Raw genomic sequence first — 263,855 nt, 5'->3', positions numbered from 1 at the left:
AGCTATATGTGTGTCTCTGAGTTCTGTGAATGTATTTTATAATAGTTGTGGAATCTGCCGTAACTGAAAGCCTATAGATATGTTAAAAGCAAGGACTGGCTGGCAAATTTTAGCTCGGCGGGGGTTGGGGTGGGGGGGGGGGGCGAGACTCACCTCTGCAGCCTATTAGGAACGCATGCAGGTAGCCCAGTAAACCAACCCAAGGTAGCCCACTAGGCGAGGGAGGCACGCAATGACTGTATGATTAGTGTTGATATATTCCCTTTATCTCTAGCTCATATCCAGTACTCAAAAAAACAACTTTCACTGATTCATTCTCAGAATTGCTGAGAATAAGTCACGTTACCCAACAAGACTAATAGTATATCTCAATATGTCGCAATACATTTCTGATTTTCTTGAGCCCTACTAATCTGTTTTACACCTAGGAATGTATTTCAGCAAAGGGCTGCACAGATAATTGTCTGAGCTAGTACAAGACATCAGTTTTGACTAATGAGCAGTCAATCAGTGAGTTGGATTCCTTTGGAATATTCTGAAATAACTAATGTTCTATATGTCTATGCAGTGATACTTGTGACTACAGTCCTTTGTCCTGCAGCCAATATAGAACATTGAACAATATTTTTTTTAACATTGTTTTATTTAATACTAATATCTACATTGGTAAGTAAAGTAGAACGTAGGGTCTGATAAAAGTGATCTATGGAATTACGTGGATTTTCGGTAGCAAGATAGGAAACATTTCTGATGCCTGTTTTCTCCCTTACATTGTCAAACGGGACGCTGACAAGTGTTACAAGATGGGACAGCAAAACATAGTGAACAAATGTGTAATATCCGAGCAGTTCGTATCCGATAGACGATGCCTTTCTGTTTGAGTATGAATTCACAATGCCCAATGACATTAAATCTCAGTTTGTTATTTCACCTTAAACAATAACGAAATAAGACGTATTGCTACAAAGTGTACAGCGAACGTGAATCAATATATAAATGATGGATATTTTTCTCTTAATTCAATATATATATTATTCTATTCAGTTCAACATGTACACATACATGTGTCAGTCAAATCTGCTATAAGATTAAGACCTTGCATGTTGGGGCTATGATGTGGATTTTCATAAAAATTAATAAATAAAATCAATCAATATGAAACAATGAAATTATTTTGGAAAGCTTGTAGAACCAGTTTATATTAAGACAAATAGTGCTGCCACTATATTGGCCAGGCGGAGTTAATACGATATACAATGTGATATATATACTCCGTGCCGGATTGCTCCATTTTCCTCAACATTTTCCATTTATATCTCACATTTTCGTTTTTTAAACTTGGTACACAGAATCTCAAGTGACCAGACTTCACGTAAAGTTAATATTAATCATATAGACCCACCTATGGATTGACCAATGCAGAAATAAAATTAACGCATATAATCCCAGGGTTCTAATTGCTGCTAGATCTTTAAGGTTGTAGAAGAATATACTTGTTAAAGAGAAGTTTTGCTAAAATGTTGGTCACCTTATACTGCATATAAAGCCTCCTGACATTTTTTAGAGGTGAATTTTGGTATTTGATATATTTCGTATACAACATAAATGAATTGGGACAGGAAACCTCAGGAAACCTTGGTCATGTGGGATTTTCCCTTGCAGACTGCTGACATCACAAATAGCACCTAGCAGGTAAAGAGAAGATTGTCCCACTTAAAAATTATAATTGGGACAATCTTCTCTTTACCTATAAGTTATAATACAGATGTTACACTGATATAAACTGCTGCAAATAATAGCTGTGTTACTAGTGAGGTCATCAGTTACGATAGTCGTGTTGTCCCTCATTGACTTCTAATACCATTATAACCTGTACTACACATACATTGCTCCATTTAATATGCAGGAACATATATACAATTCCGCTCAGCTACGGACAGCTATATGTAATTATATTGTATTTATTGTGCTTATATTGTGATTGTTTGACTTTTTACGTTTCTTTTGGATACACGTCATGTACATAACATATAATTTGCAACATTTGGAGGCATTTGGAAATATTCTATAAGAGTCCTTCATTTAGTATCACAAAATGAGCCATGAATGGTTTAAAAAATTCACTTTGTGCCACTCAATTAACAATAATTATGTAACGTAAAATGTGCCTTTCTTTTCTGTAGGATTGACTTTCACAGAGTTGCACCAGGTTAAATGATGATTTTGCAGATAGTATTTACCCATTAACGGAATCATTTCTTCATGTGTGGTTTAATGGCAGGACTGCTTTTATAATATAATTACAAAGAAATGAAAATAAGTTTATATTGCAAAGAAATGTAAATTTCAATGGCCTCTTTTGAAAATAATTCAAGGTGAACTCTGCAGATTTCAGTGATATTTGCATTATCATTATTTTTTGGTGTTATTATTAAGCAGTTACATAATAATAATTATAATAATAATTATTATTAATAATTATTAGTTCCCTGTTTTCCACACAGAAGCAAACTGACCGCGCGCGCAGACAGGAATATCTACAGAACCGTGTGCGCCAAATATACCCTTCCTGATGTATAGATTTTCCTTTCATGAACTGAACGGATCGACCTTTACACTTGTATCATCCAGGGAATCCCTAACTTAGAGACGAGGTAATGACCTAAAACTTGAAACATCTGCAATTCTTAACAAAACTCAGTTCCTGCAAATTACTTGTCACAGCACCTGTGACTTGAACCACTGAAATCTTACATAGTAAACACGTACTTACTGTGCAAACAGTTTGCATTTTATAATGACGTCAATACTCCTCGGACATTGCATATGTTCAGTGAATTAGGGGGATTCATGTACCGGTTCGGATCTGGGTTATATTTTTATAAAATAAATATATATTGCTCATGTAACATAGGACCATCTCGGTCTGCTTGGAATTAATTGTATCTGAAGGGTATTTAATAAATCAGTGCAACCATTTAGGGTGCTCTGTAGCTAGAAACTGGACCTTTGCTATTGTCAGTCTTAAACTGGGCACAAGCCTACGATTCGGTCAAATCACAGGTGAATGTCCCAATTTTATTGTTGCCAGTAACATCCTGGGACACGTTGCTGATCTGCACTAAATCCTCATAATGATACATTTACTGAACATGGACATTATGTAATCTTTTTGTATTTTAATCAGTTTTAATATCTAATAGGTTATGAAGGCCCAGAGAAGAAAATTACATAGTGAATATTGCATCTTAAATATAATAGGAATTGCAGTATACATTTAATCGATATTGGAAAATTATGGGGAACATTCAAAAACAAAATTATCCAAGTAGACATATTTAAAATTAGGGTTAGCAACTTATATTCAATGGGCAGGTTGAATGACCAGATTGCACGAGGTGCAATTTATCAATAACTATACACACACACAGGCACACACACACACACACACACACACACACACACGCATGCACACGCACACACACCCACATGAACACACACACGCACGTACACGCACGCACACACACACACATGCATGCACACACACATACACACAAACAGGGACATACACGCACACACACACACAGGCACACACACACAGGCACACGCACACACACACAAACAGTCACACGCACACACAGGCACACACACGCACACACACAGGCACACACACGCACGCACACACACACACATGCATGCACACACACATACACACAAACAGGGACACACACACACACACGCACACACTGGCACGTACACAAGCACACACGCACACACACACACAGGCACACGCACACACACATACACACAAACAGTTACACACACAGGCACACACAAGCACACACACACAGGCACACACACAAACACACACACACACAAACACACATACACACACAGATGTCGTTATTTACCGATCAAAATCCTGCCTGATACATATGATTCCTCTTGGACTGGGTTGTTGTTTCGGACTCACATGTAATGATGTCAGGCCAATTTAATCTACATCTACTACATTGTCAGATAAATCGCCATGAGTGTGACCTGTAACGGGTTAACACTGATACCTACATTAAACTGCAATTTGGCATTTTCTCAGATTTTATTTGTAAATACACAAAGATGAAAGCTTCTGTTTATTCTACAGATAACAGTTTTATATTTACAGAAACATATGTTCCTACATTTATTTATGGCAGGACTGCTTTCTACAAAGTAATTAAACCTGCATTACCATCTATGAAAATATTTTACTAACGTGCCTGTTCCCGCTAGCTGGCTGGCTGGTCAATGCAGACATGCAAATCATAAAGCCACCATCTTTAAATGGCAGTTGAGGGGAAGGGGAGGGGGGTGTGAGCATGAGGTCCAATCACAAGCCTCAAACTATAGATTGCGGATTGTGATCAGAATTCTCGCTCACACCCCTCACCCCTAGTTTTTTGCTAGGGCTGAGAGAGAAACAGATACCTATATAGCCCAAATAAGGCTGGTACCATTTATTAAGGCTCGTTTCACAAACGGGCAGCGCAAATCATACACCTACTTTTGCACAAACCACTTTGTAAGTTGCACAGGTTTGCACCACCAGCGGTGCGGAGTTGGATGGATCAAATGTAGGGGAGGGCTGGCAAATATTAGCCCGAGGGGCAAGACTTGCCTATTAGGAACACTTTATATTAAATAAAATGCAGGTGGCCCATTGATCCAGCCCAAGATAGCCCACTATGGGGCCGGCCCGGGGGGGCAGATGGCCCCTGCCGCCCCAGCCCAGCCTGCCCCTGATCAGATGTGTTGATCTTTGATCAATGTAGATTAGACACAAGCGACTTTTCCACCCCATGCACAGACAAGACTTAGATAAAGGGAGGATTGAAGAAGACACATTTTGGGAGAGATTCCCGTTTTTCTGGATTGCACAAAGTCCCCCCTCACATCACTGTGTGATTTTTCCACCCCTCTAAGGTCCTGGAGATCCGACCTCATCTCTATAGCTTTAATGGGTTGCATTTTGCACCAATCAGCTGCACGTTTGTGGAAGAGCGCATTTCTGGCAGAGCAGCAGCCAATGTAATAATGAAAAGAAATCTTAAATACAGAAAAGTAAGAAAAACAGCTCTGATGACTCATGATTAATTAAGACATAATACAAGTATAACTGGGCAGTATTTTCGGACAAAAATATAAAAGTTTAACCTTATAAGGAGGATGGTCCTAACATGTTAGTAAGTTTGGATGTACAGTCACATGTCACTCTTTGCACCGAGTGCATTTTCATGTCCAAGGACTGGGAACTTGGCGTACAGCAGTTAATGTGATTGGTGGACAAATAGGCGCATATTCTGAAAATAAAAAAAATTGTGGGGTCCACTGTGGTAACTGAACATTATTGACGAACAAACAACTTTTTGCAGAATTTGGTCTTGTTATGGGAGTTACATTAGAAAATCGCACTGTGTCTATTTTTATGATTTCTGAAACCACAACGTCTTTATATGACAGTACTGAGTGTTGGTTAGTAGGCAGCTGAGCTATAAGAGCAGAGTGGTCCATACATACAGAGGCTGCTAGTACTGTTATCGCAAGTCTTATATAAATACATTAAATCGTAAATAGGCTTAACTAGGGAATATGTTCTAATTTTCTGTATTTTTTTTCTTATCTATTCATTTGTTTTGCAGTTTTTATTATTTCTAGATTTTTATTACAAAGTATTATTTCAAAGAAATCAAGTGTCACGTGTATGCAACTATAAGTGCTTGCAAAGACTAGTGATCATGTATTTAATATTGTTAAAGATAATTCCCAGCACTTCAAGATTTGTTAAAAGTAGAAAACCGAGAAACGAGAGTCCAATTTGTCTCTGATCCCTAATGCATTCCTTATATTAAGTGCAATTTAGTCCTTTATTAAAGGAAATAAAAAGTGAGCATAAAAATGCTATATATTTAATATCTGTCTTTGAAGATTAAAAACGTGATTTATTACAATAAAAAGAAAATCTATATAGCGTTGGTGCCGTTGTGAGATTGCCTGGAAAGGAAGGTTTTAGGAAAAGGTTAGGAGATGATTTGTAACAAGTAATCTTGCTAAATGTGAAGACAATTACTTCAGTGTGCAGAGTTTTTAGAACAGTATTAGCGACCTTTACTAAAATAATGTTTTTCGTATATAGAAATAGCTGTTATTATGAAGGCAGTTGCCTCAACAACTATCATTAATGCTTGCTGGAATTTGCTATATAATTTGTTGGTCCAGGGCCGCTGACACAAAGTACACAGATTGTATGTGGAGTTCCAAGTACTTTGGTGTAAAAGATATACGTGGGGAGGGAAAGTTACAGGGTAAGCTATAAATAAAGCCGGGAGGCCTAGAAATTTAAGTTTCAGGTTGTTGAGTGAAAGTGGAAGTACTTAAACTGTAGACTAAAAGAGAGCTGTAAATTAAAACCTACCTACTTTTATTCTCTTTCCTACTACATAATAATACTTTTTTTTCTAAATAACCCACTTTTCTCCCTTCACATGCATTGTTTGGGTCCTGTGTGTTTTTATATATATATATATATATATATATATATATATATATATATATATATATATATATACATATATATGTGTGCATTTGTCTGTGTGTATATGTATATAAATATATATATATATATATATATATATGTGTATGTGTGTATGTATGTATAAATATATATATATATATATATATATATATATATATATATATATATATATATATATATATGTATGTATATATATATATATATATATATATATATATATATTTATTTTTGTTTTACTTAATTGGTAAAGTAATAATTGTTTGTCTAAAAAGACAGACTTTTTTTAATCAGGTTCCAAGTACACATGCATGAGTTTAACTTCCTTTTTAGAGCATTACATTATAGGAAAATATTTTAGAGTCATAATTTCTAATAGTTTAAAATTTGCTAATGAGCATTATTTTTATTTTTTTTTCAAACTATTCCATGGTTCACTTAATTCCAGCTAATGTAAAATGACCCAGTAGGAAAAATGTTACATTTAATACTACAAGTTTATTTTCCAAATATAGATGATATTAAAGTACTTAGTCGGTGGGCGAGGATCTACTTTTTCCCTGATGGTTTCCAGTGCTCATATTTTGTATTTTATTAACTTTAGACATTTTTATAAAGTGGCACGTGTAATTTATTTGATTAATGCAGAATTCTTTAAGAATATAAATGTAATGTATATGTTTCAAACAAAATATTTATAAATAAATTGATAAATTAACTTTCACTTCACAAAACTGAAAAAAAATACGGTGGAAACATAAATGTAATTATCAAAACTGTAATACTTTTTTATGTATGTTTGTTTATTTTTTATGTTAAGTCTATATTCCAGGGTTTTATTTTAATTCACTATAGACCTGTACTATTTTACTATTTACCATATTAGGCCTGACCACACATTGTGGATCTATCACCCCTTTGTTAAAAAAAAAAGTGCTTACATTTCAGTTTTAATCACTCCACCTTCAAAACAGTTTTATTAGAAAGATTATCATCCTATATTATCGGAATTCATATTTGAACATGATCATTGTGAGGAAGTCTTGCTGTTATTTTGTACCGTCAAAGATATAATACTAATTCAGATACTGATTGAAAAGAACATTTTCGTTTTTTAACTATTTTATTTTTTCTCTGTAACAATAATTGATCTAAAATGAAAAAGTTGCTATTTATTTTTTTAGCAACTGAAACACAATTTAAACGTGTGCAGACATATGGCAATGCATATAATCGAATATGATGTATATTTAAAGAACAGAACAAATTAAAATATTCAGCCAAGCCTAGTTATTGGACTGGCATTGCATAATAAAATCCATTATAAACTATACAATACATTAGAAATAAGTCTATAACTTCAAAATGACCTCAGTTATTATTGTTGCATCTTTATAACCACTGTGGTCATATAACAGAGACTCTATTATTGTCGATGAGGTCTAATGTGTCATAGTTTTAAATTATTACATTGCAGGCCGTTAGTAATGTTTTTACAACTAGTAGTTGTAAAAAAAGAAAAGAAAGTTTGCCCATGAGATATATATATCTATATATCTACAAATCTATACATATATATATATATATATATATATATATAGATATATATATATATATATATATATATATATATATATATATATATATATAGATATATATATAGAGATATATATATAGTGAGTATGAAAGGTAGGAGATTTAGATTGTGAGCAGGGACTGATGTGAATGGCTTCTCTGTACAGCACTGCGGAATTGTTGGCGTTATATATATATATATATATATAGATGATGATATATATATATATATATATATATATATATATATATATATATATATTAACATGTTTAAGAAAAATATTAATTTGTAATATTGTCCACTATGAAATATTGCACTTATTCGAGGTGATTCCTAATTTTCATAATATTTTATAGCAAAGGTACATTATTTTTTATAATGAACACATTTTCCTGATGAACACTGAAACAATGACATTGATACTCACCAATTATAAGCAATCACAAAGCAATTCACTGGTTTAAATGTATACATATACTAACATGACAATGTATAATATATAAAATATGTTACTTCAATTATATTTATATTAAAGTTTGAAGGTTGAATCTGACTACCAATTGTGAAGATTGTTTCATTATTTAGGTTGTGATTGGATGTAGTTTAAAGCTTTGAATAAAGTTAAAGCTTTGTCTGCAGGAAAAAAAGAACACAATTAGTTATTTAGGATTGTAGAAATTCTGCAACTATTCTGCAAAAAATGTGGTTGTATAATGCACTTTTTTAAAGAATGCCTTGTTTCACAAATATTTTTCTAGAAGTATGTAAGTAAAATGGACCTTTACGTACACACTTTCTAACAGTGCTTGCATTGTTTTGTCTTGTGTCAATTTCCCTGTTGCGTGTGTGGAAGAAATCAAAATGCAGATGCTTGTAGAAAGTTAATTTAGGTAAGCACCTGGAGAGCAATCAAAGAAATAGACCTTCACCATGCAAGTTACAGGACACTCCCCCTTTCACTGGGTGATACATCGGTATTTATAGCATGAAACGGTGAAACCTTGCACACATTATATCATCATCATCTTTTAATTTATATAGCACCACTGATTCCGCAGCGCTGTACAGAGAACTCACTCACATCAGCCCCTGCCACATTGGAGCTTACAGTCTAACTTCCCTAACACACACACAGACACAGACACAGACGGAGAGAGACTAGGGTCAATTTGTTAGCAGCCAATTAACCTACCAGTATGTTTTTGGAGTGTGGGAGGAAACCAGAGCACCCGGAGGAAACCCACGCAAACACGGGGAGAACATACAAACTCCTCACAGATAAGGCCATGGTCGGGAATTGAACTCATGACCCCAGTGCTGTGAGGCAGAAGTGCTAGCCACTGAGCCACCGTGCTGCCCAATATGTCTGATGACTATGGCATACATGACAATACTGCTGACCAATATATGTACAACATATGTAATATTTGGGGCACCAATGAGATCATTACTCCTATGCTCACATATGACACCACGTGAGGAGTGTGGGCAAGATATGGCACTAGCACCATAGGTTCTGCTAAATGACCATTAGGAGAGTCCCACAAGTGATCAGACTGTAATACGCAACCATAAGGCCTCCATGTAGGCTTTGTAGGCTCATGGGTTCCATCATAGAGACTAGCCAGGTTCTCCAATGTGGCAAGAGGAGAGAATGGCTGTTCCAGTACAATCAGCCGTGGATTACATGGTGTGGTGTGAGACCGAGCAGCAGTTGTAGTGGTCGGCGATTCAACCCAGGCATTTGATTTGGGACATTGTTGTGTTCTTAGAGGTGTGCGGTGCATTTAATGATGGCATCAGCAGAATGTGGTAGCAATGCATCTAGAGACTGAGCAACATTACGGCCATTTTGATTTCTCCTTTTGAAGTGAGGAGCCCACAATGATTCCATTGTTGCCCATATTTATGTACTAACCTAAATGGGTAGTGATAATCAGTGCAAATGTTTACAGATTTTGCCTTAGCTAGTGCATATGCTCCTGTGAGGGCCTCTAACTCAGCAACATTGGGTTGAGTAGACAGGGGACAAATTGCCTCTTTTTAATTATACTTCATATAGTGAACAAACAGCATATTCTGAAACTGGTGTCCCTTTGTCATGGACAAAAGACAAAAACCCATCTGTATAGAATATGAGATCAGGGTTGTATGTAGATGTATCTTGCAAATCTATGCTTGAGTTATGTTGTTTGCATGAAATCAGGGGTCACTCCTTCAGTAGGCTAAGAGGGAAGAAGGATTTATCTCTGGAGGGTGACAATTTCGGAGGACAGTATAACGATTTCCTACAGTATTTGATTAGTCTGATATTGGTTATGTGCTATGTCTTTAATTTTAAATATAAGAGCACCTGCAGTCAGTGGTGAACTCAGAACAAGAGGTGTTGAGGATCCCACCACAGTTGCAGCAGCAGTAACAGTCATAACACAAGAAGGGGAACCTACTGGGCTAAGGAATCAAGGATATACTGTGATATGCAATAGTGCAGTGTTTATCTCCATACAGTTGTACCATTGGGTTGGGTACGCTTAATCGATGAGGAAAAATCCGACATCGACAAGGCCTCCAACTAAAATCCAAATTTCTGCCAAACCAATGTGAAAATAAACAGACTTACCTTGAATCCAACACTGGAGATCTCCGATTGTATCACCATGCTGACAGCAAGTTATCCCGATTGGCCAAGTGTTCGATGACACTGCAGCTCGATGTCATCGCGACGTCTGTCAATAGAAATTTAAAGCGGCAATGTCAGGTTAAGTGTTTAAACGTGTAACCTTAGGGGTCCCCACATTGCCGCTTTAAATTTCTATTGACAGACGTCGCGATGACGTCAAGCTGCAGTGGCGAACATTTCTCTAATCAGGATAACTTGCTGTCATTAGGGTGATCCAATCGGAGATCTCCAGCGTTGGCTTCAAGGTAAGTCTGTTTATTTTGACATCGGTTTGGCAGAAATTCGAATTTTAGTTGGAGGGCTTGTCGATGTCAGATTGGTTGTAATAGTGAGAGCGATTACCTCCAGTACCGTTAATAAAGTGCCCTACTTTTCATGACACTAAAGAGGAAAGGTTTAGAGTAGTCTGGAAAACTCAGAGCAGGTGCAAATGAAAGTGTCTGTTTGTTGGAAATAAAATCTTTTTCCTCTTTTGTATCTGAGATTAGAGGTTCATCTGAGTCAAAGCCTGAAGGAGCCTAACCCAGAATCCACCGGCAGCGATTGTCAGCCATACCCAAAAAGGTTCTCAAGTGGGAGACAGCAGTAGGCCTCAGAACCTCATTGCTGGCTTCTACACATTCACCAGAGAGGGAGCGTTCTCCTGCTGTAATTTCACGTCCTAAATAGCGCACTTTTATTAGTTTGTTTGTCCCTAGAGGCCTTCACAGATGGTGAGGCTACCAACAAACCATCCACATACTGAGCAAGGGCAGGAGCTGCTAGACGAACTAGGTCATCAACGTCTTTCTTTAAGCTGTGCAAGAAGAGGAAGGGGCTCTCGGTGTTGCTTTTTAGTAGTCTCGTCCAGGTATACCGGTACCTCTGATAAGTGAATGCAAACAGGAACTGACAGGGTGAATAGGGATGGAAAAAATAGAGGAGCACAAATAACCACCATGAACTCTATAGAGTTAGGTGGTCTACAGGATAGATTGTTACAACAGGAAAACGGGTAAAACAGCTCTTAGGTCTTATACAAATGTTAAAGTAGTCTTGTCTGGTTTCTTTATAGGAAGTATAAAGGGGTACAATGGGGGAATCTTTTTTTTTTTTATCTTTTTTTGATTAAGAAGACGCTATTATAGCATTATATTATGGGGAAATGTGAATATATAATAATAATAATAATAATAATAATAATAATAATAACTGATTGTTAATGGTGGATATATTTATTTATCTTGCCCAATTTGGCATTACATAGTGCCCGAATAATATAATAATTAAATAATTTTGTCCCCTTAATATAATGGAGAAAGAATTTATTCCCATAAAAATAATGATTGTCCAAATAATTTAAATGTCAATGGTGCTTTCTCTTATGTTCTGAATAGCAAAATAGTTCAAACAGCCTGTTTGACCTATCAAGCCATTCAGAAGTAGGTATTAACTGTCCTGTTCTGTCTTTGTGATGGTGGTTTCTATGGCGGTTTGGACAAAACCGCCGGCGGTTTAGCTTTCTCAATCCTTTAAAAACATTCAACGTTTTGACCTAATATAAACTTCATACTGCAGATTCACTTCTTCCACGCACAGAACCTCTCACCATTCATCGTCTTAACTCATAAACCTCTAAAGAAATAAACCCACTGCCAAATTTGGCTAAATAGGTCACAGTTTTATTAACTTGATTATATAAAATTGGCGGCGACAAGAGCAAATTGCGAGTCAGCTAACAACTAATAGCTGAACCAAACAGTGTACAGCCACAGGCACTACCACTGGTACCAGGACTTAGTCCCTTACGGCTGTCCGGTGATAAATCCGGCGTCATTGTGACTACTCCCCTTCTGGGCTCACAATGATGTGCCCACACGCAGGTCAAAGGGACCAAGAGCCAGAGTGCTTTGAAGGGGCGGTGACATGCGGCCAAAGAGCGACAGCACCGTGTGAATTAGTCGCTGACTGCAAGAGCTCTCCCACCTAACTGTGCCTCTTTTGGAGCCAGACAAAGAAATGGTTGACATATCAATATAGATGTAGGGAGGGTGGGAGGGGATCCATCATCCTTTGCAAGAGGAATATATGGGCATCCAAACCGGCACAACTTAACCCTTAATAGGTAAGTGCCTGACTCCTGAGCATGCAGATGAGTTTAAGGTCGTTTGGCTTTATATGCCTCACTCTTCATAGTACAACTATCAAAATAACCCAATTGGTCTAAGGGGATAAAAAATGCAATAATTGTGCCACAGGCTCCAGGAAGTAGCCATTGGTATTGAGAATGTAAGGTTACAAGGAATGTTTGTTCATTTGTTGATCTGTTCGTATATTGTGCTTTCCAGTGCCCTGCATGTCCACAGTATTGGCAGGTTTTAGGGTCTTCCCTCTGCCTCTACCCCTAACCTGTCCTCTTCCTGTTACCTTCCGAGAGATTTTGTAATTATAAGACCATTCATTTGGTTTCTTGTCTCTCACCCTACTGCAATTATTTCAATTGGTTCACAATGTTAGAAATGTATTTATTATTGTGCAATTATATAGGACAACATGTCTACTTTATTCTAAAAAAAGTAATCTGCCGGCAGTTACCTTTTCTTTTGTTTAAAATTATATATTGTATTTTTTTTCTAGGACAAACATTTGGCAAAGGATTGAAAAGATTTTAACTATGATTTAGTTACTGATCATCCATGGATAGTGCATTAGGCCATCCCCTTCATACAATCTATCTTTCCCAGGTAACGTTATTCTTAGGAGTAAGAGAGGAATAGTGCATCTCCAGCAGCAGAGTAAAACTTTGATAGGGACCCGTCGATGCTCCTGTAGCCTCCCAGGCAAAAGCTACCTGTCACCAATTAAATCTTTACTGGAGAAATAGCGAGGAAAGCTGAAAAAATAAACTTGATCATACTTGCCTACTTTTGAAAGCAGCATGGGTCTGTCGAGGGGACGTGGCCACGTGTGGTGTGTCGTTAGGCCCCCTGTCAATATTGGACACTTTTGGGCAATTGCAGAAGGGGGCGGACACAATGGCGCATTCAGCCCCGCCCCCACCCACTTCAACAATGGAGATGGCTGGATCCAGGATGTTTGTCTGCTTTCTCGGGAGTCCAAGAGAACGCCCAAAAATTCGGAAATCTCCCGGACATTCCGGGAGAGTAGGCTACTATGAACTTGATACATTAGACAAGTGTAACAGACATGCTAGGACTCACGTTTTTTAGTCCCAGGGACTCTCTCAAGTACGACCAGAGTATATTCCCAAACTTGGTACTTTGTACAATTTCAAGTTCCTCTACTCAATGCATTCCTGCTCTAAGACAGGATCCTTTAAGGCCCTGTCATATAAAGGAAAACACATTTTATGAAATATAAACACACTTCTCATTGAACCATGGGATTCCACTTCCAGCCTAGCCATTGAGAACACTCCTTGCACATTCAATGATTTTTCTCAATTCACACAAGTACTAATTTTCCATCACTTCTTTTATTTTTCTGTAATACTATACTGTTCGATGTATATCAACAATATTCACTTTAGACTAATACAAAACAACACTACATACCAGAAATACATCTTAAGTGTAAAGTATTAGAATCCATAAATTCTTACCTCAATGTGAATATAGAAAGTCGGGATAAACACAGTTCAGGTGTAGTTGGTTGTGGCAAAAAAAGGAAATTGTAAGTCAGCTCCAATGTGCAAAACCACAAAGAGAGAATGCAAAAGGCTCTCCTTATCCCTCCACCTAGCTTCTACATCCCACTTCTAACACCACATTTTTTGGAAGAAATTATGATACAGAAGATTCTATAAGGTGAGAATGACCACAGTCAAGTGAGCTTAAAAATCACCACGAAAGTTACAGAGCACACTTCTCACCTCTGTGGAATACATTGGTGTTTTTAGTATGAAACAATGAAATGAGCAAAACAAAAACATATGTACATGTGTAGTGCACAATAAGATTTTACTGAGAAAACAGTTCTTTGATCAATACACAACCCTTTCTTGTTGATAGCTACACAAGTCTCAAACGTCAAGAGTCAGTAATAACCATCTTGGATATTGAGACTTATGCACATATATAATTCAGGACAATTACATAGGCAACTACATGATTTCTTACAGCAACAAGTTATCAACACACCTACACATTACTTGTCTTCTTTACGTGATTGATACCCTGCTGAAGGGAGCTTTGAGAATACGCTTTGAAAAAATTGTTAAAAGTGACAAAGAAAGTACTGTTTTTTTTCTTCAGTTATAACAGGCACTGTTTTTCTACACGCAATGTGTATCGGAACAAAGTAATATAACCAGCTAGGACCTAAGTATTATACCCAAGTAGGGTGGGGGATTTCCCATTGCCCAAAAACCCATATAGACTCAAATCACAACAGTTCTGTGGGTTAGAAGGAGTACAAAGGTTTCTAGGAATCACAAAGTTAGCGCCTGCTTAAAACAAAAAAATATCACTTTGCAGTCTGATTTACTAAGAATCGAGTTTGGTGGTGGTTTTAAACCACCACACATTGCTAGCAGTTCAGTGGTCCAAATTGGCGCATTTACTATAGGGAAGTTTGAGGCTGCGATTTAAAATGGATAGCGATGTGTGACGGATTGAAAAAGCTAAACCGCCAGCAGTTTTGTCCAAACCACCGGCGGTTTCGGTAAAACCACCTTCCAAAAGACAGGACAAGACAGTTTTAATACCTGCTTCTGAATGGCCATGCCGTTTAAGCAGCATTGACATTTAAATTATTTGGGCAACCATTATTTATTGATTGAGGGGCACAGTTAATTTAATATTAACTTATGGGGGACTTTTTTCCCCGTTATATTAAGGGGGCAAAGTTATTTAATTTCATATTATTCTAGCACTATGTAATGCCAAATCGTGCAACATAAATAATTATATCCACTATTAATAATCACTTAATATTATTATATATTCACATTTCCCCCATAATATAATGCTATAATAGTGTCCCCTTAAAAAAAAAATTCCTCCATAAATTAATATTAAATTCATTTTGCCCCTTAATCAATAAATAATGATTTCTTAAATAAGTTAAATGTCAATGGTGCCTTCTCTTATGTTCTGAATGGCAGCATGCAGTTTGAGCAATCTCGCCAATCCCAGCCACCTCTTTTATTTTGGCCATTTTGATAGTGGTTTTGTACAATTTTGCAAACCCCAGGTTAGTAAATCCAGCGTTTTATATGTTCATCATTGTTAAAATCGAGATGGTGAGTTGTAAAATAGTGGTTTTGTAAAATGTCAATTCTGGACATTTTATTGGCGGGTTGGGCTTTAGTAAAGCCGGCAGATTTAAAACCGCCAGAAGAATTGTCAAAAAATGGCGGTTTCATCAAACCGCCCTTTAGTAAATCTGAGACTCATTTTTGTTTTTGTAAACCTTGGCTTCGACAAAATGGCCGCAGTTATTTTATGTTTTGGCTGTAGTGTTTGTCTGTGACTTTAGGAGAAAAGAAAATGCAGTAAAAGTTACCTACCTGTGCTCCTCTGCAGGTTCTTGGCTGCTGAGAGTTATGTGGAGAATTGAGTTACTCTAAAACTGTCTTTGTTTTTATTTTATCTGAATGTTAGGGGAGAGTAGTATTAATTTTGTAGAGTTGTATTCATTTACAAGACAGTATATTAATTTCTTAAAATGGTCAAAATTGTTTTTTATCTTTAACATGCATTATTACATTTATTATTGTAACATTACATTTACATTTATTTAATATACAATAATATAATATATATTTAGGGTTAGGGTTTCTATATTTGGAAACCTGCCTCTAGAAATCCCGCGTTCGTGCGCCGCATTGTTCATCTTGTCTTGTTATTGTCACTAAAACAATTTTTGCATTTCTCTATTTCCCCTCAACTTTCAGATTTATATTTGTTGTGGCCGCTCCTGTTAATCCCACTTTCAGTATTTATGCTCCCTGGTTCAGTCTGTTATAAAAAGGCTGCGATTAGAAATGAGCAAAGAAGTGGACAATTTTTGAATTTTACTTTTTCTTTACCATTTTGTGGAATTGGTTATTTGAGATGCCTTTATGTCTCAATTCCACATTCTGCATGTAGCTGAATTTATATATAGAGCTGCATAGGCAAACTGAGGGGGGGGGGGGTTACTAGTGACTGGAAACCCCCCTCCGAGCCTGGGGCACTGTATAATTGAGGTGGCTGGACCCTACCTCCGCTTCACATGGCTCTGCTTGAAAAGGGAGAGCTGCGTGCACCTAACAGTAATGCACGCAGCATTGCCCATGTATATTATGGGGATAGGAAGAGTCTGAGAGCAGCAAAGCACTGTCTAAAATTATAGCTACGCCCCCATGCATGCTGGTCACGCCCCCTGGCGGCGTGGTGTGGAAACCCCCCTCTACAAATCCTGCGTTTGCCCCTGAGCTGGTATAGCTTGGTTGTTAATATAAATATAATATATAAGTAGATGGGAGAGGTTGGAAGAATAATATTTGTATATGGATACAGACATCTATCTATCTCAGCATATTTTAAGCTATCTCAATCTCACTGTTGGTGGGAGTTTACTATTACGCTACTGTTAGGGGTAGATTTATCAAACCTTCTAAAATTGAAAAGTGGAGATGTTCCCTATATCAACCAATCAGATTCTAGCTTTCATTTGTCTAGCACATTCTACAAAATGATAGCTAGAATCTGATTGGTTGCAATGGGCAACACCTCCACTTTTTAAAAGGTTTGATAAATTCACCCCTTAATCTGTTATGGAGGGAATAGGTGTGATATGATTCTGCAGTATGAGATAGTTAACAAGGGTCCATTACAGCATAAAGCTAAAAATGGTTGTCAGGAATACTCTGAATTATAACAACACTGAAGTGGCACTGCCCTTAACTAAGATGGCTGCCAACAGTATTGTGTTACAGTATTCAGTCATTTCATAGTGAGTGTATCCCATTTTACTGACATAAAGGGACTAAGAAATGAAAGTTGTGATATTGTTAGCCTCTGTAATGCTTATCATAGTCTGGGTCCACGTATGTAGTTGCTGAATTCGAGGATTAGTAAAAAACATGATATCCTACCCACACGGCTTAAATGCACATAGCAGGCACTGGCCCGGTGGGTTGGGGACTACACAAGGGCTCATCCAGACACATTTTTTCTCTTTACATTCCAATGTCAGAAAACCACGGGACAAACACAGCGGGACGAAGATCATTACTCTCTATGTAGCGCTAAGTGTGCTGTCTACACAGATATTTTATGCTCCAAATTATGCATTAGGGGTATGGATTACTGAACAGTAATACATATTGACAGCAAAAATGATGTTGCCGTATATCAGAGGTATGTTAGTCGCCATAAGCTTGGTGATCTTAACTGCTGTATAAACTGCTTTAAATAGGAAATGATATGAAAACAGCGATACAGTTGCAGCAAAACCAGTCCCGGTTCAGATCAGATAGTAGAATAACTATACCAGTGCACAGTTTCATGCTGAATAAACGTGCATCTCTCAGATGTCCCTTACATTTTTTTTCATTGTTAATCTCCAACTAATAAATTGATTTACAAAAATTTTAAATGTGTATCTACTTGTTTACAGCTGTAAAACAACATTTTGAAGAATCAGCTTCTCTTTAGGACTTAGGTGTCAATTGTATTGTCCAAAGCTGTAGCATTGCTGCAACTAAGTAACAGGCACGTTCGTCGCGGCTGTCTGTCCGCTCAGGGAGGGGCGAAAGCCCAGACTTCTGTCTTCTAAAAATCACTTTATAAATGTCAACTCCCAGATCACAATTAGGTTAGAAAAAACTTTACTATATGTTATTGTTCCCAGTGGAAGTCAGTGGGAAACGCAATGAAAATAATCTACAAACTGTTTTATTATCAGTCAGGTGATATGAACTTTTCATGAAAATTTTGTGTGGACCTCTCTTTTAAAGCTGCAGTACCAGCTAGTGAAAGTTGGCAGCACAGGGGTTCCCCATCAGGGTAAAACGCAGGATTTGCAGAGGGGGGTTTCCACACCACGCCGCCAGTGGGTGTGTCCAGCATGCATGGGGGCGTGGCTATAATTTTAGACAGTGCTTGGCTGCTCTCCAACTCTTCCTATACCCATAATATACATGGGCAATGCTGCGTGCACTACTGTTAGGTTCACGCAGCTCTCCCTTTTCAAGCAGATCTGTGTGAAGTGGGAGCAGGGTCCAGCCACCTCAATTATACAGTGTCCCAGGCTTGGAGGGGGGTTTCCAGGCACTAGGGACCCCCCCCCCCCTCTGGCCAGAGCCTGAGGGGCTCTATATGCAGCAGTTTCCCTGTCGTTCTGTAATATAGAAGCAGGAAATTCATTTAGATGGCAGCAGTTGGCGTGTGTGAGAAGGACCAATCACAAGCCACAAGTTCCTGAAGATAGTCCCCAATTGATAAATAATGATCTTAGCACATTTTTATTTGTTTTCTGCTATCATGCGGATGAAATACATTTTTTTTATCCTATACTGACTGATGTCAGCTGCATTTATCAGCAGACAAGTATAACACGAGACAACTTAAATACAAGTTTATTTGTCTACCAGAAAACAAATCATTTTTTACTATTTACTGTACGATAGGAATTTTATGAATAGTAGTAATAATTCATATTGGAGTGAATAACCCAATCTCATGTTTCAATTTGTGATCATTTATTTGACAGAGATACATCTGGTCTGATTTAAGAAGGTTTTTTTTTTCATGCAGATGTTGTTTGGTTGTGAATAGTGTCTCATATTAGCTCGTAATAGGTCAAGAAAGTTGTCCAAGCGATGGCAAAGTTAATTATGCAAATGGTTGATAACTAAAAGATTCCAGTTTCCAATCTCTGATAGATTTGGCAACGCAGATGCCAATTTTGTTGAAGATGGAAGATACACAAGATTTTCCTTTACACACATTAGCCAAATGTCTAGATATGATAGGCAACGTTATTATAGGCAACTTCATACAGTTCAGGGCAATGGGGCCACCCTCTAACCTTCAAAAAGGCCGTGCATTACCCGTAATCTCAGTAATAGGTTCAAACAGTACATTTAATCAAAGAAAAAGACACCTATCTGTGATCAGCAGGCATTCTAAACAAGTGTTATAACAAAAGAAAAAGGTTGCCTTATACTCAAAAACAAACAATATATAAATCACTGTGTCAGCATAAAGGAGAATTTTGTGCACAATATCGCTATATTGGGATTAGGCTCACCTGCCAGCATCAAGGCATCTCCGTAGGTGGTTCCTTAGCCAGTGAAACAAATCTGACAACAAAGGAGGAGCTGGGGGCCGCAAGTAAAGGTTCGGAGGGCCACATGCAACTATATTTAATAAAAGTTGCAGGTTGGCAGGCATAAGACAAAAACTAATAATAAATTCACCTGATAGTGGACAACCCCTTTATTTTACTAATGCTTAGCAACTGATATTAATAGGAGAAGTATGAATTGCAAACTTATCAATGGCCATATATATATTACAAAGCATTTATAGACTATGCGAGAGCATACTAATGGGAGTATTTATTAATCCTCATTTTCATTACTGTTTTCGGGGAGCAGACACAACTCAAAGTATCCTTCAAATGTATCAGCACCATACTTGCCAACTTTTCCTCATTGGCTTCAGGGAGATCCCAGGGGAGGTGGGTGTGTGGGGGTGGGGCTTGACACAGCGCATCATTTTGGCCCCACCCCCTAAACGATTGCCACAATTTTTGCCAATTACAGCAGGGGGGGCTAAGATGACTCAATATTTGCGTCATTAAGCCCCACCCCCCGCCACTTATCCATGGCAGGGGCGAGAACCGGGAGTTTGCCCTGCTCTCCCAGGAGGTCTCCCAGAAATGCGAGAGTCTCATGGACATTCCGGGAGAGTAGGCAACTATGCCTTAAAGAAGAGCAGCTAATGATTCTCTAGAGACTGAAGTGTCTTTTACATTTCTGTGTCCATTACTGAAGTCATGTTGTCTTACCTGTCAGTCTTTGATTCAATCTTGGTCTCCATGAAAATGGCCACCTCCATAGGCATCAATACATGGACATAGGACACAATTTCTGAACTGTGTCATCATGCCACAGATGGCGAAAACCAACCACGTCTTGTACTGACTCAGCATCAGGGAGAATGCCAGACTCTTCAGGGAGTGAAGGAGATCACTCCTATTTCAGGGAGTCTCCCTGACATTCAGGGAGAGTTGGCAAGTATGATCAACACTGCATTTCATAGATATCTGCTGCTTTGCATTTTTTTTTCGAAATAACAGAGCAGTCCCAATAAATGTCTATGGGGATCTCTCTATACTGCAATTTAATAAGGAATGAAAAGCCATTTACACATATGGAAATGTACGCCAGCTTACACTTACCAGCTTAGGCTGGGGTACATTACCATATGTGTACATTTTCAGCTCTGCCCCTATGGGGAGAACATTGCTGTAGAGGGATCTTCGGATTCCTCACCGCATCTTACTTCTCTCCCCTCCGGTCACCACCACAAAGGTGATCACATGGTGATAGTGACCATAGAACAGATAGGAGAGGGGTCTACGCAGGAAAAACAGTTTTTCGTGTCTAATGCTCCTGTTGAAGATTTGTAATAAATACACACGATCTTTCAACCCTTATCTTTGCTATAGGGATTGAAAGGGTTCATGTTAAAAATGCGCTCATTGACAAATAGGGTCCTAACTAACTAAATAGGGGATATTTTACAAAGCAGATGGAAACTTGTGTTACATCAGTAAATGTAGGGCAAGTTATCCTAACAGTACTTGTTACTGGTTAAACCTTGGTTATAAACAATAGGTCCTGTAATGCTGCAGCAATAACCCATTACATTTGCTCTGGCTGCACAATGAAGTACATATGTATCTTTTTATTTGGTATAAATGATGTTTGCTAGTAGGTTTAAGCCTTAGATTAGTGTTTACAATCTATTGTAATTCTTTAGTTGGCTCTGGTCCCTTTCACTTGGCAGAAATCACTGTACGGAGGAATGTGTTAATGATCCCACTACAAAGCAGGGATAATACAAATTTGTTTCCTGGTTCCTAACTTCATTATCTTGTTATTAAGTTAAGGCGAATCCTGATGGGTGATGTCGGTTCATGGAGGACTATTGTTTACAAGGAGCTGGTGGTTTCGGTTTTGGCCTCAACATCTTTCCAATAAAGAAAAACAAAAGTCTTTGCCTATTGTGCCGAGGTCAGGGACGTGAGCGCTGCAGTATCCAGGCCTTACTTAACCGTGTACAGTTCTTGTTGCTTTGAGTCATATAGTCATATACTCCAAGTGAGATACTGTACTATTATTATTATTATTATTATTATTATTATTATTATTATTATTAATAATAATAATAAAAAATCCTTGAAATACCATGACGGGACATACGATGACTAGAGAGTATCGGTCACTTACGCACATTAAACAAATATGTTGCCGGCAACATACAACCAAACATATGTCATTTACAGTGTTTTACAGCTGTATATCCGCCTCAGTACATGTAGCGGTGGAATTAATGTAACTGCTCTACAGAGGCCAGAGATTTGGGGGGTCACCGATTCCCCCCACTCTCTTTTCAGAAGAACAGATAGGGGGTATATTTACTAAACTGCGGGTTTAAATAAGTGGAGATGTTGCCTATAGCAACCAATCAGATTCTAGCTGCCATTTTGTAGACTGTACTAAATAAATGATAACTATGGGCCTGATTCATTAAGGATCTTATATGAAGAGGTATCTTATTTCAGTCTCCTGGACAAAACCATGTTACAATGCAAGGGGTGCAAATTAGTATTCTGTTTTGCACATAAGTTAAATACTGACTGTTTTTTCATCTAGCACACAAATACTTGATAGCTTATTTGTACACTGAAATTTAAAGTTGATATTTGTGTGCTACATGAAAAAACATGTGCAAAACAGAATACTAATTTGCACCCCTTGCACTGTGACATGGTTTTGTCCAGGAGACTGAAATAAGACGTTTCTCAAGTTAAGATCCTTAATGAATCAGGCCCTAGATTCTGATTGGTTGCTATAGGTGACATCTCCACTTTTCAAACCCGCAATTTAGTAAATATGCCCCATGGTCTCTTCTGAGTATGTGACGGTTTTGGCCCCGATTGGAGCTTCAATGCACGTGTGCTGGACCTCTGTATGATTGGAAAAACAGAGTTGGGGGCCACATATGGACCCGCGCATGCTGAAGAGGACCCTGCTCGACTGACTTTAGCTGACATCACCAATTATAGGAATTATCACAAGCTCCTGAGTGAAGTTGTGTGATTAGTTCTACTGGATTTTTGAGCACATAGGACGGCCCACACCAATCCCTGATTTAAATAGTGCATTAAATCAGAAAGGAACAAGACAAAGCAACAACAAACAAAGTAAAAGACAAAACTGATTTTCTCACGAAACGGTATGTGTGTTACTAACTGTGTATTGTCTTGAGGCTTATTCACATGATTTTACTAATAATGTTAGATTTTTATGTTAATGGCTATTACATTCAGTTGTTAACAAAATATAAAGATAAACATAATGCTTTACAGTTCTATCAAAAGTGACTTGGGTGTAGATGGCTACAATGTTTCCCAACATGTAACACTTTCAGAGTTATTATTTTATCCTGGCAGAATCACTGAATTGTGTCAGCAGACTTGAAATTCCCAGGGTAAAAAGTTACTCATTCTGGGGCGTTTATGACTGTTTATGTCTGTGTTTATTACATGTGTCACTTTTCTCCGTGTGAATATTTTTATTATGTTAGAATTTGGGCACATATAACTGTGCTAACGTACACTAAATGCTCCTTTCTCATTACTATGTATGGGATGATTCCTAATTACGGTACCAATTAAGCTACTGTCAAAAACAAATCCCTTTTCTGCGACCACCAGCTAACCAGGGTGTCCTCCTATAAATCTGCCTTCTCCACCCTTTAAATTTTATTTGAAAGACCAATAAACCCCAATGTTTAATTTTTCAGATATAAACAAAATGTCTAGAATGCAGTCATATTAGCTGCTGTGACATCACTGGCCCTTCATCTGTGTTTGAACCAACCAATCTACACAGTGAATTTCTGCAAAGCCAGTCTTTCAAGCTATCAGTCACTCTGTGTCTACTTTCTAGAGAAGACACTCCCTCCTAACATAACAAGTTTATACAGAGATCACAGAAGACATGTTTAGGGGGAGAGTCAATTAGCCACGAGGAACCTTGCCTAATATGTTCCTATGCAGAAATACCGCAATTATGATACAGAAAACATTGCTAATTTATTGCTCACACCCCATGAGCAAATATTACAATAAAGTTAATGCAGAGACACATTGGTAGCTAATTGAATCTCCCCCTTAGTAAACCATAAATATTTCAATTATTTAATCTATATTATTTTGCTCAGTAATACACAGCATTTGATATATTTTGATGTCAAGCAGAGGTTTTACTTTTAATTTCAGGGGTCAGGTCAACTTTTGAAAGATTTACAAGCAAAACCACCAGCAATTGTCACCCTCTTATAGAACAGAAGTTTTGAAATAATTTTGCACTAGACATAATATTTATCAAGCAGCCCCGCAAAGGTGATTTGAAATAAATTAGGCACATTTACACTTAAAATATAAACATTTGTCCATTTATTTTTCAATCTAAAACATCTTGAAAGCTACTGTGCGTCTTGCCAGAAACAGTGTGCGTGGAAGCACAATAAAAACGTGATCGCATCTGTGCAAGAATAAGAAATGTGTTAATAAAGTGACTTATGCATAAAACAGGCCATTAGTCAGAGCACTGTAAATAAACCACTTGGCAGCGAGTTCTAAACCCGAAACTCCGGGAAAAGACGTCTGACCCAGATGTAGCAACAGATACGTTCTATTTTATTGTGTGTATCAGGTAATTCCACCGCAACTCCTGTAGTAACACCTCACAAATCCCCAGCGTTGCACGCCACAGTGTGCTAGGATGTTATTCTTTCATTTGTGCAACTACGGTGCAAACGTACAAGGAAATCAAACTTTCAGAGGAAGAGTGATATATGCGTTAAATGATGTTACTTGCTGAGATGTTAAATAAATGAATGCGATTGTTACAGAATGTGTAGCTCCCATCGTCACGTGCAGGAAAAACATTCATAAAAGTTCTCAGAATTAAAAATAATGTCGCTGCGACCGGAACAGTGCAAGATTTGGGTTGGTAGCCAACTGATGCACTGTAGTATAGTTTCCAGACGCTTCATAGTGGAACTAAAGTCAAGTAATTTAAACACTTAATCTTAGGACTATGTTGCAGGAAACATTTTTTTTTCTTTCATCTGCAGAAATTAGTTTTATTAAAAAATTTACTTGCATAAATCAGTTTTTAATCGCAGAGTGGCGGCTGATGTCGGTCTGTCAAAGTGAGCGATGCTGTACATACAGTAACTTCTATTATTATTATTATTATCTTTAATTTATAAGGCGCCAGAAAGGGTCCGCAGCGCCGTACATGACATATACCGAAAACAGTGACCCATGACACAACATGATACAGAAAGAACAAAAAATGAAGAACAAAAAACGCAAAAACACAAACAAAAACACATAGACACAGGTAACATGGTAATGCAAATCAAATTATATCTGGGACAATGTGTGAAAGGGATGGTAGAAATCTGCGAGAAGTAGGCCGAGGCGTAAGAAAACAGGGATAGGAAGCAGGCCAAGAGGTACAGAGGGTGATGGAATAGTAGAAGGAGCACACAAGGGAAGAGGGCCCCGCTCCTGAGAGCTTACATCAGAAATGCTTTGCTCCAATTGGCTATTTTGTTTTAAGTGTTACATAGAAATTGGTATAAAAAAATAGGTAGAAAGAAAACTGCGCTGTATGTGTTGCTAACAGGTAATTATTTTAATGAAAGTCAATATGGGTTGTTTACAAAATAGGAAATGAGCGGGTTCTGTAAGTCATTATTTATGGACCTACAAAAAGTGTGGGGGTCAAAATATTACATCATCAGATGGGTGGAGCTAATGGACAGAGTCGTTCTTTCCTGTATGTGACTTATTCACATGAATGCTAATAATTATGCACCCACGTGCAAAAACAGGATTTCATTGTGCAAGGCAGGATCATGTTTCCCCTTGCAAAAGGATTGGGAGGGGTTAGATTTATCAAAACCTTTTGAAAAGGAAAAGTGGAGGTGTTGCCCAAAGCAACCAATCAGCTAGCATGTTCTAGAATGTTCTAAATGAATGATAGCTAGAATCTGACTGGTTGCTATAGGCAACACCTCCACTTTTCCTTTTTAGAAAGTTTTGATAAATCTACCCCCAGATTTTTTTATATGTCCTCAAAGGTGACAGAAATAGTCTTATCTTGCACCTACAATGAAGTTAAATTTGCTCCTAAAGCTGCACTTTATGGTCCTGAGTCATTAAGGGACGTATCTCTGTTTTTTGTGCGTATTGTACGCAATTCCCTTCTGCGCATGCCCAGAACGAGGACACTCGGCCGTCAACGAAAGCAAGTCCGCTGCGTATGCCAACGCAAATGACAGTTACGACGGCCTACGATTTCGGGCGTGAACGGGGCGGGGAATGGGCGTGTGCCCGTACTCGATGCACAATGTTGGCGTGCAAAACGCAAACGAATGCAGCCACGTCGGAATGAAGCTCTGCGTGTGTGAAAGTTTCTTGTTTTTCTGCCATATCTCTTGCACCAGCTAAGGAGCTAGTCTATGTCCTGGGTCAGTATCGTAGGCATGCTATAACATGTGTTTGCATCAGGGGCAACTGTAACAATGTATTTTATGTACAGTAGACATTAAGGACGGCCTAACCCTAATGTTTATCAGCGGGGGAAAAAAATGATACAATTTCCATTTTCAATCATAAATGACTATATTATTGACAGGTAACATTAATTGATCAATATTTTTTTTTCTGTGCGTTCCTTTGAGCTTTCATATCCCACATACTTATTGTACGCATCCTGCAGTGTCTGGTCTAGTGCAGCAGAGTGACCCTACATCCATAGTCATCACCACACGTATCCTGTGATCCGCACCTTGCTGACTCCGGGAGTACGCAGAGCCGATTTACGTGCCGTTGAGAACAACCGCACGATGCGCTCAGTATGCGTTGCCTTAATGACTCAGGCTTTCTATGGAAACACAAGTTTTTATACACACTTCAACCAATGCAATAAAAACTATCAAATATGCGATAGTGACAAATGTAATGGACAGTCTAGATGTTCCTACTCTCAAGATTAAATCAAAATATCAATGCTCAACTGAGCAGTATTTTAGGTGAACAAAGAGAAATGAATGAAGGGTGTTACTAAAGTCTTATTAGGTTGGAATGCGATGTTTTTACTTTTTACGATTTCAGGTAGATGCCGAAACACGCTACCCCCTTTTACAGTGCAATTCTAAAGGCCTTGAAATGCTCCAAGCGGACAATTAGATAAATATGGCACAAAATATTATAGCTGCATTTTTTTTTCCGGTTGGTAAATGACCCTTAGAGGTTTGGGATGGACATGTACAGTAATATGCCAGCTTGCATTGAGCAACTTCTGAATTGTTTTATGATTAAACAATTATTCTGACATCAAAAGACTTTTGAGGACTGTTTGTTTCACAGTATAATCTTCAGGCAATAAACTAAATGTAGGTTGGCAGGCTTTGAAAACAAATTCAATTTTAAAAAGTATTCGAGAGAGAAAGATAGTGAAAAAAGTAGTGAAATGTTGGCACTTTAATGCTGAACAGAAAACCTCTACCATACACTGATAATCCCCTATTAGGGTAGAACAGTGTGTCTGTAAGCAGGATTCTGTCTGTGATTATATTTATTTGTACTATTGTCTGCATGGATGGTATGTTATGTTAAATTACCTTATGAGAACTTCTGCATCTGTCAGGACAATTAGACTCCAAGAAATGAAATAAACAATATGAGCCCCTCTAGTAAAGTTACCTCTTCTCAAGTAAAAGTATTAGAGGGGAATTCAATTGTCTGAGCAGTGACTTTGGGACGTTCGTGGGGGTAATTCGCAACAATGTAACATCACAGATTTCTCCTCTTACTGCAGCACCCAGAAAAGTCTGCAGCCAACATCTAATTGATTTTCCCCCTTAAAGTCCCTTTTTTAAAATTTATCCCTGATTTGTAAATGGGTTAGGCACATGGGTTGACTACAGGAACATAATAACTGAAATCTGGCCATGGTGAAATCTAAACTAGAATAGGAGATTGGAAACCAGTACACAGCAACTACCAACACCAGAACCGTAATAAAGTTATAATCCATGCAAGGAACACCCTGGCCCAGTGCTGGATTAAGACTCTGGGGGGCCCGGGTACTTTAGACAGGGGGGCCCTATGATGTAACATGGTTATCATTTTAGACAAATAAACAGGCAATAGTGTGTGTACCGCTGTTAGAAGCACACAGCTCTGCCTTCACGAGCAGTACAATGTGAAGCGGGACATACCTCCTAACTGTCCTTGTAATCAGACCAAATCCTGACTAAGCGAGACAGTCACCCAAATTCGGGACTGCCCCACCAGGTTCAGGACAGTTGGCAGACTATCCTGTTATCTCCTAACTGTTCTTGTCACATTCACCAACTGGGGCTGCTGGCTTCTTCAGATCAGTTGCTGCTTGTCTGGGTCCTGGAATGTTGGGGGCACTATTTGGAAAAAAAATGGGTACAGGAAATTTGGAAAACTCCAACCAGCCTCGGTGTTAAATCAAAATAGCACCCACGTTTTATAATTAGACCTCCCTCCAGTCCCAATATTAAAATAATAGTATTCACATTTGATAAATAGATCTATTTCCCTCCAACTAGCCTCAACATTAAATTAATAACATACACATTTAATAAATAAACCTACCCCCCACACTCACACTAGATTAATTTACTGCCCTCCCTCCACACACACACTAGATTAATTTACTGCCCCCCCCACACTCACACTAGATTAATTTACTGCCCCCCCATACACACACTAGATTTATTTACTGCCCTCCCACACACTATATTCATTTACTGCCCTCCCCCACACACACTAGATTAAATCACTGCCCCCCCCCACACACACTAGATTAATTTACTGCCCCCCCCACACTCACACTATATTCATTTACTGCCCTCCCCCACACACACTAGATTAATTCACTGCCCTCCCCCACACACACTAGATTAATTTACTGCCCCCCCCCCACACACACAAACACTAAATTCATTTAGCCCCCAAACACTAGGTTCATTCACTGCCCCCCCACACACTAGTTTAATTTACTGCCCGCCCCCTCACACACACACACTACATTCATTTATTATACTGACACACATACACATTAATTTAGCACACACACACACAAACACATAAATTTAGTATACTGACACACACACACACACAATTAGTATACTGACACACACATTAATTTAGTATACTGACACACACACACAAACACATTAATTTAGTATACTGACACACACACACAATTAATATACTTCCCACCCCCACTTACCTGGTTCCATCCGCGCGCTGTATTCTCTTCACACATGGGACAGCACCTGGTGCGCGTCCCATGTGACAGCAATAGAGGCGCACACATAGTGGAAGGGAGGGAGGAGGGGTGGATCAAAGGATTAGCGGCCAATAGGAGAAGGTGGCTGGTCCTGGGGGAGGGGCCAGCCACCAAGTAGAAACTAGGGACCGACCCAAAATAATCTTTTTTTGTACGGCCCGGGAGCCATTTGCCCCCCGGCCCAGCCCGCCCCTGCCAGGGAAAGTCTTGTTGTGCGAGGGAGGAAATTCCACAGAGTGTCTGCAGCCTGGCAGATCCTGCAATCAGGAATGGGAGCAGGTCGTGATTGTGGGTGAGAGGCGCAAATCCATAAGTAGAAGTATTTTATATTTGATTCTGTAAAGTACAGAAAACCAATGAAGGGACTAAGAGAGCGGAGCGGAGGAGAAGACCGTTTTGCAAGGAAAATTAGTCTCGTCGTTGCATTCAAAATAGATTGTTGGGGTGAAAGACTGGTTAGGGGAACCGGTTGTAAAGTGCTGTGTAGTTTGCTGGTGGTATATAAATAATCTTTAATAATAATAATAGAGGAAGACGAGTAAGGAAGGATTTGCGATAGTCAATGTGAGAGATAATGAGATAACGTTTTCGTAGTGTCTTGTAGGAGATATGTGCGTATTCTGGAAACGTCTCTTAGAAGTAACAGAATTTGGATAGAGATTGGATGTTGGAGATAAAGGACAGTTCTTAATCAAGAAAGACACCTCGGCATTGAGCTTGGGGTTTAGTTTTGTGTTGTTCGTACATACGGAGATATCAGGAAGGAGGCTTCTGTTGGCCGGTGAGATTATTATTAGCTCAGTTTTTGAACGACTGAGTTTGAGGTGTCGAGAGGACATCCAGGATAAAACGACTGTCAGTAACATGGGCCAATATGGTCCAGAGTAGATAGATAGATTTGGGTATCATCCGGATAAATATATTACTAAATATAGAGGTGGTTTTCTAACATTTTATGTTAGAAAATCACCATAATATATATTAAATTCTTATGTGATTTGGAACTTTTTGAATACTTTCTTTCTAATACATTGAATAAATATACATTTTCGAAGAACATTTATTTTGTGTATTAAGTCCCAGTGGTGTTATTTCTGCTGTTGTTCCCAATTGGAAAAAAAAAGGATTATTCTCTAAATCCTGCCTAGTAATATCAGAACGCACTTAGGTTTGATAGACATCTAAATTACACTTAAGCATCATATTACCTTAAAAGTACTTGACAGAATCATAAACGTCTCAGACTAGCGGTAGTAAAAGGACATTATGGAAGTATTTCATTGCCCGCGTTCAAGGTTATGTATATTCTCCTGGCTTGTAATACGCCATCAAATCCTTACAGGAACACTTTCGGTGGGGTTATAATTCAACCCGCAACGCTTGAAAAGAAGAAGGCGAAACAAGTGTTGTCCATTTAGAGAATAAATCTGTCATCGCTGACTGCTTTCCATTTCCTCTGAAATAAACAAATGACTTTTGGGTCCTTTATAGAGGAGTAGACGGCTAAAAAACACAAACCCCACTTGTGCTTCAGAGCTGGTTCGAAAATGGCAGCCGAAGGCTACAGAGAGAGCCTCTATCCTTTCACACCTGCTGGAAAGTAGGCCGGAGATTTCCATACGCCGAGAACTCAAACACGTCTTAAGTCAACGCTTTGAGGCAGAGTGCTCTGGGTCGGCCAAAGCTAAATCCTTAGGCTCACAGCTACTCCTCGCAAACATCCACCGTTAATCAACTGAGCGCTGTGTACCCCAGACCGGCGTGATGACTTTACCAGCGCAGGTGAATAGCTTTTATTAGAGCAAATTCAAACACCCTTCACCGTAAAATAGATCAGTTTAAATTCTTCTGGCAAAAAAAAACTTCAGAAGTACAAGTTTCTTTAAAAGGAACCTTTGTGTCCCTGGCACGTCTGCTCAATTTTTTAAGATCACATTTCCATATATTTATTCTTTTATTGCGTGCTGCACAGACCTGAAAATACCGCCTATATTTTCTTTTCAAATTCTGATTTAAAAGACGTATATGTGAAATATTTTACTTAAACAAAATTACAGCTGTATTTAACATTGCTAAATGAAGAAAAGTGACATCCGTATGAAAACGAGAAAAATTCATAGTTTAATACTTGGTAAGCAATAACATATATGGTATATTTCATCATCGTCACCATTTATTTATAGAGCGCCACTAATACCGCAGCGCTGTACAGAGAACTCACTCACATCAGTCCCTGCCCCATTGGGGCTTACAGTCTAAATTCCCTAATATACACACACACACAGACACACACACAGACAGACATAGAGAGAGACTAGGGTCAATTTGTTAGCAGCAAATAACCTACCAGTATGTTTTTGGAGTGTGGGAGGAAACCGGAGCACCCGGAGGAAACCCACGCAAACACGTGGAGAACATACAAACTCCTCACAGATAAGGCCATGGTCGGGAATTGAACTCATGACCCCAGTGCTGTAAGGCAGAAGTGCTAACCACTGAGCCACTGTGTATTTTACTCACAATTTGTTCTAGAGCTATTTACTAATTTATTAGTGTTGTTATTTATTTCTATAGCCCCCAGAATATTCCGCAGCGCTGTACAGAGAATATTTGTCATTCCCATCAGTCCCTGCAGCATTGGAGCTTACAGCCTAAATTCCCAGCCACAACCACACAGACTATGGTCAATTTCGTCAGAAGACAATTAACCTACCACTCTGTGTTTGGACTGTGGGAAGAAACCGGAGCATCCAGGGTAACCACACATGAGGAGAACATGCAAACTCCACACAGATATGGCGCTGGTCAGAATTGGGTCCCATGCTGTGAGACAGCAATGCTAACCACTGTGCCACCGTGCTGTTCATTATCTCATCTGTCTCTTTTATCTATTTGTCTGCTAGCATTTCAGTATGTTTGCCTCAAATTTATAAAAACGAAACGTCGTTGGTATTAATCATTATGACAATTAATCTAACTTCATCTTATTTGTTTATTTGTGGTAGATATTGTGTTTGTTTATCTCACTCTCTCTCTAGGCAGAATATGATTACACAAATGGAATTGTATAGGACTCCTTTTTACCTATTCTCTGAGATTTTTGGTTTGTCTAGATTGCTAGTATCCAGCGACATCACAGCACTCTTCTGATCCTGTGAGTTTGCAAAAAAAAACAAAACTTAGTAACACCTTTAAGAAGCTATGTAACGTCCTGCGACATGAATATTATTATTATTATTATTACTATTACAGTACATCTCTTAATAATTAAATAGGTTTTATTTAAAAACCCGTCGTAGGCGGATCCTCCCTCCCCCTTCCCCGCCCTCTCTAGCTGTGCATTGAGCGTACTGAGTTGCTGTGTTTACTGTACTGTGCTGTCTCCCATTGTATTGTGATTTTGTTTGTCTCTGTACGGCGCTGCGGATGCCTTGTGGCGCCTTATAAATAAATATTAATAATAATAATAATAATAATAATAAAAATAATAATAAAAGTTTTTATTTTTGATATTTAGCAGTAAAATTATTTTGATAATTGAAGGAGCCTTTTAAAAAATCTGGAAGTAATAAGCTTGTAATATTACCAGGCCTCTGGCATTGTAGTTCTACATCCTAAACTCTAGGCGTTGCATTTAGGGTTTTAATTTGGAAAAACATGGGAAGAGATGAGCTGTACCATCAAACAATTAGTCAGATCACCCACAAACTGGGAACTCAGCTGATCCAACAGAGAAGAGGTGCCGTTTGCTGGGGACCAGGCTCAAATCTTAGGGATTTTGAACTCGTGATCTGATTTCAAGTGCCGAGTGGGCTTGGTGCTGCTGCCAGGGCCGTAACTAGGGCTGTGCGACAGGGGCGACCGCCCAGGGCGCAACGCTGAAGGGGGGCGCAATTTAGGAATATTTTAGGTTAATTTGGTTAAAATTGAGGGCTAGGGGGCGGCATTTGTCTTTCTCGCCCAGGGCGCTAGAATTCTAAGTTACGGCTCTGGCTGCTGCTAACTGTTGCTGGCCAGTCCTGGCAGTGTGTTCCTACCGCCATGGAACTCTTGGTCACGTATGATTATATAATCATTATTACAGTGCACAATAAAGAGCTGCCTCTAATTTCTTTCCCCTGTTTTTCAGAGCAGCCCTACACGGGCACCCATTTACCTGCCCCATTCTCACTGTATAATAATAATAATGCTATTACACATATTACAGCCCTTGCATGTATATCCGAGATATAGACAACCTGTAGAATCCTAATATGTGGCTCAATTAGTAAACTGATGGTGCAGACCGAGCTATATGGGTGTAGAATATGCTAATCTGGTATAGAACGGTTATATGTTGCCTATACAACATACACCTAGCTTTGGTTATACTGACACAGTACAGGAGGATCCCAAACTTTCTCAGTTCGAGGCATTCTTAGGCTCTCCATAATTTTTTCAAGGCACCCCTAAGCCAAAATAATTGGCAAGTAATCCCCCGCCTTGTGCACCACCTGTCCTGACCGCCGCACCCTTGTGAGATCGGCACAGCACCCCAGGGATATTGTGTAATACTGACACATATATCGCTGGAAGATGGGTTATAGTGATATAGCATGGGTTATAAAGCTACATAAAATATTATACCAGTATATATTCATGTATATTGGTACAGAAGGAGTTATGTGGAATTCTTTATACTGGTAAAAAAAATTACGGTGTAAATAAAGACTGATGAACATGAGCACAGTATAGATAGATCTGGTGCTTCAAACTTATATCACATGTGAGATGTAATATGCTGAGTTGCTAAATGGCTGGGGAGGGCATGATGTGACTGGGGAGGGCATGATGTGACTGGGGAGGGCACGATGTGACTGGGGAGGGCATGATGTGACTGGGGAGGGAACGATGTGACTGGGGAGGGCATGATGTGACTGGGGAGGGCATGATGTGACTGGGGAGGGCACGATGTGACTGGGGAGGGCACGATGTGACTGGGGAGGGCATGATGTGACTGGGGAGGGGACGATCTTGCACGTGGTAAAGCTCTTTTCATGAGCTTGGCTTACCCACAAAGAGGTGCAGCCACACAAACCCCTTCACTGGCACACTGATGCTTCATAAGCATCTATGTGGGACCCGAGTAGTTGCTGCTCCGTGGCCAGAAATTGCTCCTGGTGGCCCTGCCGCTATGCCAAGCTACCTCATACTTGTCAACTTTTCCTCGTTGGCTTCAGGGAAATCCCGATGGAGGTGGGCGTGCGGGGGGCGGGGCTTGGCAAATCCCATCATTTTGTCAGGGCTAAGATGAAGCGATATTTGCATCATTAAGCCCTGCCCCCACAACTTATTTACTGTGGGGGTGAGAACCGGGAGTTTGTCCTGTTCTCCCGGGAGCCCGGAAGGTCTCACAGAAATGTGGGAGTCTCCCAGACATTCCGGGAGAGTAGGCAACTATGCGTTAAAGAAAAGCAGCTAATGAATCTCTAGAGACTGAAGTGTCTTTTACATTTCTGTCTCCATTACTGAAGTCATGTTGTCTTACCTGTCAGTCTTTGATTAAATCTTGGTCTCCATTAAAATGGCCACCCCCATAGGCATCAATACATGGACATAGGAAAATTTTCAAGTGCTTTTTCTATGCCGTTGTAGAGATATGATTTTGAGTATGTTTTGAGGTACAGTATTATTGACCTGTATTTTATTACTTATAATAAGTGGATCTTGCAGTTTTGCGTTTACCTGTCTGGTGCCCTTACCGGCCCTTTAGAAGATAACACTGAATGATTTCATGATCCTTAGTCTTTGATTCTATGCTTGTGGTTTGTATCGTAGACACGATAATGTCCCGGGGTAAAGGAGGAGTTTATATATTCCAGATTGTTTTAAGTATATATATTACACCCTGAATTTTTTAACAATTCTCAGATTATTTTAGAAACACTGAAACCAGCAAACCCCAAACCATGCAAAATCTCTTCACTTATCTCCATAAATGTAGCAGAATATTATCACCCGCCAAATGGTTGACTAGTTTATACGTATGCTTATTAAATGACATGCTGGAAATAGCACAAATGTCCTATTAGCTACATAAGGTAGTTGATTCATTAAGGAACACTAAGTAAATGCAATTTTTGTCTTTTAAAAACGCAAGCAGGTTAAATACGGGTCTTTACTACACTTACCGTATGCAGGCACTCTGCACAATACATGTGTATATATAAAGTCCCAGAAGAATGCACAGGTTAAAGAAATAGTAGTAAACACATTCACACATGTTAATAATATAGTCATTAATGACATTTTTTTTTAAAGTGTTATTTTTATCATGAAATACATTTATCAGGATGTTACTATTATCTACTGTACATAAAACACATATTTACAGTCACTCTTGAATACAAACACATGTTATAGCATGCATACACAGCCGCCATCACTATCACTCGGCACTTACACTCTAACTGTAGCTGGAGCAAGTGATACGGCTTGCAATCACGTACCTGGGAGATGCCCATAGCTTGAATTGAATGGATGCGCGTGCATGCTCATCCTTGACAGGCCCTTACTGTACATTGACTACGTGGTGTCCTTTGTGTTCAAAGATTAATTGAATTGTGCTTGCGTTCACTGGCCTTTTCTGAGCATGCACAGTGCAAGTTATGATAAGTATCAGCATTTACACCCCTTAATGAATGAGAAGAATGGGCCTGATTCATAAGAAAGATAAAGCAAAAAAAATGAGTAACTTTGCACCTTGGCAAAACCATATTGCATTGGAGGGGGAGGGTAAATTTAAAATATGGGGACAGATTTATAGTTAGGGTAGGGCACGTCCTAGATCATCTTTACATTTCAGTTTAAAAATAAAGCTATCAAGTATTTGTGAGCTACATGAAAAAACAGCCGGTATTTATCTTATGTGCAAAATAATAATAATTTTCAGCCCTTGCATTGTAACATGGTTTTGTCCAGGAGAAAACTTACTAATTTTTTTGCCTTACTTTCCTTAATGAATCAGGCCCTATGTGTTCTGGGCACTATATGCTAATAGATGCCAGTATTTTATAATGTGTTATTGTTTATGAGTCATTTTTAACTAAATAGTGCACTAGACAATCAAACAGATAATAGTTCTAAGTTGTTATGTTATTTAGCAATAATGTGAACACTTAGAGCAAATATATTTTACTCATCTCTTATCAACAAATAAATCAAACTCAGGTATTATTGGGGTTAATTGGAACATAATCAAACTAGCAAGATTCCAATGCAAAGGATGCATTAATAGTTGGAGCAAGTCTTAATCCTTCAGGGTAATATGACATTTAATAGTAGCTAATAGAATGATTGCAGAACCATAAGGATCCTACATATGCTAAAACTATTTATGATTCGCTCATAAACTGGTTGGCAAAGCCGACCCTAGAGAGATACTAACACAATGGGCTGACTATAGTGAAGTTACATTTTGTCTTGATAGAGCAGGTGTATGCAGCTGATAAATAATCATAAAATATTATGACCACAAATATAAAACATTGTTTTTCACGTTACCAATCTGCTATATCACTCACAAAAATATGTTGTTTTTTTTATAAGGATCACATTAGGAGACACAATTGCAAAATCTTGCATCATTTCCTGAAAATGTATATGTGCTGTAGCCTGTTTGGTATACACCAGTTTTCGGGCATGGGGGGCTGTCAAAAGAACTTTATTCACAGTCTGCAGAATGAAAATCAGGGCTAAAATTACTCCTCTAGTCTTCATGCAATTTCATTGATGTTACAGGATATTTTGGCATTTGGTAAAGGCATTTTGACAGTCTGGATGGACTTTTCCTGCATCATAAAAGCACCCAACTAAATTTGGGTCCAAAACCTATAAACAGTTCAGGAAAGCATCACCTTATGTACATTATGCAGAGTTGAGTAGTTAATCTTGACTGAGAAACATTAAAAGCAGGGAAAATATTTAAACTCAGAACACACCGAGGAGCCAGACCGAAAGTCAACATACTGTAAGGACCTTTTTTTCTACAGAAATATTGCTGCTATTTTTGGAATAGCCACAATTAAAGGAGTTCTCAACCAAACTTATTAAAAAAGGAGAAAGCATTGTTTTTTTGCAGGTTACACACAAGCACGGGGGCAACAAAGGTGACTAGAGCCCCCCTTTATGTAGTAAACATTGTTACCGGTTGTTGAACTGTCATTTCTAATACTTGTTTCTTTTTCAAATGGTATCGGGATCTATAGACTTTCCAAATCATACTCTTTGCTATTTCTACTTTATGTAGTTTGTGTAACATATGTACAGTATATACATAAAATTTTAATATTTTGGTTAAATGGCAAAGTTGGAATCTCCTGTCACAACGCTGCGCCTGACCTTGTTTGGTCTCTGAAATCACTGGCTGGGTAGTTAAAAATAAAATCATCTCTATCATTACAGGCAAGGTAATGGGAGAATTATTAATTTTGGTGACCAACTTCTTAAAAAGAAATATTTGGAATGAATTTTAAAGGTACCTTATAGCAAAGCATTAATTATTGTTTAAATGTTTTCTGGTGACCTCTTTGGTGATTATAACACTAATGTTTGAATGATATTTTATTGTAAAACAACTGTTGGACCCATTTACATCCTATCTTACATTTTTTATTTTTGTTGTGGCCATTTGTGTTGTGTTTATCTGTCTGTTTATACACATGACAAGACCTGCAACATTTTTGTAACAAAGTAACAATAAATATAGCAGTAATTAGGAAAAGAATGTCCAATATGAAAATAATTTGTGATTCAAAGTTGGCCTTATTTTTTCCTGGAAGGTAATAAATGCCTAAAATCTGCGATCCAGTAGTATCTCTTCAAAATCAGAGAGTGATTTAACCCTACAGGGTCTGATCCATTAAGACATGCAAAACAAACATATTGTGCATTTTTTAGAACACACAAATTCAGGCATACGCACATCCGTATTCACCTACAAGCCGCCCCTTGTTGAATATGGGTGTAAGTAAGCTCTGCATGTACAGCACTTGTGTATTGAGACAGACAATACACTGCAGGATACATACAATACATGGGTGGAATATTAAGTCCTAGCAGAATGGACAGAATAAAGAAAAAAAAAGTATTCAATTATTATCACCTGTTAATAATATAGGGCCTGATTCATTAAGGATCTTAAATGAAGAGGATTCTTATTTCAGTCTCCTGGACAAAACCATGTTACAATGCAAGGGGTGCAAATTAGTATTCTGTTTTGCACATAAGTTAAATACTGACTGTTTTTTCATGTAGCACACACATATCAACTTTAAATTTCAGTGTACAAATAAGCTGTCAAGTATTTGTGTGTTACATGAAAAAACAGTCAGTATTTAACTTCTGTGCAAAACAGAATACTAATTTGCACCCCTTGCATTGTAACATGGTTTTGTCCAGGAGACTGAAATAAGAATCCTCTTCATTTAAGATCCTTAATGAATCAGGCCCATAGTCATTAATGCTAAAACATTGAACAAACAAAAAAAAGTTTTAATCCACCCCCACTAAATACATTTATCAAGATGTATTTGTCTACTGTACATAAAATACATTTTTACAGTTGCTCTTAATTACAAACACATGTTCTAGCTGTATACACAGCCGTCCTCACGATCACTTAGCACTTACACCCGACCTGTAGCTGGTGCAAGTGACACTACTTAAAACACATACCTTAGAGATGGCCAGAGCTTGAATTGGATGCTGCCGTGTGTGTTTGAGCGTGGCACGCCTTTACTGTACATCGAGGATGGGCATACGCCCAGTCCCCTTCCCGTTGCCCCTCCGAAATTGTTGGCTGTCGTAGTGTCAATTATGTTCAAAGATAAATTGGATGTACTTGTGTTCACTGGTGTGTAGTCCATTTCTGGGCATGCGCAGTGCGATTTTTCGCAAAATACGGTATCGCCATTTACTTACCTTGATGGATCAGGACCCCATTGTGCTACCAGAAGAGATTGTTCTGCTATAGTAAAGAGTTTTCAGTCTAATTACTGATCCTCCTTTTTATATCTGTTATTTAGAATTGTGTTATATCTATTTCTGCATCTTTTGATATGGGATATGTCTTGTTTTTTTTTATATTTTGGGATTATTAAAATGTTGAAATTCTTTGCAATAATTTATTCTGCCATATTGTTGCTTTTTAGGTGTATTTAGGCCTCTATTTATACACAATCCCTTTCAATCCTTATTGCAAAGATAAGGATTGAAAGACCGTGGGTATTTATTAAAAGAATTGAACAGGAACAGCCGTCATGAAAAGCTGCTGTCCCTCTCCTATCTTTCCTATGGTCACTATCACAAGGTGAAAAATGCAAAGCAGCAGATATCTCTGATATCTGCTGGGATCAGTGTTTATGCGATGCAGTGTTAATACATTTGCAGGATACTTAGACTTGCCTCTGTTTTCGGGGAATTTACATGAGAATAAGGATTAATAAACATTCCCCGTAGTCAGTTATTGTTCTTAGGTGTTTTGTTTATTTAGTAGTGCCTTAAAGAGATCCCGCCAGGCTGATAAAATGTGTTTTTTGTACTATGCAAGAGTAAATAGCAGTAAGTTTTTCAATGCTTCCTATACCTGGAAGAAATAAAGCAACATACGTTGTAAGTCACTTATTGTTCTATACTGAACTCCTCACTCTGCAAAGTATTTCTTTTAGCCACAGCACAGGATATTAGAGAAATAATTGCATGAACTAACCTTTTATAACATTATCGTTATACATTTTAAAAATACATATGTGAATTTGGCAATATGCAACAGATATTGCTTAAATGCTTGATATATACATATTGCAGCCATCAAGAAATTGTACTTTACTAAATAAAAGAAGTTATTAAACTTGGAGGGGGGAGAAAAAGGAAAAGTTGCACCACGTAGTGGCGATTCTAGACCAGGCTTTTTATTACCCCCAATAAGATACAATGCTGTGGTTTGGCAGCAGGATCGTTTTCTGTGTCCTACTTCTAAAATAATGTATTGACTTTCATACATCTGGCTGTTAATTCACTTTGTCATATTGGAATGTGTGTGACTCGGAGGGTCTAGTTAGACATACCCACCATGCCAAAAGGTTTGATTTCATGAATGAACTTACAGCAGTCACAGAAGTGTGAAATAATCAGCATCAAACTAATAAGGAGCCTGACACACAATTCTTGTTGACAATGTTTTATCACCTGTACCAGAGAACTTTGCTCACTGATAAACCCTCCTATCAAAGAAGATATTTTGCAACCTTTGGAATCTCTGTTTATGTAATTGATGTTTTTTGCAAACACAGCACTAATTGTGATTTGGGGACTGCATATAACCACTGAGCAATAGATTTATTATTTTCACACTAAAGCATGATACATATTAAAGGGAAAATATTTCCAAGTTCCGGAATCCAATTTTATTTATTGCTTTGTGTCCTGTGCGATTTGGTGACAATTTACGAAGTTTAGCTGATGCGCATTCCAAAATATTGTGATGCACTAACGCCCCCTGTGCTAGAGAGACGACCTAGAAGTGCACCTAGAGTGTGCGAAGAGGCAGAAAAAAATTGAAAAGACGCACTGCGCTAAAGTAAAAGCTGTAGACCAATTTAGAACCAGAGAGCGAGGAGGCAGTTATTATACTTTTGTGTGTGAAACTTTGTGTTACACTGTACTGTGTTTATCTGTAAATGTGCTTCTCTGTCAACACAGAGGCACCTAACGGGTCCCACTGAAGTTATTCTTGCCCACTCTCCCGGAACTTCCGGGAGACTCCTGAGTTCCGGAAGACTTCTGAGTTCTGAGACTACTGCGTTCCGGGAGATCAGTCCATTCTCCTACATCCTGCTCACTTCCTAGTGATGTGGGCAACATGTGGGCCTCCATGATGTCATTCACAGTGAATCACGCCATTTTGGACACAGCCACAGCGGAAAAGTGATGCAATTGAGTCACAACATGACAGGGCCAACTGACACCATTCACAGCGTCCTCAGTCACACTTCACCTCCCCTCCGGGAGGAATGCCTATAACATGTCCTCCATCAGGTTTTGCAAACCTCCTTCCACTGACTGTACAAAAAATGGATGCTCTGCTGTAGCCTAGTTTGCCCGGGAGCGCAATTGTAAAGTAGCCCAACGTGGCTCCTTTATTCCTCCTATTTTCACATTGCAATTTAAAGTTGGGCTAGGCACTCCGCTTCCTAAATCTATCCCCGTCGGCACAGTTTAAATATGATCCCCCTGCACGGTTCTGCAAAGGTGCAAATATGCTTCTTTTTTGTTGTTTTGATCCTAACGGTAAATAAAGACCCATAATGCACTGGTGCCATGTTCCCTTTAATTGCACTGAACCTTTACACAAATAGACAACAAAGCGTCAAGTAAACCATTAACTGCAAATTATCAAGCTGCATATTTTCATATCTTGTGTAAATTATATACTAGTGAACTGTCCAATGTATTTCATCAGATAAATATTTGTGTCATTGTTTTTAGCTTTTTTGTGGGTGAACTAGATTAACCCTTTTAGTGTCAGAGGTTTTGGACAAATTCCTCAATACATTTTTTAGGACAATTTGCAAGGTTTTCATACAGTATGCGTGAATTTAAGCTCCATTGCATTCTCCTTTACACACTAGGATGTGATTTAGAGTTGGAAGCAAGTGTATTTGCTCATAATGATGCACACTGCAGTGTTTCTGTATGTGCTCATTCATACAAGCAGAACATGGAGACCAGGAGCCGCGCTATGCCGGCTGTGAAACGCGTTTTACTAAACTGAAGAACAAACATAAAGCAACATGTTTTACAGCAGGCTGCACAACAGCACCGTAACACAACACAGTGGTGACACATGGTATTGCAGGCAGGAACCGCAATGTGGATCACAATATCTAAGACACATAACTTCAAATTTGTCACAATCCACATACGCACAAATTGCACCAATACTTTAAGCTGCTCATATGTAACACCCCTTTCAGATGTGTCTGATTTTGGATTACATGTATCTTTGAAATACGTTGTTATTATTATCATTTATTTGTATAGTGCCACCATGTCTGGCAGAACTTCCCAGAGAATATGGAACCATCAACATCTTTCCCTGCCCCATTAGTGCTTTCAGTCTCACTTCTCTACCACACACACTCACACGTGCACACACACGCACACTGCACGCAAGCGCACACACCCAAAGCAAACTTTTGTTAGAAGCCACTTAACTTGCCTGTATAGTTTTGGACTGCAGCAGGAAACCAGAGCACCCGGAGGAAATCCACGCAAACACGGGTAAAGCATACAAAATTGCACACATGTTGTTAAAAGTTTCAATCAAAGCATTTAACAATAAAAAAATACTTGCTGTTGTATAGTACATAGCAAATGGAAACTCCAAATATTAAACCACTGGTTGTTCCTTAGTACATAGATACCATTATTGTACAGGTTTACATGGGTGCACATGGCAAAATGCTGAAAAAGGTATGAATGGCGTAGTTAGGCTTAGACCCCTGATATTTGCTATTACCCGATAATCACTGCTGCTTCCTTCTTTGTTGAACACTCTACCAAGTCTTCAGATTCGGTGAGATAATCAGGTCAATATTGGGGTCATTAATAATTTAAATATAGGCAGTTTTTAATACTTTCTAAGCATTTTTAGTATTATTTGTTGTCTGAAACTGTATTATTAATATGTAAGAACAGTATCTGCTCTTACTGATTGGGGGCCACTCTGTGCTTTCCCAGCACTTTAAAATAACCTCATTGATAAATCCCAATAATAATTGTCAAAAGATCAGGTTAGGAGGGTCAGCCAAGTATATTACACTAGTCTAGGGTCTTGGTTCAAGTAGCCGAAGCTAGTTTTATTAAGCTGCACCAAAACAAAACATAAACAAAAGTCATAGCCTGTGCTTCTTCTAACTAATACACAGGAACACCCTCTCTAAAGTGAAGGACCTAATGCCCAACACTCAAAAAAATAACAGAACTTGCTGGTAACATATTGCAGTGTCTCTCAGTAGGCATCTGACCTGTTCCCCAGGCAGTGAGACACTGAGGGACCTGCCTGACAGCTTTTTACCAGCATCACGCAGGTGCAACTCCTGTTTAGCCAGCAACTGTCTGGCAGGTTGGAAGACCCGAAATGGGCCTAATGAATGGAGCCCACCCTCTCTCCCCATTCACAAGCCCAGGGACCCTTATACCAGCTTTTCCTACAGCCAAAAGCAATCCTTGGGAAACTCTTTCCCCACACAATCTACCTGGAATTTTAAAGCAAATAAAAGAGAAACCTAGGACATATATATATCTTCCAATGGCATTAATAGAGCCCATCATTGCTGGACATTATTTGGGCTCCATGGGGTGGAAAAATAGATATTGTCCAAATTTAAGCATCACATCGTGCCGAGAGGTGGGACCAGACCCTGGCTGTAGGCTCCTTAAAATTGACGGGAGGAGCAGTTAGAAGAGACAAGGGGATTACCAAATTCTGTGACACGACCCATTATGTTATATATAAAGACAATACTGGCAGACTCCAGATAATATTCATTTACCCAGTTGTGATTGGTAATATTTTCACACAAGGACGTCTCCTACACAGATTCATTTCAGGGTTGATGAAAGAGCTGATGTAACACAATTATCTTTAATTAAATACGAGTTTCTTTGTGTGACTTCGCGTTGGAAAGGAATCATTTAGATTTTTAGTAAGAGATTTCTGAGGAGGTGATGATTCCTGTAGCTCGACATTCATTATTTCTGTGTGGTAGAAATCTTATTGTGCTCTCCAATCTGTTTGTGCCACTCTAACGTGCCCATTCTTATGATGCCAGGTACACGGTACTTCTTCAGCTTCTCAAAGTGGTTACTAGAATTTTCCATACTCTGCATGCTCCGCCCACTGCGCTTGCTCAGAATAGCAGGGGCTCCACGCCCCCTGCTCCCATTGAGCCAGTGTTCCTTTCTGCTTCAAGCAGAAATCCCACATAAAAGAGTTATTCTATTTATCCAAATAGCAAGTTATGCAGATTTTAAGTATGGATCTGATGCTCAGTTTTCTTAGCTTTCCCCTCACATATCATTATCTCATATTTAAAAGCTCTCTGTTTGGCAATTAAAAATGGCTGCCAGACACAGACAGTCTGCAACACGGACACATACTAACAGTTCTCAGAATGTCATGTTATGGCAAAGGGAGGAGAATCAGGAAGTCACATGGCAGACAGAGCTCAGAGGGGTGTTCCAAAGCCTCTCTGCTCACTACATCAAGTGCCATGTGACTGTGGTTGTCATAGTAGTTCAGAATCATAATAGGGGCCTGAAGGAAAAACAGAAGAAGGAAAATGGTAAATACCAACATTCTTCTTATAGTCTGCCATAGTGCATTTCTGTTAAAAAAAAACCCCCACACCTGATTCTTTCATTGCTGCTTTTAAACCTTTCTTCTTTGCCCCATAGCCGGAGGCTCTATGTATTATTGGCGTTACCAGCAGTGGGAAATACGATCGCTGGTTACTCAGGTTTATTATGGAATAACGTCTTTAATTAATTTTCCACCGGTTTCTTTATATTAACACTAGAAAATATTTACAATAACGTTTATACTTTTCTTAAAAAAAATCTGTTTTACTTTTATTTCTTTCTCCCTTGGCAGTTTTGTAATTACCTTAAGATGGATTTATTCATTTCTTTGTTCTTTTTTTAATACACCAGGCATAAAACCCAATAAAATCCGTGATATAAAACAAATTTAAAACTCTTCATTTAAGGCTGTGTTATTTTCTTTCCTTTTGACATTTTTTCAGCGCATACTATCAGGTCAGGTAACTTTCCATCTACGGCTGCGTTAGGAAATAAACAAATCACTTTTGTCAGCAATATTCTCTATCCGTCTTTCTCCTAACACAGAAATATAATGCAAACTTTATACGTTGTGTCCCGATGTTCGCTGTCTTATTGCTTATTTCCCTGTTTTGTCTTTATACTTTGTTGTAATCTTTCACTAGATTCCTCCTTCTACAGAGGAAAAGTGGAGGTGTGGCCCATAGCAACCAATTAGATTCTAGCTATGATTCATCTAGAGCGTACTAGAATCTGATTGGTTGCCATGGGCCGCACCTTGACTTTTAGTTTTTTGAAGGTTTAGTAAACCTTCTCCCTTGTCTCCTTTCCTTGTTTTTTTCATCGCCAGGCTCTAGTATTCTAGTATTCTGCTCCCCACCCACACGCCCTGCCAATATCTGAAACGCCCTAATTTTTTTACAGCGCTGATGCGGATTCTCATCACAATGCTACAAATTATAGCGAAATACAATAAAAACAAATGACTAATTAAAGGAAGGTGTTTGTAGGAATAAAGTGAAAAAGAGATTTTAAAATACTTTTTCACACTTTTTATTCTTACAAGCACCTTGCTATATTTTAATTAATTAGTTTATTTATAGTTCGCTATAATAGTTAGTGGGGACTCATGAGATCAATATTGTAATGTAGTTTTTATTGAATAAAGTCTAAGATTTTTTAATATTTTGGTATTGATTAAAAGTCTGAGTGCCCCTTTTTCGTTAATTGATATTACTGTTAAGGAGGGCACCCCCTTCCAGGATGGGGCTAGTGGAACGGGGTAATCCAGGTAAATGCCCCAATAAAATATTTTTTGGTTATGCAGCCGATGTGACCCCAAATATTCTGAGTGCCCGCTCTGCACAGAACAGGAATCGAACCAAGCTAGAGGGTACTGGGGAGTTCCCAGCACTGACCCTGCCCCCAACATTGGAACCTACATGATTTATATCACAATAATTCATGGTTCCATTTCACTATAGGTGTATTCTCATATGTATTTTTTAAAAATGTTTCACTTGGAGTGCATTTCTCACAATATAAATTCTATATGTTCATATGATAATTTAATATAGTGGGGTATGAACTATTCTGGTGCTGACATATTTCTGTGTTTTTTTGTGTGATATTGATGCACTACTGCACCCAGCATGCTTTTCCTCAGCAGAACCTCTGCCTTGGCTGGGTAAATATAACAATAATGTGAATATCTATCCTTGCATATACATGCATCATTTCCTCTTTCTTTCTTGTTTACTCTGACTTCTAAAGTTGTCTGTATATAAATAGTCTTGTAAGTAAAGCTGGGTACACACTTATCAACGACAAATGACCGTTTGATCGGATATTGCAACAGTGTATTTACAAATGTGTTTTTTACACCTTGGCAAACAAACATTCCTGCCCGCAAATAATAAGTTGTATATCAGTGGAAATATACCTCTAACATTATTATACATAAATAATATATAAACATACATATTTATAAATAAATCTACTGACAACATTCAAACAGTAGCAATATATAAAATGTGTTGTTTTTGTTGTTATAAATGTATCAAGGGAACTTCTAAATATTTTCAGAACTCACAATTCATATTAGTCCCTTCAGAGATACAGAGGTGGTTCTGAGGGTGAAGTAACCTCGATAGTGGAGAAGAGACAAAGGGCTAGATTTACTAAGCTGCGTGTTTAAAAGGGGGGATGTTGCCTATAGCAACCAATCAGATTCTAGCTATCATTTTGTAGAAGGTACTAAATAAATGAAAGCTAGAATCTGATTGGTTGCTATAGGCAACATCCCCACTTTTTCAAACCCGCAGCTTAATAAATTTAGTCCGAAAAGTCATCTAAATTAGCAAATTTATTTTGCTGGACAAAAACCTCTGTGATTCCCTCAACCCTACAATTGGGATTGCCATTGCTGGATAATTTAGCAATGTCTGTTGTCTCAATAGGATATCATTGGTGCATATGGGACATGTTCTCTTTAAGGATATCATTAGAAAATAAATTTTAGTGAGTGGAAGTGAAGGTCCTTGGACCGTTACATATGTGCATTAATAAAACTGAAAGTGAATGCAAAAATCCTGGTCTGCAATGACCCACGTGAACTGAGAAAATGTGGTCTGTATTTGAGTATAAATAATGATAATTGGTAGGAATACCTCACATCCCTGTGTACACGGTCACTGCATTAGAACGTTGACTTAGCTTCAGGGAGAAAACTTCAGCAATTTGTTTCTTTAATGCATTTCAATTGCACGAGTGTGGTAGGAAACTGTCGTAGCCGGAAGGAAATCCCACACAGACATGCGGAGATCATAGAAACTCCACACAGGTCAGAAATCGAACTCGGGACCTCGGTGCTGTAAGGCAGAAGTGCTAACCGCTGAGCCACCGTGCTGCCCATAAAATATAAATTGTTATTACTATTTTTTTTAATATCTCTACATAAGGAAAGCGATTGGGATTGATGGCTGTTGTTGCAGAGCTATTTCTCCTTATCCCAGGATTATTTCTGGATAGTCACATTGCACCTAGCTAATATAACTACACCACGGTTTGAGAATACTCTGGTTATAAAGTGTCCCAGCAGGTAACCTTCTCAGGACAAATAAAATATTGTAAAGCGCTACGGAATTTGCTGGCGCTATCTAAATAAATGTTGATGATGATGATGATAATGAATATTTATGAAATACAGAGAGACTGGAACATATACCGAATCATCACAGCAGTGTTGTCTATGCTTTTATAGTAAAGGTCACATTTAAATTAGGAAAACATTTGTGTGCGCAGTCTCAATAGAGAGCGCTGATATCTCAGGTCAAACGTAGAATTGACACAAAAGGGCTGTTTAGTTCTACATTACTGCAGAGTGGACAACAACTTACCTTAATGATTGTTATATTGTATTAGACATGAAGCTGCAAATTGACAACTCACCATACAGATATGAAACTCTCAAAAAGAACATTTCTGATACAGACATGGTCTATCTAATCTGCCGTTCCAATGATTGTTTATTGACATTACAAACCTGTGTTTATCACAACTATTTTTAAATTCCTATTATCTTTTTAAAACTACAGCTTGACATTTGATTCAAGAATGTATCTGTAAAAGTTTTTGGATAAGCGGCTTGTAGATCCCGGAGGGTGAGGTCCAGAATGCAAGTAAGGGGAGGGCGTGACAACACAAGTTACATCATTATAGCCTCGCCCAGCAAGGCCCCGCCCCCTTTACAAGAAGGAGAGGCGTGGCCTACTTTAGTCTGGAGACAAAAAGTTTCCCAGGCGTCAAGACAGAGTAAGCATGTATGGCCACCAGTATTGTAGTTGATGGGTGCACTAACTGGCCAGCTGTTATTTGTAATGGCGTATTGGTATATGTTGGCCTGTAGCAGTTATATTACTACAGCAGTTATTGCATATGTAATATGTCCAAGGTATAGCCCAACATTAAATAAAAAAAACATAATACAAATTTTGCCTTCCACAAAGTAAATCCTGTTGTGTGATTCTGAAATTTCACCAAATCTGTGTTTAGAATGTGGCCTTGTAATTCCATGGATCATAAAATGTAATATACATGTGATATTAGCATATTGCATGCCAGATGTATAATAGAGGAGAGGACAGGGGTCATCTGTACAAATCCCCTCGGGCAAAACTATTCAGACTCAACATCTATCATTGGGCATTCAAGAGTAAGTCCTTATAAAACAGAACAGGACTTTTGAACAAGTTGCAACATCTGTACAGCAGATGGAAACTGGAGGAAAACCTGCCAACATTTTTTGGGTCACTATCCCTTTTTCCACCAGAGAGAAACCATGAGGGCCTTGCTTCATAGGATGTGAACGGAGACCGAAAGGTCAGGGTGGGTTGGTATCTCCCAACCCATAGTCCCAAGTGGGACGTTAAATCAGGATATTTCCAGAAACGAGTTTAAAAAACAGGAGATTTACAACATTTTACTTTTAAAAGAAAACAATATGTTTATAGAGGTAAAAAGGTAAAAAAAAAAAAATGTAAGTAAAAAATATCAGCACAGAATAGAATTTGAAATAAAACAGGGACAATAGAGAAAAGGGAGGTTTTTATAACCTCTTTTAAAAATAATTTTAAGATTTTATTTTTTTGCTCTGTTCTAAATAATTATTTATCTTCATTCAGAGTTATGAGAAAATACAGCTAAAGGGAGTATATTTGCACTTGGGCAAATCATGTCCTCTGCAAAGGGTACTAATGTAATCTGTGCATTGATACTATATTAGAATTGCGCTTGAGCTACGCTATAATGTAGTACAGCACATTATAATCAACTGTAGTTAGGGATCTCAGTACTTCAATCCTTCTGGACACAGGTTATAGCGGTCTCTACTGCTATATTGAGAGACGAGGTCCCCGACAATCCTGCTTTCTGGTTACTAAATAAAACTATTACCCTGCTCTCCAGTTTTAAAAAATCAATCTTGAAATCATCATCATCATCTATTTATATATATATAGCACCATTAATTCCGCAGCGCTGTACAGAGAAGTCATTCACATCAGTCCCTGCCCCATTGGAGCTTACAGTCTAAATCCCCTAACATACAGACACAGACAGAGAGAGACAAAGGGCAATTTTATAGCAGACAATTAACCTACCATACCTCATATTTGCCGCTAAAGCAGTGATACCAACCCAGTGGAGGTCTCCTATCCCTCCGTTCATCAAGGAATGGCTCCAGAGAATGGAAACCTACAGATCAATGGATAAGTTGATATTTACCTTCAGCCATTACATTCGCAGACCATTATGCCACTTGGGGTCTATGGTTCGCGTTCCGGGACACAGGAAATCTAAGACCGTTGATAAGCTCAGATCCTGCCTCTGCAGCGGGTAGTACTTCTCCCTAATCACTTCCATCATCAGACAGCTCCAGCCCCTCCCTCTGACCCTCCCCCACTCCCCTTACTCTTTTTTTGTACCCATTAGCGTTGCCCAGGTGGTCACGCACATCACTCTGTTTCTCTCTTCTTCTTCTTCTTCTTCTCCCTGCTACTCTTATTTTTATCTATGAAATTCATGTCGAAAAACTATATGAATTTTAGCTACTTTAACTTGAAAATGCTTTTGCAACCCACTGTTATATATATTGTTATAATGATATTGTTAAAATTTGATTAAAAAAAAAATTACACAAACTATAGTTAGGGATAAGTGAACCAATGCGGGTAACTTGGAAACGGATTTCAGTGATTCATGAATGGATTTGAAAATCAGTCCGGATTCCCCAAATATACAGAATAGGTTATGCCCCCTGGAGAATCAGGCCAATCAGAATGCATGGAATGGAATGACGCCAATCAGCAAAAAGTTAAGAAATGTCACAGGTTTATAGCCTTATAAAAGGGTATTTCAGACCATGAAGCAATCATTCCTCCTGGATTATTTTAATATTGGAGTGTATTGCCTCTTTGCCATATATTAAAAGAATCCACTGGTGTCCATGCATTAATGGTGTGTACAAATCAAATGAATTTATAAGGCACATAGTGGAAATCTGCTATATTTGAATAACAGACAAGAGACGTGAAGATATATGCAGGAATTCTGCTACATAATGCCCATTTAATTCTATCACAATGACTGTTCTGTTCATCTTTGCCACATTTCTGAAAGGAATCAATCTACCCATCCAAACCGACCGCTCACGGATGTGGTGTATCAGAGGCGATTAAGTGCTTGTTACTGATTGTGTAGGGATCTCATAAGATTTATCTGAGAGATCGTGTTTGTTTTACCAACAGAGAAAGTTGTGTCTTATACATACAGGCACGATTCAGGGGTGTTGAATTGACACACAACTAATTGTAGTACGATATCTGAGGATTTGGACTTTACAGTTATTCCAAGTATTCAGATATTTGGTGCACCAAACTGGCTATTGTTTAATATATGTGATGTTTTAATGATTGTATTAATAAATAAAGTTTTTATATAAAAAAAATGTCACTCCCGTCTACAAGACTTCTCCCGTGCTGCTCCCCACTTGTGGAATTTCCTACCACGCTCGATCAGACTTTCCCGCAGCCTTCAAGTCTTTAGATGCTCTTTGAAAATCCATTTTTTTTTAGAGATCACCTTATCCCCTGATAACACTATTCACACTAATGCACCCTCACAACTATCCCAATCTCCACTCTGAACCACACTCGCTTCTCTTGTTTTAGCTCTAACCTCTTCCACTTACAATAGAATGTAAGTTCTCTAATGAGCTCGGTCCTTCATACCCTTTGTTTTCATGTCTGCGTTTATTTTGTCTCTGTTTTATGTATGTACCATTTTCCCTACTATACAGCGCTGCGAAGCATTGTGATAATAATAATATAACTATCTGGTGATATGTGTATTTAAAGAGTGGTAGTGTATCTAGTCTCGACGCTGTCATTTATTAGTTTTGATTCATTCTGGACTGTTCTATAAGAAAATGTCTATGGATTCTATTACTTGTGATTGTGACGTGAGCTGTGAACTATCCGTGGCCTCTGACGTTTCTAATCTTCATCTTTTTTCCTGTTGTGTGCTCACTATGGGCATCATTAAAGGGAAATCCAGCTAGAAAGCCAAATTTGGCACCTTGGTAAAACCATGTTACACTGTAGAGGGGGCAAATTTAGAATGTGCAGTTAGAGTTAGAGTTGGGAGAGATGGACAAGCCCTAGTTCAACTCTGAGGGGTCTATTTATCAAAGGGAGAAAAGCTATTCTGCTATATATGACCACTGGCTATATAGCTATAGCGGGTGGTCATCCAAAGAATAAAATCAAGTGCATGTAATTATGGAACCAGATAAAATGTGTAAAATTCCATGGTTTGCTTTATTGTGATTGTGATGCTGAGCTTTTTTTTATTGAGTCACACCTCTGCTCACTTTGAGGACTGTAGGTCAAATCCTAGCAGCGGTGGAATCAAAGATCATCTGAAATTAAAGTGCCAGGGACTCTTTGCAACAGTATGAGGATGAACATGATGACATAGTAGCACTGCAATGTGATTTTCAGCCTCAGAGGGATGATGAACATTTACTTTCATCCCATGCTCAAAGGGGGTCAGAGGAGGATTAAAATGAAATAAATCTAAATCTGCTACGGGCAAAAAAAAAAGTACAAACGTCCTCAGAAGACTCCATATTACAAAGCACAACATACAAGAAAAGAAGCAATGCTAGTGTCAGGGGTAATGAAGTAATGAAAGTTAGTGCTGATGCATTTTCATGTAATATTATTTGCCAGTTGTTTCCAAGTCTTTTAGACATACTTTACTTTGCAATGCCATATAGACTGGTAGATCCATACACAGGAGCAGAACCAGTGATGTTTCTACAGATCAAATAACTTGTCCAAAAGATGTAGTGGGATCTGATTCTATTGCCTCTCTTGTCCCTTTACTTATATATATGGTGCCGTGTTCTGTGGCGCCATGTAAACAAAGATGATGATGAGGAGTAATGAAGTGGGGACGGTATTAATTTACTTTGGAACAGAGCAGAAAAGTCAGGGTAACACTGAACAGTGTATTTTAGTTCCATGAGTCGTATCTGAAAATTTCAATGTCGGTATTTAGTGGACCGATTAAGTTATCTAAATGTGTCCACCCGAGTGACAACTGCCAGAATTTTAGGCCAATAATAGTTACTGTGCGTGCAAAAAAGAAAATTAACAAAATATATTTATTACCTATTAAATTGAGTAAACTCAATGAACAAAACAATAGTTTTGACTGCATGAAATAATTTGTGTTCCTGTAAACTATGAAAATATTGATTGATGCCAAAGACCAGATATCCATATTAGATACTTATGCAACTGCTTCTTTATATATATATATATATATATATATATATATATATATATATATATATATATATATATATATATAAAGAAGCAGTTAAATAAGTATCTAATATGGGTATCTGGTCTTTGGCATCAATCAATATTTTCATATATATATATATATATATATATATATATATATATGTATGCAGGGCAATTGGAAAAATTTGAAGTTATGTTTTGCATTAATTCTTCATTTGTTCCACGCATGATTTTAATAAAACAAACTATTATGTTATTACATACTAACGTAAAATAACATAATTGAAACGGTTCAGAGGATAGGGCATCTGTTTTTAACTTTAAAATATATTTTACATAAAACTACGCATATACAAATGAAAGTTTCTCTTTCTTACATGCAGATTCCCAGGAGGGAAATTACAAGTCAGATGTAAATAGTAAACCGCGGAAAGAGAGAACAGCCTTCACAAAAGAACAAATCAGAGAGCTGGAGGCGGAATTCGCCCATCATAACTACCTGACCCGGTTGAGAAGATACGAAATAGCGGTAAACCTGGATCTCACTGAAAGACAGGTATTTCCCATAAGGTGCATTATAACATTTTTTAGCTTTGTTCTAATATATAATACCAGCACAACGTTTAACCATGGTTCTTCAGCCGTCAGTCAGTTTACTGACAGTAAGGGATGGATTTACTAAATCTTTTAAACAGGAAAAGAGGAAGTGTTGCCCATAGCAACCAGTCAACTTCTAGTTATCATTTTCTATAATATACTCCATACACAATAGCTAGAATCTGATTGGTTGCTATGGGCAACGCCTCCACTTTTCCATTGTGTTTGAATGTTTTTATGACATTATTCAAAATGTGGCTACAAAGGTGCTTTTATTTATAAAGGAAAATACTGTGATGCCTGGAACGGGATTGGGTTTATTGTGTCCCGATGTTCGGATTTCTGCTTAAATTAAACATAGACTTCGCCACATCTGTAGAATTGAAATGGATCATTCCATGAACTTGTCTAATAGTATTTATACAAAATTCGAAAACTCTGAACCTGTTCGCTCATCGACCCTCCAACCATCTCTTCTGAAGATAGCCAAGCTTTCCCTTCCTTTCTTATACATTTTGTTATACTCTGGTAAAATGATGGTATAAGGAATATTAGAGTAAAAAAAAAATATTTATATTATTAGTCGTTCTTAATAAATTTTGTAATGTAAAAAAAACATATGTTGGTATTTGTAACTCAGATAACACAGTACGTTTGTATCATATGCATATTATATTGATTTTTATATTTTAAAAAAATATTGTTCTTTTTTCTCCCTCTGTCCGTTTTAAGGGGGCAGGAGAGTTGTTAGCAGAGGAGGCCTATACTTTCTTTACTGTGTCTCTGTTCACCTCTGTATTAGTTGTATCAGTTCTCGTAAATGTAGCTTTATGGAAACACATTGTACCTGGCGTCCCAGACATAGGCAAACCGAGGGGGGGGGGTGCCTAGTGCCTGGAAGCCCCCTTCAAGCCTGGGGCACTGTATAATTGAGATGGCTGGACCCTGTTCCCGCTTCACACTGCTCTGCTTGAAAAGAGAGAGCTGTGTGCACCTAACAGTAGTCCACGCATCATTGCCCATGTATATTATGGGGATAGGAAGAGTTGGAGAGCAGCCAAGCACTGTCTAAAATTATAGCCACGCCCCCATGCATGCTGGTTACGCCCACTGGTGGTGTGGTGTGGAAACCCTCCTCTACAAATCCTGCATTTGCTCCTGCCAGAAGTGTCTGTGGCTCCTAATTCATACCTCTCAACAGTTCAGATCCGAGGACCTCCGTGCGGGCAAATCTTGCGCTGAAGTGGGTGGGATCATGTGATCCTGATTGGTTGGAAAGCGTCCATGTTTGGATGGATCGGCAGATTGTGCCTTTATACCTAAAGATGTATTGGGCCTGATTCATCAAAGCACACCCATACTGAGCCTGATTCATTAAGGAACTTAGGCAAGAATTTGAGTAAGTTTTCTTACTTAAGTTTTCTGGACAAAACCATGTTTCAATGCAAGGGGTGCAAATTAGTTTATTATTTTGCACATAAATACTGGCTGTTTTTTCATGTAGTACACAAATATCAACTTTAAATTTCAGTGTACAAATAAGCTATCAAGCATTTGGGTGCTGCATGAAAAAGCAGCCAGTATAAAACTTATGTGCAAAATAATAAACTAATTTGCACCCCTTATATTGTAACATGGTTTAATCTAGAACTCTTAACTTACTCAATTTCTTGCCTAAGTTCCTTAATGAATCAGGCCTGCTGAACGCAACGTGCATTTGTTTTAAAACAAACATAAATGGGCTCTGCGTACTCCAAAATTCAGCAAGGAACCGATCTGAACATACATGCGCTGATGAATTCGGGTTTAATGCCTATGTAGAATATACAGACACAACATAACACACAGAATAAAACTAACCTATTTAATTATTGTCACCTGTTAATAATATAAGTATGAAACACATTTATTAGGATGTTCTAAATGTCTACTGAACATAAAAATACATTTTTACAGTTGCTCCTGATTGCAAACACATGTTATAGCATGCATACTGTCATCACTACTTATCAGGACTTAGACTAGCCCTGTAGCTGGAGCAAGAGATATGGCAGAAAAACAAGTAAATTTGAGATGCCCAAAGTTTGATTTGGACGTGACTGCGTGTCCTCGAGTTTGGCACGCCCCTACTGTACAATGTCTACTCCGCTTCCCCGCCCATTCCCTCCCCGAAAACATGGCCGTATTAAGTGTCCTTTGCGTACGAAGATGCATTGAACATTGCTGCGTTTTGTTGCGTAGGGCACGGTTTTGGGCATGTGCAGAGGGATTTTGTGTACGATACGCACAGAATCAGCTGATACGTGTCTTGATGAATCAGGCCCATTAAGTTTGCCGTTGCATAGCATTGTGAGAATCATGATATGTCCATTTTCAACTCCCTCTCCATTCCCCAGACAGACCTGGGATTCCCTGCCGGATCTGGGAATTCAGTGAGCCTCTAGTTGTGTGCAATACTGGAGCTTTCTGTATAGTTGACAGGTTACTGTATCTATAATTAACAGCCAGATCTACCTCTTACCTGTAAAAATCCCAGAGCTGACGTGTGCGGTATAATTGAACATTGATGCTGTCGTCCAGCACTCTTTGTTAAACATGCACCTATATACACTAATCTTAGATAATCCCCACTAATCTAATACGGTTTATGTAATCATAGAGAGTTAACCTTTAATTATAAAAGGTCAATTTATTTTATAGTACATTTCAAGGAAGAGTTGGCAGGTTCGAGACTTCTAATTAAATTATCCCTAATGAGTCTGTGATTGTGGTAGGGAAATTAGATTGTAACACCACTGAGGCTAGCACTAGGGAGATTTAATTAGTATTCTCTGTACAGAGCTGTGTAATATGTTGGTGCACAAGATCTGCGTCTCTCATCCACACTCATTACATCCTCCCATTCCCGATTACAGGACTTTTTTCGGGCTGCACCCACTCTATGGAATTCTCTCCCTCTCACAATAAAACTTTCCTCTAGTCTACTAGCTTTCAAGCGTTCTCTGAAAACCCACCTCTTCAGACAAGCTTATAATATTCCTCAACCACCCTCTTAAGCTTACTACATTACCCTATTACCACCCGTTATACAACTACCCTTTAATCACCATTGTTGTGTGACAGGCGCTATATAAATAAATGATGATGATGATGATGGTGCTTTATAAATACAGAGTAATGCTACTTAAATAATTACTCATCTCCCTGCATTTCATTGGGGCTTATTTATTAAGATTTTGTAAAAATTCTAATTTTCTATCTCAAGTAAAGTTACATAAATGTCTTATTTTGAATTTGAAGGATTGACGGGGCTGCAAATTTCTTTTTTTTTTCTTTTTTTTCTTATTATTAATTATTATTATTATTATTATTATTATTATTATTATTCTCTGATTATGTTTGGGAAAACTTGCTTGTTTGGGGGGTCTTCCCTCTTGCCGTCACTAAGGGATTCAGTGCAGCTGGGAGTGGAAATTTGTGACCAGGAGAGGAATTCATTTTGAAATATTATAGAATAGTTGTTCTCCGAAGTACAGAGAAATCATGAAAGATAAATATTACAGATGTGCGCTGACCCTCATGTTTCGGTTTCAAAACCAGTGTCGGATCTAACCCAACTTCATTTTTCGGCTTTGCTACTGGTTCTGTCGAAGAAACTGGACAGGTTTTGGTTTTGGGTTTGAATCTGGATTTAATTGACAATTGTGAAAAATAGGTAAAATAATGTCATTTTGTTTATGCTCCTGTATTACTATTTATAACACTAACATTCATTTCCAGTCATTTCCAATCTATTTTCTAATGACTCCTTCACAACGGTCCCAATTTTCACCAATGTTGGACAAAGTCTGCAGCCAGCTGTCTTAATGAAGGAATTTGTAGCTTCGCCATCATTGTTTTTGCTTTCTCTGACTCAATTAAAAAAATAATAAACTGCATAGTGTTGATAACTCCCTTTCATTGCACCCAAACCTCCTTTGCATGTTCAGACTTTTACTATTACTGTAATTGAATAAATAAAAAAAACACCCAATGTAGATTTGGCAAAAGGTCACACTTTTGAGTCAATTAACAACTAACAGCAAAACCAAACAGTGAAGGTCAAATTGCTATTACACCACTGGTTCCAGGATATAATCCTTAACGATGTTACAGTTTCCTAGTGACTGTCATAAGCTTTTAGAACCAGCAGGAGAGGTCTTCACCTATAGCAGCCGCCTCTCCTGTAGAGTTGGACGTGCTCACAGGTACTCAGATGCCTTCAGGACAACTCAGTGTATTAAAAGCTTATGAGCAGGAATCAGTAGCACAGAGATAGGAGAAATGGGGACACCTCTCCATGTCCACTCCAGAGGCAGTAATAGTTTATTTACAGTCGCGCACCGAGCTGTCTGTCACTAGCCGGGACACAACAACAGTGTCAGGTGTCCTGATTGCCCAGGCATCAGGGTGACTACACCCCTTCTTGGAGACCACCTCTGCTACAAGCAATGCATTAACAAAAAACAGTAGCCACTAGTCTGTGTAAAGTGTATTTAAGATTGAATTAATAGCAATTGATCAGCAAACTATTGCAGCTGCCTATTCTCTACAGAACTGCATTACAATAATGACAGGATTCTGCTGCTTTCCTATGTCCCTGGTTCACCCTTAACGCTATTTTATGAGCAGAGCACCGTAGCTAACCTCCTCCCTACACGTTGTCTGTTCTAAAATGGCACTGATGATAACGAGGGAGGAATATAGGAAGCGTTTTGTAAAAATATTGCCATAAATGACATTTCGCCTCATTTTGAGATCCGAGTTTGGCGGGAGATACTGAGTCACGACTCGGTTTCACTCGGATCCACAAAGTCGCATTTCGGCGGATTTCAAGTAATCCGAACCGCTGATCTCTAATAAATATAGTAAGGTTTTTATCTTGACATATTGTCATGCTAAAGGCTAAAGACAATGAGTCATCCTTGGGTGGGTGCTTGAGGACAAGCCGGTAGGCAAGATAAGGTTGACGACAGGCGCAGGCGTGACAAGCCCCTCCCACTTCACATCTTCACTCTCATTGGCGCTCACTCCTGAGATCTTCTATACAGTTCAAATTTTAGTGACAAGGAAATGAGAGACAGAGATTGCTGCGCACCTTTTAAAGCGCCCAGTGGAGATAAATTTTAAAAAACACAGCATCATAAATATTGGTGGGGGGACACCGATTTTAACTTAAGAATTTCAGATTCTATCATCATCATCATCACCATTTATTTATATAGCGCCACTGATTCCGCAGCGCTGTACAGAGAACTCGCTCACATCAGTCCCTGCCCCATTGGAGCTTACAGTCTAAATCCCCTAATATAGACAAACACACACACAGACAGAAACTAGGATCAATTTTTTTGATAGCAGCCAATTAATCTACTAGTATGTTTTTGGAGTGTGGGAGGAAACCAGAGCACCCGGAGGAAACCCACGCAAACACAGGAAGAACATACAAACTCCACACAGATAAGGCCATTGTCCGGAATCGAACTCATGACCCCAGCGCTGTGAACCAGAAGTGCTAACCACTAAGCCACCGTGCTGCCCTAGATTTTACCCAAATTAGCCTGGCAGGGCAGGTGAGGGAACGCTATGAGCTTATTAGCCTCGGGCGGCCTGAATCCTTAATCAGGCCCTGCCAGACACTGCATGAGTGGCATAAATACTGGGGTCCTACTCTGGGTCATCTCCCCCTCCACCCCCTCCGAGGACCCTTTACTGCCCCCCGAGACTGGAGGCTGCCATTCTGCGGGCTGAGTGACATCACTGCGATGTGAAGCTGAATATTACCGGCCTCCGCAACGTATAGGTGATAGGTCAACTCTTTTAAAGCTGGATTATTCTGCTACAGATAAACTAGACCAGACGTGCACCATGTACACAATATAAATGTGCAAATTATTAGCAGCAAATGTATAGCAGATGAACAGGGCTTTAAAAATTCCTAAAGCAATATATATTAGTAAAAGGGCACGCCAGGTGCCGGGGAAATAGGGAGTTTCCGCAACCTATCAAAAGTGAAGAAAGCAAATGTTTTCAATCCTCTGTTTAATTTATATCTACAGTATGTTCCTTGATATGATATATATATGTATGCGCTGATATATATCTTCATCCAGATACATACATACAGATGTGCGAGTTCATTCTAACAGAGTGTAGACACAGAAAAAATAAAATACATTTGAAGGATTAATTACTATCAGATTTATAGAAGATGAACGTAGAATTTTGTAGTTGACGTCGTTTGCGATTAGCGAGGAAACAACAGCGGCTATTAAGTTATTTGAAAGAAAACTAGTTATCGCGCCTTCATATAGCGTAAAGTTTATTAGCAGGGAAAACACTTTATTAGAAGCTTTCCTGTAACCCTGTCAGGAATGTAAATATTCCTTCTAGCTCTCTATATCGCTCTCGTTTCCTCTGACATATTATTTCCATATCATCAGGCAAATAAAAAGTAAACAGGAGAAGAGGGTCCTTATAAACGTGAGAATGGATTGGTATCTCGCATAGACTTAGTATATATATAAATATATATATATACAGGGCTTTTTCTGTCATAGAACGCTGAAAATGGCATTTTTCCATGGGTTTGCGCGCAGATATGAATTGTCTGCGATCGCGCTCGTTGGTGTAATGTCTATTTCTGGGGACGCTCAGAGCGGAATTAGACAAGATTTAATCAGTAGCAGAAAGAAAAAAGTAATAATACCACTGTATAGGTCATTGTACGGCCTCATCTAGAATACTGTGTTCAGTTCTGGAGGCCGTATCTCCAGAAGGATATAAATATACGTTACAGACTGTACAAAGAAGGGCAACTAAAATGGTGCATGGCCTACAGCACAAAACTTACCCGGAAAGACTAAAAGATCTTAAAATGTATAGTTTGGAGCAGAGAAGGGAACAGGGGGACATGATAGAAACTTTCATATATATCCAGGGTTATAACAAGGTGCAGGAGGGAAACATTCTACAAAGGAAGAGAAGTATTAGAACACGAGGACATGTACTGACACTGGGGGGAAGAGAAGTATTAGAACACGAGGACATGTACTGACACTGGGGGGGAAGAGAAGTATTAGAACACGAGGACATGTACTGACACTGGGGGGAAGAGAAGTATTAGAACACAAGGACATGTACTGACACTGGGGGGAAGAGAAGTATTAGAACACGAGGACATGTACTGACACTGGAGGGAAGAGAAGTATTAGAACACGAGGACATGTACTGACACTGGGGGGAAGTAGGTTCAGAGGAAATGTGAGGAAAAACTACTTCACAGAAAGGGTAGTGGGTACGTGGAATAGACTCCCATCAGAGGTGGTAGAGGATAATAGAGTAGAGCAGTATAAATGTGCTTGGGATAGACATAAGAATATCCTTACATAGAACTAAGGATCAAATAGGGCTTGAGGTTAGTATATGTTAAAATATGGGCAGAATAGATGGGCCAAGCGGTTCTTATCTGCAGTCAAATTCTATGTTTCTATGTTTCTATGTTATGCTACGCAGACGGACGGACGCCCGAACATGAATCAGGCCTCATATATATATTTATAGGGATAGAATACTGTCTCTATACTATTTCTAGCCATGGATGTTTTACAACTATTTATTATTTTCTTAAACAGATACTTGCTTTAAAATATATTACTCAGTAAAACCAACAAAGTGTTTTACCGTCTGTAGGCCCCTCTCGGTTAGGTGCGAGCGGAGCTGAGCCGGGAGCGCTAGGCCAGCTGGCCGCCATGCGGAGCTGGGCGCGCCTGACAATTGCACCTCTTTTCGCCCGTAGAGGCGGAATGGGGCAGAGATGAGTCAATAGAGGCCAAGTACAGTGAGTTCCCACAAATGTGGCTGAGACAGACCAGCACGGAGACACCGATATACCCGGTCGTTGGCACTTACTAGAGGGCAGGAGCTAATACACACTGATAATGATGATGATGATGATGATGATGTTTGCCAGCATGAGGCAGCCCCTTCTGATTGGTTGGTTGTGAATTCACCTCTGAATCTGATAGGTGCTTTCTTCATTGATTGTGCCTATATTATAGGATTTTGTGGCACAGTTTTATGTTTGCTTCTTTCATTCGTACGAGAGAAGGAATATTATATCAACTGGTTTATATCAAAGCCTAACAGGGAACGTTAACAAACTTTTCTTGTGCCCAGGTTGTGTACATTCCCCTAAGTTGGGGCCACAATTGTGACAATTCATTTTGCTCTGCAGTGTGTTTGGAGTAAGACTGGAAATTCTGGGTGGAACAGAAATAATTGGGATAATTCCATACGAAACACAGAAGGCTAAATTCCACAGCCAGAATGGGGCGAATATAGTTTTAAAAATATCGCTCACCGCTAGAATCAACTTATCAGTGCACTTCTGTAGAACAAATCTGCCAAGCTGTTAGTCACTCTGTGTCTGCTTTGTTAAAGAAGCCCCTCCCTGTAAACATGGCAACCTGCTGCAGAGAAGAGAGAGAGAGCATGGTGGGACGTACATTTTATTTTAACCTTTAAGTCTGTACTTGTCTTTATTCTTGTTTGTACTCATTTATTGAAGAGGCTGCCAATATTCAACCTCCCCACTCACTAAGTACTGGACACTGTCAGCGTTTGATCCATTTTGCTCTCCAAATGTAGGCCTACAAATTATGTTAACAAAAGTCGCACTTATGTGAAGATATGTCTGACTCAAAACACAGAAGTATGTCAGGCGTACATATGTGTATACACAAGTCCCACGATAGCGTAGACTTGGAGCTTCAAGGTCATAGGCAAACCGAGGGGGGGAGGTTAATAGTGCCTGGAATCCCCCTCTAAGCCTGGGGCACTGTATAATTGAGGTGGCTGGACCCTGCCCCGCTTCACACGGCTCTGCTTGAAAAGGGAGAGCTGCAGGCACCTAACACTAGTCCACGCAACATTGCCCATATATATTATGGTGATAGGAAGAGTTGGAGAGCAGCCAAGCACTGTCTAAAATAATAGCCACTCCACCATGCATGCTGGCCACACCTACTAGCGGCGTGGTGTGGAAAACCCCCTCTACATATCCTGCGTTTGCCCCTGACAGTGTTAGCATTAAATGCGACAGCTGCATTACCCTACTCGTATACAAATATATAATAAATTGGAAATTCACATTTTCTATACAAAATCGGTTCCAACCACAAACCTGTTGCATCTGCCGTGAGTAGCTGACTTGCATACTTTAAACATTTTATACAATCACATACAACCATACCATACATAGATAACGGCAACATTTTTAAGGTGTGTCTATAATCCCTTTCAAATTTCGAGAGCGCAGTTGTTTAATTTTGCGGCCCTTGGATACGACACAAAGCTGCTCTGTGGATGTGCAAAACAGATCTGATCTCTGCATCAAAGGGCAACTAATACATTTCTCTGTGACAGGCACAATGGTCTAAATAAAAAGAAGAAGATGCAACTTGCATTTAGTAAAAGATGCAGTAGAGCGCATACAAACCAGTGAATTAAAGTTGTATGAAGGTGAACTGTCCCTTTAAAAGCAAATTCACTTTTCTTCCAAGTTTTCTTGTGCACGTTATGACGGGCGGCCCACCGTAAAATCCCCAAATAACTTTAATGGAAAGTACAAGACTGATTTCAAGTGACAAAACCCTTGAAGTATATTGTATCTCTTATAAAATATACATACTTGTCATACCTAGATTTTGACATGTGGCATTAATCCAACACACACACACACATGTATTGATTACACGCTATTACCATGCTGTCTTTGGGGAGGGTTTCAGGAGAGGATCGCAATATGATTTGTGATTGAAGGATAAAAATAGAGATCCATAAATATATACTCCAGTGCGTGCTAGGCAATATAGTCATATTCTGCAGCCACACAGCTTAATCATCACTTTGTAGACAGGAGGGTAAACCAACATACGCCAAGTAAGGGAGAGGGGGTTATTTTGGGGAACAGATGCAGCTGATAGATCAATCTATCAATCACTTCTAAAGCTTATTTACAAGTGCTTTTTAATACCATCTCTCCTGCAATTAATATCTCGCATTTCATTTACATTTACTCACGCTATGAAGGTAATATTCCATTTTGCTACTGGGATTTCCAAACATAGCTGGATACAGAGGGTAGAAATCCATTGAGAATAGAACTGCACAGACAAAAAAGATTTTTGTGATACGCTGTATTAAATGTTCAACGTAACGTACACAACAAATGTAAATATTTTTTCTAAATCTACATGTAAGACGCCAACTGTCATGATTCTGAATGTGATACACAAGTAACAATTACTGATTTAAAACAACATATCTACCACCTATCCCGATTTCAGAGGGACAGTTCCTATTTTAGGGGTCTGTCCCACCCAGGGACATGTTTGTACCACTGGTGGGAATGTTGGTGTAAGGGAGGTATGTAATGGGCAATCTAGCTCTTTAAAGCCCTCCCTGGGGTGACCACGCCCATTTTGTGTCATGACCACGCCCCGTTTGCACATAGGCCACGCCCCCTGTCCCGCTGCCAGGGACAGACATGTTGGGAGATATGAAACAAGGACGTTTACCTATGTGCAAAACATGTGACTCTCGCTTTTGTGACCTAAATCAGATTTATAGAACATTCAGGGCCTCATGTACGGTTGGACACAATTTCAGTCTACAAGGTATAAATTGCATCCGAAATAAAGACACATTCTACATAGTATGTTAAGTCGGACGCATCTCAGCTGATCGTCATCATTATCAGTTCATATCTTATACCAGGGGTAGAGCACATACCAGTGATGGCTAACCTGTGACACTCTAGGTGTTGTGAAACTACAAGTCCCAGCATGCTTTGCCAGTAGATAACTAGCTGATAGCTGGCAAAGCATGCTGGGGCTTGTAGTTTCACAACACCTGGTGTGTCACAGGTTAGCCATCCCTGGCATATACCAACACACGGAAAAATTGCTAGGCACTAAACTACACTAAGGGCCTGTTTGATTAAGGAGAGCAAAGCATACAATTGGAGTAACTTTGCACCTGGGCAAAACCATGTTGCATTGGAGGGGGAGGTACATTTAAAATGTGATTGCAGATTTATAGTTGAGAGGTTATGTCCTAGATCAACTTGACATTTTAGTGTAAAAATAAAGCTATCAAGCATTTGTGTGCTACCTGAAAAAACAGCCAGTATTTAACTTATCAGGCTGCACGGTGGCTTAGTGGTTAGCACTTCTGCCTCACAGCACTGTGGTCATGAGTTCAATTCCCGACCATGGCCACAGTGCTGTGAGGAGTTTGTATGTTTGTCTTATAATAAATGTTTGCGTGGGTTTCCTCCAGGTGCTCCGGTTTCCTCCCACACTCCGAAAACATACTGGTAGGTTAATTTGCACCCCTTGCATTGTAACATGGTTTGTCCCTGGAGAATATTTATTCCTTTTTTTGCCTTACTTTCTTTAATCACTCAGGCCCTACGATATTATCCCCAAATTGTATAATTGTATTTTATAGTAGTATAAAATCTCAGGTCATAAATATGAGAGTTGCCGTACATCATAGAAAGCTGCAATAGAAAAACAAACAATATAGAAATGTCAATCTATATACCAATATAATATGTATATATCTTATAATGAATAGGACAGAATAAAAAACACAACAAGGCTACAAAAACATAACTACATTTAATAATACAAACATATGGATACGAATAACTTAACAATCTCTGTCAGGCAGTGGTCAAGTGAAGACTCTTATTATACTTATTCGTGCCTGATTTGTCTTTTCTTTTTAGAATCCCGTCAGTAAATATAATGTTTCTTGTCCTGAATTACTACTTGGCGTAGCCTAGTTTATGTCAGGACAGTGAGGGGACATTGGAAGTGTGTTTATTTCATGTCACTTTTGTGCGACTGAAGCTTTTTCTTCCATTGGGCAAAACGCGCCTTTAGATGAACATCTCTGCCACGGTTGGAGAGTACAATAAATCACCTCATTGCAACATATAGAATGAGGCCCAATTTCCAACAGCTTGGAACTGGTGCAAAACACCCAGAGAGGGGTTTTGTTTTAATGGTGCCCCAGAGCGCCATCTTTACTAGCGAGCAAGGTGGCACGCATGACTGCGGAAAAACCTAACTCACCTTCCCTAAGAACAATATTAATTTAACACTTGTGGCAGCATCCAATCATACAGCCACGTCAACTCTGAGCTAAAAATAACTGGGTGATCGCTATTTTCTATCTAGGGGGGAGGTAAAAATAACGGGTTGGTCGCCACAAAGAGGACATCCCTCTCCATAGCACACGCTCAAGTGGTTTCTGTTAAATTTACAGCCCAAAATTAAACATTTGCATTTAATACATAGATTTTGAGATGAATGTCCAAAGTGATTTGACTTCTTCTTGAAACACGCTACAATACATAGTACTAATAAATATAAGAAATTCAATTGTACTCTTTCATTTTCTGACCTTTGTAAAAATCTATGGGATAAAATCTATCAACCATATTATTGCAAAAATAAAACTTTAAATCTGTTCTGTAAATTCCTTCCGAGTCCCCGGGGCCTCGGAGGGATTCAGGAGCTGCGTAACGAGTTGTAGAGTGAAAGTGAAAGACGGAAAAAGTAGCCAGGAGGAGTCCAAGAGGGATTTTGACAGCTCTAATATCTAGTTAGTGTAACAAGTACTGGGCATCAATCACAGTTGGTGTATCTGCTGTAACAAGAGTTACTTGTGACTTTGGATACGGCTGTTGCTATAGTTCTCTGTTATGGGAACACAATGTAACAAGATGAGCATCACGTGACCTCAGAAGAGGTCATTGCTGCAATACATGTCCTATAACCTGTAGCAAAGGGGTTACTATGGGTGCAGAGTGTCTCTTACAGCAGTTGTTACCATGGCAACAATTATGGTAGACTCAACATTCTTCTTTGCAACAATATTTTTTATTCCAAAAGCAAAATGTACTGTTTGTAAATAGCATCCAAAATAAATAACGTTGTCAAACAGTGCTGCTTCTATATATCATCTGACTTGTGGAACTTATAGTGAACTGGGCAGAAAAAATGGAGGGAGAACATGATAGGATAGAGGGAGGCTTTAGGAAGAGTCACGTAGTCTATACTGCAGCAACACTGTAATACAAGTAATGTCATGTTTATTGAGGGTACAGATGTTATGGACGTTTTTGGATATTCAGGTCCATAAAAATAGAATTAGAGAGTGTTTAGGGTATCCAAATTGTAAGTAAACTATACATGGTTAATTTTGTCTCCTTTGTTATGTTTAATAAACTGGGCTACACTTCTATTTTTAATTGTTGACTGTTATCAAGTATTTTAAATCTCACTTGCAACTTCTTAAGTGTGGTCTTCAGATTAAGGGGCTAAGGGGCCCATATATGTATGTATGTGTGTGTGTGTGTGTGTGTGTGTGTGTGTATATATATATATATATATATATATATATATATATATATCTACTATATAAATGCCTAGTGGCGTGTGTGAAAAAAAAACCAAGCTGCAGCGCCACCTGCTGGGCAGAGTTATACACTGGCCTATATATTTCTTGAAGGAGAAGTGACAGTTGGGAGTGGTTGGTGGTTGCCAGGGGTGACAGTGGGGAGTTTTTAACACCTTAAGTAGCTTGATGAAGGATGTGGCGATGAAGATGAAGAATGAGGTGATGGAGAAAAAATGAAAAAGGCTGCTTGCATCGGGAAGTAACGCTCTTCCCCTGAGGAGGCCTGGGCTAGGCCCAAATGCATGACAAGAACCTTTTTAACATCTTAAGTAGCTTGATTTGACTAGAATGCATGAGTATCATGCACGGGTTAACTTGTATATAATATATAGATAGATAGATAGATAGATAGATAGCTATAGCTATATCTATCTATCTATAAATGTATGTATATATATATATATATATATATATATATATATATATATATATATATATATAAAATATTGCTGTGTATCACTGAGCTGAATAACATGCTTGGAATAAATGAAGTGTCTATACTTGACTATGACTAATGCTTTGTGTACCTGTGCGAGGTTCCCATGTCCGGGGGTGGAGCTTCTTTTTCTTACATCACTTTGAGCCAGCAGATTGTGAACCAGCTTGTTGATTTGCAATATGCTGTCTAAAGATTAAGAATTGCAGTTATCAGTGATAATGTGTGGTAATAATAACGTATTTACTTTGTAGCATAGCCCAGTGGAATGTCAGTCTAACATTGAACCTATTATGTCTATGGCTTATATGTGAATATTTCAATTTTTAGGGTTCAGTGATGTTTTAATAAAATCCTTGTATTTCACACATCAGTGCTCAGTGTTGTTCATGTGTAGATGCTTAGGTTGTCTACCTATTGGGACCCTAGCTCCTTCCACTTCGTCTATATTTGAGCTGTGTCTCTTCAGCTGTGGCACTCTGGAGGTTAATGGTGGATTTTGCACTCAACCAATCATAGGACCAAGGGGAGATTCAGCAGTGAATTAGGCTAGCTAGTAATAGATAAGGGGAGGGTTATCATTATCATTTATTTATTTTTATAGCGCCACCAATTCTGCAGCGCTGTACAGAGAACTCACTCACATCAATTCCTGCCCCATTGGAGCTTACAGTCTAAATTCCCTAATATACACACAGACCGAGAGAGTCTAAGGTCAATTTAATAACATCCAAATAACCTACTAGTATGGGAGTAAACCCACATAAACAAGAGGAGAACATACAAACTCCTGTGAGTTTGTCCTTCAGCTGTAAGGCAGAAGTGCTAACCACTGAGCCACCGTGTAGCTCTACATAACTACCAGTTCAGAGAGCTCTGCCTCCTAGTGGACAGTGCAACATATGTCGTCACAATACTTTGGGAGTAGAGGTCCCAATTTTTGCTTTCAGAGCACTAAGGGTATTTTCTACTTTAAATAAACCTTGTACTTTCTTAGAAATATTATTAATATGATGGGCTTATTTGGGTTGGGGGGGGGGGGCAGTCTACATCAGATCTTTTTTGCAGCAAAGAGAGCCAAGCAGCACTAAAGGTGATCAACAGAGGGTCGAGCCTTATGCCAGCACCCAGCTAAATCGAGTGAATGGTGGAGGGACACCCATCAAAGTACTATAATGGGGAAGGGAGTGGTTTTATTAAAACCCCTTTACTGGGTGTGATGAGGCCTAGTGGGAACTGGATTTTTGCTCAAGAGAAACGTTATAGTTACAGAGAAATGGCAAAAGAATGGTTGTGTCATATGTTTGTGTGTAATTGTTTTACTTTTCTGCAGTCTACCGGTATTTAGTGTAGACGTTTCCATTGATGACACTGGCAGATCTGCATAAAATGCCACTGGCTAACATAGTGTTACAATTGGTATCCAACGATTATTTTACTAACAGCTAGCAGCAATGATTTAGTGTTACAATTGGTATCCAACGATTATTTCACTAACAGCTAGCAGCAATGATTTAATGTGACAATTGTTATCCAGTGATTATTTCTCTAACAGCTAGCAGCAATGATTTAAAGTTTCTTCACCCTCCTTAAGTAATGCCCAAAAGTTGTATTTGACAGACTACAATGTCAAACCAGAGTCACTGTTGACCAGTCGTACGTCACCCGACCTAAATCAGCCCACAACACCTCACTTTTCATGAGGCCCCATTACTGTCTAATAGATAACCTAGGAATTACCCAAAGATGGTGGAGAAACCGTCTCGGCGACCATGTCATTTCACTACTGACAACTCAGGGTTCATTTGTCATTACCTAGCAGTGACCATTATCCTCCCCCTCTGAATCCAGAGACCTACGCTAGAGAAATGTGTACTCCAGTGCACTAGGACATGTGAAAGTGAAAAATAAACATTGGGCTAGATTTACTAAGCTGCGGGTTTGAAAAAGTGGGGATGTTGCCTATAGCAACCAATCAGACTCTAGCTTTTTATTTAGTACCTTCTACAAAATGACAGCTAGAATCTGATTGGTTGCTATAGGCAACATCCCCACTTTTTCAAACCCGCAGCTTAGTAAATCTAGCCCATAGTGTGTGTTGTACAGACAATTGTGTGGGGAATTGTATAAGTCACATGTAAATTCATCCTTTGGGGTGGTGAGAATAAAGTTATTGTCAGCAAGATGCCTTCCCAAATGCACTTTATCCTCCATAGATCATAAAAGAAAAGAGAAATGGAATATAGTGCACGCTGCGTAATAGAGGGATTGATAAAATAAAAGTTGTGTCATTTCTTAGTAAAGAAACTGGTGAGATGTATTGGTTCTTGTGTAGTGGGATCAGCCCTCTATGTCTTCTGATATAAAGTTCCTCGATTTTCACATATGTTGGAAAAATTACAAAATAAACTTGTCCTGTACACTCTGTGATGATAATAAATAAAAGAATATAACTTTATACACTCACCTGTGATAGGTGCGGTGCGGCTTACAGAAAGGATTATTGTCTTCTCCATGTGAAATTCCAAGTCATTAAAGAGAAGAGAAAAGATAGTTCCAACTCTGTCATTGAGTTGAATAAAATAAAATAAATAGTGTATGCATCCACCTTATGGTATATCGCCCAATATATGGGGATGGAGGCATGGCTATGGCACAGTGGAGGTGTATCACATTAATAAGAGTCCATGGAGCTTTAATTGATACATAAATAACCATTTATGCTAATTAAAAAATAAAAATAAAAAAGTCCAGCAACTGTTATCTGGTGCACGGGTAACTGTGCCAAAAACGTGCTGGAATCCATTGTGACATTCTAGAAAATGAAAGCAAATTTGTAATTGGTTGCTATGGCAGTCAAATTGCACCAAGGGTTAGTTTTATCTATAAAGAAAAAGTGGAGGTGTTGCCTATAGCAACCAATTAGATTGTAGCTGTCATTTTCCTGACTGTACTAGATAAATGATAGCTTGGAATCCGACGGGCAACACCTCCATTCTTCCTGTTTAGAAGGTTTGATAAATCTACCCAATATCTCTCAAAGAAACATGCTCCATCTCTACATACTGAACGTGGACAGATTTAAGAATTAAGAGCCAGCATACAGAATGAAAGGAGTTTTGTTGTGCTGCGCAGTTTATCATTTGCAAAAAATAAATTAATTATAATGTCAGAGACAAATGATGGCTTCAATTTATCTAAAGGAAAGTTGCAAAGGAAAGTGGTGTGTGTTGCAGTTTTATTTTATGAATATTATTTTGCATTTAATGAACTTACACTTTTCTTTTTCTTTCCAAAAGGTGAAAGTCTGGTTTCAAAATCGCAGGATGAAATGGAAGAGGGTGAAAGGAGGACAACAGGGAGCGGCAGCGAGAGAGAAAGAACTGGTAAATGTGAAAAAGGGGACTCTGCTACCTTCAGAGCTCTCCGGAATCGGGGCAGCGAACCTACAGCACACAGCCGACTCGCTAGCCAACGACGACAGCCGTGACAGCGATCAGAGTTCTGAACACGCTCACTTGTGATTTCTACATTAAAGTGACTTGCAAAACCAGTTTCGTTCTCAGGAAAGATAAATGTCATAGCAAAGACTGGGCTCAAACAAAGCTTCATAGAGATTCTCGGGAACTGATGTTTGTTTTAAAGACGATTTCCATTAATGACTACACTAAAGTCTTACATTTGAGTTGTCAATATGACGAAGAACAGGACCGGGACGAGGATAGGCAAAGCAGGCATCTGCCTAGGGTATAGCAAAGCTTAGGGGCACAAGTCCACATGTCAGCTTTCTCTGTATCTTCTTAAGCATTTGTTCTGCAGTTTAGAATCCACGCCAATTCTGTATGGATTCCTCATAAAACCTCGTAGTTAGATAGGAGAGAGAAGGCACTGATTGGCATCTTCGGTGCCACAAAACCTCGTCCCGGCTCTGACGGAGAATAACATTGGTTTGGAACATTCCAATACTTTAGAATATGAACACGATGACTGTGAGCAGGTAATTTTCGCTTTAGCTTGCACTTTTGTTTACAGAAATATTTCCGTAGTCTTAAAACTAGTTTTCTCAAGGTGTGAATTTTCAAGCTCATACATTTATTTTCTCATATCCCACACTTGTTTACCTCCAAATGTCTTATTTAATAACATGGTGCAACGGTCATCAAAAGGCAACTTTAAAAAAAAGTTATGAAGGATTTAATAGATTTTAAAATTGCAATTCATTTCATTTGGAAAACATAGATGTCATTAACTATATATAGTAGTGTTTTGTGACCTCTTTAGCATGTTGCTATCTCTGAAGAGCTGCTTGTTGCCAGCAAACCATCCTCGCAGGCAGCAATAGCAACACTGCCACCTGTAGGTTAGAAGAAAACATGACAGCCAAAATAATTAGGATGCAGAGTATAGCAAAATGATACATACATTGCAGTTCAATTATTCTGAATTGCACGATATGGTAAAAATCCTACCGTGAGAAAAGTTTACACTCCGATATACCTTAGTTTAGAAATAATTGTACTCCTTTTTTCTTTTTTTAAAGTCGTGTAAAGAAATCACTTTTTTTTTTTTGCATGATTTGGGAAACTTGAAAGGAAGAATTCATGCATTCATTAAACTACATGTCTGTAAAAGTACCCCATAGTCTTTTAAATACAGTGCAAAAAATTCAGTTTAAAAAAAAAAAAAATGGAAGAAATACAAAAAACAAAAAAATACAACTTTAGCTGTGTAAATATACATCCTGCAATTTTCCTAATTTCATGACAACATTACCGCCATGTACTCCTATATAAAGACACTGCATTAGCTTTACATCACTTCTACTGTTCCCTTCGAAAGAGAGGACAATCTTCTGCAAGGTTTTTGTCCCTGACGCACTTTTGAATCCAACCAGGTGGCTGAAGATTACAGATGCTCGAAGTTTGAAATGCAGTCAAACCGGGCTGAATTCTGGAATGGAATTTAAATGGCAAATAAATACATTTGTTGAATGTTCTATAGCCATACAGTGAAGGTGTCTACATTTAACAAATGTCTTCCACATATGTCAGACCTGCTTAATGGGTGTCAAACACGATAGTAATGAACATTGAAGAGACTCGAACTGTGGTCGGCCTTCCAAATGTTGAAGAATTTCCCTCAATTTTTCAAACTTTTGCCTAGATTTAATGAACTAGTTCAGGAGCACTTTTCAATGGGGTTCGAGGAACTCCAATAATGATGATGACCTATTGCAATAATAATTGCAAACATTTGTCAACTTTGTGACAATATTTTGACAATGGTAATGATGATATTGCATTTTATACTTAATGGGTTGGTCCAGTTTTGAACAGCACCTCCATGTTTGAGTCCTGGGGGGGATCTCTGGCCTCTACTGGCTGTCAAAACACATTATTTAGATAAAGGCAGCCAATGGAACTCAGTCTGCTGAGTCCGAAACAAGTGCTTTTACCTGGTTCTGTTGAATGCTTTGCTGGATGAGTCGACCAGAGCTTCAGCCTTTAAATATAGAGCGTTGCCCATCTGCAAGTAGTGGTAAAATGGGTAGAGGAGAGGCAGGACATACAGAGGGGTGGTTGCACGAAAATGGGCTACCTTATTAATTTGCATCCACCATCTACTTCTGTTTGCGTGCTATCAATATGTGAAAAAGGGCTCCATTACGTTTTTAATGTGGGGTCCCCCATTTAGAAACCGTAGACTTATCTTAGTACTCCTGGTTTGCAGGCGATGAAGTTTTTGGTTTACGCAAAGAAAACCACATTGGAATTTTTTATGAGTATGGACTAGCCAAGACTGTACTTTGGCTTTGTATATATATTATATATATGTATGCATTCAAAACTCATTCTCACTTACCAAGAACAAGATAAGCAAAACATTATTTGTACTTTGTAAAAATGTTCAAAAAAATGTTCAATAAAACATAATTTTTAAGTATACTAAATTGCTGTTGAAATTTTTTATGCCCTAGAGGGCACTTGTTAGATGGTCAGAATAGTCTCCCTCCTTACTTCGTCCATTCTCTATCTCCTGTTCCATATCTACAGGCAAAATTCTGTAAGAAGCCATCATTTTGCAAAAGACTAGCACACATACATTTTTGAGGGTAATACTCCATGAGATGCATCAATGGGAAATTCTTTGGATGGAGCTTCTAACCTATGCACTTGTTATGCGCTCTCATTACTTTTTGGGAGCGGTATTGTGTTTATTTAAATTTTATTTGTGTACAATAAAGTAATGTCAATAATATCCCCTGTCAACTCTCACTCTGGCATCGTATGTCATATATTTAGCAATGTAAATATTAATGGATGAATGTATAAAAATGCTCTTGTTATAGGACTGTTAATTAATTGTTATAGGACTTTAATGTTGCTGAAGTCACGTTCAGCCATATTTTGTCTATAAACTCGTTGACGGTGTTACCTGCACCGTTAATATCATTACCACCACTATTGCTATTTATCATCTTTTTTTCCCCATAATCCCTTCCTCTTCTACCAGAGCTCTCCTGAAAATCTTATTCAGCTGTGATAATCCTCTTATAACACAAAATCATGGGGTGGGTATGTGAATAAGAGCGCTAACAGTAAGGTAAAATCATGACTGATTATTAATCAGTAATAGACTCATCAATGATTGGGGTGTAACCCAAGTTGCTCTTTTTACGCTACTTTTAAGTCACGTTGAATACCCGATATCTGTGATGACTCCATAAAATGTTCTAAAAGGCATCTTTCTATGCAACATTCCTAAATGTTCGTCTTGTAGCCCAACGACCAATCACGGGGACTCTTCACTGCTATGCATAATGTGTCCCAACGAGAAGTCTGTGATAGCTACTCATGTGACTTTATTTTTTCAACAAGGCCCAAACTGCTCAGGCAACACCCAGTTTAGTAATTCCAGTAAATAACCCAAATTACATGTCAATCTTTATATGAACATAAATCATCAACTTAACCACTATGTATTATAAGTGAAGATAAACTATTTACTCATCCTTCCTCTCAGTTATCATAAACACACAATTACACCAACCAGATAACTTTGAGATCATGTAAACAGCACTTATTTAAATCCTTACATAATGTTCTTATAAACAGTTCAGTTCAACAGGTAAGATAATATATTACACCACTCACAAAAGCAATTTTCAGTTTACCCAGAAATATGGTTCCTTTTCTGTTCTGAATTATCTATTTGCCTTAGACGTATGTATCACTATATACTATTCCACAGACTCACCACAACAGATAGCTTAAATAAATGTGGGACTTACAATTATATATACACAGTACATAAAATTTTCTTACGGCCACTTGCAAACAGATTCTGCTATACATTATACACTGCAAATAGATAACCCTATAAGCTTAGATACAGATAACACATCACAGGGACAATGATACTTATATCAGGAAAGATTGTACGCAGATGGACAGCTTAATTTAAGTTGTTATAGTAACATTAATCTTATGCACAGTACATATAATATAAAGCAATTCAGCATAGGTTATATTATGTTCAATTGAGTTGCCATTACTGGATTATGTGAGTGTTTTATAGATGGGTGTAGATACTTTCCTCATGTCCTGCATGGGCTGTTCTGAAAGAAGTTCCGACATTGAGAACAGATAATTTTCATAGTGTGAAACGTCACATTTTAGAGCGTGCTCTTGTCATTCATTAGCAGCTGCATAATAATTCCTAAATTGTACCTGCATGGTATCAGGCTGGCTCAACATTGGCTCAACTGCCTGAACATTGGACAACATTATTGATCGTATTATTATACATTTCTAAGCTGTTTAGATATTTTCAATAGGTTTCCCTTTTTTTTTACAGAAGCAACTCAAACATACTAAAATAAAGGGTGTTTTCCCATGACTGTGCTCAGGGGTACATCAATTAATTTAAACAAACTCACTATGTACATATACAGTATTTCTCTAATATAATAAATTAATTATTTCCGCAAAGTAATAAAAAAAGACTTAATATTCTTTTCTTTTTTTTTTTTAACATCTATCTGGAAGGGACTGAAGTTTTAAATTATTTTGGCACATTATAGTTGAAAACCACCGGAATTTTGAGACACAGGGGCCTAGATGTAGTTATTAATGGATACAAGGTTTAAAATCCATTATTATAAAGTTCCATAGATACTGCCAACATTATCTAATAGACCTGGTTATACGCAGCCACAGAATTCAGCTTTCCGCACCGTCCGCTGCAGCTGCTGTCATCTGCCTCTATTAAACATATAAATTAGCAAAAGAAAGAGAGGGAAAAAGGAACGGAGGAAGCCAACATAATGGAACAAAACTCAATAAGTAACTAAATAAGAGTAAAAGTAAAGTCTCTACTTGACATTAATATATATCATAGGCTGAGAATTACTGAGCTGAATAATATACATGAAATAACGGACATGTTTATACTTAAAGCTTTATGCCGAAAGTGGGGAACATTTTTGTTAGTAGGGGAGGGCTGGCAAATTTTAGCCCAGGGGCAGGACTCAACTCAGCAGCCTATTAAGAACATTTTAAAGGAACAAAAATTGCAAGTGGCCCAGCCCACGGTAGCCACTATGGGACTGGTCCAGCCTTCCCCTGTTTGTCAGATACTTTAAAATTGGTGTAGAAAAGCGGTGTGAGAACGAGGGCCAATGAGAATTCGCAATGCCCATGTTTGTGGCTTTCACATTGGTCCTCTTACACGACCCTCCAAAAGTAACCAAGGAGTTCAGGAAATAACTGCTGTGCAGATAAGCCCCAGGGGCTCTGGGAAACATGGCCCTAAAGGGTGCTGAAATAATAATATACATATAAATATATTGCTCCCACCAGCGGGACAAGGGGCGTAATCACTGCAAAATATGGGCGTGGCCATGCCGCAACAGGGCGTGACCACGACGCAACGGAGCATGGATACATCTCCACAGGGCTGTCTAGTGCTGTAAAGCTCTTCACCGTCTTGATTTTAGGGCTCTGAAACTGGGACAGTTGGGAGGTATGTAATTATTTACCTAACATATTTCAAAGTACACACACAGAAAAATTAATTGCATAAGTAAGACTTTTATGAGCGACTTATTTCAATGATACCGCTGTATGAGCAGGGCATTATAGATATTAGGTCACTCATAAAAGTCATATCAAAGCACCAAATACTAAATTAAAGGTCTTGGTCTGTAGATTTGCAGAAAAATATTCGCAATTTAATCGGTTGCATCGTTTCGGAGTTATTTTGCAAAATGTCTTCACGCCATTTACAACAATGCATTACAATTGTCCACTGGTAAACATAACAGTTGTCAATGTGCACCTGCTGGTTGCTCTGGAAACTGTGACAGGCAATGAACTCTCCCTGTGCACCTGCTGGGTGACCTGGAACATGTGACCTGCTGGGTGGTCTGGAAACTGTGACAGTTATTTGCAGCCACATACATCAGCGCGTCTTGCAGGGACCATGCCCAGCAATGTAACTTCGATGAAAGAAGTTATGTATAAAGAAATTCATTAGTTCCTTTCATATAGTGATTGATAATGTAGTTATTTATTCATTATACTCCTTTGTTAAAATTTCTACATGTAATGTAGTGCATAATAAAGTTATTGAATTCTGTTAATAAATTAATTTAGTCATTGCATTTCAGTTTTAATTTATGGCGGTTACCGCTGGGTTTCTCTTAAACTATTCCGCATGACCACTAATTAGCAGACAGTCTGTCTCACCTTCTTTGTTTCCTTTCCTGCTCTGATCATGAGATAAAAATGACAGTACTACGCTACAGTGCAGCACATGCTCACAACATTTTCTCTGCCTTTTCTAAGAGCCACCATTGTGTAATAAAACATTAGGGCTACTACAAGAGTCTTTTTATTAATATTATTATTATTATACAAGAGTAATCCAGTCAAACGTCTTGGTTCAACCAGAACCACAACCTGAGCCAGAATCATCGAATAAATGTAAAGACCACCTACCCACGAGAAGCAAAAGTGGATTACAGCTGCTGGTGAAGAGATTAAACCTTTCAATCAGCTCTAGACCTCGGATTTCAGAACCAAGATGGGACTCACATGATAAGTAGGCATCAAGTGGGATTGTTGGAATAATGATTGTTCATACTTGTGACGATTACTCATATACTTATTTTGACCACTACTTTCCTGTACGGCATGTGTTTTGTAGTTTTGTTAATTTGCTAATAAAGTTAGAAAAAGAAAAAAAAATGCAGAAAAGGAAACTAGAAGCTGACAGTTGACTGTGATTTGCGTTGCTGCTGCGTAAGACGCAGCGGGTACGTTTTGCTCTTAAATAAAAACATCCTTTTTAACCTAAACACATCCGAACAATAGGCCTGATTCATTAAGGATCTTAACTTGAGAAACTTCTTATTTCAGTCTCCTGGACAAAACCATGTTACAATGCAAGGGGTGCAAATTAGAATTCTGTTTTACACATAAGTTAAATACTGACTGTTTTTTCATGTAACACACAAATACTTGATAGCTTATTTGTACACTGAAATTTAAAGTTGATATTTGTGTGCTACATAAAAAAAAATCAGTGTTTAACTTATGTGCAAAACAGAATACTAATTTGCAGCCCTTGCATTGTAACATGGTTTTGTCCATGAGATTGAAATAAGAAGTTTCTTGAGTTAAGATCCTTAATGAATCAGGCCCAATGTCCTGAATTATCTGCTGCTATCAGATCATTATCAGGTATTGCAGCTGTTTTGCAGTAGAAAATGTGGCAATACAGGGCAGTTGCCGGATACTGCCTGAGATATTGTTGCATATGGTCAACTTTACTTCAGAGAGTACCAAATGCTTGGGACGTACTGTGCAGTGCAGAACTGATTATTTGGCTATAGAATATCTTTGGGCCAGATTCAATAAGGAAAGTTAAGCAAAAGTAAGCAAGTAAGGCAAAACCATGTTGCATTGGAGGGGGAGATAAATTTAAAATGTGATGACAGATTTATAGTTGGGGCAGGGCATGTCCTAGATAAACTTTAAAATTCAGTGTGTTAATAAGTATTTGTGTGCTACATGAAAAAAACAGACAGTATGTTCCTTAAATCCAAAATAATAAACCCATTTGCACCCCTTGCATTGCAACATGGTTTTCTCCAGAAAACTTGAGTAAGAGAACTTACTCAATTTTTTGCTTAACTTCCCTTAATATATGTGTATGAACAAATTAACTTTTTTTTCTTATCCCTATTTCACATTGAGCCGGATAACGGGTTTCTGGATTAGAGATCAAAGACCTGTACCCAAAATTGCACACGATGAGGTGTTAGATTTAAAACGTGTACACCCCTGCAATCGACCCGGGAGGCATATTATATGTTCCAGGAGCGTGTAGCGGAAGGTGTTTCAGTATTATTATTTTTAGCCTGGTAACATACCAATGGAGCCACATTTATCCCAAAGGACTTAATGTTATCATTAGAAATACTAATCTAATTAACACCTACTGACCAACATCTTGAGAAACGGCAACAGAGATAACAATCTAGGGCCGCCTAATTAAACTGTGTAAAAGCGTTGCGATTTTGTTAAACACTAGTAAATATACATTCGGGGCAGCTATTTTTTCAGAGACGTTGATATTTTATGTCTGTTAGAAAAGAAACAGCTTAGAGTAATAGCACAAGACATTTTAACAAATTCACAGTTCCGATTCGAAAGCCCGTTTGAGAAATCGTTTGTACAAATACCATTAGGATTGGGTCATTTCTAATATTTGCAGACAGATTATTTCCCTTGGTGCTTTCATTCATGCACAAGTCCAGCAATAACATTCCTCTTGCATTGCAGAAACCATTTTTTAATGCTGCGATTTTTAAATAGTAACATATTGTTAAGCAACTTTGCGCAGCTGCAGCAATTTTAGCCTGTGTATATTAAGATAAATTCCTGAGGAAATGCATTTTGAAAAATTGAATCTAATAAAACTTCATACGGACGGGACAGGTATGAGTTGGAGGGAATTTGATATTATAAAGTTTCCTAAACAACATCTTGACAGGACTTTTGCTGGCTAAAGCCCTGTGGCTGTCTTTGCATCCTGTTCACACCTAAAAGTTTTTACAGATAGGAAATTCAGACATCGCGTTGGTGAGTAATTGCTTAAAATTAAAGTTTGTACACATCAGCAGTAGTTTAATAGTGTGTAATTATGTGGCTGTTTCTTCTACGGTGAAAAAAAGAACCACTTTTCTCACTGGAACGGAGTGTTTAAGGGTCTCAGTGATGTGTTTCATTACACACAAGTGCTCGACCAAAATATGGGCAAGCGTTATAAAAACATGAATGAAATATTGTTGGATCCTAGTAGTATTATTGCAAAGGGCAGAAGTAGAGTTTATACAGACTGAAATATATATAGTATACAGAACTATTGCTACACTGTACAGTAGGACTTGGTTAAGGGTTGGATGGGGAGCTAACATTCACTAAGAACCTGGCTTAGATCCCTTCCTGCGATCTCCTGACATCTTCCACTAGTTTACGTCACTGCAGAACCAGACCAGCTAAGAACGACCTGGAGAATATTTAATCTGCTATGGAGGAGTAACATGTAAGTGGTATGCACCGGACACACACAGGGGACTATCCATGACCCATCGCATATTGTTCCCATTAGATATTATTTCTTATCGCAATGATAAGAAATTCAGTGGCAATTTATTCAAATTGATTAGTGGCTCCAATAGGAACCTGTCTCAGCAAATACTCTATAGTGATCCCAATCACTTTACTTACAGGCTCATATGGCCTTGCACAATTTGCGATGAGGAGGAGCATGAAGATTCGAAGATCCCTCTCCTGCGATAGTCTGCCCATAGGATATATCACAGCATGATAAATAGGGCATTGTCGCAGTCTCCATAGAGTCCCAAAACTGCAGTTTTAATGGGGATTTAAGTCTCTTAAGAGGTTCATAAATAGGCCTCATGGAGCTGAAACAGTTCAGATTCACTTACATAATCTCTGGATAGATCACATGTAGGCAGGTGGATGCCACAAACCGCAGAGAAAAGATTTTATAAATATCTTCTTTGATTCTTATGCGAATCGAACTCTTGGCTCTTAAGCCTGCATCCCACGTCAAGGGCACCTCATTATATGCAGGTCCTACACTGACCTATATGCTTTAAACCAGGCTTATCCAACCTGCGGCCCTCCAGATGTTTGTGAAACTACAAGTCCCAGCATGCCCTTCCAGATATCAACTGGTTGTCTACCAGCAAAGCATGCTGGGGCTTGTAGTTTCACAAAACCTGGAGGGCCGCAGGTTGGACAGGCCTGCTTTAAACACTATTAAAATGCAGATGCACTCACCTCCCAGGACCTGCATATAATGAGGTGCCCTTGACGTTGGGATGCAGGCTATCAAAATATGAACTAATACCTCATGTTTTCATTTTGCTAGACACACACAGATATGCAGTTTAAAGGATAAGCGCTGACAACTGTCTTTTTGTTTTGTATACTTATATGGGCATTTATATTGCCACACAGCTGGTACCACATATAATATGGGATATACCGAGCGCAGGCTTATTGCCATGCAGCTGGTACCATATATAATGTGGGATATACTGAGCGTGGGCTTATTTTTCTCTGGATATATATATTTATATTTATATATACAGTGGTGGAAGTGGAGGGCATACAGGGGTATGTCATACCGCCACTTCTCCTACTGCTACATTGTAACACTATCACATTCCAGTCACTTATATTCCCATTACGTTTTTCATAGCGGCACCTCTAAATTTCCACTTCGACCACTGGTGTGCAGAATATTTTTATATAATAAAGGGAACATTACCCTACTTATTTAAATAAAACCTACTAATATACAGGGTATATAATTCCTTTAAATAGAAGAAAAACAGTGTTGCTTGTGTGAAAAATACTAAGTAAAAATATTAAACAAAAATAACTGGCAATGTGCAGCCTTCTTACTCCAAAGTAAATATCATTTCTTAGTTTTAAGTCCAGTCTTGATTTATGTGTGGTCCAAGATTCTTGGCTTCCACTAATCATCGATGGAGGAGGTAAAATTATTTGTATATGTTTTCACAGTAAGCAAATTAATCAACCATTATTCCTCGAAATGAATTAAGTGAAATATGCGTTGTGTGTTTAAATGAGGCAGATCTTCTCCCTGTTACCATCCCAACGATTGCATGAATATTTGCATTGCAATCTGCAGGTCTTAGGGGAAAGAACGGTAAAGTTTAATAAAAATATGCTTCATCCGCATTCTAAATCTTAATTCTTACAATGTCAAAACCAAACGTCCTTAGTGATTTCAGGTTTCATGATATATGGTCATAGAAATTTATTCTGATACAAATCATTTTCTGGAGAAATGAATAAAAATGCATAAAATAAAGAAGAATAAGTGAAATTTGGCCATGTGGACTACATAAATTCTTCATAGTTATATATTAATAAATGCGGGATATATTGCTGCACCCACATGCAGCTAGTGGGCTTATAATTGCAAAAGGAAGAAAATGACTGATGAATGAGTTCAGTTCACACATAAATATAATATATGCACTGGCGGAATGTCTGGGAGGCTCTTAAATTTTGGGGAGTTCTCCCAAACTCCCGGAAGAACAGGCACCCTCCCGGATCCGGGTGGAGGTGGGGTTTAATGATGTGAACCGCGTCATCGGGTGCAATGCAGTGAATATCATCTTTGCACTGCAGGGGGTGGGGCCACAGTTGTGTGATCGCGCTACTATGGCCCCTCCCACGCTTGCCTCCTAACCTCACCTCCAGGATTTCAAAAATTCAGCAAGTATGAACACATATATAAAAATGCAGCACACACAAAAACATGACCAAATCCTGCATTTGCTTGCGGTTCGTCTGTGCTGTTATTAAATGTAAACAGCATATATACGTTTCGTGCAGCATTCCCCAGTGCTTTACTTGTGTCTGCATTATTATAGTCTATTATTTATGCAGAATCAACATATTATATAGTGCTGTGCATTCAGGGAATGTTTATTTATTCAAATCAGTCACTGCCCAAGTGAGCTTACGGTCTAATATTACAGGAACATTCACTAACCCAAAGACACACACACGCACAAACATACACACACACACACACACACACACACACACACACACACACACACACACACACACACACACACTAAAGGCTAATTTATTTGGATGCAACTTTACCTATCAGTATGTTGAACAGTTGTTGGAGGAAACCAGATCACTCAAAAGAAACCACACAATCAAGAGTAGAACACACAAAATATGTGCAGATGGAATGTGAGGATACAGGGTGAATGTTTAACTCTTTTACCCTACAAGTTGGTTGGTGTGACCATAGGAAGCCTTATATACCAGCCTGGCACACCCAGGACCCCTAGTGAGTAAGAAATCAAACAGCTGGAAAAGCAGCAGAGTGCTTTATTGTACAAAATACCATGGATTACAGCGCTTACAAGGAACAAGTACCAGAGGGTTCACCACCCTAACATAAAGAATCATACAATCACCATTCTACTGGACCCAGGGTCCACATATTGAGCGACACAATTCACTCCTCTACCAAGGTAGGGACCAAGCTCAACGTCTTCCCGCTTTTTGAGGTGCCCAAAGTGCAAGGTCCGTTCATCCATGACCAGTTTGACAGGAGATGTAACCCCAAGTCAGTACTGTCCCAAATAAGAGACTCCTGTTGGTGGGGCGATGTCTTTTAACCCTGCTATGGTTCCCAGGATGTTGTGGCTCCAGCAGGGCAGTTGCTTAGATAACCCTTTCTCACTGGATTGGTATCTGCTTTTCAGAGTGGCTGTCTCCTGGCCTCCACACATTCCTCACACAGCAGCAGGTACCCTATGTGTCACAAATTCACTAGGAGAAATGGACATGTACCTGCTCGCAGTTGGCAGCACCGGACAGACGCGGAGTCTAACACCCCCTGGTGTTCACCAGGGAGCCCTGCAAGGAGGTTTGGTCTTAGCTGCGTGGGACGTGCATTACATACAAATATTTGTGGCAGATACTTTGTGGACTGAACCAACATTCAGCATGTCCTCGCCTCATGCCTTCACTGTGAACTGGAAGGTTAAATATCGCTTCAGTCCACAAGATGTCTGACTCCAGTCATTTGTTACTTCAGCCCTTATTTATTAATATGTAGCCATAACAATTATTTTCTATCACGGCTTATTGCAGTGATGAAAAATCAATCGACATAGCATCGGGACAGCTGACTGATACTCAGCTGCCCAGTAATACTGGCAGGGAGGGGTAAGGCTCACCTCACCATTTCACACTGCCAGTATCGTGACCTGGGTAGCCAACTCCCTCACGCACAGTGGAAATGAAAGCAGATTCAGTCCCATATAGTGTAAATATCCTGTAAATAATATTATGCTTTTGACAGAAATAAAATTCATCAAGCTCCCTTGCCATTCTGATAACACTAGCTTGCACAAGCTGTATCAAAATAATCAATAAATAGTTTTTTTTAAATGTAGTTTTTGTGACGTGTCTTTGTAAGATACCTTACAATATCAGACTTGTGATTACATAGCATATTTACATTGTACAGCAGTACACGCTTCCCAAATGGATGGACGCCCTCTCCTGCACTCATACTTGCCCACTTTTAAAACCTCCTCATGTGACAAGTGCTTGAGTGGGAGTGGAGACTCCATCGCATCACCAGGCCCCGCCCCCTGCTATGAAATGCCGAAATTTGTGCCATTGCATCATTAAGCCTTGCCTCCACATTGCCTACTCTACCTGGAGTCTGTGAGGACGCCTCGAAATTCGGGAGCCTCCCAGAAATTCCGGGAGAGTAAACAAGTATACCTGCACTGCTCCGGAGGAGCTACAGAGGAGCAGCAAGGTTGGTCGTAAAACATGGCTGCATGATGCAGCCCTCGGTGCTATGGCTGGTGGCTACCTGAGGATATAATTATAAATTATTGTTTACATTTTCCTGTGCATTTATGCCATTTTAATTTCAGTATCCAAACAAACCTGAAGCACTACGGAATTTGCAAGCGCTATATAAATAAATGATGATGATGATTGCGACGGAAGGCTTTGTATTTTAGGGTTTCCTAATAGTGAGCGTTACAAGCTATGGCTGTAGCAGAGTATTAATGATAAAATAGGACAGTCTTCCTTTAAGTGCAAGTTGAAAAGAAATTGCTGAATGCTGATCCCTATATATTGTGCAGAGTCCTGTGTACTGTCAGGTAAGAGAGGTCTCTATCTTATCATGATCACAGCAGGCATTAATGACTATGTGTATCCCATATGCATACAGTAAGTATTCTGCACTCTGATAGGATTGTGTCACGTGGTGCTTCCTGTCACTGTGACAAGTTGCAGAGTCCTCACACCAGGAAGATCTCTCTCTATATCATGTAAGGGCTCCATTGCTTGCATTTAACATCTGATTGCAAAGCATAATAAATCTGCTACAAAACAAACATATTCATTGTCTTCTATCCCTGCAGCGGGGTCTCCTTGTCAGCCATGGGAGGATTCACTGGTCAAAGTGAGCTGTCTGTCTCCCAGTCAGTCCGGATGATGTTTTATGTTTTGCACCCAAATGAAACCTCCTTTAAAACTGTAGAGGAAGTCCCAGATTACGTGGAGAAGGTGAGAACCTGATATGTTGTAGGATTCTGCAGAGATCAGACACACAGCTCATTAGGAAACATAAATATTGTGCATAATGCAGACAGACTCACAGGATAGAAATGTCACTTTGTTTGTTAAACGTTTGTGTTTGCTATTGCAAAAGTCTGTACAGAATGTGTGTATTTGTGTTGTAATCTAAGCATGTTGGGAGCAAGGGTCCTGGATCTCTGCAAACAAGAAACATTGTATCAATAGGGTTTAAAATGATCCCATAATCTGTCAGTTTACTTGTCCCAAGCCTAGGATTGGTTTCAGGTGTTAGAGAACAAATTTAGGGTTATATACAAACTATTAGATGTTAGGGTTTGTGTTAGTTTAGTTTGTTATAAAGGTAGTCAGGGATTTATACAGGAAGGTTAGTTTTATGTAGTTAAACCTTTAGGAATATTTTAGATTGTTACTATACTTAGTCATGTGTTTGTTAGATTAGATTAGTCCATTAGCTTGAATAAATTCATTAGCTATTTAAGACATTAGTTGAATTTATTTTGGTTGCTGTGTATAGTGTTGTTAGCTTGGTAAGTTAATTTGTATAATATAATATACTTGCCAACTTTTAAATAGTAAAGTCTAGGAGATCCTGGACAGGGGGCGTGGCTGGAGGACAGGAGGGGGCGGGGCATGAACAATCACGTCATTTTGGCCCTGCCCCCACGCTGGGAACGTAAGTTTTGTCACGGAAAGCGGGGCCAAAATGACACGATTCACCGCAAATTGCGTCTTTTTGGCTAGCGAATTGCAGGATGCGGGAGACTTGCCTGCTCTCCCGGGAGTCCAGGAGACCTAACCGGATTTCAGGAGTCTCCTGGACTTTCCAGGAGAGTTGGCAAGTATGTATAATATAATATAATATAATATAATAAACATATAATATAATATAATTTTGAGTACTTGTTAATTATACATGTGCCGTTCTGGTCAACGCTTCCCATACAGTCTAATCACATCACACTTTGGCTCAAGCCTACAAGCTGATTTCAAATCTCCCACTTCAAAGCTTGGCCCCACTAAACCTGATCTCGCCGCTGTATGCTTGTCTGCCCTGACCCTCCCCCCGAATCCGCTGCAACCCGTCTGTTACCCCAGAACATCTACCTGTCTGTCTGTGCGGACCCAACGTGTGACTGTACACACTGTACAGGCGGAGCTGACCAGAATCCGCCCATATAGTAAACTAGTATTGATTGTTTCAATAAATAACATTTTGTGTTAGTTTTCCAGTAGTCTATTGTGTAATACTTTAGAAAATGTTACGTGCAGACTGACTCCACTGACAACAGATCGCTGACAGTGTCAGTTCGGATGACTTAGAGGGACAAAAACACCACCGTCCCTGCCAAATACCAGCCGACAGTAATGTACAGAGAGCCCCAGACCCAGATGGTGTTATACCAGCCAAAACGTCAAATCCTGTGTGGGCACCTCCAGATGGAAACTGTTATTCTATCATTTAGGACTGTACCAGAACATGTCACCAATTTTACAATAAACCAGCTTTAATTATATATTAAGCAGCAGGTTTTCCTTCATGCACTTATGGAATAAACTACTTTAAAATTGTTGCAATTTATTTCCTAAAAACCTTCAGTTTCATTCTGCAGCCATGACGACACCACAACTATCTGTGGAAGGAAATGAGTATTAACAGTGAGCATTGTGGTTGTGTAGTCCCATCCTTTGTGTATCTGCAATAATATCCTGATCCAGGTATCATTACTATTATCCTTGAATTATATAGTGCCAATATGTTATGCAGCGCTTTACAGAGAATGTTTCATAATTCACCTCAGTCCCCGTCTCACTTGAGTTTACAGTCTAAATTATTTAATCCAACCAATTCATCTACTAGTATATTTTGTGGAGTGTGGGAGGAAACTGGAGCACCTGAAAGAATCCCACACGAACACAGGGTGAGCATACAATCTCCACACAGGAAGTGTCCTGGTCGATGTGGCAATGCTGACCACTGTGCCACAGTACTCTCCTGTTTCAGACTGTTTTGTATTTTATTGATAGTGCCCTGTGTCTGCCAAGAGGTCATCTGACTATGACAGATTGCACATATTACACCCCCTCCTATCTCACCTATGTAAACGATTTTCTGCAGTCTATATCCCTAATGATGAGGATAAAAGACAGGCTGGATTTCGGACAACATCTCCCATCTGAGAGAGCCCAATATGACATAGAATTACATATATTGTATGACAGTTCCACGGGATACAGTCGTTTTTATGCTGCCAATAACCACCAGTGAAATCTCTGTGGATGCCAAACTGATATGGGGACAAAAATCAAAATAGTATTATAGGGGAAATTAGAATAATGTGATCAGTGATTGTTTAATCACTTTTCTATTTAAATGTCTCTGTGCTGTTGACACCCAGTTTATGGCACATTAAGGAAACACAGAAGGGGTGTTCATCGCAGCCTGCTGGGTAAAGATTAAGGGCCTGTTTAAGAATTATCGGCTTTTTGCCCCGTTAAGCATCATCATTGCAACGATGACAGATGACTTTTCGGGGTAATTTACTATAGAAATCAGTCGGGACAGAGCATCGAATAGGAGGCTGTTCCTGCAATTACGTTTCTCATGAAGCAGCATGGAAACTATGGAAGCGCATGTGCAGATGCCATTTGCATAAAACAGCACAAGGGAAAACGCCAACGCTGAAGGGATCTACTGATCCGTCTCTTCCAATGCTCTCCCCATAGGATTGAATGGCTAATGCCATCTTCAGATTGTTAATATGGAGCGCTACGCTCCGTCTCACATCTTGGTAGGGGTGTCCCCTGTGATCTAGTGAAGACAGGAAGTGGGGCAGCCTCCAGCCGTCCGCATCACTCTACTGAGCATGTCCAGATCGGAAGATCGGCTCTCAGCAGGTTCTTCTAGTGACATTTGAACTGAAAAGTCGTCATAACTGGAGCTGCATCCTTTGTGTGTTAAACTTACTTATACATAGATAAATAAAGGGACCAGAGGCATAAAAGTATATATGTGCAAATTGTTCTCTGACATTGCCCACAATATAACCTTACCATCTGCATATATTAATGTACTATCATAGTGTTAAGTACATTAACTGCATAAGTTTGTCATACTGCCTGTCTGTTACAGTCAGTATCAACTGTGAGCAACTATATATATATATATATATATATATATATATATATATATATATATATATATCATCTGTTACAACAAGTTCGGAAATAAAACCAACAATTTGGTTAAGTCTAAAGCTTCTTGTGGATTAGCATCTACCACCAACGCCGCTGACACCTATTACATATAACGTTGCAAGTGCACTGATAATAGGTTTCTGCCAGTACAGATGACGTTAGCCATTGGGGTCAAGCTCTGAAAAGTGATATTAAAAAAAATTACAATGTAATGCACAATCCATGGTATTGATCATATACTTGTCCAAAATTTGGGATAAATAAAATAAATCTACAAGACTAATAAAAACATACTGGCCCACTGTATGACTGTATTAGAATCTCTAACCAACACTCACCTTGTGGTGCTATAACATGTCTAGACAGCGGACCAAGCACATGGGGTGTCCTCATACACAGGGGAATGAAGATTAATATATTTTGGGATAAGTTTCTATAGCTGTACATATCAGATGCGTCAAAATGTACATTTAACGACAAACATTCTTGCAGAAAAGACATTGTTTTAGACGATTAATTCCAATGAATACCGGCAAAAAACAGAGGTTCAAAATTTTAAATGATGGCAGGGTAGAGGTCTGGTTTGTCCCCTTGCCAGGCTGGGGGGGGGGATCTAGTTAGGCTGCTTCTAATGTTCTTGCACTTTGAAGCGTCTGTAATAGCAAAATGGTGGCAGAAATTCAGCTATGAAATAATTGCATACTCACAACACATCAGTGGGAGTGGGTGTGCCCACATATCAAAGGGGGTGTATCCTTATAACAAGGGGACGTGGACTATAAAGCGCTAGGCTGCCCATTACATATCTCCTTTCCAACCAGCATACCCACCCACTGTACAAACATGGAATGGGACAGCGGGACAGAGCTCTAAAATCGGTGGAGTGTTTTTCTAGTTGAACAAATTACGAAGAAAGTGACAAGTAACTGTCGCAGTAATGAATTTTTTTTAATTGGTGGTTTTTATTACATGTAAAGAAGAAAGGAGGTTTTTAAATGATCTATTGTGGAATACATCGTTCTAACTTGTGTTTTAACTTTGCTTTTAGGGCTGTTTACGGCAGTCTAGCGAGCTGTGGGATTTGCTAGTGTGGCGAAAATTATTACACTTTGAAAGCCAAAATATACACCTTTGTTTATAGATGATATAACATTCCCAGCTCAGGACTACGGAACAATTATTTAGGCTGTAATGAGGGCAAGTAGAATATATTCTATAGAAATATCTATGCAGCAGCGCTAATTATTTTAAAAATATCGGTGTAATCAAGAAAAATTAATTTTTTTCTTCACTTTTCCTTGCAGCCTATAAATATAGTTGTTGTTTCTTTCGTTTGTTTAAATTTTCCTTTGACCATATGCTACAAAAATAAAACCCAATTTCTTTGGGCAAACAAAGTAGTTAAAAGATTGTTATCAGCAAAAGGTGGAATTTGGTCTGAACGCCCTGTTATAAAATACACCCGGTCATGAAGGGGTTAACGTTTTAATGAAGACATGATTACGATTTTTAAGCTGCATTCATTCAATCACTTTTTTTTCCCTTTTTCGCAGGCAACCGCTTATTTCTTCATTATGCTGATAATAGAGATGTTTGCAAGCTGGGCCTGGAAGAACCAACCTCTCCGAGTAAATGATGGACTGACATCTCTTTCTGCCGGAGTTATGTCCCGTCTACCAGAGTAAGTCAGATCGCTTTGTGGTCGGAAAAGTCTTATTTTAGCCGTTGGACTGGAAGGTCTGAAGCTCCTCCGAGCCAAGGACGCTTTGTTCCAAAGCATTTCAGCTAATATAAGAATTTAATGCTACAATTAAGCGGCGCTCTTTTGTACAGTTGTGCGTATGACATAATCTGTAATAATTTGGACTACAGGCAATTTAATAGAGTTTTAACAATTTTGACATTATAATCGCCACAGTTTAAATGCAATTTCATGGACCTACCAAGTGGATGATTCTAATGGACAAGTGGCTTGTACTCAGGGGCTGTGGATTTGTACACCAGTAATATTTTCATTTCACAACAAAAATGGACTAATTAGCCAGTAGCGTCCATCTCATTATTTAAAAATATTTCTTAGAATATAGGTGTGAACAGAAATGATGCATCTGCAAGTGTCGCTATAACGAGGAATTACACATTTAAAGACAAATTACATATTTTAAAACGGTAGGGGTAGGGGCATTCACTATAATTGGCGCACAGGTACTGTATCAAGAAAAGGTTGCTCTAACCCACAGCAACCAGTCAAATGTAATATAAATAATGTATTTTTTTAAAGGAACACTATGGGGCTCATGTAGAGTTGGATACATTTGCGCTCTGAATTTGCGCAGGAAAAGACGCAGGCATGAACAAAACTCATTTATGGGCATATGTTCAGATGGACGTGTAACAATAATATTTGCACCAGGTGTACGGCAGGAGTATATCAGCTATAACTACACAATGTCTACCTGTAGCGTACAGGTGTGGCTAGCGCATAGTACGGATGGTTTAGAATTTGAAGTGGAGCATTTCCTTCATTTCTCAATAAAGACAGCACACAGTAAATTAACTTTTACTCACATTATATTCAGAGCCGGATTAAGACCCATTGTCCCAGTATACAAGCTACTGATTTGCCCCCCCCACTTCTCAGATCAGCTTTTTCATCACATACCCATCTTTCCACCAGCTTTTTTCTCACTTGCCCCATGCCCATCAGTTTTTTTAATATAAGTTGGGGGATTTAATATAAAAGTACAATAGTTCCTTTGTAAACATAGAATTGGAGGGACTTTTAATATGCATGTGGGGGAGGGGATAAGGGATTTTAATGTAAGTGTGATGTGGATGGAATGTGAAATATTAATTTCATAGTAGGTTGAGAGTGGGAACTTTTAATTTATTGGTGGGGTGTAAATTGGGGATATTTAATTTACTAGTGGGGTTGTGGTGGACCTATTAAGCGTGGAATGATGGTACTATTAATTTAATACTGGGATGGTTTGGATGCTATTAATGGAATGTGTGGCTAAGTTTGGGGAGAGCTAATTCTTAAAAGTGAATGCTAATTATTTAATGTTTGGGAGGAAATAAGTTTATTTATTAAAAGTAAATACTTGGTTGCTGGGAGGCCTAAATATTAATCGTGGGTGCTTTTGATTTAATATTAAGCTACTTTGGGGGAGGACGGCCTGTTGTGTTCACTTATTGCTGGGATTTCCTACTTGTCCTTTTCCAAACAGGGACCCAACATTCCAGGATCCAGACAAGCAGCAACTGAGCTTAGGATACGAGCAGCAGCAGCAAGTAGTGAAAGCAGCAAGAACAGGTAGGAGAGAGCAGGACAGTCTGACAACTGTTCTGACACAATCAGTCAGGACTTTGTCCTGATTGTATGGACAGTTGGGAGGTATGTCCCGCTTCACACAGCTCTGCTCAAAAAGGGAGAGCTATGTGCCCCTAATAGTAGTGCACGCAGCATTGCCCATGTATATGATGGGGATAGGAAGAGTTGGAGAGCAGCCAAGCACTGTCTAAGATTATAGCCACGCCCCATGCATGCTGGCCACGCCCACTGGTGGTGTGGCATGGAAACCCTTCTCTACAAATCCTGCGTTTGCCCCTGGATTAGCAAGAGCCATCCCCTGTGGTGGGATTCTGTAAGTCACTGTGTGGAGCTCTGCTACACCAGTAGGAGGGGAAATGTTATATACACACACTTGTTGTCTCCTTCTACAGTTACCATGAGGAGCTCTGCTAAGCAATTCAATAATATTGCACATGCCAGGGGCAGGGTGAGGCCAAGACGTGGGAACCTTTTTTTTGTAATGTAATTTAGTCTATTCTTCCGTCACTGTGCTTCAAATTACAGGAAATAAACCATTATCCGGAAAACCCTCGGTACTAAGCATTCCGCAACAGACCCCATACCTGTGTATTGCAATGTTTTGGGAAAACCTGACATCCTTTATATTTATATTTAAGTGAAATGGAAAGTAGGAAATGTGCTGTGTGAGACTGTGTTCTGCTGGGGGCCTCGGAGACCCCTTGACACACAAGTTTCTCTCCCTTCTCTACAGAAAGCATTCATCCTACAGACACACACACACACAAAAGCTCTCACAAGAGCCACACTGGTATTTCATTCAGGCAGCAAGTTTGGCAATCACCGTAGACCCTCGATTAACTATGTGCTCAGCCGGTGGACTGCTGAAGCTATTAAAATACTCTGTGTGTAATATCACCTCATTACTTCGGATGGAACCAAGTGCATTCATTGTGTGTGTTGTACTAACTGCAGAAAAACAACCAATTGTGTTTCTTTTTTCTTCTTCTTTCCTATAATTGATTACCTGTGAGAATAATTTCGTAGGAGATGTACACCCCTCAGGTACTATATTTTATGATATTGCATGACTCCTACGAAGCCTTTGAGTTTTCTAAAGCCCAGTACAGCAGCTCGGACAAATGGCGGACTCTCTCCTTTGTTAAGGAGCGCCAATTAACCTGAAGGCTGAGCTTCAAATTCAACACATTTTCCTTTCTCGTTATGGGAAGCAAATGCTGGAAAAATGGAAAGATCTGGCGGAAAAAAAAATAGAGAGAGGCGAAAAAAGCACGAAAAAAAAAAAAAGGAAGAAATTGCAGATTTTTTTTTTTGTTTCATTTGAAGGTGTGAGGAAGTCTTGTCAGAGTTGGGAGCTCAGGTTTCGTCCAGAGTCAAACTAATTTCAGTGTGGAGAAAATCTTGCAGGGCTGACAGGAATTGTTAGGAGTATGTCTTGGCTAACGCCTGCCCGTCACAGGGAATAGCGGAGGAACGTCATTAGGAGTTGAGAGATTAATACAGCATTGATCGCATCCATTCCCAGGGACTAGTTTCTTTATATTCTTCTTTTACCCCTAGTAACGGCTTGCCACATCCTTTCAAATTTCTGGCATACAGTGGATACTTTTCAGATTAATAGCCCATTAATCAGGGTTATGACCCTCATCGTAAAGTTGCTTGTTGAACTGCGTCAATGAAGGGAGTATAATGGCTCCTGACAGATGAATACATAAAGGGTGGGATTATTTGGGTGTTTCTTGTTAAACCGTAAAGTCTTTGCAGGAAGGAAAGGGATTCGAGTAACGAAGAAGTGCTTGGAGAATATTTGATGGTAGGAGAACTGCGGACTTGCAGTCGGTATGGAACTACAAGTCCCAGCATGATTGCTGGCAGGAAATGCCGGAACTTGTAGAGTCTCGACAGCTTTTTTCCACCCGCCCTGTAGCAGGTGCAAAAGATACACCTCCTAATAGGCGTATAGGTGTGTTTCGGCAGGTCTGCATGAGCGCAAATACTGCGTACGGCCAACGTCTGAACGCCACCTACATCCGTCCTCTGCAGGCCTAGGCGGGCATGAATGCCAGGATCATGCAAGTTTGCCAAGGTGCCCACTGTACGCAGAGCAGTTATACGCAACATACTGTGCATCAGCCCCATTTTTATTAAATTAAATAAATTTAAAGGAGACTTGACTATATGAAAGGTGCAGGTAAAACTGACTGTTCAGCATTAGTCTGACTATCCAGTGCAGCTTTGTTAGATATTACAGGGTGATATATTCCTTCATTTTCCATTACAGACACATGTACAAAAGACACATCCCACCGATTGTAGACAGTGGACAACTGGTATATGTAAAAAAAAGCTGAAATTGCAAAGCACATCAATTATTTTATTGCTGTTGGCACCAATCTTTATAGATAATTTCTGTATAATAGAAGACTTAATGAAAATGTGGCAATAAGGATGATTATAACCTCCGGTGATAATAAATGACTTATCGCTGTTATTTATCAAGAAAATATCACCAGGACAATTGAAAAAAAAATATCTATATGTATTTAAAAACTGTTAAACATTTTAAGAAATGCTTTCAGAGACTGAGGTAGTGATAACGGAACAGGTGTTGCTGTCATACTAGTTAAATATGCCTCCCCGTAGGCTTCTTACCGCTGATGAGGGTTATTAATTTATTGCCAAATTAGAAATGAGAGAGCACAGTGCGGTTTCATTTCTGGATAGTGTTAGTTTATTTAATTGTGCAACTTTTTCAAATCGCTGATTAAAGCAAGGCTAAAAAGTGTTGCTGACATATTCTTCTTCTTTTTCTTCTTTTTTTCTTCTTCTTCTTTTTCTTCTTCTTCTTTTTCTTCTTCTTTTCTTCTTCTTCTTATTATCCTCTTATTCCCTGTTTCATGTTATCAAAATGAGATACTTTTTTCTCATGGCTTCTACAGTTTACAGAAAATTATCTGGACCTTGAGAGCCGACAATATTTATATAAAATCCAAAAAATGTCCAGACTGTTGAATTGTAATTGCTTGTGTTGATTATTTTACTTAAATCCTATTCTGGACTCTGGAATAGAGCAGAGGTGTTGGATAAGGTCACAGCTCCACTTAATGCTTTATGGCTTACCAGCCGATAGCCAAGTTATTTAACTACAATTGTCCCTTTCCAGTAGTTTTACAGTATTAAAGGTCAGTTAGAAAAGTACAGTGCGGGTCGATAGATGAAATGCCCTTTGCTCCTATTTTTGTACATTGTTTTGTATGATTTGATGGGATTAACAGATTGGCGTATACCAAACTAAACGCCGGCTAGGTGCACTTCAGAGCTTCATTTTACCACCTCCCCGCAAAAGGTCAGATGCTGAGTGCTCAGGTTCTATTGTTAAACTGCCCTTATCAAACAACCTTAAGGGGTAGATTTATCAAACCTTGTAAAAAAGAAAGAAAATTGAAGCTGTTGCCCATTGCAATCAATCATATTCTAGCTATCATTTATCATGTGCCTTATAGAAAATGATAGCTAGAATCCGATTGGTTGCTATGGGCAACACCTCTGTTTTAACTTTTTAGACAATTTGAGAAATCTACCTCTAAATATTTTTAGAACCCTATTTTAGAATTAAGGTTCTAAGAACTTTAAGAACTGCAATTTTCCTTTGACCGTATTTTACTTGTTGCAATAAAGTTATTCATACCTCTGAAAATAATTGTGCAGGGGATGTGAAACCAAGCCGCCATCTTGGCTGCTCTGTGGCCATGTTTCAGATCGATTTGTGTCAGCGCCGTTGTGCTCACTGACAAGGCAGTAAATTGAGGGTCTGTTTAAAGCCTGGCACCTGTGCAGGAAATAGGAGATTTCGGTTACTGGCGCTTTTACTTTGTGTTGCAAATGGCAGCTCCCTATTATCCCAAGAAAGAAAAAAGAAAAAACAATTGAAACCATACCATTAAAATCCCCCTTTTCATCTGTGCAGCCAGATTTTCATCTGGTAACGAGGCTTTGTACTTCTTTTTTTTTTTAGTAGTCACTGGAATATTTATATGTGTAGAAGAAGTAACAGGAATTGCAGGTTTTTCAAACTAAAAAATGTTACAACATATTGAGAAATTATACTGAGCATTATGAAAAAAAGATAATAAATGATGGTCCTGTATGAACATGCAAAAATACTTCCCTGCAACACGTATGTGGGGTTATACGTCAGGCAGCTAATTACAGGAATAGCTCGGATCTCTGCGTCATCTGATGGGAAGACTTGGACAGATCTCTGTCTTCATTCATTTAATAAACTTTATCTTTATATCTTCATTCATTCTGTATCATTTATCTTTATGTCTTCATTCATTCTGTAGCATTTATCTTTATGTCTTCATTCATTCTGTAGCATTTATCTTTATGTCTTCATTCATTCTGTAGCATTTATCTTTATGTCTTCATCCATTCTGTATCATTTATCTTTATGTCTTCATTCATTCTGTATCATTTATCTTTATGTATTCATCCATTCTGTATCATTTATCTTTATGTCTTCATTCATTCTGTATCATTTATCTTTATGTCTTCATTCATTCTGTATCACTTATCTTTATGTCTTCATTCATTCTGTAGCATTTATCTTTATGTCTTCATCCATTCTGTATCATTTATCTTTATGTCTTCATTCATTCTGTATCATTTATCTTTATGTCTTCATTCATTCTGTATCACTTATCTTTATGTCTTCATTCATTCTGTATCATTTATCTTTACGTCTTCATTCATTCTGTAGCATTTATCTTTATGTCTTCATTCATTCTGTATCATTTATCTTTATGTCTTCATTCATTCTGTAGCATTTATCTTTATGTCTTCATCCATTCTGTATCATTTATCTTTATGTCTTCATTGATTCTGTATCATTTATCTTTATGTCTTCATCCATTCTGTATCATTTATCTTTATGTCTTCATTCATTCTGTATCATTTATCTTTATGTCTTCATTCATTCTGTATCATTTATCTTTATGTCTTCATTCATTCTGTATCATTTATCTTTATGTCTTCATTAATTCTGTAGCATTTATCTTTATGTCTTCATCCATTCTGTATCATTTATCTTTATGTCTTCATCCATTCTGTATCATTTATCTTTATGTCTTCATCCATTCTGTATCATTTATCTTTATGTCTTCATTCATTCTATATCATTTATCTTTATGTCTTCATTCATTCTGTAGCATTTATCTTTATATCTTCATTCATTCTGTATCATTTATCTTTATGTCTTCATTCATTCTGTAGCATTTATCTTTATGTCTTCATCCATTCTGTAGCATTTATCTTTATGTCTTCATTCATTCTGTATCATTTATCTTTACGTCTTCATTCATTCTGTATCATTTATCTTTATGTCTTCATTCATTCTGTATCATTTATCTTTATGTCTTCATCCATTCTGTATCATTTATCTTTACGTCTTCATTCATTCTGTATCATTTATCTTTACGTCTTCATTCATTCTGTATCATTTATCTTTACGTCTTCATTCATTCTGTATCATTTATCTTTACGTCTTCATTCATTCTGTATCATTTATCTTTACGTCTTCATTCATTCTGTATCATTTATCTTTACGTCTTCATTCATTCTGTAGCATTTATCTTTATGTCTTCATTCATTCTGTATCATTTATCTTTACGTCTTCATTCATTCTGTATCATTTATCTTTATGTCTTCATTCATTCTGTAGCATTTATCTTTATGTCTTCATTCATTCTGTATCATTTATCTTTATGTCTTCATTCATTCTGTAGCATTTATCTTTATGTCTTCATCCATTCTGTATCATTTATCTTTATATCTTCATTCATTCTGTATCATTTATCTTTATATCTTCATTCTGTAGCATTTGTTTAAGATTTTTGCACATTTGAACAATGTTAGTAAATAATTGTTACATTATTTTTATATCTCATACAATTAGCACCACAGTCAAATGACCATCGCAAATCATATTCGCCCACTTAGCCCAGCCCTATCTAGCAAGTGATAAATCAGTGCAATTGTTCCACATGATGTCTCATTGTGAGTGAGTGCACCCCCATGAGTGAGTGTACCCGCATGAGTGAGTGTTACTCTGGCACATATATGACTCCTCCAGTATTTTTCTTGGGAAAAATAGATGGTTTGTAAAGAACAGGTAGTTAAAAAATCTAATAAAACAATAAAGTGAATATCATTATTGCAAAACCAACATTTCTATGTTGTCCCTTGAAGGGGCTGCCCTAGGCTTGTGCCAGCTTTGCCTATATAACAGACACGGCCCTATCTGCATCATTAAATTACCCTTATACTGTGTGTCGCACATATTCATACGGAGTTAGGCGACATCTGGCTCTCTGGCTGTTGTGCAGCTTCAGGTCCCAGTCATTGGCTGACAGGGCATAGTGAGACTTGTAGTTCCACAGCAGTTGGAGAGCCACGGGTTGTCACATACACAATAATGCACACTCCACACACACACCTGCAAATTTTGTCTTTTTGTGCGTCTTGATTACAGCTATATTTTGTTGGGAATATATGTTAAAGATAAGTACATGTCATCATCATCATTTATTTATATAGTGCCAACATATTCCATAGCACTTTACAATTGGGGACAAACATAGTAAACTAATAAACAAAACTGGGTAAAACAGACAAAGAGGTGAGAAGGCCCTGCTCGCAAGCTTACAATCTATGAAATTGTGTAACGGGTGTTAATAGGGTAAGGTAGTAAGGTTAAGAGGGTGGTTGAGGAATATTATAAGCTTGTCTGAAGAGGTAGGTTTTCAGAGAACGCTTGAAAGTTTGTAGACCAGAGGAGAGTCTTATTGTGCGAGGGAGAGAATTCCATAGAGTGGGTACAGCCCGAAAAAAGTGTCTGTCTTAGAAATAGTCTAGTAGGATTCATGAAAATGATATTTTTCTTTGTTAAACAGCGTTGCATTCCGAGGAGTGGAGGTGACCACTTACATATATGTGTGGAACCACTACAGACTGGCTGAATTGCCCTGGGATTCATCATGGACCTGGGGGCTGACATTCCTGGGTGTAGACTTCGCATACTATTGGTTTCATCGGATGGCTCACGGTAAGGACAATTGGCAGCTTTGTGTAATTTGTCTGACAATCGTTTAACTGCAATGTGAGAATCTGCAACTTCACAGCGTGTTCCGGAACGTTACTGTGTGTCTATTACCTGAGAGCTCGTAGATGGATCGTCGATTGCTACAAACAGCTACATGATCCTTGTCAGGGTTGTCTCTTTGTATTACGTTGTGAACTATCTTCTTCCATACTCCAGGTTTACGTTCTTTAATTATTTGCTTTGTTACTTATTGTCCACAAATAGCGGAGGCAGCCACCTTGTCAACTGAATGAATCAATATTTATGAGTAAGTCGCTAGGAATCAGTGAAATCACTGAGCCGCTTTGTGTCTTAGCGGTGTTATTGGTTCCTAAACTGAATAATTGCATTTGCCAAACGATTGCTACCACTGTATGTAAGTGGACCAACGTAGCCACAAAATAACTTCACCGGTGCCTCTAGAACATTAAATGATTCGTTTTATTAGTTGGTTTTATTAAAAATTTAAATGAAATTTTGTAACTATTCTCCCCAAAGCTAGACGGGAAGGAGAGAAAATGTCTTTCTGTTAACTTAATATTAGAAATGCCAAATCTGACGCTTAAAGCTGTCTTAAAGTCAATGCAGTTAGGTTGGGATAGTCATCAAGCAAGAGAAAGGAGATACATTAATGGTAGACTAAAACAAAATTTAGACCAAACGTCTAATTAAGCCTCACAGTTTTCATAGGATAGTCTCAGATTTATCGAGAATCTAGATACACGGTACACGGCATTACAACAGCAGAACAAAACAATAATTAGAATTGTACCGAACTTAGAACCTAAATGGCTGTCATGTCAACGGGGTGACTTTTTCTGCTTAAAAAGCACCTGTTGCCTACACATAGGGGGGTATTCAATTGTCAGCGAGTTTTTTTTTTCACCATGTTAAGTCATTTTAACGCTGTTTTTTATCATTTTCGAGCGGGTTATCTTTACCCGCGACTCAATTCCATTTTTAAAGCTCAGGTTTTTTTCATGAAACAGTCCTCTCGCGCTCCAGTAGACGGTCTATTGAACGTATAGGGTGTGCGAGAGGCAGCCGCGTTAAAAGCTGTTCAATTGTTTTTTAACGTGGCGCGTTAAACAGGCCAATATGCTGTTTTTATCTTGCACCGCTTTGGGGTGTGTTCAAAATAAAAAAACTCTGAAAACTATTTAAAATCAGGTAATAATGTGAAAAAAAAAGTTAAACTTATGTTTATCACTAATGCCTAACATCATAAAAGGTGATTTTCTTGTGAAAAAATAATGACATACAATAAACATAACAAAAAATAAAAAATAAAATCACAAATTATATTTATATATGTTTTTGGTACAAATATGAATGTAGTAATGTGTTTTGACATGGTATAGATGATTCTATGGTAAAAAATAGTTAAATTAAAAACTATGCTAAAGAAAGTACCGTAATGTAGATATTATCAATGTATAATGCAATCTAATATATGGAAATGTATGCAAAACTTTTTTTATGTGTTATACAGGACCGCGTTAAAACTCCCCTAAAAACTCGCAAACACAATGTTTCACACGTGGGGGCAGCGTTTCCTCTTTTTCAATTGAATTGCACGAGTTTTCGCGCTGCGCTGACTAAAAATTATACCCCCCCCCATAGTGGAAGCAGTCATATTGTGATCCGAACCAATATTCATGAACTCACTAGTGGTTTGTGAAGTGCCTGATTGATTGATATCGAGCTTCCTCCATTGTGTGTTCATGACGGTGCAGTTATACATACCTCCTAAGGTTTGGGTAGCCGGTATCGGGAGAGGGGGGGGTGGCCACTCCACGATGGGGGCATGGGAACACCCCGGGGGTTGGGAGGTGCGCTTAAAGAGTGCACTTAAAAGGATGTGAACTTTTGGTCATAATACTAATAATTTTTTTTTTAACTTCATACTTCAAACATGAAAATGTTGTTTTGATGTTTACTGGTCCTTTAAATATTATTCAATTAGATGTGTACATCTGCATTAAAGTGTAAGAAAAATATATGTGCTACTGCATTACTGGCTATTTGCTGCGGACTGACTATGTAGCAGTCTCACAGAAACATACTTTAACCTACAGTCCTTTGGGTTTACACCCAGCTAAAGTTACTGATGGTTCCTAACATTCCGAAAGGAAATGATGGGTTTGATTCAGCGTCCAGGTGGCAGCTTCTTGTGTTTTCAGATAATGAGTAAATATTAACCGTCATTTCAAATAACATTTGAAATAAAATATATAAAAATAACAATTTATTTTTTGCTTTTGATCAATTGCAATCCTTTAGTTTCCTAATTGTGACATTTTAACATTTTTTGGACTTTATTTCTCAAAGAAGTTAATGCTGTTCTGTAATATGGGACGTTACTGTTGCCATTTTTTTTAATTTAGATATATTTTATTTATAAAAAAAAAAGTTCTCTCTCCTTTTTAACCTAATTTTTGGGGAAGAACATTTGTTTGAATCGAGTCCATAAATACGGATAGTAGTGGGATGTTCTATACTTCAAACCATTACTATTACCTTGTCCTTGAACCCCAAGTTTGTGTGTCTACAGGCAATGAGAGTATGAGGTTTGCTTAAAAATATGCTTATCACAGACCATCTATTAAGTGGGCAGCTCGGTAGCTTAGTGGTTAACACTTCTGCCTTACAGCACTGGGGTCATCAATTCAATTCCCGACCATGGCCTTATCTGTGTGGAGTCTGTAAGTTCTCCAGTGTTTGCGTGGGTTTCCTCCGGGTGCTCCAGTTTCCTCCCACACTGCAAAAACATACTGGTAGGTTAATTGGCTGCTAGATAATTAGCCCTACTGTGTGTGTGTGTGTGTTAGGGAATTTAGACTGTAAGCTCCAGTGGGGCAGGGACTGATATGAGTGAGTTCTCTGCACTGCAGAATTAGTGATGCTATATAAATAAATGGTAATTTAATGGTAAATTGTACAATTACAGAACACAAACAACAATTTAACAACCAACTCAGACATAGTTAGGTGGAATGTGTGTGGAACTGGGGCGGAGCTTAGTTTATTCCGCTTTTGGAATTCTAAATGTTGGGAGGTATGGTTTGTGTGGTAGGGAAATTAGATATAATCAGGCAGCATTGTGCAATATGGTGACAGTGTTCAAATAAACAATAATATACAAAAAATACTGCAGGGTGAGAGGGGAATCTCCCTTCGCAGTTTTGAGCTGCATTCAGAGGGCGAATCCCACTTGCGTGTAGCAGACAAGGGCTTAATAACTGTATAATTAACCACATTCTTGTCGTATGACAGCTAAGCCATTAATCACATTTTTTTATGATTTTTGTGTGTCTGCTAGGTAATTTTAATTTATTAGATTATATAGTGGTGCAGGGGAATATTTTTGGTAGCAAAAATATTAATAATATAAAAATGGTGAATCAATGTATGACTGTATCCGTAGTTATGTATGACATAGGTGGTAATTCTACATCCCCGAGCAATAAATCTGTGTGCGAGAAAAAACCTCGGACGGGCAGGAACGGGTTAACCCGTGTAGGTAAACCTTCTAGGTCATCAGTAGCGGTCATACACATGCCGGCCATTCTGACTCTACGTGGAATGCGCCCTCCAATCTAAACACAAGTCCCTAATTACCACTTTGTCATGATCCCGGGGATAGTATCCCAACACATCACACAGAGCTCAGTATCTGTGTCTGCCTCCTTGTTCATAATATCCCTTTTTTTCCATCACAGTTAATGGGATCAACATATGTCTCTGTCAGCAAACCACATTACTCAGATTGTCATACGGCCCTTCCCAGCTCTATAGCCGAAGTTATCTCAGAGTGTTGAAACTATTCTGCAGCTGTGGAACCACAAGTCCCAGCAGTCATGCCAACCTTCAGAGCAATTACACATCAACGTAATACTCGGTTCCAACTTCCAATTCAATCGCTATAGAAAAAAAAAAATAAAGGTTTCCTTCTTTTGTTAAAAAGAAGTTTTTATATCTAAAACTATATATTTGTACTGTAGATCTAATATATAAGTCCTATTATATAGACCGTCCCCACAGCCCCCTCCAAATAAAAAAATTCTGAGGGGGGGGGGGGAAGCTCCATTCATTTTATAATTTTACTGAAAATATTTATTTAATCAATATATTTTTTTTCCATTCTCTCTTTCTGTTCAAATACCGCAGTGTTAATTAATAAACAGGCTGCCCCCCGTACATGAGGCCGGTGGAGTTTTATCCAGTCTTAGCTGTAACCACCTATATTGTGAATTGAAAAAATCCTTTTCGCTCTTTCATAAATCGACAACTTTGTGTTCATTAAACTGCAAGTCATGAAATGAACAGGAGCTTTGGGGCTAGATTTACTAAGCAGCGGGTTTGAAAAAGTGGAGATGTTGCCTATAGCAACCAATCAGATTCTATTTATCATTTATTTAGTACATTCTACAAAATGACAGCTAGAATCTGATTGGTTGCTATAGGCAACATCTCCACTTTTTTAAACCCGCAGTTTAGTAAATATACCCCTAGGTCTCTGACCAGTTTTGTGCCATGTGTATAATTATGGCGCCAATGTAGTGCAGCGCCGCTCTACAGGAATGAAACTGCGCGGCTGCGACTACTATGAATTTGTCAAATGGTTTTCATCTGCCACCATTGTGAAACTGGAGTAATTCTCTATAAACTCATTTTTTAGACCAATAAGTAAATTCAAACATTCTTGAAGCTTCTTTCTTTGCCAGCAAATAGTGCATAGCTTCAAAATATGTTACCAGCTATTGAGAAGAGGTAGATCACCTGTGGGTCTCCAGCTGTGGTAGTACTACAAGTACCAGCATGATCTGCAGGCCAGGATTTGGCGAAAGATCACAGAGGCTCGACCCTACGGCGGCAGAGTTGCTGACGCAGCATTCTGATCAGCTTGCACATTGTATCGTTATACGTTAACACTTTCATTTTTCTGGGGAGACGGTGCAGGATATTGTATTAATTTTATTTCTTACCAACGAGGGTTTTGTGTTTTGTTGCTTTAAAAAAAAAAAAAAAGAAAAAAATTCACTTCCATTATTTTCCTGCAATTACCTTTAACTATAAAACCAGTCATCTAAAATGTATTTTCAATAAAGATAAAAGAAAAGAAACAAAACAAGAAAACAAATTAAAAAAATATTTAGTGGCTGTTACTTAAAATTGCAATTTGTTTTTGTCATTTTTCAGAAAATGTATTTAATTATTTTCGATGACAGAACCGGTGCAGCGAGGGGAGTCAGGAGATGAAAGTTCTACTGTATTACATTTTGGCTAAGTTAAGTGGAAAGTAGAAACTCTGAGAGGGATCATTTGTGTAGTCTTCCCTTGTCCCTGGCTGTAGTAATCCTTCTTCCGGAGAGTAAATTGTTACCAATGTGAAGTGGAGTTCACGTCTCGCGGGGAAATAGTGGGTGTAAAAAGGAAGATTTCAAATACATAGTAACACTAGGAAATATTCTATATCTGCTCTTCCCTTTTCTGTTAGTTTATATTAAATATATTTTGTAGAAGACTTATGGCTGACAAAAAAGTTTAACTCCATCTCTGAGAGGTACTATGTTCAAATATTATTGCTTGGTAAAGTTTAGCAAATAAGTTCTAAGGTCATTTATTAAGAACATTTTAAAGCAGAGTAATTTGACAACTTTGTACACATATCTGCCTGCCTTTAATTTAGATTGCACAGTCAAATAGCATTTGCCCACGTAGGGCCCATATTTAAATCCCTAAGTAGCTTGGGGTCCCCAGTTACCTTCAAATTAGCAGCACTTTCTGCAGTCAGAAGACAGCATCCAGTGCATGAGCCTCCAATGGAATTCACTTTGCCATGGACTAGAGGTGTGTTGGAAAGGAGACAGCGGATTGGATGTCCTCCTCACCAATCAGATAGCATGAACACAACACACCTTCCCGCCTGAAAAGATTTTATTTTCACCCCACCTAGAGTCACATCTTCCCTCCAGAAATACACCTTGTTCAACAGATGGGTAACATGATTATAATTCTTATTATGCAGGAGGTCGGTCCTACAGCCAAGCACAATGCACTACTTCTATTTTGGCATGTTTGGGGATTTGGTTAAAAGATTTTGAGAGATAAGGTTTTTAATCCTTTGTAAAATGTGACAAAGAGGGCTATTTGCCACACCTCTACTGCATAGGGACAGGTGAAATCCCAAAAATTCTGCAGGTACAGGCTGCAGACAGGGCTAAATTCCTACTCACGCTACAGCACATTGACACACATGTGCACCACATGGGTGTAATTAGTCTGTTATTTTCTTTATTAGTTAATTAGTGCTTGAGAGGAGGAAAAAATGACTGTTTTTTTTGTTGTGGGTCGACCAACGCTAATTAGTTGGCCGGTGACTATACAGAAGATTCATGTCTAGACAAAGACCAGGGTCCCAGGGATTTTGAATCTTTACCATGCTGACAATTAATTTGAATACTTGATTCAGCTATCCTGGTGTGAAGCATAGTGTGAATACCAACCTCATCACAACACCTTGCTATGTATTGGAGTATTGGGGAAGGCAAACCATTCCATTTGTCAGAATAGGCCCATCATAATTTTCCGCTCTAGAAACTTGAGTTCCTCTAGTAGAGCCCTAAGCCTGTCAGTGATTGGGAAACTTATGTCATATGAACGAAGGTGAGAAAACGCAGCTAAGTGCACAGCAATAAGGAGATGTTCACCCAACCATAATATTAAGCCCCTCTCCCCAAAATATCGCAGTGGCAGTGGTCTGATATTTGATATTCATACTTTTGGGGGACACTCAACCCCTGTTACTTTCCTAATAGTCATTTTCCTGCCACCGATGGAAAAAATGTCAAAATGCACCACTGACCAATCATTGCTCATGACAAAGCTCCATGGGAGAAGTTTTGAGAAACTGCTGATTTTCATTCTTTCTGATTAGCTGTCTGTTTATTGAGTAGACTTTAACTTATTTGCATCGGGAGCTTCTGGTAAGCTGCGCACTTCACTGCGATTTTTTTTTAAGCGATGAATTACAACGGATCAAGAAAAGACGACGGTAGGTAAGTATTACACTACAGAATAAGGGCATACATTATTTAATTATAAAGAGGATGTACATTGTTTAACAGAGGCACAATTTTTTATATTTAATCATGGCGTTTTATGTTAAACCACATGCAATTAAGGGGGCTTGAAAATGCCCATTGCCGGAAGTTTGACTAAACACCCTCCAAATTGCAGGATTTACTTGGGTGGATCCAAAATATAAATATAGCTTTATGTGTCAGAAGCACTGAACTTGAAAATTTTCCTGTCACCCGTAGCAGGTAAATGAACTATTAGGGCAGTTTGTTGTTGGAGCATTCCTACGCACCTTAACACTTCAGATATGCCTCAGATACCCTTCCAAACTTTAGATACATTTCAGATACGCTTCACACTTCAAACACGCTTCAGATACGCTTCCAAACTTCAGATACGATTGAGATACGCTTCCAAATTTCAGATATGCTTCAGATACTCTTCCAAACTTAAGATGTGCTTTAGATACGCTTCCAAATTTCAGATATGCTTCAGATACGCTTCCAAACTTCAGATGTGCTTCAGATACGCTTCCAAATTTCAGATATGCTTCAGATACGCTTCCAAACTTCAGATGCGCTTCAGATACGCTTCCAAACCTCAAATGCGCTTCAGATACGCTTCCAAACCTCAAATGCCCTTCAGATACGCTTCCAAACTTCAGATGCGTTTCAGATACGCTTCCAAACTTCAGATGCGTTTCAGATACGCTTCCAAACCTCAGATGCGCTTCAGATACGCTTCCAAACTTCAGATGCGTTTCAGATACGCTTCCAAACTTCAGATGCGCTTCAGATACGCTTCCAAACTTCAGATGCGCTTCAGATACGCTTCCACACTTCAGATGCGCTTCAGATACGCTTCCACACTTCAGATGCGCTTCAGATACGCTTCCACACTTCAGATGCGCTTCAGATACGCTTCCACACTTCAGATGCGCTTCAGATACGCTTCCAAATTTCAGATACGCATCACAAACGCTTCCAAACCTCAGATATGCGTCAGATATGCTTCCAAACTTCAGATACGATTAAGATACACTTTCAAACTGTCCCACCTTTCACTGGAATCGAATAAAAAGAAATGCTCAAACTCATCTAAAACCAAAATTATTTCAAACACGTCTGGTACATGCATGTAAAATGATAACTATCTCATTGTCCACAATTCTGGACACGGCATTTGAAGAAAAAAAACTCTGATGGTATTTTTAGGAGAGTAGTCAGTATCTCCCGAATTACCAAGGGGCCGGGCACCGCACCCCGGCCATTCTGATACTTGGGGTGTGGGATGTTAATAACAAAGAAGAGGCTTAGGGGGACATCACCTTTCAACAACTAAGAGTGAGTATGATGCTCTGACACACAGGGCCTGATTCAAGTCAGAACGCAAACTGGGCAAAATTTCAGAGCAAGCAACTTGTGTCTAGTTCTGTCATACTCAAATCAAAGAGTTTCTTAAGATATATCAGGATTTGAATAGGGGTGGAAGTTGTGTATAAACCCTGCGTACTCTCCATAAGTGCAGACACACATACAGGCGTAAGTATTTCTTTTTAGCATTTGCACTATGCATCTATATTACATGCATATTTACAATGAGTTCCCATCAGAGTACACATAACTTTTATATGATCATAACTTAAAATAACAACAAGTAACAATATAATAACAAACCAACTAAAAAAAAAATAAAAAAAATTTACTATAATTTTTTTCAATATAGTTGAGATTTTTGTTTTTTATTGTCATCTATTATTTTAAACCTAAATAGATAAATAACTTCACTGTGTACAGTTGTTCTGTGCCGTTTGCTGAGATGGATGCATGGAAGATAATGCCGTATCGGTCATCACTATCATCCGGCCTCTTAGATACGACGGGAAACATCTGTACTTACACCATGGTTGCCTACTCTCCCGGAATTTCCGGGAGACGCCCGAATTTCTGGGAGTCCTCCCGGACTCCCGGGAGAGCAGGGCAACATCCTGGTTATTAAATTCTTCTATATTAAAGTGGTGGGAGTGGGGTTTATGACACAAATTGTGCGTCATCGTGGCCCCATCCCCTGTTGTAATTGGCCAGGATCTGTGATGAACATTTAGGGGGCAGGGCCAAATGATGTGCCCGTCCCCAACACGCCCAGCTCCCACCCAATCTCCCAGAGTACCTCTTGCCAAAGTTGGGAAGTATGACTTTCACTAAACACAGGATATGAATCTGCGGGAAAATGCCCTTATTGTACCCGGACTATGTTACTCTCTCCCTTCCCTCTCTCACTCAGCCCCTTAATCGTAAGGGGTCGTATGTTTCAGATCCGTGTGGGTAGGAATTCCGCGCAGTTGCGTAAGTTAGGCTTCTGGTCATGCGCAATGTGGAATAACGCACGATGCTCTACGCACACAGACGCACCTCTGGACTTCAATCAGGCCCACAGGGTGCAGGTAGATATTAGTTTGGGATTTGCAGTTATATTTCACATTTAATCTGCAGCTTCAGGACATGATCGTTGGTTTTTGGCAGCGTCTGCCCAGACGCGGCCTTTCATGTCTGCAGTTGTTTCTTTTACAAAATGTTTTATTCTATAAAATCTTGTTCTCAAGTTGTAGAACCACAATATTGAAGATTTGTTTGCAGCTGGAGGCAGATGACCAAGTTCCTGTCAGTTTGCGGATGTTTGCAATCCCCTGACACCCTCCAAAAAGAGGAATCATTCCCCATGAGAACCAGTGTGAAATACATACAGGAAAAAGTGTATTTCTCAGCCCTGGGCCAGGACATATTGAGGACATGTTCAATATAGAAATTCATCAGATGGCCAAACAAGGACATTACATCGTGTCACTACCTGATCACTTACACTTAAATAATTGTTTCTCTGATGCTAAGATAGTTTGTGTTATTGTTAACTGTTCTTTACTTTCTAGTAATATTAAAGTATAATTCCACTTTTTAAATAAAACAATGTAGATGTCCACGACCGTTACCTTGACAGTGGGGGTCCCAGCCCTAACACCCTTTATCTGCTCCCTTAGGAGGTCCTGATAAAATTGTCCTTCCACGGTTCCGTTATTACATCACTGCAGAAAGCCAACATAAGGCATTAGTCCCAACGCAGTAACCATTTGCGCTCTGACTGAGTATTATTACATTGGCTTACTGTAAATCATGGAATAGCGCAATGTGAGGTGGACCCAACGTAACGCTCTGGACCGGCACCCTCCGCTCCCTTGGGCGCTTCAATTAGGTCTAGGAGCAATGCCAAAGAAACTAGCAGATTTACACCTTGGTTAAACCATGTTGCACCGCAGGGCAGGATTTAAAATGTGGAGACAGATTTAGAGTTGGCAGGGGGCGTGTTCTAACTCAACTCTAAATTGCAGTGGAACAATAAAGCTGTCTGGTATTTGTGCGCTACATGCAAAAGCAACCAGTGGTTTCCCTGCATGCAAAAAAAAAAGCATTTGCAGCCCGTGCATCGCAATATTGTTTGTCCAAGAGCAAATTTGAATATTTATTTGTTTTGCTCCTTACTCTGAATAAGGTCCTGGGTCCTCCATTGTGGGAGCCTGATTTCATCAGGGCACCACACAGCTCAAAAGAAGTGGGGTCTAACGGAAGTACCCCTCACTTCTCAGGTACTTTTGTTGATTAAAGGAAAACCGCTACAAATGTTACCTTTTTAAAGTGGCATTTCCACCTTATTTAATTGTATTATCTTGTGCACGGACTTCAGCAACTTTTGTGAAATACATTATTTGATTTTTTTGGCTTCTATGATTTTTATCTTGTGTCTGTTTTATTTATTTGTTCCCATGGAAACAGCTGTCAGCAGGGGAAACAAATGTAACCAAATGTAGCAACTTTATGTCATATCCAGAGACAACACAAATGCACAACTTTGTGTATGTGATAAGAAAAGTTCAAAAACACACATAGATAGATAAAATAATGTTCTAGTGAAAGTTGCAGGTGAGCATGTAAAAGCCTAAACATTAAATTTGCCTGAATGTGGAAAACCCATTTAAATCTACATAGTACACAACTACCCCATCCCCAATTTGATATTTCCATGACACTAATACCCCTACTAGTAAATTGGATTGTTGGCTTCTATAAGCCAAGGTCAGCCAACCTATAAGAAAGAAAATGAATTGAGTTGCGTCACAGACTGTTTTGTAGAGACTCGACCTTCCAACGATACAAAACTTTGATGTCTCCCTTTGCGACAAAGATAAAATTCAGCGGAACATTTGTGAAAATTCCGCTCATCTCTGTCTATAACATTCCGTCTGTCATGACATCCTAGCAGCCCCCAATAGCTGGAGGACCACAGTATACTCAATCTCACTCCAACCAGTTTTTTAGCTTTTAACTATTGTATACATTTTACACTGTTGAATATTTAGAACTAAGTTCCCTTTTTTTCGTCGGTGAATTTCGTGCTCCCCCCTTGTCAGCATTAAATACTTTTCACCGTTACTCATCGCCGTGCCACCCAAATGTACAGTGCCCCTCTGTGAAAATCCTAATTCTGTCCAGATGTTACCACAAATGACATACATCTCGCATGCTACAAGTCCAGGCTACTGTTCCTAACAGGATTGATGAATGACCCCAAGGCTCTATGTGTGCATTGGTTATTATGAAAAGTCCCAAATACCTGAGCCAAATGTTCTACCCTATTGAGCTGTGGATAGATGTTACTGTTTTCTAGGAAGGAGTCCTCTGCTGATACAGGCATGTTGACCTTTGCTGCTGGGAAGATCATAAATCTTCCCGGACTGAAAGTTTCTGGCAGAGGAGATTGGAGAGGAGACAAAAGAATCAGAAAAGACAGGATGTGATTTCCCCCCTTATTTTTAGTAATGTACATGTGAATACGGCCCAGGGGAAGACACAATAATAGCACAATAGCCTAAATTAAACAGCGCAGCTCTGGTTCACTAAACACTTGTAGATGTACTTTCAGCAGAATCTTCTGTGCACAATGGTGTAAGATAGAGCAGCATTTACCTCCCAACCAACGTACTTTTATCTGTAGTATCTCCATAGGGCTGGCGTTTCGGTCATGTTAGTAATATCTATCTATCTATCTATCTATCTATCTATCTATCTATCTATCTATCCATCCATCCATCCATCCATCCATCCATCCATCCATCCATCCATCCATCCATCCATCCATCCATCCATCTATCTATCTATCTATCTATCTATCTATCTATCTATCTATCTATCTATCCATCTATCTATCCAGCTATCTATCTATCCATCTATCTATCTATCTATCTATCTATCTATCTATCTATCTATCTATCTATCTATCTATCTATCTATCTATCTTATTCTCTATCTTTCTCTCATATCTATCTATCTATCTATCTATCTATCTATCTATCTATCTATCTATCTATCTATCTATCTATCTATCCAGCTATCTATCCAGCTATCTATCTATCTTATTCTCTATCTTTCTCTCATATCTACCTTTCTATCTATCTATCTATCTATCTATCTATCTATCTATCTATCTATCTATCTATCTATCTATCTATCTATCTATCTGTCTATCCATCTATATATATATATATATATATATATATATATATATATATATATATATATATGTAAATACTAATCTATACTTCTCATCTCTCTCATATCTATCTATCCACCTATCTCATATCTATTTCCCATAGCTATCTATCTATCTATCTATCTATCTATCTATCTATCTATCTATCTATCTATCTATCTACCTGGGCATGAATAGTTTTTGGAAATCAGTTAACACACACGAGACAACAAAGTGTTACTTTTGATTAGCATTGAAGCTGTGCGGGACATACTATATTTTTATATATATATATATATATATATATATATATATATATATATATATATATATTATATATGTGTAACATCCTGCAGTGAACTACGCTTTACAAGAGAGCATATTTAAAAGACTCCACATAGAATTATGAAACTGTAGATCTTTGCCAATTTGAAAACACCCAAGTACATACAAATGTTTAATTTAGTTCAAGTGGGAACCATTTATCAAGCGAGCATAAAATATATGTTGGTTATTAGGTGAACGTGAGTACTTTGCTCTGGTGAAACAAGTTTATTTAGGTAATGATTCGTGCATACTTGGGTAATAAATTGGGGCATAAGTAAAGTGTAGTTATTTGCAGAACACGTTAGATGTGGAAGGAAGCTCGGTCTGCTTTGTTTGGAAACGAATCTTAGTGGGATTATAAAAGTCACATTGTCTGGTACCGTTGTAGGTTTTAGTCTGTGTGAGTAGTATGAAGACTGCGCTCGGATCTGTTCATGTTCTCTCACATTCCCACTGCAGACATATTAAGCTTTATGTTTATGTTATAGCGGTAGATGAATGGTATTATGCTTGTGTGTTATACGCCTCTTAGGGTGCACATTAATCACACTGCTTCGTGTTTTGTCACTGCTTTGCAAAGCCAATGTCTGTGTTGTGGTGCCAAACTAAATGTTGACTTCTTCTTTATATCATATTATTGCTTAAGTGGGACAGTCGCCTGCACACAGTGGATGGGGCCATGTCAGAGCTGAGCCAATATTCGTATGAAAACAGCAAATAAATTCAATAAGAACCTGTTCTTCATGTGGTCTTCATGACGCCATTAGCGGGTGATCTGTTCCCACAGGATTACTGCGATCAACGTACTAGGCCCGGCCAACCTGTGGCTCTCTAGGTGTTGGAGAACTACATCTCCCAGAATGCTTTTCAAACAGATAGCCAGCTGCTTTCACTCCCCTTCCCCAGCCTATTTTTCCATTGGCATGGTTTAGAAACTCGGCACCACTTGGCTTTTTAAATGGGTCAGGGCAATTTTTGACACTCATTTCATTTAATTGAAGTCAGAACTGTACAGCAGAATGGAAGTTTGGACAAGCGCTACTTTTTCTTTCATATTTTCGTTTTACAAAAACTTTTTCGGTTTTCAAAATTTTGCAACCGTGCAGGACAGGGAATATGGATGGGAAATAGGAGTGTAGGAAGGGAATCCTAGTTAGACATAGGTATATAGATTACCATACCTTCTAACTGATCTGATATCGTGTGGGCAGTCCCAGTTTGAGGGGACCATACCACGTTTCTCCCTGCTCGCTGGAAGTTAAGAGGTAGATACCCACTAACCGTGTGCCTCTGGCAGCCTAGAATTTCAGAAGCACTAACCGCACCCCCTGGGTTCTGACCACGCCCTCTGCCGCATGAACACGCCCTCTGCAGAATGACCACACCCATTGTGATGTGACCACACCCTTAACATGATCCTTAACATAGATTGTGGACATTTCCTAATTTATAAATCTTAAATGTCATAAAACAAAGGTCAGCATTGACTTGCTATAAAAAGCAACATCCACTAAGGCTAGTTGTCACGGGCACTAGGAGTTGCTTACCCGAGTTTCACCAGACGGAACTCTGCTAGAGAGGCGGGGTTATGGCACACACCTCCAAGCAGGCAGGTGAATGATTGGAGCGACACAACAGCAGGAGAGTAGAGATAGTCTGAGGAAGTCAGCGACTTGCAGCTATGGTTAGAGGAAAGTCAGCGACTTGGAGCAGTAAACTGGAGGCTGAAGATAATGTAGACACGAGGAGTGGACGAATAGGAGTGGACGTGGATAGGTGATGTGGTAGGTAGAGGAGGAGTCAGTGGTCTGCGTACAGCAAGTTGTACCACTGCAGTGATGGGAAGAATAGTACTGGTGCAGGTAGGTAGCAGGGTAGTCGGTGGTCTGCGTTCAGCAAGTTGTACCACCGCTATGGTGAGGAGTCTGGTGCAGGTGTAGGTAGGTAATAGAAGAGTCAGTGGTCTGCGTATAGCAAGTTGTACCACCGCTGTGATAGAAGGACTTGTCCAGGTGCAGGTAGGTAGCAGGGAAGTCAGTGGTCTGCGTGCAGCAAGTTGTACCACCGCTGTGGTAGGAGGACTTGTCCAGGTGCGGGTAGGTAGCAGGGAAGTCAGTGGTCTGCGTGCAGCAAGTTGTACCACTGCTGTGGACGGAGTGAGGACTTGTCCAGGTGCAGGTAGGTAGCAGGGAAGTCAGTGGTCTGCGTGCAGCAAGTTGTACCACTGCTGTGAGAAGGAATGAGGACTTGTCCAGGTGCAGGAGAGTGAAGTTGAAAGGCAAACTGTGGCTGTATGGAAACAGCGCGAGTAGAGCAATGTCTTGTGAGGCAGAGATGGAAGGCACAATGAATAGTCTGTATGGAGTAGATGCCTTGCAGGGAGGAGAAGCTGGTCACAGCAGATATGCACAATAACGCTAAGTAGTAGCGTGAGGAGATATCGTAGCTTGAGTGAAAGCTTGTCCTAAATGAAGCAATGCAGTAACACAGTCTATATGGGTACTTGTACAATGTGCAGCAAACAACAATGGATACAACTGGTATGCGAGCAATAGGCAATAGTCAATAGTCAGTAGAGCATACCCAGTTGTGTAGATCCGGAATCAGCTGAGAAGTGAAGCGTTGTAGCGGTATGGGAACCGCCACTGAGTTGAGCAGGGAGCAGCGTGGAAGCTGAAGCACGAGTAGAGCTGGAAGAAGTTTGGAAACTGTACACACGAGTAGAGCTGGAAGCAGTTTGGAAACTGTACACAGGAGTAGAGCTGGAAGCAGCTTGGAAACTGCACACAGGAGTAGAGCTGGAAGCAGTTTGGAAACTGCACACAGGAGTAGAGCTGGAAGCAGTTTGGAAACTGCACGCAGGAGTAGAGCTGGAAGCAGTTTGGAAACTGCACACACCTATAGAAGTTCACTGGGACTGAGACTTCAAGATTAGGCCACTACCTAAGGCTGCAGGTGCCTTAAGTAGGGAGGGGTGATTTATCCATCAATCACATTAGTGGTCAGGTGTAGTTGTTAAAGGGACCTGCGCATGCCCAGTGCAACAGGATGGCGGACGGCCGCGGTTCCACACAGGTGTGAGCCGGAAAGATGGAGAACCACGTACCAGAGTGGAGGCACTCACACTCCGGTGAGTGACACTAGTTAATGTGTCATTTTGCAAAAAAAATAAAATAAAATATTCATAACTTACTTTTGAATAATTCTGGTCCATTTTGGAAGTTGTTTTTTTATATTTTGTTTTATTTGGTCTTCTATAAAAAGATGGGACAGTTTTAGATACTACTCAGGACCACCAGTGACCTGGAGAAATCATTAAAGGCTGAAACTATTACTACAGACCCGCCCAGTGCGCTCGTCTCTGACTAATCACATTGTAGCATCTCTGTTACTATAGAGACACTTTCTGTTTTGTTACAGCTGCATTAAAACATCAGCAGGGGCACTTACTAAGGACAGTTATTTAAAATACAATATACGCAGTTTATAATGATACACCTGTTATGTCACTTATTTCACTAATGTGTCCTTGTTTTGCAGGGTCAATCAGATGTGTGTTTGGTTTACAAGCCCCTGGCCTGCCTATCCCCTGCTGGGAATAATTAAACATTAGAATAAATTTATCTGGTCTAATGTGCTACTTTCCCCATAAATAAAAAAAAATATATCCACACTTTTATTTCCAAAGCAAAAACACCTTATTTTAATCCTTTTTTTTGCAAAGATAAATGTGCACCAGTTTTTATAAATGTCCCCGGTATGTGAATGTGTGTTGCAGCCCACGGAAAGGTCAGTTGGAGAAATTCTGGCCAGGACCCTGTAAAAGAAGACGGCCCGTGTTTTAAGTGAAAGCAAAATGATGGCTCAGACATCAAGGACATCTGCAAATCTTTACTCTGTGATGTTAGTATAAGTGATGATGGAGGGGTGCTCCTAGGATCATTATATCATTAGATTGAATTGTATTAATTTAGAAGACTTGAAACACTTTAGCTTCCCTTTAATAGTTTTAGAAATGATGCACATTATAAATACATCTTAGTGGGAACCTTAAATTAGGAAAATATTAAATATTTTAGAGGCATATTTTGCTGGTCCCTTAGTTTATTTTTTGATTTGCGTTCCAAGAGGGCCACCAAGAATGGTTCACTGAGCTCCATTCTCTGTTCCACAATCTTGCTCCATCTAGCCATTGATTGACCACCTTGAATCACCTCCCTTGGCCACCTGACGCTGGTGTCAGCAGCTGCTGTCTCCTGGCCTCTCCACCAACTCCAGCAGCATCCAGAGTCAGTGACAACACAATAAGGAGATAAACTTCAGCGCGGCCTTCCTTTGGCCTTCAGCATCCAACCTGGTCATCTCCAGGGTTCCCTTTGGGATCACAACAAAGGACCCGCTTGTCACCTGCACTCTTGACATGGTGAATTTTGGTTTGTGACTTGCCCTCACTGGCTTAGTTGCATCTTGAGTGTGGCCATGCCGAGAGATCCATGTCCTTAGACCTCCAGTCATAGCCCTGACACAGAGGCCCTAATGCACCACTGGAGTGGTAACAGCACTCCTACCCACCATCCACATACGGTGTGGTTAGTGGAGCTACAATCACCTTTTTACCTTGCACCCCACTGGGTGTTTTCATCTGGGAAGCCCGCTGCCATATCCTTGCCCCTCCAGGAGCCCCATTCTTCACAAACGCTAGGATCTTGCACATCATACTCACATCTAGTCATCGCACCAGAGTTCCAACAACCGCTGTCCATGTACATTATTATTTAACATAAAAGTTCATTAAGGAAACAAAATGTCACTGTGGCCGGATCACTTATAAATAACTTATTGTATACATTTAATTAAATTAATAGCGCAGGGCGCCAATTTTATGTATTTGCAAATGTACTGATTTTTTTATATTGTGTTGTATTTCGGTATAGGAAATGTATTTATTTCTGAGACTGTGCCAGGGGAGGTAATTGGATTTGTGTAACTTTTCTAAAGGAAGCCTCATGCTAATTTATTCTTTTCATGTGAAGTGACCAACAGGTCTTTTTAGACGTAGAGCAGAGCAGGGAGTAGTTATCCTGGAGAAATTCTCCCTCGGTGCAATGAGTGTGATAGAATAGTGTCACAAAGTGGATTGTAAAAAAAACAATCTCCATTCTCCATTTTTCGTTTCATGGGGAGTGTGGAATTCTTTCCCCCTCTTTTTTCCCCTGCACAGCTGCATGTGTTAGGGAGCGCAGTTGGCCCATTTTTCTTTTGAACATAGTTACCTGTTATCCTGCCTTGTTAAAGTGAGAGGAAAAGGAAACGTCTGAACAATGGGCTTTAGGATATGACAAATTAGTGTAAAGTTTGTTAAGTATAAATTTTATTTAAAATCCATGTTGAAAGAACACCTCACATCCTGATGTTAATCTTTGAATGAAAGAACTTTTTGGGCCTTGTCGGAAAAAGCGGCTGTTTGACCATGTAATATCATTATACCATCTGCACTTCTGGAGATCACTAGTACCTTAAACTAGTGTGTGTGACTGTCCTTGTTAGGACACTTGAGCTAATAAACATCACTGCTTCAAGATCCTGCCTTGACATCTACTTACCTGCCTGCTGCCCTGCAGCTTTGGCCAGTTTGATATTCCAGGGGGGAACATCCACAGCAACTCTGATCTACAGGAGGAGGTCAGGGGTACCAGCCCAGGTGTATCAGCTTGTGGGTACACTAGCAGCTAGTGTTACCCAGAAGGAAGCGGTCCTAGGTGCCATTAAGGAGCCTAGTGGCGGCAGCAGCAAAAGCCCCTCCTGCTGCATCTAGAGGGCGCCTTTGGGATAAAGCAACACAACAGACAGGGTGGCATAGGAGGTCCATTCTGTCACAGATACACATGTTTCTCACCTCTATACCTTCCAATTGTATGTAGAGATGTATTTTACATGGCTGAGATGACTGACCCATTATTATTATTATTATTATCTTTGACTTATAAGGCGCCACAAAGGGTCCGCAGCGCCGTATATTACATATAAAGAAAACAGAGAACCAAGACACAACATGATACAGAAAGAACAAAATATATACAAACACAGGTGACAGGATAAAGCAAATCAGATTTTTTCTGGGACAGATAGTTAAAGGGATGGTAGAAATCAGCGAGAAATAGGCAGAAGCTTAAAAAACAGTTTAAATAAGGCTAGCGAAGCAGGCCAAGAGGTACAGAGGGTGATGGAATAGTAGACGGAGCATACAAGGAAAGAGCACCCTGCGCATGAGAGCTTACATCCTAAAGGGAAGGGGGAGACACAAATAGGCTGGTACTAACTGGGGGGGGGGGAGAGAGCCAGGACAAGGAAGTTAGGAGGAGGACTGATAGACTGATAGACTTGAATAAAGAAATGAGTCTTAAGGGCACGATTGAAGCCTTTGAGAGTAGATGCTAACCTGATGGAACGTGGAAGATCGTTCCACAGCATGGGAGCAGTCCGGGCAAAGTCCTGAAGACGAAAGTGAGAGGAGGTGATCAGTGAAGTAGTGAGGCGGTGGTCACAGGCAGAGCGGAGGGGGTGGGTTGGAGTGTAGGTAGAGATGAGATTGGAGATGTAGGGGGGGGGAAGATTGACTAAGAGCTTTAAAGGTGAGGGTGAGGAGTTTAAATTTAATTCTGTAGGGTATGGGGAGCCAATGTAGTGACTGTTGGAGGGAGACTGCAGATACAGAGCGGCGGGAGAGAAAAATGGGGCGGGCAGCAGCATTGAGGATAGACATAAGAGGATTAAGGCGAGAATCAGGTAGGCCAGAGAGAAGGAGGTTACAGTAGTCAAGGCGAGAGATAACAAGCAAGTGAACAAGGATGTTCGTGGCTTCCATGGTGAGAAAGGGACGTATCTTAGATATATTCCGAAGGTGGAAGTAGCAGGATTTTGAGAGGGACAGAATGTGAGGCTTGAATGAGAGGGAGGAATCAAGGATGACCCCAAGGCATCGGACTTGGGGGACAGAAATGAGGGTGGTGTTATTAACAGAAATAGAGAATGGGGGAGGTGGGAGAGGCTTGGAAGGGGGGAAGACTATAAGCTCGGTCTTGGAAATATTAAGTTTAAAGAAAACAACATCATACAAAAAATCATCACCATACTGTGCCCCGTCATCTTCACACTGTGCCCCTTCAACCACATGCTCTGTGCCCCTTCATCCACACGCTCTATGCCCCCTTCATTCACACACTCTGTGCCTCCTTCATCCACACTGTGCCTCCTTCATCCACACTGTGCCTCCTTCATCCACACACTCTGTGCCCCCTTCATCCACACACACTGTGCCCTCCTTCATCCACACTGTGCCTCCTTCATCCTCACACACTGTGCCCCCTTCATCCACACACACTGTGCCCTCCTTCATCCACACTCTGTGCCTCCTTCATCCACACGCTCTGTGCCCCCTTCATCCACACACACTGTGCCCCCTTCATCCACACACACTGTGCCCTCCTTCATCCACACGCTCTGTGCCCCCTTCATCCTCACACTCTGTGCCCCCTTCATCCACACACACTGTGCCCCCTTCATCCACACACACTGTGCCCTCCTTCATCCACACACTCTGTGCCCCTCTTCATCCACACGCTCTGTGCCCCCTTCATCCACACGCTCTGTGCCTCCTTCATCCACACTCTGTGCCTCCTTCATCCACACGCTCTGTGCCCCCTTCATCCACACACACTGTGCCCCCTTCATCCACACACACTGTGCCCTCCTTCATCCACACTCTGTGCCTCCTTCATCCACACGCTCTGTGCCCTCCTTCATCCACACACACTGTGCCCCTTCATCCACACACACACTGTGCCCTCCTTCATCCACACACACTGTGCCTCTTTCATCCACACGCTCTGTGCCCCCTTCATCCACACACAATGTGCCCTCCTTCATCATCACTCTGTGCCCTCCTTCTGGCGTGATAACGTCATGCCCGACATTCAGTGAGAAGCGAGGAGGAAGGAGGATGCTGGGTCATTAAGGAGTGCAAAGCAAAAAAAGGAGTAAATTTGCTCCTGGGCAAACCATGTTACAATGCAAGGGGTGCAAATTAGTTTATTATTTTGCCCATAGGATGAATACTGGCTGCTTTTTCATCTAGCAAACAAATACTTGATAGCTTTATTTTTACACTGAAATTTAAAGTTGACCTAGGACATGTCCTACCCCAACTATAAATATGCCCCCACATTTTAAATTTACCTCTCCCTCAAATGCCAAGGTGCAAAGTTACTCCTTTATTTTTTGCTTTACTTTCCGTAATGAATCAGACACATTCTGTATACACAGATTTCGCTTCAGGTATATTATTTAGTTAAAAATCACGCAGGGTTTCAAATATATCTTTGCCTAAAATTTCGTTTTCCTTGCTCTTTAACTTGCAACAAACTCATTCACATTTTCTCTTCCTCTATATAACACAGAAATTGGATTAGATTGATCTTGATGGACTTGTGTCTTTATTAAACCTTATATTATTACTGCATTTTACTAAGTTACCTGAGTGTGTTATAGCTTCTACTCTTGGCCATGTTTAATACGTCAGTAGATCATAAAAAAATACACTTAGGGCAGTGTTGGCTAACCTGTGACACTCCAGGTGTTGTGAAGCTACAAGTCCCAGCATACCCTTCCAGCAATAAGCTGCTATATATATTGGCAAAGCATGCTGGGACTTGTAGTTTCACAACACCTGGAGTGTCACAGGTCCCGTGAGAGCTAAAAATTCTCCCGCATCCTGCTCGTAGTGAGCCTAAATGACGTGATTTGCGGTGAATCGCGTCATTTTGCCCCCCCCCCCACTTCATAATAAGGCAGTTTGTCTCACCCCGTCCCCTTCCGCCCTCCCACCACGTTCCCCCTCCAGGATCTCTCAAGGTTCACCAACAGAAATTTGACAAGTTGCTAAATAGGCCCTTTATAAACACTGGTGTAAAATGATGACGTATATTTGCTTTGACATCCACTTAAACATTGGTCTAACCTCCTTCCTATAGAACATACACATCAATCCGTATCATGCTGTATATCTCCCTGTAATTGCTGCCTAATCAGCCATTAATACTGGATTATGAGGTGATGATACCACTAATGTATATTATCCCATGATGCATGTTAATTACCCAATTACAGCCATGTTCCCTTTAATTTCACAGATCAGCACCACGGCCAGCTCCGATTAATGATTCTTGCAAGAGTTGTCCATGAATGCTATTTAAAGTTCTATAATGTTACTGGTTCGCGCCATATGTTTATATTAGGAGAGTCTTTGTCTTGTTATTACGGGTATCATAACAGTGAGATATATCCTTTTTGTTGCACTTTATATCTTCCTTGATTTGATGATGATTTATTCCAATTAATGCTGAAGTGCTGACATAGTTATTGTAGTTACTATAGTTTCCTATATCATTCTGAGTGTTATTACAAGCGACGAATAAGCAGCTATAGCAATAACCATAAAAATACAGCAAACGGGATAGTTATTTCTGGCTCCAAAGTACACCCAATAGTATATTAATCAAACTCTTCTCAAATGTATGTCTTGCATTCTGCATACAATAAAAAAAATATTATTACTAAAAAATGTAAAGATAGGACGAAAAATAAAAATAAATGGTCCGATGAGAACTCAACAGAGCGAGATATCTTGCAGTACATAAATCGCTCGTTACACCTGACAATGCACGTTTGTGAGCTCGGTGGTGCAGAAAGCACAAGCAATGGACTACTGAGTGGTGGAGGATGTTGGTCTGGTGAGATGAGTCATCCTTCATCGTGTTCTCAACAAACGGATGAGTGTACAGGTGGCGCCAATCTAAAAAGCATTACAGTCATGAATGCTTGCTTCCAACAGTGAAGGGTTCTTGTGGCACTATAATGTTGTGGGGGCCGTTCCCTGGCATGGTTTGGGTGCACTCATTCCCTTAGAAAGCAAGGTCAATGCTCATCATTACTTAATGGTACTCAGTAATCATCGTCAGTATTTTCTCATGGGAGGTATTTCTTCTAGGATGACAATGCCCCCATGCACAGAGCATGTGTGGTCACCCAATATCTCAGAGAGACATTTGCTGACGGCATCCAACTGTCTGGGCTTTCTCGGTCACTAGAACCTGTGACAGCATTCTTCAACATTGACAATCATCTCTGAGTCCACAATTCCAGGCATTGGTAGAGTCAATGCCATGATTCATACAGTCATCGCTTTATAGAACGTGGCAGCCTAACGCCCGATTAAATGACTTTATATCGGTGTTTTGATTAGTTCTCCATATATACCCATAGAGGTATGTAGTCTTGAGCGTTACTTTCTACTTAAAAAACAAAAATGTGTGTATTTTAGGGATATTGGTGACTTCTAATATCTTTTTTTTTTTAGCTGAATAATTTTTATTGGGATTTTATACAACAAAATAAAACAAAATGGTTTACAACAATGACAGTGTTATCAATAGCTTATAAAGTGACTTCTACTTACCTACTTTCTCGAATCTGTTTCCAGGAGAGGGGCATGACTGGAGGGCGTGAGGGGGCAGGGCATGGCAAACAGCGTCATTTTGGCCCCGTCCCCCGCGACGGAAATGGCGTTTTGTCGTGGTGGGTGGGGCCTAAATGACACAATTCACCGTGAATTGCGTCATTTAGTGGTGGCAGTAGCGGGATGCGGGAGATTTGCCAGCTCTCCCGGGAGTCCGTGAGACTGACCCAAATTTCGCAAGTATGGCCTAGCTTTTCAGAGCATGAACCCGATGGCGGATGGTGTTACCCGTTCTACCCTATGGGGAGAACATCTCAGGAAAGGGATCTTAGGATCCCTCTCCGCAGTCTTCCTGCTCTCCTCTCCGGTAACTGACTCAAAAACTGGGGTTGAGAGGTCAGGAAAGTTATCACCGGCACAGCCTCCTATCGGGAGTGCTGTCCCGGGATAGTTTTTCAGTAAATGGCCACAAAAATATTATCCCATGTTAGTGCGATAAGGGGTGATATTTTACTAAATAGTACCCCTAATCCCAGTATTGTGAAAATTCCGTAAACTACGAAACTGAAAAGAGTTATTTTTCATTTTTTTTATTTTGCAGAGTCTTCAATTTTTTATTTATCTTTTAAATTGTTGACTGCGGTAGTTTGAGAAATAAAAATTGCCCGGTATATAGAGTTACTACCAGCTCTGCTGATGGTCAGCATGAAACTCAGTAACGTTTCCTATAGCTGAAATAAATCTACGTTTCTTCACAGCGAAGCTTTTAGATTCTTGTTTCTGGAGCTCCAGGCTCCCAGCGCGAGGATAGTGACTGTGGATGTATTTCAATATTGACAATGTAAAGTGATCTTGTGTTAGCAAGGTCTGCAGAAAAGCCGGTCCAGGCGGACGTGTGCCAGCAAATCTCTGCGGGATATTTTCTAAATAAAACAAATTCTGTATTCCAAAATGTTGCTGGCTATAAAACATTAAGAAGGACGTATTACAGGATTGTTTAGCGGCTTATAGCAGGTCTTGTTTTAAAAAAGTTTTTATAATCTGGAATTTGTTGACAGTGGCCATATATTTCTATAGTGACCAACTGCACAAGACCACTTATCTTATTCTGTTTGCTGGATTTAATTCTCAGTATCTGTTTGCATTGTATAGTTAGAGAAGTGCTCAGTACTACTTATCTTATTTCATCATTTGGATTTCACCACTATCTGTCTCTGTCTCTGTCTCTCTCCCTCTCTCTCTCCCTCTCTCTCTCTCTCTCTCTATCTCTCTGTATGTATATATATATATATATATATATATATATATATATTTAAAACAACATCTAATGAGTTGGAATGTTGGAATCAACAAGGAGCAGATGTAAAGATATGTTTGTTGATAAATACGGGTCTAGATCCGCTTTGTTCTAACAGACAATACACTGTAGGATACGTCCAGTACATATGTGAAATTTAAAGTCCCAAAAGAGTGCACAGAAAAGAAAAATATTCACTTACTGTCACCTGTCAATAATTTAATAATTTAGGGCCTGATTCATTAAGGATCTTAACTTGAGAAACTTCTTATTTCAGTCTCCTGGACAAAACCATGTTACAATGCAAGGGGTCCAAATTAGTTTTCTGTTTTGCACATAAGTTAAATACTGATTGTTTTTTCATGTAGCACACAAATATCAACTTTAAATTTCAGTGTACAAATAAGCTATCAAGTATTTGTGTCCAACATGAGAAAACAGTCAGTATTTAACTTATGTGCAAAACAGAAAACGAATTTGCACCCCTTGCATTGTAACATGGTTTTGTCCAGGGGACTGAAATAAGAAGTTTCTCAAGTTAAGATCCTTAATGAATGAGGCCCTTAATCATTAATGACCAAACATTTTAAAACACATTTTTTTTTCTTCCATATAATACATTTATGAGGATGTTATTAGTATCTACTGTATATAAAATGCATTTTTACATTTGCTCCTGATTTCAAACACATGTTCTAGCTGTATACACAGCCTTTATCACTAGTAATCGGCACTTACACCTGACCTGTAGCTGGTGCAAGTGATACGACAGAAAATAACGTACCTGAGAGATGCCCAAAACTTGAATCGGACGCTGCTGCGTTGCGCTCAATCTTGGCACGCTCTTACTGTACATTGACTTACGTCCATTCCCCTCCCTGTTACGCCAATGAAATCGTAGGCTGAAGTAAGGATCCTTTGCACTCGAAGATGAATCGGATGTTGCTGTGTTCACTGGCGTATAGCCCGCATCTGGGCATACATGGAGCGAGTTTACGTGACATGCGGCACCTATGTGTCCTAATCAGGCTCTCTCTGTATGTATGGGCAGCTGTACAGTAACATGTATTGTGTGTTTATTATATGTAATTCTTAGTATCTTTTCATATTCATTATAATATACTACTTATTAAAGATAATAGGGATAATGATAATTTTATGTTAGGAGATGAGAACGGGTTTGTCTGTGTATTTACTAAAGTGCCAGTAAGTCTGCAGTAAAACTACAACTGAAGTTCAGATTTTTGGATATCTAACAAAGCAGCCCAGTATTGTTGCCCTCCTGTGCTGTGCTGTGATTGGCAGCTGCTCCCTACCCATAACCAGCGTGGTTTCAGTGTTTTTAGCAGATAAGGGAGTTAAACATTTTTGTTTACTCCCGAATTTTGGAGAGTGCTCCAGGGATCCGGGAAGAGAAGGCACTTTCCAAGATCCTGGGTGGAGGTGGGGCTTAATAATGTGTTTTGCATAATTAGGCCCTGCCCTTCAATGCCACAAATTGGGGCGGGGCTAAGCGGATTCAATGGCATCACCACGCCTCCTCCCACTCAGCGGAGAAAGTAAAGATTGGCAAGTTTGGAGTTAAAGGTAAAACATTTTGTTACTTCTCAGTGGAGGAGCTGGGCGAATTGGTGGAATCTATCCGGATTTCTTCTCAGGGGGGAATGTATCAAAGTGCAATCTAAAACGTGTCGTTTCCAAGTAAAATATACAAAAGTGCATTTACAAATGTACCCTTGTCCTTATCCAAATGTCCCTGCAATTTGTCTCATTAAACGGTTTAGCAGTGCTCCTCACGGTGACTGTAGAAGGTACATGCTGATCACGTCTGTAAAACATTTTTTTGTACTTTTTTGTATATTTTTGGACCTTTCTTGATTTACAGACAACAGAACCTATAACTGTATATATATTTGCTTACTCAATATTTATAATTACAGTTTCTGCTTTATATGCAAAACAATCACACACCTAATATAATATATTTTTTTTTACACTTGACCAGTTACACAAAAGCAGTGTTTCTTCCATATAGAAACTTTAGAAAATGTAGAATTTTTCAGTCCGAGAACCAGATTGTAAATCGTGAAAGCCGGTTCCAGGTCAGGAGTCAGCAGTTTGGGGTGAGTTAGTTACACAGCTCAGATACTTTTTCAGTGTTTCACTGCAAGGAGCAGAGCCGTTTGTCATTCGGAGCACCGGCCGAAGCCACAGGGACAGATGAAGAGAGCCGTAAAACTCCCTCACCTGCTGTCCATCTTGTTAGTTCTCACTAGAAAATTATATTAAAGCTGAAATAATAAGCTGCACTTTAAAACATTCATTCATTTGTTTCCTAGTAATAATGTCACATTTATTCCATATAATCAACCATATATTATTTGTATAACTTATCTACACGTGGAGATTGTTTGGTGAACACTGCCAGGAAACACTCTACAATCTCCACATATCTGAAGCCGATGCAATGAATTACATTCATAACTAGTGTATAGAGTCAATAGAGCTATATGAAAGAGGGGCGGAACTCTGCAACACTGGCCCAATAACAAAGTGATATTGGTGCCCCAGTGGTGTGGGGAAGAGGGGTCCATAGCGGCTGCACAATCTGCACCAATGATAATTCCACAGCGGGCTCTATTGTAGAGCTATGCATAGGCAAACCGAGGGGGGGGGGGGTTTCTAGTGCCTGGAACCCCCTCTCCGAACCTGGGGCACTGTATAATTGAGGTGGCTGGAACCTTTACCCGCTTCACACGGTTCTGCTTGAAAAGGGAGGGCTGCGTGCACCTAACAGTAGTGCACACAGCATTGCCCATGTATATTATGGGCATAGGAAGAGTTGGAGAGCAGCCAAGCACTGTCTAATATTATAGCCACGCCCCCATGCATGCTGGTCACGCCCACTGGTGGCGTGGTGTGGAAACCCCCCTCTACAAATCCTGCGTAGGTTAGGACCTCCAGGGCTGAAATAAGCCCCCCTCACCCTACTTTTACAATATGATGGGGCATGTTTGTTTTTAAAGAGGGATCGCTCAAAGAAAATTTTAAAAGATTTCTCCATATCTGTACATTTTTTCTTAATCTAAAAGATCATATTTACATATTACACCCACGGTATATCTTGTTTTCATGGTTAAGAGTGACTATGGCCCTGAGTCATTAAGGAGAGCAAGGCAAAGAACAAACAGGAGTAATTTTGATCCTGGACAAACCATGTTACAATGGAAGGGGTGCAAATTCGTTTATTATTTTGCACATAAGTTAAATACTGACTGTTTTTTCATGTAGCACACAGATACTTAATAGCTTTATGTTTACACTGAAATTTAAAGTTGATCTAGGACATGCCCTATCCCAACTATAAATCTGTCCCCACATTTTAAATTTACCTCCCCCTCCAATGCAACATGGTTTTGCCCAGGTGCAAAGTTACTCCATTTTTTTTCCCCTTTCTCTCCTTGATGGCTCATGAGCATAGTAAACCATCAGTGACTGTTATTACTTTCAGAAATGTCTTCCTTCACCTAAGGCAATGGCAAATAAGGAAAAATATTGTACATTGCTGGTAACATTTTCTAGCAGAGTTTTGTAGGATTGTGCATTAGAGACTTTTTTTAATCTATTATGTTCCTTTTAGAGCAGTTATTATGCTATATACTGCAGGATGATCAGAGCAATAAGTTGATGCCCTCTCCAACCCAATAATCACATATATGGAGATCTTCACGGTGAACCGGGAGCCGGCCATGATGCTGATGCTGGTTCGGTATTGATAATGAGAGACAAGAACTCACCGCTGATGAGGATGAAAGACAAGAGGAAGATGTTGTTTTGGGGAGTGATGAAATATTTGGTTTGGAACACGCTGCGCTGTTACGCACGCAAAATGGAAAGGGTATAGAAAATATCAAGAACAGACATGATTATATATTGGTAACCTTGCTGGGTCCGCGCTACGGGCAGAAAACAGCTGTGTAGGACTCCAATGCTTGAACTTTGCCCAAATACACATCAGTCTTTCATATAGTCTATGGTAATGAGCATAGTAATACATTTTCACCAACGCTCCCTCTCAAAGAAAATCTGTCAACAATCCAAAATCCAATTTGATGGGAATGATGCAGAAGTTTTTGAAAAAGTGGACACATAATGGTGGGAGCAGCTGCATTGCCCAATATTCTGTCCACCTTATTGTAATCTACTCGAATATTAGCAGAAGAAGCTTAACCAGTGGCCGGAAATGTCCATACTAGAGATGCTCACTGACCCCTATAAACTGGTTTTGGTTTTGGATCTGGATTAGCTTCGTGTTTTGGTTTTGGTTTTGGCAAAACCGCCCTCGTGTATTTTGGTTTTGGATTTTTTAGAAAAAATCCTAAAATATGCTAAAATCACATAATTTTGCGCTTTTTTGGTTCCTACATTTTTATTAACCTCAATAACACTAATTTCAAGCCATCTGCAGTCAATTTTGATCACCTGACAGGTCACAATATTATTTTCATTAACTTTCGGACAAAGACTGCAGCGACCGGGCTGGATGGTAAGCGACAGAGCAATGACACAACACACGGCAGTTCCTAGCACATCTAGGACACATTGGATCTTAAAAAGGAATTCTAAACTCACAAAATCCGAGATCTGACGATGTCATAATGACGTTTTGCCTCGTTTTCAATTCCAAGGGCACGCGGTTCTCGAGGAACCGAGCCTGAGCATCTCTAGTCCATACACGCCACTGAAACTCTCCCTGTCATGAGGGAAAACAAGTGGGTTAATTACTGACCCAAAAATGAAATCAACTCACCTGTCCTGACCTGACCTGTCCTGATTAAAGAAATCTGAAAACATGAACTGTCGACAACTCATCAGTTTGAGCTTCTCTGTTCTAATCTATTATCCGTACGTGTATCCAGGGCTACGGGAATTATAGCCAGAAGTGCAGTCAGTCGTCCCCTAATAATGTGGAAATGCTGTTTTTTTAAAAAGAGAACGCAGCAAAGAATAACTTCTAGATTCACCCTCCTACGCAGGACTCATAAGAACAATAAGTGCGCTGTATAGAAAATGTGCTCTGTGTGTAAACTTATGTCAAATAGGAACAATAAGAGATATTCAGCGAGTGAAAACTGGATTCCATAACATATTAAACTGCAAATACATTTTTTTATTAATTACATTTCCAGTACAACCCTTAGGAGATATTTTGTATTTTTTTAACATATGGGAAGTGGGAAGTCTGTATCCCACTTGCAGACTGTACACAATGGAGGACATTAACAAAACACACCCTGGTCACACTATACTGTGGTCCTCTCCCCACTCAGCAGCAGCTGTGTCTGCAAAGTAAAAGTGACCGTGATATAAGGAGAGGTGGACAGGTCACTGTGCAAAAGTGTAAGTGTCATATTAAGTCCAACCCCAGACTTGTTTAGTCCCACCCCTTTTTACGTGTATAACTTTTCCATTTATCTCCTAAGAAACTTCTTATTTATCCGTTAAATAAATGATGCGAACATTGAAACTGTCTGTATCACATGTGCATGTAACACTCTTTATTACATGGCTCAAAATCCGCCTAGAAATTCGCTTGTCTGCTGAAGGCGGGTGATAAGTGATGTGTTAGTGAGGACAGGGCTGCATGTGACAGGGGCAGTGACATGATGTGAGGAGGGGATGGAGGCAGCAGGAAGCCACAGACTGAGAGTTATATAGTGGAAGGAGCAGGGTCCTCAGCAGCACAGAGTATATCAGGAGATGAGTGATGTGTTAGTGAGGACAGGGCTGCATGTGACAGGGGCAGTGACATGATGTGAGGAGGGGAATGGAGGCAGCAGGAAGCCACAGACTGAGCGTTATATAGTGAAAGGAGCAGGTTCCCACAGCAGCACAGAGTATATCAGGAGATGAGTGATGTGTTAGTGAAGACAGGGCTGCATGTGACAGGGGCAGTGACATGATGTGAGGAGGGGATGGAGGCAGCAGGAAGCCACAGACTGAGAGTTATATAGTGGAAGGAGCAGGGTCCCCCAGCAGCACAGAGTATATCAGGAAATGGAGGGTGTGTTAGTGAGGACAGGGCTGCATGTGACAGGGGCAGTGACATGATGTGAGGAGGGGATGGAAGCAGCAGGAAGACACAGACTGAAAGTTATATAGTGAAAGGAGCAGGTTCCCCAGCAGCACAGAGTATATCAAGAGATGAGTGATGTGTTAGTGAAGACAGGGCTGCATGTGACAGGGGCAGTGACATGATATGAGGAGGGGGGTGGAGGCAGCAGGAAGCCACAGACTGAGAGTTATATAGTGGAAGGAGCAGGGTCCCCCAGCAGCACAGAGTATATCAGGAGATGAGTGATGTGTTAGTGAGGACAGAGCTGCATGTGACAGGGGCAGTGACATGATGTGAGGAGGGGATGGAGGCAGCAGGAAGCCACAGACTGAGAGTTATATAGTGGAAGGAGCAGTGTCCCCAGTAGCACAGAGTATATCAGGAGATGGGTGGTGTGTAAGTGAGGAAAGGGCTGCATGTGACAGGGGCAGTGACATGATGTGAGGAGGGGAATGGAGGCAGCAGGAAGTCACAGACTGAGAGTTATATAGTGGAAGGAGCAGGGTCCTCAGGCAGCACAGAGTATATCAGGAGATGAGTGATGTGTTAGTGAGGACAGGGCTGCATGTGACAGGGGCAGTGACACGATGTAAGGAGGGGAATGGAGGCAGCAGGAAGTCACAGACTGAGAGTTATATAGTAGAAGGAGCAGGGTCCTCCAACAGTGGACTAGTAAGGTGGGGCTCGTAATGTGGAAACATTGGTGTCAAATCAACCTCTATATGAAACTAAATTCATAATTTAATTTATTATTTTTTGGCTTAAGAGAGTTGGACTTCTCTATAACATCATTCTGGGCCAGTCCTTGGAAACTTTAGAAAAACCATTCAGGGAGATTGTGCAAGGTGCAAATAGGTGCCTTGCATTGCGCTGCGTATCGCTGAAGGGTGTGTCTACTACTTCACCCCATGAGGTTTGTATTTAGTGCTACACAGAAGTGTCCAGCACCACCATTCTATCTCCCTCTCACCCACGTACCCTCTCACTCCTCGCCTCTGTCTATTTCTCCCCCACCTCCCTTCACCCCTTCCCACCCTCTTCCCCACTCTTTCTATCACCTGAATTCTCTCCCTCACCGCTACTCTCTATCCCCATGTGTCTCACTCCCATATTGGGGAGCAGATAGTAATTAATGACAACACCTGAAGCTGGAGTACGACGGACATTTTCTTGTAGTCCACCTCCTCCAGGTAAATAAAATAAGCAGGAGGTGTGCTACTAGAAAATGGCTGTCGCTCTCCAGTATAGCAGATGTAGTTATAACTGATTCTTCTCCCCAGTGTTTCCTCTGCTTTGCCTCTGTCCACTGCTTCCCATCATCCCAGTTTCATTGCTAGACTCTACCGGGAGTCCAGGAGACCATCCAGTATTTCTGGAGACTCCCAGACTTCTGGGAGAGTCATCAAGTATGATTTGAGTCTCTGTACATTTCGTTGGATTTAACCGTAATGGTACACACTATGATGCCATAACAAGCATAGCTTGCTGTGCTTTGGATGTTTAGCTTTTTGTCCGATTTAAGCAATCTTTTAACCGTTGTATTAAGTTTTTTGAGATTTGTGATAATGAGGGATAGTTTTGGAGCAAATTTAAACTTTACTTTTCCCAGGCATGGTAACCACAAAAATGTGCTTTGTTTGCTTGTGGCTAGACACATTTCATGTTATCTCTCTGTTCAGGCAACGGACAAACTTACTGATTTGCCGTTTTTACGCAGTGCTCCCAGATGTGTTATTGTGATTCTCACACATGATAAGATGGATAGGAGGGCTTTGGGGAAAGAATCATCTGCCAAAGATGAAAACAATGGCTCTAAGCCAAAGTAAAAACCAGCGTGAGCTGCTGTAGTAACACGGTATTAGAAACTACAGGAAGCTTCGTAATGAAACTTTTATTATAAATCCATCTCTTAATATTTCCAATAGACATATGAACATATTGTGACTTTACCTTTATTCTTTATATATGGAAAGTTTAAGTACTCGGATTTAGTTGTCCTTTAAGTAATGTCAGGGGGAAAGATCATTTTGAAAATCCAATGTAATAATTTGGGGAAACAACTTCAAGTGTAAGTAAAGATTTCTCTCACCTCCATTGAATCCCAATTTTCATGTATTCATTCCGAGTAATGTCTATGCATAGGAAAGGTCTTCAGTCTTCTCATATAGTCAATTTATCTTAATACTACCTTAGCTCCTGAACGATTGTTTTTTCAGTGCACAGGTAAAAATGCTAAATACTAATCTGTGAACTCCTAACAAATCTCCCAACAGTGGTGGAAGTGGGGGGTATACGTACTATGTCATACCGCCACTTCTCCTACATTTTTTATACGTCACTTCTATATTTCCACTGTGACCACTGACTACATTGGTAACAGAACAAAACTAGTTTCTTTAGTATCAGAAACTCTGTGCTTGGTCAGAGGCATGAGCCCAAAGGTCAAATAAAGATGTAAATAATTATGCCCAACATAATAGTTTGCTATATTGGATGTCGCTGTAGTATAGTTGGTGACTGTGCTAGTAGACAGAACTGATACTAAAATAATTTTAGGGACAGGGAAACAAAACTAAATATAGAAAGTTATCCACAACGGACTAACATTAAAACATGGAAAAATGTGACAATTATGACCATTAACGTAGTGAAGTTCCTTTACTTTTAATGGGACCTGTTCTGCACCTTCATGTGCTACTACAGCGGAGATGAAAAATTTAATAAAAAGTTCAACACACACCCTTACCGTATATAATAAAGACAGTCTGAGGTCCCTTTACTAGATCTAAACAATAAGTGATGCTAAACTGAACTGAACAGTGTATGTCGTGGAAACATAGATTTATTTAATGAAAGAGATTGCTCTAAAGCATGAAGTCTGACTTCAGTGGGACGCTAACACTTTTGCGCATTTATAGAATTTTCCACCTCTAAACACTCCTCTATGTACCTTTAGCTTGAGCGTCTCACACATACTTGCCAACTCTTCCTGAATGTCAGGGAGACTCCCTGAAATAGGGGTGATCTCCCTCACTCCCTGAAGAGTCTGGCATTCTCCCTGATGCTGAGCCAGTACAAGACGTGGTTGGCTTCGCCATCTGTGGCATGATGACACAGTTCAGAAATTGTGTCCTGTGTCTATGGATTGATGCCTATGGAGGTGGCCATTTTCATGGAGACCAAGATTTAATCAAAGACTGACAGGTAAGACAACATGACTTCAGTAATGGAGACAGAAATGTTAAAGACACTTCAGTCTCTAGAGATTCATTAGCTGCTTTTCTTTAACACATAGTTGCCTACTCTCCCAGAGACTCCCGCATTTCTGGAAGACCTCCCGGGCTCCCGGGAGAGCAGGGCAACCTCCCGGTTCTTGCCCCCGCAATAGATAAGTTGGAGGGTGGGGGTGCATAATGATGCAAATTTTGTGTCATCTTAGCCCCATGCTGTAATTGGCTAAAATGTAGACAGTCGTTTAGGGGTGGGGCCAAAATTATGCAATTTGTCAAGCCCTGCCCCCGTACACCCACCTCCCCTGGGATCTCCCTGAAGCCAACGACGAAAAGTTTGCAAGTATGGTCTCACGACAGTGTAAGGTAGGCATGAAATGCACTGGGCAGACTATTCATTGGTGCAATATCAAGGAGTTTATAGGTATCTGGTGGGTTTTGGAAATGAGCTTCAGTCCATTTAGATTTTTGGGTTTAGCTCCTATTTATAATGAATAATTGAAATAGTAATTATAATAAATAAAAAAAATGTAATAAACAAAACATACAGTTAGTAAACTGTATTCAGTGTTTTTTTATCACTACAAATAGTAATTTCAGATAGTTAAAGAAAAAAAATAATAATTGTCCTCCCTAATTCACAGGCACGTTACACGGGGCTGTTGGATAGTAAAATCTACACAATGCCTATTCTTTATTTTTTGCAATAAATTCCTTTCAAATAAACAGCAGTACAGGGGTGGTCCATTGTGCTCTTTTAGACTGCCAAAATATTTTGCTAAGCCATGTATTTTTTTTTGTTCTACTGGGAAGTTTTTCACACATGCTAAAAATACTATAGAAACGTTCCCCTCTGCCAGAACCAGTCATGGACATTGGAGAAGACATCAGCAGACTTTTTTTTTTTTAAAAATGCAAAACTTTAGATACATTTTGCTTAGATGAAGAGCGCAGTCTGTCACAGGCACTGGCTTACACCGTATGCCCCCAACCAGTCATGCTGCATCTGCAATTTCCATGGAGAAAGTACCTCGTTTCAGTTTAAATTTCGGTAGGAGAATTTTGTCCAGTTTTCCAGTTTTTCAAGGCTTGTTTGAGAGTCAGAACAAAACATTATAAAAACGTTGGTTATTTAAACCATATTTTTCAAAGATAAATAATATGTTGCACCTGTCAATGCTTAGAGAGGTAGAATGGGGTCTGGGAAGGAGTGGAACTACAAGTATCAGCATGCACCGGCATCAAGGGCCCAATGGAACTTGTAGTACACTTAGCAAAAACACACATGCCTTGAGAAATACCGTTATTTTAAAGACACCACCATTCTATCGCTCTTTAACCACTTTATTTTCTCACCTAATTCCATGGATGAAGTCTGGCACCTCCAGAATCTGTGGATGACAATTCCTACTCTCCAAGGTCAGGCTGTGGGAATAATTATGGCAACAATGCGGGTAAATGATTCTTGCAGCATAACTCCCTTGTCAGCAAGTAATGCGGTGTCCATCGAGCGTTTTTGGTTTTGTCATCCGAATATTCTGGATGTACCTAGGTCTGGTTACCTTGGGTGGGAAATCCCAGTGCTAGTATCAGTGTTTATGTGGGGAGCTCCGTGCTTTTCGCCCACCCCCTACCTCCCAGATTTTGTAGATTCCAGTCTAGGCAGACACTACTAGAGATGATTTTACTTTTTTGAGGGTGCACTCATTTTTTTTTTACATTTAATTTGCTAGTTTTCCTTTTTCTGGACCATAGCACAAGATAACTATCTTACTGAAATTTACGCAGTTTGCAAGATACCTTCGCAAAGTGTATCATGTTGAAGGGCGCAAATTTTGCCTACTATTACAGCGTAAATTGGTTCCAACTTTTCATAAGGCCTTCAATGGCTATATTTCCAATGTTAGGAGGCATTTAATACTCCTATTCTAGGAAGACTCTACTGAAATTTGCATTAATATCATGCAAATAAAATTTAACATCCTTTAAGGTCATTCTTCCCCCATTCAAATGTGGCTGTTTCTGATTTGGATATAACATTAAAATAAATACATTTTAAATAAATTGTTCTTTTGATACATTTACTTTTTTATTTACTTATTTTGCTCAATCCTGAAATACGCAGACTATTTCTTACTGTAAAACAAAGTAGCAGTGTTACTGCTCTTGGCTCTGGCCCCATTTATAAAGTGACTTTTAATCCGTTACTGTGAACACGCTGCAGAATGATGATTCTTATTGTTTGTGATGAGGGTTTGTGAGAATTTCTTTTTAGATTCCATCAGCTCTGCAACATCTCACAGTGGCAGCAAGTTTGGCTTTGCAGAAATCACATGCACAGGCCACCCTAGCAGAGAGATCAACCGTTCAGACTACATGGGCAGAAATCACACGTTCAGGTTACTCTGGTAGAAATGACATGTTCAGACTACCTGTGCAGGACTCACATGTTCAGATACCCGGACAGATATCACATTTTGAGGACACTCTTTGCACTGCTGCAGCTTCTATTTTTGGGCTGCTCTGCCGTCTCAGCTGGAAGCTGTCCGTACTTTATGCTGAATGCTGTGAAGTGACTGCTAATGAGTCACCATTAGTTGAGTTCAGATTTGTCATCATCGGTTTACCGTCGATGTGACAGCTTTGTTGCTGCTAGAACAGAATGTAGTTGTGGTTATTACATCGTTATAATGAGAGCATCAACATTCACTGAGACCTGATGGAATCGTACAGCAGATCCCAACGTCTCCCTCAGTCTCTGTTCTGTACATTGAATGTGATCCTCACTATTCTTATTATCTAGACTTTGTAAATTGTTATTTATCAGCATAAAGTTTGTATAATGCTAAAAATCTATATCTTAGCCAAGTTCAGTAAACCTGTTACGATGGGGATTGTAGTACATGAAGGTCTCTCTGGACCAGTGGTAGGAAATGGCTCTCAAGGCCTTGTGGAACCACAAGTCACAGCATGCTAGATAAGATCACTGACCATGCCATGATGGGCATTGTAATACATGAAGGTCAATGTGGACCAGGTGTTGGCATCCTAAAGCCCTCCAGCTGTTGTAAAATTACAATTCTCAGCATACCCTGACAACAAAAGGCTGGAAAGTCCTGTTGGGACTTGTAGTTCTACAATTTCAGGCTACTAATGCCCGGTCTAGACAGTAATGTGTGAGATGGGCTTTGTTACACCCTGATCAATGGCAAAACATCTCTGGGAATAGCTTTAAAATATTGCACATGGTAGATGGCAGCTGCAGCCAGTAAGATGAAGCCCAGATCAGTATGACAGCTCAGACTGTAGACAGAATACATTATACTGCGTAACTCCCAACATTTACAATCTCGGAATAGGGACAAAATAAGCCCCAGCCCCGCTCCATCCAAACCCCACCCACAAATGTGCAAATGTAGATGGCAGCTGCAGCCAGTAAGATGAAGCCCAGATCAGTATGACAGCTCAGACTGTAGACAGTATACATTATACTGCGTAACTCCCAACATTTACAATCACGGAATAGGGACAAAATAAGCCCCAGCCCCGCTCCATCCAAACCCCACCCACAAATGTGCAAATGTAGGTAAAACTCCACCCATGTTTTAAGCCCAGCCTCTTTTGCAGTCTGCAAATCGGGATGTCCCGCCAAAATTAGGACAGTTTGGAGGTATGATATCCCTATTTCAGGGGCAGACCTAGACTTTTTTTTGGGGGGTGGGGGGATTTTGTATAGCCACGTCCCTCTATCATTCTGTTTGGTTGGCCCAGTTAACCACGCCCCCCTTTCCCCGATGATTGAACCTCTCTACCACACAGTGGCTTAGTGGTTAGCACTTCTGCCTCACAGTGCTGGGGTCATGAATTTAATTCCAAACCATAGCCTTATCTGTGAGGAGTTTGTATGCTCTCCCCGTTGCGTGGGTTTCCTCCGGGTGCTCCGGTTTCCTCCCATACTTCAAAAACATACTGGTAGGTTAATTGGCTGCTATCAAAATTGACCCTAGTCTGTGTCTGTGTCTGTGTGTATATTAGGGAATTTAGACTGTAAGCTCCAATGGGGCAGGGACTGATGTGAGTGAGTTCTCTGTACAGTGCTGCGGAATCAGTGGCGCTATATAAATAAATGGTGATGATGATTGCTGCTAGGGGGGGCGATTGCCCTGATGGCCCCCCAGCGACCTGTTTCCATGGATCTAACTACTGTATAGCAAAAATAGCAGCTGCTATGTGGCCAAGCAGCATAAGGGACCCTTCATCCATGTTACCTCGGGCCCCTGTTCCCCTGTGTGGTGTTCGCAGTCTGCACCAAGCTTAATGAGCTCTCTGCCGTGTGAGCGCAGATGCTACAAGAAATTGATTCTGCTCAGAGGATGCAGGAGCTGCGCAGAAGCAGGGGAAGAGGAGGCAGCCTTCCGAACCATTATGGTGACCCTATCGGGGACCCTAGGAATATTGGGGCCTCTGCAAAATGTTGCTATGTGGCCCCCAACATTCTAGTGTCTGTTACACTGAATTCATTTTGGAACTGCAGTCAGAGTAAGGTGCCAGCAAGGAGGGGAAACAGCTTCACTAACGTCACAAACCATGGGCGATACATTAGGTTTGGGCAGGGTATGCTGTCACTTGTAGTTCAGCTAGCAAGCCAACGAATGCTGACCTGGTTTTATTCGCCAGTGAAGGATACCATTTTATAATGTTATGTTTTGTTTATTTCTACAGAGGTGAACATAATTTGGGCTGGCCACCAAACTCACCACAGCTCGGAGGACTACAACCTAACCACAGCCTTACGGCAGTCCTTTCTACAGAAATACTTTTCTTGGGTAAGTCATGTAAGCTATAGAGAATGATATAAGCCGGTTATCAGGGGTGTAATCCTAAAAAGAAAACGTTCCATATCTTGGAGGGGAGAATATTTCGGCACACCATGCACTTAGTGAAAAAGTAGTGCAAGCATTTATTTAATTTAGTAGGTGTCAGTGACTGTGGTAAATGGTGGTTGTGGTTTATTTAAAGAGCAGTCAGTATGAAAGTAAACATATAGGAACATATTGATAGTTAAAATACCGTTCATTGATAATCGGGGATTGTAAATATAGTGTTGTTACAGAATGAGAGAAGTGGTACTATGCATATATCATATATCCTAGCACAGAGTGAAGTGGTACTATGCATATATCATATATCCTAGCACAGAGTGAAGTGGTACTATGCATTTGTCCCATGGCAGCATACAGAGTGAGAGAAGGGGTACTATGAAAATATCCTATACCCTAGCACAGAGAGAAGTGGTATTATGCAAATATCATATATCCTAGCACATAGAGAAGTGGTACTATGAAAATATCATATATCCTAGCACAGAGAGAAGTGGTACTATGTATGTGTCACATGGCATCATACAGAATGAGAGAAACGGTGGGATGGGTCCGATGAACAAAGGCAATGTACAGTAAGGGCCAACGCAGGTGCGGACTATTCAAGTCCTTAAGACTTAAGCATCTGTATTTAAGCCGTAGTATTTGCACCAGGTCCAGGGCAGGTCTAAGTGTCGACTGATAGTGATGACTGACACAGCATCGTCTTTGTATTAAAACTACATGTATGCGTGCCAGCAGACAGCAGAGAACACGTGTATGCAAGTAAGATAAACTATAAAAATGCATTATATGCACAATACACATCTAGAACATTCTGATATGTATTTATTGTTAAAAAAATGTTTAAGAAAATTATTTTTTTGCAAATATTTATTAATGATTATTGTAATAAGAGTTATTAATTTGTTTTATAAAATATATTTTTTGCATGCATTCTGAATGACCTATGAATGTTCATATCCTACACTGTGCTCTGTCTGTCTACATACGACCAGTAACGTTTGGGCAGAACGTACTTATACCATACTTACCATCCCTCCCGGAATGTCTGTGTCTGTTGCCGTCATAGGTTATAATTAAGAGATAAACCACAGGCTGTCGCGTTTCACATACAGACAGAAGGATACTCACTAGTAAGGGTACTGTTATTATTCTAGGGCAGGAGAGGAGCTTTTATTTATATTTTTTCAAGACAGACATGTGTATACACTTATATTATAAAGTAGCATCATAAGAGTGAGGTTTTAATACAAGCCACATTCTTTTTTACATAATAGAAACTGGTTGTTGTTTTTATTGTTAGCATCAGTGCTTGTATCGTATCATCACTAGTTTTCAAGACTTGTACAAACCATTATTGGGGTCTTATAACTAATTAGTCTCAATCAGATCACCAGATCCTTCAATCCCATGACTCTCTTAAAGTATTTGTGACTCTCTAAGTCAGAAGTCCCCAGTAAAAACAGCTACTGGTGGGTAGCTGAGTCATGCAAATGGTGGGCCCCAGTCAGTGGCTAGGCCTCCAGTATTGTGGATGGCGGGATTTGTACCTCATCCCACTAAAATGACACTACGTGAGGTTTGAATGATTATTAGCAGCTAGTTGTACACTACTTAACCCAACTAGATATAGTCTTGGTCTGCCCACAAGTTCTAGTCGTTTGGGCAGATTGCTAAACAACCAGTGTCGCCCAGAATGTGGAGATGTCACCTAATATGTATTAAGATCCGCCCTTACACACTGACGTAGAACTGCATCAGTATGATTGACAGTCCTAGCTCTGTTACCAGCACTAGAGTTGGGACTGTCAATCATTGTTATGTGAAGGTATGATGCTGAGGAAGAAACAGAGCTTAATTCCAATTGGCTGACTGCACCCCTGTCAACCAGGGAAACATGAACACAGCTATAAAGCCATTAAATTGAGGAGAAATAGTAGGAAGATAGTAGTAGGATAGGAATAGTAGTGATTTATTGACACAAATGCCTCTTACTTAATAAAGTAGGAAGGTGCTTCTAAAAATTCGATCAAGGTGAAGTTAATCTTTACGATCTGAGACTTTAAGAGGAGACATTGCTTATAATAATAATGGAAAAGTGTTATTTTGAGGCAAGTTACGTAGGTAGAGTATGATTTATTATGCAATATTAACCAATTTCTCTTACTATCATTATAGTTACCATTTCATTATGTAGCGCCAGCATAGTCCATAGAGCTTCCAACTTGGGACAAACACAGTAGTAAAACTAAACTATATGGGTATATTTCTCAAACTGGGGTTTTGAAAAAGTGGAGATGTTGCCTATAGCAACCAATCAGATTTTAGCTGTCATTTTGTAGAATGTACTTAATAAATGATAACTAGGGGCCTGATTCATTAAGGATCTTAACTTGAGAAACTTCTTATTTCAGTCTCCTGGACAAAACCATGTTACAATGCAAGGGGTGCAAATTAGTATTCTGTTTTGCACATAAGTTAAATACTGGCTGTTTTTTCATGTAGCACACAAATACTTGATAGCTTATTTGTACGCTGAAATTTAAAGTTGATATTTGTGTGCTACATGAAAAAACAGTCAGTATTTAACTTATGTGCAAAACAGAATACTAATTTGCACCCCTTGCATTGTAACATGGTTTTGTCCAGGAGACTGAAATAAGAAGTTTCTCAAGTTAAGATCCTTAATGAATCAGGCCCTAGAATCTGATTGGTTGCTATAGGCAACATCTCCACTTTTCAAACCCGCCCTCGCAGTTTGATATATTTACCCCTAGGTATTAACAGACAAGGAGGTAAGAAGACCCAGCTCACAAGCTGACAGTCTATAGGGAAACAGGTGTTTGATACATCAGATTAAGCACCACTTATTGCATATTGGTCCAGGCAAGTTACAATAGGAAAAAGTGTTTTGTTGGGATACATGATCCAGTCACACAGCAGTGTAGGTTTTATGAATATAATGTAAGCTTGTATGAACTGTGTAGAGGGTTGGCAGTCAGGCCGATTAGCCTAGATCAAGAGGTGGCTCAGGAATTTGATAAGCTTTCTGAGGAGGTGAGTTTTCTGGGAACATTTGAAGGTTTGGAGGCTAGAGGAAAGTCTTGTTGTACGAGGGAGTGAATTCCGCGGATTGGGTGCAGCCTGGCAAAAGTCCTGTAACCGGGAATGGGACCATGTAATGAGCGTGGATGAGAGATCCAGATTTTGGGCTGAGAGGAGGGATACAGTTGAGAGATATTTTGAGACAAGTGAAGAGATATCTTATGCAGTTTTGTTAATGGCTTTGTACTTGACTCAGTGGGAATATTTTATATTTGATTTATTAAAATACCAGCAAACAATGTAGGGACAGACAGAGCGGAGCAGCAGTAGCAGAACGTTTTTACAAGGAAAATTAGTCTAGCCACAGTATGCAAAATAGTTTGTAGGGATGACATTTTGGTTCATCGTGTGCAGCAACACAGCCAATAGACAGCCACAAGCGATGTTACCTATCCTATACAACTGGAAATAAACAAAATGTTTGTGTCAGTATCCGGCAGAGACGCGGGACTGCGTCATCAGTCCGTGCGGCTGTTATGAGCCTCACTCGTGGCTTCAGATTGTTACCTAGGTGATCAGGAAATTTAATCACTTGGCGCAGCCATGCTGGAATCAGTTGTTTAATGTGTCCAATCATTGCATATTAGACCCAGCTGTCAATCATTCAATGAGGCTGCTGCTATTGGATCCCTGTACTTTAAAGAGCTTCCTGTTCCTGCCTCCTGTGCTGGCTGTAGGTTATCTCCGCTAGTGTGTGCTTGTCTCTATAGTTCTCTGTTTGGATATTTTGGATTTTGACCTTGGCTTGGATCTTTGGATATTGCTAGCACCCTGCCTGTCATGACCGTAGGACTGTATTCTGAACCTTGCTAGAACTCTGCCTGCCCTGATTCGGGATTCAAATTGATTTCTGGTGTACACCATTCTTCCTGGACTTTTTTTTAGACACTGGAGCTTGTTCTCCTTGGTCCTACCCGTGTCATGTCCTCACCGCATGAGACTTGTCATAGTAAGCCTGCACTACCTAGAGTGTAAGAGCTGGGGGCATTCGCGCTCTATAAGAATGGTGGCTGCCAGGGGAGGGCTGGCAAATTTTAGCCTGGGGGGTAAGACTCGACTCAGCAGCTGGTTTTAAAGAGAACAAATGCAAGTGGCCCAGTCAAGGTAGCCCACTATGGGACCGGCCCAGGGTGTAGATGCCCCCCAGCCCAGCCTGCCCCTGGTGGCTGCTATAGGTAAAGTCCTCTGCAAGCTGGTCCTGCAGGTCTTAGAGTTGGCATACCAGTGTCGTAACAGTTTGCAGAATTCCAATCTTGTAGGGTCTAGCTTTATAGCCAAGAGGAGAGAGTATAATATTAAGGAGAGTGTTTCTCCTAATTTTTCTCATTTTCATTTACATATTCTGTAAAATATAATCCCCCCCCAGCATTATATTATACGATGTGTATATAGAACCATTTGTATCACTTCTAAGCCCTCACAGCATCACCTTATCTGAATGCAAAATCATTTTCTATTTTTAAAAGCAATTTCCCCGGCCGCGGATCGCTTACAGCAGCATATCTCTTTAAGCAAAGCATAAACAAGCTGAGCTGTACTTAATTACACCTGTTGAGCCCTGTGTGCCAAGAAAAATATCTGAACAGCGTAGAAAAGAAGGGTCGGACTGATCGGCATCTCTTATGGCCTGTAACAGTTTGTGTTGCAGCAGGTGCCTGGGAGAGGGCCAGTGTTAGTGCATAAAACAGGAAAAGACATCTTACAGGATCGCTCCGCCATGTGCTGCTTCCAGGATTTCTGTCAAACTATAAACCACATTTTCTCAGGCAATGCAGAGTATGAAGACATTCGCCTCAGGCATCACCCAGTAAGGTATCTAATAACAATAAATATAGCACAGAAGAAGCAGATATTCTATTATTATTTCCTAATTAAAGCCCCGAAGCTAATAAAGACACGGTTATCCTCATACTTATTCCTCTGTCACCTACGCCCAGTGGAGGCGGCCATTTCGTGAGCTGAACGAATGTTCACGAGGATGCAGCCAATCGACTCGCTAGGAACTAAAGACATCACTAAGCATGAGACCCTTTGATCTGAATTACATTTAATTTTACACCTGCAGCCTCGTATTTGTGTCTTTGCACTAATTAATATGTGACAAAAACCATATTTGCATACTCTCCCAGAATGTAGACTCCCGAATTTCTGGCAGTTCTCCCGAACGCCCGGGAAAGCAGGCCATCCTCCCGCATCCTGCCTACTTCCTAGTGAATTGGGCGGGACATGGGATCTCAATGATGCGATTTGTGGCGCATCGCTCCATATTGGCCCCACCCACATGAAGTGATGATGCATTTATAGCTTTGCATTACGGGGGGACTGGGTTAAACGCTCTTGTCAGCTGACCTCCCCTTTAGGATCTCCCAGAGGGGAGTTAGAAAAAGCAGGCGAGTATGTTCTAAGCTTGTACAAAAACTTGAAAATGATTATTTTTGTGCTCTCAATATTACATATTGCAGTTTTTGGTGAGACAATAACTTTATTGTTATTACTGCAGAATCTTGAGCTTAGGGCCCCTGGATGTGTCGCCCACCCCCCATCCCAAGGGCTGCCCTTTTAGTATAAATAGTCCAGCCTGACCCTTCTGTTCCCCACCCTCTCTGTCCAGTACATCCTGCTAGAATGTCTTAAACCTAATTACAATTAGATGCTGGCATGGGCTGCCTTGTGAGTTGGACATTCTGGGTGTCTTGCTGGGCGTCAGTGTACTACTGATCCCAGCATGCCCTGGCCGCCTTAAAGTATATGGGTATGCTAGTGCTAGTAGTACTACAAGTGCCAATAAACACTGGCATCCAGGGCCCGCTGGGGCTTTTAGTGCACCTGGAAAAAATTGTTATGAAGGTTCGGAACCCTGGTAATTGGTACCCCCTCCCCCCTCTCTGCGGCCCTGACGACTTGCATAACACCAAAATGTATTCACTGCAGACAGTCTAATGTGCAAAACCTTACAAAAGACAGATCCAATAAAAACAATTAAAAAGAACCAGAGAGCATAATTCTGAATGTCCCTAAAATGAAACCAACAGCAATGGAGCTCCATATGAATAGAGTACAGACTGATTAAGGGATCAGGCCGCCCTAGGCTATTCCGCATGTAGCGCCCCCTCGCCGTCCAAACCAGGGTAATACGCAGGGGTAAAAAAACTAACTCATCCTTAATTTAAAATCCAACTTTATGTTTTTATGTTCACGTTCCTGTGTTTTCCAAATTCAGATCCACTTGGCTTTTTATAAAGGTGACGGCAATCTTTGCCACTTGTTTCATTTTCAGTGACATCAGAACTGTATATCAACGAGCGCTACTGAGGGTGAAGGAGGAGGGGCTGTCACACCTGACGCTATCCTTGTCTCTCCTACTCGCTAATCCTCAAGCGCCCGCCCAAGGATGACTCATTGTCTTCAGCCTTCACAATGGGAATATGTCACAATCAATAACCTGCTACATTTCTCTTTCATGTTCTCTTTTTACATTGGGGAACAAACATTATCTTACATTGTAAAATTAATGTCAGTTTGTACCTCTCCCTGTCACAATTTTGAACCCCCAAAAAATGTTGCTCCCCACCAAAAGCCTTGTATCCTAGGCCAGAGCCCGGTGAGCCTATAGGATAATCAGGCTCTGAGTACAGAGATAGAATAGAATTCTTTTTTAGAATTTATACAATTATTATATAACAAAAACCTAAATTGAGAAGATAACATATATAAATAATGTAATTATTTTTTTATATAAAATAAAACGAGGATGCACAGACATAAAACCAGGACATTTTTCCAAAATGTTAATATGAAATGGGGGGGGGAAGGGAATCATAAACATTGCAGACATTTGTCTTTGTCTTGTACATAGCTGCCTATCAACCATGTGAGTCTGTTTTAACCTGGTGCACTGGAAATGTCAGGAGTTCTGTTTACTAATATAGAAGCACCCCCAGAATAGTTGAAATAGGTAGACTGCATGCTGTATCCCACCCAAAGACGTTTTATATAGACTTAACTAGTGGTTTTTAAGTGTGTTTATTGCAGACAAAGAACATCTGCAGAATATTGCCTTAAGACCTGGAATACTAATGATAACTTTTTTAATTTATTCCTTTAATGTTTCAGGGTATAATATTTAACTGTGATCCCCTCTGAGCCACCACTGCGCCTCCGCTAGAGATGCTCAGGCTCGGTTTTCCAAAAACCGAACCCCTGACCATCGCCAATCCGAATACCGTGCCTAGCTGGCTCGGTACCTTCCCGCTTCCTCGGATCTGAATGGAGGCAAAATGTCATTGTTGTGTCGTCGGATCCCGTGGATTTTGGATTCCATAAGTACCTCCCTTCCCAGGAGATCCAGCGCCATTGTTCACACAGAAACAGGGGTAGCAGTGTTCTTGTCACTCTCCAGTCTCCAGTGACATTGCTCAGTGCCATTGCTCATACAGAAACAGGGGTAGCAGTGTTCTTGTCACTCTCCAGTCTCCAGTGACATTGCTCATACAGAAACAGGGGTAGCAGTGTTCTTGTCACTCTCCAGTCTCCAGTGACATTGCTCAGTGCCATTGCTCATACAGAAACAGGGGTAGCAGTGTTCTTGTCACTCTCCAGCCTCCAGTGACATTGCTCAGTGCCATTGCTCACCCAAAAACAGGGGTGCAGTGTTTTTGTCACTCTCCAGTCCCATTGCTCAGTGCCATTTCTCATACAGAAACAGAAAGGGTAGCAGTGTTCTTGTCACTTGTCAAAAATTAACTGAAAATTACTGGAAATTAATGTTGTTGAGGTAATAATAATGTAGGAACAAAAAAAGAGCCAAATTATGTCAATTTAGCATTTTTAGCAATAGAGATCCAAAACCAAAACATGTCAGGGCGGTTTTGCCAAAACCAAAATACAAGGTTAATACAGATCCAAAACCAAAACCAAAACACGGGGGTTAGTGAACATCCCTAGTCTCCGCTGCCTGCTACATCTGATGTATGTAAACACAACTCATTTGGTTTGTAGCATTACATAATTCAGTCATGATGTAACAAATTTGCTTGTAGAGATTTGATGGTATTGGGAAAAGGTGAAGAAGGAAGAGGAACATAGGTGAGACACTAAATAGGAAAAAAAATCACCTTCCAAATACATTACAATACAGCTACGGTACTAGTGGTAACTGTAAACATTAAGGCAACCCAAGAATAGTAAACTAAACTGAGGCCAATAGGCCAAGCTATAATGTTTGTTAAATGGCGATTACATTTGTTTCAAACACGAATTTAAGAGTTTTAGGATGTTCCTTACTTGTAAATAGGACATGAACCCATTTCTTTCACCAAGAAGGAAAATTTAAGAAATGATTGTGATGGTTCAATCATTTTTAGCTACAGACTTGTTTTACCATCAGGAATTTGCATAGTGGGGAAATCTCTGGTGTTTTGTTGAAACAGATGTGGGAAAATCCTGGACGAACAGCAATTACCCCTCAAATGTTTTACACCCACATCTTTTCAGTTTTTGTTGAAATTATACAGTTAAATGCCTCAATGTACTCTGAAATTAAAGCATAGTACTAACAAATAATTAGAGAAAAAAATGAAATCATAGAATATTTTTGTTTAACAAAATTTTATCTAATTGAATCAAATTTTTATGTAAATCTATTTTTGCCTCTTGAAAGTAACAGATGAAACACATCCGTGGCATTATTTCTACAGTGTACATCCAATATTGTTCAGGAAGTTCTTTCCAACACTGTTGCAAAAGTTCCCACAAATGTGTCGCACTTGTAGTTTGCTTGGCTTTCTCCCTTCTGTCCAGTTTATCCCAAACCAGCTGGATGGGGTCTAAGAGTGGAGACTGTGGTGACCAGTCCATGATTTGAAGACTGCCGTCTTATTCTTTTCCTCAAAGGTAGTTCTGACATATTCTTGAGATATGTTTTGGGTCTTTATCTTTCTGTCTGGTGAAGCCAAAAACAACTACACATAGACCAGAGGGTATTGTGTGGTGCTACGAAATGCTGTGGTAGCCCTGTTGGTTCAGGCTCCAGTCACTCTATGCAAACCACCAACGGTAGATCCAGCAAACGAGCCCAGACCGTCACGCTTCCTCCTTCCATGTTTGACAGTTGGTGTCACACACTGAGGAACCATCCATTTGTCTACTTTACAGTGTACAGAAACCCTACACGATGAACTGAAGATTATACATTTTGATTCATCAGTCCGTAAGACCTTCATCCAGTTTTCAATAGTCCATTGGAATAGCATCATAGCCCAAGCAAGCAGCTTTTTCTTATTTTGCAATCTTGACCTGAGAAACCTGCAGCTCAAAGTCTTCTCCTCACAGTTGAAACTGAGACCATTTTAGATTATTCACTGGTCTTGAATATCTTAAATTTCACCACATGCTGGAAAAATGGGGGTGTTCTAAAACATTGACAGGTAGTGTATATGCCATATAGATATTTTCTTTTCTGCAAATTTAAGCATTCATGTTATCACAGGTCTGGTCATCTCATTCTGGCCCTACTCAATGAGCTCTTTTGCCGACCATAGGTCGGTTTAATTGGGTAACCAAGGACACAGGTAAGTCAAAGGAAACAGGGACCTTCCTTCGTGGATCCTTTATGACTTCTGACAGTTGTTTCTTTGGCTTCTATTTTTAAAATCGTGATTTTTGTTGTCGTTGACTCTTGGATGAGAATTTGTTGACTTTGGACCTTGAATAATGTCTTCTGAACCACTGGTGCGTTTTTCTAAAACTTTGATTTTATCCATGTTAATTCTGATTTGGGACAATGTTCAGGATATGGATGTGTTTGTAGTGATATTAGGAAAAAACGGTTGGCATGGAGTGGCATTATCTGTCTGGGATACCAATGATAGAGGTGCCAATGAGGTGGGCGATCATTGAAGAGTGGGGAAGTCAGGAGGGGATCTGTGTGGCTGTTGAAACATTGCTTCTTGTTCTTCTGTCTTCGTTGTTCTAGGCTTAGCCATATGTTCGATTACTTTTCCATATCATTGAACAATATTCACAAAGAGAGCTGAGCTTTAAATAGCAAGAGAATGGAAGGTCAGGTATATATATATTGTGATACTACACATGTTCTTCCATGAACAGCGGCTGCGTTTTACCGGAAGCTGTGTAGACCTGTTAGTTTATGGATAACTGTCAGGCGCCGCTCGGCGGCTGCCTGTCCTTCCGCATTAGCGCGTCTGGTTGCTAGGCACTTCCATCTCCGCTCGGCCACCCGGCTACAGGTTAGAAAGCGTTCCCGTTGCCAGGCAACGGGACGCTGCATGTAGGTAGCGCTACAGCGCTAATGGATGACAAGCGCTATGGCGCTAGGGATGACAGCACTACAGGTGCTGAGGCTCATTGGCTAGCAGCACTATTTAAGCCTCTCTGGATCCCACCTCCTGTGCCAGAGTTTCAGGTTCTCCTGTCCTCCAGCATTTCCAGTGTATTCCTGTGATTTCCTATCTCCTGACCTTTTGCCTGCCTCCTGATTATTGTCGTTTGCCTGTGACCCTCGTGACCCGGATTGCCTGACTACCCTTTGGATCTCCCCTTCTGTACCTCGCTGCCAGAACGTTACCGACCCGGCTTGACTCACCACCCCTTCGGATTCTCTTGTGTACCTGCATTGCCCGCACCATTGCTGAACCGGCCTGTCTGACATTTCTCTCGTGCTTCGCTATCTGACTCGTGGAAGGACCGCGACCTGCGTGTTCCCTGCAGCTGAGTCCATACCTCCTTGCGGGGGTCCCTGGTGAACACCAGGGGCACGTTAGACTCCGCACCTTCCTCCGGGTAGTGCCAACGATAGCAGGTACGCTATACTCAGTCGTGACAATAACACAGTCAGTTCAGTCTTCAATGAATTGTGCAGCAACTATGAAAAACAGCAGGAATGTGTCAATCAAAGTAAGTGAGACTAAAAGGGCCTGATGCTAATTTAAACTGATGCACTGATTTGTGTAACGTAAATCGCGAAAATGTGCCCTACCCATGCTCAGAAAGAGAACACATACGTGTGCATGTAGAGTTTTGTGCATCTAACACTGGTGCCTCTTAACTACTGGAGAGGCGGACCGTGGGTGGCGTGAAAACACAGGCCGAGTGTAGTAGTGCGTGTTCATGCAAATGCGGCTCATGCAGATCTGCAGAAACACACATGTTGAAGGAGTATATTTTGCATTTGATTTGGTGTAAACCAGGAGCACATGCTACTTATATGGAGCTGATCGCACCTTGAGATGTGCATGGCTGTGCATATGGGCAGAAAGAGCTAGGTTTACCTGCACTTTTTTTTAAGAGTGGTTTATGCCCATTTTGCAACCAACTTTGCCACCAAACCCAAAGTCTGATGATATTCGCACCAATACAAATTGTGTTGGGTACGTTTACCCGACGGTATTTACACCAACAAAGACGAGACATGCAAAAAAAAGAAAAACGATAACTGTAAAAGCAACAAGAGTATAATACAGACTTACCTGTAAAACTACAAAGCAGATTTGCGAAGAGAGCGGCGTGCTGGCAGCTCGACGTTCAGATGACAGAGCTGGCCGGCACCTCATGTTGACGTCAGTTTAAAGAGCTACATAAAGGAATGTACATTTAAAGCGGCAATGTGAGGACCCCACAACTACACACTTTAATGTAACACACACTAAACTGGTAGACAGGGTCTAGCTTAATACTAAGCAAGTGTGACGATAAAGATTAAGGGGCAGATTTATCATACCATTGAAAAAGGAAAAGTAGAGGTGAGGTGTTGCCCATAGCAACCAATCAGATTCTAGCTATCATTTATCTAGTCCGTTCTAGAATCTGATTGGTTGCTATGGACAACACCTATCCTGCCACATGCTATCCATCAAATGGGAGTAAATTGCACTTTGTGAGTACTGGAAACATTTTTTGTGTAATATGTAGTTTAGTTTCAGCTACAAAAATAATCTACTTAAGCAATATATATATATATATATATATATATATATATATATATATATATATATATATATATACATATATATATGTATGACTGGTGAGGAGACTGGATCCGGTAGCATATTTTAAATGAATGTATTCAGCATCCTTACACGTATGATCCAAGTGAGAAACTATTCTGACAGGAAACTTTTTCCACATAAGAAGTAAGGTGTAAGTATGAGCACATTGTGGGAACTCTATTCTCCAATTGTGAAGGAATGTGCTTCAAATAGAAGTGACTGGAAATTTAATAACCTTGGCGGAATGAGAAACATTTTACAATAAGCGCACTAACGGGTCGGATACATGCTATGAACATCTGTGCCCCTCAAAGTGAAAGTTTTCATCAATTTCCTACTCATTTGCTATGGTGCAGATTGCAATGGTTAAAAATCCAAAAACATTTTAGGGCACCTAGACATAGGGATATTTGCTGGATCTGAGCTCTTTTACATCCACTCTGTGGTGAATGATGCACATAATCTAACAAACTCGCTGTTGTACTACAAGTGCCAGCATGTCTTTCCAGGCTAAGGCAACCTATGCATGGTTAGTACAATATCATACTACATGCTAGCAATCCAGGTCATGGTTCAAAAAAACATTGCTAAGTGAACTCTAGGCTTAGGTCTTCAGGCCATCCACAAAAGCCCCTTTATCCCTGACCCGCAAGGCCCCAGTAGTGGTGTGAGTCCTCAGAACACCCTTTCCTGCAAAACTGAGTGGGTCCCTTTACCTCAGATCTGCGGAGACTCATGAATTGCTAGTTCTCCCAGACTCTCAGAAGAGCATTTCAGCCTCCCACATCTGGCCCACTTCCCAAGTGAACACTCGGCACCAGGATTTCCCAGAGGGTAGATCTAAAATGTTGGCAAGCATGAATCTTCCTTTAGGGTATTCTTAAGGATCTGCTCAATCCTTTGATCGGCATGGAGTCTCGAACCCGCAACCTGTGTGACCCTGCAGCTGGTCTTAAGGCCCATGCCATTGGACCAGTCCAGTGGGGTTAATCTTCTTATAGACTAGTCAAAATACTAGGCTGTTCTAAAATGTGATGCTGTTGCATTTGGAAATATTGACAGATGCAGATTAACCTCTTACTTAGAGATAATTTAGCTAACAGGAACTTGTGACAGGATGGACCTCCTGTGCCAACCTGTCCGTGTGTTGCTGGGGACCGGCTGGGCTTGCCTTGCCACTGTCCCCTTTCTTTCTTGCAAATTGTGCCCCATAACCGCAGTAGGAGGGGCTTGCTGCTGCCACCATTAGACTCCTTCACCGGCACCTAGAAAAGTTTCCTTCTGGGAAACTCTCGCTGCTAGGATACCCCCTTGCTGGGCACCTGGGTTGATACACCCGACCAAAGGAACTGCCACAGGTAAGTAGGCGTCAAAGCAGGATCTTGAAGCAGTGAATAGCCCTAATATGGAAAGTTATCTACACTAGTTTGTGGTACTAGTGATCTCCAGGAAGTGCAGATGGAATAATGATACATTAAATGGTCAAACAATCTGATTTTTATACAAATTTACACAGATACAGTGGCAGGAGATAATTTAGCCTCCTGCCCAGGGGCAGGCTGGGCTGGGGGGCATCTGCCCCCTGGGACAGTCCCATAGTGTGATAACTTGGGTTGTGTCACTGGGCCATCAGCATTTTTTTCCCTTTAAAATAGGCTGCTGAGTAAAGTCTTCCCCCCCAGGCTAAAATTTGCTATCCCTCCCCTGCTCCTGCCCCTTTCACCAATTCAGGCTGCTTCATGCAGCCTGCATATAAATCAGCCTGGAGGGATTTAACTCCTTTTTACTTTGCTGCTAGTGGCACCACAACATCTGAGGTTTTACATCAGATATTTACCATCCGGATGTGATATAGCCTCCAAATTTGGAGTTAATGCGATTTTAAACTTAAGCAAAATTCACATCACTTGCTGCTTGCATTATTCGGACAGATTCTGAGATACAGGATGAAAAGCTACACAGGAAAGAAACTCAGCGGCCCCCTGCTGTTTATACAGACTAAAGCAAGTGTTTGTAACTTCATATAAAAAAGGTCTAATTAGCCTAAATGAGGATTTCCTCTCGAAGTTACACAACAGATTTCCTCAAACAAATGCCTATTGCATCAAAAAACAATTCCTCAAAAATCAGTACATTTGCAGTGATATAATTTGGCACCTGTGCCACTAGTGGAAATAAATTTCTTCAGTAAATTATTTCTATGTGATCCAGCCACAAAACCTAAAAGATATCCAGTGAAAATAAAGGACAGAAACTGTTTTGTTATAAAAAGGTATTCACATGCCTTTACTGTAAAAATATCACAGACTTCCCTCCATCTAGAACCTCCTCCACCTCCGACCTCTCTATCACTGTTGACAATTCCACTATCTCATCTGCTCCACCAACTCTGCTGCCTGGGTTTCATCCTCAACTCCTCTCTCTCCTTTGATCCCCACATTCAATGTCTTGCCAAATCCTGCTGCTTCCAGTTACGCAACATTGCTCACACTAGGCCCTTCCTCTCCCAGGATGCCATTAAATGTCTCATCCACTCTCTGATCATCTCTCATTCGGACGACTTTGACCTTCTCCTTACTGACCTCCCACACTCTCCTCTCGCTCCTCTTGTATCTATACTTAATGCCGCTGCTGGGCTTATCTTCCTTTCTCGCTGCTCCACATCTCTCTCCCCTCTCTACCAAACCCTACATTGGCTCCCCTACAGAATCCTTTTTAAGCTCCTTTCCCTCACATACAAAGCCCTCCACCAACTCCACTGCTGGCTACATCTCCAACTTCATCTCTATTCACACTTCATCCCGCTCACTACGATCGGCCAACAATCGTCGCCTCTCCTCTCCTCTGATAACTTCATCTCACTCACGTATTCAAGACTTCCCCCGCGCTGCCCTCCTCCATTGGAACGATCTCCCTTGTTCCATCAGAAAATTCCCCAATCTGAGGAGCTTCAAACGGGCATTAAAAACCCATCTATTCTTAAAAGCCTATCCGTCATCCACTTACCTACCCACCTTGTCGGTTACCTCTCCCTCTCATCCCTTCTTCCCTCTTCCTCCTTCTTGCTCCATGCGACCGTGTCCCCATCTTACCTGTTGTGTCTTCGGTATGTCTGTCCTTCCCTTTAGAGTGTAAGCTCCTTTGAGCAAGGCACTTTCTCCTCCTGTTTCCACTACTTTTACCTTTGCTCTCCAGCTACTCTGCCCACATCCTTTTTGGGCTTTCTGCCCAATGACTCCACACTTTTTCTCTGCACCTTTTGAGTGGCTCTTACCTGTTAGTTGCACCTATACTCTTGGGCACAGGTTTCCTCCTGTGCTGAATATCCTTCACTCTCACCCTTTCTAATTAGCTGTGCTTTGAGTTATAGTGTTACTTGTTTATTGTACCGTACTGTTCTACACTTGTACTGTCCTACTGCTGGTTCCTGTATGGCGCTGCAGACACTTTGTGGTGCCCTATAAATAAAAATGAATAATAATAATAATAGACTCACAAAATCAAAAATGATCAGTGATTTAATCCTCACCTAAGGGCTTGTGGGTAAAGACACGCAAAGTGTTTCTGTAGGGTTTTCTTTTGCTTTTTTCACACATTACTAATAACATGAAAAGCGCATAAAAAAAGTCTGGGTCCGTATTCACAGTCACTTATTTTTTGAAATTTTCTCTCTGTACATCATTTATTCTTTTGTATTTTTCACTTGGATTGGGGAGGTGTGATGCTCTGCTCCTGAATATCTACGGAAGGAGGTCCCATCATCATCATCATCATTTATTTATATAGCGCCACTAATTCCGCAGCGCTGTACAGAGATCTCACTCACATCAGCCCCTGCCCCATTGGAGCTTGCAGTCTAAATTCCCTGATATAGACACACACTCACAGACAGACAGAGACAGACAGACAGAGAGGGAGAGAATAAGGTCAATTTTGATAGCAGCCAATTAACCTACCAGTATATTTTTGGAGTGTGGGAGGAAACCGGAGCACCCGGGGGAAACCCACGCAAACACAGGGAGAACATACAAACTCCACACAGATAAGGCCATGGTCGGGAATTGAACTCATGAGTCCCAGAGGCTAACACCTTCCTGACACCTCTGAGGTCCCTCCTTTTAGGGAGGGGAGCATGAGATTTAGTCACTGGGTGAAGCCCTGGTGGACCCCAGGGCAAAAGGATCCCTTTGCCTTGAAGACCCACCCCCTAGAAGGCAAGAGTCTTCAATCTATTGCAGTGCAATTTCTATAAACATAGGCGGGCAATTAAAAAAATGAAAGCAAGATAATGTACATTCAGTTGAAGTGAGAGTATATGAATAGTTAATATTAGTAATATTATTAGTTCCGTGTGCCCGTCAGGTCACCGGCAGAGGTGGGACAAGCCCCTGGAGATGACTTGTAGACCACTCCTTTCACAACTTGCAAAAATCAGACCATCCTTCATGTACCTCTCACTCCAGTGTGACCAGACAGTGCGGGAATTCAGAAACAACCAGCTCTTAATGCATCTTGATTTGTAGGTGAACTCCTGTGGAGTTACTGAACGTTGTATTATATTTCACTGGGGTGCAGGACACCTGAAAGCCGCCAGATACTTTGCAAATCACATAAATTGGACACAGAACAAGTCGACGAAAACTCAGTGAAAACTGACCAAATGCTGCCAGTAAAAGTCGTTTGAAGGTTCAGTCCCACCTGCAGCTCATTAATACAACTTAAACTCCACGTAAAATATTGCACTTGTAACTTGTCCCCCCCTATCTCCCCCCAGAGACAACCTGTAACTGGACCTCGGTGTGCTGATTATATCAGGGTATCGCAGGAATCCCACTTTGGGTTCATCTGTGTATAGCTGAGTCCATTATTTTCTTCACCTTGGGTTAAAACGTGAAACTTGAAATCCAAGCAAAATACATCTACTTCCCCCCGACACCTGGAAACACTTTCTGGTACTTAAGTGTCGAGCAGAGTATTGCGATAAACAAGAGCTGGACTATCCCCGGACTGCTTATATATGAGTTATAATATGCTTTTATGCATAGCGTCACTTGTTCTATATCATTATTATTATCTTTTATTTATAAGGCGCCACGAGGGTCCTGGAGCGCTGTACATAAGGGGTTAGAGCGCACAGCAGAATAACATAAGTACATATTTTATATATATATATATATATATATATATATATATATAACAATTTTACATTATCATAAACCACAAAATTACATAATTACAGTAGTAAAACAATAGGAGAGAGGGCCCTTCTTGGTAAAGCTTACAGTATGTGTGTAATTATATTAATTATAATTATAACCATTATTGTGCTAGTTATATTATAACCTGTTTTCTGTCTATATTCAAATTTTTACGGTATAAATATAGTAATACAATTACAGTATATAATTATGCCATATATATTTATAACGTATTTTATTATATTTATTATTATTATGTTGCTGTTTTTATGACGTTTTTATAAATGTGAAGAAAGCTAGTCTTCATTTTTGCAAGACAATAAATGCATTTTATAATATTTACAATATGTAATAATTATGTATGTGAAAATGAGCTGTAAGCTAAACTGTTAGCACCCCCTAGCCTTCTATTTTAACTAAATTAACCACAATTTTTCAGAAACTGCGCCCCCTTCAGAGTTGCGCCTTGGTTGGTCGCCCTTCTCGCATAGCCCTAGTTACGGCCCTGCCTAATGCCTCCCCTCCTCCTGTAGATTATAAGGATATTAGAAGTTACTGGTGAGTTCTGTGACCATGTAAAAACTAGGAGGCCGCAGTCATGAACATATAAACCTGATCAAAATAAAATAGTTCCAAAAATAATCAATGTGTTTGCTGTATACAGTGTTGATTGTGTTTACTGCATTTTAAACTTGTGTAGATCCAATAAAAATCTGACGGTGTTTCAGTACATTAGAGGAAAGGATTTAAGCTCATAATTGGATATTTACCATTTCCACAGCTAATAAAGACTCATCGTATTACCTGCATTATGCAGACTGTTGGTAGAGGTTCTCGACCTTATTTGTCTGGTACTTGGTTAAGGTTTTGTACCCAATACCGATTTTTAGTGGCTCCCGTTTGCCAGTCACCGCGCAGTGAAAGGAGCTGCCCGCGGTGATCAGTGATCCATTTGTGCTTACTGACGTCTGTTTCACGCACTGACCAAAATACAGAGCAGCTCGGCAATCCAGCCAGCTTCACAAAATATCAGTAGGTCCCCATATAGTTCAATAATATCTCTAATCAGCCAAGATTATAATTGCCAACTTCTCCTCGTTGGCTTCAAGGAGATCCCGGGGAAGGTGGGCGTGCGGGGCCTGATGAATCGCATCATTTTTGGGGGGCGTCATTAAGCCCCACCCCCCACCACTTATCTATTGCGGGGGCGAGAACTGGGAGATTGCCCCGCTCTCCCGGGAGGGCTCCCAGAAATGCGGGAGTCTCCCGGACATTGCGGGAGAGTAGGCAACTATAAATAAAAGCAGCTAATGAATCTCTAGAGACTGAAGTGTCTTTTACATTTCTGTCTCCATTACTGAAGTCATGTTGTCTTACCTGTCAGTCTTTGATTCAATCTTGGTCTCCATGAAAATGGCCACCTCCATAGGCATCAATACATGGACATAGGACACAATTTCTGAACTGTGTCATCATGCCACAGATGGCGAAGCCAACCACGTCTTGTACTGGCTCAGCATCAGGGAGAATGCCAGACTCTTCAGGGAGTGAGGGAGAACACCCCTATTTCAAGGAGTCTCCCTAACATTCAGGGAGAGTTGGCAAGTATGGCCAAGATCAGACAGACGCAAGTGGCTGGATGGGAGTTGAAGACAATATTTTAGTGGCTACTTACCTTTAGTCTGAGAGTGGTCATCACAACTATGAATCAATTTTACTTTAATAAATTATTTTTCAAACTGTTGTTTACAAAGTAGGCCACAAATTTGCTGGCGTTGGGCTTAACATTAGCAAAAATATTATCCAAAAGCAAGCTTGTTACTAGTGATCTTACCAGCCTAGGCTTCCCCAATGCATTTACCCACAGTAAAAGCATAAAAGAGAGCATGATTCATTCATAAAATCAGAGTGCAAACAGATGGCTACTGCAGCGTAAGCAAATGCATGCAGTAAATGGCAGTAGGTATGAAGCCTTAAGCATATTGTAGTAATTAATGATCAGTAATTTGTTGCTTGTACAAAGAAGAGTTAAGACCAAAACACGTGTCAGGAAAACTGTCTGTAAAATTCTATATATTGTGCTCTGTAAAAGTTTATGCTGTTTATAGAACAGAGTAAATTTATTTTCACTTTATTTCAAGTTGTTACACTCTATGCAGTAAAATCTCCTGGTTTGGTTTAATACGTTTATTTAGTTTAAGTCCATTAGGGCTTGTACACAAAAACAATGAAAATTATAATTTAGGCGTAGACATAAACCTTGTACTTTGTCCGCTATTTAACAAAGTATCAGCAGCGCGCTTATTAGTGGGTCTCAAAGGTTCCCTCGGCGCAGTGTATTGTATCGTCTTATTCACTTACGTGAGCACTGCCAAAGAACTCCAATGTATTTATTTTACAGAGCATTAAATTAATGCTTAAGCCACTGTTTGTCAGAAAGTCTGCTTATATTCACTTTTGGACTTTAAATGCTTCTAATTAACTTATTTAATTAAAATAGCGTTTTTTGACATCCATTTTAGTGAGTTACTTTTTTTCAACCACGTGTTTTACAAGTTTTCCTTTGTATTTAATAAAATTTTATACCTCTAGCTGGTTAGTTTGAGGCTTTATATAAAATGAAATAATTGTTGTATATAAATTGTAGTTTTTGAGTATTGATATCAATGTAGATTGCTGTTTTTAAACATTTAAATTTGATAATTTAATATCTTAAAAAAGTAGTAAACCAAAAATCTAAAAATCATATTATTATATATATTATTAGTATGTTAACCTATGTATAATGCTAATAGATGTGTGTGTGTATATTTATATAAATATAAATATATATATATATATATATATATATATATATATATATATATATATATATACATATCATAGACATATGTGTGTGTGTGAAGGATTAATGTTACAAATTAATAGTTCTTTGCATCTTCCTTTGTCTCGTAGATGTTCTATTGGCCAATGGCATTTTTCATACCTCCATCGGTGTTTGCCGTCCATCTTCAGTTTAACCTCCTGTACCAGTTCTGGATACACACCGAGGTAAGCTACGCTTTATTTCTTACCCAACTCTCAGCCTGGGGCACTGTCTTGAAAATCCACTAGGGACTGATTTATTGCGTACGAGAAATCTTTGTCTGACTCCTTTAAAGAAAAACATCTGTTCGTTTTTTTAGTTCTTTTACTAAATATATTGCTAAGTTTATAAGGAACAATGAGACCAGTTGGTCTCAATTAGATAACATTCTTTTGTTAAATCTGTATAATATCAAACCCCCTTTCTATTCCCTGTAACATGTGTCTGTATCTTGTAACATTTTAGACCCTGATAGGAGAACACATTTTAAATGGATTTCCTTGCCAAGATAAAAAGTGTAACCAGGGCAGAATTTTTCAGATAAATATAACCAATTGATGTACATTTTTATCTTCCACATAAATCCGATTATTTCTACGTACAGGAATGATTTGGGTGTGGTGTCTATTTATTGGTTGGGAGCCACCTTTTACCTGTGACCTTAAAAGTCCAAGAAATCATAACAATAATTAAAACAAGTTCTGCAAGGATTAAATGTGCACAGTAAACAGTATAGATATAAGTAATATTGTGCTCAATATTAGGACATCCAGACCTCACGTTAATGTAAATAGCAGAACAGATCTAAGATGCATCGATAACAGATAATTTTGAAAATTCGGCATTAATGGATTGGTTCTGCAAGCTACTATTTAAAACTATTGCTACTTAAAATATTTTGCATATCAGCATATATCCACAGACCTGGACTCCAGTGATCATCATCATCTATTTATATATATAGCGTCACTAATTCCGCAGCGCTGTACAGAGAACTCACATCAGTCCCTGCCCCATTGGAGCTTACAATCTAAATCCCCTACATACACACAGACAGACCGAGAGAGACAAAGGGCAATTTATTAGCAGCCAATTAACCTACCAGTATGTTTTTGGAGTGTGGGAGGAAACCGGAGCACCCGGAGGAAAACCACGCAAACACGGGTCGGGAATCAAACTCATGACCCCAGTGCTGTGAGGCAGAAGTGCTAACCACTAAGCCACTGTGCTGCGCAATGAATTGGACACAAATTGAAGAATATATTAAATAATGATAATAATGATAAATAGCATACAGTTCACGATGAATAAACTCACATCCTCAGACCTGTCCAACCTGTGGCTCTCCAGGCGCTGTGAAACTACAAGTCCCAGCATACCCTGCCAGCTATGGGCTGGCTATCTGCTGGCAGAGCATTCTGGGAGTTGTAGTTTCACAACACCAGGAGAGCTGCAGATTGGCCAGCCCTGTATTAGGTCATAGGAAGTCTGCAGAACCATTCCAACCTATTCTAAACAATCTGTTCATTAAATTGCATAATGCATAACTATAAAGCAGTCATATACCTGTATAATGTTTTTGTTTATGAAAGAGCCACTGCATATAAATATATAATTGAGACACACACATAACGATCCAATAGACTCTAATCCGATCATTTTTAATCAGTTCATTCAATAAAGAAGCAATGATTGATTCTGACCCGACAGAGCAGAAGGACTTGAGCAGTGTAAGGTAATATAACTGGGGAGCTGTAGGCAGGATATAGGCTCCAGTAGATGAATTGTATCTTATTCATACTTGCCTACTTTTGAAGGCAGCTGTCCAAGAGGGGTTCCGTTGAGGGGGGCGTGGCCACGCGTGGTGCGCCATTATTTCCCGCCCCTGCCAATCTTAGACAATTCTGGCCAATTGCAGCAGGGGGCTGGGCCACAACGTCTCATTTAGCCCCACGTTCACCCTCCTCAACAACGGAGATGGCTGCACCAGGGATGTATGCCTGCTTTCTCTGGAGTCCGGGAGAACTCCCACAAATTCGGGAGTCTCCCGGACATTGCGGGAGAGTAGAAAACTATGGTTTTATTAAATGTGTGGGGTCCTCCTACAGAAGCGACAACCAGCGTCAGGCTATTCCGGGCTTTACTGGTTACGCTATAACGGGGAGACCCGCGGGGTGGGATCCCCCTTTCTGATCTGAAACCAGCTGCAGCCTTGTCAGCATATGATGGGAATCCATAGGGGAATCGGTCCACAAATTAACTGCCCCACCAGGGGAAAAAAAACAAAACAGCCCCATGCTTAATAGCACTGGATTCTACCTGTCAGTGCGCAGTGTGCTGTTAAACAAACAATGAAGTACCGTTGTGGAACTACAAGTCTCTGCAAGCCCTGGCAGGTCCCGCTGGAATATGTAATTTCATAAAGGTACCTAATAGTAAAAAAAAAAAAAAATGAATACAGAGGGCCTGGCCTGATTCATAAAGGCACGAAAGTCACATACCTTTAGGGTCCCGCAAGATTGAACCGGACACAGCTGCGTGCGCTCGAGCTGGGTGCGCCCTTACTGTACATTGACTACGGGCATACGCCCAGTTTCCTCCCCATTCCGCTTCTGAAATTGTAGGCTGTTGCAAGGGTCCTTTGCGCTCCAAGAGCGCTACATTCTCTGGCGTATGGTTAGTTTCTGGACGTGCGCAGTGCAATTTTACATGAAATACGTCATGTACTGACATTGGTGTTTCTTAATGAATCAGGCCCTGAATGTTTTAATATTTTGATTAAAATAAATACTCCCGTTGACATTACTCTGGTTACTTTTCTTACCAGCACTGCTTTTATTTAAAAAAAAAACAAAGAACATTTTTTAAATAAAAAATGGTGATGATCATAACACATATCTGTTCACCAAGCCCTCGAGAGCCGCAAGAGACTTGAGAGGAGCCTCCGGAGGATCCAGAGACGGTGCCTTCTCTAAGCCAGGCCCCTTGTGAGGAATCCTTGTGCTGATGGCAGCCGTCTCCCCTCCGTCACCTTGGGGTTTGGTCTCTCCCCATGACATTGGGTTTGGATACATGTAGACTGTTAAACCATCCTAGAAACCCTCTGTTCACTTCTCCATGAAAGTGCCGTCAGAGTCCAGCGAGACGTCGCACTTGGCCTCTGCTGCTTCCACCTGCATTACACCATTGCCTTTATACAGGGTAGCTGCTCTGAGATGATCTACTATACAAATGTCTTTATCAGCATAGGCAAACCGAGGGGGGTGGGGTTGTCTAGTGCCTGGATACCCCCCTTCCAAGCCTGGGGCACTGTATAATTGAGGTGGTTGGACCCTGCTCCCGCTTCGCACAGCTCTGCTTGAAAAGGGAGAGCTGTGTGCACCTAACAGTTGTGCATGCAGCATTGCCCATGTATATTATGGGGATAGGAAGAGTTGGAGAGCAGCCGAGCACTGTCTAAAATTTGCCAACTCTCCCGGAATGTCCGGGAGACTCCCGCATTTTGCGAGAGTCTCCCGGACTCCCGGGCGAGTGTGGCAAGATTTTGTGAATCGCGGCGTTTAGCCCCATCCCACGCTGTCAAATGACGCGTTTTGCGTCATGCCGTCACGGGGGCGGGTCCAAAATGATGCGGATTTTGGAGGCCCGCCCCCTATGACGCCCACCTCCCCCGCAGGCTCCCGGGTACTAACATTGTAAAGTTAGTAAGTATGTCCTATCTAGTACCGTTTGAAGCAGCATGAGTTTTAAGCTACATGAAGCTGGTTAGCACATTTTAAGCACTGATGTCTGTTAGCTGAGGCAATATTGTTACTCGATTTGTGTTCGTTATATTTATACAATGAATGCGGGTTAATTACTAAAGTCTTATTTAAACCTGATAATAAAATATGTCTAATTATTGTAGAATATTGTGTATCTGGAGACACCTCTGTCTAGTGCATTGATTTATTCACTTCTTTGTAAGCACATTTCATAGTTTGTTGCGTTAGATCTTTGTTCGCCCATTAGTGATCGGAGCACCAGATAAGCTCATCATAGTAACCATATAAGCCTGTTAGAAAAGTCAGAATGCAATATGCACATGTTTTTCTGTTTACCACCCACTTACTAACAAATCCCATATACCGAGTATCGGAAGCCCCGTGATTACTTGTACATTAGATATATGGCTCGCTATAATGTACCTGCTAATGCAGAAATAAATCGCCTGCTTTGAGAACCAAGTTCTGCAGAACAGATATTTCTATGCATTGAGAAGTTGAAATAAACAATAATAATTTTTACTATTTAGATTCTGTTTTACAATAAATAACCACGTAATCATTTAAAATTTTCATTATTTGAGATGTAGGATATTTGCTTAACTGCTGTCTAAGGGGTTGTACACATGGATGTCAAAAAACAACACCTGTTGAAAGTGTAGACGAAACCTTGTAGTTTGTCCTCGATTTTAATAGAGTGTTCAAAGCCTGTTCTCAAAACCTTGTGTTCTATGTATCATGAGCTCTCCCACAGATCTCTATTATATTGTGACCAGTGCTGACTCTCGTAAATTCTCCAGACAATGTCGGAATTGATGCAAAACAAATGCTTATCAGATATGTTGTGTGCATAAGTTCATTCACTTAATATATTTTTGGGGCTATTATCGATAAAGTGCATTTACTAGGCTTTAAATAAATTAGATTTAACTCCACTGTGTCCTAATATTTAAGGGATCGTATAAGGGGAAAATGTAATAGCAAAAGATAGTAGGAAATAAAATAGGTGACAAAAAGTAAAAAGAAAAAGAATAGTTTGAATTAACATTACAGAATATTCTGTTTTATAAAACTTGGATTTAACTTTTTCTCTTTTAAAGTACAGGAGCTGCTGACATCCTAAAATGTGGGGTTTCTTGATTGATATTGTTAATAATAAAACAATGACATGTTCTGACGTGCTGTCTACAAAGGGGGAGTAAGTAGTTTGTGAGACAGAAAACGGGACAACAGACATCAGTAACCTGCACTTAGCAAGTTCTCCATTGTCCTTGCTACATATAGAACATTCCGTGCACAACGTTCTGACAGTTCTGAGTATTTTACAGGATACTGCACAATACTATTTAAATATTGTAATAAAAATAAGCATGAGTAGGTGCATTAATATTTAATCTGGCAAAAAATAAAATATTAATACAATATTAATATATTATTTAAACTTGCTGTATCTTATCAGTGTGAGATGACCCTCAGATTTGCTTATTTAAAAATAAAAAATAATTTGCAATGTGATCAGAAGCGGATTATTCTTCCCAATAGTCTTGACCTTAAGAGGCCATGAGGGACGTAACTGACCGGATATACAACATTGGCCTTCGGGGAAAATGAACATGGTGTTGGCTCATCTGAGATTGGTTTGGGTGTATTGTATGTAGTCTAATTTATCCCGATTTTTAGGACTGTTGTGTATTGTATAAATGTATGTGGCTGAGTATGAGATCGTGGCAATATCCATGAGCGTGCTGTGTGGAAAAACATATTTATGAGCTGGTTGGGCCATAATTAAACAATCGTATTCTTGTTTGAGCTCAATCATTTATGATCGGCCAACTTAGCTCCTGCATTCTAATTTTGCAGTCAGACAATTCTAAAAACAGATATTTGTGGGCTTATAATAATATAATATCATAACACAATAACCTCCTCATTACTTTTCAGAAGATTGTTGTAAATATTTACAATGACAAGATGTCAGAACCAGCATTGTCTTACCTCTAGTGTGTGTCGTCATGGACTTCATAGTGAGTCATGTGACATAAACCATTATAATTGGACAGAAGAGGGCAGGAGTGCAAAAGGTGTTTAATGACTGAAACATAGTTGTCTGCTCTCTCAGAATGTCCGGGAGACCCCCGAATTTCAGAAGTGGGTGGTGCCTTGATGACGCAAATTAATGCAAATTACATCGTCATTCGCCACAGCACCATGACGTGAATTGTATCGTTGTGCTGCATTGGTTTTATAGATTCAGTTGTATTTACTATAATGCTTTAAAGGGCTTGAAAAACCCTTACTAATAAATATTGTTCCTCCTGATCTCATACAGCAGTCGGTGGGGGGTCGTTCAAATGGGTCTTTCAGTAAAAGCAGCGTGGATCCCTCGAAACGATTGTTGGTGTCAGCAGCTTAGGAGATCGTTCAAACTCGCAGTGCGAGTGGCTGGCTGCCCATGGCTCCATTACCGCAAGCTGGATCTGCTGCTGTCCAATCACAAGTGTCGGATTAATTCCGTGTTCTATACATGGAACATCTTGCTAGAAGTTCTCCTGGGCTATTGACACCAGTTGTTAATTATATGGACGCTGCATTTGGATCAGACGACATGAACTCCACCCACCTGCCAGTCCGGAGATTTGGTTATCTGCAGGGAAACACCGCATGTCTATACCGGAGAGCCGCGAAGGACACAAGGCAGGATCCCAGACGGATGTCGCACAGTTCATCCTCCGTATCAAGTGCGGCGCCCGTGTAATTAACAAGGACTTGTTCTTAATGAGAATCAATGTGTTGGATTACATTTTTTAAATATTTAATTTAGTATTTGTGAGCAATGTGGTTTGTCTAATAATATGCTTCTGTATTAATTCACTGTGTAACTACAATCTTCTGAAATCCAAAGCAGAATCCCTTTTAATTCCTGTCTTAGCGCTGACTTCCCCCCTCTGGCGTTCTATATTATCCTAACACGGATGACTTGCTGAGATTGTTTTATCTCCAGTCTTCAAATATTTTCATTTTACACCATAGCGTGGAAATCTGGCGGGCGCTGTGTAACACGCTCACTGAAGTAGAAACAGCCTCATCAGATACAAAAACAGTTGGCAGAGAATAAATCCATATTGAACCCCGAGCACTGCAGTGTGCGAGACTGAAGGAACAGCCATTAATCCCAGTTGTTGCTCTTGTTACCCTGGAACCCTGCGGAGACTTTACTTAGCAAACACGGCCACTGAGCCCATCTGTGTAAATACTTTGACATGTTGGCTTACATGGGTCTTACAACTCTATGATGTTTTTTTTTTTTCCCGCACTTTAGCAAAATTTTTATAGAAAATTGAAAGATGTCAGGTACCATATAATGTAACGAGGTGTGTACATCATTGAATGTTCATAATGTAGTATATAAATAATCAACTATAATCCCCAATATTGTACCCCTGCCCCTTGTGATCTATTACAGTCCCAATATTGTACCCCTGCCCCCAGATCTACTGCAGTCCCCAATATTGTACCCCTGCCCCCAGATCTACTACAGTCCCCAATATAGTACCCCTGCCCCAGATCTACTACAATCCTGATATTGTGCCCCTGGTGATCTATTACAGTCCCCAATATTGTACACCTATCCCCAGATCTACTACAGTCCCCGATATTGTACCTCTGCCCCTAGATCTACTACAGTCCCCCATATTGTACCCCTGCCCCCAGATCTACTACAGTCCCCCATATTGTACCCCTGCCCCCAGATATACTACAGTCCAGAATATTGTACCCCTGCCCTTGGTGATCTATTACAGTCCCTGAAATTGTACCCCTGCCCCAGATCTACTACAATCCCTGATATTGTACCCCTGGTGATCTATTACAGTCCCCAATATTGTACACCTATCCCCAGACATACTACAGTCCCCGATATTGTACCTCTGCCCCCAGATCTACTACAGTCCCTGATATTGTACCCCTTCCCCCAGATCTACTACAGTCCCTGATATTGTACCCCTGCCCCTAGATCTACTACAGTCCCTGATATTGTACCCCTGCCCCCAGAAGATCTACTACAGTCCTTGATATTGTACCCCTGCCCTCAGAAGATCTACTACAGTCCTCGATATTGTACCCCTGCCCCCAGATCTATTACAGTCTCTGATATTGTACCCCTGCCCCCAGAATATCTACTACAGTCCCCAATATTGTACCCCTGCCCCCAGATATACTACAGTCCCTTATATTGTACCCCTGCCCTTGGTGATCTACTACAGTCCTCGATATTGTACCCCTGCCCCCAGATCTATTACAGTCTCCGATATTGTACCCCTGCCCCCAGAATATCTACTACAGTCCCCGATACTGTACCCCTGCCCCCAGATATACTACAATCCCTTATATTGTACCCCTGCCCTTGGTGATCTACTACAGTAATCGATATTGTACCTCTGCCCCCAGATATACTACAGTCCCCGATATTGTACCTTTGCCCCCAGATATATTAAGTCCTCGATATTGTACCACTGCCCCCAGATCTACTACAGTCCCTTATATTGTACCCCTGCCCTTGGTGATCTACTACAGTCCTCGATATTGTACCTCTGCCCCCAGATATACTACAGTCCCCGATATTGTACCTCTGCCTCCAGATCTACTACAGTACTTTATATTGTACCCCTGCCCTTGGTGATCTATTACAGTTCCCGATATTGTACACCTATCCCCAGATATACTACAGTCCCCAATATTGTACCCCTGTCTCCAGATCTACTACAATCCCCGATATTGTACCCTTACCCCCCGATCTACTACAGTCCCCAATATTATAGCCCTGCCCTTCAGTGATCTACTACAGTCCCCAATACTATACTTCTGTCTTCAGTGATCTACTATACTACCCAATAGTACAGGCAGGCCACCTTCCTCATTCTTTCATCTCACGCTCATTTTAAATGATCCTCTACTCAACATTTGTTTCCCGCCTCTTTTCTCCAGCAACACCGCCCCGTTTCCCACCAATTCTGTCTAACCCCTGCAGCAGTTTCCTTACCTCTCTTCCTCTCTTCTTCTTCTCTGCGTCTTCTTGCTGGCTCCTTTCGTTCATGTCCATTGACAGAGTCATGATCTCATTAGTTACATGACGTCAGCACCGCTGCAGGTAACATCTTTCACTTGTCGCGGTTTTATGTCTGGGAGCTGCTGGGACCTTCTCTCATTGGAAGATGCGCACCTGGAATGCTGGGACTGGAGCAAATAGTGGCAGCCATGACACCCCCCACCTCCTGGGCATGGAGGCGGATGCGCTGCCTACATACACAGCACATCTGTGTATGTATAAAACATATGACAGAATCAGCGATACAATTGGCCTACGTAGAGGTATCTGGATTTCAGCACAAAATTTGAAAGGTGGCCCTCTGTAGATTTTGTATGGGTTCATTGTGCGGTATACAATGGCACAGAACAGGATATCACAAAGCTATAGAGTTTTACAACTCAAAACATAGTGGTCATTTCCATGAAGACACCTCTCTTGAAGACAAGTTTCCAATGTGGACTAACCAGTATCTTTCAATGAGGTTATAGCATCCTGTTCAGAAAATCCCAGTCCTGCACTGATGAGCCCAGAGGAAAGCGGGGTGTCCGTAGACTGGATTTTGTTTCAACACTGGCTCTTGTTATATGTTGTATTTTGGTAGGTAAACCATTGACCCCAAAGCATGCATGAAGGTGGCATTTTAACTAGCTATCAGTGTGCCTGATAGCCAAGAACCTTCTGCCAAACAAACTCCAAAAGTCTGCATGCAAACATTAATCAAGGCTGAACACAGGTGCCAGTCAGTGGTCCATCCTCATGGGTATGTTTATTCTGGGCTGCCAAAAGATATTTGGGACCCCGGTACAGCAACGTCTTGGGGCCCCCTCCATAGGTTCTTAGGACAGAGTTTGTGGACCGCTGGGCCACATGGTATTGGTGGCTTGTGCTGTTCTGAAGCTGATTGGTGCTTACTTCATTGATTTTGCCTATATTATATAACTTGTGGGCGTATCTTAAAATTAATTTTCTCCTACTGTCATTCGTACGCGATAAGTAATGTTATATCTGATGTGTTACAGAAGGGTTTTTATTTAAATCAAACCTAATAGCAAATGATTTTTTTCCTATCAAACCAAATATTACAGATATTTTCTTGTGCCTATGACCAAGTTGGGTGTTGGGTGTATGTGGATATATATATGTCTGATATAAAGCGGGCGCATTTGTTACTCATGTATCTTGTGGGTGTAAAGGCGCTATTTGTACGTGCTGCATTTTATATCTTAATTTGTGGAAACATATGTGGCCAAGTATCAACCCCAATGTGTCAAGTAGGATACATTGTTGCAAAAAAACAAACAAACAATTGTATCAAGTATATACCAAACATTAAATGTTGATACATAATAAACACATATTACTGTGTACTAGTGTAACAAAAATGATTGTATCAATGCGAGATAAAATATGAATATAAAAGTAACGCTATAGAAATAACATAACAAAATAAAGTGACTGTAGAGCTAGTGATAGTCTGTGAAGTAGGTAAAAACAAACTGGGATAGAGATATGCACAGACAGCAATGTTCCAGTGACCTCATCATTCTTATGTGGCCTCTGCGGGGACACAGATTCTTCTACTGCTATATGGGAGGATTTGGGTGGATGGGGGGGTCCTTGCTAATTACAGATTGTCTAGTTTTTCTCCAAAATGCAGAAACCAGGTGTGATTTGCGGGATAGAACCATCTAATAAGGGTTTATAAGGTCTGTATTTGTAGAGAAATTCACTGTTTTCTCCATGCAGGAGTTTTTCCGGTACCTGTGCGGTTTCGGAGATCAGCTCTAGTATCTGTACCCAGAATGGGGCGTATTTTGTATCTTTCAGTTGCACTCTTGCATTTCTAGGCACCTGTGTCCATACCTGCCAACGGTCCCGATTTGAGAGCTCTGTCCCGTGGGTTCGGAAAGTTTGGACGTAGTCTGTGCATGGCAGAGCATTGGTGAACAGGTGTGCGCATGGCAATGAAGCTGTGTGGAGTGGAGGAGAGAAATGGACAATCTAAGTTGTTCAAAAGAGCTGGGCGCACCCTGGGGGTGTGACAACACCCCATCGAGAAGCAGCCAGGCCCCCATCACACTATAGCCACGCCCCCTGTCCCAAGGGCGCCTACCCAAATGTTGGGAGGTCGCACAATTCGGCTCAGATTTTCAATAACCAGGAAGTGGGCGTGCAACTAAAAATGTGGTTTGATGAGGTCCATTATTGTACTCCTGCCCCCCCCCTCCCCAGTATTTTTACTTGTACTGCGCTGCCTCTCTCTTGTTCTGTTTGCTAATCTGCTACAAGGGATTTCCTGTAGCTGTTTGGTTCTATGTGTACAGTCATTAATATGTATCTTTTGCCATACGTTTAAGCATACCTCCCAGCTGTCCCGATTTGGGTGGGACAATCCTGATTTTTGGGGACTGTTACTCATCTTTCATAAATGAGGATTTTTGTCTGGTACCAGTGTTTGGAGCCATGTGGGGGTTGGTTTAGGGGAGGAGGGGGCCATGTCTGACCATCTGATGAAGAAGTGGAGGAGTCCTTCACGGTTTGGATGACAATGATTATTTATAAAGGTCCTATCTTTGCTGTTATAGGGTCTGATTGATTTTCGATCGGGTCTTCTGCTTAAATTGCGATGAGTATTTTAAGAACATTCGAGGAGATAAGAAGTTTGTAATTCACTAAGGAACGGAAAGTTCAAAAACTCGCCCACCTTCAGTCCTTTACTCAATGGAATATAACAAGCAGCGGATTTTAAGCATCTTCTTAACTTCCACTTCTTAATTTGGGCATGCTGTCTTTCTCTGTTTAAAATATAACAGAAAAAGCCATTAACCTTAGGCCATTTTAAAAATAAAAAAAATAGTTCACTGTGTACTTTGTAGACACCTGTACTTTCAAGCAGTAAAATCTACAACTTGTTGCCTTAACTGTAACACAGGTCCCCCAATAACCTAAAATGAACAACAACTAGATACTTATATGCTGCAAAAGGGAACTCCTCCATGTCTTGATTCTTCTGCATGACATAAAACTTGCCAATCCTCTTTGATTACTGAATATTTTTCAGGTGAGGCAGACATGTCCCAGCTAGGGCCTTATAGTACATAAAGGAAAGCCTTTAGTTTGGTCTATTTTAAACAAAACTCTACCAATCAAGCTTCATCGTTATTTTTCTAAGTGCTATGGCTATTAAAGTCACATATGATAATCTCAGCAGGGGCAGAGGCAGCCCTTACAGCACAATTTCAATTTTGCAGAATTCCAAGGTACACTTTTGTTTAAGTCCAAACTATCTGGTGCCTGCACTTGTATATGTTTATAAAAATGAAACAGACCTTTACTTTCATCACAATACAATTGTTTTTTTAGGCTGTCAGAGAATTCTAAAAGTGCGATATAAACCATACTTGAAAAAATTTCCACAGTTCCTGGAGGGCTGGTGATCTGTTGGATAAACATGCAACAAGCAAAAATGAAAAAAACACGTAAGAATTATATTAATAGATAATATATCGAAAAGATTCACAACCCCCCCAAAAAAACAAAAAAAACAAAAAAAAAAAACAATTGGGTTACAATTTATAAGACAAACAGCACACATTAAAATGCACATTACGTATGAAAATAGAGATGCACTGTTATTGTGTAACATAAAATATCTTACAAACGCAAACATTTAAAGAGTTTATAAAAGAGTAAACTAACATGTAACTCTTAATACAATTAAAAGACCACTATACAAATCCACAGCAGAAAAACGCACTATAGAGCCCTAACTAACTCCAAGTGTGCATGAAGCAGTCTTTTATAGTGGATTGTAATGAGACAAGTATATGCAGGTGTATAGGCCACTGAGGTATCAGATGACGAGAACTGATGCTGGGTCTATGCAATACTGGTTAGGAAAATCTTTTCTTTTCTTTTATACTGGTTTAAAAATGATTGCATTTGTTTCTGATTGCGAATTATTCTGAAATGCATTAGCATAGACTTTCTTATTTTAATTTTTATAAAACAAAACATGATCCTTTAAGTCGGTTACTAATAAGGTGTGTGCAACTGTTCATTTAATTATTTACACTTTAGGATGCCTATGTTGTGTTGTATGTTTGCTTCAATATGAAGTATGCCTTACTGGTTAGAGAAATGAACTGCCAACAGCAGTGTCATGAGTTCGAATCGAGAATCATTCCATAGTGGCTAAGTGGTTAGCACTTCTGCCTCACAGCATTGGAGTCATGAGTTCAATTCCCGACCATGGCCTTATCTGTGAGTTTATATGTTCTTCCCATGTTTGCGTTCTTCCCATGTAATTGATTTATTGTTACATTAATTAAAATTATTAAAGTAAAATTGTTTGTTATGAGAGACATTGATGCTCAGCTTTTCCTTCTAGTCTATTTCATGGACATACTGTTTCCACTTGCACGTTGGGTTACTGGTTAGACAATCCACTTTTCATCAGTGGGTTCATGAGTTTGATTCCTGCTACATTTTGTGAATTTTTGGCTAAATTGCATGTTGAAAATTGTGTGCAGCTACAACACAGAAAAGCAGCTGTTTAAAATAACTTGATTGCAAAGACATAGGAAATATCCACAGATAAAAGCTAAAAAACCTAAGTGCCAAAAAAAAAAAAAGTCAAACAATTTGAAGTCCTATTATTATTATTATTATTATTATTAATATTATTATTCATGACTGAATTTCCATATTTCCAAATATTTAAACTGCATGTACTAAGGATTTATGTCTATAATATTTCATTGTATAATTATTGACATTAATAAAAATGATTAAAGTAAAACTGTTTGTTATGAGAGAAGTTGATGCTCAGCTTTTCCTTCTAGTCTATTTCATGCACATATTGTTTCCACTTGCATGTTGGCGTAGTGGTTAGACAATCCACCTTTCAACAGTGGAAACCTGAGTTCGAATCCTTACAAATGCCCTTATCTCTCTTGAGTTTATATATCCTTCCCATATTTGTGTGGATTTCCTATGTGTCCCTTATGTAAGCGTACGCTTGTTTTAAGTCTGTACAATTTTCATCAATTATGCTGTTATGCTTTTTTATTATTATTAGCGTATTGTTAGCTGTTTTATCAAATATCAGCAACTAACTGTTGACACATCAGCCACTTTACAGTGCGATTTATTACAATGGTGGTGGTAATTAAAAAGTGGTTGCTTTTAACAAAATGTACACAATGTTTAATGTTTGATATAAATATAAAATAAATTCCCCCACACCCCAAAAAAATTTTTTTTTAGGTGAAGTGTATTAAGATGTATGTTGTGCATATTTAATTGTGAGTGTTTTAAACGAACAATGCTTTTAGAACAGTTTATTGTAGTTACTCAACTCTCTGCTGTAGCTGCTTTGGATTTAAACATGACTCTGAGATTTCTTAAGTTTCAGCGAGGAGTTAAGATAAAACTCACAGCTTTTTTCTTAACTATCCAACGGATACGAAGGGAACACCTACTCTTCTTAAATCAGTGCAAATAACGCTTACTCTTCTTAACTTATTTCGGATCTCCCACCCATTCTCCTCCCATTCCCAACCCTTGTCTCTTACATGGTCAAAAAACTTCTCAATGTGCAGTTAAGAAGGATTTTCGTCTTAACTTGAGAAAATCTTAGCTTATGCAACGGATTGTCCTTGTTATTTTTCTTTTCTGGACATGCTCAGAGAAGATTTTCTTAAGATCCTCAAAACAAGGCAGATAAGATCAGTAATGAATCAGGCCCATAATAGTTATTTTCTAATCTATGGCTTTGCACAAGAGTTGTTCTATATTTATTTTATGAGCATAGTTTGCGGTTAGATTGGTTTTGTTCATTCCTAATTTATAAAGTGTTAAACAGTGTTAAACTACATTGTTGCAAATTATATTCTTCATTACATTATCATTATTATATTCCATGCAGTTCATAAACAATTTGGGTCCATTGGAGCTGATCCTGAACACCCCAAGTCATCACAGAGTCCATCACGGTATGTTCCTTGTTTCATAGTGCTGTCATTTTAATGGAGAATTATTACCATCTTTTTATTTATTATATGTAAAGGAGATGTCCCCCCAACCCCAAGTAGAGATATGCTGGAGTCCGAAACCCATGACTGCTTTAATTTCGGTGATGCCCTCCTGACGGGTGTTTAATGGCTGATTCTTCGACTGCCAATGTCATATGACATTTGAGACACTGCTCTGATTGGTCAGTACTCTCAACTTGTTATAAGCCTCAATGTGTAGAACAGAGGTTTAGAATTCCTCTACCACAGGAATGAGTTCTTAAACAACTTCCAGGAGGGATATATGGGGGAGAGCATTACTAGTAAAATATTTCTATGGGTAGATATCGCCTCCAACCTGCCAAAATGTAACATGTTGTATTATTGTTTGTTACTAAGTAAATCTATATAACTTTCTTGCTGTTTGTTTTAGAATTGTTTATCAATTTCAGTTTGCAACTTTTTTTAGCCTTTCTTTTACCTTTTTGTTTTTGTCGGCATTTGTTACCTAATTCAAACAACTCCAGTGTGTAAATGAGAGAACAGTTTCACCAACAGTCTTCTAATTTCAAAGTAAAGTCCGAGCAATCTTGAAATTCCCCACCCCACAACAATTAGCCGAACATGTGACATCTCCAGCCTCCAGGACAGCAGTTCCTCTATGCTCCAGGACTCACTGCCTGGACTTTAAATTCAATCTCCTGCAGATAGAGGTTGTTGGTGCGGGTGATTAGACAACCTACAACAAATTACATTTGGGTGTATATTTACTAAACTGCAGGTTTGACAATGTGGAGATGTTGACAATAGCAACCAATCAGATTCTAACTATCATTTATTTAGTACATTCTACAAAATGATAACTAGAATCTGATTGGTTGCTATTAGCAACATCTCCACTTTTTTCAAACCCGCAATTTAGTAAATATGCCCCTTGATCTCTAGATTGTGAGCTTTGATCATGGAACTTCAAGAGCTTTCAGGGTAACTTTCTCCAACATGGGACAATCCTGGAGTGAGAGCTGTTTATTAGAAATATGAACATTTTTCATGGATTTCTACTTTGAGAAGAAAGACTGCACTATGGTTTAGGAGGGGATAGGACAGCTATTGTCATTCCATCTGTTCAGCCACATTATATGGTGTTTCAAGGATACAACATTATTCTATGTGGTGACAATAAGTTTACTTTCCCTTTCACCGGTATCTGAAATCCAGCAACTGCATCCTCGAGGCCACAACTTTCCCAAGAAACATCTTTAGTTTTCCAAGCATCGCTGCCTGGTAAATTATAAATTGGATACATCTCATTAGAACCATCCAATAGGAGGAACTCGGCTATATAAGCTCCAGTCTCCCACTTAACTACCTACCTTATCCTCTGCCTCTCCCTCTTCTTTCCCCTTCCCTGCCTCCGTCCCTCTACTCTCCCTCTCTCCCCTGCGTTTCTCCGTCTGTCCACCCCTCCCCTTAGATTGTACGCTCCTCTGAGCAGGGCCATCTCTCCTCCTGTTTCCACCACTTCTAACTCTGCTCTCCAGCTACTTTGCCCTCCTCCTCGAGGGTCCTCCTCCCCCCTCTGGGGATCTCCCTGTCTTCCGCGCCCTCCTTTTGGGCCCCGTCATTTGCGGATACTCCCCCCGCCCTCACTAGCTGTGCATTGAGCTTACTGAGTTACTCTGCTTTATGTTTACTGTACTGTGCTGTCTCACCTTGTATTGTAATTAGTTTTTGTCCCTGTATGGCACTTACTTAGCTGCTATACCCCATTCTCTGGACCTTGTGGCGCCCTATAAATAAAAATTAATAATAATAATAATAAGCTACAGTAAGCTTAAGCAACATTTTCTTTACATGGGGAACTACAACTCCCAACATACCTTGCCAGGTTTTGTAGTTCCACACAACTGGAGAGCTCCAGATTGGCTACCTCTGGTGTTTATGAATAACACAAATACTTACAATTCCTCTTTATACACTGATAGCAGCAAAGAAACAATTCTGAAGCTGACATACGTTGTATATTATATTGCTCATAAAAGGATGCTCAGTGATACACAGGCATTGCAAAAAGGAAAGACCAATAAGGCAGACTCATAATGCAATTAGGGCTCCTATAATCTGGGACATCCATGTGATCTGTGCTTTGATAAAGTTAAAAAATGATGCATAAACTCTGCTTATTCTACTCATTTTGTTACATCTAAAGCCTGATGGATGGGAAGTGATGAGATTTTCTAGTGGGACAGAAGAGAATGTAGATGAGTGTTCTGGACACACAGTGAAAGTCATTGAAGGACTTGGGGGTTAATATGCTCTGGATTTTGGGCTTCAGTTATTGGATTGGCCATCTCTTCAAGACTATGTTTAGAAATAGTACTGATTTTGGCCATTGTAACTGAACTCACCTTAGGGTGTAATTATACACCCTCTGTACTATATAGACGCCCAGCTCCCTCCTATAAAGCTTTGACTTGCTCAATAGGCTGCTGGTACAGGCTGAAATCATTATAAAGTCACTATCTGCGTATCTATATTTATTGTGGCTTTTCACCACACATTGTATCAGACCTGTTATACCTCTGTAACTTTGGTTGATAATTCTTCACTGTAGTTATATGAATGCTTTACATGATCTGGTGCTTATAACAGATGTGAATTAGTGCTATGATCTGGCAATTTTATATTCTCCCCTTGAGAACCTGCCTACACTTATATATATACTATTATACTTATATACATACTGTTATATTTATATACCTACTATTATACTTATATACATACTATTATACTTATATACATACTGTTATATTTATATACCTACTATTATACTTATATAAATACTATTAAACTTACATACATACTATTATTTGTATATACATACTTTTATACTTGTATACATACTATTATACTTATATACATTATATTATACTTATGTACATACTATTATACTTATATACATTATATTATACTTATGTACATACTATTATACTTATATACATTCTATTATACTTATATACATACTATTATACTTATATACATACTATTATATTTATATACATACTATTATACTTAAATACATACTGTTATATTTATATACATACTATTATACTTATATACATACTGTTATATTTATATACATACTATTATACTTATATACATACTATTATATTTATATACATACTATTATACTTATATACATACTATTATATTTATATACATACTATTATACTTATATACATACTATTATACTTATATACATACTATTATATTTATATACATACTATTATACTTATATACATACTATTATATTTATATACATACTATTATACTTATATACATACTATTATATTTATATACATACTATTATACTTATATACATACTGTTATATTTATATACATACTATTATACTTATATACATACTATTATTCTTATATACATACTATTATATTTATATACATACTATTATACTTATATACATACTATTATACTTATATACATACTGTTATATTTATATACATACTATTATACTTATATAAATACTATTATACTTATATACATACTATTATTCTTATATACATACTATTATATTTATATACATACTATTATACTTATATACATACTATTATACTTATATACATACTGTTATATTTATATACATACTATTATACTTATATAAATACTATTATACTTATATACATACTATTATACTTATATACATACTATTATACTTATATACATACTGTTATATTTATATACATACTATTATACTTATATACATACTGTTATATTTATATACATACTATTATTCTTATATACATACTATTATATTTATATACATACTATTATACTTATATACATACTATTATACTTACATACATACTATTATACTTCTATACAAACTATTATGTTGAAGGATAACTCATAAAGTTACATTTTAAGTGGAGCTTACTTAGCTGCTATACCCCATTCTCTGGATTCGTTGGGGTACACCATGGGTCTAATGATCCCATGCTGCACCCCGTTCTACTCTACCTGCTGGGCAAGGAAAAACCTTCTGTGGGTGTGGATACCCCTCGCCCCTGATCCTTCCATTTAGTTGAATGGAAAGATCCCAAGAGAAGGTCATCAACTCGCGCTCTGCTGGTTTCAAACAGACCAAGGGCTAGATTTACTAAGCTGCGGGTTTGAAAAAGTGGGGATGTTGCCTATAGCAACCAATCAGATTCTAGCTGTCATTTTGTAGAAGGTACTAAATAAATGAAAGCTAGAATCTGATTGGTTGCTATAGGCAACATCCCCACTTTTTCAAACCCGCAGCTTAGTAAATCTAGCCCTAAGTGTGAAGAGGTGAGTGGAGTGGTCAGGACCGGAGCATCCATTACTCCTCCCAGGCTCCTGTCCAGGGCCCAGGGGCCACTGATGGTTCCAGATTACTTTTACCAGTTTTTATGTATTTTTTTGTTTCTTTGGCAAGCCGAGGAGGGGAATCAAACCAGTTTCATTTCATTTATGTCATCTAACTCCACCCAAAACATTTTTAGTTTTTGGTGGAGTTAGCCTTTAATTTTTAAATGAAAGAACAACCCAAAAAATATGAAATGACTCCATGGTTAACTGGACCACTTCCAGATCCATCATAAAACTGGAGATGTTCACAGACCCCCGTGTTCTTGTTTTGGTTTTGTCTTTGGATCTGGATTAGCTTTGTGTTTTGGTTTTGGAACCCTATTTTTTTCTAAAATCCCTATTTTTTTTGCTAAAATCGCATCATTTTGCTTCCCCCCCCCCCTACATTATTATTAACCTCAATAATACCCCATTCATACTGCACCAAAATCCCGGGTTTTTCCCGGGGCGAGCTCAAACGACCCGGGTCTTGGTGCATTATGAATGGTACAAGTGAAAAATCCCGGGTCTAAAAACCCGGGTCTTCAACCCGGTATTTATCGAGGGGTTGCCTGCACTATGAATGGTGCAACCCGGGTTTTTGCATAGGAGGGAGGGAGGGAGAGAGAGAGAGAGAGAGAGAGAGAGAGAGTTTTTTTTGTTTTTTGGTTTTTTTTTTACATTCCAGCTTTCAGCCAATGAAAAGTGCTCTGGTGATGACTCCCACAAATTGCCAGGGCACAGACTTGTGCAGTATGAATGGGGTTAACCCGGGAAATTCCCGGGTCCAAGGTGCAGTATGAATGGTGTTTCTGAGCTGGGATGCTCCGAGCCCCTGCAAAAACCCGGCTTCAAAAACCCGGGATATTGCAGGGGCGGCAGTATGAAAGTGGTATAACACTAATTTAACGTCATTTGCAATCAATTTTGACCACCTCACAGGTCACAATATTATTTTCATACACTTTCAAGCTAAGATTTGAGCAGTTCTTGCCAGTGATAAGATAAAGGCCATTGTCATGCCTGGGCATAAGACCAAAAAATCCACCTCTTTGTGGAATTATTTTTACACAAATCCTGACAGCGCTATTATTTCTATTTCAGCAATGGCAATTAGCAATGGAGCTCTCCTCTTTCTGTGTTACCTATATAACACAGTACAATGTGACTGCATATTTAAAGGACCAACCCTGCTAGCCCTATTATTTCTATTTCAGAAATGTCAATTAGCAATGGAGCAATGAAGCTCTCCTCTTTGTGTGTTACCTATATAAAATACAGTATAATGTTACTGCAGATTTTGAAGACCAAGTCTGCCAGACCTATTATTTCTATTTCAGCAATGACAATCAGCAATGGAGCAATGGAGCTCTCCTGAATGTCACTGGAGACTTTGAAGAACACTGCTACCCCTCCTCTTTTTTTTCTACCTATGATGCTGCCCAACTGCACTAGAGACTGCTAAGAACTGTGCTACCCCTTCTGTGTCCCCCTGTGGTACTTATAAAATCCAAAATTTGCGAGATCCGATGATGTAACAATGATGTTTTGCCTTGTTTTCAATTCCGAGGGCGCGCAAAAGTCCTGAGCCGGCTCAGCTTGGTACTCCAATCTGCTAAGTTCGGGTGTGTTCAGGTTCTCGCGGAACCGAGCCCACCCAATACTGGTAATAACTGTCATACAGCACAGTGGCCTAGTGGTTAGCACGTCTGCCTCACAGCACTGGGGTCATGAGTTCGATTCCCGACCATGGCCTTATCTGTGTGGAGTTTGTATGTTCTCCCTGTGTTTGCGTGGGTTTTCTCCGGGTGCTCCGGTTTCCTCCCACACTCCAAAAACATACTGGTAGGTTAATTGGCTGCAATCAAAAAAAAAAATTGACCCTAGTCTCTGTCTGTCTCCCTCTCTGTCTGTCTTTGTGTGAGTGTGTGTATATATTAGGGAATTTAGACTGTAAGCTCCAATGGGGCAGGGACTGATGTGAATGAGTTCTCTGTACAGCGCTGCGGAATTAGTGGCGCTATATAAATAAATGATGATGATGATGATGATACAGTGTACTGTATATCATTTTCACTTAATTGTTAATTATTTTCTCTCCATAATCACTTCTCAGGCAGAAATCCATATTGCATTGATTCCAATTACGGAGGCACACTTATCATTTGGGACAGGATGTTTGGTGAGTGAAATGTATTATTCTTTTTAGTTTTCTTCTGGAGTTGAATGACCAGTAAACACCAATAGCATTGCCTCCCCCCACTACATTACAACTGAAGCCCCTCACACATGTTTAGGACAGAACCTGATGGGATTGTAGACAGGGTAAAATTTAGAGGCTGCAGTCATTTGAGCTGCTGTGACATCACTTGCCCCGCCCCTATGCATGAATCAACCAATAAACCCTAACAGTGCATTTGTGCAGAGCAAGAGTGTGAGTCACTGGCTACCTGTATAGTTACAGAAACACCACAATATGCTGCACATATACATTGTTTCTAACATGCAGTGTGTTCTGTCTGTCTACATGCGGCAAGTAACATAGAACCAGAGCGTACTTACACCCAGATTCAAATGGAGACGTAACTTGAGATCCGCTTGGATTTAAATACAGGTGTATGTGCGTATAAGTTTTGTGTGTTTTTTTGCAATGTCCCAGGAGTTTTACCGTGTCATATTATGGAGGCATCAGCCAATCTAATTCCATCTTCCCACTGCTAACATTTGTGATATTACTCATGATCCCAGCGCTGTGAGGCAGAAGTGCTAAACACTAAGCCACCGTAGGAATCACACAGCTCTGTTGGTGGCCTACTCCAAATTGGGTCCTCCTTTTTTGGGCTCAATCCTTCAGAGATCCCTACAAGGTGCAGGTTGTGAGTCTCAGAAATGGACCTTACCGTTAGGTTAGACAAAGTGCGATGGGCTTACTTTTCAAAATTCTGAATCAGAAAGGTAAAGTCATCCTTTAAAATATCCCAGTACTGGAGGATCCATTTCACAATGCAAAGCAGGAGATGTCAATCATTTCTATCTCTTTGCCAAAAAGAGCGATGGCGTTCGCCAGAGCATGAATCATTTACTGTTGGAATCTAGTTCACTAGTTAAACAAACACTTATCTTTTAGCAAATTTGCAGAATAAAGATCCCCCCAACTTACTGATATTATATGTAATGTATAATGCATGTGTTTTTTAAATATTGAAATCAAATATAAAAGAAATCTAGTTGCGTGCAGTCATACAATCCATCTTGGAATAAACATGGCTCTATAAGGCAGCTCTCAAACTGCACATCCGTGTAACCTAATGAATAACATTATATGTAGTACACTTACAGTAATTAATCATCGGCAGCGGGGACAATCGAGCAATAAACACACAAGTACCACTTAAGCATAAAAAACATCAAAATTCAATTTCCTTTGGTGGGGATATTTTTCGAGTGAGAAAATTCCTGTTTTCAATTAAACATCATCGTGGTTGTAAGAAATCTATTGTAGACAAATACATCATTTTCCAATAGGGCTTTTTTTTTTATACTTTTTGCTTTTCAGTTTACTATGTTTGTTTGTTTGTATTTTGTTCTGTTTTGGTCTCTGTTTTACCCTCTAATAATTGAGATACCAACTACTGTAACTTTGATCTTTTTACGAGGCTTTGGTGTAATTATATATGATTGCTCACGTAAGAACTCATCAATATTCAGGCTACAAACACCCAGCATTTGTTAAGCTCGGTGGATTATGATACTTGGCAAATACCGCACTTGGAGCTGGAGAATTTCCTTCTGGCTCCTGAATGACTGGGCTGCAATCAACATCATGAAATTATATATACAAGTGATAGATTACTTTATCCTATAAATAAATTTTAAAGGATCTAATTATATGCATTTGTTTACTTAACAACACCAACACAGTGTGAACTCGAAAGTCAGCAAATTAGGTGGAGGGGAAGATTAATTAGCTGAATAATTGTGAGGCTATTAGTCTACATGATTAATGTTATCATTTTCTGTCTTTAAGGAACTTTTGTGCCGGAAAAAGAGAAAGTTGTGTACGGTCTGACACATCCGATAAATACATTTGAGCCTTTTCAAGTCCAGGTAAAAATATATTTATTTAAACATGTTGATAGACCAAGAGTTACCCCTTAGAACCACCCCAACATCATCATAATCACTGTAGTACTTTATGGCCACAATCTCGACCACATCCACGTCGAATGTGTGTAAAATAAATTAAGATATCCTTCTGATAAGTAAATATGGTCGTCATACCGCCAGGAACAGGTCCAACAACTCACTAGCTCCTCTTCCTCCAACAGAATATAATATATACGTCATAAAGTACAAAAAGAAAGTTGAAAAGGCGGTATTGAATTACAAATTACCCACTGGAACTTAAAAACAAGTGTGTTCCCATGGCAATCCTGCCACCAGAGGCACGGACCTTATGGACTGTTCCACAAGCCCGGGCCGGAATATTTACAACATCTAAAATGTTGTCTGTCCTACTGATGGAAGAACTGCACCCAAAATCTAGTATTGGGAATAGACTTTTTTTTCCATCAAAATGAAGTAAAACAGCAGATAATGGTATCATAGTGACATCCAATACTAGATTTAATAGTAACTTATAGAAAGTTCGGAGTGAAGTTGTGAAACCTTATTTCTCCCTTTTACATCGCTTCCAAATGTCCAGATTTCAGCTGGACAGTCCCGAATCGCGGATCTCAAAAGGAAAGAGCTTACACAACTGTTGGCAGAACCTTGTCCAAAGGTCAAAACTTTGGGGCTTAACTGAATACACTGCTTGGGTGAATTATGCTTATTCTGTCCCAATTCTGCATTTATCATGATCTACACTAATATAAAATACAGGTTAAAAGCCAGTCAAAATGACAGAAAAAAATAAGAGTAAGATCGTGTTGGACCCTTTTTCGAAAACGATTAAATTCCGCGTATCATTTATCCCACGAATGTGGAATCAACTACAGGCTACAAAAACAAAAAATAGAACTTAGCAGGGGCAGACCTTACCTTATTGCACCCAATTTGACCTTGTAGTAGCATTGGATAGTTTGTCAGATGGCTGCTCAGCCACAAAATGTTTACTGTGGCAAAAATTCACAAATACTGATCATGAGACCACAGTTATGAGCATTAATATTTGTTTCATCAAAGCTACAGACGTGAAGAATGACGCGGCATCTTGTTCGCTGATGTTGTAGGCGTTGACGTGATATTACCTCTGTCTTGTGCGCTCTTCGATTGTTTTCTCTGTGACGAGCAATTTGCTGAGGAGTCAGATTTTCCTGGCGATGACAATCGCATTCGCGATCTCTTTAGTCATCAGCCATAGTTTGCCGTTGGGCTTAATCCCGCTTTGCCCTCCGTCTTTTTACTACTTCTTGCTGTGCAGTTACTCCCACAGCAGACGTTTGACTTTTAGGTGGTATCGAATTTACATTTTGTTGCTTAAATTAATTAGTATATTCCTATTAATTTAACACTGTGCAAATAAAATGAATGGATAGAAACTCGAGCCAATTTGGAATAGCAAAGGTCATAAATGATTATAACCATTTATAAAACGTTATAAATGGTAACTGCCACACAAAAAACCTAAATAAACACAACAAAATAAGTTCAAATAATCTAGTCAGTAGTAATAGTCAAGTACACAAAAGAGTCATTTGCAAACATTTTGGCAAATTTGTTTGTGTATTTATAAAGGTGAGGAGCAGTGTTAGTCTTTTATCTATATAAATAGATATTTAATAAAAGTATTGCTGTTTCATTATACTTCTAGCAATTGTGTAGTGTACATTATTCTCATTAGCAAAGATCCAACGATGAAATACAAACAGAAATATTTTACTAATACCACTTTCATACTGCCGCCCCGACAATATCCTGGGTTGTTAACCCGGAATATTGCTGGGGCACAGGGCAGTATAGATAAGAAGAATCCCGGGTCAGGCGGGTTCATACTGCACCTGCCCGACCCGGGTTTTAGAAAAAAAAAAGTGAAATTTTTTTTTTTAATTACTAAAAAATACAAAACAAATGTTTACTTAACTTATTTTCAGCCAGCGGTGTCTCCGGTGCGTTGCCGGCTGTCAGGGGGACCTCTGGGTACTAAAATGACATCATTTCTAGTCCATTAGAAATGACGTCTAAACATTTCTTATGTATTTTTTATTAATTAAAATCTTTTTTTTTTAACCTTACAATTTTTTTTTTTTACAGTATGAATTGTGAGACCCGGGAATTACACGGGTTACACCATTCATACTGCAGGCGAGCGGGGTGCAACCCGGGAATTACCCCTCGCAAAATCCCGGGTCTAAGTCCCGGGATTTTAGACCCGGGATTTTGTGGTTGGACTATTCATACTGCACCAAAACCCGGGTTTTTCAGCGCAGTATGAATGGGGTATAACTGGCTGAATACATATTTTATTTTGATATAAGCAAATGTGACTAAAACATAAATATTTTCCTATTGCCAGCTTCAGTGCACTCAAACTATCATATTTTAATTTCTATAATAAATATCAAAATAGAATGTTACATTTTGTAAAGGGTAAAATACCACACAAAGAGACTTGTATCCAAAGTTACATAAAGCTCCCCTCCAACCATCCCCCCCCCCCGTCATACCAGCAGAAAACTATTAATCCATAACTCCAAGTCTTGTTTACAGTGTTGAAGTACTGCAACTCTGTGTATATAACATGTTGGGCAATCTTAATTAGCCATTACATGTTCTCAGATGAGCTTAAGTTTGTGTTGATTCATCACCTTCCCCGTTGATTGCAGATGTGGCTGGAATACTAACTCATTGCCTTGTAACTTGCCCCATTTACTTTGGAAAATGTGATGAATTATCCCTCACACTGATTTTTTTACACGCGGTCCCACATGCTTTGTTTTTTAAAACAGGGACGTATTTAGGACACGTCACGGCAAATGTAATATATCAAGGTTTTTACGTTTTGTTTCTGTTTTGAAGTGTAGAAGAATGATTTGAATACTGAGTTCACCAGGCATTATTGCCTGGCAAATGAAAGTGTTTTTTTATTTATTTATTTATTTTATTGCTTGGTTTGGCATCTTCATCCTTTATATGCAGATACAGAGTTGCTGACTGTAAAATAGATGACCAGATTTACTGATTTACATGTATCTACAACCTGCTGTCTCTGTAACTCTTATGGTTCCTGTTTTGGAACTAACTGGAAGATTTAGGACTCTTGGGGCCCCTGGGGAGTTTACCAGAGGAGGAAACACGCTCTGTAGTGACACAGGAGTGAAGTCTGCAGTTTGCACCAGGGAAACAATCTAGTGAGACAGATTTAAGTTGCAGTGGGCGGCTTCTGAGGAGCGCAGGGGCAGGGCTAGAATAAAGGGACAATTTAGGCAACAACTAAGCTTTATTAAGATGCCATTTAAAAATAGTTATATAGATAATGTGGTTATAAAAAGAAAATTTTATGTTTTCTATGGTAATCCAAAGGACAGTAAAATATAACTCATCATCATCATCATCATCAGTTATTTATATAGCACCACTAATTCCGCAGCACTGTACAGAGAACTCACTCACATCAGTCCCTGCCCCATTGGAGCTTACAGTCTAAATTCCCTAACACACACACACACCGAGACAGGTTAGGGTCCTTTTTTATTGCAGCCAATTAACCTACTAGTATGTTTTTGGAGTGTGGGAAGAAACCGGAGCACCCAGAGGAAACCCACGCAAACACGGGGAGAACATACAAACTCCACACAGATAAGGCCATAGTCGGGAATTTAACTCATAACCCCAGTGCTGTGAGGCAGAAGTGCTAACCATTAGACCACTGTGCTGCCCCAACTCAACTTAAATTTACTGAAGAATATATATATATATATATTCCTTAGCCCCACACTTCGTAGGTGGTTCAATCCTGTAGATCATTCATCTTGATCACTAATTATAACTACCAATACCAATTTAATTGGCAATGCAATCAATGAATCTACTAATCAAAAACTAAATACATTTTCAAAGATCAAGACGTCTTCAAGGGACTTCCGATATCCGTATCATTTCATCCCACCTGACCTGTGGCCCTATCTGACGCTGGGGGCCCAGGGTAAACACCTCTTGTGTTGCAAGAATGATTGCGATGTACAGTAAAGCAAGTGATACGTTCCCCTTGGTGTGAGGTTCACAAGTTTACTTTTGGTGATCCCTTTTATCATATTTTGTTTCTCTTTATTGGCTGGTAAACTATGTGATCTAACAAGTGGGAGGGGCCTGTTTTACTGAGTACACATGAACAGACAGGTGAGCTCAGTAATTATATATTACACCTGCTTCCTTTCCCCTACAAAGTAAACCGTTATTCCTTACAGTACAGCACAATGTAAACTGAGGGCCGGGTATTTTGTCTCTAAAGCTCCAGCACTGCCTGTATATCTGGAACACGTTTTGGAGCACTCCCGGCTTCTCCAACAAACTCTCTGTAATATTTAACGGACCAGGATGGGGACCTGGAAAACCTCGCCTCGGACTTCCCGAGGAACTTCCAAAGGTAAAACCGTTCCACAACCACATTAAGGAGGTGATGACATTTTCTTGTAAGCAAATCGGTGGCTGGAAATCCAAATGCAATATGTTTCGTGGTGAAAGGAACAGATTTGCTGGCAAAAGTAAAACTCCTGATTGACAAAGTTTCACTGCAGAGCCTCAGGGCGTTCATTTGATATGTTGTACATTATATATTCCAGCCCTACGGAGTATAACGACTCAGAACTGCTCCCCGTTCTGCTGCCAGGTAGCTGATGGCTCTCTGTGGATCTGCCGCATTGCATGTTCATAATCAGTAGTATATAGAAATACGTATATACGTATAGAGTATGAGACAGAGAGCACTCCTCTATAGTGTCGTGTTTGGATCCGAAATGAGAAATATAAACCAACACCTGGGAGTAAATGTATCAAGCTGCAGGTTTGAAAAAGTGGAGATGTTGCCTGTAGCAACCAATCAGATTCTAACTGTCATTTAGTAGAATGTACTAAATAAATGATAACTAGAATCTGATTGGTTGCTATAGGCAACATCTCCACTTTTTCAAACCCGCAGCTTGATACATTTACCTCTTGGACACCACAAAAATGAAGTTGCAAGACCGATTTCATTCATTCGCTTTTTTCTGCATTAAGGGTAGACACCTTTGGAATAGAACCGATCTATCACATTATGTAAAAGAGAGTGCGATGCTCTGTTTTGTTTGTGTATATAACATATATATACTGTATATATATATATATATATATATATATATATACATATATATATATATTATATATATATATATATATATATATATAGTATATATATATATACACAAAATACAGATGCAGATGCACTTTTTAAGCAATACGACCATATTTATACATAATTAGAGACAGATATATGTTAAACTCTGCAGTAATATAAACTCTATAATATACCATCTAAAATAAACATAAGGGGCCTGATTCATTCAGGATCTTAACTTTAACAAAGCAAATCCTAATGCGCTCACTGACTCAAGATATCTAAAATAATAATAAACTGTGTAAATATGTGGGATCTGGTGAATATATTAGTATCACAGCGATTGGATGCAACAATTGTTTATTTGTTATTCCCTATACTGATAACTACCATGTAATTACCTATACATAAAACACATCATGAGGATAATGATACAATATTATAAAAATTCCTTTTTAAAAGACATTAAACACTGTTAAATATACAAAAAAAATACTAACATGTATATATTATTAAAATACTGGCTCAACAATCAAATGATGAACCAGATATTACCATAAATAAGTATAAATAACACTTGAATTGGCTGACAGATTGATAAAACAATAAAAGTGCAATAAATGAATATATATATATATATATATATACATATATATATATATATATATATATATATATATATATATATATATGGCAGTCCCAGTAATTTTTCCCTTGAAAAAGTCTATCAGACGAAACGCGTTGGGACTCCTCCTACACCAATCTATTGGCCAATAGGATATTCCGGATGTGACCTCGCACCCGGAAGGCAGTACTGGAAGCGTGTTCCACGCTTGCTCTTGTCACCACCTCTTATCAATAGCGGGACCGATCACCCGCTATTGTGAGCGCTTTAACACCTGTACACTAACAACTCCTAAAACCACGCAGCAGGACACTTTGGGACTGATCTAATACTGAACTCTGTACAGCAAAACGCAAGTATCCATATCAATTCCATGTGGAGCCAGTCGGATACACGGACTGACAGTTCAATCAGCTGTGTGTGTCTGTAACAACTCTCCAATTATATTACTGGGACTGCCATATATATATATATATATATATATATATATATATATATGTATATATATATATATATATATTCATTTATTGCACTTTTATTGTTTTATCAATCTGTCAGCCAATTCAAGTGTTATTTATACTTATTTATGGTAATATCTGGTTCATCATTTGATTGTTGAGCCAGTATTTTAATAATATATACATGTTAGTATTTTTTTTGTATATTTAACAGTGTTTAATGTCTTTTAAAAAGGAATTTTTATAATATTGTATCATTATCCTCATGATGTGTTTTATGTATAGGTAATTACATGGTAGTTATCAGTATAGGGAATAACAAATAAACAATTGTTGCATCCAATCGCTGTGATACTAATATATTCACCAGATCCCACATATTTACACAGTTTATTATTATTTTAGATATCTTGAGTCAGTGAGCGCATTAGGATTTGCTTTGTTTAGGTTATTACTAGGGAGGGATCCCTAGCCCTGATTGCAGCTCCTGCAACATCAGGAGGTGAGCGCATAGTCTTTAATATTCTATCCAGGATCTTAACTTTAGAAACTTCTTATTTCAGTCTCCTGGACAAAAACCATGTTACAATACAAGGGGTGCAAATTAGTATTCTGTTTTGCACATAAGTTAAATACTGCCTGTTTTTTCATGTAGCACACAAATATCAACTTTAAATTTCAATGTACAAATAAGCTATCAAGTAGTTGTGTGCTACATGAAAAAACAGCCAGTATTTAACTTATGTGCAAAACAGAAAACTAATTTGCACCCCTTGCATTGTAACGTGGTTTTGTCCAGGAGACTTAAATGAGAAGTTTCTTAAGTTAAGATCCTTAATGAATCAGGCCCCTAGTTCTTCTAAACTACAAGGAGGATTGGTAAGAACCAGACTGCTGTGATTAAATACACCTATGTATAGATGGGTGTGGTGCTGGGCAGAACGGAGACAGGGACAACCTTCAAAATATACAAAGTCCCTAGGGGGGATAGTCTGCACACCATAATTTCCAAATACATTAAAGGTGCTGCACTGTACTTTTATGTCACAGCAGTGTAGCACATTTAATATATTTGGAAATTAGGGTGTGCAGACTATCCCCACTTGGAATAATATATATATATATATATATATATATATTAAGTATTGTGCCAGTTATTCGTGGATTGCTTATTTTTTACTTACTGCCAGTTACTCTCCATCGTTCCCCGGGTGGTGGATAGAGTTTCAGCATCGTTCTAGTACTTTAAAATCACCTCTTGTCTTAGGTGAAGACTACATGTAGTTATAAAGGTCACTTCACTTCTGTCCATCATCTGAACAGTAAAAGCACCAAGCGTAGAAGTGACAAATCCTTGTTAAAACAACAGGCAAGAGGGAACAAATCCCTCATGTATCAGAGAGGACATATATAATGACAATATGTTACATTATATAATGTGTAGACAGACTAGATTTACTAAACTGTGGGTTTGAAAAAGAGGAGATGTTGCCTATAACAACCAATCAGATTCTAGTTATCATTGACTTAGTACATTCTACAAAATGACAGCTAGAATCTGATTGGTTGCTATAGGCAACATCTCCACTTTTTCAAACCCGCAGTTTAGTAAATATACCTCAGTATCTTTCTTGCAGTCATTTGTTGATGAACATATGTAGATTGTATAATTGTAGACGTATAGTTAAGACATAGACTGAAACCAGGAACCATCATCTTCTCTTCAATTTAAGATTTGTTGCAATGAAACCTATAAATTAAAACAATATTCAGAGACACACTAAGTAACCATGTTGGATAGTTGTTAGTCATGGGGTTGGGGATAATTAAATTAAGAACACATTGTGATCCCAATGAAGCCTTGTGTCTTCTGCAGGGCTTCTAATATACCAATATTAATTCAGTTTATTGTTGATTGCAGGTTACCGGAGATGAAAAGCCCTATCACACAAGGCTATCACAACCTTTGCAGATATATGTGATAACACATTTTATTCTTATGCTCGCTGTCTATCGGCACATGTTCGAAGCCAAACTTGTAAGTAAATTTGTAATATTTATAAAGTTCTTAATTTTTCTCCAGGCAAAAGTTAAAAAAAACTAACTATGTGAATAATTAATGTTTAAAGGAGAATTGTATAATTCAGTTCAATAAATGCAGAAATCAATACAATACATGATTCATAGTCTATTACAGAAATTCAGTTTCCATGAAGAAAACTATGGATGAAAATATGCACAATTTGTTGCCCATTTAGCCGATCACAATTTGCAAACATGCATTAAGCAAACCTCCAGTCCTTTAGAATCATACAATTGGGACAAAATAAGCCCCACCCCATGTTTTGAACAGACTCCGCCCACAAATGCATATAGATTTTTTAAAATATTTTTATTCTATTTTCAAGTTTGCACTTTTAGTTTTACTGCGCATTCATGAGCCGGCATGTACTACTATATACTGTGCTGTACTGCTATATACTGTGCTGTACTGCTATATACTGTGCTGTACTACTGTATAATCAGGTATATACTGTGCTGTACTACTGTATACTGTACTGTAATACTGTATAGTCTGGTATATACTGTGCTTTACTACTGTAAACTGTGCTGTACTGCTATATACTGTGGTGTACTACTGTATTCTTTGCTCTACTATTATATATAGTGCTGTACTACTGTATACTGTACTGTAATACTGTATAATCTGGTGGTATATATTGTGCTGTGCTACTGTACACTGTACTGTAATATTGTATAATCTGCTTGAATATACTGTACTGTACTACTGTATACTGTGCTGTACCGCTATATAATGTGCTTTACTACTGTATACTGTGATGTACTACTGTATAATCTGCTGATATATACTGTGCTGTACTACTGTATACTGTACTACTGTATAGTCTTCTGGTATTTGCTGTACTGTACTACTATATACTGTGCTGTACTGCTATATACTGTACTGTACTACTGTATACTGTACTACTATATACCGTGCTGTACTGCTATATACTGTGCTGTACTATTGTGTACTGTACTCTACTACTATATACTGTGCTGTACAGCTATATACTGTGCTATCCTACTATATACTTAACTGTACTCCTATATACTGTGCTGTACTACTGTATATTGTACTGTATTGCTATACACTGTGCTGTACTACTGTATACTGTGCCTCGCTACTGTATATTATACTGGACTACTGTATACTGTGGTGTATTTCTGTATACTCTGCTGGTATATACTGTGCTGTACTACTGTATACTGTGCTGCCTGTATCTTCATGTTATAATAAACACAAATGACAGGATTAAGTTGCTGTCATCTGGATATTACTTCACTAATGAAATTACAAGTAGTGAATGTGTTTTTATTGTTTGTTTTTGTTTATGTAACAGATGCTGACAGAGATCACGCTGCTCCTGAGGATTCTGTACATTCTCCTGACTTTAACATCTCTGGGTTTCCTTCTAGAGCAAAGGTGAGTACTTACAGAGCAAGAAAACACTATTTATTATTAATATATAGCAAACGTTGTGTATTACTGAGCTGAATAACGTACGTCAAATAACTGGAGTGATTATACTGAATTAAATATATCTACCGTGCCCCCTGTCACTGCTCTGCAGCAGGGAAGGGCTCGGCTGTACAGAAATGCACTGTGTGGATTGCCGGGCTTCCCGCACAGGGGCGGGGCCAGTGATGTCACAGTAGCTGAAATGACTGCAGTCTCAGCTTTTTGATCTGCCAATGGAATTATCTCCCGTTTACTGCTGCTCCAATTCACAGAGGAAGCAGACATTTTGTAGCTGAACCAATGTCCAGCCTACACATTTTCTTGGCAGTAGTGACATCACTGATGCGTGGCGTACAATGGTTCAGCCCATGAAACAGGCACACTTCAAAAACAACACTTCAATTTGCCTGAATTCCTGTTAAAAAAAATCAAAATAAATATTATTTCAAATACATATTGTACTGTTACCATTTTCATCATTAATTGTAGCACGGATAACTAATCTTATTCATTTATTCATTGCTTTCAATAGCATAAAATGCGCAAAAACACATTTTTTTTTTAGTATTGACTAGTCTCGTGGCGATTAGGCTAATGAAAGCTAAAGTATAAATAGCTGCTATAAATTACAGCACAGCTATTTTAAGTGTATTGTGAAATATAGCTTCATAAACCATATTAAACAAGTAAATATAGATAAATTCAGTTTATTAAATAAACAGGTATTTATCTCCTTGTAGGCCTACAGCAGCCATCTTTGAAACCGTCCGCTGTTCCGTTTTCCTATTGCTTCAAAAATACGACTACCTGACGACCGATATTCCCTCTTTGACAACTATTTGTGAGGTAAGAAATTTATATCTATTTATTTTTGTTTAACATTTCATCTTTTTCTATATTTATATTCATGTTATAGATTTATATTTGTCGCCGTTCATACTATTGGCAGCGTCGCCAAGTGCAACGGCGTTCGGTAACGCTATCCGTAGATTAAAAAACCTGGATCTGTATCAATCTGAAAATAAAATAAAAACTGAATATTTTTTTTTTTATTTCTGTACATTTCACGGTCATGGTTTCCTAACTGACCCACAATGGTTTCTTTGTTTTAATCCTGCACATTATTCAGTCATATTTTGCATCGGTGCGGTGCCTGTGATTGCTTCATTGTTTCCCTCAACTTCCTGAGAGAAAAAAAGCCCCAAAAAAACTTTAAAATATCCCCTTAACAAGGTGCATTAGTTGTGTGTTATTACTGCAGCGTTTGGCTTGCTTTGACCCATTTTTATCCCAGTATTTATGGCATGTTTATGCTTACTGAGCCTTTGCTATAGACTGCCTCTGCTTTCCACGGCACAGATCCGCTCCAGATACCTCTGGCACTTCATAAAATAGTCTGAACTCCACCGTAGCTTTCTTAGGTGTTCTCGTGTTTACCAGGTACAAGGATAGTGGTTTTCAAGATGGAGTTTGGGAGAAGTTTATGAAGTGTCAGGTGAAAGCACGCAAGCTATAAAGTGGAGACCAATTGTTTTGAGACGTATGTGGAATAAATTTTGAATGGTCTAAGGATATGTGGGCCTGTTTTAAGGAATTATTTCCAACATTTAAAAAAAAGAAAAGAAAAGCAAAACCACAGGATGCTTCTATAAAAGGAATAGCGTAAAATGGATCGACATCGTGATGCAAACGTATGTTGAGATTAATGCCAATTTCACAAACATAATACAGCTTCTGATGTATCGGGTTCCCGAAATAATAGTTACCATAATTATTAGACTTTCAAGAAACAATAGATATATACTCACAGCTGCCATCAGTTGGATAAATATATATATATATGTATTGTGGTTCTTAAAAATACTTGTTTTATGAGATTTCGATGAACAGCAAAAGCCCATTTAACTATTGTGTGTGCATTACCGTGACATGTCTGCTACCAATTTATCCATAAATATTTTACCTGTTTTGATGAGGTTAAAAGGTTGCAATAATCTTACTGTGGCTCCAGAACTAACAGACACAGTCACCCAGGATACATCATCATCATCTATTTATATAGCGCCACTGATTCCGCAGCGCTGTACAGAACTCACATCAATCCCTGCCTCATTGGAGCTTACAGTTTAAGTTCCCTGACATACATACACACAGACCGAGAGAGTCTAATGTCAATTTAATAGCAGCTAATTAACCTACTACTATGTTTTTTGAGTGTGGGAGGAAACCGGAGCACCCAGAGGAAACCCATGCAAACACAGGGAGAGCATACAGACTCCTCACAGATAAGGCCATGGTCGGGAATTGAACTCATGACCCCAGTGCTGTAAGGCAGAAGTGCTAACCACTGAGCTACTGTGCTGCCCACAAACATAGGATTTGATGCCAGAAAAGGACAGCTGGTCTATCAACTGTGTCCGCTGTGAGATCTATTTAATTATCTTTTTTTTGTAATTAAATTGAACTAAGTGAAGTAAATGAAATACAGAAGGGCTAAGCGAGGTCTACAGGCTACATGTATATAGAGAGTGAAGTTACTGCAATTAGTTCTCTGAACATAGGAGATGTCAGTATCAGGAACAGTCAATGTTCTGCTTACACCAGGAGAATGAGCTGTAATAGAGCCTCCCTCCCAAAAATCAAGAGCCTTGCACCTCTGCCCCCGGTCACTTTGCTTGTTCCGTAGAAGGGTGACTGGCTTTATATATTTAGTATAGGTGACTAAACGTGGAAATCTGAGTTATATAATATTGGGCAGACTGGAGACAGTGGTTGGAATCTACTTACCAAAGGAACATTCTTATTATGGGCAGCACGGTGGCCTAGTGGTTAGCACTTCTGCCTCACAGCACTGGGGTCATGAGTTCAATTCCTGACCATGGCCTTATCTGTGTGGAGTTTGTATGTTCTCCCTGTGTTTGCGTGGGTTTCCTCCAGTTTCCTCCCACACTACAAAAACATACTGGTAGGTTAATTGGCTGCTATCAAAATTGACCCTAGTCTCTCTCTGTTTGTCTGTGTCTATGTGTGAGTGTGTGTCTACATTAGGGAATTTAGACTGTAAGCTCCAATGGGGCAGGGACTGATGTGAATGTGTTCTCTGTACAGCGCTGGGACTGATGTGAATGAGTTCTCTGTACAGCGCTGCGGAATTAGTGGCGCTATATAAATAAATGATGATGATGATGATATTATAGTTTACTGAGTAAATACCGGTATTTTCTATGATGTAAGAAGCTATTGTTCAGGAAATTCAAGTTTTATGTAAATATAGGTTGGGTTGAAGAGAAGCTGTGTGATAGGCAAGGATGGGGGGTGTTAGCTGAAGTTAGAGATTTTGGGATACAATCATGATTAGTGCTTTAGAATTGAGGGAAGTGTCATTCAGAGATACGAGTAGACATTTTCCATCTTGGCTAGGCCACGTAGTCCAGTTGCTATAAGGCGTATGGATGGCCACCTACACATCTTGCTTTATTGTTATTTTTATGTTGCTTGCTAGCTAATCATTATTTTGTTGTATTGTGTTCAAACTTTCTTGCACGTGTCATAATCTGGGTATCCCAAACTGGCTGTGTAATACGAGTTGGGGTTCAGTCCCATGTACCTGCACCTCTAATTTATTAGAAAAATATACATTGGTCCACATAGGGCATTATTTCCATGTACTGCACACACAGTGGTCATGGATTGTATTTTTGAGGAGCTTGATCCTCAGGAACAATACATCATCATCATCATCTTCATTTATATAGCGCTACTAATTCCGCAGCGCTGTACAGAGAACACACTCACATCAGTCCCTGCCCCATTAGAGCTTACAGTCTAAATTCCCTAACACACACACTCAGACAAACACAGACTAGGGTCAGTTTTAATAGCAGCCAATTAACCTACCAGTATGTTTTTGGAGTGTGGGAGGAAACCGGAGCACCCGGAGGAAACCCACACAAACACAGGGAGAACATACAAATTCCACACAGATAAGACCATGGTCTAGAATCGATCTCATGACCCCAGTGCTGAGAGGCAAAAGTGCTAACCACTGAGCCACCGTGCTGCCCCATGATACATGGAACATAGAAATATAGTGGACCAGGCGAGAAAGACGAATGTTACTTATGTTTTATTCAGAGTAATTTATATTATATGGGGACTTTTTTATTTTATCGGGGAACAATTTTTTATTTTACTGTATTTTCTTTTTGTTTTATTTGGGAACACTTTTATTGGTCACTAATGTGACACTAGAGTGCAAATATGTACTTGGGTCCAATCTGTATGCTGGCACTTGTGGTTCTACAGTGACCAGCGTGCCATAACACTCATTGGCCTGTCAGTACATGCTTGCACTTGTAGTGCCACAATGGGTTGACACTCCAGTTTTAAGAATTTATTTCCCCTGGTACTCAGTGGCCAATTTTACCCCTCCCTAGAGAACCCAGCCAGATGCTGAACCGACTGATTGTTTAGTTAAAGCTATGGAGGGGTACTTCTTAACTTAATCATTTTAATAAATAGACAGCATTTCCTGTTACTTGTTATACAGCTTGTATGAACTCATCAACTCATAGCCTGAGTTAAATTCTACAGTACGCACCACTAATTTTGGTGTTTTAGAACAGATAAGTAAAAAATGCACTCGGTCTCAATATAGTATTATACTAACAAGTATCTTTCATTTTACGTTTAATTTACTGCTAGACTTTTATTTACAATTTGTCCCAAAAGGTAATTCTATGTAATGGTAACTGCATGACTAACAGGTCTGAAATATGTTCCATTTTGTTTAATGCATAGATTATAATGTAAACTCAGCTTTATTGCATGGACGAAATACCCGAACCCTTTATTTAAGGTTAGAAAGTTAGAAAAGCGGAACTAGCTTCTTTCACAATAAAGTTTTCTCTCTACAATAAGTGCCTTGTGCTCATGACTCTGTTTTAAGTTGAGATGAGTAATATTTACCCTGGAAAGTACTTGTCTATCGGGAGCAATGAATCTTGCTGGCAAAACAGACCACAATTTCATGCTTTCTTTTGTGACTGACAAGCGATGAACTACAGTCTATATCAAAATTCAAGGCAATGAAGCTGTTTTATTTTTCTCATTCACTGTAAGTCTCTAATGTCAATTGGAGTCTCTTTAAAAATTGATGGATTTTTCAGACAGAGTAAATGCAATTAAATGCTTTTGTCCGAGCTTATATTGTCTTTCTCAATTTTATTCTAGTCTGTTGTATTATTTTATTATTGCATCAAGGACTTATCAAGACTGGCTTATGTCAATATTATTAAGTGTCATTTTGTAAATATTTTTAAATTCAACATTGTTTTATCAATATGACCATTATAGAAAGTTTGACCCTGGCAACAAATGTACCTAGTCCAGTTCCATGTGTTATTGATGGAATAGTGTTTAATTTAAGTTGTATCACACTATAGATTACTGATGTCTTGAACCGATAAACACATTGGGGTATGTTTGCTAAACTGCGGGTTTGAAAAAGTGGAGATGTTGCCTATAGCAACCAATCGTATTCTAGGGCCTGATTCATTAAGGATCTTAACTTAAGAAACTTCTTATTTCAGTCTCCTGGACAAAACCATGTTACAATGCAAGGGGTGCAAATTAGTATTCTGTTTTGCACATAAGTTAAATACTGACTGTTTTTTCAAACTCCATAGTAAAAATATCAAGTAACTTTAAATGACAAAAGTGATATTAAAACTGGGAACGGACTAAAGTTATAGTTATTAATAAAAAAAAAAAAAACATTTTGTTTTACTTAATAATTAATAATGGTGTCCTAACACCCAGAAAAAACAACAAACAAAAACTCTATAAAACAAGTTGGTTTTTTTTCCTCCAATACAAATTTTTGTGAATTTGCCACAAAGTCTACAAACATGTATTTGATCTGAATGTGAAAGTAAATTGTACAGCGCTACAGAATTTACCGGCGCTATATAAATAAATGTTGATGATGAGTGTGGTATTGAACTGTGAAGGTGGCACCCACCTCCATATTAATATTAGCTAATGCTACCCTTATAAGGACCCACACAAGCTATAGATTTGTTTTAATGCAATATTACATGTATTCTTTTACGTGTTTTTATGTTCTTTTGCTTCATTTTTTTAACCAAAATATATTTCTTTGAGTCCATTAGATGACATCAGTGTTTTCCAGTTACCATCTGGTTTTTAGAGTGACCAGTACGTGGGAAATTTTGACTTCTTGGCTCCTACGTCATTTATCATAATGGCATTGATTGTGTAATTAATAACGAAGGGCAGAAGGTAACGCTAATATTGGGCGCGCTCTCTGCTTTCCTATAGGTTGAGAGAAGGTCAATTTCATCTCCTCTACACTGAATACTCTTTTTGCGGGATAGATCTCTGTGTGATTCATCAAACGATTGTGTGTCTGTCTGTTATACCGTTTCCCTTTCTGTAAACACAGGAAATACAACTCAATTATATGCAAAATTATCAACGCATAAAAACCACATTTAGGACCTCATTTACAGTTTGATGTATTTTGCGCCCCAAAAGTACATGTTCATTCACAAAAATCGTGTACTTATATGTTGAGTAGCCCAACGTTATAGCGGAGAAGGAGCTTGACGGTGTTAGAAGTAAATGTGAAAGTTGTAATACCCTATTTGTATGCAGTGTAATGTAACAAAGTGTCATATATAGCACATAAGAGAGAATTATGTAATTTCCCATATAAAATGTCATTAAATACATATCTGCATCCATCCCTTTACCTTTTTAGAAATTAAATGGGAATTTTCATTCCTGCAGCTGGTCAAACACAAATGAGAGAGCGGTCATCTAGATTTATATATATGCGCAGTACTTTAATTTCTTTTTGACTTGCAGTTTGTATATCATAGATGACTACTCGCCGGAATGTCCAGGAGACTCCCAAATTTCTGAGAGACCCCCCAGACTCAGAGAGCAGGGTACCCTCCCGGGCCCTGGCCACTTTGTTAGTGAAGTGGGTGGGGGCGGGGCTTATTGACACGATTCTCGTGTCATCATGGCCCCACCCCCTGTTGTAATAGGCTAAGCTGGCGGTGTCTGTTTAGGGGGCGGAGTAATAAAACAAAACAGCAGCACTAGGAATAATGCAGGAGGTGTGTGCAGGTAATGCAGGATCTGATTGGGTAGCCGTGCTACACTAGATATCCAATGAAATGCTGCATCACCTATACACACCTCCCATTATCCCTCGCAGTCTCCATCTCCCACAAGCTCAAGTCCTCCAGTGCTTCAATCTGAGGTCCTCCAGCATTCTCAACATTGTTAAAAACAGAGCCGACCAATGAGCTGATAGTCTCAGAGAGCACCCTCTTTATAATACCATGCTCCCTTATCACCAGGTGTATTCTGTGCACAAAAGTACATTACAATATGTATTCATGTATCACCCTCTTTATAATGCCAGTAGTTTAACAATTTCCGGCTTTGTTTTAATATTGCAGCATGACGAGGGAGCACAGTATGTGGTTTGTGAACATTTTAATAATTGGGAGAAGTGTGTTTTATGGCCAAACTGAAGTTGAGTAAAGCACTTGGAACACTCAGATTTCTCACTCCAATTATTCACAGACAACACAGTGACCCAGCTCCGTTGGTTTCAAGCATAACAATAATACGGCACATGGACTACAAACGCCTCATTGCTTTTTATTGTCTCACTTTGCCAAGATAACAACTCGTCTTCCTTTCTTCACTTACTACGGAGTTTGCTGGCTGCAATTTGCACACTTTCGTTTTCTCAAATCAAGAAATACACAAATAAAACTGCACCGTCCTGAACAGATGCCCCTAGCCCCCTCGTCCTTCTCTTTCCATCAGGCACTGCCCTGCCCCCACGCCACTTCTTAACTTGTGGTAGTATGGAACCAGGTAAGAAGCTGGCGCATGTTGCCCCTCCATGACAGATAATGAGGGGGAGCAGCGGTGATATTAAAGACACTGAATGAGTGACATTGTGTCAGTCATCCAGTTGGTTGTGTGCCCCCCTACACGCTCGCCTCTGGGGTGACCACCAAGATTGCACAGTGGTAACGCCGGTTCCGTTAACAGGTCTAGATTAAAAACTGAGCCACACTACCAAGTAACAGAACCGTGGGAGATCCTTGCCAATTAGATTCCAACTGGCAACCCTGCAAAAAGCCGTCCGTGGGAAATTTGCCAGTCTGTGTACCCGGGGAACAGAGGAGCTGTGATTTTGCATGGGGGTGAATATCTCCCATTGTGCAGAATGCTCGGGGCACTTCAACAAGTTGTGCGAAAAACAATTTTATTAAAGGATTCTCCTTTAAAATCTGTGACGTCCCATCACCTCCATCCATGAATCAATATAAACACACAGGGTTAAATGTATCATACCCCGGTTTTCTCAACTCGCGGGAGATCGGAGTCTTCGCAGCTTAAATTTAAAGCGGCGCTGCCTTGTAGAGTTGAGAAAACCGGGGTATGATACATTTACCCCACAGTGGGCTAACATGAGGATTCTGGCAGGTGAAATTATAACACAGAAGACACAATTAATGTACACATAGTTGATAACGTACGGTACGATACTGTTTCACTGTCTGCAAAATATTTATCCTGTATGTGTATTAATTATATACAAGCTTTAAATGAACTGCACATTATCGAAAGAAGTGTTGCAGTCCCTAATCTAAACCAAACCGTGACAGGACGTCAAATTCATTCATCCAATGGATTTCCTTCCTATGAAGCCTGTTATTGGGGTCTTTATCCCTGGGGATGCTGGGAAACCATTCAAAGCCAGGTATCTCATCACATTATACTCACGCTGCAAGGGCTAATCCAGTGTAGGAAAAGGCTAAACCATGCAACCAACTTTGTAATGGTCACAGGTCAAATATAATGATATATTTCATGTCACATGTAAACGATACATGTGATACATAAAGCAGAAGGTATTCACATATCTCTGATGTAAAATAATATTGCAAAGAAAAAATGAGAGAGCTACTCCTCACTAAAACAATTGAAAGCAGAGGTCCACAGTACTCTTAGGACTTGAATATAGTAGGGACGTTAATTTAAAAACAAATCGGAGAACACGTTTTGTGTAAATGAGGCAGCATGGTGGCCTAGTGGTTAGCACTTCTGCCTCACAGCACTGGGGTCATGAGTTCAATTCCCGACCATGGTCTTATCTGTGTGGAGTTTGTATGTTCTGCCTGTATTTGCGTGGGTTTCCTCCGGGTGCTCTGGTTTCCTCCCACAATCCAAAAACATACTGGTAGGTTAATTGGCTGCTATTAAATTGCCCTTAGTCTCTGTGTGTCTGTCTGTGTGTATATTAGGGAATTTAGACTGTAAGCTCCAATGGGGCAGGGAATGATGTGAATTAGTTCTCTGTACAGCACTGCGGAATCAGTGGCGCTATATAAATAGATGGTGATGATGATGATGATGTTTGTTTGTTTTTTAAACCCCTTCAAGACCATGGGGCAAATGTATCAAACCTTTTAAAAAGGAAAATTGGAGGTGGTGTCCACAGCAACCAATCAGATTCTAGCTATTTTTTTTCTAGTGCATTCTAGAACATGATAGTTAGATCTGATTGGTTGCTACCTTTTTAGATGGTTTGATACCTTTATTCCTAGATGTGTTTCCCCTTATATCATTAAACCAGTTTTAACATATATTATTATTCATTACATTTATTTATTTCATAGTCTGTTTAGGTGAATTTCAGATTTAGATTGTTTTGGTTTTATTCTAAGCCAATAGTATTTAATTTGTTTACCATATTGGGATAAACACCTTTTTTGGTCTGTTACAGGCAAAAATAGTAAAATGAAAAACTATAATAAAAAATAATAAATAAATGGTTAGTCACCCCCCCCTGCCAAAAAAAGGAATGTCCACAGCACTAGTAGCCTGAATGAAAGAGAAGGTGAGATGACTCTGCTCCCTAGAGCTTACAATCTAAAGAGCTTCATTATATTAAACAATTGACCCCTATCTTTCCCCCTGTCCTCCGCTCCTCATTAAACTGTTTAGCAGAGCTCCACACAGTGACTATAGAAGGAAACACAAAGAGCAGTGACTGTGAAATATCTTTATTTTGATTATTTTTAAATAAATATATTAAACACGATACAACGTACATTACAGATGAACGTGTTCCATGTACGATATTATAATGAAAATGCCACAGTGAGATCCTTTCAGAGATTGAGGTTGCTTTCCCGTTCTCCTGGGGGATGACAGGAGAGCGATTCTTAAACCGGAGAGCGAGCTGGCTTCACTCGGAGCCTGAGTCAGTGATGTATGGCTCCAGATGCTTTATCCAATTGACTGTAAAATTGCTGTGCCTTTCTGGCAGGGCGGCCCACCTAAAGCTTTCACAGTTTCAGAGACCCCTCCCGTTATGGCCGGGCCTGACACGCCACCTGAGGTAAATCTGCTCATTATCCCTTTCCTGCCCTGCTGAACGCTGCTGAGGAGAGACAAACTCTGGAATCTATTAGGCATCCCTTCCATTGATGTGATTTGCACGTGAGAGTAGAAATGTGAGACTTTGCCAAAACCAGGCGGCAGCTGCAGCTTCAGGTGGCAAAATGCATTTATTTTTTTTTCTGGGTAAGTGTGAAAAGAAACGTCCTATTTAAAATGACTTGGCATTGGACGTGCTTTTGAAGTGGAACGTTGCCTGCACACAGCGGAGGCAGCCATTTTGGGACCTGAACCAATATTCGATCTACTAGGAGCTGGTGACGTAGTGTTCATAAATGGCTAAAAATCACATTTTGGTACACTGACTAACACGATCTACTCATAATACAACAATTCTCTATTGAAGTGTTTTTAAGTTCAATTATTTTCTCTCACAAATTCATCCTTGAAGGGTACCAGAGAAATACATACTCTGGAGACAGCCATTTTGTGACCTGAGTCATTGTTCGTGAGAATGCAGTCTGTCAGTTTACTACTAATTAATGCATACTTGCCAACTCTCCCTGAATGTCAGGGAGACTCCCTGAAATAGGGGTGATCTCCCTCACTCCCTGAAGAGTCTGGCATTCTCCCTGATGCTGAGCCAGTACAAGACGTGGTTGGCTTCGCCATCTGTGGCATGATGACACAGTTCAGAAATTGTGTCCTATGTCCATATATTGATGCCTATGGAGGTGGCCATTTTCATGGAGACCAAGATTTAATTGAAGACTAAACAGGTAATACAACATGACTTCAGTAATGGAGACAGAAATGTAAAATACACTTCAGTCTCTAGAGATTCATTAGCTGCTTTTCTTTAAGGCATAGTTGCCTACTCTGGGAGACTCCCGCATTTCTGGGACAGCAGGGCAACCTCCTGGTTCTCGCCCCTGCAATAGATAAGTGATGGGGTGGGGCTTAATGACGCAACTATTGCGTCATCTCAGTCCCGCCCCCTACTGTAATTGCCCAATATTGTGACAATCGTTTAGGGGCATGGCCAAAAATGATGCAATTCATCAAGCTCCGCCCCCATACACCTGCCTCCCCCGGGATCTCCCTGAAGCCATCGAGGAAAAGTTGGCAAGCATGAATTAATGACTGAGGCACAAAGGGTCCTATTTAAGACCGCCCTGATTGCATAGATAAGGATGACTGTTCATCACCACTTATCCCGCAATTTATTAAAAGTATCTCGCTGTGGCACCTGCCCCACTGCCCCGAAATGGTGAAAGTGAACTTACCACTTTGCCGGGCTAGCCTCAGGAGATATGGGGATTTGATATTAGATAAGGACGTTTGCCGACTACCCAAAAAAAAATCCAAAATCTGTTCAATATTGGAAAAATGCTTTAAGCTGTATTTTTAATGTTTTCCTTCTGTTATAAAATATCAAGTTTTGTGACGCTATATGGACAGCCGCGGTGCTTGGTAAATAGACTTCCCCATGCCAAGGGGGCGGGGTTACGATTGACGGAGTTAACCCATTGATGTATTCTGTGATTGTCTCAATACGGGGTCAGCAGGTTACATTTAGACATCCGACTGTAAGAGTTTCTGCATTTCCAATTAGTTCTGTGTGTGCTGTATGAATTAAAGGAGAGTGGTATGAAATATAAGAAGTCACTTTACTTCATATAATTGTGCTACCTCGGGGGAGTCTCTGAATGACCTGTAAGAGAATTGTCTGGTGAACAAATTAGTTAATTTTGTTAAGTGGTTTAGATGAGGACTGGAGGTCACACACAGTCTGTTGTCCAAAGTAAGGATCCAACTTGTTTTATTTAATAAATCATCTTCACCTGTTCGCTCATTTATAACAGTCTCTAGTTTTGGTTTGTTTTGGGATGTTATTCCTGGAGAGAAATAACGACCACAAAATAGTAGTAAAAATTGTAAAATTAAATGATAGTGCTCATATATGTATCTGCATGAGGAAATGTGAGCTTGAACTAACCTGTGCACTGACAGTAGGTCTCTCTCCTTAAATTGCGGTGTTCTGGTTCAGTAGGACTTAAGAAAACACTACCGATGACACTAACAGTTTGAGCAAAGATGGCTTCTATTGTACATATGTTTTGCGATTTCTAACTTCGTGCTACACACAGTGGACATTTAAGAAACTGTTACCCCCCCTTGATGCTCCCTTCAGTTCAGAACATTTTTGACTCTTGGGAGCACTGGGAATTTTCGTTCTCTGCGACATGAAGCTAAACTGGTGCAGCAATGATGTCGCTGTGGGTGGGGCTTAAGTCCACATGACTTCCACAGAGATCAGGCGCAATCTATACATACTTCCTACTCCAGGAATGTCTTGGAAGCCCCCGAATTCCGGGGAGTCCTCCCGGACTCCCAGAAAAGTTGTTGCCCTTCCGGATACCAGGTGGAGGCGGAGCTTAATAACGCGTTTCGCATCCTGATGGCCCAAGCACCACCCCTTGCTGATGGCACAATTTTTTTTTTCATGCATTGTTATACTTACTGTCAGTCGCTGCCTTATAAGTAAATGATGATGATGATGACGATGATGATGACACTGAAATACGATAACCTATTCTCTCGCCGGAGCTAGTAAGCACTTGTAATCTGCTGCTCGGCTGTCAGATCCAAGGAGCTGGTTTATACCAGTGCACTTTAAATAAAGCTTTTTTTTTCCAATTTCCAATGGTTTCTGAATATATATATTTTTACATAGTTTTTTATTTATCAGTCGGCCTGAAGCTCAAATCTTCCTCAGCAGCTGACGAAGGTTTGCGGCCGGACATGTACTGCTGCGGTCCCTGTTAAATAGACAAAACACGTGACGGTTTTCCGCCAGTGACCATTTGGAGGTTTCGCCAGAGATAGAGCTTTACTCAGATTGAAAGAGTCCAAAATCTAATGTGATAATGTTTTGTTGGTGTTTATAAAGATTTCACATGTCAGATAGGCTCGGATTAATATTACATTTATGCAGATAGTTTCTAGTTTACAGTAATTCTGATTAGATTAGGTTGATATTGCATTTTCGGATAAGTAGGGAATAATTATTTCTGTTTAATTAGTATGAGAAGGATTTTTAGGGGTTTCAGTTGGGTTTAGGCAGACCAGGTGGTTTTGTGTTAATTAACCCTTTCATACCCGGGCAGCACGGTGGCTCAGTGGTTAGCACTTCTGCCTCACAGCACTGGGGTCATGAGTTCAATTCCCGACCATGGCCTTATCTGTGAGGAGTTTGTATGCTCTCCCCGTGTTTGCGTGGGTTTCCTCTGGGTGCTCCGGTTTACTCCCACACTCCAAAAACATACTGGTAGGTTAATTGGTTGCTATTAAAATTGACCCTAGTGTCTCTCTCTCTCTCGCTGTCTGTGTGTATATTAAGGATTTTAGACTGAATGATTTTTCTGTTCAGCGCTGTGGAATCAGTGACGCTATATAAATAAATGGTGATGATGAGGTACCCACACGTCACACATGCCCAAATTGATTTCTTTTTACTTTAGTAATATATATCATGCACATAATTCCGCATGCCTAATGTATAAAATATTAAAATGAACAAATAGGGTGCCTAAAATAACAGCAAAACGGATATGTCTTTATAGTGCTTAAGTAAAGGTCAAATTAGCAGCGCAGTGTAAAAAAATAAAAGTGAAAATGAATTAATGCACCGGTCCATGTGTGATAGTGAGCGGTATGTAATACATATCAAGTAGTTTTGCATATCTAGTTCAGAAGCATGTTTTACATAATGCACACTTTAAATATTGATGGTTGCTAAGTACTCCATGTTGATCCTCCCGTCAGGTGCAATGTTCCGCGCAGTGCCTGCCCCTATAATCGCCTGTTTACATGAACACAACAACTATATTCAAACAGGTCTGTTTAACATTTTGCTCCCTAATTTGCGATTTGTTTATCAGAACTGGGGATAGTGCGGATGCACGTAGAAGGGGAGGAATGACCTAACGCAGCTGAAACATACACAGAATTATTTTTTATTGCGCTCATTTAGACCTACAATAAACATGAAACCATTTCCTGCACAGAATGAAGAATGAACCGCAAAAAAGCACAATCTGTCGATACATCCTGTTCCTGTATTGCATGTTGTGCGGGTCTGTACAATGTTACTGCTTCTCAGCATAGGACGATACACTCTGTGATTCACAGCGATGATTCATGACCCGGGTGTCTTGAGAAAAACTATTTATTGCTACAGCCATTGGGGGGATTCCAATGTGATCTAAGTGATTTATTCAGTGATTATTGTAAGATCTATCGTACTCCAACTTCACCAGCGCTGTGAGTTTGTTGCAGGAGTCATTACAAACGGTACTTAGGAACAGAAAGTGTAGTTCATGTTTTGGTCGCTTTTTCCTACTATCCGGGGAAGAGGGAAATTATTTGAAGGCCGATATGTTGTATCCACTTCATAAAACTATGATTACACAGGTCTGCGATGAAACAGCTTTTTTAACGTGATACTTATAGATCATACTTGCCAACTCTCCCTGAATGTCAGGGAGACTCCCTGAAATAGGGGTGATCTCCCTTACTCCCTGAAGAGTCTGGCATTCTCCCTGATGCTGAGCCAGTACAAGACTTGGTTGGCTTCGCCATCTGTGGCATGATGACACAGTTCAGAAATCCTATGTCCATGTATTGATGCCTATGGAGGTGGCCATTTTCATGGAGACCAAGATTAAATCAAAGACTGACAGGTAAGACAACATGACTTCAGTAATATAGACAGAAGTGTAAAAGACACTTCAGTCTCTAGAGATTCATTAGCTGCCTTTCTTTAATGCCTACTCTCCCGGAATGTCCGGGAGATTCCTGCATTTCTGGGAGACCTCCCAGGCTCTCAGAAGAGCAGGGCAACCTCCCTAGGCTTCAATATTGTCATCTTAGCCCCGCCCCCTGCTGTAATTGGCCAAAATTGTGACACTTATTTAGGGGTTGGGGCCAAAATGGTGCGATTTGTCAAGCCCCGCCCCCACACGCCCACCTCCCCCGGGATCTCCCTGAAGCCAATAAAGAAAAGTTGGCAAGTATGTTATAGATTTTTGGCTTCTGAACACGAAAATGACTCACGATTTTGCATATCACATCACGCTTTTCTGCAAGACGTGTATTTATGAATAAGTCATTTTTTTCATATTCTTTAAAATAATAAATGTATTCTGCTACATTTGTTATAAAACATTGCCTTAAATAAATTCAGTCGGTAGTAAAGAACGTTGCAATTCAGTTTTCGTCATAAAACTTCCCCCCGCCCAGTGCCAGATTAAGGTCCTGATGAAGTACTTTGTAAAAGCACTGCCTAAAGATGGAGAAACTTTCAAATATCTTTGCACCAAATTCCCTAACATATCCGATGCTAAACTGAAGGAAGGCATTTTTAAAGGCCCCGACATTATAAAGTTAATAAAAGATGAACATTTCGGGCGTGTAATGAATATTGTGGAACTTTCGGCGTGGACTTCGTTCAAACAAGTGATTTCAAAATTTTTAGGCAATGTCAAGGATCCAAACTACAAAGAAATTGTCAGGGAAATACTTAATAGTTACAGAAACCTTGGCTGCGATATGAGTTTAAAGGTATATTTTTTGAATTCCCAGTAAAAACTTATAAGCAAAAAGCAACAAAACGAAGTTTGAAGACAAGAAAAGCAAGATATTAACATTTTTTTTCAATAATTATGATTTTGTTTCTATTAGTGCTTGATTTTATTGATATTTTATTATATAATTAAGACAAAAATACAATCATATCATCTACACTTCATAAGAAATATGTCAAAAACAATTAAACTTCTTGTTTTTTCTTAAAACTGGATGTAACCCCCTTATAGGTAAATGTGATGTGGTCATTTTTTTATATACTATTTCTTGATGTACACAGGAGTATAATTAATATATAAAAGTATTATTAAAAAAGCTATCAATACCTTAAATTTGGCAGACCTGTGTTATTATCACATTATTAGAAATTAAAATGCTTTTTTAAACTAATTTCTGCATTGTATACTGAATTTCCCTACTGTAAAGGTCTGCTGAAGTGAAAAAAAATGTAATTAAAACTTCCTACCCCAAATACATACCTCCCAGCTGTCCCGATTTCCGTAGTAGAGTCCCGATTTTAGGGCTCTATCCCGCTGTTTTTCCCGCAGGTGGGAATGTTGGGGAAAGGGAAGTACGTAACAGCGCTAGGCAGCCTTCTGGGGATGTGGCCACGCCCACTTTGTGATGTAGCCACGCCCCCTGCCCCACTGCCGGGGACAGACATGTTGGAAAATTTGCAAATAATTCACCACCTACTACCCACCCCTCTAACCCCTTCTCAGAAGAGAAGATTTCTTATTTATTTGACTTGGACTTTCAGTACCACTAATAAAAATAAATATTTTAAAACAAAATTAATAAAATTGGAATTTTTTAAAAAATATTTTACAGCTATTGCCAATTAAACAAATGATTTATTGAAACAATCAAATATTTTGTTTATTCATTTGAGATGGCAATAACACAACAAGGTTGGCCGTGGTTCTTGTACTGCCTCGATCCTCGTCGAATAGGCTTCCCCAGGGGAAAACTATCGCCAGTGAAAGTCACCAATGGGCCACTCCTTGATGGTTAGGGCTAAGCCCTATTTCTGGCGAAAACTCACCTTTAATAAATAGAGCCCTATGCAGGGTGCAGTCTGTATAGTATATGAAATAGATAAAATATTTGCATGCCATATTTATTAAAGAGGTTGGACGTTAGGATGCAGCCTTCGTAATCTAACCTCCCCCCTATGTATCGGATAAAGGCCCCATCTAACAGTCACAATGCAGTAAGTAGGGTATATACATGTACGAGGTGGGCTGTCTATAGCTCTACAATACAGACCTATGGTCAGATGTATGTAAAAAAGTGAGAGATGCAAATGAAGCGCTTTCCCTGTTCAGACAGATACAGTAAAGTAAATATCAAATGATCCGAAAATAAAACAAAAAAAATAAAGTCTCCGGTGCATATATGTGAGTGCATTGCCAACGGGAAGTGGTGTTTTTGAATGGGATATTTAAGTGTATATGAACACACCATTAAAAGAACAGTTTTTTATTTATTTATTCATTGATGCATTTATTCTTTCATTCATTGAGTTTGCGTTATATATTTTTTTTTACACATATTTATTTTTGTTTTGTGATTATTTAATATTCATTTGACTTAATCCACTTGAACAGGGAAAGCACTTAATTTGTGTCTTTCACTTTCTTACCTATCTTGGTGTTGGTGTAGTGGGACGTTGGGATAGTTGAGCTGAATTCCTTGAGCGCTGATTTGAAGCATAACGTAATTTTATTTACTATGGACAGGCGACTCTCGGTTACAGGTAAAGAGGATTTCCTGCTGTGGTTGAAGCCCCTATTTGGTATACATAGGGGAAGGGTGAATTGATAAGGGCTCATTAACATGTGTAATGCCCTTTAAATTGCCATATCTAGTTTCCAGGACAGTTTCATTTTACAGAAAAGACCCCCCCACCCCCCCCCCCTTTACCTGCACTAGTTATTCTCCATCATAATATATCGGTCCTTTTACTGTAAGCAAAACCTGAAATAAAACGTAACTTCATACAAATTTACATAGTACCACATTAAAGGGTTAAATACAATTTTTTGGGAGGAAATATGAACGAGGCAAATGGACCGTCTGTTTTAACAAGATGTGGTCTGAAGTTTAGCCTTACAAATGACTGAACAGTTTAATTACTATACATAGAAAGGATTCTGCTAATGAATTTTTAATGTGCACTACTTGAAAAGAAAAGGGACCTTTACGTTGCAACACTTGGGCTCTGTTGCTTGACAAAAGCGGCCTTATTCCTTAAATTAATGATCTTTTACTGAGCAGCCTATAATCATGGAAACATGTTTTTATTGAGAATAGTAATTGAAGAGCTCATTTATACGTTGCATTTTTTCATTATTCGACACTTTTATCAACATGTAGCGTTATGTTTTCTGCCAGTTATTTCCATATATTTATTCTTTAGAGGATAAAAGTTAGGTAAATCTCACTTATTGAAACGTACTATGTCTGTAAAAGACCCAGCTTGATTAGACTGATTTTCTTACAGAGAAAAGAGGGGTTCATGTTCGTGTTGTTACAATTATAATTAGCAGTGAATGAATCTTCTATTCTGGACTGTTCACTTTGAAGATCTGGTTTGTGATACTGAACCAATAGTTCGCTTTTCATTGAACTTGTTTACAAATATTATTGTCTGGCTCAAATGCTGTACTGTACAGTGAGGGAAAAGTACCCCTTACTGTAAATTATAAGAACATTAGAAGTTAAAATGTAGTTCCTTGACCAGACCTTGGGCTGCGGGGTCTTCCATCGGGTCATAGAATTTCCAGGTGATTGGTAGTGTCCAAAATAAAGTACATTAGGGGGTACATCATTCCTTATAATATACAAATGATCTTATTGAAGGCTAAATAGTTTATATCAGATCTCCCCTTTTACAAGCAATGACATCTGAACTGACTGATTGTACAGATAGACTTTTATACATATATTAACAATTCTAGTATAGTTTAAAGTCTGTGACCGGGTAGGGGGTTCCTGTACCATCTCTTGGGGTAGATGCTGTTTATAGCACCTGAGAGATTTCGTACAACTGGCCTCAGACAGTTTTTTCTGTAAAAAAGCAAATAAAATCTACAAAATAATCTCCTTGCCGTCCGGCTCTAACTAAACACTGGTCACTCATGACTAACAAACTAAGACAAAACAAAAAGACGTTTCAGCGCAGTTTACTTACAGGCAAATATCAGGCTCCCTCTCACAGAAACTCTACAGACCCTGTCCCCAGGCAGTGTCTGAGCTGCAGCCTTTTACTAGCACCACTCAGGTGCAGCTCCTGATTACCAGCATTACAGCGCTGCAAAACTAGTGGCGCTATATAAATAAATGGTGATGTAGATTACGATGATCACTGGTAACTTGGAAGAACCAGTTAATGGGCCTAATGGATGGAGCCCGCCCTCACTCTCCATCCTTAAACCCCAGGACCCTTTTCTGGATGTTCAAAAGGCCTATAGCCTTTCAGCAGCTCACAGAAAATAGCATTTTCCTGGGGTTTTAAAACAAGTAATTTAGGAACCTAGGTGTCATCATACACTAATCCAGTGAATTTGTCACGCCACTGAAAAGTTCTGTAACCATATAAAGTCATGCACCTTATAGGACTCTGAGATGACTACTGTCATCCTTATAATTTAAACAGTACATCTTGTTTTACTCTTTATAATATTAGGTTGTATTTTTTAAATATTTGAAATTATATCTCATGGAAATATACTGGTTGCCATGACGGAAGAATAAATTATTATAAAAAAGTATGACTGAAAAGTAAGATTAAGCGGTGCGGTAATGAAGAAGAAAATTGGATGGGGAATGTTTTATACTTACTGATGTTAGGGTTGTTTTGGTAAGTGCAAGAAACTGCAACAAACATGTCCTTGCATTCCCGCCATCTCATGCATTTCATCTCTGTTTTCTTCCTTCTCAAACGAGCCTGTCTGTTGCCGTCCTTGTGATGTGCAATCAGTCCTATAAACTCACTGTTTTGACCTTTATTTGTGCGTATGCTTTACTGATACTTACCCGACTTGTCCTGGACCCTGCCTATTTGCTAGTAACTGACCCCGACGTGTTTACAGATTCTGAACCATTGCTCCCACCCTGACCTCGGCTTGTATTTTGACTTTGATTTCTGTCATGTACTTTTGAATAGTAAACTGCTGCCTAGTGAGGCTAGTTTTTGGGGCTGACAACCTGTGGGTTTCCACTGGCTCAGCCCAATAGTCCCTTAACAGGGTCTTTGGTGAAAACCAGGGTTTCTCTTACACTTAGATTTAGTCAGCGCCAATCACTAGCAATTTAGTAGGTTCACATGTGGAGAAATTTGTTACAGAAACACTTTTCCCTAGCTTTGTCCAATTTGTATCAATGATCAACTTGTATCCAAACTTATCTGTGCTGTTGGAGGACCCTGCTCTTTCCATTATCAAATGCTTAGATTGTGGCTTCCTGCTTGCTGCTGTTTTCCTCTTCCTCTGTCGCATGCATCCTGTTTTCCTCTTCTGCCAATACTTCTATAACCCTCTCAGTCACCATGATTGCTCTTGCAATGACCGGGCAGGGACCAGAGGGAGGGTCAGTATAAAGTGCCACCTTGGGGCTGCAATGTCGATAAATTATGAAGAATCGATAATACAAGTTGCTTGTGGGAGCTAATTCCTATATCTAGTATCTAGGCCTGTGGTAGTAATGCCCTAATGTCACCAACAGTAGCAATGCACAATAATGTGACATTATAATGCCACCTCTTCCCAATCCATGGTTGTTCGTTGGTGGTGGCGCTGGTCCGATGCGCCACTTGACATGAGGGAGGCTGACTTCAAGGGAGGGAGCGTTGGGGGAGCACAGTGTAAAATAACTATAACGGTGATAGCCTGTGAGAGTACTGCCCTATCATTCAGCACTGAGGTGACGTCACTTGTCAGAACATGAGGGTTGCACATATAGCTTCTAATTGGCCTCCACAAATAACAAAATAATTCAGAGCCGGTGGTGCAACTAGCAACACCCGATCTCCTCCAAATCACTCTGACCTCCCTCAAATACAGGATGGAGAGAGAGAAAAAAGAAAATATAAAAATGAATCTTCACCGTTTGTTTCTTCCTTTGCAGTTGAATATCATAAGCTTAGACAGAGTTATTGTCCACACGTAATTAGGTAAATCAGGACATTTAATACAGTATATTTTAGTGCAGTGTCTGCTTTCATGTGCGATATCCCTTTAAATTTGACTTCACTACGATTCACTGAGATCTCGCTAGACACTTTTCCAATCTAGAAGAATGGAAAACCATAAAAATAAATTCAGCTTTTTCTGCTTCAAACAATGAAATGAAACCGTTTCCATGTGTTAAATTGTCCTTATTCCTGCGTCTACACTTCTTTCAGTGAGTCTCTTCTTGTTTACATTTCTAACATATAATGCAGAGTTTCCACCTCCAAGTCAAACACTTTACTTTATTGTGACTTTGTGGCTTTGTCTTTTATTATATGCGGCTAGTTTTTTTTTCTTCTTACATTTTTTTGTTGTGGAATCTAAATACATCTGGAATTTTGTTTACGTTGTTTTTGGCTACGAGGTTGCGCGAGAAGACATCCTGGAAAGTGTGCATTATTTTTTCCATAATGGGTCGGGTTATATTAGTCGCTGGAAATAAATGTATTTTTAACCTGTGCATTCAACATTTGATACCCTTCACTTTTCAATTAGGTCATTTGGAAGGAGGAAATTTCTGTTTCTAAGCCACAACTTTGGATTTAGGGCTGTGTGTTGGAGCAGCCATGCCTTAGTCAATCGTTAGCTACATGCTACTTAATACCCCTGTCAAGGGAACAAATAGCAGTTTCACCCATTAACAGACTGGCCGACTTAAAACATTTTTTAATGTAATATTGCTGAGAATAACCACTCAGATTGCATGGGGCTTATCTGGTAGGGTATGAAGCTGCCCAATCTTTACTTTTGTGCATCCAAATTATTGTGTAAAAATAGAACCAGATAGTTAAATGAAGAAGTCATGAACAAACATGATGTATGTAGAGTATGGCACACCTTTGTTAATGCATTATGTGCAAGGCACAGTGATAGAATATTACATTAGCATAATATTACAGAGAAAGTGGCACAGCTTTTTTATTTGCAAAATTATATTTTTAACTTGCATGGTTTGGCGTAAAAAATGTAGGTGTTCGTTGCAGCATAGAGGTGAATTCTTAGCATTTGTACTATGGTAAAAAATGTATACATTTTTAGTACAGTTAAATGTAAATATTTGGGGCCTGATTAATGTCCCTTGGCGTAGCATTCCTTGCGTGAACAGCTCTGTGCATACCCAGAATTGAACATTATTTCAATGAATGCAATTGCTTGACCAAAAGCAAATGACATTTACATCAGCCTGCAACTTCAGAGGCGGTATGTGCGAGGGAAGTGGCGGCCATAATTAATAAGGGCGTTCCAACGCAGATGTTTGTTTGCAGTCATATCATTTCACCCACTACAGGACAGGTATAAATGGCAACTGATAGTGATGACTGACAGTGCATTGTCTTTGAATTGAAAAGTACACATATGGATGTCACTAGCTATCACTGTATACCACTTTAAAAATGCATTGTATGTACAGTACACAATGAAATCATATTTATGTCATTAATGTTAAAAACAAATTATAAAAAATATTTATAGAAATGATTATACTGTTAATAGTTGTTCTTTATTTTATGTTACAAAAATGTTTTTATGTGTTCTGATGTGACCTTTTGTTGTACATGTGCTTGTGTGTATACTGCAGTCTGTTCTGTGTGCCAATATACAGCAAATATTGTTTAGGCAGATCATACTTCCACCCAGATTCGTATTAAAATGTATCTTGAAAATACAGTCGGAAATATGCAGCAAGTTCTGTGCTTTTTTAAAAAATTCAACTTACGTACAAGTTGTGTTCGGGCTTCAATCAGACCCTTAATGTGCACGGTTCAGCAAAAGATATACCATGTACATAATACTCAAGAGCCCTGTATATGCTTCATATAGCCTCATATTTTACCATGGCAATAAAGTAATAGATACACATCAGCAAAGGCCTGTAGGAAAAAGGAACAAAACCTTTTTAGGTATATAAGTGAAATGAGAAAAATATAATTAGGAATAGTAAGACTAAGCACAGAGGTAGAGTGTCATGTTGAGAGAGCAGTAATAAAAAGGAAGTAGTCCCAATACAGAAGAGAAGATCCTAACAGCTAACTGAAAACTGTAAGTGGACTAGACTAGATGCATCCAAGGATTCTAAGGGAGCTTAGAAGAGTTCTGTTAACATCATTAACAGAAATATTCAACCAGTCACTATTAACAAGAGTTAATGCTAGTTTTCATAGGGAGAGTAACTACTACCAGAAATAGAGAGGCGGTGACGTCACTATATAGCTGATTTGTGAGAACACGTCTAGAACACTGTGATCGTTTCGGGACACCATCTCTTCAAAAGGACATAATTAAATGAGAGAACTAGTGTTACATAATAACGTCGAAGAAGACAAATGTCCATCAAGTTCAGTTTTCATAATTGACATTTGTGTGAGACAAATTGGACATAGATTTAGCACTCGGGTCAAATTGCCAGATCTACCTGTGCATGATCTAATTCTGTTTAGCTCTATCCAGGAAACAGTATATTCCTAAGCCTCATAGCAAAATGTTGAGGGTGACTCAGCAATGTAGTCCATACTCATGAAATCCTTGTCCTGCTCTTCTGAGTATTCTTTTTTTTTGGCTTCACTGCACTAGCGCTGGGATGATGGAGGTTATGGTCAGTGGCGGAAACTAAAACAGTTATTCTGGGTGCTGAGGTTATGGGCCACAGCTCATCTCTGGGCCCTGGATCCACTCCTCCTCTCAAACCGTGGTAGTTTTAGCCACTTGCTGTATGTGATGTAGCACTATATCTCTAGCTGTCTCCTTTCCTAGATCGATTATTCCTTCTTCCAGATCTCTCTTGTTCTCTGTTTAATTCACAAAGAGAAGTTTTGTTGGCATAATTTAATACAGTTACTCATTGCCAATGGATGAGGGGTCATTATGGTGTGATTAAAGTGGGGTAGGTTTAATAATCCGGAATAATGGACCTTTGGTGTTTCAGGAGTATTAGTCAGTAAGTGACAGATATATTGGGCAGAGAGAGCCAATGTGATTTGTGTTTACAATATTTTTCTCCCTAGCTTTTGCAGTCTCTTAATAATTCTATGCTCATCATTCTCTTTACTCCTGTGTCTTTTGTTCTCTCTCTAACTCTCATTCTTTCTCTTTAACTCTCTCTTTTTCTCTGACATCTCTCTCTCACACCCTTCCTGATTGCATATATTGTTTTTCCACCCTAACTCAGGATCCTTGGGCCTGATTCATTAAGGATCTTAACTTAAGAAACTTCTTATTTCAGTCTCCTGGACAAAACCATGTTACAATGCAAGGGGTGCAAATTAGTATTCTGTTTTGCACATAAGTTAAATACTGACTGTTTTTTCATGTAGCACACAAATATCAACTTTAAATTTCAGTGTACAAATAAGCTATCAAGTATTTGTGTGCTACATGAAAAAACAGTCAGTATTTAACTTATGTGCAAAACAGAACGCTCATTTGCACCCTTTGCATTGTAACATGGTTTTGTCCAGGAGACTGAAATAAGAAGCTTCTTAAGTTAAGATCCTTAATGAATCAGGCCCCTTCTCTTTATTTCATGTTCGTTCTCTCCCTTTCTTCCTCTCTTTCTTTCACTTTCTTGTTGGTTCTCCTTCTCTCTATTTCTGCATCACTTCATATCTTCCCCTCGCTTTCTCTGTACCTCTCTTTCTCTCTTTTCCACTCCCTCTCTCTCATTCTCTCTGTGCCACTCTCTCTCTCTCTATGTTCCTCTCTTTCTCTTTCCCTCTGTATCTCTCTCTGTCTCCCTCCCTTTCTCTCCCCCCCTCGTGTCATCTCTCTTTCTCACTCTCCCTCCCTCTCCCTCCCTCTCTCTCCCTCTCTCTCTCTCTCTCTTTCTCACTCTCCCTCCCTCTCCCTCCCTCTCTCTCCCTCTCTCTCTCTCACTCTCTCTCTCTCTCTCTCTCTCTCTCCCTCTCTCTCTATCCATCTCACTCTCTCTCTCTGTCCCTCCCTCTCTCTATCCATCTCTGCATCCATCTCCCTCTCTCTCTCTCTCTCTCTCTCTCTATGTTCCCCTCTCTCTCTCTTTCCCTCTGTATCTCTCTCTCTCTCTCTCTCTCTCTCTTTTCTTCCCACTTTTGCTTTCTCCTCTTTTTCCCTTTATCTTGGTGAAATATATCTCTCCCTCCCACTCCTATATCAGGCTTTGCATTGTATGCTGTATTTGCCCTTTTGGCTAATAGAAAACATTTTAACTTGTGACCTCCAGCTCTTTGCGAGTGCTCTCCGCCCTTGTTACATTCTTCCCCACCTCTTTGATTTTGTCCAAGAGCCATTTCTGGCAAGAAATACGTTGCAGTTCTTGTCTCCGGAGCTTTCATTTCCCGTCCAATACACCTACACCCGGCTATTGCACTGAGGCCCAATCTGTATGCTGCTTTTTTTACACTTAGCATTAATATTTGTGTTGTAAAAGGCACAGACAGCTCCATCGTAACTGCTAAGTGCTTCTGTCGTTATTAGAACTGTGTTATCTTCCTTTAATGAGCTAAAGCCTCTGAATATTATGTCTGTTACTGATTTGGGGTATTAACCCCTGCTGTACATTCAGGTAACCCTGGACAGGTAAAAAGAACTGACCAGCACAGACCGGTATATGTATACATTTGTGTATAACACAATAATGGAGAGAACAGTGTTTGTCTGTATGAGTCCTATATAATAGCATGCCCTGGTAGTCTCTGGCTGCCATAGCATGTTGGGACTTGTAGTTCCACAGAGATGAGCAGGATTCCTCTAATTTCTTTAAAAGGTCCCATTAATATTTCTCACTTCTGGGCAGTTTATCAGATTTAATTATAATTTCCCCCCAGTGAAAGTGACCGCTGCTACCTCTCACTCACACCGCAGATGGATACTTGGCTTTAGTCATTAACCGTCTAATTGGCTTCAACAAAACATGTTTTTCCTGTATTTTCCCCTTCCTACATCTGCTCATGCAGATTCTACTTTTTATTGAAAGTCTTAACGGCTGATATCCATTCCTTACCTTAAACTCTTAATCCATTTAACTAAACATAACATAAATGACACAACAACATAGGAATTTATTTGTGCAGGTGGTGGAGAAAGAAGTTGTCAGTTTGACATCCGCCAGGCAAATCAGGATGTCCCAGCATTTACTACGGGACATTCGCAAACGGTGGTAATCGTTATTATGATTACCACCATTCCGACAGACACCTGTCATGCCTCCAAAAAAAACCCCAAAGAATAGAAAATCGACTTGAATCAACTTCAATCAAAATCAACTTCAATCAAAATTTAAAGCGGCAATGTTCGGTTAAGTGTTTAACCACGTAACCTTAGGGGACCCCACACTGCCGCTTTAAATTTTGATTGACACGCATCGCGATAACGTCAGACAGCAGAGGCGGTCAGTTCTCCAATCGGAAAGCCTTCCTGTCATTATGCTGCTGTCTTCGGGGATCTCCAGCGTCGTCTTCAAGGTAAGTCTAATTATTTTCAAGTCGATTTTCTATTCTTTCGCATTTTTTTTGGAGGCATGGCAGGTGTCGGAATTACCAGCATCGTTTTATCGTACCCCACCCTTTGCAAAATGGGGGACAACCAACACACTCCAGGCGCACATATCTACCTTACATGGGGCAGCCGCCCCAGGCACTACAGAACCTGCCCCCTTTCTGGGATTACGGAACCAACCACAGGCCAACCCGCCCAGGCAGTACTTGGACCGAGACAGCCCATTCCATCGAGAAAACGTGGGTTAAGTGTGCCCGCTACCATAATGTGCCCTTACGACTGTACTGCAATTTCCGGCCCTGATACTTCATGATGTCCAACGGCAACTTTTTTTTAATGTGTTTTTTTTTCCCCCTGCAGCCGGGAAGGAGGGGAGAGGGGGAGGGGTGGCGATCATGTGTGTATGCAAATACTCACATGATCGTGGCACCGAAGAGAGTAGAGAGAAGAAAAGAAAATAAAGATGAAAGAAAGCAGTACAGAGGTAAGTGAAGGAGGAGAAACGCAGAGAGGCACAGGGGGGTAAAGAAAAGAGGGACAAAGGCAGCATGGCACAGGGGGATAAAGAAAAGAGGGACAAAGGCAGCATGGCACAGGGGGATAGAGAAAAGAGGGACAAAGGCAGCATGGCACAGGGGGATAAAGAAAAGAGGGACAAAGGCAGCATGGCACAGGGTGATAAAGAAAAGAGGGACAAAGGCAGCATGGCACAGGGGGATAAAGAAAAGAGGGACAAAGGCAGCATGGCACAGGGGATAAAGAAAAGAGGGACAAAGGCAGCATGGCACAGGGGGGTAAAGAAAAGAGGGACAAAGACAGCATGGCACAGGGGATAAAGAAAAGAGGGACAAAGACAGCATGGCACAGGGGGATAAAGAAAAGAGGGACAAAGACAGCATGGCACAGGGGGGTAAAGAAAAGAGGGACAAAGGCAGCATGGCATAGGGGGATGATGAAAGGAGGGGGCAAAGGCAGCTTGGCACAGGGGGTTGATGAAAGGAGGGGGCAAAGGCAGCATGGCACAGGGAGATGATGAAATGAGGGGGCAAAGACAGCATGGCACAGGGGGTTGAAGAATGGGGGCAAAGGCAGCATGGCACAGGGGGTTGAAAAAAGGGGGGGCAAAGGCAGCATGGCACAGAGGGTTCAAGAAAAAGGGGGCAAAGACAGCATGGCACAGGGGGTTGAAGGAAGGGGGGCCAAAGGCAGCATTGCACAGGGGGTTGAAGAAAGGGGCAAAGGCAGCATGGAGGGCGCAGTGCGATCATAAGGGGGCATAGCGTGGTGATGATGAAGGGGCATAGTAATGTGTGTGTGATGGCACAGGGAGCTTTTGGCAATGTAGTGTGTGTGAGGTAGATGGTGGCTAATTAATGGTTGCTATTTTGTTTGCGGGGTAATGGGAATACTATTATTTTAATGTTGGGGCTGGAGGAAGGCCTAATTATTAATCATGGGTGCTATTGATTTAACGGCGGGGCTGGTTGTAATTTTCTCAATGTAGCCATTTTTTCCCAAATAGGGTCCCCCAACATTCCAGGACCCAGACAAGCCGCAACTAAAGAAACCTGCGGCCACATGGGGGAAGTGAGAAGAACAGGTAGGAGAGAGCAGGAGAGTGTGTGAAATGTTGTGATTCTAGTGGGACAATGTCAATTTTTGGTGAGTGTTGTGCCCAGTGTAAGGTGCAGGCTAAGACTGTGAACTCTCTGTGTACACACTGCATTCTTTCTATACTACACTGTGGTGCTAGATGTGTTGAAAGTCAGGAGTGCTTGGACATATGTCACACTCCGGTGAATTCAGGGCCTAGCGCTTTTCCCCCACCAGCAGCATGCCCCAATGATGCATAGCAACGCACCCAATTGTATGACCAACCCAAATGCAACACTGGGCCGCAAAATTTTTCAACATGCGCACCTCTAAGGGGGCCCATGAAGTTGTTGTACCGGGGCCCTGAATTCCTCTTGGCAGCCCTGGCTGTAGATAAAACACTGTCATACACCAATATTCCAAAACAACAACAACAAAACAATAGGGAGGGTGGGAGGGCAACATCTGACTGCACAAGATGCTGTTTCTACCCCACCCATCACATATATAACACTACCAATGTCCCTCCTTGGTGACAGTCAGATGGGAGTACCCCCCTTAGTCGAATTGTTAACCCTCAGAGTACCAATACAGTCCAAGCTACAGCCTCAGCTTTTAAATTACATTGAGCTTAAAATTCAGCCTTCTGTTCCTTTTCCTCGAGAATAAAGAAGAGAGCTGGTTAATCATACTTGCCAACTCTCCCGGGATGTCTGGGAGACTCCCGCATTTTGCGAGATCGAAGGATATGTTTCGATATGAATCTAGGTATAAGTGCGCTCTGCCTAAACGTTACTTGCTGTACGTAGACACGCAGGACAGACTGCAGTATATACACATGTGGGAATACAATAATAGTTCATCAGAACACATAAAAACATTTTTTTCCATAAAATTAAGCAGTGTAATCATTCATATAAATATTTATTTTCCAATATAATTTTTTAATATTTTTTAATATTAAAGACATTTTCAATGCGTACTGTACGGTTTTCTAGTCTATATTAGTTAACCTACAGTTACTCTGTGCCTTCTACTGGCACACACACATACGTTTCATTTTTAAAACAAAGACTATGCTGTATCAGTCATCACTATCAATCGGCACCTACACCTGACCTGTAGCTGGTGCAAATGATACGGAATAAAATAAGCACACTTATGTCAAACACAAGAGTTGAATTTGCCACCTCTGCATTGGCACGCCCGTACTGTACATGGTATATGTTGGTCCACGCCATCCCTCCCCTGTTCCTCCTCTCAGTCTTAGGCAGTTGTGTTATTTACGTCTGGATATGAATTGTATGAAATTGCGTTCATTGGCGTAAGTCCCGTTTCTGGTAGAGATGTTCACTGACCCCCGTGTTCTGGTTTTGGTTTTGGATCTGTATTTTTTAGAAAAGTTGCTAAAATATGCTAAAATCACATAATTTTGCTCTTTTTTTGTCCCTACATTACTATTAACCTCAATAACACTAATTTCAAGTCATTTGCAGTCAATTTTGACCACTGCACAGGTCACAATATTATTTTCATACACTTTCAGACAAATACCGCAGCGACCTGGCTGGATGGTAAGCGACAGAGCAATGACACAAACACACGGCAGTTTCTACCACATCTAGGACACATTGGCACACAGCAGTGTCAGTAAACTAAAGTGGTGCAATTAGCAATAGAGCTCTCCTCTTTGTGTATTACCTATATAACACCATACAATTTGACTGCAAATTCAGAAGACCAAGCCTGCCAGCCCTAGTTATTTGTATTTTAACAATGACAATTAGCAACGCAGCAATGGAGCTCTCCTCTTTGTGTGTTACCTATTTAACACAGTACAATGTGACTGCAGATTTAGAAGACCAAGTCTGCCAGACCTCTTATTTCTATTTCAGCAATGACAATTAGCATTGGAGCAATGGAGCTCTCCTGAATGTCACTGTAGACTTTGAAGAACTCTGCTACACCCTCCTCTTTCTATTCTACCTATGACGCTGCTCAACTGCTCTACAGACTGTGCTACCCGTTCTGTGTCCCTCTGTGAAATGGCGCTGGATCGCCTTTGAGGGCGGTACTTATAGGATCCAAAACTCCCGAGATATGATGACGTAACAATGACGTTTTGCCTCGTTTTCAATTCCAAGGGTATGTGAAAGTACCGAGCCGAGTCGGATCTGCTAAGTTCGGGTGTGTTCGGTTCTTGGGGAATCGAGCCTGAGTATCTCTAGTTTCTGGGCATGCATAAATCTATTTCACACAAGGTGAACAATACAAACAGACTTACATCTAAACATGATTTAGACTCAGTTAATTCACCATGATAAATTCTATTCAACTTGAATATTCACTAGCACACAACACGGTGCAGTTTTCTATGATTTTATGATAGCAGGTACTTGACATCAAGTTTATTTGGATATATTATTCTTATTTTGATGTACTAATTTATGTTATAAAGTCCATCATTAAAATAATAAATTGTAAGGTGGTAGCGCAGACTGGAGACAAGCAGCAGGTGGTGAGATTCCGGCGGGGCATTCAAGAACGGTGGTCCGTGAGCATCGCTTGATGTCATTTATGAAGGGCAAAATTGCTGCTCCGTAGCATAAATACAGTTTGTGGCCCTCTGTGCGCCACGATTTTATGCATATATGCCATGGTTTCCATCGGGGTGCATAGTTGTAGAATGGGTGTATTTGTGGATGAGCAGTGGGTTACACAGATATAGGGAATTAATTGGGTGGTAGAGGCGTCCCTAAGAAAGGAAGAGTAATCCCACCGGTGCGCCTCATTTTGCAGTGTCGAAAGGTTTTATTGTTATAAGATTATTGGAATAAAGGAATGGAGAGCACCTACTTTGAGGGGTGTCCCTTGCTGGGTATGACCCTTGCCACTGAAACATACACCGTTTCCAACATTTTAATGGGACCCGTTTCGCGCCTGCTATTTTTGCAGTAGACCAGGTTATTAGCTCCTCGTATCTAAGATTGTTTTAAAACATTTGTTGGAGAAATGCAGGTAGGAGCCAGCTATAACTATATTTAGTAGGTGCATGAATATTAATGAAGCATCCAGACTCCACAGCATCAAAGTCTTTCACAAGCTACATGTTCAAATAAAATTGCCAACTCTTCAACCCTCCGGGACATCCCGAAGGGGGGTAAGTGCAGGCAGGGGGCGTGGCGATGTGATCGTGGCAACGCCCCCTACTGCTCACACCCACTGTTACCTGCTGGGGGCGGGGCTATGATGATACATCACCAAGGCCCTCCTCTGTCCGCTTTAATAGTGAAGTGGGAGGGATCAAGATGGAGGCTTGCTCTTCGGGGGGTCCGGGAAACACCCAAACATTCTGAAAGTAAACAAGTATGTGTGTAAGACCTAATTGGAAAATTACTGACTCTCTATTTTTGCCATATTATCAGAAAAGGGCTATAAACATCTTTACGTGCATTTATTTATTTAGTGCCATATTGTATGCTTCAGTTCACCGTGCGCTGATCACCTTTTTGAGAAAAGTATGTGTGTACAGCGCTACGGAATATGCTGGCGCTATATAAATAACTGTTAATAATAATAATGTTTATTAAATAACAATATTTAGAGCTGATGCCCATTTTGCTCTAAAATGCAACCGCAAGTTGGCTGACCTGCTCTGAAAGAAAGACAATCAGCAATTAACATTAATATAATTAATATAACATTGAGACAGAGAAGAGAGAATAAATGTTCATATACCAATCTTCTAATGTCCAAATATAAAGGATAATAATAATAATAATAATAATAATAATAATAATAATAATAATAATATATTTTATATAGTGTATTTTTTTTATTGTGCCCCCATTTTATTTTTCCATTTTGTTTCAATACTAATATGCCCCAAGGACCATCTTCAATATTCCTTCTAATCCTGTCAGAGGATGAGCTTCCCTGTGTTCTCCTCTTTTCCATAGTTTGACAATCTTTGGCTTCTTGTATCTCTGTATTTATGAACATTGTGCTCCGTGAATGCTATTTGCGTGCTCTCCCGCTGTACGTGTCGAGTTCCTAAAACTCCCAGTTGTCTGTTTTCTACAAAGTCCAGATTAATCAAGAGCCATCCAGGAAGAGAGCCCAGCATGGGGCTGAGTTGTAATTTACTGGAGGATGTGAAAACTCCTAGCTGGAATCTGACATATTATATGTGTATTACACACATGGCGAGTCCGGGGCAACACCTTAGATCAGCCGAAATATATTGCATCCATTCCCTATAGTGTTATGGTGGGTGTACATCCAGGAAAATATAACATGATTGCTGGACCCCATCCTATAATCCATCCTCTTAGGCTACAGTAACCTAGGGCTCTGTTTATGAAAGGACAAAGAGCTCTATTGCCAGTGACACCTTATACGTGTAATGGTGATAACATCGCTATTGCCAGCCTGGGAAAGTCTATTTATTAGAGATGCTCAGGCTCAGTTCCTTGAGAACCGAACACACCTGAACATAGGGGATCAGAGTACCGAGACGGCTCGGTACTGAGGCGCGCCCTCGGAATTGAAAACGAGGCAAAACGTCATTGTGACATCGTCTGATCTCGGATCTTGCGAGTTTTGAATTCCTTTTTAAAATCCAACAGCACGGGGGGTGGGAAGGAGGGCGGACCCCCATTTTTCTTTTCTGCCACTGCTGTGTGCCAATGTGTCCTAGATGTGCTAGGAACTGCCGTGTGTTTGTGTCATTGCTCTGTCGCTTACCATCCAGCCAGGTCGCTGCAGTATTTGTCCGAAAGTGTATGAATATAATATTGTGATCTGTGAGGTGGCCAAAATTGACTGCAAATGACTTGAAATTAGTGTTATTGAGATTAATAATAATATAGGAACAAAAAAAGAGCAAAATTATGTGATTTTAGCATGTTTTAGGATTTTTTTTTAAAGAAATCCAAAACCAAAACCAAAACCAAAACACACGAGGGCGGTTTTGCCCAAACCAAAACCAAAACCAGAACACAAAGCTAATTCAGATCCAAAACCAAAACTAGAACACAAAGCTAATCCAGATCCAAAACCAAAACCAGAACACAAAGCTAATCCAGATCCAAAACCAAAACCAGAACACAAAGCTAATCCAGATCCAAAACCAAAACCAGAACACAAAGCTAATCCAGATCCAAAACCAAAACCAGTTTACGGGGGGCAGTGAGCATCTCTACTATTAATCAATCACCACTATCATATCGTTGTGTTACTACCACCTCAGCAAGGCTTTTACAGAAGAAGATATTGATACAATGTCTTTTTTTTAGGCTGTAAGTTTTTAAAACAAATGGGCCTGATTCACCAAGACACGCACACTGAGCGCAGCGCACGTTTGTTTAATAAATGCACATTAATCGTTTCTGTGTACTCGCAGATTCATCAACGAACGGATGTTAACATACGTGCGCTGTTGAATTCGGGTACAGGTCTGCTGTGCTCTACTATCTAATACCACTTTCATACTGCCGCCCCGGCAATATCCCGGGTTTTTCAAGGCGGGTTTTTGCTGGGGCTCGGAGTGTCCCAGCTCAGAAACACCATTCATACTGCACCTAAGACCCGGGAATTTCCCGGGTTGACCCCATTCATACTGCACAAGTCTGTGCCCTGGCAATTTGTGGGAGTCATCACCAGAGCAGTTTTCATTGGCTGAAAGGTGGAATATGAAAAAAAAAAAAAATCTGTCTTTCTCTTCCCTCTCTCTCTCTTCTCTCTCTCTCTCTCTCTCTTGCAACCCGGGTTGCAATTACCCCTCGATAAATACCGGGTTGAAGACCCGGGTTTTTAGACCCGGCATTTTTCACTTGTACCATTCATACTGCACCAAGACCCGGGTCGTTTGAGCTCGCCCCGGCAAAAACCCGGGATTTTGGTGCAGTATGAATGGGGTATAAGACACTTCAGGATCTGTCCAGTACCTATGTGGATTGTAAATTCATAAAAGAATGCACAGAAAAAAATATATATAAAATTAATGTCACCAGGTAACACTAACGGCATTAATGACAATACAGTAAAAAAATTGTTTCTTTTTTTTTGTCCCATGAAATACATTTATTAAGATGATCTTAATGTCTACTGAACATAAAATACATTTTACAGTTGCTCCTGATTGCAGACACATGTTATAGAATGCATACGAGACTGTCATCACTACTGATCAGGGCTTAGACTAGTCCTGTAGCTGGAGCAAGAGATACGGCAGGAAAACATGTAACTTTGCAGTGCCCAGAGCTGGATTCTGACGTGACTGCGTGCGCTCGAGTTTGGCACGCCCTATCTGTACATTGACTACGACCAAATGCCTCTTCCTCACCCCGTTCACTCCCCGATATTGTAGGCTGTAGTAAACGGAGCAGACAGGGCTGCGTTTACTGCATGGGGCACACAGGGGGGGTTTCTGGGTCTCAAGAAACCCCCCTCTCCGCTAAAACAGTGCCCTGCATATCGGCACTGTAGTATACAGCAGCCGCGGCGCTGTCTAAGAAGCGTCCGCGGCGGTGCTGTATTGTATACAGCAGCGCCGCGGCTGCTGTATACTACAGTGCAGCCGAAACGGAGCGCGGCAGGTCTCTAGGGTTTGTTTGTTTTTTTTCGGAGGTGGAGGAAACCCCCCCTGAAAAATCCTCCGTGCACCCCTGTACTGACGTTTACTTCGGTTTTGGGCATGCGGAGAGTGATTTTGCGTATGTCAGATCCGCACTGTCCCGCCTAAATCAGGATAGTTGGGAGACTTGCTATTGTTTCATACCTCACTACAACCTGGTAGCGCTGTATCTGTGTATTAATCCAAAGTATAATTCTATCCTGAAAACACATGCTGTCATTGTTCTCACCATATGTTTCCATTTTGCGCCCACTAAGTATATACACTGTAATAACTCAACTGTATGGGAAAGTTTGTACAATTATCTTACATAGCATTCTGCCTTCTGCATACGCTGCAACGCCCTCAGGTGTAGCTGACTGTTCAATCAGTATAACGCTCCTTGCTTGCAGAATTATCATTCACAAGTAGAAATACGCTGATATATATAACGTATCGAATATAGTTTTTGTTTGTTTGTGTTTTTACTGGTTGAAGGCTAAGAACAGAAAGAACTGATGTTCGGTTTTTTTCATACTACTAGAATAACTACTACATCTCTCTTCTCCTGGTTACTTGTATTGCACACTGGCGGGTCATTATCATCATCATTTATTTATATAGCGCCACTAATTCCGCAGCGCTGTACAGAGAACGCACTCACATCAGTCCCTGCCCCACTAGAGCTTACAGTCTAAATCATACTTGCCTACTTTCAGTAGGCAACGTCCGGGAGAAGGGCGTGACTAATGGGCGGGAGGGGGCGGGGCGCCTCGAATCGCGAATCAAGTAAAATGACGTTTTGTCTTGAGGGGCGGGGCCAAAATGACGCAATTCTCAGTGCATTGCGTCATTTTAACAAGGGAATTCCGGGATGCGGGAGAAATGCCAGCTCTTGCGGGAGCCAGGGAGACTGACCCGAATTTCGTGAGTCTCCCGGACTTTCCGGGAGAGTTGGCAAGTATGGTCTAAATTCCCTAACATACGCACACACACACACAGACAGAAACACAGACTAGGGTCAATTTGATAGCAGCCAATTAGCCTACTAGTATGTCTTTGGATTGTGGGAGGAAACCGAAGCACCCAGAGAAAACCCGGGGAGAACATACAAACTCGAACTCATGACCCCAGTGCTGTGAGGCAGAAGTGCTAACCACTAAGCCACTGTGCGGCGAGTCTCCCAATACCTCTATTGATTCAGTGCTACTCTCCTCTATGGTGCTACAGATTGCTTGTTTCCTACAGGTATCAGTGTCCTCAATTCCCCTCCGTGATCTCCCCATTCCTGCAATTAGGAACTTGCCAGTGCCAGTGTAAGATTACCCCTTAGTAGCACAGAGAAGAGCAGCACTGGTTACCATTTGAGAATTGGGCGACCCATCAGATGAGAATTTACGCTGCTCCCCCGCTAATAATGCTCTTAAAGGACCACTAAAACCCAAAATATGATATGTTTATATATGAACCATTGAGGTAAAATGCATCGTTAGGTGTAACCCTAACTGTTTACTGCAGTTCAGTCAAAAAGTAAAGTATTGTTTCCCCACTCCACTACAGACAGATGAGGTTCCTTCCAAATCTTTAGAACAGTGTTCTGATGGGATCTCATGAAGGTCAAAAGCTGGTGAATTCAGTCATCTGAGTTACTGTCACATCACTGGAACTGCCCCTTTGTATTAATCCTCCAATCTGCAAAGAGCATTTTTGTCTAGCAAGTTTGCAAGACTGTCACTCACACCCTGTCTGATCAATTAGAGGAGCACGTCCTTCCTAATCTGGTACCCTGCTGAAGAGGAGTTATAGAGAGCATGCTGAACCTATTTAGTCAAATATAAACATTCAAGTTATTTTATTGTAATGCATATTATTCAGCACAGCAATACACATCCTTTGATATATATTAATTTCAGTATGCTAAACTTGAAGTTACTGAACTCAACCCAAAACTAAATTTTAAATATTGTGCAGAGTTCCTCTTTTATTCCTAAGCTGCAAGTCATTGTAACAAGCTTGTATACATTAAAATAAATTTGTAAAAAATTTATAAACAGACCTTCAATAATACCAAACCCGTCAGTTTTGCTTTTAGAGTAGAAACCCCTAAAAATATTCTTACACTGAGTGTGTTAGTAGTACTGCAGAAAAAAATAACATATAATAGTTAGTGGATACAATCTTATTGTATTATATAAAGTTAACATTTTATTCTATTCTTGCCTTGATACCAGAACTGTGAAGTTATAAGAACCCCGGTTCCGACTTTATATCACGGTGACCAACACATGCTTACATTTTACTCTTTCCTACCTAGTTCGATTTTTTGGCCTTTGCTTGTCTTCCTGTTGTGGGAAATTAAGGGGAAAAATGTGCGTTCTCAGCTCTTAGGAGAATCTCAGAGCATGAAAAGTCTTTTTAGAATGCCGAAGAAGAGAAAATACACTCGCTAAACTCTGGGGACCAATGAATTTTCTCTTCTTCCTTGGAAACACATTGAACCAAAGTCGCAGAACGCCAACCAGAAGATTTTATAATGTTCTTTTCTTCACTGAACTATAAAACGCTGGAGTTCGTGTTATTGCTGCTGGGATTTTGTATTTAAAAGTCTAAAATAAACATGCACATGTGATTTTCTTTTAATTTCAGTTGTAATAGGTTTCACAGTTATCGTAATGAAATTAGGATGATCGTATGACCTGACAATGTCAAGGCAGGAGGGGAAATTCCTTTATAGTACATTATTAAAGACTTGGGTTAGTCCTGTTATGTAATTTATTGAATAATTATAGAAGTAAATAAAAGGCATTTGAAAAATTCATTAATGCAGTTCCAAGAGCATCACATATTTTATTATTACTATTATTATTTATTTATATAGCACCAATTGTATTATGCAGCTTTGTATAAAGAATGTCTTGGACCATGGGAGGAAACTGGAGCATCGGGAGGGAACCCACACAAACACGGGAAGTATATTAACTCCACACAGATAGGGCACTGGTTGGAATCGAACTCCTATTGTGAATCGTCTAACGCAGGGGTGTACAGACTTTTGTGACATGTAGCGTTTATACGTTGAGCTATCAAATCATATGATGGCCTCAAAACCACAAATTTCATTGAGGATATGGATCCTGTGGTCTTTTCTCCCCACCCAGCCAAAAAACACAGAAGACAGGATCTTGCGGTAAACTCACCTTTGCTAAGAAACTTTTCATTATTATAATTAAGTATAAATTACCATCACATAACCAAGAACATTATTTGTTTGAGATAGTAATATCCATTGTGTAAATAAACCATTTAGAGTAAGTTGCTGCCTCCCTCTGGCCTTGTTTGGATGAGTTCAATTGCAAACATAGTGGGCAAAATAAAACAAAGTACCAGTCTACAGGGATACAAAACTAACCAACATTTTGCAATTCACTTGAAACCATATAGTTGCCTACTCTCCCGGAATGTTTGGGAGAATTACGAATTTCTGGGAGTCCTCCCAGACTCCCGGGAGAGCAGGCAATTCTCCCTGATCCTGGCCGGCTGTGTAAACTAAACGGAGGGGGCGGGGCCTAGTGATGTCATGGGCCCAGCATTGTGGTCACGCCCCAGTTTTTATTGGTTCAGATTAGTGATGTCCATTTTAGGGGCGGGGCTAATGACACAATTCTTCGAGCCCCGCCCCCACACACCCACCTGCACCCCGGACCGCCCAAAAATCATCTTGCCCATGTTGGCAAGTACGCTTCAAACACTGACCTTCTAATATAATTCCTCCACATATGGGAGTGGGGGGCTGTCTTTTATTGATTAGAGAATCTGTACTGCCTGACTTTAGCAAGGCAGGGCCTGATTAAGGGCTCAGGGCACCCTAGGCTAGTATGCACGTAGTGCCCTCTTGCCTTCAATGCCAAAAAATCAGAACTGTACAGCAGAATGGACACATGAACAGGCCTTACGTAAGGGGACGATGTGGAGAGGGGAGGGGGCTGTCACTCCTGGGCCTGACTCTTGTCTCTCCTACTCGCTTATACTCAAGCACCCGCCCAAGGATGACTCAGTGTCTTCAGCCTTTAGCATGGGAATATGTCAAGATTAAACCTTACTACATTTTTCTTTCATATTTTCTTTTTGCTTTGCAGAGCAACTATTTTTTTATATTTTAAAACGAGTTTCAGTTTATACCTCTCTGTCACAAATTTGTACCCACAAAAATATTACAGCCCCCCCCTAAAATATTTGCGCCTTAGGCTGCAGCCTGTTGGATAATCAGGCCCTGCTTTGTATAGTCAGGGCAGTATCTGTATATTTCTAGGGGTAGATTTATCAAGCCTTCTAAAAAGGGAAACTAGCAACCAATCAGATTCAAGAGTGTACTAGATAAATGCTAGCTAGAATCTGATTGGTTTCTATGGGCAACACCTCCACCTTTCCACTTTAAAAGGTTTGATAACTCTACCCCCTAGTCTTAAACACTCATCAAGATGGTCATCTGTTAAGGTTAGATTTTATAATTTGTGTTTGTGAAAATGCTGACTGACCAAGGTCTGCGGACCATGTTCCGTACTCCCCGTTGCTTGGGATCCGTTTTATTTTTATAGCAGTTCAGACACCCCCACATTTTGAATTAGACATTGTATAAAAATATCTTCCAACCACACGGTGTAATAGTGATAAGATTTTGGTTTCTCGGCATTAAGTCCATAACTCATTTTAAAACCCCAGGGGTTAATGTATCAAGCTCATCGAAAAGGAGGAAACAAAAACTTTCCATTGATCTTAATTCTTCCACGGCTTCTCACTTACATAGCTGGTTTCTTAATTCAGCCGGCCCCTTCCTCCAGTTAGTCTCTCCTCTGCGGCTGTAGCCTGCCTCCCATTGTGCCCCAACATCCGAACCTCACACCCAGGACATCACGCTGTATTTCCTCCAATCACAACACATCTGGCACTAAGTGCAGAGACACGCACTGTCAGGGACACTGAGCCGTGGTGGTGGGTTTACACCCCTGCAGACGTCTCTGTTATGTCATGCAAATTCCACGTGTTAGCATAAGATCAGGCGCATTGGTGCAGAACTTGGCTCATACGGCAGTTACACAAACATCTCCTGAATATCAGCCTGGGAGAAGTATCCTAAATGCATTTCGGACAGTGGACTTTATGCATGTATTGGTGCAAATTACACTTATGACTGACTGCGACTTCATGTAACTAAGATAGACTTTTAAAACACATTGGACCTGATTTATTAAGGAAAATAAAGCAAAAAAAGAGTAACTTTGAGCCTTGGCAAAACCATGTTGTATTGGAGGGGGAGGTAAATTTAAAATATGGAGACAGATTTATAGTTGGGGTAGGGCATGTCCTAGATCAACTTTAAATTTCAGTGTAAAAATAAAGCTATCAAGTATTTGTGTGCTACATGAAAAAACAGCCAGTATTTAACTTCTGTACAAAATAATAATCTACTTTGCACCCCTTGTTTTGTAACATGGTTGTGTCCAGGAGAAAACTTACTAATTTATTTTACCTTATGTGCAAAATAATAAACTCATCTGCACCCCCTGCAGTGTAACATGGTTTTGCCAATATTCAAAGTTACTCATTTTTTTTTGCTTTACTTTTATTGAAATCATCTTTATTTATTTAAATGTAAAATCATTATTTTTTAAATGATTTATTGTTAAAAATAAATTGTTTTATAAATTATTATACTGTTAAGAGTTTTATTTCAAGTTATTTTTTAAAAATGCAACTTACATACAAGTTGTGTTTGGATGTGAATCAGGCCCAGTGTGAGTAACCAGATGTGGTAAGTGCCGGATATAAACCAAAAGGACAGCAGGGCACCTAATCACATTGACTTCAACATTTTTATTTTTACTTTAATTTGGGAATATTAAAAAAAAAAAATAATTTAGTTTAAAATGATTGTTTCATGATCGTTTGAGTTAAACATGTATAAGTTATATGTACTGTAGTCTGCATCGTCTCTTTGTAACCTGCAGTAAGTACTTAATAGCTCAGAGGTGGAGTCTTCTTACTTCCAAGTGTTGCATTCAATAAATTAGCCATCGCTTCTCAGCTGCGTTCTTATCCCCCAAACATTGAATTAGCTGATACAATTGGCACCTCTTACTCTACAGCAGTAAGAAAGGGGAATTATCGCTTGGATGCTGATGACAATGAATTTTTACAGCTCTTCCTGAAGAACGCCATAACCAGAACTGAATATTTCAGGAATAATAACTTTTTGATTGCGAGAGGTGTCTGTAACATAAGCAGCGCAATTATTTTCTGCTATGTTACTTAGTCCCGGCACAGATTTATTTTTCCAGCTCATTTGATCCTCTTCCTCCCACTCAACCGATTATTATGACATTGGAAGAGGTATCAATAATGGAAAAAGTGAGAGATAAACGGATACAGGAATAAGGGTCTTTTAAGAACTGTCCTATAGGGAAGTATATGTATTACGAGGTACATTTTTCTAATCGCAAGTTGCTCCTGCTGTTGCTCTGTGACCAAACCAAATTTGTGAGGTTTGGACAAGGTGTGGAAAGAGCAGTACGGGTACGCTGACACTGGTTGGCTCCAAGATGTCACATGGTTGATGCAAATTAGCTGGTGCAGGGTCTCTGCCACTAATGACTCATTGCTTTTTACCCCAAAGATGCCCCATTCATACCAGATCATTTCAGGGAGATTGTGCAAGTGACACCTAAGTGTCCTGCTGTGCCCGAGGGGCGTGTCCTGCTCACCCATGGGCATATCTAGTGCCACCCTGGGACATGTTCAGCACCGCCAGATGGTAGTATTGCCCTCAGCATACCGCCAGAGGGGTTATATCTATCTATCTATCTATCTATCTATCTATCTATCTATCTATCTATCTATCTATCATCATCATCATCATCATCATCATTTATTTATATATATATATATATATTAGAGATGTTCACTGACCCTCGTGTTCTGGTTTTGGTTTTGGTGTTGGATCTGGATTAACTTTGTGTTTTGGTTTTGGCAAAACCGCCTTTGCATGTTTTAGTTTTGGTTTTGGTTTTGGATCCCATTTTTTTTCTAGAAGCCCAATTTTTTGTTGTTGCTAAAATCACATATTTTTGCTTTTTCCCCCCCTACATTATTATTATTATCCTCAGTAACACTAATTTCAAGTCATTTGCAGTCAATTTTGACCACCTCACAGGTCACAATATTATTTTCATACACTTTCAAACAAAGACTGCAGATTTAGAAGACCAAGCCTGCCAGACCTATTATTTGTATTTCAGCAATGACAATTAGCAGTGGAGCAATGGAGCTCTCCTGAATGTCACTGTAGACTTTGAAGAACACTGCTACTCCCTCCTCTTTCTATTCTACCTATGACGCTGCCCAACTGCACTAGAGACTGCCAAGAACTGTGCTACCCCTTCTGTGTCCCTCTGTGAAATGGCGCTGGATCACCGTGGAGGGCAGTACTTATAGAATCCAAAGCTTGCGAGATCCGACGATGTAATGATGAAGTTTTGCCTCGTTTTCAATTCCGAGGGCGCGCGAAAGTACAGAGCCGGCTCAGCTCGGTACTCGGATCTGCTAAGTTCGGGTATGTTCGGTTTTTGGGGAATCGAGCCTGAGCATCTCTAATTCTTAGTGGTACTGTACCTAACTATCTACACTTCCACCTGTGCCCCCCACTGACATTATGCACCATTTTTTTGAACGGTCATTGGCCCTGATTCAATTCTTTGCTGGACGCAGATGGTACGCTGTACGCGTCCTTCAACACCGCTACGGAGATTCTGTCCCGCCTGCTCAGGGCTCTCGCTGTGAGCGCCAGCATCGTATTAACTGTACTCAGCACTTACACAGATTTTATGCATAGTTAGCGGCGGGGTTACGGGAATTGGTCTTCCTGTAACCTCGCAGGAGATTATATCAGGGCCTTTGTCTTCTTATAACATCTATTATTTAGATTTATCCAGGGCCTGACTGAGGATTCAGACTGCCCTAAGCTAATAAGCTCTTAGCACCACATCGCCTTCCATGCCAAGTTAATACGCACTTGTCCTTAACTTAGACTTAGGCTTCCTTCACCCTGCACTCAGCAATGTTTATGTTCCCGTCTTTTCGAAACTCAACAACTCTTGGCAGCTTTAAAAGGGTCACAGCAATCTTTGTCACTTATTTATTTTTTATTAAAATCAGAACTGTGTAGCAGAACGGAGGCACGAACGATGCTACTGAGGGTGAAGAGGGGAATGGGGAGGGGACCGTCACATCTGCGCCTGTCGCTGAAAAATGTTGTGCCCCACACCCCCAAAAAGTCTTGTGCCCTAGGCTGCATTCTAGTCAGCCTATTGGATGATCAGGCCCTGTGTTTAACACTTTGGATCCAGAAGATGCCTTATTGACTTATTAAAGGGTTTTCCACCTTTTAATAAGTTGGTCCCTTGGTGTATGCAAAATCTCCAGTGAGGAATCCCTGAGCGCCCTAACTTGCACCACTGGACATCACCACAACAAGTTGGGCAGCACGGTGGCTCAGTGGTTAGCACTTCTGCCTCACAGCACTGGGGTCATGAGTTGAATTCCCGACCATGGCCTTATCTGTGAGGAGTTTGTATGTTCTCCCCGTGTTTATGTGGGTTTCCTCCCACACTCCAAAAACATACGGTTAATTCGCTGCTGTCAAATTGACCCTAGTCTGTGTGTGTGTGTGTGTGTGTGTGTTAGGGAATTTAGACTGTAAGCTCTGCCTCTGGGGATTCCGTTCTCATATTCCATGTGATGTATTTACCGCAGATACAGAGCGCTGTGTATGCAAAAATATTTAAAGAATAGAAAGCCAATTACAAATGAAGCACAATGCCCCCCCCCCACCCCCGCATTGTTTACTTTTAATAGTGTCTACTTTTTCTTTTCATCTTTACAAAATATCCAATTGATCCTTTGGGTGATTTCTTTTTAGATATAATCTCTCTCTCTTCTAAACTGATTTGAGCAGAAGATGAGGCAGTGGGGAGGGCCATAGTTATATATGATCTCCGTGATGCTTTGTCAGCTTGCAAATGAATATCTGGATTATACAATACGATCACAATATGACAATATTATCACTATTACAGAGATTCCGAATGCTGAGAGGTCTGAACAAAACAGTTCCCTCTGGTTCTGTCCATTTATATTTTCGATTACATTCTATAGTCAGAGATAGAAAATGACTGTTTCCAGCCTTAGAGCCTGAGAAACTACCAAACCCGAAAATTTCATCACAATTTCCTTAGATTACCATAGGGACCGTCAGCATAAAAGAACATCTCTGCTCAGCGGTCAGGGAGATGCTCGGATTGTCGGTGTGGGAAAGCAGTAGGAAGAGGAGGAATCTGGGTAAGATCATATGTGGGCAAGTAGTCAGAGATTTAACCCTTTCTGTGTACTGCAGCGTTTAGCTCAGCTAGAGGGGGCTTCGGCTTTATTTAGAAACTTCGCTAAATCATTATTACTATATATTTATATATGCAACAGCGCTTATTACGCAGCGATGCACAGAGAATATTTTTTTATTCACATTAGTCTATGTCCCTGGAGCTTACAGTCTAAATATGTTTTTGGAATATTTTTTTTACTCTGGAAGGAGGGGAGAAAATGCAAAACTCCACACAGATAAGGCCCTGGTCAGGAATCAAACTCATGGACCTAGAGCTGTGAGGCAGCAATGCTGACCACTGTGCTGCCCAAGAAATTACTTTGTTGGGGTTCTTTCTGTTTAGTTGGAAAAACATTGATACAATAGAACAACATATTGATGGAAACACATTGATATGAAAAAATATCTACCTCTTTACAGTTTAATTTCATTAAAAACTTTAGAGTTTACTAAGGAAATTGTACTTACATGTTCTTTGTTAATACCCCTAAATAGCTGGACACCCAGAGGCAATTACGGACCAGCTCTGGGTATCTTATCTTCTGTTACCACTTGCCTGACTCGAAGCAGCTTATGAGTTGTCAATGCCCCTCCCCCATTAGCATTCATTCTGGCAGGAAGTTAATGGAGGAGGGGCTTCCATAATGCACTTGTATTTATATAAATGCTTGATTTAGTAATAGAGAGGATTTCCTGCTCTGGACTATTGAAGACAGCGTTCTACCAAAATCCATTTATCGCTTGAACACAAGCAGGATTCTGTATTTTATTGTATTCACTTTTTTCATTTTGTTTTTGTTCATTTTACCCAAAACTCCATTTTTAGTTTGCAGAACTAGCCCTTAAGAACAGAGGCTGTGGATTGCCCATTTATTTCTGATATTACTAACATGTTCGCTCTATTTACACATGTCCGCCTTCATTGCTCCTTGCCTCCGGCATCTGGTAGACAACTTGCGGAAGGTTTCAATGAAATATTAAAGATCTCATTTATTTCCAAGCTTGCTAAATACCACTTTAGTGCAAAATCTCTCCCTCCCACTTTGTCAGCCACACAGAATATTAATAATAGCTGAAGAACTCCCCTCAATGACCTAAATATACACAATCGTCAGTAATGCGTGTGATGTATTATTCTCGCAGATCCTTGTACTGTAATAGAGGCACACATATTACTGTAATGAACAGTGAGTTGTAAGGGGCTGAGAACATGAATCTGCAGCATAGCTGGGAGCCAGGAAGATTAATTATAGGAACGGACAGACTAGCGGTAAACAGGCAACACAGAGTAATGATCACATTAATAATACTGCCAATTACGCAGCCACAGTAGGGGAAAGCAAGAGAGTGTAATAACAAATGAACAATACATTAATGTGTAGGCGGAAGATATGATAAATGACTAACAATTACATTCAAGGCTTTATAACTGTACACTTACAGTATATTTATGTAATGGTCACATACAGACAAATCAAAGGGACATAGGTCTTATTTAATTTGATAAATATATACATTTGTACTGGATGTAATAAACAAAGGTACTCCCAGCTCTGACGGTTTAGTTTGGTCAAAATGTATTGCTTGTTGTGAGGAAACAGGGTGCTACTTGACTGAAAACTTTGTATTCATCACCCGTTTCTCGCGGTTTAATGTACTTTTTAATCCTTGGCCCAGTCTATGTATTTACACTAGAACATCGGTTTATTATGTGTATTATTATTTCATGTTATTCGGTACATTTTGCCCTGTTGCTATTACCTGCAATATTGTATGTAGTTTAAATATAAAGAATATTACCATACTGTGTGAAAATAACAGGACAGTAGCAGTCATTTTGCTTGTGTTAGCTAATGTAATTACCATTTGTCTCAAATGTCCTTTGTTATGAGGGCAAGCTTAGATTTAGTTTGTAATCAGAACAATGTCTGAGAGGTAATGAGGTTAAAACTTCTAAATGATATGCAATGTGCCTCCACAGTAATATATTGGCTGAAATAGCATTGGGAAATGTATCAATATGTATCAATGTAAATGTTATTGTATAAAAATGTATCACAGATTCAGATGGCGTAACACTGCTGATACAATGTGTCAAAAGTCTTATTGTTTCATGTAAGCGTGCAGTGTCATTCCCTGCTGTAATATTGTAACCCCATGTTTCGTGTATCCAGCCAAAATAGATAATTGAGTTAAGCCATTCCATTGTATAATCAAGGTAACAGGGACAGTATGTCTAGCAGCTAAAGTGTCCACTGAGAGACCCCTGCTGTAAGGGGGAGGTTTGATACATTTGCCCCTACTTCCTGTGTATACAGATGAGAATATAGGGAGAGCAGAATATCAAGGGAGTTATTCTAGCTTGGAGGATCCTGGTGTACAAGACATAAGTGAAAAGGACTCTGGGCCAGGCATCGTGGTGCCGCTGGAGGGAACCCTACCAGGACAGGGTCGGTGTGAGCCAGTAACCCAGGCTGGGCGACACCATAACTGTTTTGCTAATCGGTAGTGGTAATATTGCGGGAGGATAAGACTCTGAAAGAGACTGAGATTATTACTTTGGATTGCTGACTGCAAGAGGCTGCTGGAGCATGTTGTGCTCTCATAATAAAGTCTTATTTTGGATATATTCAGGCCTACCTGAGTGAGTGGAATCCCACAGAGGGTAACTGCCATCCCAGCTAAGGGTGGTATCCTCACACTTGTTAAAATACCATTGTCCCCTGGGTACAAGAGGAATATCCATTTTCTGGGCTGAATGAACACTTGGGACAGTCAGCTCGCAGTTCATTAGGAAAGATTGTCTTATGAATATTGGTCAGTTTGTGATGTTACTTGTTGCTGGTTATTAAGAATATTGGTTCCATTAACAAAATGGCTTCCTCCACCTGAGGTAACTTATGAAGCCCAGTCAAGGCCTCATTTATTTCCGCCCAACTCTGAGGCGTAAAGTTCTGTTTTGTTTTATTATGTATTCAACAAAAAAACAACAAAATTAATTGAAACTAGTGCTCATAACCATACAGTATGGGGCATAGAAGATTATAAAAGCCATATTAAAGCTGCAATACCACATAGAAGATTTTTTTTTAAAATAACAAATTAGTACCTTTTAAGCATACTTCATTTTTCCTAGGTGTTCTTATACAAATCATTATCTTGTTTTCAAAATCTCTCTGTAGGGCAAAAAAAATGGCTGCCAGACACATACACAGTCAGTTTTCTCCACAGACACAGGCTCACAGCTCTCAGCGAGTTATGTGATGGCAGAGGGGGGAGAAGGAGGATGTCACAGTGGAGGCAGAGCTCAGAGAGGTATTCCAAAGTCTCTCTGCTCACTTCATCATGCGCCATGTGACTATGGTTGCTATGGTAGTCCAGAATCATAAATCATTAATAATCCTGAAGAAAACAAAACAAAACAATGGAACGTGGTAAATCACCTGCTGCAGTGATTTATGTTAACAAACACACATGTTTATTTCAAGGGATTGCTGCTTTAAGTCACCAGAATATCTCATGTATGCAGTCAAGATGAAATGCAACTTTAGGCTGTGTTCACATGTGTGAGTCTTGCGTTATCTGCATTACATTCAATTTACACATTTCACATGATGAATGTATGTGACGTAAGTCAGGATCAGTGTTGTTTAGTGTTGCACTGTGTAAATATAAGAGGGATCAATGATCCCTATCAGAGATAAGTAAATCTGCCGAGGTTCAACTCAACAACCAGTTTGTTACTTTATTGCTATTGTTTGTTTTTCATTTCCACATTCTATAAATTGTCAGTTTAATTTCCCAACATTCTCATGAATCCCATTTTCTTATAACCAGCCATGTTTCGCTCTATAACCTTCCATATCTTCACACATCATCGATTAGAAACCGGACCCCCGATCAAGCCAAAATCTCCAACATTGCTAAACCATGCATTCAGCCAAGGACCGTCAACTCTCCTCCTCTCTGATCCCCGCATCCCACTCCAGAATCAAACATTTCTTCTGGGCTGCCCCCCTCCACTGGAACGACCTCCCACGCTCCATCCGATTGTCCCCTAATTTGTGCACCTTCAAACGGGCAATTTAAACTCACTTCTTCCTCAAAGCCTACCGGCCATCCACCTAACCTGCTCTCCATACCAAATCTCCTCACTTCTCGTTTTCCCCTGTCCCACCACTCGCTTCTCTTGCGATTGATCCCCTCTGACACCTTATTGTGCCTCCTGTCCATTTGCCCCCCCCCCTTTAGGATGTAAGCTCCCGCGAGCAGGGCCCTCTTCCCTCCTGTCTCTACCTATTCTTCTGCTCCATCTTCAATGTATAAGCTATGTTTGCAGCTTTGAAGTCCTGGTATTTTTTATTTATTGTTCTGTATGGTTCTACCCAGTATGGTCCACTGTCTGTATTCTGTACAGCTCTGCCGAAACCTTGTGGCGCCCTATAAATAAAGATTATTTAATGATAAAATAATAATAATAATAAAACATGTCCCATTTTGCCGTGGGAAATCAGCACTTGTCACTGGGATTGGAACTCTTCACTGCCAGTCTCCAAAGCAAAGTTTGGGTAGGGACAATGCAATGGTGCTATATGCTCTCTGCTGAACACGCATGGCTGGAACGTGTCCGCCCTCTTTTCAGAGCAGAGAGGTAGCATCGGGGGATGATGTGGAGGGTCTTCCAGGGGACCTTGAGTAAAACGGCTGTGGTTCAACTCAACGGCAAGTGCTTCGGCATTGCAAGGCTGTTCTCACCGCTGGGCACCGTAGCCTCCTTCTCTCCTGCACCCACACCAGTTTCGCCACCGTTGGTTAGTAGTAGGATCCTGCTTTATTTTAGCTTTGGTTTCATGGTACCTGACGCTCTAAGCCCGGACCACTGGGGTTGTTTGAGGAGATGTGGGGAAATCTCTGTTTTTATCATGGGTGGTTCAGCTGTAAATTCACATCTGTTGCTCTTTACATTATGAAGAGCTATCTCGTTGTTTGTCAATACCAACTTCCCCAAAGTATATAGATTCCGTACTGTTATCAGTTCTTTATTCCTGCACACCTGTTTGTCGGTGTCTATTTCTCCTTTTGGATATCTGTGTCCTTAAAATAATGGTTGTTTTTTCTCTTTTGCTGAACGGATGTTACACAGATAATGTTACATTTTTTCCCATTTGAAAGGTCCAGGAGCCAAAGAACGTTACAAAGAGCTGTCACCTCGTTCCTCTTCTCTCCGACTTTGAAAAATCTGATGCTTCATTGCACAAGACAGCAACAAGATGAAAACAAATGGGAACACGTTTATTTGGGGGTCCAGGGACCGCTTGTGGCATGTTTGATGATTAAAATCTCCTGTTCTGTCTCCATTTTATCATGTTCATATGGCCGTGAATAATGAGGGGATGAATTATCTTTGAATCATTTCCACGTTTTCATTGTGCAGCGTTAGAACATGGCCAAATTATACTCTCTATCCTGGAACATATAACAATGTCCTGTCCATCATTTTATTAGCATGAAGCTGATTTTCTCTTTCAAGAGGTCAGTTCGGTAGTGGAAATTACTGTTTTTTCTTCAACAATTTACGTACAGAAGTCTCTAGTCCTTATATCCTACTTCAGTGTTTCCCAACCCTGGTCCTCAAGTGTCCCTAACAGTGCAGGTTTTCCAGGTCACCAGTGAGATAATTGTCAACACCTGTGGATCTGTTACATTGTATCAGTCAGTAATGATTACACCTGTGCTCCAGCAAAGAGATATAGAAATTATGAACTGTTAGGGGAACTTGAGGACTAGGGTTGGGAAACACTGTCCTACTTTAATGTCACAACCACGAGGATGGAGATGGTGACACCTACCAGCAGTTGGCGCTACTGAGTACTGAGGCGAGGCGTCTAACACGCCTCTGGTTTTCACCAGGGACCCCGAAAGGAAGCATGGATTCTGCTGAAAGAGACGGGCAGGTTGCGGCCCTCAGCATTAGTTAGCTGAAGAGGTGACCAATGAGGCAGCGGTGATGGTGCGCCAGGATACAGGATGGAGGCCTAGATGCAGCAATGCACACACAAAGGACATTCAGCAGAACCAGAGAGAGAGAGTTACAGCCAAAATCAGAAGCAGGAGAATGGTCAGGAAGCCGAGCCAGGAAATCACTCTAAACCTGAATCAGGAGCCAAAGGAGAAGTCAGGATCAAACCGGGGACAGAATCCAAATGAGTAACAGGGAAACAGGAACAAACGCTGGAGCAAGGCTGAAGACCAAATATTCTGGTACCTTAATAATATCCAAGTGATCTTTAAATAGAGGGAAGTACTCTTTGATTGGTGCTGCAGGTTTTCGGCGGTAAGAACGCAACCAATCGCTAAGCAGGTAAAGAGTGTCTCTAGTCGCTATGCGACGGAATGCGATGCTCTGCGCCTGCGTGCAGATCAGGACTGGAGAAGTTTCGTCGCCCTGCGATGGAATGCGATGCTCTGTGCGAATCAGGAGCAGAGAATGTCCCGTCGCTATGGAGCGGGACACGGGCATCACAAGGGGGAGGGCGTCCGTCTAGAAGTAGAAACAGGACGGCGCCTGACATTTAACAGCTGAAACATTTGTATGGGGGCATCTCGAATAGTTGTGTTTCCATTTTTAGTTTAAGGGGATGTCTACTTTTTGGGCAATTCCTCTTTTATTGCTAGTCATCCCTCCTGGTTCAACCTCCCGTACTGAACTTAAGGTCACATCACAAGATTGGCAGCAGAGAAAGGAGAGCAGTGATGATTAGTTGGATGGTGGTTTCAAGCTGCTCAGGCTGAAGGTTTGTAGTGAGTGCGTCACCTGACTCGCAGTGGTCTAAGAGGGACTGACAACCCTTCTGATCATGACTGGTCCGCCTTAGTCTTCTGGCCATTAGGCCAACAGCTTGAAAGCCCGGTCAACCATATGTGCAAAGAGTTATGTGGCAAAAAAATACAGTAAAACAATTGGTGACCATTGACACGTATATTAGTATGGTAGTTTAAACTGTAACTCACATTTTTGTTGTATTTCAATGACTTTTCCCTTGCAATTTTGATGGCAGATCTGTATCCTTCACCACTTATTGTTTTGTTCCATTTTATCTTGTTTATGGTCACTTCTGACTTTTTTATATGTCTTTGTTTCTCATGGATTTGTTGGATGGTGTTCACCCCTATGGGCCTCATCCCCCAGATCTAGAGCAGGTGGTATGGCCCTGAAGCACTCACGTCCCTGCCCCCTCAGATGCCTTCTCGTTTGGGGGAGCTAAAGATTCATTCCCCAAAGTGAACCACTTCCGAACACTAAATAAAGGGTCACCCCTAGTCTAGCAATGGAAGGTCTGAAGACCTTGTCTCTGTCAGAGGGCCAGAAGAACGCAGCACAGTGCACTTGTCGTGTTTCTTTAAAAACAAAAACTGATTGGCTGGAAGTGAACAAAGAAATCAGGTAGCACACAAAGTGCATACACCTAATGTAGCTTCTGGAATAGTCAGATCATCTCCAGTCCGCCGTCCCTGACACTGTTCTCCCCTCCATACTGTCAGGTGCTACAGATCAGTGTTTCAGTGCAGGACATAGTATGGGTTTCAGGGGGACCCAAACTAAAGGGCCACATAGGATAGTCGCTAGTGAAAGCAGAGGTGTTTTAAAAAAAAGATAGACAACCAAAGAGAGCTACTCGGGCTAATTAAAGCTATTCAAGTTTTCTACAATATTTCATAATAATTTCAAATAATTATCATTGTTTTTATTACAGACTAACGATGAGATGTAATTTTACCTAAGCAGAGAACCAGGTTGTTAGTGGCCATTCCTTTCTTAATACATAGTAATGCAAATCTCTACGTAGGAGAGTGCTAGCTCCTGTGTTTTTATTGAACAGTAAGAGATACAGCAGTTAAAGTGTAAACAAAAACTCTACTTCAAAATGTAATAGTTGCCTTAAAAATTGCCAGTGACTAAAATAATATAGCAACACCTTAACAATGTATTATGCAAACAGTTTAATTGATTATATTCTACATTTTGTGGGTATGGTTTAATTTCTTCTGTTTCATATGTAAAACATTTATGAAAACTGAGGAACAGGAACAAGGTTCTGTAACTCATAGCAACCAATCACATTCTGTCATATTTGTGGGGCAGCTTAGAAAACAAAAGCAAATTGCTGACTGGTTGCCGCACATGTTTGGACTTTTAGGATGTGTAGATATTAGGCTTTTTCTGTGTCTTTTTTCCATTCAACCTAAGTAGAGTTGAAGTGGCACCAACATAGTTTCATCATCATCATCATCATCATCTATTTATATAGTGTCATTAATTCCGCAGCACTTTACAGAGAACTCATTCATGTCAGTCCCTGCCTCATTGGAGCTTACAGTCTAGATTCCCTAACACACACAGACAGACTAGGGTCAATATGTTAGCAGCCAATTAACCTACCAGTATGTTTTTGGAGTGTGGGAGGAAACCAGAGCACCCAGAGGAAACCCACGCAAACACGGGGAGAACATACAAACTCCACACAGATAAGGCCATTGTTGGGAATCGAACTCATGACCCTAGTGCTGTGAGGCAGAAGTGCTAACCACTGAGCCACCGTGCAGCCCACAGTATATGAAGAAGGTACACAAAGTGTTGGTGGATTAGTATGGACTGACTGTATTTTTCATAGCCTACCCAACATACCCTACAAACATGATTCTGAAGTGGCAATAATAATAAATTGTGGTTAAGTTGAATTCTGCATTCAGACTGAATGCAGATCACACGGCACAAACAATGGCACATAAAAAGTGTCATGTGTAGCCTTATGGCTCAAATGCATCACTTACTATTTATATACTTCTCACAAACTACTAATGTTGACACTAACATATCCTAAGACCCCAATAAATGAAAACCAGAGACTTGCCAGCAGAAAAGTAGATACTGGTTTCATTTAAGTGTCTCTACGTGTTTTTTTCTGTTTAAAAGTTTCACTCAACTTGTCAAGAGCGACATTAAGCCTTCATGAGCAGTTCATTTTAAATTCATGAAATTCAATGATAAAAGTGTCATTTTTTGCTAATGTCACTTTTGTGAATTCAGATAAATAGCTTTAAAGCAGTACAAATTGTACACTAAAAACTCTTTAATCAGATACAACTTTATAAAGACATCATACATCGCTTAAATACATTTTTGATCCAAAAATCGTTTTATGTAATATGTATATCTTATCGTAGACAAGAAGCACCTTTTGCTCTGGCCAAATGTCTTTCATATGTACAAAAAGCCGGCCTATTCTGTGATATAACACATAAATGTATGTGAAGGTGAAATACAATGACATTGTAAGATCACTTTACACAAGGTACGGCACCAATCTGAGCAAAACTTTCAAAACTGTTCACTTCAATTCGCGTTTGGCTGCAGAATTTTGCCCGTTTCTCTGGCGGAATTTGCCCGTAAGTGTTCATCATGGGATAGTTATTGTTTGTCCCGTAATTTCCCTATATATTGTTTGTTCTGGAAGAATTTACCCTTACTACACCTTTACCACAGAGCAGAATCAACTGCCAACTTTGTTGTCCCAGCTTTACGTATAGATTAGAAATTCATCTCGATTCACTAATACAGAGCGGATTGGTATTTCATGGGAGTTGAACCAGATATCAAAGATTGTTTGGCCGCTACCTCTGGGAAACGGTCTGTTCCACAGCAAAATTGGGTTCACGAGAATTTTGGGTACAACTCCACTCATCTATAGTGTGTATATAATTAAGTAAAAGGAGAGAGGGGCCTCAGAGTGGGAAAGCAAACTGTAGGGAACAAGACAATACTAATGTTACTGAAGCAGAATTGACATTTGCATAGTGTTGGTTCTATATTTCTAATAATGAGTAGAATTTAAATATTTGTGTTTTGTAGTGTGCATTACAGAAATACAAATGTGTTAGTTGTCTATGACAGGCTTGGAGTATCTGTGAAATCAGTAAGTTGTCATTTTAAAGAAGGAAACGAGAGATTGCCCTCAGCAATCTCGTACCAGCTTCCTACTCCCCCTAATCTCCAGGTTTTCACTAATCGCCTGCTCTGGTCAGCTCTTCTTACAGATCCAGGACTTCTCTCGTGCTGCACCTATCGTCTGGAACTCTCTTCCTCATTCCCCAGATTCTCCCAGCCTCCAAGACTTTAAATGTTGCCAAAAAGCTCATCTCTTTAGACAAGCATGCAACCTGACCCCATGTGTCGTGATCTATATGATCTGTACCTACTAGTGATCCCATTTACAGTGCCCACTCTATCACCTTCCACGTTCCCTCTCCTCTAGTTTGATTCCTTTAGATTGTAAGCTCTTTTGAAACAGGTTCCATTCCTATTGTCTCATGTTTGTGTAGGTTTTACAATTATGTAATTGTTAGAATTCCCTGTATGTACAAGAGATTCTCAGGCTCGGTTCCTCGAGAACAGAATACACCCGAACTTATTGGATCCGAGTACCGAGCTGAGCTGGCTCTGTACTTTTGTGCGCCCTCAGAATCGAAAACGAGGCAAATAGGTCATTGTTACATCGTAATTTTTGGATTCCTTTTTAAGATCCAGCATAACGGTGGGTGGGACGGAGAGTAGGCCCAAGGACAATTCCATCTTGCACCATTTTTCTTTTCTGCCACTGCTATGTGCCAATGTGTCCTAGATGTGCTAGGAACTGCCGTATGTTTGTGTCATTGCTCTGTCGCTTACCATCCAGCCAGGTCGCTGCAGTGTTTGTCCGAAAGTGCATGAAAATAATATTGTGATCTGTGAGGTGGTCAAAATTGACTGCAAATGACTTGAAATTAGTGTTATTGAGGTTAATAATAATGTAGGAACAAAAAAAGAGTAAAAATATGTGATTTTAGCATATTTTAGGATTTTTCCTAAAAAATCCAAAACCAAAACACACGAGGGCTGTTTTGCCAAAACAAAAACACGAAGCTAATCCAGATCCAAAACCAAAACCAGTTCACGGGGGTCAGTGAGCATCTCTAGTGTGTACTATTTACTTTGTACACAACTTCCGGAGTTATTCCCACTTTATTAATGCATACTACTACAACTAATAAAAATAATATTAACATTCAACATATATGATCTTGCCCCAACCTTAGCTATGACTTTAATATGGCCATTATGAATAAAATCAAATGTAAATTATTCTGGTATAAACAGGAAATTTCTCCTTTACTAAATATCAGGAACAGCAGAAAGTACATTTATTTATATATAGTTATCAGGGGAATTTGCATTTTTGTAGCAAAATCAGTTAAAAGAAGACTATAAAATTTACCGTGGGGAAAATAATACAGAAAGGTGATTTTCTCAAGAAAACTGATCGGAAATACTTGGGAAAATTAATGTATTTTTATGACGACAAAAAACCTTTTTCCAGCTGTGCCTGATATCATTTTCCTAAAATGTTTTCCACTTAAATCATTTTATTTCTATCCTGAATTTTGCATTGCTGTATTGATAGCGTAGATGTGGTTCCTTCGCCTCATGTGCAGACTTCCTGTAAACCCTACACAAATCTCTATTTAAGTTTCTTTTTTTCTTTTTCTTTTTGTACTCGGGCTGTTTGCATCTGCAACGCCAACACTTATTTAAAACAGCTGGATATTAATGTCTGCTATTATGCTTTTTTTTTCCGTGTCCTTCTCAGACTGCCAGAACAGGTAGTCAAACTGGAAAGTGGGAAAATTATCAGCATCTGTGTTTCCTGTCCATTATCTCAGAAAACAACCTCTCCATTGGGACATACTAATATTATTTTCCATTAGTCGACTTCAGGGACCAACCTGGATCAGGAACCCTAGTTTATGGTTAAGACTTTTTAAGAGAAACAGTTCCGGAGGTCCTCATTCTGGCAGAACATTTCAGAGAAATTCCCCAAACTTTGGACAACATGTGGACCTCTGGCTCTACGAGTACGAGAGAAGCTGAATATAATGTTGTGTTTTGTATTTACGTTGGACATGGGGACTTTTATACTTGGATTTCAAAAACAATGTGTAGAGCCTAATGCAGTAATAAATAATACATTGGAAGGTGAAACACTACGCTGTAACATTATGGTGGCTTTATTCCAGTCGATAGTAGCATGGATGTATTGAATTGGCACGTTCTCTTCTTAAAACCACAGTTGTTAATGTTGGACAGTAAAACTTTCAGTAGTGATGTATTCTTCATTGTCCAACCTGTTAATCTCTAGCTCAGACGGTTGTTTTTCTTACCCCAGAAAATGACAATTGCATGAATTATCGTCAAATGAAGGCTCTGAAAGAGATACAAGTGAGAAGATACTCTGGGGTCACTTCTTCGCAGCCTCAAAGAAACACTTATTGGTCATGCCAAGTGTAGGTGTAGGGATCAGGTAGGGAACAACCCCATCTTCACCACCTGCATGTGTGTGACTCGGTAGGTGCCATGTTGTCAAAATTTGCCCCATGATACCTGGGCCGCAGGTTCTGGTGGACAGGGTCACGGTGGTACAAGGCCTCCTCTTCTACTTGGAACTTCCACATAACTATGTGGAGGTTCCAGGCTCCTAAAAGAACTATGAATGTCGAATCCGAGAGACGCTTATAGCGATGGGATTATTTGTTGTCCAAGAAACGCGCTGTGATTTGCAGAGGTCTGGAGCCTCCATAAATTTAGGTGGAGGTTTCATGCAGAAGAGGAGGCTGTGCACTGGTCAGAAAAGGTAAGTGAGATTCTCTCTGTACAAAGAGAGGGTTCTTTGTGCAACGGTGGATCACTCAGTGAAAAGAGGTGGAAGGAGTCTGTGCAAAGGGAGGATCTATATGCAACTTTCATTTCTGAGTATATATTATACACTGGGCAATGGTGGGAGTACAGGCAGGGGCCCAGGGACCTCTAGTTACACCTTTGATACCTACACTAATAAATCTGTCTCTGATTCTCACTTATGCTGTCTCCTGACAACCATTTCTATAGTACAGTTGTCAGCACCTCCTTTGCTTACTGTTGTGTGTTTAACGTGCAACAAAGTACAAAGAGTTTTTAGGCACTGCCTGGGGAGCGTGTAGTGTGTAATGAGGTACACGGATGTGTTGGCACTAGAGATGCTCAGGCTCGGTTTTCTGAACTTGGGGGATCCGAGTAGGCTCGCGAATCGGCTCAGTACTTTCGCGCGTCCTCAGATCTGAATCAAGGCAAAACGTCATTGTTGCGTTGTCGGATCTCGCAGGTTTTGGATTCCCTAAGTACCTCCTTCCCCAGGAGATCCAGTGACATTGCTCACACAGAAACAGGGGTAGCAGTGTTCTTGTCACTCCCCAGTCTCCAGTGACATTGCTCAGCGCCATTGCTCACACAGAAACAGGGGTACCAGTGTTCTTGTCACTCTCCAGTCTCCAGTGACATTGCTCAGTGCCATTGCTCACACAGAAACAGGGGTAGCATTGTTCTTGTCACTCTCCAGTCTCCAGTGACATTGCTCAGTGCCATTGCTCATACAGAAACAGGGGTAGCAGTGTTCTTGTCACTCTCCAGTCTCCAGTGACATTGCTCAGTGCCATTTCTCACACAGAAACAGGGGTAGCAGTGTTCTTGTCACTTGACAAAAATTGCCTGAAAATGACTATGAATTAATGTTATTGAGGTTAATAATAATGTAGAAACAAAAAAGTGCCAAATTATGTGATTTTACAAAAAAATTGGGATTTTAGAAAAAAATAGTGATCCAAAACCAAAACACAAGAGGGCGGATTTGCCAAAACCAAAACACGAAATTAATCCAGATCCAAAACCAAAACCAAAACATTGTAATCAGTGAACATCTCTAGTTGGCACTGTTTAAACAATGAGTAGCGTGCAATAAGTAACACAGATGTGCACTGAGCAGGTTCTTACAGTGGCTGGTTGATTGGTGATTCCCCAGATGTGTCCTCAGTGCTGGAGGTCAGTGGTAACACCAGACAGAGGTGTGATGTCATCTCTAGCTTGAGGCTGAGCCCAGCCGGGTTCTGATTAGAGATGAGCGGGCTCGGATTGCGCTAATCAAAGCCCACAGTGCGGATCTGATAGGATCCGAGCACTGTTCGGGTATTTCCAGCGGCCTAAAGAAATGAAAACGAGGCTATGATGTCCAAGTCTTGCGTCAGATCTCGCGAGACTCGGATTGCATAAATTCCCCGCTTGTGGCCGCCATCTTCAGTCGGGCTCAGATCATTGAAGAGGGAGGTTGTAGTTTGGTGCTCCTGTGTCCTGTCACTCTGTCCTGCTTAATCCAGTGGTTACTTAGTCCTGTGCTCTGTCCTGCTGATCAGTCCAGTGGTGCTTTGTCCAGTGCTCTGTCCTGCTGAGTCCAGTGGTGCTTTGTGCAGTGCTCTGTCCTGCTGAATCCAGTGGTGCTGTGTCCTTTGCTCTGTCCTGCTGATGCCAGTGGTGCTGTGTGTGTCCTGTACTCTGTTCTGCTAAGGCCATTGTTATTTAAAAATTATTAAAAAGTTATAAAAAAATAAAAAAAAAATATAAAAAAATTATACTAAAATAATTAAAAAAAATATAAAAAAATTATAAAAAAAAGTATATAAAAATTTCTACTGCAATATAGAAATACGTTCACTGTTCCTGCAGTCAAGAAATATTAGTACTGCAATATATAAATACGTTAACTGTTCCTGCAGTCCAGAAATATTAGTACCAGAGATTAAACTATAATGGAGAACAAAAATTTGGAATATAAAGTAGGGAAAGATCAAGAACCACTTCCTCCTAATGCTGAAGCTGCTGCCACTAGTCATGACATAGACGATGAAATGCCATCAACGTCGTCTGCCAAGGGCGATGCCCAATCTCCTTGTAGAGGGCATGTAAAATCCAAAAAGCCAAATTTCACTAAAATTAGCAAAAAATAAAATTGAAATCATCTGAGGAGAAACGTAAACTTGCCAATATGCCATTTACGACACAGAGTGGCAAGGAACGGCTTAAGCCCTGGCCCGTGTTCAGGACTAGTGATTCAGCTTCACACAACGATCTAAGCCCTCCTCCTCCCCCCCTCTAAAAAATTTAAGAGAGTTAAGCTGTCATCAACAACACAGCAAACAACTCTGCCTTCTAAAGAGATGGCATCACAAATCCCCAAGGCGAGTCCAAGGGTATTGGTGGTTGCGAAGCCTGACCTTCCCATCACTGTACGGGAAGAGGTGGCTCCTTCCACCATTTGCAGCACGCCCTCTGCATATGCTGTAAGGATCACCCACAGTCCAGTTACAGATTTGGCTAATGAAGGTGTGAATGTTGTACACCGGGAGGAGGATATTGATGTATCTGGCGCTGAGGAGGAACTTGACGAGGAGGATGCTGATGTGGTTATCTTAAATGAGGCACCAGGGGGGGAAACAGTTGTTGTCCATGGGAAGAAAAAGCCCATCGTCATGCCTGGCCAAAAGACCAAGAAATCCACCTCTTCGGTCTGGAATTATTTCTATCCCAATCCGGACAACAAATGTATGGCCATATGTAGCTTATGTAAAGCTCAAATAAGCAGGGGTAAGGATCTTGGCCACCTAGGGACATCCTCCCTTATACGTCACCTGAAGAACCTTCATAATACAGTGTTTAGTTCAGGACCTGTGGCTAGGACCGTCAGCAGTCCAGGGACACCTAAATCCCTTGGTCCTGTTGTATCCACACCAGCAACACCCTCCTCGTCAATTTCCTCCACGATCTCCATCAGAGATAGTCCTGCAGTCCAGAAATATTAGTACCAGAGATTAAACTATGTTCACTGTTCCTGCAGTCCAGAAATATTAGTACCAGAGATTAAACTACGTTCACTGTTCCTGCAGTCCAGAAATATTAGTACCAGAGATTAAACTATGTTCACTGTTCCTGCAGTCCAGAAATATTAGTACCAGAGATTAAACTACGTTCACTGTTCCTGCAGTCCAGAAATATTAGTACCAGAGATTAAACTACGTTCACTGTTCCTGATTGGTTTGTTAAAGTGCGAATGTCCTATTTCAACAACATCAGGGTGGGTGCGAGGGCCCAAGGACAATTCCATCTTGCACCTCTAGCAAACTCTTGCAAACTGCCATCCTGTCTGCCACTGCAGTGCCACTCCTAGATGGGCCACGTGTTTGTGCAGCCCACTTGTGTCGCTTAGCTTAGACATCCAGCTACCTCGGTGCAACCTTTTGGACTAAAAACAATATTGTGAGGTGTTCACAATAGACTGGAAATTAGTGGAAATGAATGTTATTGAGGTTAATAATAGTGTAGGAGTGGAAAAAAAAACAAAAAATATGGATTTTCGCACTTTTTATGCTTTTTTAAAAAAAAATCAGAACCCAAAACCCAAAATCAGAACCAAAACCTTTCGTTGGGTGTTTTGGTAAAACAAATCAGAACCCAAAACCTCAAGCTAATCAGAACCCAAAACCCAAAACTCCAAAAGTGGCCGGTGCACACCCCTAGTTCTGATAAAGACTCTGATTTATAAGACCAACAATCTGTGGCTGCGGAGTGTTGGAGGCCGGACAGTCGTGTCTGAGACTGCTGGTACTGACAGGGTAAATCTGTGAGCTTAAAATACATTAAAAGTGGCATAAAGATTTATTCTCTGTCAATTGTTTTATAAACATAGGCATTATTATATTGTTAAATATTGGGAGTTAATGTATATAAGTGAGTGTATATTTTCCTTATATATGTGTATTATTATTATTATTATTTTTATGTATAAAGCACCAACATATTACATAGCGCTGTACATACAAAGACATCAAACAGAAGGTAAAGGTGACATATAACCTTCCACATTGTGTATGCGTATAGAAATTAATTTACAGTATATAGTGTCATAGAATTTGCACATATAAAATGGGAACAATATAATATATATTACCTGTGGCATCACGTCTGTAAGATGAGTGTTACTAACACTGAGTAAAGGAATAGTAGTGATTATAGTTCTCCTATGCACAGTCTTCAATTGAGCCACGGCGCTGTAAGCTGGTAATAAGCAGACTCATCTTTCATATTAGTACAGATTAGGGGGTAAATGTATCAAGCTGCGAGTTTCCAGCGGTTTGGAAAAGTGGAGATGTTGCCTATAGCAACCAATCAGATTCTAGGGCCTGATTCATTAAGGATCTTAACTTGAGAAACTTCTTATTGCAGTCTCCTGGACAAAACCATGTTACAATGCAAGGGGTGCAAAGTATTATTTTGTTTTGCACATAAGTTAAATACTGACTGTTTTTTCATGTAGCACACAAATATCAACTTTAAATTTCAGTGTATCATCATCATCATCATCATCAGTTATTTATATAGCGCCAACATATTCCGTAGCGCTTTACAATTGGGGACAAACGTAATAAACTAATAAACAAACTGGGTAAAACAGACAAAGAGGTGAGAAGGCCCTGCTCGCAAGCTTACAATCTATGGGACAATGGGAGATTGACACATGAGGTTAAGTATACATTTTGCATCTTGGCCCAGCCAGACTGCAAAGGTAGGGTGATTCATAAGCTAAATGATCCTGTCACACAATAATGTTGGTCCGGGGGTAGTTGTCTTGTGTGAAATTGTGTAACAGGCTAAAGGTAGTGAGGTTAAGATGGTGGTTGAGGAATATTATACGCTTGTCTGAATAGGTAGGTTTTCAGAGAACGCTTGAAAGTTTGTAGAACAGAGGAGAGTCTTATTGTGCGAGGGAGAGAGTTCCATAGAGTGGGTGCAGCCCGAAAAAAGTCCTGTAACCGGGAATGGGAGGATGTAATGAGGGTGGATGAGAGACGCAGATCTTTTGCAGAACGGAGTTGCCGAGTTGGGAGATATTTTGAGACAAGAGAGGAGATGTATGTTGGTGCAGCTTTGTTGATGGCCTTGTAGGTTAGTAAAAGTATTTTATATTGGATTCGGTAGAAGACAGGCAGCCAGTGTAGAGACATACAGAGTGATTCAACAGAGGAATAGCTATTTGCAAGGAAAATCAGTCTTGCCGAAGCATGCAAAATAGATTTTAGGGGTTTGAGTCTGTTTTTGGGAAGACCAGTAAGGAGGGAATTGCAATAGTCAATGCGGGAGATGATTAGTGCATGAATTAAGGTTTTAGCAGTGTCTTGTGTGAGATATGTGCGGATTCTGGAAATGTTCTTTAGATGTATGTAACATGATTTAGATATAGAGTCAATGTGGGGAACAAAGGATAGGCGTGAATCAAGGATTACACCTAGGCAGCGAGCTTGTGGGGTGGGATTTATGGTCATGTTATCAACAGAGATAGAAATGTCAGGTATGCTCTTGTTGGCGGGTGGGAATATTATTAACTCTGTTTTAGAAAGATTAAGTTTGAGTTGACGAGAGGACATCCAAGATGAAATGGCAGAAAGACAGTCAGTTACACGGGACAACACAGATGTCGAGATATCAGGAGAGGATAGATAGATTTGGGTATCATCCGCATAGAGATGATACTGAAAGCCAAAGGAACTTATTAGATTTCCAAGAGAAGCGGTATAGATAGAGAACAGCAGAGGACCTAGCACCGAGCCTTGTGGTACTCCAACTGATAGGGGAAGCGGAGCAGATGTGGCTCCAGAGAAATTAACAGTGAAAGAGCGATTAGAGAGGTAAGATGAGAACCAGGATAGAACTGTGTCTTGAAGACCTAGGGATTGCAGCGTTTGTATGAGAAGAGAGTGGTCAACTGTGTCAAATGCAGCCGAGAGATCAAGGAGAATTAGGAGAGAGTAATGGCGTTCAGTCTTAGCAGTGATCAGATCATTAACAACCTTGGTCAGCGCAGTCTCTGTGGAGTGTTGAGAACGAAAGCCTGACTGAAGAGGATCCAACAGGTTGTTTGCGGAAAGAAAGCGTGTGAGGCGAGTGTAGGCAAGTCTCTCTAGAAGCTTGGAGGGGCAAGGGAGCTGAGAGATGGGACGGTAATTTGAGAGAGAGTTTGGGTCGGAGTTTTGTTTTTTTAGAATAGGAGTAATCACTGCATGCTTGTATAGTGATGGAAAGATGCCAGTAGAGAGTGAGAGATTACAGATTTGAGTTAGAGGTGAAATGAGCACAGAAGACAGGGATCTACCAATTTGCGAGGGAATAGGATCAAGAGGACAGGAGGTAGAGTAGGAAGATAAGAAGAGCGTAGAAATTTCCTCTTCATTTGTGGGGTCAAATGAAGAGAGGGTGTCAGAGGGTAGTGGGAAGGAAATGAGCTGATGGCTTGTTGAGGAAGAGGATACCATTTCTAGTCTGATCTTATCAATCTTGTCCTTGAAGTAGGTAGCAAGATCCTGAGCACTGATAGTAGATGGAGGGTTCGGGGTGGGAGGATTGAGAAGATGATTAAATGTATTGAAAAGGCGTTTGGGGTTAGAAGCCTGAGCATAGATAAGAGATTGAAAGTATGTTTGTTTTGCAGTGTCCAGAGCATTTCGATAGGAGTGGTAGACAGAAGTATATGTGAAGAAGTCATTAGAGCTTCGAGATTTACGCCAGTGACGTTCTGCTTTACGGGACAGTTTTTGAAGATTTCGTGTTGCTTTGGTGTGCCACGGTTGACATCGAAGTCGACGTGTAGTATGAAGTGTCGCTGGAGCCACTTGATCAAGGGCCGTTGCTAAGGTTAGGTGAAAATGAGGTACTGCCATCTCAGGGGATGAGAATGTAGAGATAGGGGAGAGAAGGTGTTGGAGAGAGGTGGAAAATTGTTGAAGATTAATAGAATTCAGATTTCTACGAGTATGAGGAGGCTTGGTTGAGTTAGACAGTAGAGAGGTTAGAGCAGTGGGGGTGAGAGTGTAGCTGATAAGGTGATGATCCGAGAGGGGGAAGGGTGTATTAATAAAGTTAGAAACTGAGCATAGTCTAGAGAAAACAAGATCAAGGCAGTGGCCATCCTTATGAGTAGATGATTCAATCCACTGGGAGAGGTCAAGTGAGGATGTTAGAGAGAGTAGTTTGGAAGCAGCTTTGGAAGGTGGGTTATCAATGGGGATGTTGAAGTCACCCATGATGATGGTGGGGATGTCTGAAGATAAGAAGTGAGGGAGCCATGCAGAGAAATCCTCAATAAATTGTTGGTGTGCTCCAGGGGGACGATAGATCACCGCAACACGTAGGGAGAATGGATTAAAAATGCGAATAGCATGTACTTCAAAAGATGTGAACGTGAGTGATGGGACATTTGGTAGAACTGTGTATGTGCACTGTGGGGAGAGAAGTAGTCCAACCCCACCTCCTTGTCTGCCTTCAGGTCTGGAGGTGTGGGTGAGATGGAGGCCACCATGTGAAAGTGCTGCAGGTGAGGCAGTGTCTGATTGCATGAGCCATGTTTCTGTTATTGCCAGAAGGTTGAGGTTTTTTGAGAGGAAGAGATCATGAACGGAGGTAAGTTTGTTACAAACAGATCGTGCATTCCAAAGGGCACATTTAAAGGACTTTGGAAGAGAGGGTAGACAGGTGATGTGTTTGAGGTTTGCTATAGAACGGTAGTGTTCTGATGTATGTGTGTGTGAGGAGTGTGGGGGACCTGGATTAGGTGATATATCACCAGCTAATAAGCTATCAAGTATTTGTGTGCAACATGAAAAAACAGTCAGTATTTAACTTATGTGCAAAACAAAATACTCATTTGCACCCCTTGCATTGTAACACGGTTTTGTCCAGGAGACTAAAATAAGAAGTTTCTCAAGTTAAGATCCTTAATGAATCAGGCCCTAGAATCTGATTGGTTGCTATAGACAACATCTCCACTTTTCAAACCAGACGGAAACTTGCAGCTTGATACATTTACCCCCTAGGTGTTCTAATAAGTTTCTTTAATAGATATTAGTAACTTGTTACTTCTTTTTCTTGCCTAAAATAATGTGTTAATATTTATTTTTAGTTTAACATTCTTGAAGTATCCCCAATTTGACAACACTTCATCGGTCCCTGAAAGACTGGGGGAAAAAAATAGCCATCTCCACATCAGAAAGTCTGAGTACTCTGAGCTGTGCACTCTGGATATGAGAATGTTAAAATAATAAAAACGGAATATTCTGTAAAAAATCCTTTCCTTAATTATGAATATTCTGGTTACTTCAGATGTGTTATTTAGCCATAGACATGATATACAATTGGCAAATACAAATTCTGGTTTGTGAATCCCACGTTATGCTCGATATAAGAAGCCTAAGAAAATGTTTTATTTTAATTTTCTCTATTTTTCAGGTAACATTTTCCATCTGCATCGCTGTCTGGGGACTGCAAACCATTCGTCAGCTCACGGTCAAGGCTCAGAAACAGGAGTGAGACGTTAACTCATCTGAAACGTGAAAACTATTTTGTATCAGGTGATATTAAAGCCATTCACCCCAAATGTGACTTTAATGACATCACAGGGACGTGTGGTGACATCTTACCTTATTGATTGACAAATTCGGCTCAATGAACGCTTTAATTTGTTTAAAAGGTTCAAAATCTGTATTTTTTAATTGTATATAATTGTATATAGTATGTGACAACTAATTAATAAAAATATATTCTGCATATTTCTCTCTGTATTTTCTTATTATAAAAGTTTTGAAGCCCAGAATATGCAGCAGTCTGACGTGTACCAGGGAGATTGTAGCGGGTGCTGGGTGCAGAGATGATGCATCGTCACTGTACTGTTACTTATTATCACGTTCTGTTTGGATTATAGACACTGGGAGCAGCTAAATGTCCCTGAGGTCCGTGTAAATTTTGAGCCCAAAGACACAGTATTTTACAGCCATATATAGATGTATATATGATATATATTCAGACAGCTCATTGCAGTATACAATACAGTCTTTATGTAGGTATATATCCGAGGTAACCACAGTCCTAGATGTGGCGGGTTTCAAATGCTTGCTTTAGGGTCCGGTGGGGGTGGGATTATTGGGTAACGGGGCCCTGATTTGCAGTATATTTTCCACTGATCTTGGAGTACCGCAGGAGACATTTTGACAAAACAATGAGATGATACGTTGTATTATAACCCTCAGAACTTTTAGACAAGTAAAAGAGATTATACATTTTATTATAAACCTGTCTATGGAGCTGAATTGCATGTTTATCTTCTATCGTCTACAATGAGTTTTTTTTCACTTTCACAAATAAAAAGATAGATAGATATGAGATGAATAAATAAATAGATAGATAGATATGAGATAGATAGACAGACATATAGATAGATAGACATAAGATAGATAGATAGATAGATAGATAGATAGATAGATAGATAGATCGACATAAGATAGATAGATATGAGATGAATAAATAGATATATATAAGATAGATAGATATGAGATGAATAAATAAATAGATAGATAGATATGAGATAGATAGATAGATAGATAGATAGATAGATAGATCGACATAAGATAGATAGATATGAGATGAATAAATAGATATATATAAGATAGATAGATATATATATATATACATATATAAGATAGATACATATATCATCATCTATTTATATAGCGCCACTGATTCCGCAGCGCTGTACAGAGAACTCACTCACATCAGTCCCTGCCCCAATGGAGCTTACAGTCTAAATTCCCTAACATACACACACAGACAGACTAGAGTCAATTTTGATAGCAACCAATTAACCTACCAGTATGTTTTTGGAGTGTGGGAGGAAACCGGAGTACCTGGAGGAAACCCACGCAAACCGAGGGAGAACATACAAACTCCACACAGATAAGGCCATGGTTGGGAATTGAACTCATGACCCCAGTGCTGTGAGGCAGAAGTGCTAACCACTAAGCCACCGTGCTGCCCAGATATAGATAGATATAGATAGATAGATATAGATAGATAGATGGATATAGACAGATAGATAGATAGATAGATAGATAGATAGATAGATATATATGAGATAGATATTAGATAGATAGATAGATAGATAGATAGATAGATAGATAGATAGATAGATAGATAGATAAGTGGGTGACAGGGTTGATATGTGTAAATGATCTTAGAACATCAGTATAGTGTTGGTAGTTATCGTTTTTAATCTTAGTTGAATGGAGTAAAGTTTTCCAGCCATCTGGATGTTAAACCTCAACCCCTGCATCACTACATACATCTGGCCGTACCCTGGCAAAGATCTGCGCCAACCCATGGGTGCAATTTTTCACTGTGGTGTCAGTATTATTAGATGCCTTGTGCCCCTGGGGTCATCACGTGTGAGGTGTGTGGATGTCTCTGCGTCAGGTCAAACATTATCCCCATGTTATATATAAGACCAATCCCCATGTTATATATAAGACCGATCCCAATGTTATATATAAGACATCAACCCCATGTTATATATAAGACCGAGCTGCTGGTTAGAGCTCATGCACCGAGTTCAAACTGCATTGTGTTAAAATGTATCAATCTCCCATTAGTTATTTTGTTACTGATTGGTAAATTCACTCTGGTTAAAACGTATTTACCCAATATTTTGATCGTTGCATATGGGGAGTGGCTTCTATTAGTATATTCAATCCTCTGATTTTTCGAGGCTGATTTTGAAATATAACTAACTTGAATTTAGGCACCTATAAATTGTAAGTCTTGTGAAAAGATAGGGACTACCACACCCATGCCGGATATAGCAGAAGGACAGGATCGTATGGGATCCAGCAATGTAACTGAAGCCAGATATAGTATACACTCCTTTACTCCAAAAAGAAAGATAATCACTAGCAGCCATAGAACTCAGCCAAATAAATACTCCTGATCTAAAACAAAGAGACGAGCTGGAAGCAGTATCTGGATATTGAAGACACATTACTCTTACTCATTTTACAGAAACGTTATATTAGCATTAACTAATGGTTACTGTTGCACAGACAGCAAATAATCAGACAAAGGACAGATGTGCCTATAGGGGGCGCTACCACTAGGAAAACCAAGGGGGCTGCGTAGAGGGCCACGATTTAGGGGGGGGGGGCAGGGGGAGAGGTATTATAATCAAATGTGCGTTGATATACTCAGTTAAACATAGATTTTGTTTTAAGAAAAAGTTAATTAGGAATACAAATAACAAGTAATATAAATATGTAGGATTATTATCCCAACAGGCAAGACGTTACATATAGTAATATTACAGAGACAGTAAATTAAGGGTCTATACAGTAGGTTACATTAATCAAGACAGTGAACCAATGAAAGGAGAGATTGGGCAAGGGTTTGGGTCTGTACACTGTGTAATCTCATCGGTGGTACCGTGGTTAAGGCCACTAACAGCCGCAGATTCTTACATGGTGTGGGATTATTTGCTTCCCACCTTTTTTAGTAAACCAGTTGGCCCACAAGTAGTGATACCCAGAAATAAAATCCTTGATGGCAGTCAACCTTGTCCCACGGATTGGTAGAACCACCAGACATGAGACCGAATGCAGGTAAACAACGATTTAAAGTGTACAACCTCCTAACGATAAAATTTTGTCAATGACCCCATCGTCACCCTGCTTGCAGAACCCCAGGGGACCCAGGACAATAGGGGAGAGGGGAGAAGAATCAAAGTATATATTGCTGTCTTTACTGTTTCAATAAATGTGCGTATAATGTGTACGTGCAGTGATTGCTTCTGTAGCTTTTTTAATTCAACGTCTCGCGTTTCAGTGTTGCCCAAAAAAATGCTTTTATATTATTATTAATGTGTTGTTCTTTTTCCTGTAGATTATTTTTGATATGTTTCAAATAGAAATATGAAGAGTTGGATATAAATAACAATATTTCTGTTGCAGGTTTAACTATTTCTTTTAAAAAAGGTATTCCTAAGTATTTTTATAGAGCTCACCATCCATGATGAGAAAAGAGAGCCATTGTTTTATTCTCTGTCCCATAATTCCCTCTTGATCAAGTGGATAGACGGCGCTGTTTGATGCCTTACATGCTGCCACTGGGGACCTGATGAAGGTATAAGATCTTGAAAATGACTAAGAACAGACACAACACCCTAAAAACGTTTAAATCTGGTCAGGAAAAATAACATAATATTATGTAAAACTTTCTCTTTCTCTGTATTAGCCACAGTTAAGCAAAGGACATTTTGAGGTTAAATTGTCTTCCCCGGGCCAGAGTTTGACTCCCTTCATTTAAAGTATGACCGCCCATAGTCCGACATATTTCATCTTCAGTCTACAGTCCTGTGTTGTGTTTTCCTGAAATCCGCTTCTCTTTTTGTTAAATCCCTAATGAACAGTATACTTCAATCTTAAAGAAGTGATTAGGATTGAAATCTAAACACTCTCTGGCGTATGCGTTATTAATCACATTGACGTTAAATAATGTGACATATTTTGTGCGCCTTTTCCAACTCATTTGTTTAGGTATGAGTCTTTTTTTGGCATTTTTGTAGTCTTTTGTGCTAATGTTACTATAATGCCATGAAATCGAGTCTAGTTCTTTATGACCCTAACGATGGGAGTGGTGGCGTTTGGATGGGATCTTTTCCCACAGCTAGGTCTGAAATATGACCTTGGAGATATTCAACAATACCGAGGATTTAGAATCAGATTGCATAACACATGATCGTCTTTAAAACGTTAAACAAAATGAATAAATTTGCTCAAAGTGTTACAAATTAATCACAGTAAGGAAAATATAGTTTGTGAAATACTTGTTATAATTCAAATGCCTAGAGAACATTTCAGTGTTGTGTTATCATATATTTTCCTTTTAGTTATTTACCTATTGAAATTGTGTTTTCTGCAAAGCTCATGTTTTCTTCTCTTTCTCCAGAAAGTCACATGGTAACCCAGGGTTTCTGGGATTTCTAAGTTTAACAACAACTGGACAGTCACAATTTGTCTTTCTATGACAAACAAAGGAAATGAAGCTACATCTTGTGTTTGAAGGATTAACATGAGAATTTATAGCTTTAGGAGTCTACTTACACTAAACATGTCTAACGCTTCTTGCTGGTGATGCCATGCTCTCTCTTTCTAGGGTAATAAACATTTTTTTGGGTGAATGGGATTATTCATTGTTAGGGGTGCAGTGGGTTTATACATTCTTCAGGGAAACTGTATTAAAAGTTTACTTCAATAGGATGAAAATGGGCATATTTTAAGTCCAACTAGAAAAGACCGATTCATTTTCATCTGCTCTTACCTCCGCTCGTCATGTCATACTTATGATTGTATTAGACACATATTGTCATGGTATTTCTTTTTACCTGATTTATTGTTAGTTGGTGATTCCGCTCTCCAATGCAGATGGTAATGTCTCCATATAATTTTGGCATATTGCACTAGTTTTGTTCAGAAGCAGGTATATGTCAAAATCATTTCATTTTGTCATGTGGTATGTGCAAACCTCCAAATGATCTTCTGTATATGAAATTTACAAATAAATATCAGCATAGTGGCTTAGTGGTTAGCACTTCTGTCTCACAGCACTGGGGTCATGAGTTTGATTCCCGACCATGACCTTATCTGTGTGAAGTTTGTATGTTCTCTCCGTGTTTGCATGGGTTTCCTCTGGGTGCTCCGGCTTCCTTCCACACTCCAAAAACATACCAGTAGGTTAATTGGCCGCTATCAAATTGACCCTAGTGTGTGTATGTTAGGAAATTTAGACTGTAAGCTCCAATGGAGTAGGGACTAATATGAACGAGTTCTCTATACAGCGCTGTGGAATTAGTGGTTGTATATAAATAGCTGCTGATGATGATGAAATATCAATAAATCATTTCCAAACCATGCCCAAACAAGAATCACTTATGTTTTCTTTCCAGACTGCAGGCTGTTTTGTCTTTTTTTGGTAAGTGGAAAGGCATTATTTCTGAGAACATAGTCACAAATAAATTGTTAATACTATGGAAACTGGGTAACAAAATAATCATGAAGCCCTGGTCTGAGCATTAATGACTGAGTGCATCCTACATCCCACTTCTACCACCAACCATTCCTGCAGACTGACGTGATACGGATGTTCTGATTGGTCAGTGAAACGGTGCATTTATCAGCATATACTATGATCTCAGGCAAACTCCCTCTTCTCATACTATCTGGCACAACCAACGGCTACTGGACACAGCAACAACTTGAAGGGCTCCCGAACTATCCCTACCCAAAAAATCTCACCTCCAACAGCAGACAGAAGATCTGGAACATATGTACAGCTCCTGTTAGTGATATAAAAGCTGCCCATCATGTCAGTACAGATGGAGCAGAGTTTATTGCAGGGAGTAATTTACCGTGGCTAAGTGTTAGGTGGAGAATCTGTTCTAGCTTGTGCAAGATGTCTGTTTAGCTTAGATAGGAATAGCTCGGGATATTTGACATAAAATACTCAAAAAGCATTGCAAAATAAAATAATAATTAAACAATGCAAAAAAATAAATAAAAAAAATTCTGCAACATTGAAAGCAATGCACTCCATTCCTATATATAGCCCCACTGCCTTATCCTTCCCATTCACTAGCCACCATGCTGGTAAGGCATTGGTGAAAATTTAGCAAATAAGTCAGTCTTAGAAGGCTTGGCGCTGCTAGATTCCATAAGAGCTGTATGTCATATTTGTCATATTTAAAGGATATGTGTACAACAATTGTTACGCTACTGATGTCATATTTAAAGGATATGTGTTCCTGTGGGTTCTATACAGTGGTAGAACAGGAAATCTTTTAAAATTGGCAAGTGCAATGTACAATTATCTGATTTAACCATACTTACCAACTTTATGGTGTAGTCTTCCGTGAGCCTGCCGGGGAAAGTGGGCGTGAGGGGGGGCGTGGCACCAAAAATCTCGTCATTTTGAACCCGCCCCCTGTGATGCAA

At 39.8% G+C, this 263,855-nt stretch overlaps 2 protein-coding genes across 2 annotated transcripts in view; both read left to right on the top strand.

The window, feature by feature from the left end:
* MEOX2 (mesenchyme homeobox 2) overlaps positions 1-73,728 on the top strand; it is an 82,421-nt gene extending 8,693 nt beyond the window's left edge. Inside the window, exons 2-3 of the mRNA XM_075214067.1 lie at positions 53,595-53,767; positions 71,119-73,728. Coding sequence (XP_075070168.1) covers positions 53,595-53,767; positions 71,119-71,343 — 398 coding nt within the window. The 3' untranslated portion in view covers positions 71,344-73,728. The remainder of the gene's footprint in view (positions 1-53,594; positions 53,768-71,118) is intronic.
* An 11,517-nt stretch (positions 73,729-85,245) lies between these two features.
* Positions 85,246-257,595, top strand: AGMO (alkylglycerol monooxygenase). The gene is made up of 14 exons (XM_075211417.1): positions 85,246-85,280; positions 85,374-85,518; positions 90,300-90,427; positions 99,034-99,185; positions 138,086-138,189; positions 158,510-158,605; positions 173,200-173,266; positions 179,791-179,856; positions 181,702-181,781; positions 186,127-186,261; positions 189,995-190,111; positions 191,478-191,560; positions 192,337-192,442; positions 257,278-257,595. Exons 2-14 carry the CDS (start codon positions 85,393-85,395, stop codon positions 257,356-257,358), a joined length of 1,341 nt encoding a protein of 446 aa, XP_075067518.1. The 5' UTR covers positions 85,246-85,280; positions 85,374-85,392; the 3' UTR covers positions 257,359-257,595.
* The last annotated feature ends 6,260 nt before the right edge of the window (positions 257,596-263,855 follow it).

This window comes from Mixophyes fleayi, chromosome 5 (genome assembly GCF_038048845.1).
Source record: "Mixophyes fleayi isolate aMixFle1 chromosome 5, aMixFle1.hap1, whole genome shotgun sequence".
Taxonomy (NCBI): Eukaryota; Metazoa; Chordata; class Amphibia; order Anura; family Limnodynastidae; genus Mixophyes; species Mixophyes fleayi.
This window is presented reverse-complemented; position numbering and strand designations above follow the sequence as displayed.

Bases quoted from the DNA above. Each gene is read 5' to 3' on its own strand.
- AGMO (XM_075211417.1), top strand. From the start codon at position 85,393: ATGGGAGGATTCACTGGTCAAAGTGAGCTGTCTGTCTCCCAGTCAGTC. The intron at 99,186-138,085 runs GTAAGGACAATT...TTATTTCTACAG, and splicing joins GTTTCATCGGATGGCTCACG to AGGTGAACATAATTTGGGCT. The intron at 192,443-257,277 runs GTAAGAAATTTA...TCTATTTTTCAG, and splicing joins CTTTGACAACTATTTGTGAG to GTAACATTTTCCATCTGCAT.